The sequence below is a fragment of the Myxocyprinus asiaticus genome, chromosome 25, assembly GCF_019703515.2.
Source record: "Myxocyprinus asiaticus isolate MX2 ecotype Aquarium Trade chromosome 25, UBuf_Myxa_2, whole genome shotgun sequence".
Lineage (NCBI taxonomy): Eukaryota > Metazoa > Chordata > Actinopteri > Cypriniformes > Catostomidae > Myxocyprinus > Myxocyprinus asiaticus.
Genome location: NC_059368.1, coordinates 35,385,712 through 35,674,069, shown reverse-complemented (window position 1 = coordinate 35,674,069; position 288,358 = coordinate 35,385,712). Strand labels below are relative to the sequence as shown.

The 288,358-nt window shown below is 41.1% G+C and overlaps 5 protein-coding genes, 1 non-coding gene and 2 pseudogenes across 10 annotated transcripts in view; 5 read left to right on the top strand and 3 right to left on the bottom strand.

Annotated features, from left to right (window-relative positions):
- LOC127416241 (synaptotagmin-14-like) overlaps positions 1-27,810 on the bottom strand; it is a 29,431-nt gene extending 1,621 nt beyond the window's left edge. The window contains exons 1-8 of the mRNA XM_051655483.1: positions 27,747-27,810; positions 26,169-26,216; positions 20,286-20,435; positions 16,604-16,753; positions 13,702-13,934; positions 10,997-11,434; positions 9,685-9,865; positions 8,304-8,360 (exon numbers count right to left, since the gene is read on the bottom strand). Coding sequence (XP_051511443.1) covers positions 8,304-8,360; positions 9,685-9,865; positions 10,997-11,434; positions 13,702-13,934; positions 16,604-16,753; positions 20,286-20,435; positions 26,169-26,216; positions 27,747-27,759 — 1,270 coding nt within the window. The 5' untranslated portion in view covers positions 27,760-27,810. The remainder of the gene's footprint in view (positions 1-8,303; positions 8,361-9,684; positions 9,866-10,996; positions 11,435-13,701; positions 13,935-16,603; positions 16,754-20,285; positions 20,436-26,168; positions 26,217-27,746) is intronic.
- A 28,670-nt stretch (positions 27,811-56,480) lies between these two features.
- LOC127416251 (piggyBac transposable element-derived protein 4-like) lies at positions 56,481-59,424 on the top strand. 2 transcript variants are annotated; one of them, XM_051655498.1, is made up of 3 exons: positions 56,492-56,565; positions 57,257-57,312; positions 57,385-59,424. In XM_051655498.1, the coding sequence occupies exon 3, from the start codon at positions 58,231-58,233 to the stop codon at positions 59,203-59,205; it is 975 nt and encodes a 324-aa protein (XP_051511458.1). In that variant the 5' UTR covers positions 56,492-56,565; positions 57,257-57,312; positions 57,385-58,230; the 3' UTR covers positions 59,206-59,424. The 2 variants fall into 2 exon arrangements, with proteins under 2 accessions (XP_051511459.1, XP_051511458.1); XM_051655499.1 differs by lacking the exon at positions 57,257-57,312 and having other exon boundaries at positions 56,481-56,565.
- A 3,324-nt stretch (positions 59,425-62,748) lies between these two features.
- On the top strand, positions 62,749-64,612 carry LOC127416261 (cytosolic 5'-nucleotidase 1A-like; annotated as a pseudogene).
- A 56,231-nt stretch (positions 64,613-120,843) lies between these two features.
- LOC127416239 (brain-enriched guanylate kinase-associated protein-like) lies at positions 120,844-143,813 on the top strand. 4 transcript variants are annotated; one of them, XM_051655481.1, is made up of 9 exons: positions 120,985-121,002; positions 121,311-121,339; positions 121,442-121,533; positions 128,742-128,941; positions 133,136-133,297; positions 135,710-135,776; positions 137,571-137,678; positions 137,796-137,876; positions 141,252-143,813. In XM_051655481.1, the coding sequence occupies exons 4-9, from the start codon at positions 128,844-128,846 to the stop codon at positions 142,635-142,637; spliced, it is 1,902 nt and encodes a 633-aa protein (XP_051511441.1). In that variant the 5' UTR covers positions 120,985-121,002; positions 121,311-121,339; positions 121,442-121,533; positions 128,742-128,843; the 3' UTR covers positions 142,638-143,813. The 4 variants fall into 4 exon arrangements, with proteins under 4 accessions (XP_051511438.1, XP_051511437.1, XP_051511441.1 ...); XM_051655478.1 differs by lacking the exon at positions 121,442-121,533 and having other exon boundaries at positions 120,844-121,339; XM_051655480.1 differs by lacking the exons at positions 120,985-121,002; positions 121,311-121,339; positions 121,442-121,533 and adding an exon at positions 128,112-128,297.
- A 197-nt stretch (positions 143,814-144,010) lies between these two features.
- On the bottom strand, positions 144,011-151,545 carry LOC127416252 (retinol dehydrogenase 14-like). Its single transcript, XM_051655501.1, has 2 exons — positions 151,153-151,545; positions 144,011-145,540 (listed from the first exon to the last, which is right to left on the bottom strand). Exons 1-2 carry the CDS (start codon positions 151,504-151,506, stop codon positions 144,923-144,925), a joined length of 972 nt encoding a protein of 323 aa, XP_051511461.1. The 5' UTR covers positions 151,507-151,545; the 3' UTR covers positions 144,011-144,922.
- Positions 151,546-153,942: 2,397 nt separating this feature from the next.
- On the bottom strand, positions 153,943-176,107 carry LOC127416259 (cysteine-rich protein 2-like). Its single transcript, XM_051655510.1, has 8 exons — positions 175,935-176,107; positions 162,038-162,132; positions 160,248-160,305; positions 158,967-159,101; positions 155,532-155,600; positions 155,294-155,388; positions 154,769-154,826; positions 153,943-154,608 (listed from the first exon to the last, which is right to left on the bottom strand). The coding sequence occupies exons 1-8, from the start codon at positions 175,975-175,977 to the stop codon at positions 154,544-154,546; spliced, it is 618 nt and encodes a 205-aa protein (XP_051511470.1). The 5' UTR covers positions 175,978-176,107; the 3' UTR covers positions 153,943-154,543.
- An 18,863-nt stretch (positions 176,108-194,970) lies between these two features.
- LOC127416254 (DNA repair protein RAD51 homolog 2-like) lies at positions 194,971-284,759 on the top strand (annotated as a pseudogene).
- Positions 264,085-264,279, top strand: LOC127416561 (U2 spliceosomal RNA). Its single transcript, XR_007893147.1, has one exon. It is a non-coding gene; the product is annotated as a U2 spliceosomal RNA (small nuclear RNA).
- Positions 284,760-288,358: the final 3,599 nt, after the last annotated feature.

The following is a 288,358-nucleotide window of genomic DNA, read 5'->3' as shown; positions in this document are numbered from 1 at the left end:
AGAGACTGCTTAATATTCAGTTGTAAGCAAGTATTCCACTCCAAACATGGCCATGAAGATCTGGGGTGAATCTCAATTTACATACTACCCGTACTATTTAGTATGCCAGAATAGAGCACACAGTGGGGTCCAAAGGTCAGAGACCACAATGAAAATCTGGGATTCAACATTTAATTTCAGCCTGGAGATAAACAAAGTTTTAGGATGTTGCAAAATGTACAAAACGAACAAAAACTGGTAATGTAGTCTTGGGCATACGCAGCCACCTATCTTTCTTGGGATTTGGGTATGCCCACCTAAAATAATTGATGATACGTGTGGCCGCCAGAACAACGAGTAGGCTTTTGACCCAGAACTTTTTCAATCTACTAACGCAATGCCGCAGCACCATTGAGTGAACTGTGTTGTTTTTTTTTTTTTTTTTGTAAAGTGTACAGAGATTCTCCCTAAACGCGCACAGAGCTGCGGGAGGCAGACAGTCCGACTAAACTGATCCAATAATCAGAACGTTCCTTTTAGACATGATTGGATATTTGCTGACCAATTATATTTTCCATTTCAGTAAGGGGCGGGACATTTCCAGTGTCTAATGCTAATGCACAAGCATCCCTGGAGGAACCATTAACATAACATTAACATTAACAGTGCCACTGTAAATTTATTTCCCTGCTAAATGAAAAAAAAAATTATATATATATATATATATATATATATATATATATATATATACATACACACACACATTTAAATTAACATGCAATTAAAATTTTAAAAAATACTGTATGTTATTGCACCAGTGCTAGTTTTTGATGTTCGTCTTCGCAGATGCTGGACAACTGTGTCCCATAATTATATCAAATGTCTTTTTTTTTACTGCTGTCAGTGGTGCCTTTTTCTCGTGATATCAAATCATTTAAATGTATATTTCTATGTAGGAAAACAATTTCACTATACAGAGAAAAACACTTTACAGTACACAAATAAAACAAATAACCATTAATGCAGGCTATATATTGTAGGGTAAAATGGGGGAAGACGCACCCCGGGGTAAAATGAACTTTTCCTCTTGACCATAGATGGCACTAAATCTAATCTCAGCACCTTTATTGAATGGCTGTGCTCCTCTTAATCTTGATATTTCATCTGATATCAACATTTGGGAGATTTATTCCATCCAAACAGTTTTGAGGTTAAATGATCAAATTTTTGGTCATTGGAAAATAGTGATCTGTGACATTCTATTATGTTGGATATTAAAAGTTTTTATGTCTATTTGTTAATGGGGGATCTGTGGACACAGTAAAGTATTCAGAATTTTGGAGTAAAAAATATTGTTTTTATTTTGAAGTGACAAGTTAAAGTTAGACCCTTGGGGGATTCTGTTATTTGATTTACCTGTCATTGTTTAGTTATTCAATTATTCAACTAAATTGTGAAAATTAACAATTACATACAATATTTGATTTGACCATTAGTGAGGTAAGATGGCCCCTTCTCATAATTTTAAATTTTGTGGTATGACAACAAAATTAGCAAATGTTTCTATTTATTTCCCTTGATAAAATGTTGGATGATGCATCATCATCCTGTACAGCTAAAAGTTTATCTATAAGTTCACGTGACGCCATGCAAGAAGCAGACGTGTGAACGACGAGCTCTGCGCACTTTGCTAAATTTTTTTATTATTCTCATGTTATAATCTGGTGAAATTCGATACACCCAGTTACACATTTGCTCTTTGAGGTAAAACATGGCAAAGAAGTCAAAATCATCGGGCTCTGGAGACATTAAAGGACACTTATGTGTTCAGGATGAAAGCCCCAACAGGCCTACAGACCGGGGACTCAATTTGGATGGCGTGGCGGGAGAAGGAATCCAGCGTCAGTTGTCCAACATATCGGTGATGATGACGAAGGTTCTTGCTGACTTGGAGCAATGGAAATAAAATTCTCTGAGTTAGTTACAAGAGTGTCAGATGCTAAGAAACGAATCGATTATTTGGAGTCTTCGGAGAGGGAATTAACCGCTAATCTGCCCGCGACCAAAGTTGATCTGGAACGTATTCTTGAAAAGCTTGAAGATCTTGAGAATAGAAGCCGCAGGAATAACGTCAGAATTGTTGGAATTCATGAGCATGAGGAGGGCAGAGATATGATGAAATTCCAAGACGAGCTCTTCCCGAGTCTGCTCGACATAACAGGCCACAAGCTGGAAATCGAGCGAGCTCACAGAGTCCCTGCTCGGAGATTTGCTGAGGGAGATAGGCCCCGATCGATTCTGGTTAAATTTCTGAGGTCATCGGATAAAGATCTTGTGTTGTGTCAGGCGAGGAGCAAAGGGAAGCTCTCTTGGAGGAATCATAATATTTTCTTGTTCCCAGACTTTGCGAGTTCGACAAGAGAGAAACCCGATCGGTTCAAGGAATGTAAGAAACTCTTACATCAGCGAAAGATCACTTTTGCTCCGATGTTTCCGGCCAAACTGAGAATAGAAACGAAGGACGGTCGCAAAGTATTTACATGTCCCAATCAGGCAATGTCTTTTATTGAATCAATGGGTGAGTAAACCATTTGATGTTTCTCATGTGAGTGGGTCTGACTTGCTGTACTTACTCTGGCTTTTGAGGAAGCTGGGCATCATTTTGGTTTCTTTTTGTGTTGGCTCCACCTAGCGGCTGGAGCTTGTTTTGTGACTAACACTTTCCTTAAAGAAGCTTTTTCATTGACGGAAGATTACTTTTGCATGGAAGTTCCCGGCCAGTTTGAGAGTGGACACTACGGATGACCGCAAAATATCTACATGCTCACACAAAGGATGTCTTTTATAAGTTGACGAATTGAGTAAGTCATGGTATATACTTTTATGCAGCCTCCGAGTGAATTGACTTGACCATCCTGGGAACCGGGATGTCGGTTTTGTTTCTTTTTGTGGTAGCTCTGTCTAGCGGCTGGAGCTTGTGCCATTTACAGAACACTGGAATGATTACGTCATCCGCTGAACTCATAACAGCTCATAACATTTCTTTAGTGTTGGCTCAAATAAGAGCAAGGGAGTCATTATATTATAAACATCTACAATTCAAATGTCTCAAACAGATTAAAGATAAATTAGGAAGAGTCATTATTGTTTTAGCTGAAATTCAGGGGCAAAGGTTGATTTTGGCTAATATTTATGCGCCTAACGCTGATGATCAGGGCTTTTTTATAGATCTTGAAGGGATGTTTCAAGTCGCTTTTATGAGACTTTAATCTTTTGATGGATTCAGTCCTTGATCATAGTGAAGCAAAAGTGTGTAAACCCCCTAGAGCAACACTGACGCTTCACAGGATGTGTAAAAATCTTGGTCTTACAGATATTTGGAGACTTTTGAACCCATCTGGTAGAGACTATAAATTTTTTTCATCAGTCCATAAGATTTATTCTAGAATAGATTTTTTTTTATATCCAAGTCCCTCATTTCATCTGTTGTGGATTGCTCAATTGGAAATATCTTAGTCTCAGATCATGCCCTGGTGAGTTTAGAGGTGATGCCACATACGGAGAAAAAGAAATCATATAGTTGGTGCCTTAATGTGTCCCTTTTGCAAAATCCTGAATTCCAACAAATGTTAAAGACTGAAATCAGTGTTTATATGGAGACCAATTGGTCCTCAGTATCCTCTGTGGGCGTGGCTTGGGAGGCACTTAAGGCGGTTCTTAGGGGTCGGATCATACAGTATGCCTCATTCATCAAAAAATCCAAAGCACGAGAACTCTTGGAGTTGGAAGGAAATATTAAAAATGCCGAAGCAGAGCTGAAGCGCCGTTTGTCATCCGATGGCCTCAGAGAATTGACTCGATTGAAATACAGATATAATACTATTTTGTCGCAGAAAGTGGAGTTTTGGCTATTCAGAGCAAGACAGTCATACTTTGGGTCGGGGGACAAAGCAGCAAAACTTTTGGCTAGATATATAAAGCAGAGAGAGTCTTTTTCTACCATTCCCTCAGTGAAATCTGCTGGTGGTGAAATGTTTACCTCGGCCATTGATATTAATAATGCTTTTAAAGAATTCTACTTTGATCTCTATAGTTCCACGTCTTCGTCTACTGATGAAGATATTAGAAACTTTGTGGAACCATTAGATCTCCCTAAACTGACGACTGAGCAAAAAAATTCTCTTGATTCTGAGATAACCTTGGAGGAGCTTGGCGAGGTTATTAAGGCCTTACCTACAGGCAAGGCTCCGGGGCCTGACGGCTTTGCTGCTGAGTTTTTAAAATCTTATGCTACAGAACTGGCTCCACTTTTGCTAGAAGCTTATACTGAATTATTAAAGAATGGAAAGCTTCCTCCAACCATGACACAAGCCCGGATCAGTCTGATTCTTAAAAAGGACAAAGATCCAAGCAAGTGTAAAAGTTACCATCCAATTTCCCTGATCCAGTTAGATGTAAAAATTTTGTCAAAAATTCTGGCTAATCGATTAAGTTATGACATAGCTTATACATATAGATCAGGTGGGGTTTATTCGGTTACTTCTGATAACATTAGGCGTCTCATCAATATCATGTGGTCAGTAGCAAATGAACAATCTCCGGTCGCTGCCATCTCATTTGACGCCGAAAAGGCATTTGATATGGTAGAATGGGATTATCTTTTTAAGGTTTTGGAAATATATGGGTTCGGGAGTACGTTTATTGGATGGATTAAGTTACTTTATAGACACCCAGTAGCGGCGGTACAAACAAATGGACTAATTTCAGATTATTTTACTCTGGATAGGGGCACCCGGCAGGGTTGCCCTCTTTCCCCATTATTGTTCTGTCTTGCCCTGGAACCATTAGCAACAGCGATAAGAAAGGAGGATTATTTTCCAGGGGTGGTGGTGGGAGGTATGACGCATAAACTCTTGCTTTACACAGATGATATTTTATTATTTGTCTCTGACCCCAGTAGATCTATGCCTTGCCTCCACAGAATTATTAATTCCTTTTCTACGTTTTCAGGATATAGAATCAATTGGTCTAAATCCGAAGCTTTGGCTCTGACAGCATACTGCCCAGAAACGGCTTTCCAGCCGGGTGCTTTCCAGTGGCTCAAACAGGGCATTAAGTATTTGGGTATTTTAGAGTTAATTTTGACCCCTTAATAAAACGGTTTTCAAGCGATGTGGGCAGGTGGTCTTCATTACATTTATCTATGATTGGGAAGGTTAATGTTATTAAAATGAATTGTATTCCAAAATTCAATTACTTACTGCAGTCTCTCCCTGTAGATGTCCCCCGCTCTTATTTCAAGCAATTTGATAGCATAGCGAAGCCCTTCATTTGGAATGGTAAGCCCCTAAATTACATTTCAATAAGTTATATAGGCTGATTGACAAAGGTGGGCTAGGCCTACCCAAGATTTATTTTAGTATTATGCATTCGGTCTCAGACATTTGGCTCATTGGTCGCTTCCACCTGAGAGAGCCCCTCCCTGGTTCTGTATAGAACAGGAAGTTCTTGCCCCTATTTCGCCACTGCAGAGCCTTTCTATCAAATTAATCGGAGAAGCTAAGTTACATCCCGTTATCTCGCACTTGAACTCGGTATGCACAAAGGTGTCCAGACTGTTTAATTCTGAAATTTTTTTAAATGTTGCCTCAAGCATATGGCTGAACCCCAAACTATGCATCAACAAGTCCCCTTTTTGCTGGTCAGGGTGGATTGGGAGGGGGGTTACTACACTCGGTGACCTATATGAGAATGGAGTGTTGAGATCCTTTCAAAATTTGGTTCAACTTTTTGGGATTCCTAGATTTCAGTTCTATAAGTATTTACAGCTGTGCCACCTGCTCTGTACTGTTTTTGGGAGTGGTTTACACCCTCCTAAAGCGGCAGATACTCTGGGAGTGGTGATTACTGCTTTTGGAAAAGGTCACGAGGCATCGGTGTATTACTCCCTACTAATTCAGAGTATGGGAGATGGAACTTTAACTTCTCTTAAGAGATTATGGGAGAAAGATCTAAATTTGGTATTGGAGGAGGGAGAGTGGGCTGGGATTCTAAAAAATTTCAAATCTGCATCCAGAGACGCAAGGGTTCGCCTCATGCAATTTAAGATTTTACATAGAGTCTATTGGACCCCCTCTAGATTGCATAGACTTGGTCTTAAAGACACACCCACCTGCTGGCGATGTCAATCAGAAGATGGAGACACAACCCATGTTTTTTGGGGATGTGTTAAGATGCAAGAATTTTGGATGAGGATTCAGAGTTTTATGTGCGAGGTTTTGGCCTCTCAAATTTTATTTTGCCCCAGACTCTGTATCTTGGGAGATGGGGCAGTCATTAATTTGGAGAATAAGCACATGAAAAATCCCTCCTACTCTTTAAAAAAAGCAAAAATTGAGGTTACAGTGAGGCACTTACATTGGAAGTGAATGGGGCCATTTTTGGAGGGTTTAAAGGCAGAAATGTGAAGTTTTATAATTTTACATTACATTACATTCTTACATGAATTCTTATGTTACAACTTGTATATTATTTGAGCTGTAAAGTTGTTTAAAGCATAATTTTTACAGTAATTTTAGGGTTTTAGGGTTTGTTTACATTACCTTGTCATGGTAAAAAAGTTGTAAAATTGTATGTAACTTTACATAGAAAGGGTTAGTAAGTGATTTTATCACACTACAATCATGATAACACATATTGTTTACATCTTCTTGCTATACTTTTGAAACAGTGAGTATTTTACTGTTTACGGATTGGCCCCATTCACTTCCATTGCAAGTGCCTCACTGGAACCCAGATTTTTGCTTTTTTGTTTTTTAAAGGGGCCATGAAATGCTATTTTTTTGTATAATTTTATTATCTTCCATGAGAACCACTGATAATATCACTAAAGTTTTTTGTACCAAAACTCATAGTTTAGTAATAAATGATCATTTTCCACCCTGTCTATGGCCGTCTGTCTCAAACGCTCAGTTTTGGCCTCAGCGTCTCCTTTAAATTTAAATGTAAACGCCCACTGTTCTGATTGGCTAACATCGTGCAGCCCTCTCAAATTCAGCCATATTTAAAACTCAGTCGAAAGAGAATGAACAAGCTCCACAAAATTTTAAAACTACATTTCAGGGTTTACACATAAACAGGGTTTACACATTGCAACCGAATATATTAAACTTCACTCAAGCACAACTGTTAACACTCAGCACCATAAACTATCAAACAGTCATGACATATGAAATATTCATGAATGAAACTGTTTACTCATGCTTTTGCCCATTCTTCTCAATAACAGTTCCTTTGCAAAGCCTGAATCGCATTATGACTGGTTCACAAGCAGTCCATGCTGATTTAGCTGCACATACACAGTCCATAGCACTATGAAACCTGACGCACACACATAGGTGCACTGAGACGCAGATCACCAGAAATGCATCCAAACGGTCAAAGACGTCCAGCTAGTGCTTGTTTACATACACCAACAATTAAAAATAGCGCAAATGGGCGCAAGAACAGCAAGCAAAGCAGCTGAATGAAACTGAATGGCATCTCTTTTCTGAGTTGTAACTTGACACTGCATCTTTTAAAAGTGGCGTGATAAACATGACAACAGTCAAAGACATCTGTCTAATGAATATTATATGCAAAAAAAAAATTTTTTTTTTTTTAAATAGCCCAGATGGGTCCCCTTTGGTGTTCAGGGATAGTTGGTCACACTAGGCCTGTCTCTCTCCCTCTCTGTTTACGATACAAACCGAGCACCAGTGGGAGGATCCAAGGGTTCGATGACACATATTGTGGGGCATGTAAATACAACTGAGCAATGTCTCGTGACGTCACGAACACAGTTTTCAAAATGAGATGTTTCAGAAAGGTGGGAACTGTAAATGCTCTTTTTAGACTGGGGAGGAAGTTTTGAGTTATGAAACTAACATTGTTTTTATACTACAGTTACCTTTTAAATGTTTAAATATGAAGGAAAATTTGATTTTCAATTCCATGACCCTTTTAAAGAAAAGGAGGGTGAGTCGAAATACATTTTTGTGGTAATTATCATTATGCCACAAATGCTGTCGATTGAGCTTAACTTGTATTGAACCCGGAATATTCCTTTAAATCAAAAGGGGGAACTAAAAAAAGAAGCATTTGCACTAGTGGTCTCAGACTTTTGGATCCTACTGTACAGAATATATATCCATTTATCTCACAAATACTGTATAAGACCCTATAATATAAAGCACAATGGAAGTAAAATGTATAGTAGGTTAAGTAAAGCAGGTAAAGATGAAGTCTTTTCAAGTAGGCAGTTTTACATCTATGTAATGACTTACCTCTCATGAAATACAGTTGCCCACTAATGAAGTGTTTTATACAACAAAACAGGCCAACTACAGGACAGACACAGAGAAAAAGCAATATAATAAAGTGGAAGATAAAAAGAGAGCAGTTCAATTACAAGCTGAACACAGAAAAAGGAAAACACACATGCATGAAAAAGGTTTTAAAGGGGACCTATTATGCAAAATTCACTTTTACATGGTGTTTGAACATAAATGTGAGTCAGCAGTGTGTGTACACAACCACCCTACAATGTTAAAAGTCCACCCACTCCTCTTTCTTATATTTCTATTAATCAAAAACAGTGTCTCAGAATGACTGGTTTTCGTATCCGCTCTAAAGTGACGTCACTTTAGAGCAGGCCATTCCCATGACTCCACCCTATTATCATAGATCCTCCCCTGAGTGATCAACACACAGTCTGCCATGTTTTTCCGCACTGGAGCAGCTACGGTGAGAAGAATAATATCTCAACTTCGTAAGCGTCATAAGTGTTCGGTTGTTGGCTGTAAAAGTGAACATAAGATTCTTCATGTACTCCCGGCATCGGAACCACTGAAGACGCAGTGGACAAGTTTTGTTTTTGAAGAAAACGTGCCCCAAAACATACCAAAATTCGTGTATGTTTGTGCAAATCATTTTACACCGGACTGCTTTGTGAATGAGGGTCAATATAAAGCAGGATTTTCAAAAAATTTGACTCTCAAGCATGGATCAGTACTAACTGTTCGTGTTCCAGCTTTATATCCTGAAGATGTAAGTATCGCACTTTATATTTTGTGAATGTTTGCAAATCGCCTTTCCGAATGTGCTTGTTAGCTGGTTCCACGGCTAATGCAGCTAAAGTTACCATTGTCTCTGACTGTATTCACGGAGACCAGAGCTATGTCATATTAGCTTGTTTGCACATGACGTCACGTCACTGTGTTGCTGTGGCGTGAAATGCAGATGGAGGGCAGGAATTGATTTTCTACATAAGAAGCACTATCACAAACTCAAAATGCCTATGTTTTGCGTCGTTTACGGTTGCTCATACATATATGACTGAACTCCGGTATTTACGGTGTCAGTCATATTGGTTCTGATTTGTTGTTGCTATAGTATCCGAAGCACGAGCTGTAAAGGCACAGCCCTCTTCCGGAAAGGGGGCGGGGAGTAGCAGCTCATTTGCATTTAAAGAGACACACATGAAAACAGTGTGTTTTTGATTCCACCCAAAAAGAGGCATTTACATCATGGTATAATAAATGATCCGTGGGGTATTTTGAGCTGAAACTTCACAGACACATTCTGGGGACACCTGAGACTTGTATTACATCTTGTAAAAAGGGGCATAATAGGTCTCCTTTAAGGTAGGACTGGTGGAGCTCTTACTGGGCAGTTTATCTGTGGCAGAGTTTTTAAAATGGGAGCCCTTAATAACCTCGGCGGAGAGTCTGCCTGTGGTGGAGTTGTAGAGGAGACCCAGCAGGAGTTCTGGTGTGGAGGATTCACCAATGGAGCGGTACGATAGAGCTCCTGCACTATGAGAGACACTCACTATTGACCCACAGTCCTGCAGAACAGTGACATTACTGATTACTAATATGGTACAAATGAAAGCTTTTGACATACCTGACTCAATGTACAGTATGTTTCTCATGAAGGTAACATGAGGGTTAGTAAATTAGGACAGCATTAAAATGTTTAAAGATTACAGATAAAAGTGCATTCTTAAATGCTTTTGTAGTATATACTGTACATTATGTATATGTTTATGTACTGTATATACACTCAGTGACCACTTTATTAGGTACACCTGTACACCTACTTATTCATGCGATTATCTGATCAACCAATCATTTGGCAGCAGAGCAAAGCATAAAATCAAGCAGATACAGGTCAGGAGCTTCAGTTAATGTTCACATCAACCATCAGAAAGGGGAAAAATTATCTCTCAGTGATTTCGACCGTGGCATGATTGTTGGTGCCAGATGGGCTGGTTTGAGTATTTCTGTAACCGCTGATCTCCTGGGATTTTCATGCACAACAGTCTCTAGAGTTTACTCAGAACTGTGCCAAAAAACATCCAGTGAACGGCAGTTCTTTGGACGGAAATGCCTTATTGATGAGAGAGGTCAACGAAGAATGGCCAGCCTGGTTCGATCTGACAGAAAGGCTACGGTAACTCAGATAACCCCTCTGTACTACCCTTTGTAGTGAGCAGAATAGCATCTCAGAATGCACAACACGTCGAACCTTGAGGCGGATGGGCTACAACAGCAGAAGTCCACGTCAGGTTCCACTTTTGTCAGCCAAGTACAGCAAGCTGAGGCACAGTGTTTTTCAATACTTTGGAGGACACTACACATTTTGTATGTCTCCCTCATGGAGCACACTACTAATTAGCTAATTAGTAGAATCAGGTGTGTTAGAAAAAGGAGACATCCAAAAGGTGTAATTCAGTGTTAATGTAGTGCCATTTACAACTAAAAGTTGAACTCACCCTATGGATTTCACCCAATAAGGGTCAACAACACTTCCAGCTTCGGCCAGTGGTGGCAATGGTTCGTATTTCGATAAGCACAGACCGATTTCAGCTGGAGAACTTTCGACCAACTGTTGCTGAATTCACTGATTAGTCCACACACACAAAGCACACACACACACACACACACACACACACACACACACGGACTCTGCTCACCGGAACAGCAGTGCCAGGCTCCAGTGTGACAGGAAGAGCCAGCTTCCCCTGCAGGTTGAGTTTGGTGAGGTAGAACACCTTCTCCCCTAGAACCTTCTCCTTCTTCATACGCCGCACACTGTAGAGACGGAATCGAATGGCGTAATCGCCCAGGGCCTCCTGTTCTACACACGAGAAGCGGAAGGTTTCTGTGAAGACGGGACAGGGTCCTCTCTGCACACCTGTCTTGGCCCTCTGCTTCTTGGTGGGCAGCAGAACCAGGTGCACCTGCCAGGAAATGTTCCCTGTGCTCTTGAGGGTTGGAATATCTGTGGCGGCGGTCACCGTTACCGCAAGCCGCTGTTCGCCAGGGTCATACTCGAATGCCACGTCCAGCGTGCCGTATTTTCCCAATGCCTCTGGTTCATACGTTTCTGGAAGGGGTGGGATTAAACTGTCCTATTGGAGAAAAGGATGGGGACAGGCGAGAAAAAGAAGAGTGGCACTTTTCAGAATTTGTAATTTATGGATGGGCATGTAAAATATGAACAGCTGAAATTCCTTGAGGTTGCCTGTATTGGTGACAAGTAGGGTTGAGAATCAAGAACTGGTTTCAGTTCTTTTCAGAACCGGTTAAATTTTTTTCAAAAATACTAGAACTAAATAATTTCAGCATGTTTGGTTGCTGAATGGCCACATTCTTCTGCCTTTGCGGACAGAACGCTGTATTAAAATACTACTAGAGGCAGTTTTCATAGAACACAGAAAAAAATTATATAAGCGTGCTAGATGGATGCCGTTAGGCCCCGCGCATTGGACACCCAAACTTTACTCGAGACGGCCCTGGTTGCAATGCATCTCGTGCGATGAATGCTGTGTTTTTAAGACCAGGGACTGAAAATGTTCCAAGAAACGAAAACTGAAAATGAACAAATTATTTTGCAGAAATTAACCGAAAATGGGAACCAAGTCCCTTTCAATTGTTCCGGAGTGAAAACGTTATCTTAAAATGTTGGTAACCAGATAATTTTGTTCCAATAATTTTTTCATGAGACCAAAGTCTAAATAGTTTATTACAGCAAATGTTCAGAATAACACTTCTTCCTGTTGCCCCAAAAATGATTTGAAAAGATTTGATGCTGCCGGGTTCAGAGAAGCAGATCGGTAATAATACATTTTTTTTTTTAAATAAAATAATTATGAAATAATTTTTAAAGGTTTCAAATAAAATTATTTGGCCTGCATGATGACGTTTAGTCTAAACACACCCAAGCAGTGTGTGCATGCATGCAGGAGAGATTTTGGCTATTAACTGATTTTAGGTGTACAGTATTTTTGAAATATTTTTGGGGATATATTTAATATTCTGAATACATTTACTGAAAAGACATTATTTTATATAGGCTACTGTATACTTTGCTGGTTTTGACTTCTATGCTGATAATGCACCCAAATGGGGACATTTTTTTTTTATTGCTTATCACATATTTTGGTTGAGACAAGTCACTTATTTTGAGCATGTTTTCCCTGACCATGTCCCTTTTTTTCATGAGATCTGGTAACACTGCAACTGCTATATCACCCACCTGTCATTTAAAAAAAGAACGTTATTAGCTGTTCTTTAATTTAGTTCTAATCGGTTACCTAATTGAATAGAGGCAGCGGAATGCTGGAACAGGAATGAAAAAACACAGTTTCTGCTCAGAACCGAAATGAAAAACATTTCGTTTTTCTGCATAACTATTCAGAATTATTTTTAATGAATCAGTCTAAAATACATTTAAATTTGAAATATGTATGTTTTTGGGTGTTAAAATACTTTATCCAATCCCAGCTTAATATGTAGAGACACCTATAAGTAAGTAAGTTTTGAATTAATTTAATTAATTTGTATTTTACATTAATTCTCTCAAAAATTGTAAACACTGTGTCTCTGTGGCGCTATATAAATTCTTCTGCTTGTTTTGAGCAACCCTTCTAGTCCTACACAAGATCATTAGCTCAAAAAGCTAATGAGATTGAATGAGTTGGGGCGGGACTGTTTGTTTGTTTGATCTACAGGAAACGGGGCGTATTCATAAAGATATTTGAAAACAATGCTTATTTTTGCAATTATGTTTGGTGCCGCCTGTAGTGCAGAAATTATGGTGAACGTTTCATGAAATCACCAATCACTCACAGGCAAACTCAAAGGCAAACTTACCAAATGTGGCCAGAATGGACCAAACCCCAGCCTGAGAATCCATGAACTGTCCTCCATGCTCCTCATAATCAAAACATCAGTAATATGACTCATTCATGTCACAATGAAATGATATTCGAAAACAACTGAAAATATTAGTTCACAGAGGTCTAAAGGAGATTGTGTATTTCAAAAAGACAGAAAAAAAAAAAAAAAAAAAGCAAGGAGAACTGAATGATTGAAATTAAAATGTGTCTTAGATTATCAATTTGGCCGTGGGAAAGAATTACTTTGGATAATAACCATACTTTGACTCAAAAAAGCAACAGAGTTGTTCATTAAAAACAATTCCCATGTCTACAACATTTGCAAATATTTGTCACAATGACAGTTGTCAACTTGAAACAAACAGTTCTTCTTGAGAAATAACAACACTGTGCATGGATTTCATTAGTTTCATTGGTGAATATAAGCGTCTGAGGGCAGGGGGTCGTGATTCTCACAGAAGAACACATCGGGGGAAACGGCAGGGGGAGGCGCTCACCTCCGGGCCCAAAACAGCTGTGCTGTCACTGGGTGCGTCCTCCTCATAGTCCTTATTCAGGTAACTCTCTGTGTCTTCAGGGTCTTCACTGCCCTCGCTGACCTCACTGCCCTCACTGCCACTGCTCTTTGCCGAGTCACTGCGGTCCCCTGAACCACGTTTTAGATCGTCTTTGTCCCGGTATGGTGGAGGCTGAAGCTCATTAAGGGAATTTGAACCTTTTTTCTTTTTCACTAAATAGTGAGAGAAATGCAATGTTTATCATAAAACAACTGAAGAATTTTCATCACAGTGAAGTAATCAAGATGAAGTAGGAGAAATCCAATTATTACAAAACACCAGAAGAGGAACATTGGATTATTTCAGTTTGCATGTATTTAATGACAAGTGTATCTTTCCAAAGGATTCCAAAGTAAGAACAAAGTTAATTTTTAATAGTTTGTGCACAGATTGTTTTGTGACTGTGTCACAATCTAATACAGGCTTTGCAAGGTGTCTCCATTAACACCCTGTCTACACCAGGTGCATCTGTTGACACAACCAGTGTGAGGCTGTCTACACATTCTAAATGATGTACAGAAAGCACAGACCAATCACCTGTGAGCTCGAGTAAACTTCAGCAACAATTACATAGGAAATTAACCTGTTTCCTACTTTATTTTCAACTCAAACATTTACCAGGGACGTGCACGAGTAATTGATTAATCGAGTACTCGTTCTGCACACGCTATTCGACTGTTAAAAACACTACTCGAATATCGCAAATTGAATTTACTTTGCACATCTGACCGGATTCTAATGTTGAATTATACTGTACTTCCCCTCTGAATCTGCACTGCCAGAGCGCATTTTCTAAAAAGCCAACTTTTACTACTTGTTTTTCTGAATAAGAACATGTGAAACAATAAAAATGTTATACCTTTTATGTAGACTCAAATTTATACACCGATCAGCCTTTAATCATCATTAAAACCACCTGCCTAATATCGTATAGGTCCCCCTCGTGCTGCCAAAACAGTTCTGACCCGTCCAGGCATGGACTCCACAAGACCCAGTGGCGGATTTAGGCATGGACAACATGGGCGGCACCCCCCATCAACAACTTTGCCGCACTCCCCTTCCACCCCCCCCCCTCCACTTTGGGGGCGTGTTGAAGCGGGTTTCACCCAGTGCGCCATACAAGCTAGAACCACTACTGACAAGACCTCTGAAGGTGTCCTGTGGTATCTGGCACCAAGACGTTAGCAGCAGATCCTTTAAGTCCTGTAAGTTGCGAGGTGGGGTCTCCATAGATCGGACTTGTTGGTCCAGCACATCCCATAGTTACTCAATCGGATTGAGATCTGGGGAATTTGGAGCCCAAGTCAACACCTTGAACTCTTTTTAATGTTCCTCAAACCATTCTTGAACAATTTTTGCAGTGTGACAGGGCACATTATTCTGCTGAAAGAGGTCACTGCCATCAGGGAATACCGTTGCCATGAAGGGGTGTACGTGGTCTGAAACAATCTTTAGGTAGGTGGGTGGTGTCAAAGTAACATCCACATGAATGCCAGGACCCAAAGTTTCCCAGTAGAACATTGCCCAGAGCATCACACTGCCTGCCTTCTTCCCAGGTGCATTCTGCTGCCATCTCTTCCCCAGGTAAATGACGCACACGCACCTGGCCGTCCATATGATCTAAAAGAAAACGTGATTCATCAGACCAGGCCACCTTCTTCCATTGCTCCATGGTCCAGGTCTGATGCTCACATGCCCATTGTAGGCGCTTTCGGCAGTGGACAGGGGTCAGCATGGGCACACTGACCAGTCTGCGGCTACGCAGCCCCATACGCATCAAGCTGCGATGCACTGTGCGTTCTGACACCTTTCTATCATGGCCAGCATTACGTTTTTCAGCAAATTGTGCTACAGAAGCTCTTCTGTAGGATCGGACCAGACGGGCTAGCCTTCGCTCCCCACACGTATCAAGGAGCTTTGGGCGCCCATGACCCTGTCGCTGGTTCACCGGTTGTCCTTCCTTGGTACACTTTTGGTAGGTACTAACCACTGCATACCAGGAACACCACACAAGACCTGCCGTTTTGGAGATGCTCTGACACAGTTGTCTAGCCATCACAATTTGGCCTTTGTCAAAGTTGCTCAGATCCTTACGTTTGCTCATTTTTCCTGCTTCCAACACATGAAATTCAAGAACTGACTGTTCACTTGCTGCCTAATATATCCCACCTCTTGACAGGTGCCATTGTAACAAGATAATAAAAGTTATTCACTTCACCTCTCAGTGGTTTTAATGTTGTGGCTGATCAGTGTATATGTGCCTTACCCTAATAGCATCAGTATTGGCAAGTTCCAGGTGGGTGCAAATCTTTTTCTTTTCTTTTCTTACATTTTTATTAATGCATATTGTTCATTTAACTTTATCCTAAAAGCAGAGTATGTTGAAGCTCATTTTGAAATCGTTCTTGATGACTTAAGTAAATAAGACAAAATATACCTTTCACAACCGTGTCATAATATTTTATATTTAAATATTAATTTACGATTAATCGATTACTTGTTTTTTCTGGGTTAGATTACTAGAATACAAAATTACTTGATAATGCCCATCCCTAACATTTACTAATTATACTGTATATTTATTATTGTAATGTTATCGTTGCTAAAACTGCATCTTAATGTGGTTAGAAACAAAATATTAAATTAATAGACCTGTGACCAGAAATATCATTTAGCATAGACGGCTTCAATTTTTATAGTAGGATCTATTTGCTTTTGACACGACACTCGTGTCCAGTGTAGACAGGGTGTAAGAGTTATAATCAGTATTTTATCAATAATACTAAGATAATTCCTTATGACTGGCAGAACGTGTAAAGTGTGTTAAGTACTTCTTTCTCACCCTGATCGGCTGAGGCCTCACTGCTGCAATCCTCCTTCTCAGCATCTCTGTTTCTCCACCCGCTTCTCTGCTGTTGGGAGGATGAGTCTTTTCGTCTTTTTGGTGCATCATCCTCACTCTCAGATGATCCTCTCTCTAGACAACCATCATCTAACAAAAGAAAGAGCAGATTAACGTATTAAAAAAAAGAAAAAAAAAGAATGCTAATACATTACAATAAGGTTCTAATTGTTAACCTTAGAAAATGCATTAGATATCATGAACTATCAATTGACAATATATTCTTACAGCATTTCTTAATCTTGGTTGATGTTATTTTATAACAATACAATTGTTCATTGTTTGTTCATAATGTATTTTATAATGTAAACATATTCACTTTTCAATTTTACAAATACACAGTTCATTAGTATATGCTGAAATTCTTATTATCCAAGATTCATAAATGCTGTAAACGTATTGTTCATTTTTACATTGTTAACTAATGTAGTTACGTAATGTTGACAAAACTTATAGTTTGTAGATCTTAAAAGTGAAGTGTGCCAATTTCACAACATGGAATTGGAAAAATAATAGTTGTTTCCTAAAAAAGTTCCTTGATAACACTGGCAAAAATTTTTTTGGACAAACAGATGGTCCTGTCCCAACCTCACGCCACTGACATGTCAGGCCGCACAAACAATAAAAGCAATATTTTTTAAATATTTTACATTCTTTGGGAAGTCAACCTACAAATGACTTACTTTTAATTGTCTCTGAACATTAAACTGGGATAAGAAGTCAAGAAAAGTATTTTAACAATTGAGAAAATGACACATTTAATCTTTAAAACAATTAAACATTAGTCAGGAGTAACACAGCAAGTATTATTGAGGGAGGAAGTTATGAAATGTAAAGAGAAGAAACTGTCTATTTGTGGTCTGAGGTTTCAATTTTGATTGAAAGTGGAACCGAAGGATCAATGAAACCAAAGAAAGCCCTCCAGAACAGCACAGCAAGTCCAGCACACAGTCTCACCTTTACCTTCTTTGCCCTTCTTTGCTTTTGATTTTGACTTTGAGTCCTTTTCCTGAGTGTCCTCCTGATCTTCATTACTGTCAACTTTCCATTTCTTCTTCTTTAGTTTGGCTCTTGATGAGCACCCATCATCTTCTTCATCTTTTTTAGGTGAAGACTTTGATCCTTGATCTTCCTCATATGATGCTTTGTCTTCATCATCTTTGTTTCCATTATTTCTCCTGCCAGTAGCTCGAGTGTCATCTTCATCTACACTGATGTACTCTCCATTATTTTCATACTCTGCTTTTGATGTATCTGGACCACCAGACATTTCGTGAGAGTCCTGCACTTCCTGACCATTACTTGGGTGCATCCCATTAACACTTCCATTGTGGTTGTCACCTTCATTCTTGTGCTTCTCTTCCTGAGTAACAGGCTCTGCCTCTTTTGATGCTTGGTCACCATTGCCTTTCTGGTTGTCTGAGGACTGAGATGCACTTTGTGGTTGGTTTGGGTCCTTCTTTTTACGATACCAACCTTTAGAGGGGGCGTAACACCACTCCCACTCCTCCTCCTCACTTCTTCTGGCTTCCTCTTGCCTTTCTTTCTCTTTTTGTAATTCCTCTTCATCTATTTCCATAGTCCACATCGAGTTCTTCTTTGACTTTCGGCTCTTTCGACCTTCTCTGTCAGTGCCTTGGTCATACGCTTCTGTCTCCTGACGCTTCAGCTTGCTGTTTCTCCTCTTTTTTTGGACTTCATCACCTTCAGCCTCATCTTTCCTGGATTTATCATCCTCTTCAGTCTGCACTTTGTTGATGATTGTATTGACCTGCTCTGTTAGTTGGTCGCTAACTGTGTAGGTGACATCACTCACAGCTGTGGACAAATCATCTACGGCAGTAGAGACAGTGTTTGAGACAGAGTCCAGGAGGGAACTGACTGATGGGAGGCTCTGTTGGAAGCTCTTGAAGAATGCCATTGCTTTGTGCCTTTGGTGTGTTGGCTAACTGACCGCAAATTCTGTTAAAGAGTCAGGTCTCACGTTAAAATTAAGGATTTTTTTATTCACATCACATTTTGTTGAGCATATCCTATTGCACAAATGACATATTTTATATATCTTAATCGCTGCGCTATGCGATACATCATATGCACAAAGTCATTGGGCAAGTCCATGAAGTTTTGGTACTTTCGTAAAATCATGTGCTTAGTCTAAGGTGTTAGTGGGTTGGTGAAATAGCGTGCACAAAGTGCGAATGGGTTTGATTGAGAGCAACTTAATTCTGAGGTCCTTCTCTGGTTATTACGCTGTCAGCGTCCTATTATATACTCCATTCCCTGTCAAGCAATGTAGATATAAATGAAGACAGCGATTCATAAGAATTTGGAAGTTAAATGGCTATATGCATTAACTGCATCCTTGTTGAATGTCAGGCATATTTCTCTGACAGTGACACGCTCCTTAAATAAGCATGGAAAACGTGGTGCTTGTCATGATTAATTGGGTAAAGACTCCTTTAAATTATAGATAAATATGTACGTATAATTAATCTAACTGATCTACTGCCACACAAATCATGGCTAGTATTAACAGTGATTGTCAGGGACATCATTTTAAGTGCCATTGTAATTCTAGAGTGTGAAAATTTGATAGCACCTGGTGGAATCCCCAAACTGTGAATAAGTTCAGACTTTGCACTGAGAATAAAATGGTTCTCAGACGTCTAAAGCACAATGACTTATTTCTCACAAAAAAGAGCAAATCAGTTGCGCAAGCTTCATTTTCATTGACCTCCCATAAATACACCTACAGTTTGCACATATACACCCACAGATGGTGTAAGCACTCCCACCCACCCTCAGTTATGTGTTGCCCCTGCATGAAAATTGCACTTAGATTTAGCGCTCTCACGAAAATTGGATAAAACGTACTGCAGGCACAAAAATAGAGGCCGTGCTTCAAAACCTAGTTAGTTGACTTGGTGTGTACGACCTAAATATCTACATACCCTTACGAAAATCAAGAGTTCATGGCAAATTTGCCGCAAATTCGCCACTGATAATTTTCACATGCAAATGAGTTTTGCGGCAAACTTGAGGCAAATTGTCTATTGTTGCCAAAGGCTTGCCGGAATTTCATCACAACCGGCGAAGAGCTGCAAACATCTGGCAAACCTTTGCACCGAATCAAAAGCTCATTTGCATGTGAAAATAATGAGCGGCAAATTTGCTGCTAGTTTAGATTTTTGGTAAGGGTAAACTAGGGTTGCCAACTGTCCCAATATTAGCTGTGATGTCCCAAATTTTGGCAGTAATGTAGCCACGAGACACTTCCGGTCGGATGGTGAAATATCCCGTAAAATTGGCAACCGTAACATAAATAGCATTCTAACTACAATGAAAGCTTAATAGTAACTTACTTTAAATGTTCTTTATCTGCAAAATCTTTGTTAACAGCCACTTTACTAGTGATTCTCATGAAACACAAAAATCACTTGCCTAGCTCACAGGTGATTCTGATGTTAGCATGTTGCTAAGCTAACCATTTATAAGTCTAATAAGCACCAGTGGCGTGCAGTCAGCCCCTTCAAAGGAAGACTCACTAGGATTTGAGACACAGCCATATACATTAATTACTGCATCAATAGTGCACAAGATTCAATGAAATCCCCATATTTACCTTGCAAACCCTTGTTAAAACCTTCAAAACTAGACAGATCACTGCTTGGGCTCTCCACTGACAGCTTGCTGCTGAGGTAAAGAAAAAAGAAAGCGATCATGCCCATGAAGACAGCAATGGAGGACAGGATGCCTAGCAGTTCAGGAGATACTGAGGAAAGAGAGAGAGAGAGAGAAAGAGAAAGTAGGATAAAAGCTGAATAAATTAAAAGGTTGAGAGCTGAGAACATGATCTACTTCAGTGTTTCCCAACCTTTTTTCTGCCACAGCACACTTTTTATGACTAAAAAATTCTACGGCACACCACTATCCCACATAGGCTAACCATCGTCAATATTTTTCCTTTTCAAGAACTTGTCCATGTTTTCTGTCCGTCTTAGTAGCGTGTTTACTTGTAATGTTTGAAATTCGGCTATGCAAAAAACAAACAAACAAACAAAAAACCAAGTCACATAGGTAAGCTACGCTGTGTGAGGTCACAGGTGGCAAAAGCGCTAAATGGGTAATGTCTAATTTGTAGATTTGTTCTTGCAATGCCACAACAAATTACAGGGATGCAAACTCATGAGGGGCGAAAAAGGTAAGACAATCACTGGTCCATGAACATTTTTTTCTGGGGATATTTCTTTTTAAAAGAATAACTAAAAGCACCAATTCCAGCTATTTTAGTGATTCAAGTTTATTCAAGTTCACAATTGTGCAGAATTAACTGCAAAATAAAGAGTATTTTGGTGAGGCTTGCTTCTGTTTCACAAATTTGTTCAATTTTATTAACTGATTAGTTCAGTGACCCCTTCTGGAAACGTCACTAGGTGGCGACAAATGAGCATCTTATGTGCTATGAGTGAGTCAGTGAATCATTTTGAGTCGTTCATGACCGAAATCTACCAAGAGACTTTATAATGTTTAAGCAATAAAAGAACAAAGCAGATCTATAGTCTTCCTTCAGTCTGAGCATTATTTTTCATCCAAAAAGACAACAATAATAGTCTAATAATAGTGAGTTTCAATAACGTCCTTACCTTCACCTTTATTAAAACTTGCATGGCTACAAATCTTCTGACTTCAGTATAAGAATTATAAACACAAAGCAGATCTACAGTATCATTTTCCTGCAGTAGCCTATTTAAACTGCTGAGCATGTCTTTTATCAGAAAAGACCACAATAATAGACAAATAATAATAATTTTGAGTTTCAATAATGTTCTTTCGTCATTATAAAGCGCATTTCACATGAGTTAAGTCGAGGCGTCAACGCGCATTGCCCTCCACATGACAAGAGTTGCAGAAAGTGTCACAGAGGGGCGATTTTACGAGTTTGCCACGTAAAAAAGCGGGAGGTGTGCACAATAAACATTGAAAACATGTTTTTGGAAGAGAGAAAAAATCTTGCAGTTGCTTTGATAGCAGAAAGTAATAAAAGGACTCGTTTATGTTTAGGTCTAAGCATTTTCTTGGTGAATTTAAATGAGTTCAATAACTGGGGTCTCTGATATTCGTAAACGATAAGGTAATATTTAATTAAAAGAAATTATGAGACATTCAATGACAGTTTTTAAATATTTCTTGTTGCTTAGTACTCTCAAAGACATTATTGGTGAAGCAAAAACGTGTGTGAAAAACACTTTGGTGTAAAGTGATGTCACTTCATAGACTTCAATGTATTCTGCAGTGCTGACGTGAGTCATGTGAAAGACCCTTAACGCGTATAAATATGTCACTTTTGCACATTAATCATTGCTCTTCACAATCACAAAAGTGACCGATTATGGTTTCAAGGTGGTGATTTTCTCCGAAAGGTTAGGAATTTGGATCCCTGAATTATTTTTTATTTTTTTCATGCATTTATTTATTTTGTGGAATTTGATAATTTTCCACAGCACACCTGACAATCTTTCGCGGCACATTGCACAGTGGTTGGGAAACACTAATCTACTCGGATAACAGACAAGCAATGGACATGAGGATGAGTTTAATATAATTTCCTTTAAGAAGATACAGTGTCTACAGTACTGTGCAAAAGTGTAAGACACATTAGATATTTTACAAAGCATTTCTCTTAAAATTGTTATTTTACTGTATATCTTCTGCTTTAGTGTATCAGCAGGAAATATCAATTTTAGATTTCCAAACATCCCTTTTGCAAATAGAATAGAACTGAAGCAGAACAAGGTGTCCTGCAACAGATGGCATGGCCCAGATCTCAACATCATTGAGTCAGTCTGGGATTACAGAAAAAGACACAATTGAGACTAAATTCATAGAACTCTGGCAAGTCCTCCAAGATGCTTGGAACAACTTATTGTCACAGTCTGTCTCCCTCGTTCTCTTCAAGGACTCTTATTTTGAAGTTTTACCCCAGACTTAATTTCCCTAATCACTTCCACCTGTTCCTTAGTTTCCTCACCTGTATTCCATTCCTTCATTTAGTGCTTTGTGTATAAATACCCTCTAGTTTTGTTAAATCATTTGTCAGTCCTTGAAGTGTTACGTTGAGTTAGTGAAGTGTTATGTTAAGATTTATTGTTAGTTCCATTCCAGTGTTTGTTCCACTCCAGCGATTACTAGTGTTAAGATTTATTATGTGTTCCACTCCACCGTTTGTTCCACTCCAGCGATTGTAATTAAAGGATTTAAAGACTCTACTCCTGCGTCTCCTCTCTTCCTCTTCCACTCCAAGACACCTACGTTACACCTATCTACCAAAAACCGTGAAAAACTGTGCGCAAGTGCACCTAGGGTTGCCACTTTCAATGATTTTGCCATGATGCCATCGGACCACCTTAAATATGGGACAAATCGCATCCCGTATTGATTCTATATGGGACGCATCATTTCATCTTTAAATATGGGACGATCCCGTATTTTATGGGACGGGTGGCAACCCTAAGTGCACCTAGGAGAATTGGTGCTGTTTTAAAGGCATAGGGCGATCACACCAAATATTTTAGTTTTGTATGTTTACTGCACTTTTTATTAAGTTGATTTATAAATACGTATAAATTGTTCGTGGCATTATAAAAAACAAAAAACAAACAAACAAAAAAAAACATCCTCACTATAAACATTTTGTAGAACTGCCTCAAATTTTTGAACAGTATGTCAATAGGGCACAAATCACACTGTTGTTATACTATTACCTTAATTTCTTAAGTATCACAGATTTTATGTTCTTCATATATTGCATTTGTTGAGATAACAACAGAACAACAGAAGATCATTAAGAGTAAGTTATGCCACTTTAACTCAATTAGTTACCTGCATTCTTTCCAATAAAAATGCACAAAATACAATAGATCAGTGGTTCTCAACTGGTTTTGCTTTAGGACCCAGTTTTTACAAATGGACATCAAATGGCCACCCAACATTGTGGTTATCCTTGCAAGTAAACCTGTATTTACAGTAATGTACTGTAGTTTGGGTCACATCTGATGCACAATGCACAACCTTTGACGTCAACAACAAAAGATATCAGAAGTGTCTTCACCTCCCTTTTAAAAGTTGACAAGCCTATTTATTTTGCTATTGTAATATGCACGGTTAGTCTATATGGATTGTTGCATTTTATTATTTGCATTTGGTATCCTTTTTTTCCTTTTCTGTCCATGACCCAATCAGAACCAGTTGAGAAACACTACATTAGACAATAATTTCGCACTTACTGTATATGCTGTTTGTGTGTAGATATTTCATGGATCAAGGTATCTAAGGCTAAGAGTTAGAGGTTTTAACTTTAGTGAACATTAAAACAAAGAGTAAAGCAATTAAAGAAAAGCAAAGATATACTTTCTCTGCATCTTTAACCACCTTGAAATAGACATTAGCCGCAGTTTATAACTCATATATTCAGCCACAAAAACTCTAAAAGCACTCAAAAGTTCAGCAAATATTACCACAATCTGCAGGTAACAGGAGTCCATCAATGTCTCTCAAATCCACTGATCTCTTTGTTCAGTCAGTTTGTGGAGTACAATACCTTTATATCTCTTCTGTCAAGGTTCTTTATTCCCCTAATCAGTTGGGCGATGATATTAAAAAGTTTTTGCCTTCCAGGTCCTGCAGCGAGTGACTCTACAGCACTCGTCACCAATCTATCTCTCCGAGCTCTGAATAATTCACTCTTCTAAGGTAACTGGATGCCCCTCCACACTTGCGCGCACAATACCACTGGACCTTCCATTGTAACCTACTCTTAACTTGAAATTGGATTAACCAGCATGCAAATGGTAAACACACCATTTCCTTCATGCCAACTTTTCCTTGGACAAACGTTCGTGATATAGACTAAAAAAGGCATAGCTTAAGTATTGTAGAGTTCATAGAATCTTGCATGAAAATAAAATAAAAATCTAGATTTTGACATTTATTGAAAAAAATATGATTGGTGTTTGGCCTAAACCAACCTGGTCTCATAGAATGAATGTTACTATAACTACATTTTTTTCAAACTGCCGCATTCTACTTTTCGCCGCAGTTTCCTGGTGAAATTAACACTACAGGCGCTACAACAACTGTGCATTTTATTCACTTACACACAAATCATGAACAAACGATTATGACATTATAAACACTTATTATTCGCACTACTATTCACACACTGCTTTGTTATCATACGAAACACTTACTATGAAGCGTTATGAATAATATAAAAAAAAGTTAAAATCTCGTCTGATTACGACACCATTTCACTCGCTTTTGGCGCCATAGGGAACTGCAGCGAAACATGTAATGAAACCCATAATTTCGTTTTGCAAAAATGTTGCCATGGTCATGAAATGGTTATGAGATCAGGCTGGCCTAAAACTCACTGCAATGATGGTTGACAGAGTGTTGCTATTTGGTTGCTAAGGTGTTCTGAGTGGTTTATAGCACATTACTATGTGGTTGCTGGGGTGTTCTGGTTGGTTAATTGGCATTACTAGGTGGTTGCTAGGTGTTCTGGGTGGTTGCTAGGTGGTTACTTAATGGTCTTATGAGCCCTCTCCCTACAATGTTTGTGATACAATTTTTTTTTTTTTTATGTATCTAAAATCTATATCTAAAGCACTTTGAATCGCCATTGTGTATGAAATGTGCTATATAAATAAACTTGCCTTGCCTTGATAGTGTTATTACATATGATAAAGCCATATCAATCCAGCTTTCTTTAAAGATATAGTTCACCCAAGAATGAAAATTCTGTCATCATTTACTCACCCTAATGTTGTTGTCATGTTCAAACCATTCAAACCAAACAACGAAAGTGAATGGGGACTGAGGCTAACATTTAGCTTAATATCTACTTTTGTGAAACATGGAAGAAAGAAAGTAAGTAACCTGCATGATGACAGAATTTTCACTTTTGGGTGAACTAGCCCTTTAAATCAGCTTAATATTTGACATTTGACTCTTAAACACATGCAGCCAGTTGCAAGAGACTCAAAAACCTTAATGACAATACATGAACAATTATAAATAAAGGTTTTCTTAACTGAAGGAATATCTTGCAACCGACCCCTGATATCTTCCTCTGCTGCCGACTATGTGATGTAACAAAATCATCAGCTTTGCTCTGTAGCAGTGATATACAGAGACTAGAACATGACTATTTAAATATCAGAAGCTAAGTGGTAGAAATTGTGTTGTTTACACATAGGTCTTCCTGCTTATGGTAACATAAGCTTTTGCATTTAATTAATAATGACTCTTGTTTTTGTTCACCTAACTTGATATCTCATTCATAATTCATAAGAGGATAGGACAAGGGTGGTGAAAGAGTATGAAAATGTGTTTATAGTTCTTTCATTAGGAAGTATAATGAAGTGATAAAGTATACTTACAGTCACAATCAGTGCATGGTATTGAGGAACAGGATGATGCATTTGTAAAAGGAAGTTGCACTCACCTCTTCTAGCACAGATGAGTTCGTGAACACCACAGCTCTGCCCCCCACCTGCAGACAGAAAACAGCATTTAAAAAGAACTTGCTACAGTATCACATGAGTACCTACACATAATAGCTTGTGTTTATGTTATTGAATCAATGCAATTCATATTCTACATGCACACTACAGGAACATCTTTACTATTTTACAATAAATAACTGTTAAAATGTTGCCAGTGATGTTCAGATTAATGAAGCATCCCTAAAACCCCTCTTTCTTACGCTCTCTCTCTCTCTCTCTCTCTCTCACTCACACACACACACACACACACACAAAAGCACATTCTTAATCACTGCCTTCTCAACAGAGCATCATTTTGGACACAGTGTTCATCTAGAGGCAATTGTCTGGCTGGTGGGGCATAACACCATTCTGGCTCAGGCTCTTCCATTTTCTTCCAATTAATCCTGTCACAGTCTCAAAAGGGAATGGTCAATGGGTTTTTTCATAATGACATTTTCTTTGCTTAGTTGAAACAATAGCACACATTTTTGATACCCTCTTACAAGCAAACTCACTTTATGTTTCTTAAGCTATTCAAGTTATTTGAGAGATGAATGCTTTTTCAGCACTAAATTTTAAATTGCGTTTTCTCAACCCAAGAATTTTTCTTATTCTAAGATAGTCTGTTTTAGATCATTTCATCTGGAAAGCATTGCAATCTAATTAACATCTGCTAAACATCTTAAATTGATCCCTGATAGCACACGTATGTCACCCATTTGTCTATTTGATGTGTGTTTACATCTGGAAGTCATATGTTTTAGGTTTTTTCTCATCTGCAATACATCTACTGTATATGACATTGCCTCTCGGATGTCAGTAAACATTCAGCAGATGTGTTTGAGATGCTTATGATTTACAGTAGATTGTTTGTAAATCTGATCTTTGTAAGATGTTTAGTAGATGAAAATATCTAAAACAGACATCTCAGAGATGTACGTGTGCTATCTGCGTGTTTACTAAATGTCAAAAGTGTCAAAAGTTTTTATGTAAAAAAAAAAAAAAAAAAAAAAAAACACAAAACTTTGTGTTAGAAGTTGCAACAGAGTACAATGTATCAGTGAATACGCCTTGTAGTATTACTCCAACTTTTCATATGATGGGACCCCCTGATTTGAGTAACAGATGGAAGCCTCGAGTCCCTCACCTGCAGTGTTGACATATAAAAACACTGGCGATTTCATTACGTGACGCAATATTATCATAAACCAAACAGTCCAAAACGTAAGCATTCTATGAATGAAGGTGTCCCCTTTACTGCTCAGTTTTAGTACATACAATCCCCAGTACCTTTACGTGCGTTTAAAATAAACACTGGTGTTTTCAATGTTTGAGCTGTCTTTTCAGGAACACGTATCGTCCGCATTAGTGCAGCGGCACGTAACCAGCGTCAAAAATCACTTACAAATAAAAATCCTCACGTTTAACATTACTAAATACACTATGAAGGAGCACGACCATATCGACCGTGTATGATCTTGCCCGCGATAAAAGATCACGGCGTACTCATGGTGGGGGTCAGTTATGATACTCACCCTCAAACGCCATGATTCTGTGCGCGGGATGTGACCGAGATAAGCGGGAGAGATTGTTTCCATGCTGTGAGAAAGAGGGAGGGGAGAATGTACTGGGACAGAGATGCTGCAGAGTGAGTGCAACACACACACACACACACACACACACACACACACATACACACACGTTGGTGCAGCTATCATTATGAGGACTCTCCATAGATATAATTATTTTTATACTGTACAAACTATAGATTCTATCCCCTAACCCTAAACCTAACCCTAAACCTCCTCGTAAACCACTTAAACTTGCCCATACACACACACACACACACACACACACACACACACACACACAGGAGACAATTAATACATTCCATCTCAAGAATCAAATTAACACATTGAGTTTTTATTGCCGTCCACAAAATACACAAATGTGCGTACACTATATGGCCAAAAGTCTGTGGACACCATATCTGCCTGATGAACATTTGATTTCAAAACCTTAGGCATCAATTTCCCCCTTTGCTGTAATAACTATTCAGCAAAAAAATAAATAAATAAATTATATATATATATATATATATATATATATATATATATATATATATATATATATGTATTAGGGCTGTTAATTCAGTGCGATTAATTATATAAAAAATAACGCAAGTAATTGGTTTACTGACTCAGGATTCACTTGAATGACAGTGAGTGAAAGTACAAGTGTGAGAGTGAGCTGCTTAAACCCGGTGCAGCTTTTCCCTTCATCAAGGTGAGAACTGTCAAGGTTCTGTCAGTCTGGGTTTTTGTCTGACAGGACCGTGGCATTATCATCCCATGTCTGTCTTGTGTTTCATTGTCTGTCTTTGTGTGAGCGTGCGGTTTCGGTTGTATTCCCTGCCATGCACTCTTTGGTCTGTTTTGTTTCATGTCTGGAGTATGGTGTCTGGTTCGGTTTTGGTCTGTGTCGGAATCCGGACACTCATGCTCCATGTCTGTCTCTTATTGTCGTGGGTGCATCGCGCTTATGTCATCTTGGCAGCATGCACTCATGTCAATAGTTTATGTCCGTTTCTCACAAACACGGGTGCGCCTCGCGTCGCTCTCGTGTTGCGCTGCACAGAGGTGAGTAGCCAAAAACTGTACTCAAGTAAAAGTACAATTACTTTAAAAAAAATTACTCAAGTAGAAGTAAAAGTACTAACATAAATAATTACTTGAGTAAGAGTATCCAATTAAAACTCAAGTAGTGAGTAACTCGTTACTTTCACAAATTACATAATAGACATTAACTCCCCTATATTCCATTACTTAGTACACATTTAACATGTATTACAGAAATATTATTATTATTAATGGAAATTCTGTCATCATTCACCATCATGTTGTTCCAAACCCGTATGACTTTCTTCCATGCAACACAATAAGGAGATATTAGACAGAATGTTGTCACCTGAGTCACCATTTACTTTCAGTTTTTTTTTTTCTCGCTATTTTGAAAGTGAATGGTGAACAAGACTGTCAGTCCCTAACATTCTGTCTAACATATTTTGTGTTCCACATAATACAAAGCGTCACACTGGATTGGAACAACATGAGGGTAAGGAAATGATGAGAGAATATTAAATTATGGCTGAGCTATCACTTTAAAGGGATAGTTCACCCAGAAATGAAAATTCTCTCATCATTTACTCACACTTATACCATCCCAGATATGAATGACTTCCTTTCTTCTGCAGAACACATATTAAGATTTTTAGAAGAATATTTTAGCTCTGTAGGCCAAAATGTTGATGCAAAAAGCACATAAAGGCAGCATAAAACTAATCCATAAGACTCCAGTAGTAAAATCTATATCTTCAGAAGTGAAATGATAGGTGTGGGTGAGAAACAGATCAATATTTATAATTTTTTGCTAGACATTCTTCTCCCTGCCCAGCAGGGGGCAATATGCAGAGTGATGTGAATCACCAAAAACACAAGAAGAAGAATGTGAAAGTGATCTGTTTCTCTGTTTCTCATCCACATATTCTCATGTCACATCGCTTCTGAAGATACTGATTTAACCACTGGAGTCTTATGGGTTACTTTTATGCTGACTTGTGTGATTTTGTTTAGCTTTAAAATGTTGCCACCCATTCACTTGTATTGTATGGACCTACAGAGCTGAGAAATTCTTCTAAAAAGAAAGAAAGTCATACACATCTGGGATTGCATGAGGGTGAGTAAATAATGAGAATTTTAACTATCCCTTTAAGGGCTCTTGTCAGACCTGGATGAATTTGTCAATAAGAAGAGAGGTTTGGAAATATTTCTAATAATTATTACGGTAAAAACGTGAAAATGTCCCACAAGGACATTATATATAATGCTGAAATATAAACCAAAGCAAGATCATGCTTTATTAATGCCTACTTTCGCTATTTCATAGCTTTTAAAGTCCTGCATTGATTCAGTATAGTTACAGTTTTCAGTGTCATAAGTATTTAGATCATTAGTTCTGTACAGCAGTACCGCCACTCTCTAAATGCAGAGGATGCAGTCTAGTGTGTAGGGCACCAACCCCGGTCACGGAACACTCGCTGTGTCTGAAACTGGCCCCTATCCACTATATAGTGCACTATTTCGGGTGTCCGCCATTTTGTAGGAGTGTCTGAATTCAGAGTGAGCCACTTGTTCCCTACTTTTGTTCACTCATTCTTACCCACAATGCACTCTAATTTAGAGTATACATTTGATGTACACTCGGCGACGGTTAATTGCCCACAATCCACCATGGGGAAGACGTACCAACTGGGAGTTTACTGCTTCCTTTACTGTTTTATTTCATGCTGAATGTATTAAATTACTTTTTGACAAATCATTACTTGATTAAAATAACATAATAACATATAGAGAGGCAAAACATACAGATACATTTTAAAATGTACTCTTTATTTGATAAAATATGTTTACTCTTATATTATATTAACACACAGTATATATTAAAAATGACAAACAGAATGAAGATTTATTATATTAATATATTATTTAATAAGAATAACAAGTAAGGCCCAAGTAGTTTAAAAGTTCATGTGTGACATTATTTCTGCGACAGCCCCAGAGCTCCAACACTCGGTGTATATGTCAGCATCTGAATTCACTCACTCATTTCGTTCACTCACTGTTGAGATATAGTGCACTAACTGCCATTCACTATATAGGAATAAGTGAATGAGTGAACGATTTCTGACTCAGCTACTCTCTTCACAATACGATCGCCTCGTGCCAGCACATCTCTCATGCGCGTCTCGCGCCCCTCGCTGTGCACGTGCAGAAATGCTCTCTGTTCACGCTCCAGTTGTCAATTACGTGACCGGCAGAGCAAAAGGCATTTACACTTAACTTGGATGTTTACATGGATTTATACAGTTAAAGTAGCTGCAATAGTTTCCAGAAAATGCGTAAATACTGCTCATGACATGCGGGACAAAGCGTACTGGTATATTTCTGCACTGATTTAAAAATGTACACTTAAAAACTGATGTCATAAGAGCCCAGTTACAGAATCACCCTGAAAATGACCATCACATTACACAGAAAAGTGTAATGTGTTAGCATTAGAGCCAAAACTTACCTCAGAGTGCTGCCATAAATTGAAGCTGTGATTTTAATCTTGAAATATCAGCTTGTCTTGGTGTTAAATGAAGGCATTGCATGATGAAACTATTCTTTTTTTCACTGTGCGGAGCGAAGTGTTTCACTTTGAAGAGTTTGATGCTGGAGCAGTGACAACTTGAGTGACAGTCTGTGACAGCGCGCGCAGCTGTGTGAACTTCCGTTCTTGTAAAAGTCCCATTCAATAATCTCTCAATAAATTACACATTAACTAAAATTAAGCCCAGTAATGTAACGACAGGAATGCCGGCCATTGTAAAGAAGTAAAAGTAAAAAAAAATTAATTAGAAATTTACTTGAGTGAGAGTAAAAAGTACCCACTTTTAAACCTACTTTAAAAGTAAAGAAAAATGTAATGGAGTAAATGTAGTGTGTTACTACCACCTCTGGCGCTGCATGCATGTGTTGCGAGCTGTCTTCACGTTGTGTTGAGGTTCGGTCACTTTGGTCTGAGATTTAGGGTTTGTGGGTGGCCGAACTCTCATACAGGTGTCCTGTCTTGTTTTTGTCGCCTGTTGAATGCATCGCGTGGTGTTTGCTTCGCGATGTACACTCGGGTTTCGTTTAGTGTGAGAATGTGTGATATCGCTTTGTTTGACGTTGCTATGCATTCTCTCGTCTTGTTTGTCGGTTGGCATGGGCGTATATTGCCTTATTGTCTTGGCGATGTGCGCTCATACCATTCAGGTGTTTTGTTGTCTTGTGAGATTATGTGGCTTTGTTTTGTTTCTGTATCACCGCATGTCTCACTGTCTTACGTCATACCCCGCCTCCTTGTTTGTCAAGTTTCAAGTTTCAAGATCTTTATTGTCATCTGTGCTTTTTTGCACAATGAAATTCTTATTTTGTAAACTCCTCTCAAAAAACAGGGGTAACAAGGGAGCGTTTCTGAGAGGAGCGAACAAAGACGTCTGCCACAGGGGGCGCCATTATGACCGTTTGTCCATTATTAGTTTATTAGTCACACCTGCCCTGTCTTGTTAACCTGTTGATTTCTCTCCCTATTTTAGTCTCCTTGTGTTTGCTGAGCCTCTCTATTCCTGACAAGAACAGGATTGAGGTCTGGGGTGGGGTGTCAAGAATTGTACCAAATTACACCTACAATGCAACCCATGCTAAATACAAATCTTAAAGGACAGAAACCAATAATAATAGAGATATTATTATTTAATCGCAAATGCAGTAAACAATATTGATATTGCTTTTTTTTGGTGGTGGTGTAGTGGACTAAAGCACTGAACTGGTAAGCAAAAGGTTGTTGGTTCAATTCCCACAGCCACCACCATTGTGTCCTTGAGCAAGGCACTTAACTCCAGGTTGCTCCAGGGGGATTGTCCCTGTAATAAGTGCACTGTAAGTCGCTTTGGATAAAAGCGCCTGCCAAATGCATAAATGTAAATGTAAATTTACATAGAAATGCACATTTGGCAAGAAAGTATTGATTTTGAGTTGGGCAGCAGAATCTCCTCACATTAACTACACTAAAATAGGTAAAAAGTTAATTAACACCTAATTTATCTAGGGGTAATAATAATAATAATTTGTATTTATGTAGCGCCTTTCACAATACTCAAGGTCACTTTAAAAAGAAGTCATATATAAAAAAAAAATTAAAAAAATCAATCAATCAATTAATAACCAGGGTTATCATAACATAAAGCAAGAAAGTGAGTTTTGAGTTGAGATTTGAAGGCAAACAAGGAAGAAAGTTCACGGAGAAAGGGTGGAAGAGAATTCTAGAGGTGAGGGGCAACTACTGAAAAAGACCTGTCACCCATAGAAGACAACCTGAACTTAAGGATGGTGAGAAGATTAGCTCCAGAGGACCATATAGTACAAGAGGGTAAGAAGATAGTAATTCAGAAAGATAGAGCAGAGCAAGTCCATGTAAAGATTAGGTCCAAGGTTATGATTAGAATTTTAAATTTGATGCGACAGGATACTGGAGACCGGTGAAGCTGATGTAGTATGGGAGTGATATGGTCAGATATCTTCATATGTGTGAGGACCCTGGCAGCCGAGTCGTTTGAGAGTTTTAGAAGGAAGACCAAAAAGAAGTGTATTACAATAATCTAGCCTAGTGGTTATGAATGCATGAATAACACTTTCAGCATCTTTCTTGCTTAACAGAGGCCGAAGACGGGCAATATTGCGTAGTTGGAAAAATTGTGCTTTTGTGACATAATTCATATGTTCTTCAAAAGTCAGCGAAGGGTCAAATATCACCCCTAGATTATGAACAGTGGGAGAGGGCTGAATGGCAACACCATCTATGTCCAAGCTAAGGTTGTGTTCAGAAGAAATAAGGGTTTTGGGGCCAACTAGTAATAATTCAGTTTTTTTCAGCATTGAGTTTCAGAAAGTTGGAGTCCAACCAGTATCTGAGATCGTCAATACATGCAGAAAGTGATGGTAGTTGAGAAGCTGATGAGGAGTGATAGCTGATATAAATTTGAGTGTCGTCAGCATAGCTGTGAAAGCTAAGACCATGTTGTCTCATGATTTGCCCCATAGGGAGCATGTAAATTATAAAAAGGAGCGGACCCAGCACTAAACCCTGAAGAACACCACGTGAGACAGGAGCAGTGGAAGATTTGTGGTTCTTAACAGTAATGAACTGATGTCTGTTCGTCAGATAAGATCTGAACCAGTGTAGTGCAGTGCCCGAGACACCTATAGTTGAGAGGTGAGAAAGCAGAATGCTGTGACAAACAGTATCAAAGGCTGAGGTGAGATCTAATAGCAGAAGAATATTAAGCGCTCCAGTGTCTGCTGAAGAGAGAAGGTCATTAACAACCTTAAGAAGTGCAGTACTCTGTGCTATGATAGGGACGAAAACCTGACTGCAAGGGTTCATAAAGATTATTGGTGAGCAATTGAGTTTGTTACTGGGCAGCCACAACTTTCTCCAACATTTTGGCCACAAACGGAATATATGAGATGGGTCTATAGTTTTGTAAATCTGACGCCTCCAGGCCAGGCTTCTTGAGTATGGGTTTGACAGCAGCCATTTTAAGGGCAGCAGGCACAGAATCTGATGTCAGAGAGCTATTAAGTAGGTGAGAAATAGGTGAAGTGAAAAGACGGAGACAGCTTTTGAGAAAGGTTGTGAGGATAGGATCGAGCTGGCATGTCTAAGAATTTGATTTGCTAATCAACTCAGCAATAGTGGTGGGGGTGGTCAAAATCGTGAAAGGTGTGACAAGGTGAGCTAGAGAATATTCAAAGAGCTGATTAGAGTCAAATAATTGGTAGACTGATTCAATTTTGTTGTTAAAGAATTGGAGAAAATATTCACATAATTCATCAGAGCCTGAAAAATGTGTCTGGAGGCTGTGTGAGTTTTGAATTTAATTAAATAGTGTTCTGGGCTTACAAATTGATTTAGAGATGATGGAAGTAATGTAGGAAGAGCGTGCAGTGTTCAGGGCAGCTTTTTAAAGTGAGCAATGGTCAGCAAGGGCCAAGGCATGGACAGTAAGACCAGTTTTCTTAAGTCTCTCAAGATGCCGACCTTTAGCTTTCAAGGAATGAAGTTCCAACGTAAACAAGGAAGAAGAACGAGATGATGGTACGCACCTAGTTTTAACTGGAGCATATTTATCTAGGACTGCAGCCAGTGTGTTATTATCCATGGAGAGAATTTCATCTGGGCTGGACAGTGTAAGAGAGGATGGAAGAGAGGAGGCACAAATAGAGTCAGCAAAAGATGAGAGATTAATATATTTCAGGTTTCAATATGATATCTTTCTTTTGTTCCTCCGTTTTAGTTGAGGAGTATTAAGACTAAATTAAATTAACATATGGTCTAAAAATCTAACAACAGAACCCAAAATAGAGACGTCACCAAGCCCAGAGTAACAAATAAGGTCAGGTGTATGACCATGAGAGTGTGTTGGGAAATTCACATATTGACTGAAATTAAAGCAGTCAAGAGCAGACAAAAAATCACTGGCAAAGGGAGAGATGGTATCCACATGAATGTTAAAATCACCCAGCAATACAACAGAGGGATGCATAGCACATGCCAAGGTAATTCACTCAAATCAGAAAGAAAGCTTGATTGGCTTTTAGGATTAGTCATTAAATTAACATAACAAGGAGAGGGGTGGGGCCCAAGATTTTAAAGGATAGATATTCAAAAGATGTTACTTCAATAAAATTTACAGTGACAGCTTTAAAGTTTAAATGAAAAACAGCAGCCAGTCCACCACCCCTTCCCGTAAAATGGGTTTCGACAGAAATGTATATCCAGGAGGAGTCATTATGAGTCTGCCAAGATTCGTTGATGAAAAACATCTCTAATTTATTGTCGATGATATCTCTCAGTAATGAGCCTTTATTAGTCAGCGAGTGAGAGTTCAGTAAAGCATATCTGTTATATCGTGTGCAGTGATCTGTTTCAATCCCACTGTACAATTAATCCCTGGGAAGATATTTTAGAGAGCTGTAGTTTTTGCCACGAAGTTATGAATAAAACTTATGATGGGGCAGTTTGAAAGACCATATAACGGGAATGACAGAGCCATGTGTATCCCAGCACCGTCTTGTGGAACGATGGACACAACGGCAGCGAGAATCCAGAGAGCTTTGCAATTTTCATATACGACAGAGTCTGGAAGGGGATGATAGTTTATGCAGTGCAGTTGAGGTGCCGAGTACTCAACTGCCATGATGACAGTCATGCAATAGGCCAATACACCCAGAGCGAAAAGGCTTACTAAGCCAACATCCGGCCATCTGCAGAGTGCTGCAAACATAGCCATGTGTTTGCAAAATGTTACAGCAAGCCAACAGCAAGATTCACCAAGCACCCTAACGCACCACGTTAGCCAATCCCGGTGGCCACACACCAACAAGTTAATGACAGGTGGGAAGGCAATTCCAGCCAGCACAAACACTCTTCACAACCAAGTAAAGAGTGATAATTCTCTTACTGGCTATAACGAGATGTGAGGGTCGCTTCGGGAAGCAGGCTCGCGGACTGCGGTTAGTGAGGCGAATCAGATTCCAGGTGAGCAGCCAGGTGAAAGTGGTAGTAGTAGGTAAAGTTCCAATCCTAATGGTTGATAATAAGGTCATTTCCAGTACCATCCAATAGAATCCAAGTGTAGCAAATATTGTCAAACAGCAGACCAGTCAAGGAACAAAGCCAGATGAAACATGTTTAACGAACTACAGCAGAAACAACGTAAAACAGAAACAAAACAAACTTGTCTGTGAGAAGCAGCAGCCAAACGCGCACAGCGTACTCTCACGTGACAGAAAACCACACATCACATGAATCATCTTTCTTAAGTATGTTCAAATATTCTGACTCCACATATTGTTTTCTGAACATATTTACAGGGGGAAAAAAGTCATAGCTTCATCCTTAATTCATGGGGCTCCAGGCTTTAAAGCTCTTCTGTTAAAATATCCTTTGTTGTTGCCTTTGTAGCCAGTGGGTTGAAAATAATCAAAACAGGATACAAAAATATCTTTTGGGGTTTTATTCTGATGGCTGACAGCTGTCGATGGGGCCGTATTATGTAAAAAAAATTAATACCAAAATTAAACACGGGAATGAAACATGGCAGAGGCTAATGTACAAATTAAAATACAAACAGGGCATTAGCCTACCCATATGCTTCAGCATACATCACCTTAAAACATGCTTAAATCATTCCAATCACTCAAGGCATTTTATGCAGTTTTAACCAGGCTTTAAGGACATGCATAACAGTTTAAAGCACTAGAATTCTCATTACACATGTTTTCACAGCATAACAGTTTAACACACTAGAATTCTCATTACACGTTTTCACATATAACACGTATTACCAGTGTTGGTCTCGAGTCTGAGTCCAAGACCATATTTTCATGGTCTTGGTCTTGTCATGGACTCGTGAGCAATTTGCCTCGGTCTTGTCTCGTACTCGAACAAGTGTGGACTCGGACTTAACCCCCAAGTCCAGTCGAGTCTCTTAAAAACTATACAATGAAAGCTTCGATTTATCTGACAAACATTTTTGACTGACAATATCAGAGATCTTGACGTTTGTCCAGCATTTTAACCTGCTGCGTAGAATCAGAACTAGTGATGCCTGATTCATGAATAAATAATTTTATTGAGTCCGTTTTTTTCTTTTCAGCGAATTGGCCAAACAGGCAAAAAGGTCTGAGTCATTTGGCTATTCAGTCTGATTAGTTCGGACTGCTATCTCACTAAATAATTTGCAGCAGCTTCTCACTCATTAAAACAGCATTGGGATATTTTAGAAAACGGAAAACAAACTAATCGTTGGATAAAGTGGATATTTACCTACAGTCAACAAAAGACTGCTTTTTTGATAAGTAACTTTGAGAAACTTCCATTGGTGCTGCGACTTGTTAATAAAGGGCTGTTCACACCAAATGCATTGTTGCATCCACCCATGCTGTTTTTCAGTTGTTTTTCTATGTAAACATGCTAAATGGATGTCTTTGACCCTTGCATTACATATCGCTGTGTTTTTGGCGTCTTGTGCAGTAGCACCCCAATTTTTTTTTAAGTTCTTTTGTTAAGTAAAAAAGAACATCAACTGTTAAAAATGTGTCTCGAGACACCTGTGTTATATTCTTTTCCCTGACAGTACACGTACAACACCCAGACATCTATTTGATGAGTGTGTTTACATCTGGAAGATATCTATTTTACGTTGTTTGCTCTTCTGCAATATGTCTATAAACGTATGTCAATAAGTCTGTCTCAGATGTCAATAAGACATTTCGCAAATGTCTTTGAGATGTTTATGATTTGTAATGATTGTAAATCTGATTTTTTTATAATGTTTAGCATATGTTAGATGCTTTCCAGATGAAACGATCTAAAACAGACATCTCAGAGACGTACGTGTGCTATCTGGGTTTGTTGCACTACTTTGGTCTGAACAGCCTCTAGTCTTTTAGAAATACTTCAGCCATTAGTTACATGAATGCTACACATAATGAAGAAAACATAAAAATACTCATCTCAATATCATCAGAATTGAACGGTTTCAAAAAAAAAAAAAAAAAAAGTTTCTGTGCGTACACCCGAAATGAAATCTTGCAGGCAAAAGTAAGCAGAAATGCTTACTTGACTTACAGTGAATGAAATATAGTAGTGCAATTGAGGAAATTGTTAACAAATTGAATGTAAACGTTTATATTCACTTTCTGCGTAAACATTATCATATTTAATAAATTATTGTTTGGTTTTTAGGCCCATTTTAGTTATAGTACAGTAATACTGTATTTTGTAAACCAGAAATGTTTACTTGACTTGAATGGAATACAAAATTGTAGTATACAGAAGCTGGTAGTTTGTATTGTTATGCTGAGCCACATAGGCACTTTGAACCTTTAATTTAAATTTTTCACCAACATTTTGTTAACATTGACATGTCGTAATTGTAATACCGATATAATAGGATGTGTCATTTATTGAATTTTTATTCTCAACTGGTAATACTGTTTAACCAACATAAGCTTAAGAAAATAATTAATGAGGGTTATTTGATATATGCGCCTAGAGTCAATAGTTCTTTAAATTATACATTTAATACATTCATAAAAAATTCAGCCTTTACTGGTCTCGGTCTTGACTCGGACTCGGCCCTCTCTGGTCTTGGTCTTGACTTGTACTTGACCCTCTTCTGGTCTCGGTCTTGACTCAAACTCGACCTACTCTGGTCTCAGACTGGACTTGGACTCGGATGAGCTGGTCTCGACTACAACACTGCGTATTACACTTAAATCACCAAACTGTACAATGATACTTGAACAAAAATGAGCTGCATGGTCGAGTTGCCAGAAAGAAGCCAATGCCACAAAAAAGCCCGGTTACAATATGCCCAACAACACCTTGACTTGCCTCACAACTTCTGGCACACTGTAATTTGTAGTGACGAGACCAAAATAGAGCTTTATGGTCACAACCATAAGCGCTCTGTTTGGAGAGGGATCAAGTATTGTGCTCCTTGAAACAACCACACCATCTTTTTCCAGAGCAGCCTGTATTTCTCCTGAGGTTACCTGTGGGTTTTTCTTTATATCCTGAACAATTCTTCTGGCAGTTGTGGCTGAAATCTTTCTTGGTCTACCTGACCTTGGCTTGGTATCAAGAGATCCCTGAATTTTCCACTTCTTAATAAGTGATTGAACAGTACTGACTGGCATTTTCAAGGCTTTGGATATCTTTTTATATCCTTTTCCATCTTTATAAAGTTCCATTACCTTGTTACACAGTTCTTTTGACAGTTCTTTTCTGCTCCCCATGGCTCAGTATCTAGCCTGCTCAGTGCATCCACGTGAGAGCTAACAAACTCATTGACTGTTTATACACAGACACTAATTGCAATTTAAAAAGCCACAAGTGTGGGAAATTAACCTTTAATTGCCATTTAAACCTGTGTGTGTCACATTGTGTGTCTGTAACAAGGCTAAACATTCAAGGGTATGTAAACTTTTGATCAGGGCCATTTGGGTGATTTCTGTTATCATTATGATTTAAAAAGGAGCCAGACAACTATGTGATAATAAATGGCTTCATATGATCACTATCCTTAAATAAAAGACAGTTTTTTTGCATGATCAGTCATAGTTTCAAAATCAATGCCAAAATTTCACAGTTTCTGCCAGGGTATGCAAACTTTTGAGCACAACTGTATATTTTTCACTTCTTTAACAACTTCTCTAAAGAACACACTACCCAGGCTTGTTAAGACCTGATAGAAGACTTCAGGACTGAGTGAAACATCATTGCATGCTGATTTTGGCTCATTAAATGGGTTTGAGTGTATACCAGAATTGGCTCTTTTAGTTCTTCTTGGTGCTGGTACAGGCTATTTCATCTCTGGTTCAGACACTCTAGGAGCCGTGCCAGTGTCAGGCTCAACCCTCTCTGGACCAGACACTCTAGGAGCCGTGTCATTGCTAGACTCAGCTCTCTCTGGTACCGAACCTTGTTGTTCAATGTTCCCTGAAATCAGTACAGGTTCACCTATAAGGGCTGACACAGGGTTTTCAAGGTTTACATTATCTGTCTCTTGCAGACTAGAATATGTGACTTCCTCCAACACAACAAAATCAGGATCAGAATGCACAACCTCAACCTGCTCAGAAACAGAATCTCCCCTCGATTGTGGTGTTGTGGGAGAACGGGTTTCAGTCACCTCTGGCTCAGGAACAGAGTTAACACTAGGGCGCAAGTCAACTCTATGGACTGTCTTTATAGAACCCTCAAGGGGCTCAACAGTATGTGTGGTACCCTGCACATCTATGACCCAGTATACAGTAGGACCCCATGAATCCTCTGTTTTGTTCCCACCCAAAGGTCTATGATGCAAGTATACCTGCTGACCCACATCAATCACAGGGCAATAGACCTTGTCATTCAAAGAGGCAAGTCTCTCAGCAGCCTTGTGTCCAGCGTATTCACTGGCTTTTTCATGAGCTTCTTTCAATCTGTCTTGGTGAATCACTAACCAATCATGTTTTCTGTCCACAGTTTGCTCTTGACCTAGCAGTGCATCTACTGGAAGATGTGGGTTGACTCCAAGCAGCAATTAATGTGGTGAGTATCCAGTGGTTGCATGTGGTGTTACATTATAAGCATAAACCAACTCAGGAAGGTGTTCTGGCCAACGCTTTTTCTTTTCAGGGGGAAGTGTACATAATAAATCATGGAGCGTTCTGTTAAAGCACTCACACTGACCATTACCCTGAGGCTGATAGGGTGTGGTGTGGGTTTTCTTTACACCATACATTTTACACAGCTCAGCAATCATATCACTTTCAAAAATTCTGCCCTGATCAGAATGCAATCGTTCAGGCACACCATATTTCATTAATCACTCTTTCAGAAGGATCTTGGCAGTGGTATCAGCCCTCTGATCCCTGGTTGGAAACGCCTGTGTGAACTTTGTGAAAACATCAGTCACAATTAACACATTCTCACGGCCATCAGAGGCAGGTTCAAGCTCATTAAAATCTACTGCCACTACTTCAAGGGGCCTTGAAGCCAGAGTTGGCTTCATAGGAGGATGTATCCTTGGCTGTGGCATCTTTGTTAAGATCGACCACTCCATATCATTATACATGCCAACCCAGAAGCATCGTTGCCTCAACTGGGTTAGCGTGCACTCAATGCCCTGATGTCCCATACTGTCATGAACACTTTCAAGGACCTGTTCTTTTAGACATGAGGGTAAAAGCAGCTGTTGACATTCACCACAATGTTGGTCATTCACAATGTGATAAAGCAAGCCATCCAGCTCTCTAACACACTTCCACTGCTTTATCAGTTACAGTACAGACTTTGATAGACTAGATCTCTCATGAGTGGTGGGCTTTTGTTTACATTTCCAAAAGGTTCTGAAAGAACTGAGAGTGGGATATTTCATTTGAAAATCCTTCAGTTCAGCTCTTGTATTTCTTGGAAGTGTAGGTGTACTTCCTTGAGGGATACAGCCATTCTCTACTCTACACTCTAAAGCACAAATCTGTCTAACCCTACAGCACTTTTCACCAGCCATTACTTAGTTAGGTTATTTTTTCAGAGATAGCCCACTTCAGAGCCAGTAGCTCAAGCTTCATGCTACTGTAATTTCTGTCATTCCTTTCTGCTTTACGAAGTCTCCTACTGGTATAAGCTTTGACTCTCCTACACTCACCCTGCTGCTGGTATAAGACAGCACCCAGGCCTTCACTGCTCGCATCAGTCTCCAATGTGAAAGGAAGATTGAAATCTGCACACCCTGACACAGGAGCAGAAGTAAGCTTCTCCTCCAGCAGCTCGAACGTTGATTGGCACTCTGATGATCACAGAGCACTAAACTCTCCAAGTTCACTTTTCTCATTGAGAAAATACCCTCAATGAACTTTCTTTTAGTAACTACAGAGCCCTAAGAACGAGCGTAGATCTTTAACTGTAAATTTTCCATTGCTTGACCGCTTCAACTTTACCTGGATCAATACCAATACCTTGAGATGACATCTGATGACCTAAGAAAGTTACTTCTTGCTGCAAGAAATGACACTTTTCAGACTTAACTTTGAGACCTGTAAATTTTAGTCTGTTAAAGACGACTTCCAGTCTCTACAAGTGCTCAGGGAAAGTGGGTGAGTACACTAGTATGTCATCAAGGTACACTAGCATGATCTGAAAATTTGATCACCCATGGAAGCCTGCATAAGACGCTGAAACGTCGAAGGTCCATAGAAAACCGAGAATACTCAAAGATCCCAAATGGTGTTGTAAATGCAGTCTCACTTGTGGACAGCAACCTGATTATATCCACTAGCTACATCAATGGAAGAAAAGAGCTTTGCTCCTTGTAGTGCATCAAAGCTTTCATTTATCCTAGGCAGAGGAAACGCGTCTCGCTTGGTCTTTGAGTTCAGTTGCCTGTAATCAACACAAAGCCTGAGACTGCCATCAGTTTTCCTAACTAGCACAATAGGTGAAGCATAAGCACTAGTTCTTTCTTGGATCACTCCTTTCTTAAGGAGCTTGCTGATATGTTCTCTGACTTCCCTATACTGAGTGGGTGGGATATGCCTATAAGGCTGGGCCACTGGTACATCATCAACCACATGAATCTCATGTTGCACTTTGTCTGCAAAACCGAGGTCTTCATCAACAAATCACTCAGCTCTGCATGCTGTTCAGGAGTACCACAAATGTGTAGCTTGTTGAGAAACTCTTTGGAGCTGTCCCCCAATAACTGACTGTCTTTTGTGTTTACACTCATCTCTTCAATATCAGTAGAAATTCTCTGAAATCTCACCTCACACGTCTCATTGGACTTCACACTCTTGAGACAAGACAGAGAAGAAAGTCTGGTTCTGGCCTGTAATCAGATATATTCTGGGGAGATATTCACAACCTGTACATGAAACAACAGTTTCTATGAAGACACAAGAGGGAACAACAGTCAGACCGCCAGGTAGGGGTGTGTTCGCTGGTTCTAACTTGAAGTCCCATGAACCATCATTTAACATACTCTTTGCTCCCTTGACCATTATCGTTGTAATTCAGGGGTGTCAGACTTGGTTCCTGGAGGGCCACAGTCCAGCAGAGTTTAGCTCCAAGCCTAATTAAACGCACCTGAAGCAGCTAATCAAGGTCTTCAGGAGTGCTTGAAGTTTACAAGGAGGCATTTTGGAGCAGGGCTGGAACTAAACTCTGCAGGGCTGTGGCCCTCCAGGAACTGAGTTTGACACCCCTGTTGTAATTGATGAAGCAGGTATGTGTACCATGTCTTTCCCAGCTACTCGGACTACGCTTTGCATCTCTAGACTGCTGGCACTCTGCATCTCTCCACCAAGGGTAGTATCGAACTCTTCATGAACCAGTTGTCTACATCTGCTAATGATGTTCATGCCAATGAGAGCTGGTACAGCAGCAGAGTTTTGTGAGTATCTGACTACTAGAAAACCACATTCTGGTAGGGTAATACCCATGGTCTCAACCTCAACTCAAGATAACCTACACTGTAAAAAATAATCCTGTAAAAAAAACAGTAAACTACTGGCAGCTGTGGTTGCCAGCATTATACTGTAAGAATACGGTGTGTTACCGTTCTTGAAATTAACAGCAAGATACTGTTTTTGACAGCTACAGTATACAACTGCAATTTAGCAGCATATTGCTGTTAAATTACATACTGTCTACTGTTGTTGAAATTAACAGCTATGTTCCCAGCATGCACTGCGGCATGAAGAATTTACTTAAATGTTTTACTATTTACTGGTTTATTTTGACATTGTTTTTGTTGTAGTCTAAGTTACTTGTATTTTAATGTTTACTTTTTACGTAAAAGTATGTTTGTTAATTGTCACCATTGTTGCGTTTTGTATGCCAAGAGTTGATTTCTGTGTGTGACTTGCAGAGGCGCAAAAACCATATATGCAAGTTATGCAGTGCATAGGGGCACCATATAAAGAGGGAGCTCACGAAGGTGGTGCAATCGGCTTCCTTGCCCATCCAGCATCACCCCCCCAAAACACTAAATATGCTGATATCATTTTGCTCTAATATCCTTTAGTGTTTTTGCTTTTATGTGTAATGCATCACTATTACCACATATAGTGCCATTTATAAGGTAGGATCAGACATTCAGTCTGACCTTAGGTTTTGTCTTCCAAGTAGCACAGTGCAACAACTTGTGTTTTACTTAAACACAAACTTCACAGTGAGCCTGCTCTTGATCTCCCAGAATGCAGTAATTTTTACAGTATTTTTTTACAGTGTAGGTAAGGTATGTCTAAACCATTGGCAGCTGTAATCTTACGCCAACCTGCTGTGGACAGCATATCTTCATCCTCCCCAGACTGGTGTTCCCTGAAGAAACTCTCAGAAATAGTACTGACTTGTCTTCCTGTATAAAGTAAACAAGACCATTGCTCCACTAATCTTTAGATAAGCAACAGGACATTTTCCCACAGCACGCTGGAGTAGTCGGTCACGACATGTATCGATATTGGCTGAGCCTATGAACTGCCCTTGCACTGCCTGGCTCACAGCAAGTGAGGGTGCAAGTTTCCCTGCTGCACTGACAGTTTAGCATTCTCTGTGACAGTCTGTTTGTTTTTCTTCACACACCTATTAGCTGTGTTCTACACCATTACACCGGAAACATATCGGCTGACCATCATCTGTAAACCTTGGTTTAGTGCACTGCAAAGTGAGTTTCTTGACAGCTTGTGTTAGTTCTCCTATAGCTTTTCCTTGTTCTGCTACAATTTTTAAAACTTCTTCAAGAGTAGCAGGGGTTTTCTTAGGTATACCAACAGGTACACGAGGTTGGGGAGTAACGGAATACATGTAATGGGATTACGTATTTAAAATACAAAATATAAGTAACTGTGTTCCACTACAGTTACAATTTAAATCATTGGTAATTAGTATACAGTTACATTCAAGAAGTATTTTGATTACAGACAAGATTACTTTGCATTTTATTGTCATTTGTTTCATTTAATATTTAGCCCTTTCAGATGGAAAACATTTATACATACAAATGATGCGATCCAAAGTGCATTTGAACAATGATGAAACACTTTCTTATGATGTGTTAAATTCATATGAGCAGACAGAGAAGTAAGTGAAGTAAGTTTGGAGCAGAAGAAATAGAAATAAACCTTGTGTAAATTGTCAGCTTTACGCTAAGCCAAAATGCTATTTCTAGCCATTTTACATGCACGTTACCAGGCACAATCATATTTTTTTATCAAGAAAATGCACTTTAGATCATAATTAGACCTTAGATATTAGGGCAAAATTTTTATTCTTGATAATTTTTGTATCGTTTTCCTGTAAAAAATATCTAAAAATCCTAAAAACAAGATCAATTTGATTTATATTGTTTTAGAAACAACACTGCTTAGGTTTTTCAGAGAATGTATTTTTAACACGTGTATTTTGTCTTACTGTACTGGCAGAGTTTTTATAGTCAAAACAAGTGAAAAAATCTACCAGTGCTGAAGAAGTAATCCAATGTATTTAGAATACCTTACTGACCTTGAGTAATCTAATGGAATACGTTACAAATTAAATTTTACAGCATGTATTCTGTCATTTGTAGAGGAATACACTTCAAAAGTAACCCTCCCAGCCCTGCCAACAGCAGCGCACTGAGCTTCTGCTGTCTCAGACACAACACTTCTGTTGGTGACAAATTTGGTGACACAAAATTTAGGATCTTCTAGAGACCACATAAGGGCTTCATCTTACACTTCAATTGGTGTTGACTGTGGCTTGTCTCTCACAAGCTTACAAAGCTCCCTTCTAAGGGCTGCATCCCTAATCTCGGATTTCCAAATTCACATTTGATGACTGCTCCAGGAAAGAACTCAGAATTTGGGACAATGCATGAGAGTAAGTACGAACATCCTCGCTTCCCATTCGTTTATGGCTATAGAATGTTTGCAATAAATGAGACACACTGCGCTTTTCTTGAAAAGCTTCTCTCAGGTACACAAAGAGGTCACATGGTCGCTTTGGTTCTTTCCCCATCTGTAATCTGACCTCTTCTAAGGCTGCACCCTTTAGGAGGGACAGTACGAGGTCTAACTGGTCCTCGGTGGTCTGATTTCTAGCATGTAACACCCTCTCTACTTCTTCAATAAACTCATCAACATATCTCCCATCTTTGCTGAAATCACCACTAAATGGTTGGATGTGACGTTCTCTTGGCGCAAGTAAGACCTGGTTGGCTCTTTACTCAAATTGGTGATAGCTGCAATGGTCTCGTCATGCTTTCTGTTGAGTCCTTGAATCTGTCCCTGAACATAATGCATACTACTACCTGCACCATGTTCATCATCAGTGTTTTGTAATACCGGACTATCATCATCATATTGTGACATTTTGAAAAGTTCAAATGATCTCAGTTCAACTCAGTAAAAAACTGTCAGTTTATTTGTGGGCAAAACAAAAAGTCTCTTAATCAGTTTGTAACGTTGAAACCAAAGGATATGTTGCTGAATGTCTGTATAATATACTTTTTTCTTGCTTGTAGAAAGTCACTGGATAGGTGTCATATCAAACAGTACCCCCGTGGACTCAGCAGAACTCAGGTGCTCTCTCTCTGTCTCGTCCAGCAGTCTTGTCACCTCACCTTATCACCTCTGGCCGACGCCTGTTCACAGGACCACTGCACCACTGAAGACAGCCTCCACTCTGTGTCCCACAGGCACTTATCTTCACCTCTACCATATTTCAAAAAGAACAATAAATTGACCTTTTGGCTCCCAACAGTCAGATACCCCACTCCTGGTACCAAAAATGTAGCCGGTGAGTTGAAAATAATCACCACAGGATACAAAAATATATTTTGGGGTTTTATTCTGACGGCTGTTTATTAAAAGAAGAAAAAAAAAAAAACAGCAGTCGTTGGGGCCATATTATATCAAAAGAAAAAAGGAGTAAAGAAAATACACACAAAAAAATAATGAAATACAAAAATAAAATACGAAAATTAAACATGGGAATGAAATACGGTAGAGGCTAATGTCCAAATGAAAAATACAAACGGCATTATTCTACCCATATGCTTCAGCATACATCACCTTAATACATGCTTATATCATTCACAGCATTTTATGCATTTAACACATGCTTAAATCACTCAAAGCATTTTATGCATTTTTAACCAGCCTTTAAGGACATAACAGTTTAAACACTTGAATTTTTATTACATGTTTTCACATATAACATGTATTACACTTATTCACTAAACTGGAAAACACTCTGGGCTATAAATCATTAAATAAGATATGATTAATACTAAATTTACATACCTAGTTCTCACATGTATGCAAAAGATGGTCAAACTCCACACGTGCAATCCATATGTATCCTTCAAAAATGATCCATAACAAACACTCAATTTTATCAAACAACTCTGGTGAACATATATTTAATGTAATTTATAAGCATTTTGTGTAAAATTTGATATTTATCCAAGAATTCTCAACCGATGAACAAAACTGGGAGCTCTCTTGCCCAATATAAGTTCTCATGTTTCTAACACGAGAGAGTGCTGGAAAGTAGGTCCCAAAACTCTAGTGTCGCAAAAATCCAGTTCTTAAAGGGGCCACGTCCAATTAATGTTTAGAATTAAATTACATGAAATTTCTCTACTTGGCTACACCTTTATGGAAATTTACTATAGTTCTTGCATAGAAGGCCTATCCAAAGTTTAACTGTGCTATTTGTAAGATTATGGTAACCGTAAAACCATGCTCCTCATTACCATAGTTAGATGTAGGCTAATTATGGTTTCTAAAAATAAATAAATAAAAATAAAAATATGGAATTTGTAATTAAAACAAAATCTTAAATACATGTACAGTAAACTACAAAAACAACCTCCATACAAGTGACTTGTATTCCCCTAATGCCCAATGTTTAGTATAACTGTAATAATAGTAACTTTTATTATACAGCGTTTCCGGCAAAATACCATAGTTTCGACAGTTAATGTTACTACATTTATGAGATAAGATGAGGTTGCTTTGTCACTGGAAGTCACTTAACTGCAAGGTATATTTAAGGGTGCTGATGTATAGATTGAAAAGCCTGAATTACCGTTGTGCATGTCATGATGTTTTTCCTGTTTACTTAGACACTGAGAATTCCGTAAAATTCAAATTGGTCGTGCAACTTATGATGTTTACACCACTGGATAGCATGCCGCATGCAGGGGTGTGGCCAGAAGGGTGGCACAGGTGTGCATGGGCACCACAACTCAGACCACAACCCCCTCTCACCCCCTGGTCTGACCCCCAGCAACCACCTAATCACCCAATTTGGATGGTGATTTGGAGCAATGCCTGCAGCTATATCCTTCTCCTTTGCACTCGCGCTGCGCACCACTTTAATCGAGTATTACCATTTCATCACACATTGCGGACACTAAACAATAAAGTCATATGTATAAACAGTATTACACATGCATACAGATACTCAAAAGAGAAGTTTTCAACTGCTGATTTTTCATTCAGTTGTAAATAGTTTCAGTTTTATTTATTTTTTAATACGAAAAATTGACCGATGTCTGGACCTTAGTGACCTCATAGCTGGTTACGGCCATTGGTGAGAACAACACTCATTCATATGAACACTGATGACAAAGTTCGCTGGACTTGACTAACTTGTTTGATGAACTTCTAAAGTTAACAAAACAAGAAAACTCCCACAATATAAATCAATGAAGCTTACTATAGGCCTGTTATGTTATTTCTGCCGTAGATATATATAGGCGCAAAAACTTGTTCAATGTGAATGGCCCCTTACAGTGGGAATGTCTTAAAGTTAGCCTCAAAGTTTATGTCTTAAACTTATTTTGTCTTAAAGTTGGAAGGGTTGTCATACCAGGTTAAAAGACTTGGTAATTGTAAAAAGTTAGTGTACCTTTTACAGAATGTATGTTACACACTAAACCTAGATAGCACGTACTGTACATTTTCGAGATGTCTGTTTTAGATCTTTTCATCTGGACAGCATCACAATCTAATTAACATCTACTAAATATTGTAGTGAGAATCACCATGGCACCAATTGAAATGAACTGGGCCTCACACAAGACACCAAAGTATGTGGTGATTTTTGATCACACTTCACTTAAGGTGTATATGTGTGTGATTATTAATATCAGACGGCCCCTCCCTCCATCCTAAGGGCACCAGCTAAGGAGTTTCACCTTAACAGTAAAGAATGATCCAAATGGACCATTCAATCAATTAAAATTATGTAAAGTGGAGGGAGTTGGTCATCTGAATTATTTGAAGGATTTGAGAGCAGCCTAACCCTTTAGAGCTCTTCTGTATCATCAACACAAGGAACACACAGTTGTAATAAAATTAGTTTTATTTAAAAAATATAAACAAGAATAACTAACAAAAACTACAAAATGGTACTAATATGCTAAAAGATAAAATAAATGAATAGGCAAATCAAGGCCATAGGATGGAAAGATGTAAATGGTTGAATTGGATGTAGCAATGGCAAAGTATGACTGTTATCTTATGGAAAGATAAATTGCTGTTTCTCTGTTAATTAATAAAGTGAAAACCTTATTTCTATTTAAACAAATAACTCAGTTTAAAATAATTCAGTTCAAATAAATAAGTTTATTTACTAGACATTTGATACACAGCTTATGAAATCTAAGGAACATTAGATAATCATAAACTGATAGTATACACTAATGCCAAGGTCTTTGGAAATAGGTTTAATAGTGATATTTACGTTCTCCTTGATCAGTCGATGAGTTTTGTAAAGGCGATGTCTTCCACTGGGGCTCAGGGCCACGTTACAGTGGGAAAGGAGCTGGATTCCATTTCAACAGCCTTGGACATGAAGGAGCTGAGGAATGCTGAGCTCCTGGAGGAACCGAGAGGGATCTTGCAATCTGGAACACACAGATATACAGCCCATATGTCGGTGCAAGATTCATCATCTGGAACACGCAGATGCACAAAACTTGAAGAGAAGGTTTGTTCGCCAGAGCTAAACCTTGTCGCTTTAGTTATCTCCCTGGTATAGGGATTCCGAACTTGGTGTTGTAATAGTCTCTTGTAGTGAGACTTGGTATTTGGTCGATCTCCTACTCTCTCTCGGATGGACACTAAGAACGTTGGGTGATCTGTTATCCTCTCTCTCTGTGAAGCGGAGACTTAGCATGTTGTATGGTTTGTATTCTGTTACATCTCCTACCACTCAGACTGGAGACTCTGAATGTTGATTCTTATACTGTTATTGCTCCCGAACTCGAACAGGTGGGAACACAGAACAGAGAATTGTTATAGAAGTGTATCTTGTAAACAACCCTCTGGACGGGGACTCAGGACAAAGGTGTTTTAGAAGTGTATCCTGTTAATGACCCTCTGGGACTCAGGACAAAGGTGTGGTCATCTGGAGGATAGTTTTATACCTTCCTGATGAGGAGGAGATTTCAGTTTGGTGCTTCTTGTTTCAGAGTTATGATTGGCTCACCCTCCCTTCTCTGTGTGGAACATTTGCATATATTAAAGTACATAGTTAGAAAATGTCTTTAAAGTCTCATCTATGCATTGTTCCTTTTCCAAACCTCTTCAAAAGTACTCATTTTTCTGAAGATATAGAGACCAAACATGATATTGAAAGATTACATATCACGCATGCATTAATTTATACCACCATAGTTCAGTTTGTGTGAACTATTGTGCTCATTGAACAACTTCAATTTACATAAACAGTTCTGTGAACAAACATGGAGTGGATGTGTTGCAGTTAATGTCCATGTTAGGAGTAAAAGTTTGTGTGTAAAGATTTGTCTTTGTGGCTTCTTTGTTTCGACTTTTGCCACATGGTAAGTAATGCTGCTTCGAGAGGTCTTGAAAAATATTTATGGTCTTTATCTCAACTCTGGTCTTGGGGCAAACCTTAGGATGGGGGGTTTGAGAGGTTGCTAAGAAACCACTCATGGACCAATGAGAAGTCTTTTTCAAAATATTGGAAGGTCCGGGGCCTTACTTTCTGAAGTATCTGGTAGTTGTCCGTGCAGCTTAACTGATGGCTGTGCTTAGCATTTGTTTGTGTTGGTCCTGCCATGATCCAATCAAAATGGAGCCACTCTTCTTTGCCTTGATAAACTGGCTTCTGGAATGTCATCTGGTCCAACTGTTCACCACAACATCAGATCAGATTTACAAACAATCTAAGTCATAAATGTCTCAAAAATATCTGCTGAATGTCTTATGACATCCGAGACATACTAATTTGCATTGTCTTATAGATGTATTGCAGACCCTGATAGCACACGTATTTTCAACAAATATTTTTAGGATTTATAAATAATTAAAAGCCATTTACATATTTACAGTTAACTGTAATAATAAATATGTTGCCGAGCATTATTTAGCAACTTTGAAGAGTGAACAGTAGTCATAAACAGTGAGTAAAATCAGATAATTATTTATATTGAAAAGGCATTTTTAGCTTTAGCACCCAACTATTATTGTATATTTTGTATAGGCTGTTATACTGCATAATTGTATTATTATAATATTGTTATTGTATAGATGGCAGTGTCCCTTGATTATTGCATAGATTGAGCTTAAGAGGATAGTTCACTCAAAAAATGAAAATGTACTCACCCTCATGCCATCACAGATGTGTATGACTTTTTTCTTCTATAGAACACAAATTAAGATTTTTAGAAGAATATTTCAGCTCTGTAGGTCCATACAATGCAAGTGAATGGTGGCCAGAAATTTGAATCCTTAAAAAGTACATAAAGGCAGCATAAAAGTAATCCATATGACTCCAGTGGTTAAATCCATATCTTAATAATAATAATAATAATAATAATAACATAACTAGATAGTAAAGTTTGAAGACAAACTTTATGTTGGCTTGACAAAGCCTTGTCTGAAAGTTTAAAATAGTTTGAAGAGTTGGAAGTTTGAAGGTCTTAACGTCAGACAGACAAACAGAAAGAACAGATAGACAGCCAGCTGCAAGAAGTCCTATGCAATCCTATCCCTTGCTTGTTTTTCTGAATGGCAAATTGGTTGCTAGGGTAACACCATCTGGTTTCTAGGCAGTTACCAAGGTGATACTGAAAAGGCTCCTTGCTACCCTGATTCAAATGAACAAAACCAGAAATCTCTACAATGTTCTGGTGCAGAGATATGTGATTTGTTACTTGGTTGCTAGGGTGAGCTCATCTGGTTGCTAGGCAGTTACCAAGGTGATACTCAAAAGTCTCCTTGCTACCCTGAGTCAAATGAAAGAAACCCAAAGTCTCTACAATGTTCTGGTGCAGAGATATGTGATTTGTCTCTTGGTTGCTAGGGTAACCCCATCTGGTTACTAGGCAGTTACCAGGGTGATACTTAACATGGCTCCTTGCCCTCCTGAGTGAAATAAGTCAACCCGGAAGTCTCTACAATGTTCTGGTGCAGAGATATGTTATTTGTTACTTGGTTGCAAGGTTAACCCCATCTGGTTGCAAAGCAGTTACCAGGGTGATACTATTCAAGGCTCCTTGCTATCTTGAGTGAAATAAGTCAACCCAGAAGTCTCTAAGATGTTCTGGTGCAGAGATATGTGATTTGTTACTTGGTTGCTAGGGTAACCCCATCTGGTTGCTAGGCAATTGGTGATACTTAACATGGCTACTTTCCATCCTGAGTGAAATAAGTCAATCTCTAAGTCTCTATGATTTTCTGGTGCAGAGATATGTGATTTGTTACTTGGTTGCTAGGGTATCCCATCTGGTTGCTAGGCAGTTAACAAGGTGATACTTAACAAGGCTACTTCCTATCCTGAGTGAAATAAGTCAACCCTGAAGTCTCTATGATTTCCTGGTTCAGAGATATGTGATTTGTTACTTGGTTGCTAGGGTAACCCCATCTGGTTGCTAGGCAGTTACCGAGGTGATACTTAACATGGTTCCTTGCCATCTTGAGTGAAATAAGTCAATCCAGATGTCTCTACAATGTTCTGTTGCAGAGAAATATGATTTGTTACTTGGTTGCTAGGGTAACCCCATCTGGTTGCTAGGCAGTTACCAGGGTGATACTTATCAAGGCTCTTTGCCATCCTGAGTGAAATAAATCAACCCGGAAGTGTCTATGATGTTCTGGTGCAGAGATATGTGATTTGTTACTTGTGTGCTAGGGTAACCCCATGTGGTTGCTTGACAGTTACAAGAGTGATACTTAATGAGGCTCCTTGCTCTCCTGAATGAAATAAGTCAACCCAGAAGTGTCTACGATATTCTGGTGCAGAGATATGTGTTTTGTTACTTTTTTGCTAGGGTAACCCCATGTGGTTGCTAGGCAGTTACCAAGGTGATACTTATCAAGGCTCCTTGCCATCCTGAGTGAAATAAATCAAACCGGAAGTGTCTACAATGTTCTGGTTCAGAGATATGTGATTTGTTACTTGGTTACTAGTGTAACCCCATGTGGTTGCTAGGCAGTTACCAGAGTGATATTTAATGAGGCAACTGTCATGTCTCTAGGACATTCTGATCCAAAGATATCACACTCTAAGTGAAAGCAATAGTGTTGGTTGCTAGGGTGCTCTAAATGGTTGCCAGGGCATGGCTAGCCAGTGAACAGAGAGATTCTTATTGGCTGCTTACTAACCTGACTCATAAGAGCCAATCCCCAAGTGTTTACGACATTTTGTTCTGAAGATATCCTTCTGAGACATTTTGAATGGAAGTTAATAGGGGTGGTTGCTAGGGTCCCATAAATGGTTGTTAGGGCGTGGCTATGCCATTTCCAAGGTGATACTTAAAGAGTGATTGGTATCCCAATTGAAATGAGCCTTCCCCCATGTATCTATGTCATTCTGATTGGGAACTTTCTTGCACTGACTGCCATAGTAGGAACACAATTCTCTTCACATAGTACCCTATGGGAATTTTTGGTATGATTTTTTTGCCCCCCTTTTTACCCCCTGGGGTACATTTTACCCCCAAACACAGGGTATATTCGAACACGGCTTGCTAGCCCAAATCAAATGAGAGCACCCACATATGTCTAGGACATTCTGATCATAAGATATCACACTCAGCCATTTTGAATGGAAGTCAGTGGGGATGGTTGCTAGGGTTCTCTAAATGGTTGTTAGGGTGCGGCTAAGTAGCTTTTCAAATGGATACATGAAGACTGATTGCTCACCCACGTGAAATGAGCCAACTGCCATGTCTGCAGTATGTTCTGATCCAAAGATATCCCTCTCAGCCATTTTTAATGGAAGTCAATAGGGCTAGTTGCTAGGGTGCTCTAAATTGTTGCTAGGGTGTGGCTAGCCAGTGGCCAGAGAGATTCTTATTGGCTGATTACTAATCTGACTGAAAACAGCCAATCCCCAAGTGTCTACGACATTCTGTTCTGAAGATATCCTTCTGAGCCATTTTGAATGGAAGTCAATGGGGGCGGTTGCTAGGGTGCCATAAATGGTTGCTAGGGCGTGGCTACACCATTTCCAAGATGATCCTTAAAGACTGATTGGTAGCCCGATTGAAATGAGCCTGCCCCCACGTCTCTATGTCATTCTGATAGGGAGATATTATTTGACAACTTTCTTGCATTGACAACCATAGTAGGGAAAAAAAAAATGTTTTCATGGGTGAGACCCTTGCCATAGTATGCCTATGGGAAATTTTTGGGATGTTTTTTTGCCCCCCAGGGGTGCACCGTACCCCCAATCCCTTAGAAAAGTCATAGCACAGGTGTCGTCAATAGGCCAGTCGATTTGACACCTAATTCATGGGTCTACTACAAATGGTGCAGGATGAGTTAGGTGCCGACATTTTGTACGGAATAAGAATAATAATAATAATAAGTATTTCGCTTTGCTTCGCAAGCACCACTAATAAGTTTAAATAGTAGATCAGAATGTTGGCTTTGACAAGCCAACATAATAATAATAAGCTTAAATAGTAGATCAGTATGTTGGCTTTGTCAAGCCAACATAACTAGAACCTAAAGTTTGCGAACAAACTTTGATGTTGGCTTGAGAAAGCCCGAACCTTGAACCAGGACTGGAACTCGATGATAACAATAAAACAAGATCACAGCAAAAATATGAAATATATGCAATTACTTGAAAATTATTTAAGCTCTCCATGTCGTTATACCACATACGGCATTCACTAAGATTTTCACTTTGTCATAAGACTTCATTGTATGTGTTGTAAAAATAAGTGAATGTTAAAGGATATTTGATCATTTCCTCACCCTCATGCCATCCCAGAGGTGTATGACTTTCTTCTGCAGAACATGAATTAAGATGTTTAGAAGAATATCTCAGCTCTGTTGCTCCATTCAATGCAAGTAACTGAGAAGCGGTGAGAAACAGATCAATAATGAAGTCATTTTTTACTATAAATCTCCACTTTCACTTTCATAGGCGCTCTTCTCTCTTAAGAGTTCTTCTTCTGTTTTTGGTGATTTTCATAAGCATATCGCCCCCTACTGGGCAGGGAGGAGAATTTATAGTAAAAAATCTTAAATATTGATCTGTTTCTTACCCACACCTATCATATCACTTCTGAAGACATAGATTAAACCACTGGAGTTGTATGGATTACTTTTATGCTGCATTTATGTGATTTTTGTACCTTCTGAGTTCTGATCACCATCCACTTGCATTGAAAGGACCAACAGGGCTGAGATATTTTTCTAAAAAGCTTAATTTGTGTTCAGCAGAAGAAAGAAAGTCATACACATCTGGGATGTAATGAGGGTGAGTAAATGATGAGAGAAATTTCATTTTTGGGCAAACTGAGTTTATTTGAAAGACTGTCTAGGCACATAATAACACTGTAGAACTGTAGCTGTTTATAACTCTTTAAAGATGTACAGGCTCACACTTTAACCCTTTCCAGCCGGAGCGTAAAAATTTGGGAACAATTATTCCCATGGTTCCTGTCTCAATTTCTTTGCCGGCCAATCACCGATTTTATTTCTGAAAACTGCCAGATACTCATGACAATATAAGCTAAAAGCACATATGATTGGTTAAGGGGTTACTGGGCGTGAATAATAAATGTATCGTCATCATCGTCATCCTCCATTTGCCTGAGCGGAGCCAGAGAGGATGTCCCGGGAGATTACCTCCAGTTTTGGACTTACTGCTTCAAATTGAAAACTGAGGCAATCTTTCGAGGTAAGACAAATTATTTAACATGTGTTGTCAATATTGTCTATTGAAAGTCAAAACGTTTTAGTTACGAAGCATTTATTTGTAGGAGTAACGCTAGTTATTTCTGGAAAAAATGACATGACCGTCGGTGTTCATCGGACAGGCAGCTAGCCTCTATTTTTAAGCAAATTTCTGTGAAACTTGTTAAATAAACATTAGCTAGCAATAATATGTACATTTCTAGGTAAATATCTATAACTTTTTTGGCCAATTTTGTTGCTTGTGGAAGACAGTCAAACCTTTTTAAGTTACGAAGCATTTATTTGTGCTAGCTAGTTTTCTTTTCTGGAAAAAAAAGGTGATCGTCATCGGCGAGCCTCTTCTTTTTATATAAACGTTTTTTTGGCAGTTTCTGTGAAACTTGCTAAATAAACATTAACTAGCAATACTATGTACATTTTTAACTAAATATCAATAACTTTCTTTTGCCAATTTTGTCGCTTGTGAAAAATCCGCCTGAAGTAATGTGAGGCAGAGAGCAGATGCTGTTCAGACCTGCCTGGAAACTGGCCTGCTAATTAGATAAGTTATCTAGCTTGTTGATTTTCCCATGTAATAAAAAAATGGTAGATATCTTTCTGTAATTTAGCAGATCGCTTTACCAATCCATCACACAGACATGATTTTAGATTGTGTGTATCTTCCTGTTCACAAGGAAAATGTGAGAGGGCTGTCTGCAGTTGGACATTCTCCTTAGTCTGCAAGCCTTTGGTGAGTATTCAGTGAATGGATTTGTGAAGAACACACTGCTGGCTACTACTGTGTAAATTTTTTCTGTTGTAGAGATGGATAGAAACTATGGCTCCCTGCTTTTGAGGGCATGAGCACACAGGAGGAAGATCTGCTGGACCAGGAACTACTGCAGGAAGACCCGGACCATGAGGAGATGGAGGATGAGATGGAACCTGATCCCCAGCCAAGACCATGAACTGGATATATATGAATGTGTATGGATTGTTTGTTTCCATTTCTCATATGACGGATACTCACAGTAACACTAAAACTGTTACTCTTATTATTTTGGGTATGGCTAGCCATTCTCACACAGGTCCCAAGTCAGCTAGAAAGCATAAATGCTTCCCTGACTCCGTTTCTTATTCCTCGTACTCTGACATCGATTCACAGGCACCAAAACCTCTCCCATTTAAGCCTTGCCGTCCATTTGGTATTGACTTAGGTAGCGTGCGTCAGGCTGTGCGGTCAACCTCCAATATGATGTTGTGAGAAATTGACTTTTTCATGCTGTTTTTTACTCAGGCTGTAGTTGCTTAGATATGCAGCTTTACAAACTGTCAGGGGTGGGAGCTCGTGCTAAACTCTCTGTCATATTCCAGCTACCAAGGAGCTTGGATGGAGGTGACCCCCAATGAATTCTTGGGATGCTCATTTACATGGGGTTTTCAATTCTCCCTGATTCCCATCATCATTGGGGAACCAAGTCACTTCAGGGCATGTGGGCGAGGGGATTTATGTCGCGTGACCGCTACAAGGCTCTTTTAGCAGCTCTACATGTTGTAGACCCTACCACAGTGGATAATCATGATCGCCTTAGGAAGTTGCGTTATCTTATGGACCACCTCAAACAAAAATGCCAGCAGCTCTTTCAGCCTAACCAAAATCTCACAATAGATGAACAGTATGGTCAAGTCTAAAGCTCGGTCAGGATTTAAACAATACATAAAGGGCAAGCATACTCTGTGGGGTTTTAAATTATGGGTAATTGCAACATCAGACTTGGGGTATACTCTCGGCTTTAATGTTTACACAGGTAGTCATGATGGGCGTGTCACTGACTTGGCCACCAAAGTAGTTGAATTGTTACTGCAGCCATTCAAAGACCAGGGCCACAATGTTTGGTTTGACAGCTTTTACACATCCCCAGCTCTTATGGTTAAGTTGTTAGAAATGGGATCTAATGCCTGTGGGACATGCAGGGTGAATCGTAAACTGTTTCCTGCAGAATTTAAAGACATCAATAGATGGGAACGCAAGACAGCTTGTGGGGATATGAGGTGGTGTAGGACTGAGGGGAATATACTTGTAATTCAGTGGAAGGACATGCATGCAGTTACATGCCTCTCCAATTTCCAAAATGCTAATGGCTCAACCAAAATTACTAGGTTTGTAAAAAATTATGATGACTGGACAAAAGAAGAAGCCCTCCAGCCCACTGTCATCAGCGATTATAACAAAAACATGGGTGGTGTTGATAGGTCAGACCAAATTATAAAATCTTACGACGTCCTACAAAAAACTCAGAAGTGGCGGAAGACTCTTTTTTTTCCCCACTTCATAGACATTGCCGTCGTCAATAGTTTCATATTGTTTAAGGAATGGCAACACATTCATGCGGCACCAGGGGATGAGCGTAGACCGGTGAACTTAACCCAGATAGATTTCAGAGAAAACCTGGCTCGTCAGCTGGGAGGTATCGATATTCACGCAAGTTTTCCTTTGCATACACTAAAGCCTGCAGTCCCTCCTTCATCATCACTCCACACAGCCCATGTCCCTAAATTTGAAGAGTCCTCTAAGAGATGTTGGCTATGCTATCGGAAAAATAGGACTGAAAATAAAACTAAAGTAGCTTGCGCCGGAATGTAATGGCAAAAGACTTTTCTTGGTTCGCAATAGGAACTGTTTTCAGTCTTGGCACTTAGCTGAGTGTGACCAGTTTCGCGAAGAGGCCTAGGTTGGGCTGTGTTTACTGGTGTTGTCATCCTCCCCCTCCCCTCTTTTCTCCCTCTCATCTCTCCACAGGTATTGCAATTGTTGAGTATTTATTAATTTATATATATTCTGTTCCTGCACTCCTTTATTAAAAATGTAGATAATTTACTGCAGATAGTTCGAAAGTTTGATGTTGTATGTTTTGCTGTGCAATTCATGCGTAATTCTAATGTTCAAATTAAATAAAGTGTGTGTTTTATTGAACACATAAAATGTATATTTCAGTGTTTCTGTCCTTCAACTTCAGATGCAATCTCAATTTATTATTACAGGTGCTCAAAAGGAGTATTTGAGGAGTGGTCATGTGAAATGTATCTTAACATTCTAAATGTTTGTTTTATTCCATTTTCCCACTAATCACTAGAATGGTCATAACTTTTAAACAATAGATTATATTTCTAATCTGTCTGCTATTCTACATTGCCCTCAAAATTATGTATATTTCATACACTCTAAGTTTCCCTCTAGCTTGTAATTAAAATGGTTGAAAATGCAGTTGTCTGATGAAGTATGGTGGCCAGAGAAGATTTTTGTAAAAGTTGCTGTGTGAAATCTTATTGATAAAGGATGATTAGCCTTAAATAATCATACAAATATTTATATCATTTGAAAGCTCTAGTTCTTCTCTTCAATATGGTATATACAGTTCAGGTGTGTGATGTTATATGAATATGAATGTAATATAAAATTGATATGAATACATAACAGACTGCCAAGATATCATGTATTTTGATATTATGTTGTATGTATTTGTCCGTTCAAACGCAAGGAGAAGCGAAAGTGTCACCTGATCAATACTGAGTATCCAGATGGTAAAAACAAACATAACTTGTGGAGCGCTCATATGTTTCATGTTTGTGTGATAAGTATTCGCTGAGTTTCAGTTCATTTTTGTGATGTGTTTCAGAAAGATGCTCGCGGAGACAGAGACGGCTGAAAGCGCACCCTGTTTATTTTCTTTATTTGACAAAAGCACAAGGTTTTGTTGTTATTGTGAGTGTACACAAATAAAAGTAGACCCTTTATAGTTTCTAATGATGTCTTACATTTATCTGTATGGCCAAAAATGACGGAGTATTTTAAGTTGTTACCGCTGTTATGAGGAAAAAATCCAGCACGACGCGCCGGTGTGTCCGTCTACCCCTGACATTATGCCAGAATTCAATATAATGATACCCAATTTCTTTCTCATCTGTGTATGTTCAATTGAGACTTAACAGACTCGCCAAGATATCATGTATTTTGACATTATGTTGTATGTATTCGTCCGTTAAAACGCAAGAAGAAGCGAAAGTGATCTCTCTTCGGGGCGCGTGTGTTGTCTGAGACGCGACTCGGCTCGGCTGTCTGTGTCACACAAAACAGCTCGCGAGCACTGAATTGAGTTGTTTTGCCTTTTGTTGCGTGTGAATGGTCTAAAATCGCTTGAATGTTCAAACTGGAAAGCCTTAAAACATACAATTGTCAAACCTTCGTGAAGACGCAAGCGAAAGTCATCTGGCTTCGGTGTCGCGCGTTGTCAGAGACGCGACGCGTCTCGGCTGTCTGTCACGCAAAACAACTCGCGAGTACTGAATTGAATCCTTTGGTGTCTTCTTGCGTTTGAATGGTTTAAAATCACTTGAATGTTGAAATTGGCAAGGTGTATTTGTCCGTTCAACCGTAAGAAGAGACGAAAGAGAGTGCGCTTCAGGCTCGTGCGCTGTCTGTATGTGTACATTAGTTTAGAACAGCGATTAACTAACCTGATGGTAAAAACAAACATATCTTGTGGAGCACTCTCAGAGTATGCATTTATTTGTCATTTTCATCGGATGGAAAATGAAAGTAAAAGAAAGGATTAGTTATCTTGGGGCTCCATCATCTACTGGACAGTATTGCTCCATTAGAGGGGGCATTTTTGCTGAGCCAATGTAAATCTATGGGATTTTTATTTTTATTTTTGATCGTAATTTATATAAAAACCTTAAGTCGGATCAGGTAGAAAAGAAATAGCAACAGACTTCAGTACATTTCCCAGGTCTGTGGCGAGTTTGATGCTTGTAGCGTTGAACATTTTAGTCTCAGAATAATAAAATAATAATAATAATAATAATAAGTTTAAATAGTATAACAATATGTTGGCTTTCTCAAGCCAAAATAATAAGCTTAAATATTAGATCAGTATGTTGTTTTTGTCAAGCCAACATAATAATAATAATAATAATAATAATAATAATGTAATAATAATAATAATAATAATAATAATAATAATTATTATTATTATTATTATTATTATTATTATAATTATTATTATTATTATTATTATTATTATTATCATCATCATTATTATTATCCATATCTTCTGAAGCGATATGATAAGTGTGGGTGTGAAACAAAGTCCTTTTTTTAAATTTATTTTTTACTATAAATCTCCACCTTTGACCAGCTCCAACCAGTAGGTGGTGATATGCATGAAGAATGCAAATTGGCAAAAAAAAATAAAATAAAATAAATAAAAAATAAACAAACAAAAGAAGAATGTAGAAGTGAAAGTTAAATATTGAGGTGTTTCTCATTGTCACATCCTCCAGATCTGTTCACACAAGATCCCCTTCCCCTGAGTATTAAACTCTTCCCAGACTACATTTCCCAGAATCCCTTTCCTCCTGCCATTAACTCTCACACCTGATTTCCATTCCCTCATCAACTCCCAGTGTATATAGTCTCCATTCAACTTCACTTCACTGCAAAGTCTTGTCAATTCACTCTGTTGTCTTGCATTTCTGAGCGCTTATCTTCCTCTATTGCCTGCCTGTATTGACCATAGCCTGTTCCCTAGATTTACCCCTTTTTTCTACCGTTTTGGATGTATTGCATTGTGTGGATTGCTTACCTGGTTTTGACCTCTGCCTGTTTGACTACGCTCTCTAATAAACTCTGCACATTGATCTTCACTCTGTGTCTACCTCTGACTCGTTACACTCATTCAAACCTATCATATCGCTTCTGAAGACACAGATTTAACCACTGGATTACTTTTATGCTACCTTTATGTGCATTTTTGAAGATTCAAAGTTCTGGCCACCATTCACATTGAATAGACCAACAGAGCTGAGATAATCTTCTAAAAATCTTAGTTTGTGTTCTGCAGCAGAAAGAAAGTCACACATCTGGGTGGCATGAGGGTGAGTAAATGATGAGAGACTTTTCATTTTTGGGTGAACTATTCCTTTAATCAAGTAATTTTATATTATAGAAAAGGGGAAACTGAAAAGCTTTACACAAAAAAATGAGTAATAATTTAAAATTAATAAACAGTTTTACAAAATAAACATGCAAAATTATATATATATATATATATATATATATATATATATATATATATATATACACACACACATATTGTGCTAGTAGCACATTTTTACAATAGCACTGGTAACTTGAAACTTTTGCTGTTGCGTTATGCTGCTTTCACACCGCTAGGTGTCAGTGTAAGCCCAAGAACGTTGCCATATCGGCCAGCACAAAATACACCAAAAATTACTAAATGCCTTATCTTTTAAAGGAATTTTTCAAACAGCTCTAATATTTGTTCATGATTTTGATAAACCCAGTGTGTGGTGTTTTCTTTTATAAAGGTATAGCAGCAGCCATCATGTTCAAGCCTGATGTGGAGACAGAGCTGTCTGAGACTCAGCTGCGTGTGGCTTTCGATGGAGATGCTGTGCTCTTCTCTGATGAGTCTGAGATCATTGTGAAGCAGAATGGCCTGGATTCATTCTTTGAGCATGAAAAACATAATGAGAACAAACTACTCGCTCCGGTATGAGATGTGGATATTTTGCTAAGCATTGCACCAATTTCTTCATCACCAACATTTATTTCATGCTGCGCTTTGACTCCAACGGTCAAAGGGTTGATATATACACTGATCAGCTACAACATTAAAACCACCTGCCTAATATTGTGTTGGTCCCCCTCATTCCACCACAACAGTGCAAACCTATTCCTCTCACCACAATTGTACAGAGCGGTTATCTGAGTTACCGTAGACTTTGCAATTTCGAACCAATCTGGCCATTCTCTGTTGACTTCTCTCATCAACAAGGCATTTCCATACACAGAACTGCTGCTCACTGGATGGTTTTTGTTTTTGGCACCATTCTAGAAACTGTTGTGTGTGAAAATTCCAGGAGATCAGCAGTTACAGAAATACTCAAACCAGCCTGTCTGGCACCAACAATCATTTCCCCATTCTGATTGTAGATGTGAAAATTAACTGAAGCTCCTGACCTGTATCTGCATGACTTTATGCACTGTACTGCTGCCACACAATTGGCTGATTAGATAATCGCATGGATGATTGTTGGTGCCAGTGGGCTGGTTTGAGTATTTCTGCAACTGCTGATCTCATTGAATTTTCACACACAACTGTCTCTAGAATTTACTCAGAATGGTGCCAAAAACAAAAAACATCCAGTGAATGGCAGTTCTGTGGATGGAAACACCTTGTTGATGAGAGAGGCCAAAAGAGAATGGCCAGACAGGTTCAAACTGATAAAGTCTACAGCAACTCAGATAACCGCTCTGTACAATTGTGGTGAGAAGAATAGCATGTGGGTTGGCGCTGTTTTGGTGGCACGAGGGGGACCTACACAATATTAGGCAGGTGGTTTTAATGTTGTGGCTAATCGGTGTATATAGGGATGTAGAAGATTCTTCACATACTTTGCAAGGGCCCTTTGTTAATGAAAACAGCAACCTGCTATTTATACAACACCACATGGTTATGTCCTTATTAGGCTCTTCTTTAACTTTAGTACTTTAAGTGGACTGTCGTAGTTGCTTGAGCAATGGCAGCTGCCGATAATAGATAAATTCTAAGTGATCAGTTCCACTGACTGACAGACTGCTCACCTCTGTTCTACAGGGTCCTCTTAAGTGCTTTCTTGAGGCTCTAGGAAAGCTCCAGAAGAAATTCTACGCCAAGAATTAGCGACTGAACTGCCCTATTCGCACCTTCTTGGTGACGGCCCGAAGCGTGGCCAGCTCTGGAGCCTGTGTCCTCAAGACACTCAAAAGCTAGAGCCTGGAGATTGATGAGGCTTTGTTTCTCGCCGGGGCTCCCAGAGGGCCCCTACTGCAGAAGATACGCCCACACATCTTCTTTGATGACCAGATGTTCCACATCGAGGGTGCCAAGGAGATGGGCACTATCACTGCCCATGTGCCATATGGAATAGGACAGAAATACAACAAAGGGAAGCTGATTGAGCAGCCTGAAAAAACACAGAAATAAGAGATTACTCTCTTTAGCTATTGTAGGTTAGCCTCAATCACAAATGCTTTTTATTATATAGTTTATCATACATATAAATAGCATTTAAAGTATGTTAAGATGTGGGTATCTATATTTTACTTACCTTATAGCCTATATTACTTGTTTCACAATATGCTTTTTCACAAATATGCATTTTCTTTTGTCCTTATCTAGAAAGTACAATGCTTTCTTAACTTACATCGTTCTGCTATTTGCACACAGAACTTTTGCTATTGTATCTGTCTATCTGTCTGTCTGTCTTCTATCTATCTATCTACAGTATATGCTGTATTTATATGGAATATTTTAGACAGTTTTACTTTTTTGTGGGGGTGCATATAACAGCAAGATTCACTTTATACATGTATTAAGACTTTTTTTTTTTTAAAGTTTAGAAAGTACAAATGTCATTTTGAAATGTTTTCATGTTTACAGAGTGTGAATTCAGTCAACATACTGATATTATTTGGCTGTTCTGAATGTACTGTTTTTATTTTCGCTCTGAGGGGATCTATGGGGTAAACCAGTTAAAGTTAAAATGAGACATTCATCTTCAACATTACAATTTTATGTCTCTTTATGTTTCAGTAATGGACTACTTTGGGTTATGCTTTCCAAATATTAATATTTTGCATGCAAATGATAATTTGTGTGTGTATCAAAAGCAATACGAACAAAAACACTATTGATTTGTATTACAGTTACACTTCATTACATTTAATGTCATTTTTTATCTGTTATGTGTTCTCTTTTGTGCTGTCTATGTAAACTCTTACACCCCTGCTGTAAATGCACTGTCATTTGTTTGATTTGTGTTTACTGATATGATCAAGCAGTTTCACTATGAAAGGACTTTCATACAGCACTTTTTTTTTATCCATTATAAGCAAAGTGGTTTTGTTTTTCAAAGATTGCAGGGTAAAATATTTTCCAGGCCAATGTTGTACTTTGGCTTAATAAAAGTTTTTAGATGAAAAACAAAACTACCTTTTGAGTGAGTTATTTAAAGAGTTAGTTCACCCAATACTGAAAATTTTGTAATTATTTACTTAAAGGGATAGTTCAGCCCCATCACCACCATCCCAGATGTATATGACTTTCTTCCTTCTGCTGAACACAAATAAAGATTTTAAAAAGAATATCTCAGCTCTGTTGGTCCATACAATGCAAGTGAATAATGGCCAGAACTTTGAAGCTCAAAAAAAGCACATAAAGGCAGCATAAAAGTAACCCATATGACTTCAGATGTTAAATGACAAGTGTGGGTAAGAAAATGTTAAATATTTCAGTCCTTTGCTATAAATCTCAACTTTTGACCAGCCCCACCCAGTATGGGAAATGCACAAAGAAAAAAAAAAAAAAAAAAAACACTAAACAAAAACAAGACAAAGAATGTGAAAGTGGAGATTTATAGTGAAAAAGGACTAAAATATTGATATTGATCTGTTTCTCACCTACACTTATCATATCACTTCTGAAAATATAGATTCAACCACTGGAGTCATATGTATTACTTTTATGCTGCCTTTAGGTGACTTTTGGAGCTTCAAAGTTCTGGACACCACTCACTTGCATAGTATGGACCTAAAATATTCACTCGAAATCTTTATTTGTGTTCCGCAGAAGAAAGAAAGTCACATCTGGGATGGCATGAGGGTAAGTAAATGACAAGGGAGTTTTAATTTTTGGGTGAACTATCCCTTTAAGATAATTTCAAACACATAGGACATTTTTTTGCAGATGTGAATGACAATTAAAAAATTATCATGCTGCTCTTTTCCATACAACAAATGAATACAGTATAGTGATCAGGAATTGTAAAGATCCAAACAGAAAAAAAGCAGCATAAAGTACCATAGACCATGTGACTCATACGCTGTCTTTTTCCGTCGTAGCTCTCAAATCTCATTCATCGTACATAGGAAAAAACAGTGCAAACATGATTTAAAATATCTCCTTTTGTGTTCTGCAGAATTTTTTTTATATGGGTTTGGAACGTCATGAGGGTGAGTACTGACAGAATTTTCATTTTTGGTGAACTATTCCTTTAAATCATTTTTGCTTTTATAAAATGTCTGTTATAATCAGAAGAGGGCGCTACGAAACTAAAATACTGTGTGTTTGTGCCATTATTCTAAATGCTTTGATTTGTCTCATGGGCCACACTATCCCTCTTCAAAGAGTACATTTAATAAAAAACCTTTATGGTTTGCTGGAAACGGTTTTTATTCAAAAATTTAAAAGCTGTTCCCAAGAGTAAATATGACCAAAATGGAACCACAAGGGGCCAATGTCACTTCTTAGCTCTTTGGAACATTTGTCCACTCTCTTGATGTTGGGCAACAGACTGCCTCTCTTTGTGAGCTCTGCCTGTCCTCTAGTTTCCATGGATACTTCAGCACTGACTCCAGAAGTGAGTGGGCTCAGTATGTTTGAGACATAATGAATGACAATGGATTACAGTCATTGAGCGCCCCAAGCTCCCGCAAAAGAAGCTTAACCTCACATACACTATAATTAGTGTTCATGAAAAAGGACAAAACATAAAACATAGACTTGCATTTCTGGCTGAATTGCGGTATCCTTTCATTTAGAGGTGATATTTCTGCAGCTGAGCTGTGTGTTTGTGGGAGTTCACACATTCTGTGTATTGGGAAAAGTATGGCTGCGACACACGTGGGTGTAATAGCATTCAAAAGTCATGCTTGGGAGCTCAGATATTTCGAAGTGTAACTGAGATTGTGTGTGAAACACGGATTATAGTTAGGTGTTATGAGATATTGATACAGCCAAATGAGCCAATGCTACATTCAAAATGGTTTCTCATACTTTAACCTCATGATTATCAGTAATTCTTTTGATATGCATAAATCACCACGAATCTCAACTCAAGATTAATTTACAATTTCTTAGAGAAAAAAATCCATATCCCCCTTATGAGATAAGTTTGAGAATGAGATAGTTTCCAACTCGGAAGTTGGACATGAACGCTCAAGTTAAAGGGATAATTCACCCAAAAATGGAAATTCTCTCATCACCCTCATGCCGTCCCAGATGCGTATTTCTTCTGCTGAATACAAATTAGATTTTTTGAAAAATATCTCAGCTCCGTTGATCCATTTAATGCAAGTAAATGGGTTCCCAAATTTCTTAAGCTCCAAAAGCACATAAAGGCAGCATAAAAGTAATCCATACAACTCCAATGGTTAAATCCATGTCTACAGAAGTGATATGATAGGTGTGTGTGAAAAACACCTCAATATTTAAAGGAATATTCTGGGTTCAATACAAGTTAAGCTAATTCGACAGCATTTGTAGCATAATGTTGATTACCACAAAAATGAATTCTGACATGTCCCTCCTTTTCTTTAAAAAAAACCACAAAAAAAAAACCGAGGTTACAGTGAGGCACTTACAATGGAAGTGAATGGGGCCAATTTTTGGAGGGTTTAAAGGCAGTGTGAAGCTTATTATTTTATAAAAGCACTTAATTAATTCTTCTGTTAAAACTCATATATTATTTAAGCTGTAAAGTTGTTTAAATTGTCGTTTTTACAGTCTGTAACAGAGTTCTCAGGATGGGCAAGGAGGAGGTGGGAACTGGGTGGACCATCAATATAAACTTTTAATGGTACAACTGAACTTAAACATAACATATAGTGCTTTACAGCAAAACAAACAGAAGACGCACACAGACACACAGCTCATGTGTCTGGCTGTCTCTCTCTCTCTCTCTCTGACGTCTCCAGATCCCCTTTATCTCTCTCTCCCACTGATTAGGTGACGCAGTGCCAGCCGTGCACCCTCACAACTGGCCATGCCCTTCTCCTCGTCACACAGTCATTTTAGGGTTTGTTGACATTACATTGTCATGGCAACAAAGTTGTACAATTGGCTATAACTTTACACAAAAAAGGGTAGTGATTTGATCAAACTAAAATCATGTTAACATGCATATTGTTTACGTCTTGTGGCTATACTTTTGAAACAGTATGTATTTTAACGTTCAAACATTGGCCCCCATTCACTTCCATTGTAAGTGCCTCACTGTCACCTTGATTTTTGCTTTTTTTTAAAGAAAAGGAGGGACAAGTCAAAATAAATGTTTTGGGGTAATCAGTATTATGCCACAAATGCTGTCAATTGAGCTTAATTTGTATTGAACCCGGAATATTCCTTTAAGTCTTTTTTTAACTATATATTCTCCTCCCTACCCAGTAGGTGGCGATATGCATGAAGAATGTGAATCACCAAAAACGAAAGTAGAATTCATAGGAGAGAAGAGCGGTTAGGAGGGCTGGTGAAAGTGGATATATATTGTTAAATAGGACTTAAATATCTCTCACACACTCATCATATCGCTTCTTAAGGCATCGATTTAACCACTGGAGTCGTATGGATTACTTTTATGCTACCTTTATATTCTCTTTGGAGCTTCAAAGTTCAGGTCAACCGACATGTAGGTAGCCATTATGTTGATTATTTTGACAAAAACTATCAATCACAGAGGACACCTTTAGACCCTCAGGTGTAAAGTTTTAATAAAAAGTATAAAATATTTTAAATTTTTTATGAAAAGGCACATTTTGTTCAGGTCATGTTGTGTAACTCTGAGAAAATCTTGATTTAAAAAGATTTAAAACACATTTCAGGAAAAAATATATAATTTATATATATATATATATATATATATATATATATATATATATATATATATATATATATGTAAATTATATTTTTTTTACCTTGGAAAATGTGTTTGTAAATTTTTATATATATATATATATATATATATATATATATATATATATATATATATATATATATATATATTTATTTTTTTTTACCTTGGAATGTGTTTGTAAATTTTTTTTAAAATTCATTTCAAATTCAATTTGTGTACACTCATTTATTCAAGGTGCAAGGAAAGTGCTTTAATACCTTTTACTTTGTTACACCATATATGACATTTTTTAAGTATTATGTTTTTCAAAAACTTATAAAACCAAATTGGACACAAAGGTTACATTACAACTTGACAGGGTGTTTTAAGCTAGACTTTAAAAGATTTCTCATTGTCACCTCGGACAACCTTACTTGTCAATGACTTAAATACGACTAATAGTTGTTATTACGACTGGGAAACTCAAGAGATAATTTTGATACCCAAGGTTCTAAGGTGGGAGGAGACAAGCATTCAACATGGTGGAGGAGAATAAACTTTCTATAGTGAATGATCCTTTTTCTACATGCAGCTACTTTATCACTTGATGTTTTGCTCGTATACATTTACATATATCAGTAAACATTTGATATTGTACATTTTGAACACAGATAATAGCATGTATTTGACCAAGATTCCATTATCATCATTAACATGTTCTGTTAATTCCATTAACATGTATTAGTGTCAAAATAAAAGTTCCCCAAGATATGTGCAAGAATGAACCCGGCGTCCATATTTCCTATTCTTTCCAAATGGGAAGAAAAGGAATGTGATGCACGCTTGGGATATGACGCATGAATCAGACTATTTTATGATTTAAGCTTTAAAGTGAGGCACTATATGCACTGCCATTGAATTTAGAAGACAGATCATGATTTTCATTAAGACATCTCCTTTTGTCGTACAAATAAATTTTTTTTTAATAATAATACAGGTTTGGAACAACATGATACTTTAAGATGGTATAAGAGAATGCATTTTAACACTGAAAAAATTATGCACTTTAGGTTTGTCCAATGGATTATCAATGATTCAACAAAAGTTAGTTGTTAGTAAATTTAAGATTAGGAGAATGTCTTTGGGACAGTTCTTAAGTTTTAGTGACTCAATCATAAGAATTATATCAGTGATCACGTGCACACGTGTATATTTACACTGTAAACCAAAACCACAGATTGAGCAGACTAGACTTTTTTTTCTAAAAAAATTTCTGTAATGTAACATAATGAAATGCATTCAGGTCAGACCAACCCTCGCCTTGCCTCTGGGACTCCCAGAGCGCAATGGTTTCCAGGTCAACAGGAATCAGCACCAGTAGTCAGTAGAACAAAATGACAGCATGTCATTTACAGTAAAACGTTTAAAAGATTCATAAAAGTATGATTGACAGCTCTGTTTTCCAGCACTCTGTGAGTTCTCCTGTGAATTATGTTTAAATCTGTCACAGTGCTTCATGATTTTCAAAAATAGCATAATTTATGGAGATATCATGCCTGGTCCAATAAGGCCACCATTCCTCTGTGATCCAAGATACCAAGCCCAACTATCTAGCAAAGCCTGTCTGTTAAGTGATTTTCATTTCACTTGCTTGTGAAATGAATTCCTGGGTAAAGGCAAAGCTGAAAGTTATGGGGCACTCTGTGGGGGCAGGGCTTCAGACTAAAAAAATGACTTAGGAGCCATTGGCTCCTAACTGAAATGTTAAGGAGCCAAATGGCTGTTTTAGTCACAGAATTGCTCGATTTAGATTGCTGTTCAGAAACAAGATAGAAAGCTGAAGAAAAGAAAGACAGCTAATAATCCATTAATCGGAGGTTTAATAAACAATATATATAGTTGAGAAGATAAATTTGCATTCCCTTTTGTCTCATAAATGTTCACATCCCTTTCATAATGTATATAAATATAAGAGATTAAAATAAAAATTATTAAGTACTGCTCTTCAGTATCTACATTACAGATATTTACATATAGTATGCATATAGTAGTGTGTTGTCTTCTTCAGCATCAATGAATGTTTGCACCTTGTGTAATAGTTGTGTACAAGTCCCTCAATAGACCTTTTTCACACTCCAGGTTTTGGAAACGTGGAAGTAAAAAATTGCAGAGTAAACTTCGACAGCGGTGAATGGGAGTGAATGGGAGACCACAGCAAATATTATTTTCACTTACCCATTTGCTCCAAGAGCAAAAGAAAAAATCCACTATTGCATTTGAATGACTTTCCAGAAGGAAAACAAAACAGAGAGCGATGAATTAAGACAGATAGGAGAAGATACCAAATTTACTGTCACACTCTCAGCAGATGTAATCGAAACACCCTCGCAGCTGTAGTAATTATCATATAAAAAAAGTTTGCCAGATTTACACTGCTAAGGCGGAAACGAGTCATCACAGTCTGTGAAAAAGGTCTATTGTCCTAAGTGTCAAAAACTTGATTATATATATATATATATATATATATATATATATATATATATTTTTTTTTTTTTTTAATTTACATTTTTTTTTTTACTTGTATTAAATATTGCCTTGGTCTTTCTTTACTGTTACCGGATGGCCCGGATACAGAGACTACAAGAGTCGTACACAAAAGTAGTACACAATATAGGACTTTTAATTATAAAGAAGCCTGAAATACACATGGGACGCTTATTTTGAAATGTCTGAGCTCCCAGTTGTGAGCTCACTGATGGCTGATTTGCTGAGAAAGTGAATCTGATTCAGACTGCTAACCTGAGCTCCTGAGTTCAAACCCTCAGTTCGTTTCAGGTGATTCATGAAAAAGACCCAGTTCAATAGAATAATTTGTTCATGGCTCTCTCGCGCTGGGCTCCCTTTCGTAGGAACTCGAGCTGCGTAATTGCATTGGGACACACCCTGAGTGTCATGTGGTATGAAGCCCTTATACAATCACGCCAATTTATTGGCTGATGGCACTTCCCCTAGGGAGCTACATCACAGGCTCCATAAAGGTGATCGCTTCAGGCCATCGAGTCAGATTTTCTGTTCTTCAGTGCACAGTCTTGTCTATCCCGTGTTGTACCAACGACTCACGTCGAAGCGAGGATCATTATTCTCTCTTTTGAGTGGCAACACAGGATGGTATTTAGGAAGTGCTTACATCCGTGCACACGGTTCATCGTCAGTGAAGATTTCCACAACATTTGTATTGCCTGTCTGGGTTTTCGCCACGCAGAAGCCGCGTTGGAGGGTTCAGATTGCCCACAGTGTGAAAGGCTCGCTTCCTTTGGAAATTCGGTCAAGCTGCGTGCTGGGGCAGACCGCGTGTCTGCCAGTGCCACACAGCCATTTGACTCGTGGGAGGCCGGCGTGGATGCCGAGGAGATGGGAGTTGAGCAGCAGGTCGACCTATGGTCCTCTCTGTCACTCTCCCCGGATTTGGCAAGACATTCTCCCGTGGAGTTTACATGTGGGCATTTGCATCTTAGCCCTGAGGCCTGCACTGCAGTTTCCTTCGGCATTGAGGATGAGGATTCCATATCTATGGTGGTATCGGATTCAGAGGCTCTCGCCGGTGGCCAGGCTGAAGTCTTGCCTCCTAGCGGTTGGATTTCCAGACCTTCTGCATCTTATGTGGAATTGCTGGAGGTTATTACCCATGCAGTGGAAAAATTGCACCTGGATTGGCCGGTTGAAGCGCAGTCGGAAGATCGTAAATCGATCTTGGATGACTGTTTTTTAGTGGGCCAGCATGCAGCTATGCCTCATAGGCCACTCCCTTTCCCCCGGACCTGTGATCAACCTTATTCGGCCAGGATTACGAATCAATTGGCCTCTGAGTTTTCTAATGTGTGTCGAGCTTCAGACCATGGAAATACTTCGGTCCCAGAGATGGAAGAGAAGCTGGCTGCCCATCTCTCTCCTTCTTCGGCAACCACATGGAAATCGAGGCCTACTCTTCCCTCAAAGCCATGCAGAGCTTGCTGAGCAAGGCCTACCAGGCTTCGGGCCAGGTGGTTTTGGCTTTGCACACACTGTTGGTTTTGCAAGCCTACCAGCCCACTTTATGAGGGATATAGACAAGGGAGCTGGACTGGATGCTGAGGCCATCAAGGAACTGCGCTGAGCTTCTGGTTTGGCGCCAAGAGCTACCAAACATATTGCTTGTGCTGTTGGTCGGAATATGGCGGGCCTCGTGGCAATGGAATGCCATCTTACATTCACAGATATTTGTGACAAGGACAAGGCCTTTCTAATGAACGCTGCTGTGTCACAATTCGGACTGTTCGGTGATGCAGTCCAATCTGTGGTGGAAAAATTCTGCGCTGTGAAACAGCACACTGCCGTGTTCCAGTAGGTGCTTCCTCATAGAGAGAGAGAAAAGTCTGCCGCAGCTCCGGTGCATTCACGTTCAGTATCTTCACAACGTCCCACCAGAGAGCCACATAAGGTACCGGACATGAGTTTTGCACCCCCTCAGAAGGATTGGGGTCCTTGTTCATTCCTGGCATCATGGGCGCATCTGCGTAGGTGTTTGGATGTTGGACCGGCCCCTTATAAATGGCCAGCAGGACACCAGAAGTGAGCCTGACGGACTTGCAGTGAAACGAAGGGTGATCCCCCATTCAGCGAATGAAACCGGACCATAAAAACGTATCCGTGTCCTTCCTGTTTGCTCTTCAGACAGTATCGGGTTGAGTTCGGTGTTCTTCATGCTTCGAACACCCAACAGCCAGAATATAGTTTAATTTCCCCCTGCAGCTTGCGCTGGGGAGCGAATATTAAAAACTCACATTCCGAATTCAGCCTCTGTCTCCATGACCAAGGGTCTCGAGACATGCATAACAAAATTCAATGTTCATCAAACACAAGTGTACACAAAACACACAGTGAACATAAGCACTACACGTTGTCCCACCATAAAGAATGCTGGGGCCGCTGTAGAGAACCAGTTTTCCCAAATAAACATTTCCCCCAATGTTTGTAAATTTTTCCCCATTCAAAATACCAGGGAAAAGGTTTATTCTGTCAGTGTCCCTGCTTCTCATGGTGCTCATCTTTTATGCCTGAATACAATAAAGGCAAAACCATTAAAACAAAAAAACATTACCAAATTCCAGTAGTAGAGGAGCGAAGTCTTCCCTCCGCTGTGCTGCTGGTTCGGGGGCAGTCGACAAAAGTAAGTCAAGGACGTCATCTAGTGGTTACAGGTTGTGCTGCAGGCAAAATCCATGATTAGTCCCTCTGTCTGCCTGTCTGTTGGCTTGGCAGCAGCTGTAGGGCATTTCAAACTGGGTACTTCGAATGATAAAGTATGGTTATATAATTCAATTCAGGTGAACTCTGCCTGTTCAATGGGGTTGTTCCGACAGATGTTTCTGTTTGAGAAGCCCTGTTTTTGATTTGGGAAATTAATTCTCTCTTAGAAAAGGGGCAATAGAGGAGTTTCCCCTTCTTTAACATCTGTTATTTTCTGGTCCCGAAAAAAGACGGCGGCTTGCGACCCATTCTGGATTTGAGACATTTAAATTCCAAACTAAAGAAATGTCAATTCAGAATAATGTCACAAGTGAAGCCAGGGGACTGGTTTGTGACAGTAGATTTGAAGGATGCTTATTTCCATATTCAGATTGCGCCGAAGCACAGGTGCTTTCTCAGATTCGCTTTTGGGGGCAAAGTGTTTTTGAAATGAATTTTGCATCCTTCCATTCTTACACTGGCACCACGCACTTTCACAAAATGCATGGATGTGGCTTTGACGCCCTTGAGACTTAAGGACATCCGCATTTTGAATTATCTCGATGATTGGTTAGTGCTAGCCCACTTGGAGACTTTGGCTGCCCAACATCGGGATGTCATTCTCAGCCATCTGAGAAATCTAGGGCTGTGTGTAAACCTAGACAAGAGTGTCCTGTTGCCAAGGCAACAGACTCTGTTTCTAGGGGTGGAGCTAGATTCGCGGGTGATGCAGGCGCGTCTGTCTCCAGTTTGCATTCTGTCATTCCACCGGTGTTCTCCCTGCAAGAACATTTCACAGGGTTTTGGGGCTCATGATCGCGGCTTCCGCTGTCATTCCCCTGGGCATGTTGCATGCGAGACCTTTTCAGTGCTGGATGAACACCACAAAGGGACTTCAACCACTGACGCATGCAGTCCGTCTCTTCAAAGTGACGTGTGGGTGCTACCAAACTCTGTTACCATGGAAACGGACCTGCCTTCTGTTGTCAGGCGTTCTGTTGGGACAGGTGTGTTGCCGCAAAGTTATAATGACAGACGCCTCTTCCACGGGTTGGGGTGCAGTATACAAGGGTCGTCCAGCCTACGGGGTTTGGACGTGCCAGCGGCAACATTGGCACATAAATTGTCTGGAGATTTTCACGGTGCTGCTACCATAATTTTTTTTGACATTTTTACGAACTTTTTTGGCACCCCTGGCCAGACTTGTGGGAGTTCTGGGTATAGCCCCTCAACGGGGCACTCTTTTGAATGATGGGTTATCCCCTGCCGTGGTTGATACCATTCTGAATGCTAGAGCTCCATCAAGTTTTATGCTTTCAAGTGGCATATTTTTGCTTCTTGGTGTGCAGCGTGAGGTGAAGATCCTGTTCATTGCCCTGTCGGTACAGTGCTGGATTTTTTGCAAGAGTGATTTGGGGCCAGGGTTGCCGCTATAGCGGCTGAGCATGCACTTATCAATGGAGTCTCTGTTTGTAGACCTTCTCTTGTTTCCTGTTTTATGCGTGGTGTATGCAGGCTTAGACCTTTTCGTCCCGTCCGTGTTCCTTCATGGGATTTATCTGTTGTTTTAGAGGAGCTCTTGGGTGCTTGGCAACAGTCGCTGATAAGTTTCTGAATCTTAAAATGACCCTGCTGGTGGCATTGGTGTCGTTTAAAAGGGTTAGTGATTTGCATGCCCTGTCGATCAATCCCTTTTGTATGGATTTTTCGCCTGGGTGTTCAATGGTGGTGTTAAGACCTCGCTTGGCCTATTTTCCCAAGGTCGTTTCTACATCATTTCAATCGCAGACTATTAATTTTCAGGCTTTCTATCCTCCCCCATTTGAGTCGGAGGAGCATGAACAATTGCATATGCTTTGCCCAGTTCGGGCGCTGTGAGATTATGTTGACCGTACTAGCCAGTGGCGTAAAACAGAGCAGTTGTTTGTGTGCTTTGGTGGCTGCAACAGAGGTGTTTCGGTGTCCAAGCAAAGACTCATTGGCTTGTTGATGTAATTTCAAGTGTTTATGAAGCGCGGATTACCTTCTCCTTCGGGTATTCGAGCTCATTCTACAAGGAGCATGGCATCCTCATGGGCTCTGGCTAGAGGTGCGTCCTTGGAGGACATTTGTATGGTGGCAGGATGGTCCTCACCACATACATTTGTTTGATTTTATAATCTGGATGAGGGTTTTACTCCTGCTTCTCAGGTTCTCTCTGTTGGAATAGGAATAAACTCATAATTCCCTCTGTTTTATACATATGCTTTAGCTAGCTTGTGCACCGCTATATGCTTGCCACATGGGCGTAGACATTTGGCAGCTACTGTTCACATGGCATGAATGTATATAGTTCCCAATGTGATTACGCAGCTTGAGTTCCTTCGAAAGGGAACGTCTCGGTTATGTGAAGCGTAACCCTGGTTCCCTGAGTGGGAACGAGACACTGCGTAAACTGGTCATACTCTCTTGCAACTGCATAGGCTCGTGCCTTCATGCAGAAAATCTGACTCGATGGCATGAAGCAAGCGCCTTTATGGAGCCCATTACGTAGTTCCCTAGGGGCGTCGCTTAAGTGCCGTCAGCCAATAAATTGCCGTGATTGTTTAAGGGCTCGTTCCTACTCAGGGAACCAGAGTTACGCTTCATGTAACTGAGACATTTGTTGTTGTGTGTGGTGCAGTGAGGTCGTCAGAAACAGAATGGGTGAAAAGCGGTGTGAGACACACTGGTGCACACTCTAAAGATGTATTCAATAACTCACAAGATGATATTGCCATCAGCCATATCACCCTGCAGCTCTCGCCTGGTTACCCACTGAAACTAAACAGGGTTGAGCCTGGTCAGTACCTGGATGGGAGACCTCCTGGGGAAAACTCAGGTTTCTACTGGAAGAGGTGTTAGTGAGGCCAGTAAGGGGTGCTCACCCTGTGGTCTGTGTGGGTCCTTACGCCCCAGTGTAGTGACGGGGACACAATACTATAAAAAGGCACTGTCTTTTGGATGAGATGTTAAACTGAGGTCCTGACCCTCTGTGGTTGTTAAAAATCCCAGGACACTTCTCATAAAGAGAAGGGCTGTAACCCCGGTGTCCTGGCCAAACACCCCCCCCTCCCCATTGATGAATGATTTTCTGTCTTAGCTCTCTCTCTCTCTCTCTCTCTCTCTCTTTCACTGTTTCCCACAATATTACCTGAGATATTAGCATGCCTTGCTGGTTTCAGATGTGCCTATCTTGAGATTATGTCTTTGGATGAGATGATAAGGGAATGATTATCGCTTGTAAGAAAAACGTATTCTGTCTTCTGGAGAACACAAAATATCAATAGATATACTGTAAGCAATTGTGCTAATTGTGTCAGCAAAATGTCCTTACGGTATTCACCTATGATATCAATCATTTAAATTGTCTTACCTCAGTCAGTTACTGACGAGCTTGTCTCACTGCAAAATGCTTGAGTGCTTTCCTCGTGTTTACCCTCCTCCTCCCCAGCACCACAACTAGATCTGCTTTGCGGGGGACCTTATGTATGTTATTGTTTCAGCCACTGCAGCATGTATTGCATGCTTGTTGTAGCATGTCTGTGTATGTCTTACTAGCAGTCACATACCTTAATAAACATATTTTTTTAAATATCATTCCAAGAGTCAGGATTGAAATAAGGATATCTCTGTATCCCATGAAACTGCTGGATGAGCACCATTTTCTTTCCTGTGTTGACTTATTTTCTCTTGAAGCAGAAAGTTTAAAGGGGACATATCAGGGTGATTGCATTAAGGCCCAGGTATACTTCGTTTTCCAGATTGGCTCGCACCTGGTCGACCACATTGCCTTTGTGAGTATACTCTTTTGACCGTTGAGCGAATATGAACGTTTTTGACGCATGCCGACTACAACTTCTTTTTGATATTCTTTCAGTAGTGTCAATGGCCGGTGCATGCGGCGACGATGCGCACAGACGATGACCGCGTTCGAGAGTCCAGAAAATTTGGCCGGCACACTGCCAGGCTGCGCGGACTGGATTATGACGAAATTTATGTCACGCATACTGTGCACAGAGTGATCAGCAACGTGGACACGCCAAGTATACTTTGGCCTTTAGTATTAAACAGAAATTTAAATGTAACGTTTACAAGTTACAGTGCAACACTGTTGATGTTATGGTGTAATATTAAAGTGTGATATACTCATTTCCTGATGTGATTTCTGTGTGTGTTCTTGTTATGAAAATTCAAATTATCTGAAACTCAAAAGATTTGTAAACATTGTACATTCCTAAAATTCCTCTGGTAACACTTTACAATAAAGTGCCATTTGTTAACAACATTAGTTAACATGAACTAACAATGAACAACACTTGTACAGCATTTGTTAATGTTTGTTAATGTTAATTATGACATTAACTAATACATGAGTCTATTTGTATCTTTAGCAGTTTATTGTATCACTCTGTACTTGCTTTTGCACTACATTAATGTTTGCACAGCAATGTCAGTTAATCCGCACTCTAACTTATCTGTGGTCATGGTTTAATATTGGGATCCCACCCCTCCTCCTGACCCAGTACTGTCTTTTTATGAATACCTCTCTGCATCTGCATACCTTATATTTACTTCTATGTCTGTGCTGTTTGCCTGTATAGTAAATTGTCCTGCACTGTCTTTGTTTCTGTGACCTGAGCCTTGTCCCATGCATTTCAATGCCCAGTGTACACTGTGTAAGCTGTGCAAATAATAAATAAAATAACTTGACTTGACTGCATTTTTAAAATCTAAAGTTGTATTTGTTAACATTAATGCAATATGAACTAATATTAACTAACAATGAACAATTGTAATTTTATTAGCTAATAATAAATGCTGTAATAAATATATTGTTTATTGTTAGTTAATAATACCTAATGCATTAACTAATGTTAACAAATGGCACTAAATTGTAAAGTGTTACCGTTACTATAAAGTTATACAAGCCTAAAAGGCATACGTTTGAACAACTTTAGAAGAACTTTAGGGTCTTCCTTTGCAGGTCAGTTCTCCTGAAAAAGACTGTACATTTTAAATGTGTATATCTGCTAAAAGCTAATTTTGTCAACTTTTAGGAGAACACCACTAGCATACAGATGGCTTCAAAGCTATTAGACGTGCTATATATAAAACTCAAAATATCAGTTTCATGGGATCATTAAAACCAAAGGTTAGCATGATATTGTAATGTTTGAGGAGAGATGAGGCAAGAGAGCAGGATCTAAATTCAGCTAATTTTAATGAAAACAAATCAAGAACCAAGACACTAGAAACATAAGAACTGATCAAACCATTGCAGCCTAGAATGGAAAAGAACTGACAAAGACAGAGAGCACACGAGTGTTATATATACTCAGGGACTAACAAGGTTAACAAGAAACACCTGCAGAACAATCAGAGGGGAACAACAAACAGAGACAAGAACAAGAACTAAAACATGATTTCAAAATAAGAGTCCATACAAAACGAAAGTCCAGAACATATGTTACAGAGCCCCCCCCCTTTAATAGGCGGATCCCGAAGGCCAAAAAAAAACAAAAAAAAAAAAAAAAAAAAAATGAGCGAGTCAGGGTAGGGCAGGTGACGACAGGGTGCCAAAGGGCGAGATGGAGACCACAGGGATCAAGGGAGACTGCTGGTGTCCACAGGGTAGCAGGAGAGGCCACTTCAGGCCACGGGGGACCAGAGGGCGCTGGAGACCAGGACAGCCCAGGTGACCAGGGTGGAGCCAGCGGAGGACCCGGAGGCCAGGGCGAATCAGGCAACCAGGGTGGAGCCGGCAGAGGGCCTGGAGACCAGGGCGAACCAGGTGACCAGGGCAGAACCGGCACAGTACCCAGAGACCAGAGCGAAAAAGGTGACCTGGGCAGAGCCGACAGGAGGCCAGGAAACCAGGGCAGAACTGGTGGGAGGCCAGGAAACCAGGGCAGACAAGGCGGTTGGCCAGGAGACCAGGGTGGACCAGGCGGATGGCCAGGAGTGGCTGGCAGGGTCCAGGCAACAGGAGATATTGGCAGGGTCTAGACAACAGGGGACACAGAATGCTCAGGAGTCAGAGCAGCTGGGGACCCAGAGGGCTCAGAGGTCAGGGCAACAGGGGGCATAGAGTTCAAAGCAACAGGGGACCCAGAGATCAAGGCAAAAGAGGACTCAGAGGTTAGGGCAGCTGGGGACCCAGAGGTTAGGGCAGCTGGGGACTCAGTGGTCAAGCCACTAAAGGGCAAAGAACTAGGGACTCAGAAACACTAAAGATCAGGATTCTAGACAGCAAGATACTAGGGGACTCTGAGGGCAAGACACTAGAGAGCATAGCTATAAGGGACTCAGAGAGCTGGGCACTAGGTGGCTTAGCAAACAAAGCACTAGGGGACTTTGGGAGCAAGGCGTCAAAGAGCAACACAATAGAGGATTCTGGGAGCAGAGGGCTCAAAGAACAAGGCATAGGAAATTAAGGCACTGGAGGACTCAGATGGCAAGGTACCAGAGAGTAACTAGGGGACTCAGGGAGTAAAGCACTAGTGGATTCAGAAGGCAAGGCATCAAGGAACAAGGCACTAGGGGCAAGGTACTAGGAGATTCAAGGGACAGAGCTACTAGAGATTCAGAGGGCGAAGCCACTGGGGACTCAGGGGCGGAGCCACGGTGGACTCAGTGGGTGGAGGCACTGGGACTCTGTGGCCGAAAGCGCTGGCAATGACGGGGAAACGGCCTCCATGGCCGAGAATGCTGGCAGCGGTGGGGAAACGGCCTCCATGGCCAGGAGCACTGGCAGTGGCGGGGAAACGGCCTCTGTGGCCGGGAGTGCTGGCAGCAGCGGGGAAACGTCCTCTGTGGCCGAGAGCGCTGGCAACGGCGGGGAAATGGCCTCCGTGGCTGAGAGGGACTGGAGAGGTTGAGACCACTGGAACCACCGGAGATGGGACCAATGAAGCAGGGACCACTGAGGTTGAGACCACTTCCGTCGAGTGAGCATTGGGTGCTGCAGTGGGGTTACTGACAAAACCCACTGTGTTGGAGGACAAAGCAAGTCTTAAAGCATAACCGATGTATTCAACCACAGAGAGATCACATTTTCCTCCTGGTAGACAAGACTTAATCGGCTCGTTTAGGCAGAAGTGAAAAATGTCTCTTAGTTCAGTGTCACCCCAGCTTACACAGTTTGCCAGGGCACAGAAAAGCTCTGCTTACTCCTCTATGGAGTCAGACTCCAGCCAATGAGACAGGAGTTCAAAAGCCACTAGATCCATTGGAGGGTCAGTTCTTCTGTAATGTTTGAAGAGAGATGAGGCAAGAGAGCAGGATCTAAACACAGCTACTTTTAATGAAAAAACTAATCAAGAACCAAGACACTAGACACATAAGAATTGAACAAACCATTACAAATACGGAAAAGAACTGTCAAAGACAGAGAGCACACGAGGGCAATATATACACAGGGACTAACAATGTTAACCAGAAACACCTGGGGAACAATCAGAGGAACAAGGGACAGAGACAAGAACAAGAACTAAAACATGATTTCAAAATAAGAGTCCATACAAAACTAAAGTCCAGAACATATGTCACAGATATTTCCAAGATTCAGATTTTAGTCAATACAGATAATGAAGGCTTCCAAGAGGAAATAATGTACTTTCCTTAAAACTGAAGTTTATCTACTCATGTTTAGCAACTTCGAATTGAATCCCAGTCCAGGATCCCAGACCTGCACTTTTCAGTATATCTTGAAGGCTACCAGGGTTTCCTGGTAGTGCTAGAATGATTGGACTGTCTATTGGAGAAAGAATGGAGCACGTTATTGCCGAGCCATCACCAATTATCCCCTCTTGTGCTGATGTAGCAGTAATCAATTTTGCACGAGCTCCCCAGTGTCCCATCACCTCCTCGTCTTCCTGTCAGAGGCTATGGGGCTAAATTAGCCTCTGGCACCATCGGAATAGAGAGAGACTATTAAAGTAATTTATCATAGGAGAGTCTAAAACTGTCTATCTATTATGAAGCTGAGTACATGAGAACTGCAGCCCTTGTGGACTATAAGTTCCCCATCATTTGGGTTCTTCCCACAATTTGCACAATTGTAGTTGTTTGCCTGAGCGTGTACAGAAGGATGGGCTTGTTGCACAGCACCGGTGGAACTCACGAGAATGTCCTCAAGCCAAGGCTATTTTTAGTAACATACACAGCAGTATGTAGCAGCATGGGTATTCTGGGTAATCATGGTAGGTATCTGGTGAGAGCTACAATATGTTTTAGGACACATCAGTCTCTGATAAGATAATTGGAGGTGGACTTCAAGTCTTTAAAGGAGAAGTGCGTAATTTCTTGATGCTAAAATACTTATACCCCAGCTTAATATGCAGAGACCACTAAGTAAGATATTCATCAGTTGATTGTTACAAAAAGTGTGAACACTGTAAGCACTTTGAGGCTAAACTGCAGAAAACATTTGAGACAATAAAGAGAGTTATTTCCTTATCAGGTCAGACCTGCTTTCCAGATGCAATTTTAAAAACGAGAAAAAGATTTTGGTGTATGTGCACTCATTGCCACAATGCTAGTTGGCTGGTTGCCTGGATGTTGACATGCAGTTGCCAAGGTGTTCTGATTGGTTGTTAATGAATTGCTATGTTGTTGCTATGTGATCACAACAAATGTGATTTTATTTAGTAAAAGTATAAAAATGATCTCATTAATGATCTCCAAAAGTATAAACACATATGATTTGAAGCTTGCAGAATGGTCGAACACTGCTATACCGCTGTGTAAGGCTTTATCTGTATTTACATCCAGTGATTGTACAGTGATTTACAAATGAAAGATACAGCAACACAAGCGATTCATGTCAAAGAGAGCACAAACAATCACCAGAAGATGATGTTAGGGACAGTTGCTCTGTTGCTCTGAGGTTTTGGCGCGATACGCAGTGCGACGAAACATCACTGAGAACACTACACACAGTACTAATTGTTTTGTAAATTATTATATTTTCCCCCTAGTCAAAGTTGAGAATTGATTAATTTGTTTTTAATCATAAAATCTGTAATATCACACCACAATATCCATAAAAAACAATAATGATTGTGGAGGTGAGGGCATGGTCGAGCGCCCGTCTGGGGAGAGAGAAAGCAGTAAGGATATCGACCTGAGATGAATTGTGACTAATTACCATTTCTATGTTCACAGTGTGAGTCGGGGGAGACAAAAGATGGCCCAGTCCACAGAAAGGGGAGAGAGATACAGACCAGAGACTTTGTGTCTGTTACCAGAGTGTTTTGTTTTAGTGTACGCTGTAAAGTGGTTTCTGTTTTGTTTGATAATAAACCCTGACTCATGTGGACTGTGGAAACTGGCTCCTGCTTCCTCCTTTGATCAAAATCCAAACATTTGTTACACTGGAGCTGAAACCTGGGATAAGAAGGAAGGGTACGCTTCTATGGAGTCATCTTCGCCGCTGATGGAAGTCTTCCGGTCCCTCGTAGCATCCACCAGGCTCAACACCAGGCCCTCATTGATCTGCGGGCAGAACAGCAACAAAGGTTCGAAGCGCTCCTTTGAGGCCAAGAGAAGGACCAATGAGCGCTGCAGAGCTTGGTACCTCAGGAGGGGGTGCACACCGTGACCCCGGGGGAACCCCCATGTGATGCTTGCAAAGATTGGGGCACAAGACGTTCCGGAAGCCTGTCTGGAGCTCATCGAGCGCATGGCCCAAGCTCTGGAATGGCCGCGGGTGCAATGGGCAGTCCACCTCTTACCGCTGCTGACCGGGGAGGCCAACCCATGGCCCAACAACTCCTGGTCGACAACCTTCTGAGGTACCCCGAGCTGAAGAAATCCATCCTGCAGTGGGTCAGCCGCAGTCCAGAGGAGCACTGCCAGCGGTTCTGATCCCTGATGCTGAGCAAAATCAGCTGCCCATTTGCCTTCGCTCAACAGCTCCATGATGCCTGCCAGCGGTGGGTGCTGGCTGAGGAGCCCAGCGACATCGGGCAAGTTATCGATCTCGTTGTGCTGGAGCAATTCATCTTCCGACTACCGAAAGGATTGGCGGAGTGGGTCAAGTGCCACCGACCGGCGTTGCTGGATGAAGCGGTTGAGTTGGCAGAGGACCATTTAGCGGCGTACCCACTCTCTCTCAGCTCCACATCAGGATGATGTAAGCCCTTAAGGGAATTCCTGCTGGGGATTTCCCTCTGGAGCAGACGCGAGACGAGACTCTTAAGCACGCGTTTGACCAAGTGAAAGTAATTGATGGCCAATGCCTTCAGCTGCAAATTGCACTCACATATCCGTATTTCTCAATTTTAAATGATTGGTTGTATCAAGTGACGCAGGACACTCAGACAAAAGAATATACAACCAAGTTGTTAGTACCAAGGAGCAATCGGAAAATGTTTTTCCAGGAGGCTCATCATAGTCCAATGGCGGGTCATTTGGGACAGGGGAAAACACAAAACAGTCTCATGGCCCGTTTCTATTGGCTGGGCATTCGCGGGGATATTAGCAGGTGGTGTGCGACATGCCGCGAATGTCAGCTGGTGAATCCACTGGCCACTCCAAAAGCGCCATTGTGACACTTTCCATTGATTGTGGTTCCTTTTGACAGAGTTGGCATGGACCTTTTCAGGCCATTAGAATGGTCAGCATGCGGGCATCGCTTTGTGTTGGTTCTGGTGGACTACGCAACACGATACTCGAAAGAAGTGCCTCTTTGCAACATCTCAGCACGTAGTGTTGCGGAGGCACTCTTCAGAATCATCTTCCGAGTGGGGATTTTGAAAGAAATCCTCACTGATCCGGGCACTACTTTCATGTCACGTACACTACACGAACTGTATGAGTTGTTGAGTAATAAATTGCGTGCGTGTTACAAGCGTGTACCATCCACAAATGGATGGCTTGGTCGAACGATTTAATAAGACCTTAAAAAATATGAATCGTAAGTTCGTGCATGAAGATGCTCAGAAATGGGATAAGTGGCTTGAACCCCTGCAGTGTGAGAGGTCCCGCAAGCCTCCATGGGGTTTTCCCCGTTCAAATTGTTATATGGGCGTAAGCCCCGTGATGTGTTAGACGTCATGAAGGAAAATTGGGAGGAGGGACCTTCACAAAGCAAAAATGAAATTGAATACATTCTTGACCCGAGAGCAAAATTCCACACACTAGGGCATCTATCACAGGAGAATTAGCTACAGGTGCAAGAACGACAGTCCCGGCTGTATAACAGGGGAGCTCGGCTTTGGGAATTTACACAGGGAGATAAAGTACTTGTATTACTACCCACATCGAGCTAAAATTACTCGCGAAGTGGCAAGGGCCCTTTGAGATCACACAGTGAGTTGGGGAAGTTGACTATGAGGTAGTGCGTACGGATGGGGCGGGGCTCATCAAATTTACCACCTCAACCTACTAAAACCATGGAGAGAGGTCCCCGTAACCTTGGCGATGGTAGTTCCAGAGAGGGAGGAGCTCGGTCCGGAGGTAAGTCTAAAAGCCAATCAGTTCCCCCCTGATCCAGGTTGCCAGATTGCAAAAAAGTTTCTCTGACGTGTTCTCGCCTCTCCCCAGCCGCACTAACCTCATAGAACACCACATCGAGACAAGCCCTGGGATAGTGGTACATAGTCGGCCCTACCGCTTACCCGAACACAAGAAACAGGTAGTACGGGAAGAATTAAAGGCCATGCTTGATATGGGAGTAATAGAAGAATCCCACAGTAATTGGGCCAGTCCGGTGGTTCTAGTGCCTAAGAGCAATGGCTTGGTCCGATTCTGTGTAGATTATAGAAAAATCAACACGGTGTCGAAATTTGATGCGTATACAATGACACATATTGACAAACGTGCCCTCGAACATGCCCTCACCTCCACACTGATAAAATAACACAATTGGTAACAATTTGCTTACAGTAAGGTTACATTTGTTAACAATAATTAACTAAATTAGTTAACATGAACTAACAATGAACAATACTTTTACAGTATTTATTGATCTTAGTTCATGTTAATTTCAACATATACAGTTCAAATATATTTTAACAAATAAAAAGTAGTGCATAACATTATTTAAAGAGCACCTATTATGGTTTTTCAAATATTACCTTTCATGCAGTGTTATATAGCTGTTTGTGAATGTAAAAATGTCTGCAAAGTTTCAAAAATCAAAGTGCACGACAAATGGAGTTATTGACTCCCAAAAGAAAGAACCGATTCTGAACACCTGAAACGAGTCGTTAGTAATTCCAGACTTACTTCCTGTACTAACCTATGTAATTTGGTAACAAAAAACCCGCCTCTGGTCTTCACTGGCTGCTCGCGAACAGCTTTGAACCGCCCTCAAACACTACACTAAGCGGTAGACCAATCACAACAGACTGGGACATCTGACCAATCAGAGCAGAGTAGGTTCTCTGAAAGGAGGAGTTTAGAATGAATCCTTTAGAATGGATCATTGAATGAATCGTTTTTGACACTGGGAAAAAAAGGTAATGCTGCAATTTAAATTATGAGCAAATTAAAGTGTTTTTTGACCTTGGATGCATGTAAATCTATTGTATGAGACCTTTAAAACAAAATTAGGCACGTTTAAAGAGCATAATAGGTGCTCTTTAATGCACTATGAACTAACATGACCTAACAATGAACAATTGTGTTTTTAGTAACTAATACTGACAAAGATTAATAAATACTGTAAAAAAGATATTGTTAATTGTTTGTTCATGAACCTAATGCATTAACGAATGGAACCTTATTATAAAGTGTTACCACACATTTTAATTATATTTATTGTGTCAAATTACTGTGTCACTGTTAACTGTCCCTTTTATGCTTTTTTTGCAAATAAAAGAGCAAAAAAGGAGAATAAAAAGTTCACTCATAAGCATTCGTCCATCATCAATGCTCTTTTCAGTTCGGCAGAGCCCTGCACATGCACTTGACAAATCTCTCAGAAACGAGACGTGATTGATGTAAGCCGCAACAATAAGGGAGACAACACGTTGTATACAGACTCAAAGAATATAATTTAATAAAGAGAAAGAATATGTACAGGAAATGAAATAATAACAAAACAAGAATAAAACCAAACAACACAAGTCTGGATTGGGGAGAGACCCTCTAGGAATGACGAGAGCCGGTTTTTAAAAGCCCTTGCCGTCCTCCGCACAGGTGAATCTGGGTAGACTTAATGAGCTGGACTCACCAACTCAAAACGAAGCACCAGCCCACAAACACCAGGAAGAAGGAAAACCACGAGCCCAGCAGGGGTTGTCACATAATGTAAATTATACTGAAAGTGAAAATTATATTATACTGCATGAAGACAATAAAATAAAATAATATTAACCACTATTAGACAAATTGTATAGTTAAAGTCAGATTCACTATGTTAAGAAGTATATTAGTGTTCACTCCTGCATTTGTTGTGAAGCTGGAGACGATACGTCAATTGTCATATTATTATTAACGTATAATATCACAGGGCTATACTTTATCTAGCAAAATGAATAAAAATAATTGCATGTGTAAAACAGTCGGAAACAGGGACCTTGCTAAGCCAGTTCTGGTCTATAGCTTGTTATGAATATTAACCCTCATTGTGGTCAATATAACTTAAAATACACATTGTTAAACCCCTTCTTTTTTTCACTGGATGGAGCAAAAGCTCCATGTTTCAGTGTGCGATGGATATTGTCCAGTGTCATCTGCAGAAACTCTGTGTGTGAAAAGTAATTGTCCCCCGAGTCATCTTGACAGTGTAGAAAGAAATAGATTCCAGCGCTGCGCCAGGTGTAAGTGAGCCCCCTGAGGCAAAACACAGAAGTGACCGTGAATAGAGACTATTGTGTTTCAGACTGTACATGCAACAGCAATTTTTTGCATGGTCAGTAAGGGGACTTAAGTGTTCCCTATCTGTCACTCACTCAACGTTGTGTTGATGTAGTGACACTAGGGGTCACTCTTGGGAGCCCGAAACACTTCTGGTCTTTGATAAAAGGCCAATGAAAATTGGCGAGTGGTATTTGCATGCCACTCCCCCAGACATATGGGTATAAAAGGAGCTGGTATGCAACCACTCATTCAGATTTTCTCTTCGGAGCCAAACGGTCATGGTCATTGAGCTGAATTCTCATGACTTTTCATTCACCTCTGCTGGATCTGACGGCGCATTTCAACGGCTTCTCCCTCCTCTGCACTGGTGCACTGCAGAGAACGCCCCTGGGCGCTTCGGCAGAAAAAAGAGAGTATATTTTCTGAAAGAGTATTTTCTGACACGGAACGTCTTTTTAAAGATGCGTCTTTTTAAAGATGCCTTTCTGATTGTGTGTTATTCCTGGTTGCGGTCGTTACCTCTCAACTTCAGACTGTCACGATCGCTGTCTTTCATGTCTGGGTGCGACCCACATGGAGGCAGCGTTCGTGGATGGTTCATGTTCTCACTGCGAGAACATAACCATAGCAACGTTGCGGTCACGGCTTGCTTTCCTGCCTTGGTCCTTCTACCTACGGGTTTGAGGCCAGCGCGGCTAGCACTGGGGGCGATTTGGGGACTCCAATGGGATCCCCTCCACCGGGTATCCCCCCGCGGCCCTCCCATTCCCCAGCATGCTCGTTTGCCCTGATCGGGCTTCCGGATGAGTCCGACGGCTCGTCTCATGGCGAGTTCGACCTCTTGTTCAGAGCCCACGAAGCTGATGAGCTCTCAAGCGCAGCATCGGAGAGCGGGCTTGTCCAGTTGGAAGCAGAAGCCTCAGCTGGGCTCCCCCCTTCGGGGTCGATTGCCCAGTCACAGGCTGATGCAGAGATGACGGACATGCTTTCCTGGGTGGCCGCGAGTGTTGGGCTAGAGTGGAACTCTCTGCTCTCCCCTGAACCCTCACGGCTCGATGATTGGTTCCTGGGCTCGTGGCGGCACTCAAAGCAGCCACGCCCCGCTCCAGTGCCTTTCTTCCCAGAAGTGCACGAGGAGCTGACAAGGTCGTGGGAGGCACCTTTTACTGCCCGGTCCCGATTTCTCAGTTCCCTCGCCCTCACTACCCTCGATGGCAGGGCGTCCAGGGGCTATACGGCGATTCCCCCTGTGGATAAGGCGCTCACGGTGCACCTATGCCCGCAGAGCGCCACCACCTGGTGCGGACGCCCAAAGCTCCCGTCCAAACCCTGTAGGTTCACATCGTCCCTGATGGCCAAAGTCTACAATGCTGCTGGACAAGCCGCCTCTGCCCTGCATGCCATGGCTCTCCTGCAGGTCCACCAAGCCAAGGCACTAAAAGAACTGCACAAGGGTAGTTCTGCCCCAGATCTGATGCAGGAACTGCGCTCGGCGACCGACCTCGCTCTCCGAGCGACGAAGGTCACGGCGTGGACTCTCGGGCAGACGATGTCCACATTAGTGATCCAGGAGCGCCACCTTTGGCTCAACCTGGTCGAGATGGGTGAGGCCGAAAAGACATGGTTCCTTGCTGCCCCCATCTCCCAGGCTGGCCTATTCGGCAACACCTTCGAGGACTTTGCCCAGCAGTTCTTGACGGTGAAGCAGCAGATGGAGGCTTCCGGCATATCCTGCAACCTGTCTGCTCGTCACCAAGGGCGTCGCCCTACGGTGACTGCTCCAGCTCCTCCGCAGCCCACCCCTTCGGCCCGGCCCCGGCGTGGAGCCCACAGCAGGAAGCAGACGCCACCCGTCTCATGGCCGGCCGCTAAGAACCCACGAAGGTCGTCAGAGCGTCCCTGAGACGGGCGACCCAGGTGTTGACAAAACCCACTGCATTGGAGCTGGTAGTAAGACCACTCCATCCCCCGGTGGAGGGCCGGGTTGCCTTTTTATTTGATTTCGCCGCATGCCCAAGTGGCTGCGGTACCCAACAGTTTAGCAAAAGAACAGTTTCCTCCTTCCCTGGGTCACATACCCAGTGTGCACGGTCGCCACCATGTCCACCGTCCACGGGTTTTTCCTTGAAGGATTGGCGCTCCAGTGGTGGTCTCCCCACCCTGCACGCCCAGCTGTGGCACACATCTGCCCCGATGTGACAGTCTCCACGGGTTGCGAGGACAGGCCTCTTCCTCCCCTGTCCCAGGCTGTTCCGGGGGTGGTCACAAGAAGCCAGGTAAGTGCTTCGATGTTCCTAGACTCAGCACGGCCACGACATGGTGTGGCACCTTGAGCTCCGCCCCGCCGCGAGGCCCCATCTGCCGGTACGTCCTACGACGTTGTCCCTTTGGTCCCCCTTGCGCGGAACTTGGATGCGTGGCTTGCGCTTTCCAATCCATCGCGATGGCTGGTCTGGACCGTCCGACTTGGCTACGCGATTCAGTTCACCATGTGTCAGCCCAGGTTCAGTGGTATCCACTTCACCTTGGTGAAGGACGAAAACGCTGCTACCTTGTGCGCGGAGATTGCTACCCTCCTACGGAAGGGTGCGATAGAACCTGTCCCTCCGGCCGAGATGAAGAAGGGGTTTTAGAGCCCCTATTTCATCATACTCAAAAAAGGCGGTGGGTTGCGGCCAATCTTGGACCTGCGAGTAATGAACCGGGCTTTACACTAATGCGGCGGTAGACCTGAAGGACGTGCACTTTCACCTCTCGATTCTACCTAGACACAGACCCTTCCTGCAGTTTGCATTTGAGGGTCAGGCGTATCAGTACAAGGTCCTCCCTTTCGGCCTGTCCTTGTCCCCTCGCGTCATCACGAAGGTTGCAGAGGCAGCCCTTGCCCCGTTAAGGGAAGTGGGCATTTGCATTCTCAACTGATCTCGATGATTGGCTTATCCTTGCTCACTCTCGGGACATGTTGTGTGCACACAGGGACTTGGTGCTCTCGCACCTCAGCCGATTAGGGCTTCGGGTCAACTGGGAAAAGAGCAAGCTCCTCCCGGTTCAGAGCATCTCTTTTCTAGGTTTGGAGTTGGACTCAGTCTCTTTGACAGCGCGCCTCACGAACGAGCACGCACATTCGGTGCTGGCCTGTTTGAAGGTGTTCAAACAGAAAACAGCGGTTCCACTGAAACTCTTTCAGAGGCTCCTGGGGCATATGTCTTCCTCAGCGGTGGCCACCCCACTTGGGTTGATGCATATAAGACCGCTTCAGCACTGGCTTCAGACTCGAGTCCAGAGATGGGCATGGTGCCACAGGACACATTGCGTGGTCATCACACCGGTCTGTCACCATCTCTTCAGCCCTTGGACCGACCTCTCCTTTCTACGGGCAGGTGTTCCTCTAGAGCAGGTCTCCAGGCACGTCGTGGTCAAGACAGACGCCTCCAAAACGGGCTGGGGCGCTGTTTGCAACTGGCACGCAGCTGCCGGCTTGTGGATGGGCCCGTGGCTGCGTTGGCACATCAACTGCCTCGAGTTGTTGGCAATTCTGCTCACCCTGCAGAGGTTCCGGCCGTTGATCCAGAGCAAGCATGTGTTAGTTCGGACAGACAACACGGCAACGGTACCATATGTCAAGTCACTGCGAGCCACTCACATCCCGGGCGACCTCAATACTACAGCAGACGCGCTGCCATGGCAGGTTACCCTCAGGGGAGAGTGGAGACTCCACCCTCAGGTGGTCCAGCTGATTTGGAGTCGATTCGGACAGGCACAGGTAGACCTGTTCGCCTCCCAAGAATCCTCCCACTGCCCGCTCTGGTACACCCTGACTGAGGCACCTCTCGGCATAGACGCGCTGACACACAGCTGGCCTCCTGGCCTACTCAAATATGCCTTTCCCCCAGTGAGCCTACTTGCACAGACTCTGTGCAAGGTCAGGGAGGACGAGGAGCAGGTTGTCCTGGTAGCACCCTACTAGCCCACCCAGACGTGGTTCTCGGACACTCCTCGCAACAGCCCCACCCCCCGGCGAATTCCACTGAGGAAGGACCTTCTTTCTCAGGGACGGGGCACCATCTGGCACCCGTGACCAGACCTCTGGAATCTCCATGTCTGGCCCCTGGATGGGACACGGAAGACCTAAGCGGTCTACCACCCGTGGTGGTAGACACGATCACTCAGGCTAGAACCCCCTCTACGAGGCGCCTGTATGCCTTTAAGTGGCGTCTGTTCGCTAAGTGGTGTTCTTCCCGACGGGAAGACCCCCAGAGATGCGCAGTCGGATCGGTGCTTTCCTTCCTGCAGGAGAGGTTGGAAGGGCGGCTGTCCCCTTCCACCTTGAAGGTGTACATTGCTGCTATAGCAGCACACCATGACACAGTGGACGGTAAGTCCTTAGGAAAGCACGACCTGATCATCAGGTTCCTGAGAGGCGCCAGAAGGCTGAACCCCTCCAGACCGCGCCTTGTTCCCTCATGGGACTTTGCAGTCAGCTGAGCTTAAGGCAATCTCCTTGAAGACTGCCCTCCTGATGGCACTCACTTCCATCAAGAGGGTAGGAGACCTGCAAGCGTTCTCTGTCAGCGAAACGTGCCTGGAGTTCAGTCCGGGCTACTCTCACATGATCTTGAGTATGTGCCCAAGGTTCCAACGACCCCTTTTAGGGACCAGGTGGTGAACCTGCAAGCGCTGCGCCTGGAGGAGGCAGACCCAGCCCTGTCATTGCTGTGTCTGGTGCACACTTCATGCATTTATTTGGATCACACACAGAGCTTTAGGATCTCTGAGCAGCTCTTTGTCTGCTTTGGTGTACAGTGGAAAGGAAGCGCCCACTGGCTCATTGACGCCATAGCTATGGCATATCACGCCCAAGATGTGCTGCCCCCGGTAGGGCTACGAGCCCATTCTACCAGGGGTGTAGCGGCCTCCTGGGCCCTGGCCAGGGGTGCCTCTCTAACAGACATTTGCAGAGCAGCGGGATGGGCAACACCCAACACCTTTGCAAGGTTCTACAAGCTCCGGGTGGAACCGGTTTCATCCCAGGTAGTGGCACACAATACAAGCGGATAAGCCCGGGATAGCCGGCTGGGTGTATCGCTTGCACATAGTGCCTTTCACCTCCTCTGAGCTGAAGACGTGCGCCATTAATTCCCAGTAGTGTTCACAAACTATGTTCCCTGGTTGACTTCCTCCGAGCCCTATGGCAGTCGAGTTTTTGGAGAGACTCGCTGCCAGCCCAGTAAACGTGCTAACTAAGAGCCCTGTTCTGGGGTAGGTGCTCCGCATGTGGCGGTTCCCTGTAAGGTAACCCCATGCGATGTATATCTTCCGCTAATTCGTTTCCCTGTTGGCAAACTGTGTCTTCCTTGGGCAGAGTCTCCTCTGCCACAGTCTCCATGTTTGTAGTAACTCCTCCCCCATTGGGTAGGATCTACCATGAGACCCTCCACATGGTCGGAAAGACCATGTGACGTATTTTTCCACTAAATATCCCCCCCTCCTCTTTGGGCGAGGTGTGGTCTCCGTGGTGTTCTCCCCTTGGGAGGGACACCCCCCGACTAGACCTGGCGGCCCAGAAGGATAATCCCCCTTGTTTTTTAGGGAGTGGATAAAAAGAAGGGGAAAAGAGGCCACGACTGGTTAGCCTGTCTCTATCTTTTTGGCAGTCAACTTGTCCCCAAAGGGACATTCGACACTCATAACTATGTTGGGGGAGGTTACGTGTCAGCATGGTGCGCTGGCTACGAGGCACACAGTCATCTGCCCATCACACACCGCCAGTTCACGTAACACAGTTCAACCAGTTGTGGCGTTTTGTATAGGGACCCCTAGTGTCACTACATCGACACAACGTCGAGTGAGTGACAGATAGGGAACGTCCTGGTTACTTGTGTAACCTCCATTCCCTGATGGAGGGAACGAGACGTTGTGTCCCTCCTGCCACAATGCTGAACTACCTTGTCTGCCGGACCTTTTCTCGGCTCCTCAGCATAAAACCTGATTGAGTGGTTGCATTCAAGCTCCTTTTATACCCGTATGTCCGGGAGAGTGGCATGCAAATACCACTTGCCAATTTTCATTGGCCTTTTATCAAAGACCAGAGGTGTTTCGGGCACCCAAGAGTGACCCCTAGTGTCACTACATCGACACAACATCTCGTTCCCTCCATCAGGGATAGGAGGTTACGCAACTAAACAGGACATTTTCATACATTTCAGTATGGACAAGCAATTTTTGTAAAATGCTTAAAAACGGGAATATTTCAAAAACGAAAACATCGTTTTCAAATGTATCTGGATTCATTTAGACATAGCCTAAGTCTTATATGGAATTGTTTTCACCTGTTTTATCGTCCACCAGGTTAAATGAGCTAATATGATTGCTTAAAGGTGTTGTAAGTGATTTTTTTATGGAATGGTATGCAGAAAATGTTCCTTCTCTCTAAAGATATAACTGAAAATGTGTCCTGAGATATCTTACCGGTCTTTGGGACAGCACTAGACAACAAATAAAAATGTAAACAGCAAACAAAAATGTGACCGCAGGCCTTTGGAGGGCAGTGTTTTTGAAAGAGGAAGAGTGTCTAATTCAATGGCTCAGTCTTGTGGACATTAAAATAAGTTACAGCACTTTTGAGAAATGGCATTGCTCCAACAAGAAGCTCAATTTGAGGTATCATTCATGTCTGTAGCAAAAACGTTGCAGATGATTTACATGCCAAAGTTACATTTTTAGAATTTAAAGGATTAGGAGTAATAGATGCTTTATTTAGAAAACAGCACAACATTTGTGCATCTTTTTTTGCTATGTTCCATCTTCTGTAGCTGTTCCTTTCAATTAAAATACAATTACTGATGAGCAAGCCCCTGTAATGATTTTGCTGGTTTATAGTATCGTTCCCTCCCTCACCCCCCTCTTGTTTCCAAACCCTCCTTAAGTATATCCACAACTTTAGGGAGTATTTTAGGGAATATTTGGACAGTTGGACGGAAGTTGATTTGGCTAGCGGAAGTGCGGTTGGTTGGTGTTGTGTGTAGCTGGTAACGGTTAGCTAGCGTGTCATTTGGTTAGATTCTTGCTTTTCAAAGTTGTAAAATGTCTCAGAAACCCTCGCAAAAGCACAATGCTCCTATCTCAGATGCTTTTTCATCCATCGGCTGACTACAGAAAGATTGGCTTCGGAATATCTGTTTGGAAAAGCCTCGGAATCACTTGTTTGTGTGCTCTTTTCACTTTATTGACGAGAAGTCAATGGGGACAATACTTATCTTATCCACCCTTCTGGCTTGGGAGCGATAGACATCCAGAAACGGAGCATTATGAACTACAGAGAAACGATACCCTCATTGTGCCAACAGGTGTGTGTACATGTGTTGAAAGTTCATTAGAAACATTAAGATTATGTTCATTTCTATTCAGCATCAGCCTTTGCAAATGTTTGACATGTTTTTATGTGACATTATTACTCCATATTAAAATGAACTGTTATTATTTCCAGATGAGTGTGGTGAAATGATCAGTGACAATGTTTTTAACTGATGCTTTGATGCTTAATGGATGAATTCTACATTGGAAGACCATAATTAGTCATGTGACATGTACAGTACTACAATGATGTGTACAATGTTTATAATGTATGTCCAAAAAAATCTATATGTATTTATTTGTATTACATGGAGTTCTTTCTGAACTGCAGGGGTGTGTTCAGATGGGTGGCCTGGGATAGCCCTGGCCACCCCAAGAATTTAATTAAACACCCCAGGTGCCACCCCAAATTCTTTTTTCTTATTAACACTTTTTATTGATTCACAAAATTGACAAACAAAAGCAAAACATATATTCACAGAATCAACATGTAACCCCCACTATAAATTATTATATATATATATATAATAATAATAATAATCACACACATTTAAAACTGTAATTCTCTCTCCACTGCCCCTCCCCAAGAGACCTCCAAGAAGGCCAAATAGCTGCCCCCTTTCCTATCAAATAAATCTAAGTTTCCCAGCCTTCTACATGACATTTCCTCGAATGCTGCCACTCTCCCCATCTCTATGCTCCACTCTTGAAATGAGGGCACTCCAGCCGACTTCCATCCCCTTAGAACAATCTGTCTGCTGATCATAATACTGGCTGGGACCCAATTTTGAATGTGTTTATCCCCATATTAATCACCGCCCCATTGCCTAAAATACAGAGTCTGGGGCAAAATGAAATTTGAGTGCCCAATACGTCGAACATAAAACTCTGAATCCTCAACCAAAATTCTTGGATCTGAACACAACACCAAAAAACATGGGTTGTGTCCTCATCTTCTGATTGGCATCGCCAGCAGGTGGGTGTGTCTTTCAGAACAAGCCTATACAATCTAGAGGGGGTCCAATAGAATGTAAAATCTTAAATCGCATAAGATGCACCCTTGCATCTCTAGATGTAGACTTTATGTTTTTTAGAATCCTAGCCCACACTCCCTCCTCCGATACCAAGTTGAAATCTTTCTACCATAATCTCTTGAGAGAAGTTGAAGCTCCATCCCCCAGACTCTGAATTAGCAGGGAGTAATACACTGACAATACACAGTAATACACAGCAGTAATCACCACTCCCAGAGTATCTGCTGCTTTAGGGGGGTGTATAATACTCCCAAAAATAGCACAGAGCAGGTGGCACAGCTGTAAATACCTAAAGAACTGAGATCTGGGAATCCCAAAATGTTGAACCATATTTTCAAAGGATCTCAACACTCCACTCTCATATAGGTCACCAAGCATATTAACCTCCCTCTCAGTCCACTCTGTCCAGCAGAAAGGGGACTTATTAATACAGAGTTTTGGGTTGAGACATATGCTCGAAGCTACATTTAAATAAATGTCAGAATTAAACACTCTGGACACTTTTGTCCATACTGAGTGCAAATGTGAGATAACGGGGTGTAACTTAATTTCTCCGATTAGTTTGATAGCAAGAATTTGCAATGGTGAAATAGGGGCAAGAACTTCCAGTTCAATACAAAACCAGGGAGGAGCTTTCTCAGGTGGAAGTGACCAATGAGCCAAATGTCTGAGACCGAATGCATAATAATAAAACAAAATCTTGGGTAGGCCTAGCCCACCTTTGTCAATCGGCCTATGCAATTTACTGAAATATAATCTGGGACGTTTACCATTCCAAATGAAGGACTTCGCTATGCTATCAAATTGCTTGAAATAAGAGAGGGGGACATCTATAGGGAGATATTGTAGCAGGTAGTTGAATTTTGGGATACAGTTAATTTTAATAACATTAACCTTCCCAATCATAGATAAATCACACATGCTCGAAAACCATTTTATTAAAGGGTCAAATTAACTCTAACTTAATCACACAAATTTGCTGGGAATAAAATACCCAAATACTTAATGCCCTGTTTGGGCCACTGGAAGGTGCCCAGCTGAAAAGTTGTTACCAGGCAGTACGCTGTCAGAGCCAAAGCTTCGGATTTAGACCAATTAACTCTGTATCCTGAGAATTTAGAAAAGGAATTAATAATTCTGTGGAGGCAAGGCATAGATCTAGTGGGGTCAGAGACGAATAATAAAATATCATCTGCATAAAGCAAAAGCTTATGCGCCACACCTCCCGCCATCACCCCTGGAAAATCATCCTCCTTTCTTATCGCTGCTAATGGTTCCAGGGCAAGACAGAACAATAATGGGGAAAGAGGGCAACCCTGCCGGGTGCCCCTATCCAGAGTAAAATAATCTGAAATTAATCAATTTGTTTGTTCCGCCGCTACCAGGAATAGAACTTCCTAAACTGATGGTCCCACAAAGTTTCTAATATCTTCATCAGTAGACGAAGACGTGGAATTATAGAGATCAATATAGAATTCTTTAAAAGCATTATTAATATCCATGGCCATGGTAAATATTTAACCACCAGCAGATTTCACTGAGGGAATGGTAGAAAAAGACTCTCCGTTTTATATATCTAGCTGGAAGTTTTCCTTCTTTGTCCCTCAAAGTATGACTGTCTTGCCCTGAATAGCCAAAACTCCACCTTCTGTGACAAAATAGTATTATATCTGTATTTCAATCGGGTCAGTTCTCTGAGACCATGATACAACATTCGGCGCTTCAGCTCTGCCTCGGCACTTTTAATATTCCCTTCCAATTTCATGAGTTCTTGTGCTTTGCATACTGTATGATCAAGCCCCTAAGAACTGCCTTAAGTGCCTTCCAAGCCACGCCCACAGAGAATACTGTGGACCAGTCGGTCTCCATATAGACACTGATTTCAGTCTTTAGCATTTGTTGGAATTCAGGATTTTGCAAAAGGGATACATTAAAATGCCAGCTATATGATTTCTTTTTCTCCGTATGTGGCAACACCTCTAGACACACCAGGGCATGATCTGAGACTAAAATGTTTCCAATTGAGCAATCAACAACAGAGGAAATGAGGGACTTAGGTATATATAAAAAAAATCTATTCTAGAGTAAATCTTATGGACTGATGAAAAAAATGTATAGTCCCTACCAGATGGTTTCAAAAGTCTCCAAATATCTGTATGACCAAGTTTTTACACATCCTGTGAAGCGTCACTGTTGCTCTAGGGGGCTTGCACACTTTTGCTTCACTATGATCAAGGACTGAGTATTATATCATGAGGGGTGCCAGCGGCTTGCAACATCCCTTCAAGATCTATAAAAAAGCCCTGATCATCAACATTAGGTGCATAAATATTAGCCAAAATAAGACTTTGCCCCTGAATTTCAGCTAAAACAATAATGACTTTTCCTAATTTATCTTTACTCTGTTTGAGACATTTGAATAGTAGATGTTTACTTATCAGTGTAATGACTCCCCTGCTCTTACTTGAGACAGCACTATAAAAAAATGCCCACCCCATATCTTTCCAAATTTTTCCGCTTCCTGCGGAGAAAGGTGCGTTTCTTGAAGAAACACTATATCATATTTCTTACACTTAAGAAGAGAAATAACCTTCCTTCTTTTTATGGGGTGCCCCAACCCATTCACATTCCACATGGAGAGAGACAATCTGCTCATATTAACATTTGACATTTTGACATATATAAAAAAATAGATTGTGTGTCAAAAACAAGATTATAAAGACCACATTCCAACATTGGTGCAACCATTAAAACGTCATTGTTACTGGTGTAACCTCCGTTCCCTGATGGAGGGAACGAGACATTGGTGTCGATGTAGTGACACTAGGGGTCACTCTTGGGAGCCCGAGACACCTCTGGTCTTTGATAAAAGGCCAATGAAAATTGGCAAGTGGTATTTGCATGCCACTCACCCGGACATACGGGTATAAAAGGAGCTGGTATGCAACCACTCATTCAGGTTTTACGCTGAGGAGCCGATATAAGGTCCGGCCATTTCAGCGGGTAGTTCAGCTTTGTGGCAGGAGGGACCAAAGTCTCGTTCCCTCCATCAGGGAACGGAGGTTACACCAGTAACCATGACGTTCCCTATCTGTCACTCACTCGAATTTGGTGTCGATGTAGCGACACTAGGGGTCCCTATACAAAACGCCACAAGGCTGAACTGTGTTACGTGAACTGGCGGTGTGGTGGGCAGACTTGCTGTGTGCCTCATAGCCAGCACACCAGGTCGACACGTAACCTACCCCGACACAGTTATGAGTGTCGAAAGGCCCTTTCTGGGGACAAGTCGACTACCCAAAGATAGAGACAGGTCTTAACTCAGTCGTGGCCTCTTTTCCCCTTCTCTTTTTCCACTCCCTAAAAAAGAAGGGGGATTATCCGACTGGGCTGCCAGGGGGGTGTCCCTCCCAAGGGGAAGACACCGCGGAGACCACACCTCGCCCAAGTTGGGGGGGATATTTAAGTGGAAAAATACATCACATGGTCTTTCCAACCATGTGGAGAGCCTTCAAGGTAGATCCTGCCCAATGGGGAAGGAGTTACTACAAACATGGAGACTGGGGCAGAGGGGCTCTGCCCAAGGAAGACGCAGTTTGCCAGCAGGGAAACGAACTAGCGGAGGATATAGATCGCATGGGGTTTAGCCTTACAGGGAACCACCACATGCGGAGCACCTACCCCAGAACAGGGCTCTTAGTCAGCACGAGTACTGGGCCAGCAGTGAGTCTCTCCGAAAACTCGACTGCCAAAGGGCTCAGAGGAAGTCAACCAGGGAAAACATTTTTGTGAACACTACTGGGAATTAATGGCACACGTCTTCAGCTCAAAAGGAGGTGGAAGGCGCTATGTGCAAGCGATACACCCGGCCGGCTATCCTGGACTTATCCGCTTGTATTGCGTGCCACTACCTGGGATGAAACCGGTTCCACCCGGAGGTTGTAGAACCTTGCAAAGGTGTTGGGTGTTGCCCAGCCCGCTGCTCTGCAAATGTCTGTTAGAGAGACACCTCTGGCCAGGGCCCAAGAAGCCGCTACACCACGGGTAGAATGGGCTCATAGCCCTACCGGGGTTACATGTTCTGGGCGAGATATGCCATAGTTATGGCATCAATGAGCCAGTGGGCGATCCTCTGCTTGGAGACAGCGCTTCCTTTCTGCTGTGCACCAAAGCAGACAAAGAGCTGCTCAGAGATTCTAAAGCTCTGCGTGCGATCCAAATAGATGCGTAAAACGTGCACCGGACATAGCGAAAACAGGGCTGGGTCTGCCTCCTCCTGGGGCAGCGCTTGCAGGTTCACCACCTAGTCCCTAAAGGGGTGGTGGGAACCTTGGGCACATAACCAGGGCGGGGCGTGGCTTTGAGCGGCGCCGCGAGCCCAGGAACCAATCACCGAGCCGCGAGGGTTCAGGGAAGAGCAGTGAAATCCACTCTAACCGACGCTTGCGGCTGCCCGGGAAAGCATGTGAGAGTAACCTGGACCGAACTCCAGGCACGTTTCGCTGACAGAGAACGCTTACAGGTCACCTACCCTCTTGATGGAAGTGAGCGCAGTCAGGAGGGCAGTCTTCAAGGAGACTGCCTTAAGCTCGGCTGACTGCAAAGGCTCAAAGGAGACTCTCTGTAGACCCTGAAGAACTACAGAGGTCCGATGAGGGAACGAGGCATGGCCTGGAGGGATTCAGCCTCCTGGTGCCTCTTAGGACCTGCTGATCAGGTCGTGCTTCCCTAAGGACTTACCGTCGACTGCGTCGTGGGGTGCTGCTATGGCAGCAACGTACACCTTCAAGGTGGAAGGGGACAGCCTCCCTTCCAACCTCTCTTGCAGGAAGGAAAGCACTGATCCGACTGCGCATCTCTAGGGGTCTTCCCAACGGGAAGAACACCGTTTAGCGAACAGACGCCACTTAAAAGCATACAGGCGCCTCGTAGAGGGAACCCTAGCCTGAGTGATCGTGTCTACCAATCGCAGGTGATTCCAGAGGTCTGGGCACGGGTGCCAGATCGTGCCCCTTCCCTGAGAAAGAAGGTCCTTCCTCAGGGGAATTTGCCAGGGGGGAGCTGTCGCGAGGAGCGTGAGGTCCGAGCACCACATCTGGGCGGGCCAGTAGGGTGCTACCAGGACGACCTGCTCCTCGTCCTCCCTGACCTTGCACAGGGTCTGTGCAAGCAGGCTCACTGGGGGAAACGCATATTTGCGAATGCCAGGGGGCCAGCTGTGTGCCAGTGCGTCTATGCCAAGGGGAGCCTCGGTCAGGGTGTACCAGAGCGGGCAGTGGGGAGGATTCTTGGGAGGCGAACAGGTGCACCTGTGCCTGTCGAATCAACTCCAAACCAGCTGGACCACCTGAAGGTGGAGTCTCCACTCTCCCCTGAGGGTAACCTGTTGTGACAGCGCGTCCGCTGTAGTGTTGAGGTTGCCCGGGATGTGAGTGGCTTGCAGCGACTTGAGGTGCTGCTGACTCCAGAGGAGGAGACGGCGGGCGAGTTGTGACATACAACGAGAGCGCAAACCACCTTGGCAGTTGACATATGCTACCATTGTCGTGTTGTCTGTCTGAACTAACACGTGCTTGCCCTGGATCAACGGCCGAAACCTCCGCAGGGCGAGCAGAATTGCCAACAACTCGAGGCAGTTGATGTGCCAATGCAGTCGTGGACCCGTCCAGAGGCTGGCGGCTGCGTGCCCGTTGTCTGTCATGACCACAACGCGCCTGGGGACCAGTTCTAGAGGAACACCTGCCCGTAGGAACGAGAGGTCGGTCCAAGGGCTGAAAAGATGGTGACAGACCAACGTAATGGCCACGCGGTGTGTCCCGTGGTGCCATGGCCATCTCGGGACTCGAGTCTGGAGCCAGTGCTGAAGTGGCCTCATATGCATCAACCCGAGCGGGGTGGCCACCGCCGAGGATGCCATATGCCCCAGGAGCCTCTGAAAAAGTTTCAGTGGAACCGCTGTCCCCTGTTTGAACGCCTTCAAACAGGCCAGCACCGACTGGGCGCGCTCGTTCGTAAGGCGTGCCGTCAAGGAGACTGAGTCCAACTCCAAACCGAGAAAAGAGATGCTCTGAACTTGGAGGAGATTGCTCTTTTCCCAGTTGACCCGAAGCCCTAGTCGGCTGAGGTGTGACAGCACCAGGTCCCTGTGTGCGCACAACACGTCTCGAGTGTGAGCTAGGATTAGCCAGTCGTCGAGATAGTTGAGAACGCGAATGCCCACCTCCCTTAACGGGGCAAGGGCAGCCTCTGCGACCTTCGTAAAAGACACGAGGGGACAGGGACAGGCCGAAAGGGAGGACTTGTACTGATACGCCTGACCCTCGAACGCGAACTGCAGAAAGGGTCTGTGTCGAAGAAGGATCGAGGCGTGGAAGTACGCATCGTTCAGGTCTACCGCCACGAACCAATCTTGATGCCGGACGCTCGCCAGAATGCATTTTTGCATCAGCATCTTGAACGGGAGTCTGTGTAAAGCCTAGTTCAGAACTCACAGGTCCTAGATTGGCCTCAACCCACCGCCTGGGCTCCACGCCGGGGCCGGGCCGAAGGGGCGGGCTGCGGTGGAGCCGGTGCAGTCACCGCAGGGGGACGCCCTTGGCGATGAGTAGAGCTGCGGTGGAGCCGGTGCAGTCACCGCAGGGGGACGCCCTTGGCGACGAGATCTTGAGCCGCGCCAGGGCAGGATATGCCAGCTAGCATCCATCTACTGCTCTACCATCGAAAACTGCTGGGCAAAGTCCTCGACGGTGTCGCCGAATAGGCCCGCCTGGGAAATGGGGGCAGCAAGGAATCGTGTCTTGTCGGCCTCACCCATCTCGACCAGGTTGAGCCAAAGGTGGCGCTCCTGGACCACTAGTGTGGCCATTGTCTGCCGAGAGACCGCGCCGTGCCCTCCGTCGCTCGGAGAGCGAGGTCGGTCGCCGAGCGCAGTTCCTGCATCAATCCCGGGGCGGAACTACCCTCGTGCAGTTCCTTTAGCGCCTTGGCGGACTTGCAGGAGAGCCATGGCGTGCAGGGCAGAGGCGGCTTGTCCAGCGGCACCGTAGGCCTTGGCCATCAGAGACAACATGAACCTACAGGCCTTGGACGGGGGCTTTGGGCACCCATGCCAGGTGGCGGCGCTCCGCGGGCATAGGTGCACCGCGAGCGCCTTTATCCACCGGGGGATTGCCGAATAGCCCTTAGCCGCCCACCCATCGAGGGTAGTGAGGGCGGGGAAGCTGAAAAGATCGGGACCGGGCAGTAAAAAGTGCCTCCTGCGACCTTGTCAGCTCTTCATGCACTTCCGGGAAGAAAGGAAAAGGGGCGGGGTGTGGCTTTGAGCGGCACCGCGAGCCCAGGAACCAATCACCGAGCCGCGAGGGTTCAGGGAAGAGCAGTGAAATCCACTCTAACCGACGCTCGCGGCTGCCCGGGAAAGCATGTCGTCATCTCCGCGTCAGCCTGTGACTGGGCAATTGACCCCGAAGGGAGGAGCCCAGCTGAGGCTTCCTACTGGATGAGCCTGTTCTCCGATGCTGCGCTTGAGAGCTCATCACTTTCACGGGCTCCGAATAAGAGGTCGAACTCGCCGTGAGACGAGCCGGCGGACTCACCCGGAAGCCCGATCGGGGCAAACGAGCGTGCTGGGGAATGGGAGGTCCGCAGGGGGATACCCGGTGGAGGCGGTCCCATTGGGGTCCCCAAATCGCCCCCAGTGCTAGCCGCGCTGGCCTCATACCCGTGGGTAAAAGGACCGAGGCGGGAGCCTCTGGGGTGTTTCGCTTTCTTACGAAGGCGAGCCGCGACCGCAACGTTGCCATGGACATATTCTCGCAATGAGAACATGACCATCCACGAATGCTGTCTCCGCATGAGCAGTGCCCAGACACGAAAGACAGTGATCGTCAGTGATTGGACTTTGCCATCGGATTGCTCAAGTCCAATGTTTCTATACAAATTTTGTGAGACAGAATTACACAGATAAAAAAAGATAACCTATAAAACAAACTCCAGCCAATAGGCGGAACAAACTCAAAGAGCATGTAGATTCATCCACAAAACTGTCCTGAAGGTGTGCCACTCTGCAAAATAAACTCCAGCCGCAAGGCGGAACCAGCACCAAAAAAACGCTCAGTTTCCTCAAACAGTCAAATGAATGATCAGTGAGCCAGTCCATTCGGCTGCAACGTATCACAAAATGACTTACTCACTCCATTGACTTCATGAAGGACATCGCTTGCTGTGGGCATGTGAATGTTTTACAGCCATCCTTAGTATCTATTCTTAATTTGGCCATGAATATCAGTGCAAAAGCAACCTTCCATTGATGTAAAAGTTTCTTGTATTCCTTGAATCGACCACGTTTCTCTCTTGTCAAATTCTCAAAGTCTGGGAAAAAGAAAATGCTGTGGTTTTTCCAAGAAAGTCTTCCTTTACTCCTCACCTCACGTAACACAAGATCTTTATCGGATGATCTCAGAAATTAGGCCAGAATTGATGGGGCCTGTCTCCCTCCACAGATCTCTGCGCCAGAACCCTGTGAGCTCGCTCGATTTCCAGCTTATGGCCTGTTATGTCGAGCAGATTCGGAAGGAGCCCATCCAGGAATTTCATCATATCCCGACCCTCTTCAGCCTCAGGAATTAAAACAATACAGATGTTATTCTGCCAGCTACGGTACATGTCCACCAACTTCTCCCAGACATGCTCCAAATCCACCTTGGTTGCTAGTGGATTAGCAGATAATTCCCTCTCTGATGACTCCAGATAATCGATCCATTTCTAGACATCCCCCACTCGGAGAACTTCGCCTCCATGGCAGTGATCGATCGACGTATCACAGCCAGATCCTCCAAGTCAGCAATGACCTTCATCAGCATTGCCGACATGCCCAGTAACTCTCGCCGCATTTCTCCGACCAAATCAACTCCCTGGCTCGTGGCCCTTTGGGGGGTATCAGCTTGAGCACGTAAGTGTCTTTTAATGTCTCCAGAGCCCGAGGATTTTGAATTCTTTGACATATTGTCCTCCTAGAACAGTTATGAAACAGAGTGTATCAAATCTCACCAGTTTATATCATTAACAGTGTTAAAACTAGCAAAGTGCGCAGAGCTCGCCGTTCACACGTCCGTTTTTCACATGGCGTCACGTGACTCCGCCACCCCAAATTCTTAACTGTTATTAGATGTGAGTCAGAGGCAGGCCTTTGATAAAACCTGGTTGAACCTTATTGGTTTAAATTGGAGTGGGAAGCAGTGTCAAGTGTATCTGTGTTTTCAGTGAAATTACATATAACATGTTACATGTTAACTAATATTCAGAACTTCTGAGTATTTTATAACATTGCTGTAGTTCACTTTTTTCTCATTCTTTTGCCAGTAGCAGAAATGCACAAGAAATCCACATCACTTTTCATTGTCCTTTTAGCAGATACTTTAAACAGTCTGTTTAAAAGTATGTTTAAAAGCCACTATAAGTAAGTTACTACAAGGTAGTTCCCAGTGAAATGTGTTATCATCTGAGGTTGTTTATGACGTACAGATTTCATAGAACAGTAATGTACATATTCATTTGTTTAGCGTGTAAACATGAAACTACGAAACTTGTTATTGAAATTGTTATATTTCACATTTCTGCCACAGTTTGTTTTGAGGAATAACCCAAACGCAGAGGGAGTACATTGATTAGAGTCTTTTTTTAACACACAGAGCAGATATGGCAATGAAAAGATAAATAAATCCATGGCACAGGTTGCAGTAGGCTATGATGTCGTGGGTAACAGACGAGGAGATGGTGAGACACAGCTTGGAACACCCAGGTGATGAATGCCAATGTTATAATGAAGGCAGTGACAGGGTAAGTAATCAATAGGTAAGTAACCAATCAGTGAAGTGACAGTCCAGTAATATAATCCACAGGGCAGAGAGGAGCGATGAATCCTGACAGATAATCCACACTGGAACAGATAACTGGGAGAGAACAAAACAAAGACACAAGACTGACTGGATGGCAAGACTGCATAGACAAAACTCACAAAACAATCTGCCGATAGACACGACCCACAAGGGAGAATATATACACAGCAGTAATGAGCAACAGGTGGAGGTGATTGTCTCGTGAGCGGCACAAACGAGCGTCTCCTAGAAAATGAAAATTCCGCTGCCAATGAGACAAGGGGAAACACACCGATACACAGAAAGTGTTTAATAAAGTATATTTTATCCCCATCATTACTGAAAACTTGTTTTATGTTTTTAGTTTAGGGTGTTATTGTGTGCAGTGCATAGACATACTATTGTTGTATTATGGTTTACTTGCATTATCAACTGAGGCTGTACAATATAATATAAAATTAATAAAGTCTTCCACTGAACTCATATCACCCATATCACAAGTTTCACCTCTTTAATTGATAAGTGTAGTACAATACAAACATTAATAGTAAATAAAAATCTTAAATAATCATATTTAAAATATTCTGGTAACTGGTGGTGGTTGAGGAGAATCCCCTGTTGTCTATGTAAAATTGCTTTGAGTGTAGTGTAAAATTCTTTCATTCAAAATACAAGTGTTGTTTATATCTTCATCAACACAAGTCATATTTTGGTTTTAAATGTTTAATTGAATAACATAATATCAACATGAAAATAGCATGTTATGACTGGCTGCGAATATCTCAAAGTCATGATCACAGGCGATGTCCAGGTAAACTCAAATCATGAGATCCATCTGCCAGAAGAGCAGCTGTCATGAATCCCGCCTTTGTTGTTCCTCCTGCTCACCACCAGAGGGCCCCATCACCTGGGGTTTGACTTTAACTCTCTGGACTCTATTTCCCATAATCCCCGTACCTGTCAATGATTACCTGTTCACCTATTTCCATTTCACTCAGCTATTTAAGTCTCACTCTCACTCGCTGTCATGACGAAGTATTGTTTTGCCCAGGCCGGGTCGGACTCACAGCACACCAGTAGAGGGGATTGCCAGACTACGGAGACTACACGTGGGAGGTATATGTGAGGCTAGTACTTGAAACACTTGCTTCGGGGGAGCCTCCTCTCTCAATCCCGATCCCGGATTCTAAGTCTTCTACGTCTGAAGCCTTCCCACGCCTGAGTCTGCTCCATGCTATATCACAGCCATGCTTCAGCCTGCTCCATGCCATGTCACAGCCAAGCCTGAGTCTGCTCCATGCCATGTCACAGCCAAACCTCAGCCTGTTCCATGCCATGTCACAGCAATGCCTCATCACTCAGCTCTCCTGACCCTGTTTCAACTCAGGGGCTGTCAACCAGGCCTCCTGATCCAGTCCCTACCCTGAGGTGGCCTCTTGGGTCTCCTGGCAAACCACCTGATCTGCTCTGGTCCTCTGGGTCTCCTGGTCATCCACCTGATCTGCTCTGGTCTTCTGGGTCTCCTGGCCATCTGCCGGATCTGCTCTGGTCCCCTTGGACTCATGGCCGTCCACCTGATCCGCTCTGGTCTTCTGGGTCTCCTGGTAGTCCACCTGATCTGCTCTGGTCTTCTGGTCTCCCGACCGTCTGCCTGATCTACTCTGGTCTCCTGGGACTCCTGGCTGTCTGCCTGACCTGCTCTGGTATCCCTGGTCTCATGGTCATCCACCTGACCTGCTCTGGTATCCCTGGTCTCATGGCCATCTGCCTGGTCTGCTCTGGCTCCCTTGGTTCCCTGGTCATCTGCCTGATCTGCCCTGGGTTCTTTGGACCCCGGCGTCGCCTGCCTCCTCGCTTCAGGAGCCACTCGCGGGGGGGGTTGGGGGGGGCTCTGGTCCTCACAGGATATAACCTGTGATTGTCTGCCGCCTGCCCCGATCTCGCCTGTTTATTGAATACTCCTCTGGACTGCCTTTGATATTACTGCTGCTGGTGATTTACCCCTGCCTGTCTAAATTACTACGTTTATTGTTATTAAAAGCTGCACTTGGATCTCAACTCTGACTCATCATTACAGCAGTACTGAATCACAACTCACGTAAAATGTTTCTCCACAAGTTGCTTGTAATATTCACAGTGGTAGTGGTAGTAGTGGTAAAAATAATAATGATTAATAGTGGTAATAATAATAATAATATTAGTAAGTAAGCATATATCATAAGCAAATGTAAAATAATGCAATGGTATGTTAAAAAGTAATTGTTCTATATTTATTTTGTTAAATTTTTTTAGGAATCAATTTGATTAGACACTATTTAATGATGAATTTAAATTGAGTTTTAAAACATGGAATTATAAAAAATAAAATAAAATGGAAAACACATGATTTGGGAATATATAAAACATATTTCACTAGTGCCCTACTTAAAAACACTTAAAGGGATAGTTCACCCAAAAATGAAAATTCTCTGAATATTTACTCACCCTCATGATATCCCAGGTGTGTATGACTTTCTTTCTTCACCAGAACATATTTGAAGAAAAACAGAAAAATATCTCAATTCAGTGGATCCTTAAAATGCAAGTGAATGGAGATTTCTCTTTTGAAGCTTCAAAAATCACAGTCAGCATAAACTTCATTGATACGACTCCAGCGTTTAATTTAATGTCTTCTAAAGCGACATGATCACTTTTGGTTCGAAAAAGATACATATTTAAGTACTTTTTAACTGTAATCCAACGCTTCACAAGAGAGTGGATCCCAAGCGGTCTCTCGTGTGATGTATTCACGTTGCCATGTATACAGATATAATCTCACATTCTCCACTCGGTTGAGACAGCCAGGATGAGCACACAAATGCATCATTGTGAGTAAAGAAACAGATCAATACAGATCTAAACCAACCAAGATACTTTACAGTATTCCTCCTTCTCACTTGTAAACAGTGCTGCTCTTCCGGCTGTGACTCACATACCTCAGTTCTTGCGTGTTTCAAATGCCAATGCGATTACGTCACACACACTTACCTCTCCTGACCAGGAGCATGATTTAGTGTTTAAAAAAGTGCTTAAATATTTACATTTATCGCACCAAAAGTGATCGCATTGCTTTAGAAGATATTCATTTAATTTACTTTTTGGAGCTTCAAAGGATAAATCTCCATTCACTTGCATTTTATGGACCCACTGAGCTAAGATATTTTCTATTTTTCTTCAAATGGAGTTAATTAACAGAGGTTCGGGAGGAGCATGTTAATTTTAATCTGACAAATCACAGCCAACGAGCAGGAGTATATAAGCCGCTGCTTACCTGCTTCCTGTCACAACTCTCCTGACATGAGAGTCTTTTCGGCATTTGGCCCTGGCCATTTTCCACGAACAGACCCAGGCAGACGGATCATCGGATGCAACTTCCCTGCAAAGCATTCGGCTCCACCAGAACAGCTCTTCCATCCAAACAGTCTCGTTATTCAACAGAAGCTGCCATAGCAGCTCTTTGTTTTTAGCATTATTGACGGCTACCACGTTAAGTGTTTTATATATATATATTTACCCTGTCATTCTATCTATGCTCCATTCGACGAAGCAGTTTTATAGCGTGAAGTTGCTGCTGCAAACTGGCTGCTCTTGCACTTTAAAAATGTGAAACAGCTCTCTACGACTGCTCATATGCTCTCTTATGTAAACTTTCCACCCGGAAAGCAGTGCCAGCTGCCTCTGCGAACGGGCGCCATTCCGGCTTCATGCCATTAGAATTCCATTTTTTGAAAATGAGAGAAACAAAGATTAACTATTCAATCCAACCACCATTTCAACCCACAGCATTTTGAATCAGGATCTGCCACACAGGTGATGCCATCAGCCTCATTACTATTGCTATGCGATGCATTTCCTATGCAAGACGTATATTGTACTACAGGCGACAGTTATACTCCTAAGGAGCGAATGGCCTCAAGTCAATCCTTCAGTGATGATTGCAAGTCCATGCATATCTGCATGCAGTACAGAGCCAAAGCTCTTATTTCTCAGATCATTCTATGCCGTTTTTCACATTGTTTAATAAGATGTACTGTATTTCCCAGCACATATATCCTGCATTTCTGTATGCAGAGCAGAGCTGCAACTCAATGCATTCCTAGATAATTCACACCTATTGCTATGCGATGCATTTCCTATGCAAGATGTATATTGTACTACAGGTGACAGCTATACTCCTAAGGAGCGAATGGCCTCAAGTCAATCCTTCAATGATGATTGCAAGTCCATGCATATCTGCATGCAGTACAGAGCCAAAGCTCTTATTTCTCAGATCATTCTATGCTGTTTTTCACATTGTTTAATAAGATGTACTGTATTTCCCAGCACATATATCCTGCATTTCTGTATGCAGAGCAGAGCTGCAACTCAGTGCATTCCTAGATAATTCACACCTATTGCTATGCGATGCATTTCCTATGCAAGATGTATATTGTACTACAGGTGACAGTTATACTCCTAAGGAGCGAATGGCCTAAAGTGAATCCTTCAATGATGAAGTCCATGCTTATCTGTATGCAATACAGAGCCAAAGCTTTTATTTCTCAGATCATTTTATGCTGTTTTTGTTTATGAATATGTACTGTATTCCCTAGCACATTTTTTCTAAAGTTTCACTTTAATATGATTATTTTGTCTTTTCTACAGCAATGCCTGAAATTGTGCTTTCCGCAGGGGTCTCAACAATATTACTTCCAGCAGGTTTCTGCGAGAGCTCATTTAAATTCCTGTCACTGGATTGTACGCAGGTTTACCTCTCACTTTCTCTATCTAGGTGTCTTTCCAAGACTTCACCATTACCTACCGAGGAGCCAAAGATGGCAACCATTTTAGTTAAGAAAGCACAACTGTGGTGCTTCTGCCTTCGGCTCAAAACATCCCTAAGCAGCACAAATGTGTTGTCCATGTGCCATAACTGCGACATCTTTTGGGTTATGCATCAAACTCCCACGACACCACAAAGCAGCGCAAACGTGCTGTACAGGTGCCACAACTGCGGTGTCCTTCAGACCATGTGACAAACTCCCACCACACCACAAAGCAGCGCAAACGTGCTGTACAGGTGCTGCAACTGCGGTGTCCTTCGGACCAAGAGACAAACTCCCACCACACCGCAAAGCAGCGCAAATGTGTTTTCCAGGTGCCGCAACTGCGGTGTCCTTCGGACCATGCGACAAACTCCCACCACACCGCAAAGCAGCACAAACGTGTTTTCCAGGTGCTGCAACTGCGGAAACTTTCAGGCCGTGCCACTAAATTTCCCACAACACCACAATCATGTTTCCTGTTTCCTCTTATGTTTCCTCTAATTAAATCTCTATGGGCATAGCTCATAAATATATACCCATCACAAACCGCAATTCGGCAAGGTTCTTTACTCTGCGCCACCCACCATTCGAATGCAGTGTGGGCTCTTGTGTTCGGATGCATTGTGAGCCTATGCAATTTGGCCACAGATTCTCCTGTTTGAATCGCAGTGCGGGCCCTCCTGTTTGAACGCTTTGCAGGCTTTCCCACTGAATTGCAGTGTGGGCTCTTCCGTTCGAATGCAGTATGAGCCTCAGCGCATTGGTCACAGTCTCTCCCTTTCGAATCGCAGTGTGGGCCCTCCCGTTCGACAGCAATGCAGGCTCTCCCGTTCGAATCACAGGGTGGGCTCTCCCATTCGAATGCAGTATGAGATTTCATGTCATTCATTTCGTGGGCTCTCCCATCCGAAACGCAGTATGAGCTCTCCTGTTCGAGTGCAGTGGTGGTGCAGTAATGTAGTGCCCCGCCATGACAAACGTAATAAAGTTGTATTCTTAACTACATTTTATGCTTCCCTCAAAGCTGCATATGAACGTAATTGACACGTTTTCCATAACTAAACTTTTGCTTCCCTTACAGACGTATATAAATGTTATACATTTTTGTATTCCTAACTAACCATTTGCTCCCCTGCAGGTAAGTACAAACTAACCTTTGCTTCCCTTACAGGTGTTAATAAAACTAATGAAGTTTTTTGTGCCCTACTCGATACCACAGCAACAGTGCCCCACCCATACCAAATATGTGTACACGGTTGTTAATATTTTCTCCACAGGTGCTTTCAATGTCTAAGTTCCATACTTTCATAGAAGTGCATCTACAGCAATGGAAACACAGCAGCGCTCCTACAGGAGCTCCTTCACTATGCCCCTAAATACTCAATCCACTGCCGCAGCAGTGGTTTAAACTCAGCTCCCGTAGGAGCCCCCCCGTCCCTTTTTACTATTCCATTTCCTCTACTCCACTGCCACAGCACAGCCTTAACTCTGCTTCCACGGGAGGCCCACCTTACTCTACTGCCGCAGCAGTGGTTTAAACTCCGCTCCTGCAGGAGCACCCCCCACTTTTAATATTCCATCTCCTCTACTCCACAGCCACAGCACCACCTTAACTCTGCTCCTGCAGGAGGCCCACTTTACTCTACTGCCACAGCAGTAGTTTAAACTCTGCTCCTGCAGGAGACCCACTTACTCTACAGCTGCAGCAGCGTTTTACCATGCTTCCGCCGAGGCCTTTTTGTCTTCACTTCTCAGCAACTGCAGCTAGCATTACAGGAGATAGTGGTCACCACCTCCTCTTCTCAAAGCACCATATTTCCTTATCTCCTCTACTGAGTGAGGCTACCTCTGCAAACAAGCCCGGTTCCTCTCGTTCTCATTCTCCCCGTTCAATTGCTTGCTGGGCTCACCCGTTCGAATGCCGCGAGCGCTCTCTCTCTCTATAGAGCAGTCTCCCGTTCGAATCGCAGTGTGAGCCCTCCCTTTCGAACACAGCGCGAGCCAACTCTTGTTCTCATTTTCCCCATTCAATTGCTTGCTGGGCTTACCCGTTTGAATGCCGTGAGCTCTCTCTCTCTCTCTATAGAGCAGTCTCCCATTCGAATCGCAGTGTGAGCCCTCCCTTTCAAACGCAGCATGACCAACTAGTGCTCACTTTCACCGTTCAATTGCTTGCTGGGCTTACCCTTTCAAATGCCGTGAGCTCTCTCGCTCTCAGTAGAACAGTCTCCTGTTCGAATCGCAGTGTGAGCCCTCCCTTTCGAACACAGCGTGACCAACTCTCATGCTAATTTTCCCAGTTCAATTGCTTGATGGGCTTACCCGTTTGAATGCCGTGAGCTTTCTCTCTCTATAGAGCAGTCTCCCGTTTGAATCGCAGTGTGAGCCCTCCCTTTTGAATGCAGCGCGACCAACACTCGTGCTCTTTTTCCCCGTTCGACTGCTTGCTGGGCTTACCCGTTCGAATGCCGTGAGCTTTCTCTCTCTTAGAACAGTCTCCCATTTGAATCACAGTGTGAGCCCTCCCTTTCGAACGCAGCACGAGCCAACTCTCATTTTCACCTTACCTGTTCGCATACCGTGAGCCCATTCACTTCTACGACGAGTGGTGGTCTCTCGTTCGAATCGCAGCGCAGCCCTCTCGACCAGCCATTGTACAAGAACGCACCTTCAAACAAACATGTAAAGCACTCCCTCTATACAGATTTTGGGGGGAAGAACAATTCAGAAGCATCCGCCAAGCCAATTTACCAAATAGAATTGTTGTTGGATTGCTGTCCTAAATAATTCCTGCCATAGTCATGGTACTGTTCTTTCATCTTAACACCTTTTTGGGGGTAATCAGGACTCGAGTCGAGTCTCAAGCTCCGAGCCCTCCAGTATACGGACAGCAAGCAAAATACGTTTACTGCTTCAACACAAGATTACATTAACATACAAACTACTGAAATGTGTTCTGGTGAAGAAAGAAAGTCATAGACACCTGGGATATCATGAGGGTGAGTAAATAATGAGAGAATTTTCATTTTTGGGTGAACTATCCCTTTAAGCAATGCATACTTCATTGAGAAACACTTGAAAGACACAAGCATTTGTTTTAATTTATTATTTACAGTGAAATGTAACTTTTTAAATAGGTTAAAGGAGTGTACATTACCATATGAACATATTTTGCTGTGGTATCATAATTGGTATCGAGAACCGTTAACTTTCCCTGGTATCGGTAACAACTACTGAAATTTTTGGTATCGTGACAATAGTACCACATAAAAATGATACTGAAAAAAAGCTAAATTTAAAAAGTACATGCTATTTGGAGTCTTCTGTGTTATGCAGTATAAACATTTAATAACAATTAAATGCCTTTTGAACATATGACTATTGAAATTCCGGAAAATGTACATGTTATTATTATTATTATTATTATTATTATTATTATTATTATTATTATTATCAGGGACGTTGAGTTACGCTTCATGCCACCCTTGAATGAGTCTTTGCCCCACATGGCCCACCCCAGTCAAAAAAGTATGGACACTGCTAAACAGTTTATTGTGTGGCCTCTAATGCATCCCGATTTCAGAAAAGTCAATCTATCTATCAACAGGGTCAGTCGTTCTGTCAACACCAAAACATTTGATGTAGGTTTAGGCTAGTAGTAGTATACAGAGATTATGTATGTAAACTTAAATTTTTTAAAGCTAGAATCATTATAAAGCTAAAATATATATATATATATAATACAATTATAAAGCTCCTGCAATCAAATTGTGTTTTATTTATATTTTAACAATAACAGCAGCATGATCGTATCATCTCTGAGCCCTGCAGTGCATGAGCATTCTTTTGTCTGGACCTCCCCTGTCTCTGTAGTAAGTACATAAGCTTAGTAGAACTTACTCTTCAGGTTCTGACTAGACTCAATGTCTGCTTTAAACTAACCTAATTATCTGCAGACTTCAAAACATGTCCAGCTTTACAGATGTGCTGTAATCAGCACTGATGGGCTTCGGAATGTACTCATAGCTTCTACTAGAAAAGACTCAACAAAGTAATTAAAATGCTTCTGTGTTATATTTAGCCATCATCCTCCCACCTGTTATCAGTAACAGAGGGCAGGGGAAACCAATATTGTCTTGCTGATATTCTGTTTATACTTGTTCCAAAGTTTCTGTCATATTTAATGCTGCATTAGTATATAACATCACGGTTGTTTACGCTTAACCAGAAGTTCTGCCCACATCGCCTACAAGGATTTAGGAAAATTGTGGATTGAGGAGAAGACTGGTTTACAGTGTATTTTGTTGTTGTCAGTACTTTGGACCACTAATAAGCTTTAAGTCTACTATATGTAAAGAGGCATAGCAGTAAAAATAAATTGTATGGTGATTTTAATAAAATGTACTGAGGCACTGAAGTGGTGGTGGAGGTTTGTTCAGATCATTTGTACAGACTGCATCTGGGGTGTATTTGCATGATAAACTCCACAGATGTAGCATGAGAGCAGGCCATCTTTCATTGTGTTGAACTTTTGGCACACTTATTAGCCACACAAGCAGCCTAATTAAAACAAGACATCAATGACTCATCAGTTATATTACAAACAGTGGAGGGAGGAACAATCAATATTGTTCAATGCCAATATTATCAGGCAATGATGAATTAACATTTACTCTTGTAAACATCTAACACCCTCATCTTTGTGAGGCAGATGCTTTTAATTTTTTATTAAAAGTCTAAACTGTGCCAACCAAAAAAAAGTGTGTCTCTGTGTGCTATCTGGTTATCTATGATCAATGCACAGTCAAGAGCACTGACCTGTAAAAAAAAAAAAAACGTGAGTAAAAACAACCAGAGTCTGGTGCGCTATCAATAGATGTCCTAATTAAGGCCAAACTTCTAAAGCAATTTCTCTAATGACCTGGCAAACTACTTGCTTTATAAAATTTACTGATACGATCTGCATGTGGTTGATTAGCTTTGATAAATAGCCTTCAGGCTATTTTTGCTTTTTTAAAGTACAAAGCCCATTGAAGTCTCTGAATATTTAAGTCTACAGAGAAAATGAAAGGAAACCCTACAAATATGCAGTGTTTGTGACTACACTGATTATAATAGTTTGAGTCAGCATTGCTGGTAGGTACGTTCAACAACAGAACTGAATTCTTATCAATGTGATTAGCATGCACTTTATGCATGCATGGTAAGTAGGGGATTGAATGATTCTGTGGCTTAAATATTGAATTTTTCCCTGCTGCTAATGCAGACAGTGGGCAGTGATTGGGGCTAAACACTTCAAAATCCGGGCTTCGTACTCGTATTAATTGTCTAGGCTTCAGAACAAGTTGACATTTCCTACCTTCTGCTGAAGCCAACAGGAACACTGAGTTTCATGGGCAAATGGATCCTGCTCACAACCTTCACCACCACCTCCAGTCCAGGAGAAGATCATGCAGCTACATGACCTCCTCCAACTCGTCCACCTCCCCTCAGATCTTTTATTTTTCCAGAGAATCTGTAGGTTGGGATCTTGCAGCTGGACCCACCTCCAACAGGCACTCACGTAGCCTCACCTCCAGCCCCAGCATAAAGAGCACCAGTAACAGCAGTAGTCCATGTGCCTCTAGCTGGGATACTGGGGAGAAAGGGAGGGGCTCCGGTAGGGGTGTCAATGTGACCTCTGGTCAGGACATGTTGGATCTAGCTGCGTCACAGCATCAGCTGGAGCTAAAAATCGAAGCCAAACAGAAGTTTTCACAGTTCCACAATGAAGAGAGTAGCCAAGTTCTTCGTCCTACCAACCTGTTTGTGTTCTCAAGGCAGACTGAAACCTCTAGGCCTAGCTCTTCCATCTCCAGCAACAGTATTTGCAATTCCAGGAAACTAGACCCTCAACAGCAGCCAGGGGACATGGATTGTCCACAGAGTTCAGGTCGGTTTGCGAGCATCAACTCAGTGGAAGGGATGCACGGAGAACAAGGTGCACCAGAGGCCATAGGAAAGGCCTACCTGGAGACAGACATTGACTGTGTGCGAAGGGAGGATGAAATCAAGGAAGATAAGATTATAAAAGAGCCAGCCTTCATATTTGAGAACAAAGAAAAAAGAGATCTTAAGACTCCTTCAGAATGTCATCCAGACTCCATTCAGAGAATGAGACCCTCCAGCCCAATGTTCTTTCGGGAAGAAACCATCTCGAGAAACCCCTACCGATCAGTTTCCCTTCCAAGGGACATCAACATGGTAGATTTTTCCTGTCTTTTCAGCATTTTAATCATTGCATACTTATAGTAAGCTATATAAATTCAAAACTGAGATTTCTTATTTAATTTCTTTCAAGAACCTTTCGTTTGTTTCTCCTAAACAACAATGATATTAAAGAGAGAGCATATGGAGGCAAATTGAGTCTCATACTTCCCAGATGTTTCTCCTGAGAAAAAGACCCTAGTAATCTCAAGTGTCTCCTCTAGAGTTTTAGAAGAGATCTCAACAATGTCTCACACTGTTTTCAGATTTGCCTAGATTTCTGCATAGATGTCTGCAACCAATAACTTCAATGTGAACTCAAACACTTCTCGTCACATTCTTCCAAGACCACAATATCTTAACTATGATATCCACATTCATTTGATCACTCTTTACTTTTGTTAACAATTACAATTAAGGAATTTTAGGAGATAAATCTCAGACAAGTTGTTGATACTTACATGAAACATAACTGAGATCTCAATTGGGTCTCCTGAGCTTTGAATGAGCAACCTCTGAGCAATACAAAGCTTTTTCTAGGTATGGCAACCATCCAAAAAATCCTTTTTAACAACTATCTCAGCAGAGATTTTGGTGGTATAAAGGTGTAGCTGTGTGGGATGTGTTTTGTAGCATACAGAACAAACAGTGGCAGTAGTAAACAATGCAGTCTGTCCCTGACTCATGAATGTATCAGAAAGCATTGCTATTGAATCAAGCATTTAGTCACGCTGAGCTCTAAAATGATGAGAGTGCCAGAACTCCTGCAGAACACCACTTTACTATCCAGGTTATACCAAAACACAGGCACACGTGATAGTTTGTGCTACACTTTTGACATTCCTGAAACTCAACTTCTTTCCCCTATGCTCTCAGTGTATGTTAGATAATGGTCAATAGTCGTATATTAAAGTGTAAACGAGATGCAGGGTTGGTCCCTGCTCTTTTTATTGACAGTTTTAAGCAGAAGAAACGGTATGCGTGAAGAATAAACAGATCAATATCTAATTCAGCGCTGAGGGAGACGGGTTTCTGATTAGTCTGTATGGATCAGATACTGTATCAGCCAACTAACTGGATCAATGTAGTTTTTACATAATTGTAGCATAGATAAACATGTGCGGTTATATCATCTCAGCTTTGCTGAATTGGTGTGATTGAGCACTTTTCAACCTCAAAACATGGGGAACTGAATCTCATTTTGTAGGTCTTATTATGCTGCATCTGATTTATGTTCAAATCTGTCTTGCCTGTTAAACCTTTTAAGTATCGTAAACATGTTTACCTGTTAAATTTGCCAAACATTCATTTGTAGAACAGAAAAAAAATAATTGCCTTAATTTATTATCTGATTAAAATGCAGTCATTGCCGTCACCTTAGCAACTGCTTGAACAAAGGTGGGCAGTGAGGGGGCAGAGAGACAAGTCTGTATGTGCCTGAGAAAAGAGTGTATGCATATGTGTGTGCTTGTCAAATAAAACTTGCAATGCTCTCTTGCCATTTGTCTTAAAGTGAGATTTCCAGTCTTTGCCAGATCTTTATATCTGAAGATTGAGTCAGTTTCCTGGTTTAATGGGTACACCCTACGTATAATAGTAGGTGACTCTTCATGTCATCAATTATCATATCAGTACCAAATTTTCAGAATCCATTAATCAAGGCCCGCCATCTGACTGATCTCATGGAAAAATTGGCAACAGGAGGTCGAAAGTTTGTCTGCTAAATTCGGTGTATGCTTTCTGAAGGGGCAAAGTGCCCCCAATGGCTGAATCTGGAACTGCAGTTGTGACACACTGTGCAAGTGCAATAACTTCTTTGAATGGAAGTGATGTGAAAGGCAGAGCATGTCCAGTTTTCGGAAACATTTGAGTAGTAATTAGATATGAAATTTTAAATTGATGTGTGTAATTTTTTTCGATAGTAAAAATTACTCCTGAAAAATTATCCTATCACAGCTTAATATGCAGATGAAAATATACTGTAAGTAAGCCATTTGAAGGTTGATTTTTCAAAGAGTGTAAAGACTGATGTTTTGTGATGCGTTAAAAAAAAAATTGCTGTTTGTTTGACCTGCAGGTGCACATAGCAAGTTGACTCAAAAATGGCATGAGACAGGGGCGGGACTGCCTGTTTGTCCAAACCACAGGGTCAAGGGATGCTTCTCATTTCTTAAATTGTGCATCCTTGTTTCCTCACTCTTCCGTCCTCAACCCCGTGACCCACAAACCGGTCAAAGTCTGCCATCATGAAGGATGTATAAAGTTTCTAAATGCACTGCTAGGAGGCAAGGACCGAGGACAGAGGGAGGAGCTAGAAAGTAAGGAAAGGAAACGAGGACACACAATTACTAGTACCAAGGTTTGGTTGGTTAGCTTCAGCAGTTAGATGCAATAACTAAATCATTATGTTGCCAAAAACCATGTTTTAATGACAGCCATACAAAGTAGTTGTGCATTCTATTGGAATTGGTCACATGACATTTACAGATCAGACCATTGCAACAGCTGAGTATCTGAGCACCTGCAACAAGCTTTTGTATGCATTATATGCTTTATTATATTATGCATATAATAAAGATGCAACACTTCTTTTATTTTGTAGTTTTACATTATAGTCATGGCATATTATATCCTCATTGCTCTTAAAAGTCATAACATTTTTGTCCACAATTCACAAATATTTTGCGGCCTCCCAAGATAATTGAGATGGACCCCCAGGGTCTACAGACCCAAGTTTGTGAAAAGTTGACTTACAGTTAATAATTAAATGTACAAAATAGCATAAAGACCTCAGAAATATCCTATATAGGCCTATACTTAAACCAGAATGTGTTATGCTATATTTCATCACATATTTCTTGTCTGGTGTTGAATCAATAAGACTGAGGGATCTGTGCAATGGCCCTTGGTCATTGCTGCACACTAAATCTGAATTAGAATGTGAATTCATCTGACATAATCTGACACTTGCATTATTCATGGAAAGGTAGAAACAGAGAGAAAGAGAGAGAGAGAGAGAGAGAGAGAGAAAGAGCTGTAGCATGCAGTAGATGTGAGAACTGGTGTGCCTCCCCCGGTTCCTTTCATCAACAGATGAGCCCACCTGTTTCCCTCCTAAACCTCTCTCTCTTGCTCTCCCTCGATCTCTCTGACACCACCCCTTTCTTTCTCACTATCTCACCCTCTTTTTTTCTCACCCTCTCCCTCTCTCTGGCTGCTGTCTGTTCTCACATCCTGTGGATCTTCGTGAAGCTGATGAGTGAGTTTCTCGGGAAGGAGTAAGGAGAGGGGGTGGTTTTGTATGATGTTGTGTATCTGCATTCTGGCTGCGACCATGCTTTCGATTCGCACTTAATGTGTCAAAATTTCTTCCCTCTTGCACATGAGATCGCTGCAGAAGTATGCAGACACTGTTGGTTTGAGAGAGAGAGTGAGAGAGAATAGGGAAAACAGAAGGAGAGAGAGAGTGAGAGAGACTGTATGTGCTTCAGACTGCGCAGTAATGCCTTGGCAGCTCCGGGAAGCAGGCACTCGTCCGCTTCAGTAATCTGCTGTTCTTCCTTCCAGGCATCGGATGAGGAGATGCAGACCATAAGGTAAGCAGCTTTACCTTTTTCTTGGTTTCTGTCTTTCTACCTCTCTTATTCTCTTCCCTTAGTGTCTGTTTGTCGCTGATGCTCTGTCAATGCTCGTTAAAGCAATTCAGAGTCAGACTGCAGCTGGTATTTACCCACACAGTGATGTTGGAAGCAAGATTACCCAGTTTCCTCCACTAAAATCAGGATTTTAGGTAAATCAGTCTCTGCTTGAAAAGCTCTAGCCTCCCCTGAAAGCTGAATGTCTTGTTTTGTTTGGTTATGTGTTGCAGAGCTATGTTTATTTAGATTTTACGTTTGCGTTTTACGTATGTGCATGTATGTTTTCCTTCTTTCTTCAAATAGGTCTTATTCATTTTGTGGAAAGGTTTATTAGAAAATAAAAGACCTGTAAAGCTTTGAGAAATGCATTAACTGAATAGCAGCTTTCTATTGGCTGGAAAATATTCAAGCCCTGCATGTGCTGTTATCAGATCACCTTTCCTTAAGGCACCATCAGAAATGGAACTTGGGTAATTATTTATGAGGATTAAGTGCACACTGCTGCTGTATATTATGGTACACAAGTCGTGTGGAGGAAAGGTATGACTCAAGCGCTGTAGGGGAGGCTGGATGGATTTATTGGGGGGTCCCTCTCCTTTGCATGAATTATTAATAGATTACGGAGCAAAACTGAAATGTTAAAAGTCATACTGATGGATTCGAGGTGGCTAATCTTTGTGTTGGTAAGAGGAATGTAACTCTACAGAGAAAATATATTTGTGAAGACTTTGCATCCATGATCTGTGTTCCAAGAACAGTTGTCATAGTGGATCACAGTGATTGGCCAAGAAGCTGTCAGTTTGCAGACCAGCAGTCCAACATGCATTACCTAAAACATTTCCTGCGTTTTTAAATATCTGTGTCTAATTTATATACAACAGAATTGGTAACATTTTACCATAAGGTTGTATATATTAACATTAGTTAATGCAATGGCTAACAAGATGACCATATTACAGCATTATTATGAATAGAATAGAATAGAATAGAATAGAATAGAATAGAATAGAAGCTGTTATTGCCACATGGCAAGGCCTATGGAAATTGCTGTAGGTACAGCAATGTTACATAAATGAGATAATGTGTGAAAGTTTACATGACCAAATGTACAGTTTTGTTGTAAGACAATATACAATACAGTATACATTACAGTACAAAGCACTACAGACCGATATATACAATACAATGCAGTACAAAAACACTAAGTAAAGTGCAAGCTACATTTCCAAACAATGTACAAAAATAAAATAAATCTAAGAAATTGATTACAATGACAACAGTAAATGCAAACAAATAATAAGAAAAGATTTGTATTATTTGTAACAGATAAAAATACAAAATTATCTTTACATATATATATATATATATATATACACACTACCGGTCAAAAGTTTTGAAACACTTACTCATTCTTTATTATAATTTCTTTTTCACATTTTAGAATAATAGTAAAGTCATCAAAACTATGGAATAATAGAAATGGAAATATGGGAATTATGTTGTGACTAAACAAAATCCAAAATAAATCAAAACTGTGTTATATTTTAGCATCTTCAAAGTAGTCACCCTTTGCCTAGAATTTGCAGACATGTACTCTTGACATTTTCTCAACCAACTTCTTGAGGTTTCACCCTGGGATGCTTTTTAAACAGTATTGAAGGAGTTCCCATCTATGTTGAGCACTTATTGGCTGCTTTTCTTTATTATTTGGTCCAAGTCATCAATTTCAAAAAAAAATTTATTGTATTTTTTTTATATAATGAAATAAATTAATATGTTGGCACAATTATATTTTTGTCTACAAAATTTCAAACATTTAAGCATACGCCTTCAGATCAAAAGATTTTTAAGATCATGAGAAACATTTCAGTCAAGTGTTTCAAAACTTTTGACTGGTAGTGTATATTTAACATAGAGGAACATTTGAATCTGATAATCTGTAGATTATGTTTGTGCTCAAAATGTAACGTACAGTCTAGAGATGCAGAATATAGATTTTTTTTTATTGTGATTTAACCTGGGCAAAAAATATGAATGTGCATGCTTAATAAGTTGGAGGCAATTGATGGGTGAGGAAAATAGTTCCATAGCTCTGTATGTGAAGATACTGCATTGCTTGTTTTAAGCTTAATCAAAGAATCATTAGGTCAGCGCTGTCTGCTGGGGTGAGATGAGTGTTGACAAGAACAGAATATGCAAACATAAGGTAAAACACCAATTATCATCCCAATTTATTGCAAGCGGCCAGCATGGCCTTGACCCCTCAGTGCAGCGAATCTGATGTAACTCACTGAAATTGCTCCATCTTGGTACTTTTGTCTCTTTCTCCAGTAGAAAAGGACTTGAGATCTGTTCACTTTCAGTTGATATATATTTAAGGAACACAATACAATGCAATATAATACCACTTTTGTAATCCCCAAGGGGCAATGTAGTTTGGACAACACAGACCATAGAGTACAGCTGAAGACACAAGGAGATATGGTGGACTTAGAATATGTTGTAAATACAGTATGTAGAATGTATAGTTATGTACAATGAAATATATTATGGAATATACAATATGTGAAAAATACAGCAAGTGGAATCAGAACCAGAACAAGAATAAATATACTATGAAATAGACAGTGTTAATATGTTAGTTATGGATTACACAATAATTTACACTGTAAAAATGTTTTGTCAGGTACCTATATGGTAACATTGAATAAACTGAATTAGCTGGTGTTATTATGTCAAAAATGTTATTTTATTTGACTAATTCAACATGACAAATTAGGCTATTGTACACAAATGAAAGTCATTTTTCACTTTTACAGTAATCAAGTAGAAATAGATCTTTGAGGCAACAATTGTAGGTTATCACCTTTCAGGTCATATAACATTCTCACTCTTCTTCAAATTATTTGGGTAATTTTTCACAACAAAGCTAAATAAACAGATAAAAATATCTGTATTGTGCATAAAGAAAATGGGGCACATTTTTAGCATATAAAATAAAATATACTTCATGTGGCAACATCAAAATTAATTTTATTCAAGTCAAAATGTTATTTAATCTGACTAAATCAACCTGATTAATTAGGTTATACCAACAAAAGTAATTTATGCAATTTATGGGTTATATCAAGTAGAAAAACATCCTTGAGGTAAAAATGGCAGGTTACCCCTTTTTTCAGTGCATAATTTTATTTCCCTTAATTACTTTCACCCAAATAGAGTATGTCTGGAATATGGATGTCAGATAATGCTTTAATCAGATAAAACATGAAGTACCAAACATTGTAATTGTAATCTACTTTTGTAGTCTATAGAATTTATATAAGTTGATATATATAGATGTATATATATATATAGTATATATTGTTGATTAACTCATTGTAGCTTAAAACAAGTCTAACAAAAATGGTCCATGTAATCAGTGATGAACTAACAATTTGAGAAGAGAAGGGAACACAAGTTATGATTATCTTCCACAAAGTGTGTGTTTGCCACATTTGATCATTCTGTTGGTTTCAGTAGACTTTGCTTTGTATTACTTTGTATTTACTCCACCAACTGAATGATATTGTCAATGTGACTGAAAGCAGTTCATGTTTTGCAGCCTTGGGCTCTGATGTTCTCTGTCTGTGCTGAAGAGTCGTCCTATTATAACATGTTTTAAATCAATTAGTGCTGCTATTTTTAGCACGTTTGAGCTCATCTGTTTGCTCTTGTATGTGTACATATGTGTGCATGTCCAGCACAGTTTTCCTCATACTATTCAACCTGTCAATACAATTTGTCTTGCAGGCTGAATATTTTATGTACAAGCAGATTTGCGAACCTCAGGGTTATTGTTTGAGTGTGGATATGTTTCTTTTCATTTGTTGAGAAATATGAGGCATTCATATGTCGATGAAATTGTTGAATCTCAAGAAGGCTTTCAACAACATGTTTTGTTCTTATTTCATCCCTAAATTTAGCCCTCTATAAACAGTGTATCAATGTCATAAAAGGTAAACTGCAGTTGTTACATTGAGAAGCTCTTTCTACTTGATCTAAACCTTAAAATTTGTTTTGATGGAGGAACTTAATGCCAGCTTGATTTAGTGGTTATATTTTTGACTTGAATCAAACCAGTTAATTTAGATGTTATGAAGCACATTTTTTTAAGTTAAATATTTTCTCAGTTTGCATAAGGAAAGTGAGGCCTATTTTTAGGCCTATCAATTCAGCAAACCTTTTGTAAAATGTGTTAAATTGCATTGATTTTAAAGTACACTGTAATGATACTTCAGCAGTATTTTTGCAATGTATAAGCATTTTGATATTTGTTGCTCCGCCTTTAATGTAAATGAAAAATAAATAAAAATACTGATCGTGTTCCGGACGATTCTCATCACTAAGAATCTAATGAGAATCATCACTGAGGTGATGGGGTGGGGGGGTCTTCATTTTACTTATGCCAATATCATTTATTGATTTAGGATGAATTATGACTCAGACGTTTGTGAAATTCACCCAAATACTTGTATAGCACGTATAGCACTTATAGTATATTAAGTGCAGGTGCAGATATGGCCTACCATTTTTCAAAAGTGCCAAAAACAGTAGGTGTTGATGAAAAGCTTAAAACTTAAAAAACCCAACTGAAATATTCCACTGGGATGGCACAATCCAACCTCATTTAGTGTCATTACAGGAATTTGTCCCAGCAAACTTTTGCATCCTAGTTTTCAAGCAATTAAATTAAAAATTAATTTAAATTTAAAATTAATCTAGATCTTTGAGCAAAAATGAATCCCAGTTGGTTTGCTGGGCACCATGACACATTTTAACATGGCCTTCGGCGCAACGTGTTGCTGCTTCTTTTTGGATACCCATTCCACCCATCAGATTTCAGTTGCTCATCTTCAATTCTGCCTGGATAGACTATACTGATTCTTCTCCTCTTTGTTTATCTGCCATCTGCAGGCCGCATAATCCACTTAAGCCATAATTATTCCCCGCTGTTTGCAAGTGGGTTGCTGGTGGAAGGAGGGATGATGTGAGATTGAAAGTGAGAGTGAGAGATATAGAGCCAGAGAGAAAGACTAAAAGAGGAACAACAAATCAAGTTTGGACTGATAGTGACTGTATTGTTCCTACTGTGCATTATGTGAGTTTTTTTGTTGTTGTTGTTGCATTTCTATTAAAATGCACACATATTGACCATTGTTGAGTTATTGGGATAGTTCACCAAAATATGAAAATTCTTTTGTGATTTACTCTGACATGTCGTTCCAAACTTTTTGTTTTTTCTGTGGAACAAAAAATGGGAATTTTTGAGGAATTTTCACTCAGCTCTTTTTCCATACAACGACAATTCCTAGACCAAAAAGGACCATAAGATAAGTAATCCATAAGACTCATGCAAGTTTTATGAAACCATAACTTAACTTTGAGTTAGAGAAAGACTGAAATTTTGGTCTTTAATTATGGAAAATCTGAGCCAGATCTACTGAAAATTACTGTACATGACTGTGGCTAAATTTTTGCAAAATTATATTATGTGGGTCCTTGCACGTATCACGGCAGTTCTGAGGTGAAATGTCCACGGTGTAATGCTAAAAGTGAGTTAAATATTCTCCCAGACAGATACGGTTTTTAAAGGTTAATGATCTATCGAGTTTTAAATCATCAAATCTAACCTTCTAACCCTCAAGCTTAAACCTAAACCAAAAAACCTAAAAATGATGATGACGATAACAAAACACAACTGCTGAATTAACCATGTCATTATGTTGCACCTCTTACACTACTTACACTTTCACTTTTCATACTCTTCAAGACTTATACTCAGGTCCTTTGCAACATACTGTAGTGCAACACTCTATCTGTTCAGCTACTGCGCAATTTGACTTTACCTGAAGAAGCTTATAAATGTAAGTTATGCTCTATAGTAAAATTGTTTAGACTAGGAACAGGGCGAAAAGTACATGTAAATGAACTGATAACTTTACATGTGATTTGTGTGAAAGGAAATAAAAGTCGTTGTTGTAGTGCCTCTAGTGTTCATTTCACCTGGACACAAACACAATAAGTACAACAAGCAATGTAAAAATCCTTTTTCAAAACTGTTACTATAGTAACGTGGTTCTTTGAGACCAGGTTGGAAAATCTCTGCCTTCACTGTATCTTGCAGATCCCAAATCTCGTCACATCCGCTTACGGTACATATGAGAACAAACCACATTTTGCCGTCAAAACTGCCATGATCACAGTACCATATCAGAATCTGAAGGCGATCACAAACGATGACAGAATCTTCATTTTTGGGTGAACTATTCCTTTAAGCCATAGAGTTTGAGATGTGAATGTGTGTGCAGTGCATCTTGGGGTTTATGTCAATGCAACTACGTTTGGGTCTGTGATGAGGGGGTTTCCTGGGAGATAATCTCCCTGCGTTGAGAGGCACAGAATACAAAGTGATAGGAGAGGCTGTTTCACACCTCTTCGGTTTTTCCGTCGCACTCATTCCTTTCTTCTGTCTTATTTCTGCCCCTCTAATCTCCCAGCTCTACTTGTCTTTCATTACCTCGCTCCTCTAAAAGCTGCTCTTTCTGAAAGATCAAATTCAGCCAATGCAATGGATGCGGCACCCCCTTGATAAAAGGCATTGACATTCTAAGGCCTGTTGTGGGAGTATACTTGCCCCTCGTGATGTGGTAAGTGTTTGTGGCAGAGGATTTAGGGAGATGGTGGTATTTTGACTCCCTGCTGTGATTCAGAGAAGAGAGAAAAAAAGAGTGATGAGTCAGAGGTGGGGGAAACCATAGAACAAGGAAAATCTAGGGGAGCAATACCCCCCGTCCCCTCCTAAGACCCGGCTATGGTGTCCACATACTTTTGGCCATTTCGTTTATATGGAAGAAGGCATCATGAAAGAAGACAGGTCAGAACAGTTCTCTTTCATTGCGAATACATTTGTAAATAATGAACAAGGTAATAAATGAATGCATGAACGTTTAATAAAAATATCCCCAAGCTGCAGTGCTCTATTGACTGCCTACATGAACATGAGCTTCTGCTTGTGATTTTTTCTTGATGAAGTCGCAAGTTGTCTCATCGCATTCCTACCGCAATATCTCATTGCCCACAAATGCACCAGTGCAAGGGTGCATTCACACCAATTCATTGGCACAGTGGCACTGGCTCAAAGAGGTTAATTACACCTGTCGCAGCATGTTCATGCTCGGCGTGACAGTTTCATGCATGAAGCTCTAAGATGAATCGCATTCTTGTGACAAGTTTGATGACACATTCTTAATTGCTGTCGCTATCGTTTTGTAATGTGATTGCAAGGCACCTCCTGCCATTGTCTTTGCTCTGTTGGCAGGATCTCCAGCAGTCTGTCAGGGCTGCATGGACAAGGTAACAGACGCAAGCCGGAATAAGTGGAATCCCAGTTAGGGAGCAGAGAATTTATACACAGACCTTCATGAGAGGTGGCTTTCTGCAAAAAACCATGAAAAAGATATATATTGGGAAAACGGCCCTTAAAACCTCTCGAAATGGTTGTAAACATCAGAAAAAGAGGTAAGATGCTCTCTCGACCTCGTCGTCCGCCCACTACAGTCATCTCATCCTCCATGCGCATCAACTTTATTCCCATCATGAGTTTTAGCAGAAGTGCTATTACCACAAGTATTGACCAATGAATGTGCCATTGTACACATCGCATACGATAATTATCTGCTCTCCAGTCCACTTGTGAGTTATGAAGTGTGATTGGTTCATTAAATATAGCTATTAAAAGAAATGAGTAAACCACTGTAGTTTTTGTTCTTTTGTAAAATTCTGCACAATGTTTATTCCCCTAGAAGGGAGATTTTAATAAAATTGCAAAGTAGGCTATATCTGAATCTAGGCAGTTTATTCCTCTGTGCCAGTTTACTTGCAAACTACTTTTTCCCCATTGTGATCAGCTTGTGTTATAGTGCTATTTTATGCAAACAACAGAGCCATTTTAGAAAAACGTTTGACCTATAGAGCTGTACAGTGTTACATACTGTATATTGTCCACAGTTTGTCTGAGAAAAGCATTTCCCATACAGAAATCTGATACATGGCCAAAAATGTACATGTATAATGGTGTTTCTTTAACTTTGAGGACTTTCAGCCCTGTTACTTTCTAAAAAAAAGTATTTCTATTTAAACTTTTTTCACACTGTGACGAGGAGGAGGGCGGGGCTGGGCCATCGGGCTAATCAGCCGAGGAGAGGGATAAAGCCGAGCCAGATGCAGCAGTTCGAGAGAGAGAGAGCCACATGCAGCTGCCATGTGTGTTTATGCTTGTGTCTTTTTGCAGCTGAGTTGGGCTTTTATGGCACAAGTTATCAGATGGCAAAAGGAGGATTTAACAAATGTTCAGGTTGGGCAGATAAAGGAAGCGGGAACTGGCTGAACAGTCAAAATAATGTTTAATGAAAACTTAAAAAGACACAAACATAAACACACATGGCAGCTGCGTGTGGCTCTCTCTCTCTCGAACTGCTGCATCTGGCTCGGCTTTATCCCTCTCCTCGGCTGATTAGCCCGATTGGGGCCCGGCCCTGCCCTCCTCCTCATCACACTCCTCCCTCCTTTGCCTGAGGCCGGGGAATCTTCCGGCCGCACCTGCCAGCAGGCTTTCCCCACCTTTCGAGACCTGAGAGGGAGACAAGGGGAGGGAAAAGGGGAGAGGGAAAGAGCGAGGCGGAGCGACAGTGAGAGAGAGAGAGAAAAAAAAATTGCTCGCCGGATCCCAGACACGCCGTCGCCTGGTCCTCGACCACTCCTCCACCCTCTGGCGGATGACAGCCACTCCTCCCCGGGTGGACCGAAGCGAGTCCTCTGACCCCTGGCATATGGAACGACCCTCCACGTTCTGGCGGCCGGGAGCGAGCCCCTTCGCCCCTGGCAGCGGCTCCACCACTCCAGGAGGCCGTAAGCGAGCCCCTCCTCCCCTCACGGACGGCACCCGTTCCTCTGCGTCCAGGCAGCTGGCAGTGACTCCTCCGTCCCCCGGCGGACGGCTGCGGTTGCTCCTTTGGGCGGATGGCAGTGACGAGGACTCCATGACAGCGCATCCCTCCTCCCTCACGGGTTTTGGAACCAACGTAACAGGGTTTAAAATGGGCAAGGAGGAGGCGAGAACCGGCTGAACAGTCAAAATAATGTTTAATGAAAACGTAAAAAGACACAAACATAAACACACACGGCAGCTGCGTGTGGCTCTCTCTCTCTAAATCTGCCACATCCAGCTCGTCTTTATCCCTCTCCTCGGCTGATTAGCCTGATTGGGGGCCGGCCGTGCACACTCACGGCCCGGCCCCACCCTCCTCCTCGTCACAAACACTTTCACTAATTTATTTAATTTGTCTACTAACAATGTCCAAAAGTGGATGTACATGCATTGCAGGAGATGTTCTTTTTGTAATTTTTTCTGAAAGTCATAAATATTCCCACCACAGTGTCATTTCCAGCACATCTCAAATTACGTGTTTAATATGATTCAATGATGATTACGTGTTTACTATGATTCAATGATGGAAAAGATGTTGATGGAAATGACATTTTTACCATTTTTGAAATAAAATGGCCACATCCTTTGTCTTGCTAAGGCTTATTTCATATATCAAATTTTATGTATCCTAAATACACAAAATTAAATAATATTTTCATGCATAATTGTGCATAATTTGGCAAAATTACAGCTTGATTGGAAATGACACCTAATAAAAATGTTCTGCTCACAAGTGATACAGTATTTGCCTTGATTTTTCTTTGTTTTCTTTAAATATCACTTGTCTCATAAATTGTAAGCATGCTCTTCACTAACACTTTTGTTGACTTGGTTAACAAGTACACTAACTTTTGAAAAATGAAAATAAAATAAGGGGCAAAATTGTTTGGTGCTGTGAAAAGGATGCCGCAACTATGGTATAGTCGTATTTAAAAAAAATAAATTTAAAAAAATCATTTTCCCACAATAAATATTGAAATGGTTTATGTTCATTTCACTATTTGTTTAGATGATCATAGTTTTATAAATTTAGGAATTTGTATTTTAATAATGAATTTTCATAGTTTAATATTAAAAATCTGGGTCTGGGACAAAGCTCGAATAATACAATGTATACATAAAAGACATTTGAAAAGTACCTAAAATAAATAATACATGTATGAATTCCTCTAAGTCAGTTTTAATGTGATCTTCATATAATAAAAAGAATAAAGTTGCAATCTATTAGTTTTAATACAAATTAGCTCCTTGGAAGTTAAAGATAGACCAACATATGGGCATATACACTGCATGTACATATTCGAATTCACTATGATTTGGGAAAATATGTTACATATATAAAAAAAGAGGGGCAGGGACCCCAAATCTAGTTGAAGACAGTGCATTATCTGTCAACTACACATGCTGCAAACATCTCTGCCACCTTTGCAAAGGGGCAGTGGATTATTCGTAGGAGGGGCATATCAGTGAAAAACATACAAGAACATATGTATTATAAACATCTTTTCCATACAGTATATTGCCATATATCAGATCTCTGTATACTGTAGGTCTGGCTCTAACAAAAAAGTACCATGGTATGATTTAAAATTAGTAATCTTTAACAAATAAATAAATAGCTATTTATTTAAAGTTTCATTAATTTAATTTTGCTATGAAATTAAAATGTGTAAATCTTAAAAATAGGCTGAAATAATTTTTTTGAGTGATCCCACCAAGTACTTTGACGTTCCTTGTAGTACAATGTAAATACCTTGGTATACGAATATGGTAAACATTCACTACCATGCTATTACTATCTGATACAATTACTATGCCATGGTATGGCCATGGTTTGTTTTCGTAAGGGGGATCTAGTCTGTAAATCAGGCTTAAGGTCAGTACTGAGGCACCAGAAGTGATAATAGTGTGTGAATCTGTGTTGTGTGTGCTCTGCTGTACTTGTGGTCTTTTGAGGATAAGTGTGTGCCTGCCTGTGTGTGTGTGCTCACTTTCAAATACATGTATGTATCGATCGACATTTGGCAGTCAAATTTGTTACATTCACACTTGCTGTCGACACGTGTCAGTCTCCCCTTGCTTCATCACTGCCTCTGATCAAGTTTGGTTTGTGGCAGCCAATAAGTCATTACCATTCTCCCCACATCTGTCCATCAATACTAAACCATTAAGAGCCGTCAGTGGTTCTCTTACGTATTGTAAAAGGTTTTATTTCATTCCATCTCTCTCACTCCATCCCCACTTGTGTGTTTGATCTATAAATAGAACATCTGTACATGACAGTGGTCATGTGACTCAGTATCAGTGTGGGAAATGGGGAAAAATGAATGTTGAGGATTAATAAAGGCCAGTAAGCCTGAATTATCAAAGCACTCTCAACATGACAGTGTTTGACTTTCATTAAATAAACAAGTGGGTTATCTGACAGTTATTGATCATGTCAGTGACATCTCAATGTGACAGCTAAAATAAAGCACATTGCACTTAATACGTACTGTATGTAAATCTGGCCAAAATTGAGGCCATGTTGAGATGCTTTATTGGTTTCATCAACTAAATTGTTTTAAAACATCAAAATAGCTGTTTTATTGTCAAATTCCCTGTATTGATCCTCAGTCACTACCTGATCCATGGAAAGGATTCAGAAACCTATTTTAGACATTATTTTACCATTCTTGGTCAATACATGAAGTCAGTGTTCTGTAAAACTGTGTGTCTATATGCAGCTCTCTGCAGGAACAGAAGGAAGACCTGCGGAAGCGTCTGTCTTACACCACACATAAGCTGGAGCTTCTAGAGCGTGAGTTTGACTCTACAAGGCAGTACCTGGAGACTGAGCTGCGTCGAGCCCAGGAGGAGCTCGACAAGTTCACTGACAAACTACGCCGGTAAGAGGCATAGTTAAACAAGACCAATAGCCAAAATAGACTTCCTTTTTTTAAGGAATTTGAAAAAACTGTCTGCTTCTCAAAATGCCTTTACTATGCACTAAATTGCAATGCCCAAATGTCTGAGACCACATTGAAAATCTGGAATTCACAATCTAATTTGAACCTGGAAATAAACAGAATAATTATGAACAAAAATAGTTAAATTCCTGCACTTTTTCTAGTTCAGATTTGTGACAGTCACCATGTTAACGCCTTTGAAGCTCAGATTTTCTTGCTTCCTCTTAAGCACACAAAATGTTCTTTGTAACATTCTCTTTATCATGCTGTGATAACATGGATCATTATGTATGTTCATGCCAGCTCAAGTGCATGCTGTCTTTAAAACAAAAAGAGGACATACCAAATACTAAGCAATTAAACTTTTCTCTAAAATTGTAATGCTGAGAACATAATTTGTAATAAAAACAAATATTAAGTTAGAAAAATTATAAATTTTCACTAGTGGTCCCAGACTTTTGGACCCCACAGCATTTTCTTTGCTGGTGATGGGAAAGGACATAACTTTGAGTGCAACAAAAGAGTATGCATTTATTGGGATAAATGTTGGGTGTAATCTGATTACAAAGTAATTAATTACTGTAATATAATTACTTTTAAAGCCACAAAGTAGTGTACTGTATTACATTTTAAGTTCTTGTAATCAGATTACAGTTACTGACTTTCAATTAAGTTGATTACTTTTAAGTGCATTACTTGGGTACACATACTTCTAAAATAATATTATTCATGTAGAATGCATTTGAAACATGAATTGTGTTAATCTTTACATCTTTTTTGCATTTCTGTAGGGCTTGCGCCCTCTAACGAGTCATTATAAGGGAGACACGTATGCTGCTGAATGTGACTTGTGTGCAACAATGAACAAGGAGAAAATATAGATATTATTTTGAATTTACTGAGCAAAAAAGCAAAGGGGGGAATTCACTAAGGATTAATTGCGGCCAGTTAATGTGGCATTTATTAGCTTGTGCTCTCTGCACTGGTTTAGTGTCCCATTCAGAAAAGGAATTATGCAGATTAGGCAACAGTGCAAACATGCCCACAAAATCTATGCTAAACGCAATTTGCACACGCAATTCCGATCTTGTGGGCCGATTCTGGGCGCAATGCAGCAGAGGATGCAGCAGACCACCCGTGATCTGACACAGTGTACTGTACAGTGTACAGCATCAATGCACTACTGTGATCCAGACATCACAATCATCTCTTTAACATGCTGAAAGTATGCTTTACTGCCCCGTGCATCAGGATATATGACAGGTTGTAATGCTCTTTCCATAATTTGATCATAAATTGATGAATTACTGCTGCCATGATCGATAGAAAATGTACACAAGCATCTTTACCGCCTTCGTGATGTAAATTGTGCCAGGCAATTTTTGTGAATGAAGCACAATCTATAATGAGCCTAATTTACATAGAAAGAAGGCCTGTTTGCATGGAAAGGGAATAACAATGATTGAATTTAAATACTGAAGATGCAGCGCAATTAAAATGCAGGTGGTTAGTGATGCAACTGTTAATGAATTCACCCCAAATTTTCAGTTAAAAGTGTTTTAGAAAGCAACTTCAAAGTAATATGTAATGTGATTACTTTTTCAAATAGGTAATTAGTAAAGTAATATGAACACAATTTTAAAGAAGAAATTTAGAGTGGATTACTATTTTGTGTAATTTACCCTACATTGACTGGGACATCAATATTATAAAATTGTGCCACAGACCCCTTTACAGCATACTGTTTCCATTTGCTTGTAAGCTTTAGCATCTAGCTAAATGCATTACTTTAAAATTCAACATTACTTTCATAAATAAAAAAAGAACTGCCGTGGCAGTGGTAGCTTTGGCCTAGTGTTCCTTGCCACTTTTCTTCAATGGACAATTTTAAAGACAACCATCACAAACCAATCCTCTTTTGTTATGCAAAAGCATGCAAGGATGCAAACTTCGAAAATCCATCCGAGCACCTTTGGTATATTTATTTTCAACATACAATGGTTTGGGACCCACTAATTCTAATCTTGCACACAATTTAGGATGAATGGTTGCAAACTGCAGGGATTGTTTTACTCTGGCATCTGATGATTGATGCCAAGTGTGTAGGAGTCAAGCATGGTTTGGTCTCCTCGGTCCATTGTAAAATAAATTTTATGAATTGAGATTGCAACAAACAATATAATAAGAAAGATGAACAGGTGCACTGGCAGTTTTGGCAACCGACTTAAAAAACAAACAAACAGGATTAACTACAGTAACAAATGCATCTGAGGAAATAAGGAAAGCGTTTTAGATCTTCCTAAGAGTGCTGGATTTAAAGAAAGACGTTTTGTTAATGTGCGTTTCCCACAGAATACAAAGCAGTTACTCAGCATTGCAGAGGATCAACCAGGACTTAGAGGATAAAATCCACCGAAATGTGAGTGCACATATTGGCCACACTCTAAAAAGCACAGCCACACATTACACAAGAGATTTCAGTTGGTCTAACTGAGCGTGCATGTACTTGTGTGTTGAAATGTGTAAATGTTTTTGGCTCGCACATGTTTACGAGTACTCATCTACCTCTTTAAGCAGTTTCCTGTTTTAATATGTTTTAGGATGAAAGTGTTTAAATTTCTTTCCACACTTTTGTGTGTGTATGCGTTTTTGGTGTGGCAGATTAGTGAATGTGTTAAACATAGTGCAAGTGGATTTGAATATCAATACAACGCCATCGGTGCGGCTGGCGTTAATTATAGTCCATAACAACAGCCTGTCCACCTTCACATGACCGTGTGATAGTGAGTCTAGTTATACTAGCAAAATCAGTATCACAGCCTGCTAGTTAATTTGAAGCTTGGAACAATTAAATTATAATTAGCCTGCCTGCCGCAGTACATTTGACGACCTTTACATGTCTGTATTAGAATCCCACATACAGGGCTTACTCTGAATTTGTTACAGATGAATGCGCTTTTTTAGCAACAGATTGCGTCAGTGATGGTCCATTAGGATGTCAGTGATGACCCAGAAGGTTATGGGCCCAGGTATCAAAGGACAATGATGTGCAAGTCATCTAATATCAGGCTTATGTTGATGTTCCTTTGAGCATAGCAATTAATTCCCATCTGGTTCAGGGCTGTCCTAGAATGATTTAACACGTGCACTGACTTCTATGTGAACGTGTGTATATTCATACTACTGGTCTATTAAGATCAATAGCAGAGCACCTCACCCTTAAAAGCTCAGGTGCCACAAAGCATGATCCCATTAGCCTTAATGGCTGCACTCCTACTTTTATATCACAGTAACAGTACAGTATATATAATGATAAAGCTATTTTTGCAGGAAATTCAACACAAAAAATGTTTAATACAGTATATTACATGAGTAATGCCACATTTTTTTTTCTTTTTTGGATAATCCAGTGAATTAAATACAAATGAAAGGCACTTTATCTCATTTGATTCTTTACTTTTTTCACTGACCTTTTTATTTGAAACTTGATGGATGCAAAATAAAAGATAAGATTAAAGAAATAGTTCACCCAAAAATGATAATTCTCTCATCATTTACTCACCCCTATGCCGTTTCCAGGGGTGTAGATTCCACGGGGGATGAGGGTAGGTAACCCCCCCAATAATCAAAACAATCAAGTACAACCCCCCCCATTATTTATTCCATAATCAATGGAAATATGTAAATGCTTCATGCTGCATGCATGTCTCCTTTTGTGTTCTGCAGAAGAAAGAAAATAATTTGGGATTGGAATAACATGAGGGCGAGTAAATAATTTTGTGGTGAACAATTCCTTCAAAACCAAAAACAGCCTACAATTAGACTATAGGTTTAGATCGGGCACGAGCAGAGTATCGCAAAACTAAGTCAAAACTAAACCAAACTGACACCGTTTGTAGAATAGACTATAGTTTTTTGCTTCGTGTTGAACCGCATATATACTGCTGTATAAACACTACATCAGCATCTCTACACGATGACACATTTCTAACATTGCACAGTATACACCATCAAACCGCCAAGCTTTATTAACAAGATAGGAAGGCATGTTTGTAATTATTGCAGTCGCAATTGCAACAATGATGACATCACACGGGCCACAAAAAAACAAAACAAAACAAACAAACAAAAAAAAAAAAATTTTAAGCATTGCATTACGTGCCTAGCATTACAAATGCAGTTTTTTTTTCTGACATGTGGTCCTCTCACCCAGTCACAGCACCATGATGATGAGAAACGAGCTCTCAGTAGAGAAATCATCGTCCTCAACAATCACCTCATGGAGGCAAAGATGACCATCGAGAAGCTGAGAGAAGACAATGTAAGCGATATATGACATGATTTCTTACCAACATTGAGGCTTAATGGCCACCCATTGAAGGAATGTGTATTAGCTTTTGATTACCTACTCTTCCTTTTCTGCCAATATTCTCAATAGGACTTGTACAGGAAGGACTGTAACTTGGCTGCCCAGCTCTTGCAGTGCAATAAGTCGCACTACAGAGCCCAGTTATCTGAGGTAAGTTAGCATACATGTAAGCGTTTAACAGCAGTTGCATTGTAAATGTGCATCATACCAAAGTTACATTGATTAAAAATTTACGTCCTCATTATTTGGGCAATTTTATCTGCTGAACCACATGAAAATAGATTTTTTTTTTTGTTTCCTACTCGTAAATAATATATTAGTATTAAACAGTACCATTTATTTCTATTAAGCACTATTTCACTGTAATGTGCAATGACAATTTTAACCCAGACGTGCATGTAATCGTACTGTAAGAAAGTTGATATGGGTTTTGGCCTTGATGAACTCATAAGATATTTTCCAAAAGATATTTAATCTAAATAATCCCCACTATCCCCTTGTGGCAAGGAGGAGGGCGGGGTCGGGCCGTGATGACGCACGCCCGACCCCTAATCAGGCTAATCAAGCCCACGAGAGGGATAAAGGTGGCTGGAGGCGGCAGTTCGGGAGAGAGAGAGCTACAGGCTGCTGCCCTGTATGCGTTTGTGTTTATGTTTGTGTCTGTTTTTTAATTAAATATTACTTTGATGCTTCGTCCGGTTCTCGCCTCATCCTTTCCCTTTTACCCTGTTACACCCCTTCAGTGCGATATCTTTTTACCACTAACTCTGTAAGCTAGAGAAAAGTTTTCGAAAGACTGATATCAATGTAGCAAATCAAGAAGCAGGATCATCTAGTATTTAGGTCAACCATAGCAAATCAAGTTCTTGTTTAAAGAAATATTGAGGTTCTGTTCCAAATGAGCAGTGGTGACCTCTTTAGCAGGGCCACAGCGGTAAAAATGTTGAAGTAATGATAGTGTGTACCAAAAGAGTCAGGCAGTTTATTCAATGCATCCGCTCTTAGCCTTATGCCAGTCCCATAATGTCTAGAGCAGAGACTCATGTTGGCACACTGCCTGCTTGAAGAACCTGTTCATATCTGGCAGATATATCTGAATGGAAACATCAATGAGTCTGTTACACAATGTGCTCAGGGAATTCAGCCTTGCAGAGAGTTTTATCAGACAGTCAAAGGATTGGCACTTAAGAGTCCATTAAAAAATAAAGTTTTTTTTAACTGGACAAAAGGTGTCTCATGTGGTTATGAGGAAGAGTTTCTGTAAAACCATAGAGAAATGTATTTAAATTTAAAAGAGTATAAAAAGTTATTTGCACACAGTGCACTGGTTTAGCACCCAGTTCACTAAAGGAACTATGCAGATCAGGCAACGGTGAAAACGCATCCACACACTGTACAGGGCAATTCCAATCTTGCGGGCCAGTTTCAAGGCAAGTCAGTCCACTCGGCAGCCATCTTTGGAACACTCCAGCGCAGGTTGGGCAGCTATTTTCAATGTAAACAAGTGGCATAACATTTTTAAATTTTTTTTTTATTTTTCAAGCTGGGTCTGTTAATGCGCATGCACGGTTTCAAGTTGACTGATAGACAACGTCTGTATCTAAAAGGTGATTGGCTTTTTTACCTGTAAGGTGGGACTTCCTTTTCTACATCTATTAGGTGTTCCAATTTCTCCCATTGATTTTAATACCAGTGGTCCGTCTTGAGCTAAATAGTCTCAGGCGCTACATAGAGGAGGATGCAGCAGACCACCATGATCTGGCACACTCTGTCCAGACTGTACAGCATTACTCCACAACATGTGAATTACCTCTTTAACATGCCAAAAGTGCACTTGCCCATACCGTCAATATGTGCCAGGTTTTACTATAACACTCTTCTCCATCATTTCATCACTATTTGTTGAATTACTGCTGCCCTTATCAAAGGTAAATGTATACAAACTCTATAAATCTCTATAAATAAAATTCAGTTTACCGGCTGCTTTCCTCAGGCGGTAATAGCGTGATGTTTATTGCGCTGAGCAAATAGCATAGAGTTTTGTGAAAAAAGTGCATATAATCTATAATGAGCTGTGGCAGGGCAGAGGGCGGGTCGTGATTCCACACACCCGGCCCCTAATTAGCCTGATGAAGCCAGAGAGGGATAAAGGCGACCGGAGACGGCAGTGCGACAGAGAAAGAGTTACGGGCAGCTGCCCGACACCTGTGTGTGTGTGTCTTTTGCTTAAGTTTCTGATTAAACTTTATATTATTTTATATAAATTTATATTTTTATATTTTTCTGATTATTATTTATATTGTTAAGCCGGTTCTCGCCTTCTCCTTTCCATTGAACTGTGTTACATGAGCCTAATTTACATGGAAATGAGGTATGTTTGCATTGAAAGTGATGATAATAATTTTATTTAAATACTCATGATGCAGTGTGATTTCAGCACTGATCATGTTTGCTTAAACTAGACTGCAGGGAGTTAGTAAATAAGACACATGTTTTTGCACTGAAGTACCACATGCAGAAGTGACGCAACTGTTTAGTGAATTCACCCCTCAGAATGTGCTTGGAGGTCAGAAGATTTAGGACAGAATTAGAAACCAAATACAATTTGTTGGACTAAGAGTAAAACTACTGGTTTTAAAGGACTAAGATTTTTGCTTTGTCTTGGCTCCTCTTATCACGCTTCTTTAATTAGCCATGTTCTGTTAGCTAATTAGCAGCAATTTACTTTCTTCTTGTTGCTATGGTGAAAGATCTGAAAGGTTTAAAGACCTGTGATATTGGACTGATGCCTAGTATTCTGTGTATAGTGTCAGTGGTTATGAAATGTGTTTTTATCCCTCTCGCCAACTTTTGCTAAATGGAATACTAAAAAACATCTCTTTGTGTACAACATTAGTACTGACTGGTCTGAAGACTAAAGTGTCTTTGGTTGTAGGCCGTGCTAATGTGCTTTTGCATTCATTGGGATCTTCTGGTCTATTCACCATTTTCTTGTATTTTGCTTACTGCCTCTTTAGAATATTGACCTTACCTCAGCTAATCTGAAAAAGCCGGGTGCATACCATACAATTTTTTCCGGTCCTTTACAATTGTTGCTTGTCAAACAGTAGGATATAATCCAAGTGAGATCTTGGGAAAATGTTATGGCACACTGTGCAGCATTATGTTAGACTGTACGATACACATCATAGCCACGACTTTGGTCCCATTAGTCTCGACTGACGGCACTGATTGGGAGTTTCATGCTCTTTGGCCATCGTACAAGCTGCACGACTGTGATGCAAGATTTCTGACACTGTAAAGAACTTCATCAGATGCTAAGATTTAATCACAAAGGCAATTACTTAGCCATCGTTGAACGTGTCACTATTGATCCCCAAAATTGGTCTCAGAACCCAGCTTAAGTCTGATAAATTTCCATCTCTTTGAGTGCAAATATTTTACATTTGCTGTGCATTTGGTCCAGCTGATGGAATGTTTTCTGAACTTTGCAGTGTGTTCTCTTTTTGTATCACTATCTCTTAGTTGCCTGCAGAGTTCCAGGAGCGTGTAAGCTTGCACATGGAAAGTTCTTCCCTCTGCCACTCCCCATATGCCGACACAGTGCCTGCCTCTGTCATTGCTAAGGTACTGGAGAAACCAGACGAGGTCTGCAGCAGTCAAGCCTCTCGCTCACCCAGCCCACAACCCCAGGAACGCCAGGGCTTCCTTGTGGGCACCAGCCTTGAAGGTAGCACTGAGCGCCTTGGCCTTCGGGCTCCATACAAGTCAGACCTGTACAGCAGTGACACAGCACTTTATTGCCCTGATGAACGGAGGCGAGAGCGCCGACCCAGCATGGATCTCCATGGACAGCGGAAGGTCTATGAACCCCAGAATTCCACAGATAGCAACCCAGAAGAGGGCTCAATGTCCCTACAGCCTGGCTTCTCGCAGGACCACTTCCGAAAGTTTACTACCTCTCTGGGGGGTGGCTCCAGCTCCTACTCCAGCTTTAGCGGAGGAGGGTCAGAGGATAAGGGTCAGGATCCTCCTAGCAGTGCAGCATCTTCTCCACGTCACCATGCCCTTTACATGGAATGGAGGGATGGTGGTGAATACGAGCACAAAAGTGACTCTTCCTGGGAGAGGGAGAGTCCAAGCGCATTTACAAAGGCCCATGCTTTTCAACCGCCTGAGTCCAGCCACCATCAGAATGGTAGCTCACCCATTTACAGCAGAACCATGTCCTCCTGTTACAGTGAACCCTATGAGCCCCTGCCAACCTCCACCTCACCGAGCATTACATACGGTGACAGTCGACGAGGAAGTGCTTTTGCTCCAGAGGAAGATGAGCTGATTGGTCGATGGAGGCAACTGAGTGTGGAGGACCTGAGTGCCCACTCATACCGCAGTCCCGGGCGGGCGTCACCCTACAGCTTCTCTGAGCAACACTTCTCAGTCCGGCCTGCCAAAATCCGTCTTGGTCCCCTCTACAGTAGCTTCCAGGAGGGTACAGATGTGTACCACCATCATGCAGGCGTTTTAGACCCCTTCTCCAGCCCTAGCTCTGAGTGCAGTCCAGGCCTACAACAGCAGCAAAGCCAACCCCACTTGTACCACTCCAAGGAGGACAGCCAAGAGTCCGAGCACAGCCTTTACAGCCCCAAAGATGGTGGAGTGGCAGCTGGGGGCCAGACGACGGGGTACGTCGACGTAAGTCCCAACAGCTCAAATGAGTCACTGGACCATGGATCTCTTGAGATGGCGGCCGAACTGCAGCATTATCAACCTGAGAGGCACAGTGTGTCCCCTCAAGGAACCACCCCACCACCTCCTCCACAACAACCGTACCAAAAATTTGGCACACTAGGACTGTCACGCAAGGACAGTCTCACCAAGGCACAGCTCTATGGTACACTACTAAACTAAGAGCAAGGGTTCATGGTTACTCTTTCTCATCATTAGGTTTGAATGTGAAAATACAGTTTGAGCCAAACACATGATGGGATTTTCTGTTTAATATTTTTCAGATCATTAGCTCTCCTATATTTCCTCTCTTTTTTCTGTATCTGTTAGTGTTTTCTAAACATTTAACATGAATTGCTCATGTTTCTACAGTTGATATGAAGCTCCAGCACTCAGCACTATTTGTATAGCCTATTTTGAAAGTTTATTAATGGTTCTGTGTGGTTTGTGAGAAAGTAATTTAAGTGTATTAGGTTTATGGATTTTTGGAAACATGACTTCAATAAGAATAGTAAGAGCGGTTGACTTTGTTTTACCAAAAGCCTTCTGGCTCATAAGAGTTCTTGAAGTGATTGGACAGCATATGCCATGTACAAAGAAAAGCTAATTTTGACAAGAAATTTGATCTTTTATGATATAATTTATGAATAGCTGTATTGTTAGTTATGCTATATCTATAACCGTTTAATAAATGTAACACTATGGGGAGACAGACAAATCTGAATAATTGTAAATCATTTTTATTGCTTTGAATAAGGCAATCGGCACAATTGTTCAAGCTGCCTCAAATGATTTAAGTCATGGGTACAATCTTATATTTTACTGCAATCCATAGACAGATTATTCTTCAGATGTGAAATATTCTGAAAATATTTGAGAATAAACTCATAGTACCCTAAGTCAGTCCTTCAAGATGAAGTAGCAACCAAAGTTATACTTCAAATCTATTTCAAATAGATTTGATATTACTCAAATCTATTTTTTCTTCAAAGGAGTACACAATAGCTTGAAAGCACTGGGCATTTTTTTAAACTCCTAATGCGTTTTGTTTGCAGATGGATTTCTGAGGTGATTGTTCTTTTCTGTGTTTTCTCTTTTCTTCCTCAGTGCTGTAAGTCCCTCCCTCAGGCCCTCTCTACCTCACAATTCAATCCCTCTCTTCTCTTTTAATCAGCTGGGATCCTGTGTCAGTTGACACAATGATGCATGACTCTGTTTCTTCTGTTTAGCTTTCTCTATCTAATAAAGCACACAATTTGCACCATGCCTGTCTCTTGAACTCCCTCTCTCCCTTTGCTGCCGAGATGTGTAGAGGAGAATTTATAATTTAGGGTTTCCAGCATGGAGTTTTATTTTTTTGTTCCTTAAAGGGTTAGTTCACCACAGAATGATAAATCTGTCAGTATCAAACATTCTGCAGAACATATTTTTTGTTCCTTGAATAACAGACAAATGGTTTGAAACAGCACGAGTGTAAATCATGACAAATATTTTTAGGTTAACTTATTTATAAAAAAAAAAAAAAAAAAAAAAAAAAAAGTCCTCCACAGAGCAAATAAACATTAGCTATTTTCCAGCATTTATTTCATTTATACAGTCTGTACAGCATGTAAAAGTGGTACTGCATTCATACTCAAAAGACTTCATGCTAGCGTGTGTAATTAAGGACAGTAGCTAGTATATTCCCTGCCAGCAGCACCGCTGTGAATGAGAGATATCTAATAATAGATAATGCACAGCAGTACATGGAGGAGGTAATGATATTTACACAGCCATTAGTCTTTTTTTTTTTTTTGATATTTTATTTATTTGAGTAGATCCACCACACTATCTGCTCAACTGCCTCCTACGCATTTTCCTTTTTTAATCTATTTGGACGCTGGGATGTCACAAACATATTAAACATTACAAACATCTCTTAAAATAAGTTACAGGCCTGGTCTTCTCACTTACACTGTAATAAAAAGATTATATTCTGAGAGTGTGTCACCAGTTTACTTTACGGTTGACTTCATAGATGAAAAGAGCTGTCAAATTAATTACAGAATAACATTCAACAATCTTGATGTATTGTAATAACACTGTCACAAAGTACCTATTAATCTGCGTCAAGAAATGCACCATGATGTTCATGGCACATGTTCACCATAGCTCTGAGCCATATGTTTCTTGAGCTTGTTGCTATTGTAATTTGTATTCAAGGGATAAGTTGGACTCGATACTTTCAGACTCTCATTCACAGAGAAGAGTGAGTCACAAGCCTGAGGCCATCTCCAAAAACACTGCAGCAAAGATACAGGGAACAGATGGACATTTTAATTTCCTGTCTCTTATCCATCAAGTCCCTCAGGTGCTTGGCCAACCAACACCCACCCCCCCAGCCCCACCCCAAAAAAGAGAAATCCACTATACTGATGTTCTAGGTTTGAAAATTGCCATCTCTGAGAAGGACAGTTCCATGCTTTCCTTCACTTCTTTAAGGCCACCATTCTTTCACTTATGTCCCAGAGCAGTTTGGCTGCATGGTCATCAGTGGCTTTAGAGAGCAATTTTTCTTCCTCACAATTAGCAAAGCATTTTCCAGACACGCCCTCAACTTCGGGCGAGCATGCCAGGTACAGTGGTGTCTGAGCACCCTCCAGTGGGCTTTTGAAGAACAACCAGGAAACCAGTAAGAAAAGGGGCTTAATCAGCAGGGGAATGTGGACGTGCCGACCCAACCTGGTCCTTACGATCCCCGGAGTGAGGGCATTGACAGTTACCCCAGTTCCATCCAGTCTGCGGGCCAGCTCGTGGGTGAAAAGCAGGTTGGCAAGCTTGCTCTGGCTATAGCAGAAAGATTTGTTGTAGTTCTGTTCACTGTTCAAGTCCTCGAAGTTGATGTTGCCATACTTGTAGAGTTTGGAGGAGACCACAATGATACGGCTGGGGGCCGACTTCATTAGCAGGTCCAGCAGGAGGTGGGTTAGAAGGAAGTGGCCCAGGTGGTTCACTCCCAGCTGCATTTCAAAGCCCTCTGCTGTCTTACTGTAGGGACACTGGTAGAGACCAGCGTTGTTGATGAGAACATCAATCCTTGGCTCATCCTAGTTTGGTAACAAATAAGGAGTTTAGCAAATTTGAATATGCAGCGTCAATTGTACTTTTCATATTTGTCTATAAATGTTACACAGCAAATAAACAGATTAAAACACACACAAATATATGTGGTAAAAGATTAAAATAAGACTTCAATTTAAAAATACTGACAGATTGTGATACCCTTAAGTCCTCTGGATGCTGAAAATTCTCTCATCATTTACTCACCCTCATGCCATTCCAGATGTGCACGAATTCTGAAGATTTTTAGAAGAATATTTCCGCTCTGTTGGTCCATACAATGCAAGTGAATGGTGACCAGAACTTTAAAGGTTCAAAAAGCACAAAGGCAGCATAGAAGTAATCCATAAGACTCGAGTGATTTAATCCATGTCTTCTGAAGTGACATGATAGTTGTGGGTGAGAAACAGATCAATATTCAAGTCTTTTTAAACTATAAATCTCAAATTTCACTTCCACATTCTTCTACTTATTTTTTTGTTTTGGTGATTCGCCACCTATTGGTCGAGGCTATCAAAGGTGGAGATTTATAGTAAAAAAGGACTTAAATATTGATACGTTTCTCACCAACACTTATCATATTGCTACTGAAGATATGGATTGAGAAAGAAAAGTCGGGGGCCTGGGTAGCTCAGCGAGTAAAGACGCTGACCACCACCCCTGGATTCGCGAGTTCGAATCCAGGGTGTGCTGAGTGACTCCAGCCAGGTCTCCTAAGCAACCAAATTGGCCCGGTTGCTAGGGAGGGTAAGAGTCACATGGGGTAACCTCCTCGTGGTCACTAGAATGTGGATCACTCTCGGTGGGGTGCATGGCGAGTTGTGCGTGGATGCGGCGGAGAATAGCATGAAGCCTCCACATGCGCTATGTCTCTGCGGTAACGCGCTCAACAAGCCACGTGAGAAGATGTGCGGATTGACGGTCTCAGCTGCGGAGGCAACTGAGATTCGTCCTCCGCCACCTGGATTGAGGCGAGTCACTATGCCACCACAAGAGCACTTTGGGAATTGGGCAGAAAAAGGTGAGGAATAAATAAATCATACACATCTGTGATGGCATTAGTGCAATGTAAATGATGAGAGATTTTTCATTTTTGGGTGAACTATCCCTTTAAACGGAAGGCCAGCTAACAGTAAATTGGAAAGCACACAAATTAGCCTTCTATTTTAAAAGTCAGCTAATGTTAATATAATGATGCTGCAAAAACGTATCAAGAAAATGCACAAAAAAAAAAAAATCTAGATTTTCCAGCTAGGTTACTTTAAATCAAGAGTCAACTATATAAGGAAGGTAGATTTTAAATGAAATAGTGAACTATTCTCGGGAGTCAGGACGGGTATTTTTCTTAAATGTCAGGTTGTCACATTTGAGGCAAACTGTCACATGTGTTTTATATATTGTTAATTTTATAATGACTTTATTAATAACAATTACTGTTATGTTGCCTTTTCAATTTTTCAAAGTTTCATGAACTGCTTGCTTCATAATTGTTTAGGCTACAGCTTAAATTTAGCTAAAATCCTGTTATTCCATTTTAAGGGCAGGTAACCAACGTGACAACTTACCCCATAAAGTGTGACAACACGTCCTGATAGTGGTCAAAGTGTGTTAAATAAACTTTTTTATTAGTGAATAATGATGTAAATGCTTTTAGTTAGGACTTTAAGTTATGTGCCTAATACACTAACTGACATCATAAAATAAACAAATTGTGACATATTGCCCCGGTCTCCCCAATATGTTTACACAATCTATAGTATACCCATACTATCCTCAATATCAAGGTTACTACAATACTGTTACTATAAAACCATTACAATAACATGGGTAATATAGGATCCCATTAATTAATAATAGAATCAAACTGTGCAACAAACTTTACAAACATTTGTCATATTTCTTTTCTGTTCTTTCTTTCTTTGAGGATAGTAGTGGCAAATACAAAGTTAATATAGTTTTATTGTAATAAATAGTTAACACGGTAAGGGGAAAATACAAAACATAACCAGATTTCAGCACACTGGACAGCTCGTTTCAATGAGACGTACACGCGTTTGCTGTGCTGACCTTAAGCCCAGTGCACACTTTACAATTCTGGCTACGATTCTGCCGTCCGAGACAAATTTCGGGAATCCTAAAGGATTTCTGTAGTTGTTGGACAAAATCGCCAATCTTACAACATTTAGTGTGACATGTTCACCGACAGCCGATTAATAGCTGGCAGTGGCAGAAATTTAGCATTGCATTAGTATAGTGTGACTGCTATTATGACGGCCAGATGAGATAGTCCGCTCCTCTCTCACACCCCAATTCACTGTTTTCAGAGAAACCCCACTGAGCTCCTCGGAAAGAAGCCTGCTCTGTGACTGCACCATAGCAACATTTATGCCCAGTTATCACTCTACTTTTTTCTTTTAATTTTATATAAAAAGTTTTATTTAATAGGCAGAAAATACTTGGAGAAAAGTGTAACACTTCAGCAATATGAATGCATTATTCCCTGAATTAAATACAGCGCTTACAAAATGAAAATAATTAAAATGACTGCATTCTTAACATGTTTTTTTTTTCCCTTTACATTTATCATGCATTTTCCTAACAATTTTATTTTAATTAATACTTTAATTATAATAAATTTACTAGGGGATCGGCCACCGATCAAAATCGGCCGATATTCGTCTTAAATCCGTGATTGCCGATCGGCCAATCGTGCCTAGATTTAGGGCCGATCTTTTTTGCAGCACACAGGGAATCACACATACACTGCTACTTTAATAAAGGAGCACCTTGATGCACGACAATGTGGCCTTTGGAGGGTTAGTTATTGGCAATTAAGCATTCACGAATTTAAATTTTCAGGCATGATGTTATTCACGTGAATATGCCGTTTTGTTTTTAAAAATGTGTAAGAATTACACGTGTATGAATATTAAGTTGCTCATTTTCTAGAGTCATTACGGTAGTTATTCTGACTGCAGCACAGTGAGCAGGAAGAGGATAAAGAGACTGCAAACGGGTATAAAAACAAACAACAAATAAACATGCAGATACAAATCCGAGTATACGTGATGTAACATGAGTCGTGACAATCATAAGTTGTGTTGAGCGATAGAGACTGTTTGAGCGATCATGACCACTTTCAGCTTCACTCCCTTCAATATGCTCACTCGCGGTGGCAATCAAACATGCGTGCTCTCCCAGTGCTCTCAATATTTCATCAGTCACTCATCTCAGTTCTATTCTGTGAGGATCCCAATTTAAATCAGATTAATGTTGGTCACATTACCACTAATCACAGCAATTACATTTTAACCATAACGGCACCGCGTCATCATGCAGTTGATTAATAATTAGTGATTTGTATTACAGCAAAACACCAAAGACAGTAAACAAATCATAGATAAATGATTTCTCACTGGAGCAGTTTTAGAGCTTGTAATGGATATATTTCTTATTTTTGAAAGTATCTCTGCTGTGTGTGATGCTCTCATGGTTTTTGGTTGCCAGTATGTCACAATGCCCTTTTTATATTGACAACAGAACTACTCATAACTTTTTATTTTTGTTTTGTTTCAGAACAAATAAATGTTAGCAATTCACAATTAATGTAACTTTAATATAATTTTGGTAACATTTAAGGTTTCATTTCTTTAACATTAACTAATGTTAAATCGGTATTATGATCAAATAATGAATATTTTTACAGCTTTTATTAATCATAATATTAATGAAAATACAATTGCTCATTGTTAGTTCATAGTGCATTAACTAATACAACTTTTTATTTAAAAATGTAATAGTATATGTTGTAACTAACATTAAGTTCATTAGTTCATGTTAACTACAGTAATGTTGTTAATGTTAACAAATGAAAACTTTACAAAAAGTGTTACCGTAATTTTAATGTGTGGGGCATAAACATAACTGCACAATATAACTTGCAAAAGTGTGGCAAAGGGCACTTAAAAAAAAAAAAAAAAAAACCTCTACTGGCCGATCTTAGTGTAAAAATAAATAAATCAGAGATCGGTATCGGCCTCAAATTTCCTGATTGGTGCACCACTGAAATTTACTTTAAGCGTCTGTAAACTTCTAGTTAAGATTCACACCACCCCATTTTCATAGAAAATGAACAATTTATAATGTTAAGCAGTAGCGATTTTAACCACCACACAAACCACACAATGAACGTCCATACATGCTGCACCGCGTCTTGCTGTTTCTTCAGTGTCTCATGGAGAACTGGCACATTTTTAGACACTGTGTCAAGTTAATAAGAGCTTCAGGTTTCAAAAATGCATGCCGAGACACCTGCGTTCTGTATCAGTCGTTGAACTGTTTTTTTTTTTTAGCACAGGTGTCACAAAGATTTAACGTTCTGAACAAGTTCAGGCTGCAAAGAGGGGACTGTTACAATGTTTAACATTATTCCAGATTGTTCTGCAACAAGCAAAGTTTCAGCGCTTGATAAACAGCAATGTTTTTTCCCCTTCTTCTCATGCCTTGTATGTTTATTGTTACAATACAAATGTTGCCTATGATGCTTACATAAAATACAGCCTCAGCATCAGAATATAAACTCCAGGTGAAGGTATATAAGACAGGAATATATTACTATTTTATACAACAAATCTTCAAAATAATAATACTGTATCATATTATAATGACAAACTGGACAACAATAAATAATTTTTGGGTTATAATATTAATAAATAAACTGAATTCCAAAATGTTACTGGGTGAAGTAGTAGGTTTTGCACACCCTTTTCAAAAAAAATGTTTGTATAAATTTATGTAGGTAAATATGACTTTATTATTATTATTACTGTATTGTGGAAAAACTGGAAAACATGCATTAATTATCTTTAACTACATTTTTATTTCATTAAACATTTTGAATTTACTTGGCTACAATTGTTGATAGGATGAATATAAAATTATGTAATTTAAGCAAACATTTTCAAAATGGGGCACCAGCTTGGTCGGTTGCTTGGGGGCTCAGAAATCGTAAACCCGCTCCTATTGTTAAGTATTTATGGGATGTTTCGTCTTTTTTCCACAATGAATCTTTGCTTGTGATAGATAATTATTAAATGTAGGCTACCTCCCCCACTAGCGTTCATTCTCAACATCTGTAATTTTGGGTATTGTGATCAGGATGTCTTATTAAAGGCCTATTTTGCTATTTGACAAAAACGCTCCTCCGGGCAAATCTCGCCGTTTCGCTTCTATTCATTATTAACGATCTATATACTTCTATTATATTAACGATCACGTTCACTGATCGGGACGGTTGGATATCTTACAGTCTGACAATGTCACAGTGTGCTATGGCGATCTCAGTGCGTTCATATCGTACAGTCTGACATGTATAACCTTAAAGGACAGTAAAAATCCTACAGTGTATAGCGGGCTTTAGATACACAACAAAACGTTAACATTACTTGTCATTGTTTACATGGACTAATTTGACCATTTACGCAAAACATTTTGCCCGTTTGTGCTATTTTGCATGAACGAAACCATACCCCTTCGAGCACGGTAGCTATTTAAATGACTATGTAAGCCAGTTTCAGAAACGCGACACTTGAAAACAAACCCGGATCACTTCTTCGCAGAAACTGTGCACGGACTGGAGCGACGCGAGGTCCAAGTGTTTGACGACGATCTCGCCCTGATCCGGACCGGCTTGATTCTTGATGTCCTGTGCCGCCTCCTCAGCTCCCTGTCTGTCCCGACACGCCATGATCACACGGGCCTGCAGTTTCAGCAGCTCCGCCGCCGTCGCCTTCCCGATACCGCAGTTCGCACCGGTCACAATCACAGTCTTTCCTTGCATCGCACCGACAGGATAGGTCAATACTTTCAGCGTTTTCCGCCTGAAGAATATTCTTCTGGCAATAAAGATGACCCCACCGCCGAGGACAGCGGCTAAAACGACCGCAGCAGACATCAGTGCAGATGAAGGCTATTGAGTGACAGCGTGCGTGTGGGAAATGTGAACTACATTACCCACAATGCACTGCTTTGATGATGAAAATTGTACTATTTCAAAATAGTATACTGCTTTAATACGCTGCATAGTGTTTTATCACTATTAAGCAGCATCTAGTTTGGTTAAAAACTTGTTAAATAATAAAAAGTTTTATTATTGGATTTTGAGAAGTGTGCACTTGCTGGCCCAGGGGTGCACAACACAACAAAAATAGCAAAGCAAATAAAACCTGAAAAGAATAAACCATAGCACATTGAAATTAAGACACGAGACAATGGAAATAAGCCACAACGCTACTAAATTAAGCCCACAAAATTAGCAAACCAAATTAAAAACAGAAAACAAACCATAGCACACTTAAGTTAAGCCATAAGACAATGGAAATAAGCCACAGCATAAAAATATTAAGCCACAGCACAATGAAATTAAACCAGGACACAACAGAAAAAGCCACAACAGAATAGAAATAAGCCAAAACACACACACACAAAAAAAAAAAAAAAAAAAAAAAAAAGCACAACACAACTGAGAAGCCACAGTACATACTGTAAATAAGCCACAACACAACAGAAGATTGAATGAAATCATGATCTCGTATGCATTGAATCGAAACTCCCAAACATATTAAAAAGCAGTGTTTAAAATACGTACAGTATTTGTTAATTTTGTTGTGGCTTAATTTTGGTTGTGTTTTCAAGTTTTATTTGCTTTGCTAATGTTGTTTTGCACCCCTAGGACATCATAAGTTTCAGCCAAAATACCAGTTACTACAGTTGAAGTCAGAAGTTTACATACACCTTAGCCAAATACATGTAAACTCAGTTTTTCACAATTCCTGACATTTAATCGTAGAAAACATTCCCTGTCTTAGGTCAGTTAGGATCACTACTTTATTTTAAGAACGTGAAATGTCAGAATAATAGTATAGAGAATGATTTATTTCAGCTTTTATTTCTTTCATCACATTCCCAGTGGGTCAGAAGTTTACATACACTTTGTTAGTATTTGGTAACATTGCCTTTAAATTGTTTAACTTAGGTCAAAGCTTTTGGGTAGCCTTCCACAAGTTTCTCACAATAAGTTGCTGGAATTTTGGCCCATTCCTCCAGACAGAACTGGTGTAACTGAGTCAGGTTTATAGGCCTCCTTGCTCGCACAAATTCTTTTCAGTAATGCCCACAAATTTTTCAGATTGAGGTCAAGGCTTTGTGATGGCCACTCCAATACCTTTGTTTTCCTTTAGACAGAATGCGTCTCCTTCCTGAGTGGTATGATGGCTACGTGGTCCCATGGTGTTTATACTTGCGTACTATTTTTTGTACAGATGAACGTGGTACCTTCAGGTGTTTGGCAATTGCTCCCAAGGATGAAACAGACTTGTGGAAATCCACGATTTTCTTGGCTGATTTCTTTTGATTTTCCCATGTTTTCAAGCAAAGAGGCACTGAGTTTGAAGGTAGGCCCTAAAATACATCCACAGGTACACCTCCAATTCAGTACACCTCCTATCAGAAGCTAATTGCCTAAAGGCTTGACATCATTTTCTGGAATTTTCCAAGCTGCTTAAAGGCACAGTTAACTTAGTGTATGTAAACTTCTGACCCACTGGAATTGTGATATAGTCAATTAAAAGTGAAACAATCAGTCTGTAAACAATTGTTGAAAAAATTACTCATGTCATGCACAAAGTAGATGTCCTAAAGGACTTGCCAAAACTATAGTTTGCTAATATTAAATCTGTGGATTGGTTAAAAAAATAGTTTTAATGACTTCAACCTAAGTGTATGTAAACTTCTGACTTCAACTGTACATACAGTTGTTACCACAATAATACCGTGTTAACATTATAACCACCACTTTATTTAAGCAAAATGTCAGAAAGGTTCTAAAAGCTTTTTGCTTTTTTCTCCCAGTGAGATCCCATATTTAATGTTTTACTACCAAAGTGTAGTAGTGCTACCAAAGTTACTAGAACTGTAGTAGCCTTATTATTGTATTTTGAAGGAAAGTAAGGTTATGCTTAAATTTTTTTTTATTTTTTTTTTATTTTTTATTTTTTATAAATAAGGGCATAAAAGGGCAGTTTTGTTTTCCATTTAAATAATCTTAAAATAGTTAAGATCTATGTTTATTTTCTCTTTAGCTCTGATGGTAAATATTGGCTTTTAGTGTGACTTTTGACTTTCTCAGGTATTTTCTCTGCAAACATTGAAACCAGATATTCATTGCCACACATATTCCATGTCAAGATAGTTTTTGATTGATGGGTTGATGGTTCAAAAATATGTCTATGGCAAGTGTAAACAAATAAACCTGAGAATAATTTTGTACACAACCAGGTGAACCCACAATTGCCCTGATTCAGACTGTTATGAATGTTAAGTGACATAACCATAAATTTCTTTCTTTTTTTATTTTCAGCATTCCACAAATGAAATGAAATAAAAAGAATTCAATACATTTAACAATGCTTTTTTTTTAAATTACCAAAACAAATATTTTAATACATAAACCAATCTCAAGTTCAAAGTACAGAGACCAGATGCAGTCAATAAACTATAATAAATATGTTTCCTAAAATGCTACACAACTAACCATGTTTGAAGTAAAAAACAAAACAACAACAAATAAATAAATAAATAAAAATACACACACAAAAACAAAAAACACTGGATTTAATTTGAGATGTTTAAGTTTAGTTGTAACCTGCAATTTATGCCAAAAAAAAAAAAAAAAAAAAACAGCTTAACATCTTAATAGCATTCATAAAAAATATAAAAAACATATACACTATGAATACAGCAGAAAGGCTAGACACATATTCCTGTTAGTAAGTAGTAGTACTATAGCTCATATTAGTATGATTAATATGTAGTGGCACTCTGTAGATTAAAATGATCAGTGCAGACTCAAGAATGAGAAGTTGACTTAAAGGAAACAGAGAAGTTTGAATCTAAGGGTGCAGATACCGCTGGTGTAAAAATGGTTGTGGTTCTCAGGGCTGGCTCTCAGTGTTCGGGTCCTCATATATGTAACTACCAACACCTCCGGTGTTTACTCCTGAGCAAAAAAAAAAAAGTTAAGAAAAGAAAAGAAAAGAAAAAAGCGAAACGACATCAGGCTATGAGAGGCAAGGTTTTTATTGTTCTGAATATTACACTGACTGAATGCTGACAAATCTCTTTCCATGAATATCTGCGGAATTCAATCGGAAATGTACCTTTTGGCCCAAAGAGAACAGCGTAACATGGTTTATGGCAGTAGGGCTGGCCGTCGTGCTGCAGTTTAAAACAGAACCCTTGTATAGTATTAAATGATTCTTGTCTTCATGTGTCATTTCAAAACTTTATACGTTGAACAACAATATCATTTTAACTCCACACATGTTTGAGCTGTACCTTCATGATATTTACAGATCTACCTCATGGACAATAAATTATGATAAAATTACAACATGATGTCTTTCTATTAAGCTAATGTGCAACACTGTAAAATATTGCCAAATTGTACAAGATTTAACTGTAATATCTGACAATAAAATACAGTTTTCAGAATTTTATGTGAAATCAACACAGGCTAGGTCATTTTCTGTCACAACAAAAATTAACTAAAAAATGGTGACAATCTAGGATTTTAGATGTAAAAAAAAAAACATTACAAAACAAGTAACTAAATATACTGTAAGCATACAGTAAATGTAATACACTGTAAGGATTACAGGAATATACTGTAAATTTACACTAACCTCTGCATGGCTGCCTGGGGCCAGAGTCTTACTGCACCTCTCACATCGCAGACAGGGTCTGTGCCAGTCTTTACCCAGGGAGGTGACCTTTTCAGCTGAAACAAAAAGAAGGAAACACAGGCACTTTTGTAAGCAGGCAACCTCAACAAATGCTAATGTATTTCCCAGCACTGTTGTATACACGTTCCAGCTCAAGTCCATATCTGGTGAATTTTAATGTTTGAATGTCAGTGCTTACCAAAGTACACTGTTTTGTTGCACCTTGGGCAGATGTTTGGCTCACCAGAGAACGAACTGAAGCTTGCAGCTGGAATCGAAAGCAATTAGGTATAAAACAATCATTCACATGCAGTAAATATACATTTAATTACCATAAATCATGAGAATATACATCAAGGAATTCATTATTATCATCCTTTACATTGTCCGAGAAAACAGAACTAGATTTTTACATTTTCTGGCTGCCAAGGAAGATTCTTTTCAGTTGCAAGGGAGTTCTGGGTGGTTCCTATGGCATTACTAGATAGGGCCGACTATTTGCACTAGGTGTAAATAGCACCTGCCACACAGCGTGGCTGTTTGCACTCCAATAGTCTGGTGGAAACACAAAAATTAAATCCAAACTGCACCCATTTGTGTCGCTGCAGTGACGTGGTGTGTAAAGATGTAAAGGATATGTTTTTTTCATGCAGACGACCCGGGTTCAAATCCGCCTTTTGTACCACTTTTCCCCATTCTGTTTCCTGTCCCCACTCTTAATAGTTCCTTTAATACTACTTATAATAATAAATACAAATGAATATAAAGGTTGATTGCCTCACAGTGATTTGGTCATGGTGACTGTAACGGGAGATGTGAGAAAGGTTTGATCCAGGTTAAATTAACCATTGTTTTACTATAGTAATATTGTAGTTGTTTTTTGTCAAAAGCCATAGTTTTAATGCAATTAAAGGGGTTCTCCCCTTTTCTCCCCAATTTGAAATGCCCAGTTCCCAGTGCACTCTTAAGTCCTCATGGTGGCATAGTGACTCGCCTCAATCTGGGTGGCGGAGGATGAATCTCAGTTGCCTCCGCATCTGAGACTGTCAATCCGTGCATCTTATCATGTGGCTTGTTGAGCGCGTTACTGTGGAGACCTAGTGCGTGTGGAGACTTCACGCTATTCTCCGCGGCATCCACGCACAACTCACCATGTGCCCCACTGAGAGCGAGACCCACGTTATAGTGACCACAAGGAGGTTAACCCAACGTGACTCCACCCACCCTAGCAACTGGGCCAATTGGTTGCTTAGGAAGCCTGACTGGAGTCACTCAGCACGCCCTGGATTTGAACTTGCGACTCTAAGTGTGGTAGTCAGTGTCTTTGCTTGCTGAGTTAGCCAGGCCCTCCAGTAATATGATTCTAATATAGTAACCATGTTTAATTTTGTGGTTACTATGAATTTACTACAAAATATCATGTTGATCCTATGGTTACTGTAGTAAAACCATGGTTAATTTTTGTAGGCAGATGCTAATTACACACTGGTACAAATAATGGTAAATACTTTTTACACCCCAGTGTAAATAGTGGCAGATATTATTTGCACACCAACCCTGGTGCAAATAGTGTCAGATACTATTTGCACCCATATTTAAATAATAACATACAGTATGTGCATCACTGCAGTGTGTTTATTGTGTTTATTTAGAGTCCCACAGACACACTTAATTAACCTCTAACCCTAAACCTAACCTTAACCGTAGAAAAAATAACCTTGGATTTCTCTGGATCAGACCTGTCTCTGCACTCCCCGACAGTCACCATTACCAAATCACTGCAATGAAATCAACATTTATATAATTATTTTTCCTATTATTTTGAGTAGTATTAAAAGAAATATTAAGAGTGGAAACAGGAAATCAGATGGGAAAAAGAGTGGGACAAAAGGCAGATTCGAACCGGGGTCCCTAGTACATCACTTCACACTGTCTTTACACCCAACGCCACAGCAGCGATAGCTAATGTCCAGTTTGTCACATATTCCTGTGGTTTCACCAGAACATTGGGGTGCAAATAGCTGTAATGTGTGGTAGATGCTATTTACACCAGGGTGCAAATAGTCACTCCTATTTTCTAAGGTAAGGTTAGGGTTAGGTTTAGGAGTTGGGGTTGGTGTAGGGTGCCTGAGTGACTCTAAATAAACACAATAAACATGCTGCATTGATGCCAATATACCACAGGTGTCAAACTCAAGGCCTGAGGGCCAAATCCGGCCCGCCACCTCATTCCATGTAACCCGCGAGGTAATTAATAAAACATAGGATGGTTGTGATCAGAACGTCACATTGACCAATCAGGTAGTGCTTTCCTTGTAAATATTTATGAGCCTTCCTCTGTCATCTTAACCTTATTTTTTGGATAACATTTTGCACTCTCCAAAAACAGAATGAAACAGAGCTACATGGACCAAGCCGCTACACGTCGCTCTATCCACTATGTTTAGTGTATCACTTAAGTGTAAATAGCATCTATTGGTATTTACTTAGCCTCTGCCTTACTAGATGGTTGCTAGGTTGTTCAGGGTGGTTGATAGGCAGTTACTTACTGGCCCTTTTTGTAATATTCTAGTCCTTCGATATGACTCGGGTCATGAAAGTCTATGAGATGTTTTGACTTACTGTATCTTCCATCAGGCAAAAATCGTAATTTCAGTTGCTTCGAAAAGTAATAGGACACCTCTCTTCAACAAGCCGCACAATTTGAGGTATTATACTTTTCACAAAGTTGAATACTTATAGTGAGGGATTTGAACAAACACTTAACTATAAGTATGATATTTTAAATTCTTTTTCACCACTAATTATAACATTTTTGCACATTTTTGACAACACTATTTCAACAATTCTTCACCTTAAAACAATTATTATTATCAGTACATGACCATTAAAGGGATAGTTGACCCAAAAATAAAAATGCTCTCATCATTTACTCACTCTCATGCCATCCCAGATGACTGCCTTTCTTCTGCAGAACACAAACACAGATTTTAGAAGAATATTTCAGCTCTGCAGGTCCATACAATGCAGGTATATGGTAGTCAAAATTTTGAAGCTCCAATATGCACTGAATAAAAGTAATCCATAAGACTTCAGTGGTTAAATCCATGTCATCTGAAGCGATATGATTGGTGTGGGTGAGAAACAGTTCAATATTTGAGTCTTTTTTTCCTATCACCCTCCACTTTCACTTTTACTTTTAAATATTTCTTCTATTGTTTTTGGAGATTCACATTCTTCATGCATACTGCCACCAACTGGGCAGGGATGGATAATTTATGGTATAAAAGGATTTAAATATTGATCTGTTTCTCACCCACACCTATCATATTGCTTCTAAAGACATGGATTTATTCACTGGAGTCTTATTGATTACTTTTATCCTGTTTATATGTGCTTTTGGAGCTTAAAAATGTTGCCACCCATTCATTTGCATTGTATGGACCTACAGAGCATGGGATATTCTTCTAAAAATCTTCGTATCTGTCCTGCAGAAGAAAGAAAGTCTTATACATCTGGGATGGCATGAGGTTGAGTTAATGATAAGAGAATTTTCATTTCTGGGTGAACTATCCCTTTAGGTCACTGCATTAGGAGCTATATTAGCAGAGCAAGATATTTCAGACAAACCCACCCTTCACTGGACCCCTGGTAGGAGCAGATGCTTTCCTCTCATTAGCATTGGCCTGGGTTTCCATGGCCATGGGGGCAGGGGCATCGGTCACAGATGTTTCATAAACATATGAGCCGGCCCCACCAATATTTACACCTACAGAAAGACAAAATGAACCTTCTTCAAACAAACTTTTAAAAAAAAAGATGATTTGCTTGTCCTAGATTGTTTAAACTGGTTTTAGCTGGTTTAAACTGGTTTCCCTGCCTAACCAGATGAAAAGTACAGAATCCCTTCCAAAACAAGCCAACAGACCATCCTTACCAGGCTGGGAGACAGGCAAGCCATCTTAGGCTGAATTAAGCTATTTTTTTCCTCAGCTGTGAATCTACGTAAAGGGATATTTCACCCAAAAATTAAAATTTACTCATTTACTCACTCTCATGCCATCCCAGATGTGTATGACTTTCTTTCTTCAGCAGAACACAAATAAAGATTTTTAGAAGAATATCTTAGCTCAGTAGGACCATACAATGTAAGTCAATGGTGGCCAGGCCTTTGAAGCTCCAAAAAGGAGATAAAGGCAACATTAAAGTAATCCATCAGTCTCCAGTGGTTTAATCAATGTCTTCTGAAGTGATCCAATCATTTTTGGGATAACTCCTTTTTCATTGTACATCTTGCCATTGCCTCTAGGCACGATCATGATTTCAAGTTCGATTACACGTCCTTGTTTTTGACACAGGTGCAAAGCACTAGATGGCATTACATGAAGTGTAATCGAGCTTGAAATCACAGTCGCCAAGGAGATTGTTGTCAAGATTTATAGTGGAAAAGGAATTACATTTTGGTCTGTTGTCACCCAAAAACGATTGCATCACTTCAGAAGAAATTGATTAAACCACTGGAGTCTTATGGTTTACTTTTATGATGCCTTCATATCTGATATTTGGACCTTCTAAGTTCTGGCCACCATTCACTTGCATTGAATGGACCTACAGAGCTTAGATATTATTCTTAAAACTTTATTTCTGTTCTGCACATCTGGGATGGCATGAGGGTGAGTAAATAATGAGAGAATTTTCATTTTTGAGTGAACTATCCAATTAAACATTTAATTTTACTGTGCGTGCATTTCAATATCTTAATACAATCCATATCAAGATCAGAGATTTAAGAGATGTGGCAGCTCTGTCTGTATAAATAAGAATCTGTAACATCAAAGCAAAGAGTGCCCTAATTCTTGCAAGCACTACAAATGATGAACAGAGTGATTCCAGACACTAATTAGACATACTGCACCTTTTGGTCCATAGAGGGCAGCATAGCATGGCTTGTGGCAGTATGGTTTCCCATCATGCTGTGAACAGAGAAGAAAAGCACATCACTGAGATTAATTAAACATCCAGTTCCTGCCATCCTTGTCTGTTGTCATCAAAAATGAACACCTGTGCTGTCCAAAGATTAAAGGATGCAATATTCTCAACATCTAAAAAGCAAATAGTTAACTGTACTGGATGATATTTGTCTAACACTAAAGGCCCCGGCATACTTCATATGAAATTGAAGAACGAACAGGTGTGACGTTATTTAGAATTTTTTTTTGGCCAAAACTAAGGTGTTTTTGAGGTTTTTTGGTAGCTCGTAACAGCTCACCAGTGCAAACTTTAAGAAAAAATTCTTATCGGTTGCTAAACACCTCAATGCCAATGTTTCACGTCATCGGAAGGTGTGACCTAAGTGCTCTTTTACTGTACTGTTTGATATGCTGTTTCATTCATGTGCTGTCGGCAGCCGAAAGCCATTTACACATCTTACTCAAAGTAAGATATACCTCTTATCTTCCTCTTATTCTTTTGTCTGTATTCTACCCATTAACACTCTTTAATACTCTTTGCAGTAAAATCAGTGTCATCATAAATTACAATAACAGAGTGTAATCGGTGCATATTATGGCCGCATATTGCGTGTTAGCGCAATAGCGCCATGAATTTTTAAATTAAACATTACAAATGACACATTATCTACTGCGTGCATATTACTTTAAATCATCATTGAGTGGTTAAAACAGCTTCTTTTACTGATCTCATGTGAATTCTACTTGTAGAATTAGACATGAAGTCATTGATTAGAGACATTTTAATGTCATACTAGTTGATGTTTTACAAGTAGTCTTATGCGTTCTCATATTTAAATGTCTCTAAATGCCTCACCCTCCAGCGTGGTGGGTGTCTAATTTCGCAAACAGTATACCGTTGCTCAGCTGGTTCTGAGTGAAAAGAGTCTTAGGCTTTATCTAAATCTAGAATATGCACTATCAATATATGAACTTTCATGGCAACGTATCCAAGATAAAGTCTAAAGAAGTCTATAATGAGTTCTATTTAAGAATATAATGTCCCTTTTTTTTTACTTTTTAGACCCATGAAATCTGAATTGGAGGTTTGTGGCTTTTAGTTCTATCTGTCAGCTTTGAGGCCATCTATATCCTAGTGTAGTTCTCCTAAAAGTTGAGTTGAGATATATGCATTTAAAATGAACAGTCTTTCTTTTCTAGGAAAATTAAGCAAGAATATTTATGACTCTTGCATTCAGGAGTGTTTGTAATGGTAGCCAGCTGGTACGTGATAGCTGTGCGGTGTGTAAACCTCACTCTCCGGGCTTTATGAGATGCACTAGTGACTGAGGCTAGGGGACATAGCTTTTCTAGCCTACTTGCTAGCGCGTTCGTCTCCCATGCTGGAGATCGCTGATTCGAATCCCGTCCGTTGCGGGTCGAGTAGCACCGGTGACACAAAACTTTTGTTCCAAAAAATTGCTTTCTAAAATGAAAAAGTCATGAAAAAGCACGACATGAAATAGCAAGGGGCAAATCAAGTTCATGGCTGTGATATAAACTGAAAACTTATGGCTATTTTTTTTAACTACATGCTTTTTTACATATCCTGCTCAACTTCAAGAGGAAATTCATCAACACAGGAATGAAAATTGTAAACTGAAGACGACTGCATTTTTCAAACCATTTCATGGTATCCTTTACTTCTAAATTTGATCCCTTTCTTATCTTTGTTCTTTGCTTTTCTTCCTCTCACCTCTGCATGTCCTCCTGGATTCAGGGTCTTGTTACAGCGTTCACACTTCAGACAGAATTTGTGCCAGTCTTTCCCCAGAGATGTCACTTTCTCCGCTGTGAGACACAAAGACATATGCTCATTTTGCAGATCAACATTTATTTGAGGATGTTAACATTATGAAGCTGGTTTAAGAGGTTGCTCTTTGAAAATAAATGCATTTAAATGGTATTTAAAAGCATTCTGAAAGACATTTTCATCATAACAATTGTGCTGTATGATAATTACTCTGTAGACACATTTACTGTAATTCTACAAGGAAATATATGTGTGCGCAAGGTAAAAAAAGAAAAAAGACTTACACTGGCGGCCAAATGTTTGGAATAATGTACAGATTTTGCTCTTATGGAAAGAAATTGGTACTTTTATTCACCAAAGTGGTATTCAGCTGATCACAATGTATAGTCAGGACATTAATAACATGAAAAATTACTGTTACAATTTGAAAAAAAATTTCAGAACTTCTTAAACTACTTCAGAGTTCTCATCAAAAACCATGTGCAGCAATGACAGCTTTGCAGATCCTTGGCATTCTAGCTGTCAGTCTGTCCAGATACTCAGGTGACATTTAACCCCACGCTTCCTTTAGCACTTGCCATAGATGTGGCTGTCTTCTCATGCACCTTACAGTCTAGCTGATCCCACAAAAGCTCAATGGGGTTAAGATCCATAACACTCTTTTCCAATTATCTGTTGTCCTATGTCTGTTTCTTTGCCCACTCTAACCTTTTCTTTTTGTTTTTCTGTTTCAAAAGTGGCTTTTTCTTTGCAATTCTTCCCATAAGGACTGCACCCCTGAGTCTTCTCTTTACTGTTGTACATGAAATTGGTGTTTAGCGGGTAGAATTCAATGAAGCTGTCAGCTGAGGACATGTAAGGCCTCTATTTCTCAAACTAGAGACTCTGATGTACTTATCCTCTTGTTTAGTTGTACATCTGGCCTTCCACATCTCTTTCTGTTCTTGATAGAGCCAGTTGTCCTTTGTCTTTGAAGAAGTTTCTCTTTGGCAATTTCAAGCACTGTATAGCATTCATTCCTCAAAACAATGATTGACTGATGTGTTTCTAGAGAAAGGTGTTTCTTTTTTGCCATTTTTGTCCTAATATTGACCTTAAGACATGCCAGTCTATTGCATACTGTGGCAAATCAAAAACATACACAAAGACAATGTTAAGCTTCATTTAACTAACCAAATAGCTTTCAACTGTGTTTGATATAATGGCAAGTAATTTTCTAGTACCAAATTAGCAATTTAGCATGATTACTCAAGGATAAGATGTTGGAGTGATTGCTGCTGTAAATGGGGCCTGTCTAGATTTGATCAAAAATGACTTTTTTCAAATAGTGATGGTGCTTTTTTTTACATCAGTAATATCCTGACTATATTATCAGTTGAATGCCACTTTGGTGAATTAAAGTACCAATTTCCTCCGAAACAGCAAAATCTGTACATTATTCCAAACTTTAGGCCGCCAGTGTACTTTTAACCATGCATTGAGAACTTTAGGGCTTTGAGGTCAGGGCATTGTGATGGCCACTCCAATACCTTGACTTTGTTGTCCTTAAGCCATTTTGCCACAACTTTGGAGGTATGCTTGGGGTCATTGTCCATTTGGAAGACCCATTTGCGACCAAGCTTTAACTTCCTAGCTGATGTCTTGAGATGTTGCTTCAATATATCCACATAATTTTCCTTCCTTATGATGCCATCTATTTTGTGAAGTGCAACAGTCCCTCCTACAGCAAAGCACCCCCACAACATGATGCTGCCACCCCCATGCTTCACGGTTGGGATGGTGTTCTTCGGCTTGCAAGCCTCACCCATTTTCCTCCAAACATATCGATAGTCATTATGGCCAAACAGTTCAATTTTTGTTTCATCAGACCAGAGGACATTTCTCCAAAAAGTAAGATCTTTGTCCCCATGTGCACTTTCAAACTGTAGTCTGGCTATTTATGGCTGTATTGGAGCAGTGGCTTCTTCCTGTCTGATCAGCCTTTCAGGTTATTTCGAAATAGGACTCGTTTTACTGTGGATATAGATACTTGTCCACCTGTTTCCTTCAGCATCTTCACAAGGTTCTTTGCTGTTGTTCTGGGATTGATTTGCACTTTTCGCACCAAACTACATTCATCTCTCTAGAAGACAGAATGTGTCTCCTTCCTGAGCAGTATGATGGCTGCATGGTCCCATGGTGTTTATACTTGCATACTATTGTTTGTACAGATGAATTTGGTACATTCAGGCGTTTGGAAATTGCTCCCAAGGATGAAACAGACTTGTGGAGGTCCACTATTTTTTTTTTTTACCTGAGGTCTTGGCTGATTTCTTTTGATTTTCCCATGATGTTAAGCAAAGAGGTAGGCCTTAAAATACATCCACAGGTACACCTCCAAATCAGTACACCTCCTATCAGATGCTAATTGGCTAATTGTCTAAAGGCTTCACATAATTTTCTAGAATTTTTCAAGATGCTTAAAGGCACAGTTAACTTAGTGTATGTAAACTTCTGACCCACTAGAACTGTGATATAGTCAATTAAAAGTGAAGCAATTGTTGGAAAAATGATTCGTGTCATGCACAAAATAGATGTCCTAAACGACTTGCCAAAACTACAGTTTGTTAATATGAAATCTTTAGGAGGTTTAGGAAGGTCACGTGATGCCATGCGAGGTTGGGAATTGTGAACACCGAGCTCTGTGCACTTTGCTAGTTTTAACACTATTAATGACATAAACCGGTGAGATTCGATACATTCTGTTCCATAACTGTTCTAGGAGGACAATATGTCAAAGAATTCAAAAACCTCGGGCTCTGGAGACATTAAAAGACACTTACTATGTGCTCATGCTGATACCCCTGAGAAGGCCCCCAGCCCGGGAGCCGATTTGGTCAGAGAAATGAGGGAAATTCAGCGAGAAATGTTGAACATGTCAGCAATGCTGACGAAGGTCGTTGCTGACATGGAAGATCTTGCTGTAATACATCGATCGATCACTGCCATGGAGATGAAGTTTTCTGAGGTAGTTACAAGAGTGGGAGATGTCGAGAAACGGATCGATTATCTGGAGTCATCGGAGAGGGAATTAGCTTCTAATCCGCTAGCGACCAAGGTGGATTTGGAGCATATCTGGGAGAAATTGGAGGACATGGAGAACCGTAGCCGGCGGAATAACGTCAGAATCGTCAGAATTCCTGAAGTCGAAGAGGGTCAGGATGTGGTGAAATTCCTGGACAGGCTCTTTCCGAATCTGCTTGACATAACAGGCCATAAACTGGAAATCGAGCGAGCTCAAAGGGTTCCAGCTTGGCGATCCGCTGAGGGAGACAGGCCCCGATCATTTCTGGCCAAATTTCTGAGATCATCCGATAAAGATCTTGTGTTATGCGAGGCGAGGAGTAAAGGAAGGCTTTTTTGGAAGAACCACAGCATTTTCTTGTTCCCAGACTTTGCGAATTCGACAAGAGAGAAACGTGATCGATTCAAGGAATGCAAGAAACTCTTACATCAACGGAAGGTCGCTTTTGCACTGATGTTCCCGGCCAAACTGAGAATAGATGCTAAGGATGGCCGTAAAACATTCACATGCCCACAGCAAGCAATGTCCTTCATAAAGTCAATGGAGTGAGTAAGTTATTTTGTGGTACACACATTCTAGCCGAATGGACCGACTGACTGAACATTCACTTGACTGTTCGAGGATTCTGAGCACCTTTTTCTTTTTTTTTGTGCTGGTTACACCTAGCGGCTGGAGTTTATTTTGTGGAATAACACACCTTCGGGACAGTTATGTGTTTGAATCTACACATTCTTTGTGTTTAGTCCACCTATTGGCAGGAGTTTGTTTTATAGATTATCTTTTGTTGTGTAACTCTGTCTCACAAAATTTGTATAGAAACACCAGACTTGAGCAATCCGATGGCAAAGTTGTCACGGGGGCTCTCGTAGGAATACATGGACTGTTTGAGTTTAGAATGATGGACGCCAGTTGGCGCTGTCGTGTGTGGGGTTAATGCACACTTTTTTCTTTTTTCTATTTGTTTGGTTCGGGGAAATTTGGGGATTGATTGTTGCACTAATGTTGGAATGTGGTCTTTATCATTTTGTTTTTAACACACAATAAATTTTTTCTCATATGTCAAAATGTCAAATGTTAATATGAGCGGATTGTCTCTCTCCACATGGAAAGTGAATGGGTTGGGGCACCCCATAAAAAGAAGGAAGGTTATTTCTCTTCTTAAGCGTAAGAAATATGATACAGTGTTTCATCAAAAAACGCATCTTTCCCCGCAGGAAGCTGAAGATATGGGGTGGACATGTTTTCTTTAGTGCTGGCTAAAGTAAGAGCAGGGCAGTCATTACACTGATAAGTAAGCATCAGGGGCAATGTCTTATTTTGGCTAATATTTACGCATGTAACATTGATGATCAGGGCTTTTTTATAGATCTTGAAGGGATGTTGCAAGCCGCTGGCACCCCTCATGATATAATATTGGGAGGAGACTTTAATCTTTTGATGGACTCAGTCCTTGATCATAGAGAAGCAAAAGTGTGCAAGCCCCCTAGAGCAACACTGACACTTCACAGGATGTGTAAATATCTTGGTCTTACTGATATTTGGAGACTTTTGAACCCATCTAATAGGGACTATAACTTTTTTCATCAGTCCATAAGCCCATAAGACGGCGCGCCTCACGAGCGAACTGCGGTGCTGAACTGCCTGAAATCGTTCAGGTGGAGAACGGTGGTCCCACTGAAGCAATTTCAGAGGCTCCTGGGGCATATGGCATCCTTGGTGGTGGTCACGCCGCTCAGGCTGATGCATATGAGACCGCTTCAGCACTGGCTTCAGACTCGAGTCCCGAGATGGGCATGGCGCCACGGGACACATCGTGTGGTCATCATGCTGATCTGTTGCCGCTTGTTCAACCCTTGGACAGACCTGGCATTTCTACGGGCAGGGGTTCCCCTAGAGCAGATCTCCAGGCATGTCGTCATCATGACAGATGCCTCCAAGTCAGGCTGGGGCGCCGTGTGCAATGGGCATGCAGCTGCCGGCTCCTGGACAGGGCCGCGACTGCGTTGGCACATCAACTGCCTCGAGTTGCTGGCAGTGTTGCTCAGTGCTTCGGCCATTGATCTAGGGCAAGCACGTGTTGGTCCGGATGGACAGCACGGTGATGGTAGCATACATCAATCGAAAGGCAGCTTGTGCTCCTGTCGCATGTCGCAACTCGCCTGCCGTCTCCTCCTCTGGAGTCAGCAGTGACTCACATCCCAGGCGACCTCAGCAGCGCTGCGGACGCACTGTCATAGCAGGTCACACTCAGGGGAGAGTGGAGACTCCACCCCCAGGTGGTCCAGCTGATTTGGAGTCGATATGGTCAAGCGCAGGTAGACCTGTTTGCTTGCCGGTAATCCTCACACTGCCCACTCTGGTACGCCCCGACTGAGGCTCCCGTTGGCACAGACGCACTGGCACACAGCTGGCCCCGGTGGCCATGCAAGTATGCGTTCCCCCCAGTGAGCCTACTTGCGCAGACCCTGCGCAAGATCAGGGAGGATGAGGAGCAGGTCGTCCTAGTAGCAGCCTACTGGCCCACCCAGACTTGGTTCTCGGACCTCACTCTCCTCACGACAGCACCCATCCCCCCCCCCCCGGCGAATTCCCCTGAGGAAGGACCTTCTTTCTAGGGACGGGGCACCATCTGGCATCCACGACCGGACCTCTGGAATCTCCACGTCTGGTCCTTGGACGGGACACGGACGACCTGCGGTGGTAGACACGATCACTCAGGCTAGGGCTCCCTCTACGAGGTGCCTGTATGCCTTGAAGTGGCATCTGTTCGCTAAGTGGTGTTTTTCCTGACGTAAAGACCCCCAGAGATGCGCAGTCGGGTCGGTGCTTTCCTTCCTGCAGGAGAGGCTGGAGGGGCGGCTGTCCCCCTCCACCTTGAAGGTGTACGTGGCTGCTATAGCGGCACACCATGATAGAGTTGACAGTAAGTCTCTCGGGAAGCACGACCTGGTCATCAGGTTCCTTCGAGGCACGAGGAGGCTGAACCCTCCCAGACCGTGCTTCTTTCCCTCATGGGATCTCTTCATGGTCCTACAGGGCCTGTGGGGAGCCCCGTTTGAGCCCCTGGAGTCAGTTGAGCTAAAGGCACTCTCTTTGAAGACTACCCTCCTGCAGGAGTTCTCTGTCAGCTACACATGCCTGGAGGTCGGTCCAGAATACTCTCACGTGGTCCTGAGACCCTGACCGGGCTATGTGCCCAAGGTTCCCATGACCCCGTTTCGGGATCAGGTGGTGAACCTGCAAGCGCTGCCCCAGGAGGAGGCAGACCCAGCCTTGTCATTGCTGTGTCCAGTGTGTGCTTTGCACATCTATTTGGATTGAACACAGAGCTTTAGATGCTCTGAGCAGCTCTTTGTCTGCTTTGGGGACAACGGAAAGGGAGCGCTGTCTCCAAACAGAGGATTGCCCACTGAGTCATTGACACCATCGCCTTGGCATATCACGCCAAGGACATGCCGCCCCCCTTGGGGCTACGAGCACACTCTACCAGGAGTGTGGCGGCCTCCTGGCCCTGACCAATGGCGCCTCTTTAGCAGATATCTGTAGGGCAGCGGGCTGGGCAACACCCAATACCTTCACGAGGTTCTACAATCTCCGGGTTGAGCCGGTTCCGTCCCGTGTATTGTAAGGTACGAACAGGTAAATGTACGGGACAACTGGTCGGGTGTACCACTTGCGCATAGCACCTTTCCCCTCCTGGAGGGGGAGACATGCGCTTTTACCCCCCAGCCGTGTTCACGAGACCGTGGACCCTGGATGTCCTTCCTCCTTAGCCCTGTGGCAGGCGAGTTCGCGGAGGAACTCAATGCCGGCCCAGTACGTGTGCTAGTAGGCCCTGTACTGGGGTAGGTGCCCCACATGCGCTGGTTACCTGTTTGTAACCCCGTGTGATGTATCTTCCGCGAGACAGTTTCCCCGTTGGTAAACCCGCTTCTTCCTTGGGCAGAGTCCCCTCTGCCACCGGTCGCCGTGTTTGTAGAGCTCCGTCCCCTCTGGGTAGGACCTACCACAGTGACTTCTCCACATGCGACAATGTCGACAAAACTCGGTAAGTCCATGTGACGTGTTTCCACACATTACCTCCCCTTCGGGCAGGGTGTGATCTCTGCGGTATCTTCCCCTTGGGAGTGACCCCCCCCGACGCAGACACTTATGGTCCCCAGTCGATTGATTTCCACTCTTTTTTGGGGAGAAAAAAGAAGAAAAGAGGCCACGGCTGGGGTAGCCTGTCCCCATTTTTTGGGCAGTCGACTTGTCCCCGAGGTGCAGGGGACCGTACGATGCACGTAGGAGCATCGGGGGAGGTTACGTCACGGCCAGGTGCGCTGGCTACGAGGCACACAATGGTCTCGCAATATTGGGCATTTTTTTCCCAATCAAGCTGTATTTTGTCAAATTATGCAAAAAGTGTGACATTTTTATTTAATTGCGTTTATTTAGGATACATAAAATGTTAGAGTTAGCCTTAGCAAGGAAAGGATTCAGCCATTTAATTTCAAAAACTGTAAAAATTTTATTGCCTTCACCATCTTTCCACCACAGAATTCTATTAAACACAATACAGTATTTGAGATCTGCTGGAAATGACACTGTGGTGGGAATTTTATTAATTTTTAGTTTTAACTTTAGTTTTAAGTTAAATCTCTTGTGATGCATGCACTATTGGACTTCGTTAGTGTAAGATTTTTTTTAATTTTTTTTATGAGACTTTATTTTCTAGAAGTGCACAGTGCTAAAAGTGCCCAAAGCTGAAGAAACACCCATCTAAAGAACAAAGTTAAGCAGTTTGGTTAGGTTAAACCAAATCAGAATGCTTGAGGAATATCAGTCCAGTGTTGTCTTGCAAGCACAGTAATGAAACGGTGGTTTGTGGCTCAAGTTCTCAACTGTGTCTCATCAGCACAACAAACTGTCTACCAGGCTATCCTGAACCACTTAATGTGTTATCCATTTAGTCTTGTAATAGTTTTGTCAATAAACATCTTAATGTGAGTGACTGAGCCCACAGAGGGATAATGTGAACCCTAATGTTCAATAAAGTTTCCATCTCTGTTTACTGTCTCAGAAGATGTCAGGGAGAGGTGGAGGGCAGAGAAACACTCTTTTGTAGTGAAAGGTTCTTATCAACTCTGTCCACTGTCAGATCCAGTGCAGAATATTCCAGGCACATGCCTCAGGGAGCACAGAACACCCTCATGAGCCATTGTCCACAGAGCAGTGCACTCATCATGTCAGAACCGCACAATAAACTTTTAGGTCACACTTTGAAAAATCCAAGCAGGAACTACACATAAAACAAAATGTTCATGATGTAACATCTAAATGAATTGGTTTTTATTCACAATATTATTTAACATCACTGAAACAACTAAAACTCATTTTAAAACTAAATGGAGAGACTATGAATTCGGCCACAGGAGGTCAAAAGTTCTGCAGCTGAAATCAGTCTGTGCTTACCGAAATTCAAAACCACTGCCCCAGTGGCCTAAATTGGTAGTGTTGTTGAGGTGAAATGTCCATCGGGTGGTGCCAAAAGCAAGTTGTATTTTTAGTTGTAAATAATGTCATACAGTCAACAGGGGCCCGTTCTTCGTACTTTGATTAGGGAGTTATCTGGATTTCATTGTTGACAATTTGACCCAGTCCTGGATTGTTACGTTCTTCAAAGAACATCTCGGAGTTGCTTTCATGGCAACAAGTGTGTCAGCTCAAACCTGCTCTGGAGCAGGATTATTTAACGTAAACAGGATTAGATCACACCTTGATCAGCAGATGTGATACTGGAAATCTGTAACAGCCTCAGTATTATTCTTATTAGAGCACCCTTTTGAAGCAGAGGCGATAATACATTTAGTATTACTATTTTATGAATAATTTAAAATAAAATAAAATTATAATATTGTAGATAATAATAGATACAGCACATTTTGTGCATTTAGAGGTACTTTAGTTGTGAGGGAGTAGTGTTTTTTCAGAATTAAAAAAATAAATAAAAATAAATATAATATAAACTTTTGGGTTTTCTGTCTGCATTGACCTTGGTTCTCAGTGCTCTCTACAGCTCAATAGTTGAAAAGAACTTAATGAATGAGCGATGTCTGCATTTGTGCCATTAGAAAAGTGTACTTGATAGCATTCTTACATCATTAAAAATCTTTCATGATTTTAGTTGTTTTCCAGTCATGTAAGAACTCCAGATTTTAAAGAGAGCTTTTATGCCCTTGCGCATTTGTAAAGTTCATGTAGGTAAGTGCATTGAAATAAAAATAAAAAAGTTGCAAAAGTAAGTGCAATTGAAAATAATGCTACACATTTAATTTATTCACACCTCTTCAACCTTTTTTCTTTATCTTGGCTGATTTGGCTGTGTTTCCTTTTTTTAAAATTACCTTCTGTTTGGCCGGGGTTAACATTAATGTTACGGCTATAAATTCATTCATTAATACAGAAATATTTTGTAGTATAAATTGTACTATTTTATAGGCCTATATATATATAGTGCATTATATAAATACAAATAACAAATCACTTATGTAAGTTTATATCAAGAAATAAATACTGTACAATGATTTAGATCATATTCATATTTTTACTAAAGTTTATGATGTTATTACATTGGTCTGTCATGCTGATCATGGTTTCTAGTATCGATACATGTGCCCTTGTCTGTAAACACAGGAACAAGCAATTATCTCAGACAATCTAGATATATTTTCAAATCCGCTCATGCGTTTGATGAACAGAATTGGCTAGAGAGGAATTATCATGATTAGAAGATCTGGATCACGTCATATCATCTCGGTCCCAGGAATGCTTATTTTACTGACCATACACCCTAACCAAAATCCCAACCCTAAACCTCACCATCAATGGAGTAAAAAACTAATCATAGAGGGAAAAAATGCTTTTTCTGAATCGTGCTCACAAGGAATGCCATAAAATATCGATAAATCGATTATTGATCTGCAAGTTATTTTCTCTATACATTTTTGAGGCATCAATATATTAACATTAGCCGATATTTAAATTAGAAGACTAATTTGTGAGCTTTCCAATTCACTGTCAGTTGGCCTCTACTTGGTACTGAAGGACACGTCGATGAGGTGCAGGTGACAGTCCAAAGTTCTGAATATAGTCACTATACATACAAAAGTTATGAAGGTTTTGTTATTTCTTCAAGAATGAACAAAGTGATTTTGAGGCATTTGCAGGTTAGAGTATTTAATTTTCGTAGCTGGGCACCGCAGACAGACGCAGAGCAGTGGTGGCAGTTTTAGAACATGCCATGTTGTCCGCCAGACATGTCCGGTGTGTAACCCCCTTTAAGTTACCCTGCTGCTCACAATTTATCAAAGTTGTGTGCTGAGAAATATGTATGAAGAGACAAAAACTATTGTGCAATAATTAGCCCTATTTATATCTGAATCATCTGAAATTGTTTCTAATTATAGATGTGTGAAAAAGGCATCGATCCCAGGCCTAGTGCTCATCATTTAGTAGGTGAATGCAATAACTTCCTGATTTCCATGAGACTATATCCGGAAAAATGTCTTGCTTTGTTGCCGCTTGTTAGTAATTATTGTCTTAGCTGAGCTTTCTCTTTCTTTCTGTCTTTCTCTTCACAAAGCACATCTTTTTCCACAATCACACATTCCCACACAGCAAAATATTAACAAGATTAAAAACCGAATGTTTTTGTGGTGCAAACAAATGCGCACAGAGTTGAACAGACAGCAATTAAGCCTTGCCTCTAGACTTGCTGGGCTCACAATGCCCTCTTAACCCTAAGTATCAAATGAGCTGTTTCCACAGTGAAGATACGCATGGCAATTTTTAGACTTACAGAAAGTCACAGAGGTTGAAAACACTCCAGAAACAATAGAGAAAAAGAGTTTTAGATCTGCTGATGTATAATGACAGTATACCTGTTAATGTTATTAGTCAGTGGTTGGACAGAGAAAGGTCATATTTTAGGCATGGATTGATTGGAGTAATTGCAGTTTGCCACTTTTTACAATGTAGACTCCAAAACTTCAGTTGTTCATTTACAGTGAGAGCATTAACATACAGGTGCATCTCAATAAATTAGAATGTTGTGGAAAAGTTCATTTATTTCAGTAATTCAACTCAAATTGTGAAACTCGTGTATTAAATAAATTCAATGCTCACAGACTGAAGTAGTTTAAGTCTTTGGTTCTTTTAATTGTGATGATTTTGGCTCACATTTAACAAAAACCCACCAATTCACTATCTCAAAAAATTAGAATATGGTGACATGCCAATCAGCTAATCAACTCAAAACACCTGCAAAGGTTTCCTGAGCCTTCAAAATGGTCTCTCAGTTTGGTTCACTAGGCTACACAATCATGGGGAAGACTGCTGATCTGACAGTTGTCCAGAAGACAATCATTGACACCCTTCACAAGGAGGGTAAGCCACAAACATTCATTGCCAAAGAAGCTGGCTGTTCACAGAGTGCTGTATCCAAGCATGTTAACAGAAAGTTGAGTGGAAGGAAAAAGTGTGGAAGAAAAAGATGCACAACCAACCGAGAGAACCGCAGCCTTATGATTGTCAAGCAAAATCGATTTAAGAATTTGGGTGAACTTCACAAGGAATGGACTGAGGCTGGGGTCAAGGCATCAAGAGCCACCACACACAGACATGTCAAGGAATTTGGCTACAGTTGTCGTATTCCTCTTGTTAAGCCACTCCTGAACCACAGACAACGTCTAAGGCGTTTTACTTGGGCTAAGGAGAAGAAAAACTAGACTGTTGCCCAGTGTTCCAAAGTCCTCTTTTCAGATGAGAGCAAGTTTTGTATTTCATTTGGAAACCAAGGTCCTAGAGTCTGGAGGAAGGGTGGAGAAGCTCATAGCCCAAGTTGCTTGAAGTCCAGTGTTAAGTTTCCACAGTCTGTGATGATTTGGGGTGCAATGTCACCTGCTGGTGTAGGTCCATTGTGTTTTTTGAAAACCAAAGTCACTGCACCCGTTTACCAAGAAATTTTGGAGCACTTCATGCTTCCTTCTGCTGACCAGCTTTTTAAAGATGCTGATTTCATTTTCCAGCAGGATTTGGCACCTGCCCACACTGCCAAAAGCACCAAAAGTTGGTTAAATGACCATGGTGTTGGTGTGCTTGACTGGCCAGTAAACTCACCAGACCTGAACCCCATAGAGAATCTATGGGGTATTGTCAAGAGGAAAATGAGAAACAAGAGACCAAAAAATGCAGATGAGCTGAAGGCCACTGTCAAAGAAACCTGGGCTTCCATACCACCTCAGCAGTGCCACAAACTGATCACCTCCATGCCACGCCGAATTGAGGCAGTAATTAAAGCAAAAGGAGCCCCTACCAAGTATTGAGTACATATACAGTAAATGAACATACTTTCCAGAAGGCCAACAATTCACTAAAAATGTTTTTTTTATTGGTCTTATGATGTATTCTAATTTTTTGAGATAGCGAATTGGTGGGTTTTTGTTAAATGTGAGCCAAAATCATCACAATTAAAAGAACCAAAGACTTAAACTACTTCAGTCTGTGTGCATTGAATTTATTTAATACACGAGTTTCACAATTTGAGTTGAATTACTGAAATAAATGAACTTTTCCACGACATTCTAATTTATTGAGATGCACCTGTATGTTTCACTATGTAAAAAAGAACAAACTGATGGCTTGCTGGAGGGGGTTACACAAAATAAGAGATGGAAAAATTAAACAGGTGACAGCTGTTAATGATAAAAAAATACATTATACATATAATGTCTAATTAATGACCAGTTATGCTGTGGGAACAAATGCCAAACGACACCTGCAGTTCAAAATAATCTCTCCACTAGTAACATTCAAATGAGAAGAGGATGAAAGAAGAAAATAATGAAAACTAAGAGGAGCGCTGTTTAACATATATTCCAATAAATCAATCAATAAAATAAATGTGGTTCACACCCCATTAACAGGAGGCTTTCTGAGAATGTAAAAACAAATGGAAAGTAAAAGGCCTATAATTAATGTGTAGACTGGACAAAAGAGTGTAGCAAGTATTTACAAGACCCTAAAAATGGGTCAAATCAGATCTGCAGTAGTTAACCGTTTATGCCACTGAAACTGTGGTGTATTGGTTGATACTAATTTATTTCTGCTTTCACTCATGACTGTTAAATACATTTAAATTACATAAATGTATTTACTGCACATAAATTGTAAAATATTATCCATAAAAAAAGGAAGTTTTGTCTGATATTGAAAAGCCACCTAATTATTATTATTTCACACCTATTCAAAGAATATAAACTAGTGCCATGAGATTAGTGTGTCTGAGATACTGTCTGTTTCATATACTCTTAACCACCATAATCATGGATTATTATTTCTGCAATGATCAAAAACTCTCATATTCATATTTGCATTTGCATATTCATTGTAGCCTCTCATATCAAAACTGACCAAGGCACATAAAATTGCATGTTTAGCTTCCAGCTTCTGTAATGCAACTATCAAGTTGACAAATCTTAATCATAAAACGTAATTCGTTTAGTGAGAATATCGTTCGCTCGTGATTAGCCAATTAATATCAAGCCCAATGCATACTGTATTTTGTATTGCACGATGTAAGCTATTATGAATGCCAAGATAAACGGAATTGGAGAGAATTCAGACAACTAAATTAACAACAAATACGTTGCAGACAGTCATTTCGCCAGCGTGGACACTGTTTTAATCTACAGTAGTTTGCATTACAAAAAGCAAGAAAAAAGGACCACTTACCAAAATAAACTGTTTTGTCACATTTGGGACATTTTGATGCCATGTTCAATAAAAAGCTACACGCTCCTTTGATTTAAGGCAAGTTGTTATCTTTTATTTAGACTGAATAAATGCGACACGCTCGTTCTCAGCGATGTTTAAAGCGCGAGCGCATCCTCCCTTTCAATATTGTCAGCGCGCGGATCCTCCCTCAATGACGTCAGAGGGCAAGTGAATGTGCTCACTGATGTCAGCGCACTCACCCGCAATCTATCTATCTATCTATCTATCTATCTATCTATCTATCTATCTATCTATCTATCTATCTATCTATCTATCTATCTATCTATCTATCAGATTGGGAAGTAAAGTCCACCTGCATTCCTCCTATTAGGCCACCTATCACACTCATTTCTTTGCACTGATAATAGACAGACAGATTATTTCAGGTGGAACACAAAAGATATGTTAGGTAGAATGTTAAGGACTGACAGCCTCAGTCACCATTGACTTTCATTGCATCTTTTTTTTTTTTCTTCTCCCATACAATAAAATTGAATGGTGACTAAGGCTGTAAAGTGAATAAGATGCTCTTCTTTTTCAAATGTCAGTGACCAATTATTGAGGAGATTTTGTTGTACCAAAAAAAAAAAAAAAAAAACATAAAACACAAAAATCAATATTTGTGTTATTTGCTTAATCTGCTCAATGCAGCTTCATTGCATTGCATAATTTTAACATTTTGTTAATAAATTCAGCAGGCTTACGCGTCATGAATGTGAGACCAAACCTTGCGTTTCTTGAATTCAAGCAGATGGAGGGCTATATCTGGCACCTATAAAATGAAAATGCGAAGACAGAAACTAATAATAAAAGTGATATATATATATATATATATAATTTTTTTTCTCCCCAATTTGGAATGCCCAATTCCCAATGCGCTCTAAGTCCTCATGGTGGCGTAGTGACTCGCCTCAATCTGGGTGGTGGAGGACGAATCTCAGTTGCCTCTGCGTCTGGGACCGTCAATCCGCGCATCCTATCACGTGGCTTGTTGAGCGTATTTCCGCGGAGACATATGGCGTGTGGAGGCTTCATGCTATTCTCCGCAGCATCCATGCACAACTCACCACATGCCCCACCGAGAGCGAGAACCACACATTATAGCGACCACAAGGAGGTTACCCCATGTGACTCTCCCCTCACTAGCAACCGGGCCAATTGGTTGCTTAGGAGACCTGGTTGGAGTCACTCAGCACGCCCTGGGATTCGAACTCGTGACTCCAGGGGTGGTAGTCAGCGCCAATACTTGCTGAGCTACCCAGGCCCCAAAAGTGATATTGTTAATATATTTTACATTTGCCTTTTTGAAAATTGTAATTTATTCATTAATACAATTTTATAGTTTTAACAATGGTATTTGTAACACAGTGGTATTTGTAACAAGACCATAGTAAATACATGGAAGCATGGATCTTCTTCATAACCATGGTTAGATATAACATGATTCCTATAAAACAAGCTATGGCATTTTTGTAATTATAAATGGTAGACCTACTCTAAACACATGTAAAAACAATATATACAAAGTAGAAATATTTCTAAGTTGTAAAAGAAAAAAAAATTTAAGAGCTCACGCTTTAAGAGCTTTGCGCTCACGCTGCTCTGTCCATTCAGCCGTATCCATCTACAGAACCATACAGGTGCATTAGCCGAGGTTGTGCCTCCACCTGTGTATTTGATGCTGCTAAACCAGTTGCTAGACGTCAAAATCAGATGAACCGTGGTACAAATGTGTACCATCCCATATAACTGAGAACCAACTGATATACTTCAAGTCTTGATAAACGTTTCAGTTTTTCTCAATCGCTTTGGCTCATTTTTTGAAACAGTCTTAACATTCTCTAAACTGTAAGTGCAATTGTCTCAACTGTTTTATGGGACATCACAACTCTATTGCATGTCTGCAAAATGTAGTAACTCACCCAAAACGTTTAATTCATACTTCAAAACCTTGTTATTGTGTCAGTAAATTGGTCAACGCCAACAAAATTAAAAGTTTTTTTTGTCATCGTGTGAGCCGTACTGGTCAAAATGTTTAGATGTTTTTTCACCATGGCAGTCAACACTGGAAATGTTTGTTATATACAAATTAAAATTTTGTTCTACTTTTTTGTTGACACTGACTGCTTACTGTACTATACAAGAATGCCAGTTTTGTCTAGCTGAATGCTATTGTGTATCACACTGAGCTTTTTAGATAATGATTTCAACAGCAGCTAAAAGTTTACTGGGAAAAGTCAATACTGTACAATACTGTAGTACACAGAAAAAGGATATACACATTTGTATGTATATAGTCAATGTATTTTTGTAGCAATGTGTTACATTGTAATGGGTAAGGATGTGCAAAGAGGAGGTGGGAACCGGCTGAGCAATCAACAAAACTTTTAATGACATAAATCAACTTACAGTTTTTCTCAGTTGATTTTATAAATTTCTCTAAACTATAATCAGTGCTCTCAAAACAATTCACACAGCTGACAAAACAGACACTCAAGTTTGCAGAACAATTCAATTTCACTGCATAATGAAGCAACGTATTCTTTCCTGATAATGCATTTATTAAAATTAAATACTAACATCAAAACTATAGATGTGTTCTCTGTTGAATTCATAACATTTTCAGCTATAGACACACAACTCTATGATTGAAATAACACATTTATCATAAAAATACACAATAAAGACCTTTTTTATCTGTTTTCATAAAATGTCTCTAAATTTCTAGTTGTTCCTGCTCTTCCTCTGGAAGGATGATGAAGAAGTTTACTGTAAAAAACAAACAAACAAACAACAAACAAACAAAAAATAGCAGTCTTGCTAAATTGTATAGACACTATATGGCAGCACTATAAGCACAGATGGTACAGTAATTGTGGACATTGATTGACTGGCATGCAGAGGAATGGCATTTCTCCCTCTTCTTTTTTGTTGAGACTGAAGTCACTGTAGATCTGCTCACATTAGGCCGAACACTTTGTGTGTCTCAGAGAGACTGTGATTTATAATATGATCAATTAGAGGAACTATCAGATCATTTGAGCCTCTTCTGTGTCTTCTTTACTCTTCCACCTTGCTGTCCTCTTTCTCTCTGCTCACCATCATTACACCATCTCCATTTGGTCTTTCCTCAACTCTTTCAATGCAGTGCTCATCCCTGAAAGTGTTGAGAAAACCTTCCCCTTTTCTCATTTCTTCTTCCTCCTATTTTCTCTTCCTTTACCCACCCTACCTCTTCTCATTTTGCACCTCTTCTTCATGTTGTTCTTCCTCTTCTTCTTCTTCTTCTTCTTCTTATTCCTCCTCGTTGTTTGTTTGCTCTGAATTTTCATTTAATATTTGACCCCTTTTATAGATAGCAAAGTCATGACAGTTGTGTGAAAAATTTAGTTAACTGCATTTTCTTTGGTGCATGCATTACTAACACAGCAGATATCAATATGAAGGCATTTGACAACCTGACGTGCAATTGAGAGTATGTCTTTAATTTAATTGTTTGTGTTAACTGTTTTGAAAGCATGAATTTTAGATCAGAGAAATTTGTTTGTAATGTTTTGAGAAAATGAGGAAAATCAAGAAAAATCCACAATCTGTTTAGGACAATTACAAAGTGTTCAGATGGCTGTGTTAATTGTATTGAGAGCAGTGACCTGAGTTTAGAGAAATGTGTAAAATCGATTGAAAAAAAACTGTAAATCAACTTAAAAACACAGACACACACAGCGGCCGCGTGTCTCTCTCTCTCTCTCTCAAACTGGCACCTCCGGCTCATCTTTATCCCCCTCCCGGCTGATTAGAACAATTCAGGACCAGGCGTGCATCCTCATGGCACGTCCACGTCCTCCTCCTCGTCACACTCCTCCACCACCCAACTCAGGCTGGGGAAACCTCCGGCATGACGTACTCCCTTCCCTTCCTGGAGGTGAGGTGAGGTGTCCCCCCCCCCCCACCAATTTGCTCTAAATCATTGGCTTAAACATTGGTTATTGAGACTGTTTAAAGAAATTTAAAAAATAGAAAAATCTGTTAACGTTTTTAAATTATCTCATCATTTACTCTCTCACAGATATGTACAGTATGTCTTTCTTTCTTCTGCTGAACACAAACGTAAATTTTTTTAAAGAATATTTAAGCTCTGTAGGTCCTCACAATGCAAGTGAATGGTGACCTACATTTTTAATCTAAAAAAAGAACATAAAGCAGCATAAAAGTAATCCCTAATATATTACTGTCGTAACCTCCGTTCCCTGATGGAGGGAACGAGATGTTGTGTCGATGTAGTGACACTAGGGGTCACTCTTGAGAGCCCCGAACACCTCAGATCTTTGAGAAAAGGCCAATGAGAATTGGCGAGTGGAATTTGCATGCCACTCCACCAGACATATGGGTATAAAAGGAGCTGGCTCGCAATCACTCATTCATCATGGCGGGGGGACACAACGTCTTGTTCCCTCCATCAGGGAATGGAGGTTACGACAATATGTAGTGACACTAGGGGTCCCTATACAAAATGCCACAACTAGCTGAACTGTGTTACGTGGACTGCCGGTGCAGGTGCAAGCAAGCTGCTGTATGCGTAGTAGCAGGTGCACCGGTATGAACGTAGCCTCCCCCAATGCCCCAAAAAATGTCGTATAGTTCCCCACATCCCTGGGGGGGGAGACATATCTAGTATGGAAGCAGGCCGTGCCAACCATGGCCTTTTCTCTCTATGTTTTCTCTCCACAGAGTATTCAGTTATTCGGCTGGGGCCATTTTAACGCTCAATATATGTGCCGGGGAAGGTGTTCTTTTCCTATCCTATTCTTTCAGAGGGAAAAGACCCCACGGAGACCACATCCTGCCCAGAGGGGAGGTAACATGTAGCAAGCACATCATGTGGGCTCAGAGCCGCACATGGAAAAGGCGCGGTGGTAGGTCCTGCCTGAAAGGGGAGGAGCTCTACAAACACGGCAACCGGGACAGAGAGGGCTCTGTCGAAGGGAGACGCAGGTCTGCCGACAGGGAGACCGTACTGCAGAAAATACATCACAGGGTGTTACCGGAGTAACCGGCACCTGTGGAGCACCTACCTCAGTAAGGGCATATTAGCACACGTACTGGTTCCAGCTGTGAATTCCTCCGCTGAATTTGCAAGTCACAGGGCTAGGGAGGAAGGGCATCAAGGGTTCATGGGTTCGTGAACTCGCATGGGAAAAGAAGCGCACATCTTCGCCTCTTTGGCGATACACCCGGCCAGCTGTCCATATTCCTGAACTTACCTGTTCGTACCTGACAGAACACGGGACGAAACCGGCTCAACCCGGAGATTGTAAAATCTTGCGAAGGTATTAGGTGTCGCCCAGCCCACTGCCCTGCAGATGTCTGCTAGAGAGGTGCCATGGGCCAGTGCCCACGAGGATGCCAGACTCCTTGTGGAGTGTGCTCATATTCCCGAAGGGGCAGGCACGGCCTGGGCCTGGTATGCCATAGCGACATCATCCATGATCCAGTGGGCAAGCCTCTGTTTGGAGACAGCGTTCCCTTTCCGCTGTCCGCCAAAGCAGACAAAGAGCTGCTCAGAGCGCCTAAAGCTCTGCATGTGATCCAAGTAGATGCGCAAAGTATGCACCGGACACAGCAATGACAGGGCTAGGTCTGCCTCCTCCTGCAGCAGCGCTTGCAGGTTTACCACCTGATCCCTAAAGGGGGTTGTGGGAACCTTGGGCACATAGCCCGGCCGGGGTATCAGGATTACGTGAGAGTCACCCGGACCGAACTCCAGGCAGATATCGCTGACAGGGAATGCTTGCAGGTCCCTGATCCTCTTGATGGAGGTGAGCGCAATCAGGAAGGCCATCTTCAAGGAGAGGGCTTTAAGGAAGAAGGTCCTTCCTCAGGGGAGTTCGCCAGGGAGGGGCTGTCGCGAGGAGGGTGAGGTCTGAGATCCAAGTCTGGGTGGGCCAATACGGGGCCATGAGGGCGACCTGCTCCTCGTCCTCCCTGACCTTGCACAGGGTCTGTGCAAGTAGGCTCACTGGGGCAAACGCATACTTGTGTAGCCACCGGGGCCGGCTGTGTGCCAGTGCGTCTGTGCCAAGTGGAGCCTCGGTCAGGGCGTACCAGATCGGGCAGTGGGAGGATTCCCAGGAAGCGAACAGGACAATCGCGTTTAACGTACCTGTGGGTGAGGCCTCATGGCGGGAGGGAGCAGGGGATGCCACGTCAAGGAGCCTCGCTTCGTCTCGAACTCGTGGCTACGCTGAGGGGACCCTCGAAGCACTTACCTTGCTCCATATACCTGGCGTCGGGGGGGTCGGCGATGGGGGAGGAGGGTCTTTTTGACCATCCTAGTCCGTCACAACCATCTGGCCGTGGGTGTGAGTGTGATGCAACCGGATGCGTGAAGGCGGGGGGCCCGCACAACGAGCAGACATCTCGGTCCCTGGGTCATCCGTCTCAGGGGTGCTTAGGAGCCTTCCAGGTCCTCGCGCCGGCCCGTGAGGTGGGGGGGCATCAGCTTCCTGCGGGGAGCTCTATGCTGGGGCCGAGAACTGGGTTCGGGCTGAGGCGGAGCCACCTGGACTTTCGCCGCCGCAGGGGGACGCCCTCGGCGAGCAGACGGGATACAGGATCTTGAGCTGTGCCGGGGCAAGATGTGTTGTATTGCTTCCGTCTGCTTCCTCACCGCCGAGCTGCTGGGCGAAGTCCTCAATGGTGTCGCCGAATAGGCCGATCTGGGAGATGGGGGTGTTGAGAAAGCGAACCTTGTCCGCGTCCCTCATCTCGACCAGATTCAGCCACAGGTGGCATTCCTGGACCACGAGGGTGGACATCGCCCCTGAGTGCTTGCGCCATGACCTTCCTTGCCCGGAGCGCAGCACCTGCATTACATCGGGATCAGGACTACCCATGTGCAGTTCCTTTAGTGCCTTGGCCTGATGTACTTGCAGGAGGGCCATGGCATGCAGGGCAGAGGTGGCCTGACCAGTGGCGCTGCAGGCTTTGGCCATCAGAGACGACGTCATCCTACAGGCCTTGGAAGGGAGTGCCGGGCGATCCCACAAGGTGGCTGCGCTTTGCGGGCACAGGTGCACCGCAACCGCCTTATCCACCTGAGGGACCTCCGTATACCCGTGGGCCACCCCACCATCGAGGGTAGTGAGAGCAGACGAGCTGGGAGGTCGGTTTCGGGCAGAAAAAGGTGGCCTCCACGACCTTGTCAGCTCGTTGTGCACTTCCGGAAAGAAAGGGACTGTGGGGGGGGGGGGGGATGCGTGGCTGTGAGCAGTGCAAACCAATCATTTAGCCGTGAGGGCTCAGGGGAGGGTGGAAGGTTTCACTCCAACCCGACACAAGCGGCGGCCCAGGCAAGCATGGCGGTCATCTTGCTGTCAGCCTCAGACTGGGCGGGCCGACCCGAAGGACATTGCCAGTACGCTCTCCAATGCAGTGATCTAGCACTCATCCTGCTCCAGAGCTCCGAAAGGGACACTAAGCTGGCCCTGGGGCGAGCTGGTCTCCTCTCGGAACTCGCGGGGGGCAAATGAGCGTGCTGGGGAATGGGAGGTCCGCGGGGATTAACCCGGCGGAGCCGCACCCATTGTAGACCCCAAATCGCCTCCAGCGCCAGCTGGGCCGGCCTCGTACCCGGAGGTAAAAGGCGAGGCACGGGGGTGGCTAGAGTAGCTTTCCCCCGGAAGAAGGTAAGCCACGACCGCAATGTTGCCACGGTCATATTCTCGCAATGAGAACATGAACCATCCACGAACGCTGCCTCAGTGTGATTGCTGCCCAGACACGTGAGGATAGCAGAGAGATAGCGACCGCATCCAGGAATCACACAAAGAAAGGCATCTTTATAAAGAAAGGCATCTTTATAAAGATGCGTCTTTAAAAAGATGTTCAATGTCAATGTGTGTGCTCTAATAGAGAAAATATACTCTTTAGCAGGATTATGTACCCTTTTAGCGCTGTCGAAGCACCCGGGGGCGAAATCTGCACTCGTCGTGCAGAAGGAGAGAAAGCTGCTGGAAATGCAACATATATCCAACAGCATATGTTTCTTAAGAGGTGAATGGAACAGCAGTAGTATTCAGCTCGCTGATAGTACAACCGCTTGGCTCAGAAAAAAAATCTATGCAAATTCCACTCGCCAATTCTCATTGGCCTTTTCTCAAAGATCTGAGGTGTTTGAGGCTCTCAAGAGCGACCACTAGTGTCACTACATCGACACAACTTCGAGTGAGTGACAGAAGGGGAACACCAGTGGTTTAATCCATGCCTTCTAAAGAAACATGATAAATGGGAGTGTGAAACAGATCAATATTTAAATCCTGTTTTACTATCAATCTCTACTTTAACATTCACATTCTTCTTCTTTTGTTTTTGGCGATTTGCATGATTTGCACCCACTAGGCAGGGAGGAGAATATAGTAAAATATAACTTAAATATTGATCTGTTTTCCACAGATCTCTTCTTTTGGAGCTTCAAAATTTTGCTACCCATTCACCTGAATTGTGAGGACCTACAGAGCTGAGATATTCTTCCATAAATCTTCATTTGTGTTCAGCAGAAGAAAGAAAGTCATACAAATCTAGGATGGCATTAGGGTGAGTAAATGATGAGAGAATATTCATTTTTGGGTGAACTATCCCTTTCAGCTGTATGATTCATGGAAATCCCATTTCACTTAAAATGTAGGCTAATGTCAACAGAGATTCAGCCTTATCTTGTATGTTACATTTGTATCCCTGTAAACAGTTGTAACTGTGTAAACACATCCGATATTGATGGACACATTGATGGACACAGTGTTTCTTCTTTGCAGAAACACTTATAACCTCTAAGGAACATTGTTTTCCTAAAATAAGCAGTTTGTCTTTGTTTTTCAATTTTTTGGTTTTGTACACTACAAAAGCAAAGAGGAATCAAGTTAACTATTAAACACTATGACATTTTCCATGTCTTTTCTTGGAAACATTCATCCATTTATACTTTAAGTCACCAGTGGGTGCAATAAACTTGAATAAAATCAGTTTAATTTCAGAGATCTCCTCAACCCAAATGCTTTAATTGATGTTTTTCTTTGAAAACATAATGCACTCAAGTTCCAAGATCCCTGATCTTATGTATTAAAATGTTAAGGTAGACATAAGGAGAGAGTGAGAAGTCTTGATGCTGGGTATATATCTGTAATAGTTCCTCTCTGTCTATTTTAACTGAGCCCTAGCAGAGTGTTCTTTGCCAAGTATTATGGACAGACAGGGTGCTTATATCTATCAGGTACAGAGATAAAGAAAGACAGGCCTGATACTTTGTCCATACATGGGACTCTGTCTCAGTCAAACTTTTCACGGCTGATATGTGCTGTCAGATGCCGTGCGAGCATTCTGAAATGCTGGTGGCTCATGGCATGTGAGACTGAAGATGGGTCAATGAGTTTCTGTAATCATATACCATAGAAAAAGCATATGCTGCTATGTATTGCCATTTAATAGGACCACTTGGGGCTGTTTGATTTGATTTAAAATGTTAAAAATGTTTCTGTTGCTGGTTTCACATTTCAAGTTGATGTTATCATAACGATCTCTATGTGTCCTTAGAGGCTTTGCCATCTGATTTGGCAATACCATTAAACACTCTACAAAAGCAACTACAAAAGCCATAATGGTTTTAATCACTAACGTAATTAAAACATAAAAAGGGTCATAGGAAATCAGACCAAAAATAAACAAAATTATTTTCATCTCAGATGTTTAACATAACCTTTCTTATAAACACAACATCATCATCACTGTTAATGGGATTCCATATCAATTAATAAAAGGACCATTAACTACACCATAATCAGGCTCGGGTAGTTGACATACCCGATCAGACAGATTATGATGTAGTTAATGGTCCTTTTAAACTATTAATACGATTTTAGATTTTTATTTTAGGTTTACACATATATAAGGGTAATCTTAGTAACTGGTCAAAACATTTTTGCCTTCTTATTCATTTTGAATAAAAATCATACAATTGAATTTTTTTTTCAATATTCCATGTAATCTCTCAATTAATATGAGCTCATATAAACTACATGTATGATTACAGAAGGATTGAAAACATATTTTAGATGTATTAAAGCTTGTCACAAAAATTTGAAGTCAACTTTCCAATTGTTATTTCAGTCAGGGTTATAATTTTTATCTTGAAAATCATTCGCTATTTTCAATCATCAACATCAGCATACGGTGTCCCAGAGGTGCACAGCACAACAAAGTAGCAAAGCAAATAAAAGCTGAAAACACAATGGAAATAAACCACAGCACAAATGAAACAACAACACAATGAAATTAAGCCACAACATAAGCCACGACATAATGAAAAAGCCATACAAGTACAATACTAAACCACAACACTATGAAATTAAATTAATATTCCAGGTTCAATCAAGTTAACCTCAATCAACAGCATTTGTGGCATAATTATGGTTACCACAAAATAAATTTTGTCTCATTCATCCTCTTCTTTAAAAAAAAAAAGCCTCATAGGAAGTCGATGTACCAGGTGAAAATAGACTACGGAAACATGTATAGCTTATGTTTGGAAGATAGACGACTGTGCTATGTATACAAACTGGCCAAAAAATAGCTTATTACAATATTTATAGTTATAAAAGATTTTATGAGAAAATAAGTGGCATTTTATTTATGTGCAATCACTAATACAATATTTACAGTCAGTAATCGCCTCAGAGACACAGTATCTGAGCAGAAGCAGTAGGGGGAAGAGGTGGAAAGTAACGAATTACAGCTACTCTCATTACAGTACTTGAGTACATTTTTTAAATTATTCAACTTTTTAAATTATAAATAAATAATTGTACTTTTACTTTTACTTGAGTTGATTAAAAATGAAGTATTCAACTTTGCTACAATTATTTTTCACCACAATTACAAAGTACAAAAACTGAATTTTTGGGAAGAAGAAAGTTACAAGCACTAAATCTGTTTATAAACTAAAACACGCTGTGCGCAGTACGACGGAAGCCTGCAGGGCACAGCATTATGAGCACAGCAGCTTGCATAAACTGCTGCCGGTGTCCTCTCTTCTCTAACTTCTCTAAGACTTTCTGCCTGTCACTATACAAGAACTGTAATACTGTGATTTTCTGCATATTTAATTTTATTCTGGAAAGGAGCCATTCATTCAGGTACGAGGGAACATTCTGAACACATTTAACCACTGATCAGACTTCACTTGTTTTTAAGGTAGGCAATGTTTTAACTGTGTCAAACATTAACACAATGTAGTTTGACATACAGTATATTTGGGGATATCTTGTTTACTTGCTACTATATGTCTAAAACAAACTTTTTATATACCGTAGAAAGATACAATGCCAATAGTGTCGGAAATTAATGGGGACTTGGGGTAAAATTGCCACATTTCTGCATGGAAGCGCAACCATTTTCAATTGTTCTAATAATATGAACATTTTCTTGAGTAACAAATTAGCACTTTAGAATGCTTTTGTAAGGATTAGGTGACACAGCATATGTTTGGCATCATGGGTAAAAAAAAAAAATGGAATAAATTTCACTGTGACGAGGAGAAGGTCATAGCCATGCCGTGAGGATGCACGCCCGGCGCTGAATTGGCCTAATCAGCCAGGAGGGGATAAAGACGAGCCAGGGGTGCTGGTTCGAGAGAGAGAGAGAGAGAGACACACACGGCTGTGTGTGTGCATTTTATGTTATGTTTCAGTTTCTTTATGTCATTAAAGTTATGTTGACTGTTCTGCCGGTTCCCGCCGCCTCCTTGCCCATCATAAGAACCCCATTTCACTGGTGCCAAAACCCGGAAAGGAGGAGGGAGGCGCTATCGTGGAGTCCTCGCCGTTCCCCTGCCGGATGGCAGCGAGTCCTCCGACCCCTGGCGGACAGTAACAGCTCCTCCTCTTCCTGGTGGGTGGCAGCGATTCCTCCAACTCCAGGCGGCCGGCAGCAACTCCTCCATCCCCCGGTGGACGGCAGTGGTGAGGACTCCACAACAGCGCCTCCCTCCTCCTTTCCGGGTTTCGGCACTAGTGTAACGTGGTTCAAGATGGGCAAGGAGGAGGCGGGAACTGGCAGAACAGTCAACATAACTTTAATGACATAAATCAACTTAAAGAAACATAAACACACAGACACACACACACACACAGTGACCACGTGTGTCTCTCTCTCTCTCGAACTGGCACCCCCAGCTCCTCTTTATCTCCCTCCTGGCTGATTAGGCCAATTAAGCGCGGGGCGTGCGTCCTCACGGCCCAGCCACGCCCTCCTCCTCATCACAATCACTTAAAACAATTATTTCAAACCATAATAATAATTAGCAATTAATGATTTTGACAATATTTGTGATGATGTGATAGGTTGCCTATGAATCCTACATGCCCACATTATATGTCTGTTTAGTTATAAGTTGTATTATATGCACTTGTTGTCTTTTTGGTTGTCAAAAGGTGCACATTGGGCAAGAAAGAAATACAACAAGAGTTTTTCTTTTGCTTTATTAATTTGAAGTTTGTTTGATTTTCTTCTTACCTCTCTCTGGGATAATGACTGCAGCAAGGTTCTGGGGGTGGGTTTTAAGAGAATGTGCGGCCTTTCTGTTTCCTGTTTTATACAGTAATCATGGAATTGTGGGTAATGTAGGACTAGGTTAATTAGGCCTTCTGTTGAGGAGTGATCACTGTTTATAGTAAATGTATTGTTAATGTTAGATGTAGTAGTTTATAGTGTATGTGTTTTTTTTTTTGTATTTATGTTGATGATTGTTAAGAGTTTGTTTATGTATTTATCTTGTGTTGTGTTGTTGCTTTTTCCCCTGGGAGGGTCGAATGGTTTGGTTCTTTGGTTAAAAATGTGGTGTCTTTGTCTTGCTAGTCAGTCCTGAAGTGGGCCATCCATGAGGAGGGTCGAAGGTTTTAGCGACCCTATTGCAGTTCCCTGTCTGTCACTCACTTGACGTTGTGACGATGTAGTGACACTAGGGGTCACTCTTGGGAGCCTGAAACACCTCTGATCTTTTGAAAAAAGGCCAATGAGAATTGCTGAGTGGAATTTGCATGCCACTCCCCCGGACATACGGGTACAAAAGGAGCTGGTATGCAACCACTCATTCAGATTTTCTCTTCAGAGCCGAGTGGTTGCATTCAGTGTACTGAATACAATTCCTCTTAAAAGAACTCACCTCACTAAAGACTGCTGGATTTGACGGCGCATTTCAGCGGCTTCTCCCCCTCTGTGCCTGTGCAGTGCAGAGAACGCCCCTGGGCGCTTCGGCAGAGCAAAAAAAAGAGTATATTCTGAAAAGAGTATATTTTCCATTCATAAAAGAGCGGCACACACGGAACGTCTTTTTAAAGATGACTTTCCGTTTGTGTGTTATTCCTGGTTGCGGTCGCTATCTCTCCACTTCTGATGGCCACGATCGCTGTCTTACGTGTCTGCGCGCTGCTCATGTGGAGACATCCTTCGTGGATGGATCATGTCCTCATTGCGAGAACATGACCATGGCAACGTTGCAGTCGCGGCTTGCATTTGTAAGAAAGCAAGCCACCCCAGCGGCTCCCCGCCTCGGTCCTTCTACCTACGGGTATGAGGCCGTGCCGGTTAGCACTGGGGGCAATTTGGGGACCTCAATGGGACCACCTATGCCGGGTTTCCCCCCACGGACCTCCCATTCCCTAGCACGCTTGCTTGCCCCGATCAGACTCTCGGGCGAGATCGCCGGCTCGTCTCAGGGCGGGTTCGACATCTTGTCTGGCGCCCCAGAAGATGATGAGTTATCGAGCATAGCATCGGAGAGCGGGCTTATCCGGTCTGACGCTGAGGCTTCGACTGGGCTTCCTCCTTTGGGAGGCCCACAGCCGCACCCCACCCCAGTTCCTTTCTTCCCGGAAGTGCATGAGGAGCTGACAAGATCATGGGAGGCACCTTTTACTTCCTGGTCCCGATCTTTCAGCTCCCCTGCACTCGCTACCCTCGATGGCGGAGCATCCAGGGGGTATTCGGTGATCCCCCAGGTGGAAAAAGCGCACTTATGTCCTCAGAGCACCGCCACCTGGCGCGGGTGCCCGAAGCTCCCATCCAAGGCCTGTAGGTTTATGTCGTCTCTGACGGCTAAGGCCTATGGTGCCACTAGACAAGCCACCTCCACCCTGCACGCCATGGTTCTCCTGCAAGTACACCAAGCCAAGGCACTAAAAGAAATGCACAAGGGTATTTCTGACCCAGGATTGATCCAGGAACTGCGCTCGGAGACTGACCTCGCTCTCTGGGCGACGAAGGACACACTGCGGTCTCTCGGACAGGCGATGTCCACTCTCGTGGTCCAGGAGCGCCACCTCTGGCTCAACTTGGTAGAGATGCGAGAGACTGACAAGGTACGGTTCCTTGACACCCCCATCTCCCAGGTTGGCCTGTTTGGCGACACCGTCGAGGACTTTGCCCAGCAGTTCTCGACGGTGAAGAAGCAGACGGAGGCTATAAAGCACATCCTGCCCCAGTGCGGTTCAAGATCCCACACCCTGTCTGCTCATCACCAAGGGCGTCTCCCTGCAGCAACATCTGAGGCTCTGCCGCAGCCCACCCCCATAGCCCGGCCCCGGCGTGCAGCCCATCGCAGGAAGCAGACGCCACCCGTCTCACAGCCGGCCGCCAAGAACCCGAGGAAGGCTTCAAAGCGCCCCTGAGACGGGCAACCCAGGGACAAGGAGACCCATTCCTCTGGAGCTGGTGCACAGACCACTCCATCCCCCAGTGGAGGGCCGGGAGAAGAATCTTTTGTTTCTTTTTTTGCTGCATGACCCAGAGGCTGCAGTACCCAAAGGTTCAGCAAAAGAGCAGTTTCCTTGTTTCCTGGGTCACATGTCCGGTGTGCACGGCCGTCGTCACAGTCCTTTTTGCCAGGGTTGGTGCTCCAGTGGCGGACCTCCTGCCCCTGGGTGCCCAGCTGTGGCACGAATACCCCCACACTGGATTAGTGCCGATGGACCACAGGGACGAGACTCCTCCTCCCCCCTCCTCAGCCAATCTCATGGTGGGCGGCAGGAGCCAGGTAAGTGCTTTGATGTCCCTCGACTTAGCACAGCCATGGGGTTCGAGTCCCCTCGATGTGGCACCTCGAGCTCCGCCCCGCCATGAGGCCCAACCCGCCAGTACATCCGACACGATTATCCCCTTGGTCCACCTCGCCCGGAGTTTGGACACGTGGCTCGCGCTTTCAAACCCGTTGCGATGGCTGACCCGGACTGTCTGACTTGGCTACGCGATTCAGTTTGCCAGGTGCCCGCCCAGGTTCAGCGGCATCCGTTTCACCTCAGTGAAGGGTGAGAACGCCACTACCTTGCGTGCGGAGATCGCAACCCTCCTGAGCAAGGGCTCGATAGAGCCTGTCCCTCCAGCCGAGATGAGGAAAGGGTGCTATAGCCCTTTCTTCATTGTACCAAAGAAAGGCGGTGGGTTGCGACCAATCTTGGACCTGCGAGTACTAAACCGGGCTTTGCACAGACTCCCGTTCAAGATGCTGATGCAAAAATGCATTCTAGCGAGCGTCCGACATCTAGATTTTTTTGCGGCGGTAGACCTGAAGGACACGTACTTCCATGTCTTGGTCCTACCTTGACACAGACCCTTCCTGCGGTTTGCTTTCGAGGGCCAGGCGTACCAGTACAAAGTCCTCCCTTTCGGCCTGTCCTTGTCCCCTCGCGTCTTCACGAAGGTCGCGGAGGCAGCCCTTGCCCCGCTAAGGGAAGTGGGTGTCTGAATCCTCAACTATCTCGATGACTGGCTGATCTTAGCTCACTCTCGAGAGCTGCTATACGCACACAGGGACCTCGTGCTCCGGCACCTTAGCCGACTGGGGCTTCGGGTCAACTGGGAAAAGAGCAAGCTCTCCCCGGTTCAGAGCATCTCTTTTCTTGGTCTGGAGTTGTACTCAGTCTCGATGACAGCGCGCCTCACAAACGAGCACGCACAGTCGGTGCTGAACTGTCTGAAGGCATGCAGAAGGAGAACGGCGGCTCCACTGAAACACTTTCAGAGGCTCCTGGGGCATATGGCATCCTCAGCGGCGGCCACACCACTCGGGTTGATGCATATGAGACCGCTTCAGCACTGGCTTCGGACTCGAGTCCCGAGATGGGCATGGTGCCATGGGACACATCGCGTGACCATCACGCCGGTCTGTCGCCGCCTCTTCAGCCCTTAGACCGACCTGGCATTTCTACGGGCAGGGGTTCCCCTAGAGCAGGTCTCCAGGCGCGTCGTGGTTACAACAGATGCCTCCAAGACAGGCTGGGGCACCATATGCAATGGGCACACAGCCGCTGGCTCTTGGACTGGCCCGCGGCTGCGTTGGCACATCAACTGCCTAGAGTTTTTGGCAGTACTGCTCGCCTTGCGGAGGTTTCGGCCGGTGATCCAGGGCAAGCGTGTTGGTCTGGATGGACAACACAGCGACGGTAGCTGACATCAACCGCCAAGGTGGTCTACGCTCCCATTGCATGTCACAACTCGCCTGCCGTCTCCTCCTCTGGAGGCAGCAGCACCTCAAGTCGCTACGAGCCACTCACATCCCGGGCAACCTCAACACCGCAGCGGATGCGCTGTCACATCAGGTTACCCTCAGGGGAGAGTGGAGACTCCACCCTCAGGTGGTCCAGCTGATTTGAAGTCGATTCGGTCGAGCACAGGTAGACCTGTTTGCTTCCTGGGAATCCTCCCACTGCCCGCTTTGGTACGCCCTGACCGAGGCACCTCTCAGTATAGACGTGTTGGCACACAGCTGGCCCCCTGGACTATGCAAGTATGCATTTTCCCCAGTGAGCCTACTTGCACAGACCCTGTGCAAGGTCAGGGAGGATGGGGAGCAAGTCATCCTAGTAGCACTCTACTGGCCCACCCAGACATGGTTCTCGGATCTCACGCTCCTCGCGACAGCCCCCCCCCCCGACAAATTCCCCTGAGGAAGGACCTTCTTTCTCAGGGACAGGGCACCATCTGGCACCCGCGACCAGACCTCTGGAATCTCCACGTCTGGCCCTTGGACAGGACGTGGAGGACTTAAGTGGCCTACTGCCCATGGTGGTAGACACAATCACTCAGGCTAGGGCTCCCTTTACGAGGCGCCTGTATGCCTTGAAGTGGCGTCTGTTCACTAAGTTATGTTCTTCCCGACGCGAAGACCCCCAGAGATGCGCAGTCGGATCGGTGCTTTCCTTCCTGCAGGAGAGGTTGGAGGGGAGGCTGTCCCCCTCCACCTTGAAGGTGTATGTAGCCGCTATATCGGCTCATCACGATGAGGTAGATGGTAAGTACTTCGTGAAGCACGACTTGATCATCAGGTTCCTGAGAGGCACTAGGAGGTTGAATCCCTCTAGACCGTGCCTCGTTCCCCGTGAGATCTCTGTAGTCCTTCAGGGTCTATGGGGAGCTCCCTTTGAGCCCTTGGAGTCAGCTGAGCTTAAGGCACTCTCTTTGAAGACTGCCCTCCTGACTGCGCTCACTTCCATCAAGAGGTTAGGGGACCTGCAAGCGTTCTCTGTCAGCGAATCGTGCCTGGAGTTCAGTCCGGGTTAATCTCACGTGATCCTGAGACCCAGACCGGGCTATGTGCCCAAGGTTCCCACGACCCCTTTTAGGGATCAGGTGGTGAACCTGCAAGCACTGCCCAAGGAGGAGGCAGAACCAGCCTTTGCATTGCTGTGTCCGGTGCGAGCTTTACGCATCTATTTGGATCGTACGCAGAGCTTTAGAAGCTCCGAGCAGCTCTTTGTCTGCTTTGGGTGACAGCGGAAAGGAAGTGCTGTCTCCAAACAGAGGATCACCCACTGGGTCATTGACGCCATCGTTATGGCATATCAAGCTCAGGACGTGCCACCCCCTGCGGGATTACGAGCCCACTCTACCAGGAGTGTAGCGGTCTCCTGGGCCCTGGCCAGTGGCGCCTCTTTGGCAGACATCTGCAGAACAGTGGGCTGGGCAACACCCAACACCTTTGCAAGGTTCTACAATCTCCGGGTTGAGCCAGTCTCGTCCCGAGTAGTGACAGGCACGAGCAGGTAAGATCCAGGACAACTGGCTGGGTGTACCGCTTGCGCATAGCGTCTTTTCCCTCCCTTGAGGGGAAGACATGCACTCTTGACTCCCAGTAGTGTTCACAGACTGTGATCTCTGGATGACTTTCCTCCTTAGCCCTGTGGCAGTTGAGTTTGCGGAGAAACTCACTGCCATCTCAGTAAGTGCGCTAATGAGGCCCTGTACTGAGGTAGGTGCTCCAAATGTGCTGGTTCCCCCGAAGGCAACCCCATGTGATATTTTCCGCAAAATCGTTTCCCTGTTGGTAAACTGCGTCTTCCTTGGGCAGGGGCCCCTCTGCCCCGGTCACCATGCTTTGTAGAAAATCCTCCCCCTTTGGGTAGGACCTACCATGGGACCTCTCCACATGACATACTTCCGACAAGGCTCGGTAAAGACCATGTGACGTATTTCCACTCAAAATACCCCCCTTCTCTGGGCAGGGTGTTGTCTCTGCCGTGTCTTCCCCTTGGGAGTGACCAACCCCCCCCCCCCCGCAATGTGGACACTCGTGGATCCCAGTCCGTTAACAAAATTCCACTCTTTTTGGGGAGAAAAAAAGAGGGAAAAGAGGCCTCGGCTGGGCTAGCCTTTCCCTATTTGTTGGGCAGTCGACTTTTTCCTGAAGGACTGTTCGACGCTCATAGCAGCGTTGGGGGAGGTTACATGACAGCCTGATGCACAGGCTATGAGGACACACAAAGGTCTGCCCGTCTCGCAATGCTAGTCCACGTAACACAGTTCAGCTAGTTGTGACATTTGCGTTGTCCTTGTGCAAAATTGTGTTATCTGCTGTTGTGATAATTAGCTGTGTTGTTTTGCAATGTCATGGCGTTCACCATCAAACAAAATATGCTGAACTTAAGCCTGTTAACGTTGAGTTAGTTTTGGGTCTATGGCCAGTAAGAAGTTACGGAGAAGTTACAGCATCTCAGCGGATCTATGTGATCGGCTCGAGTATCATCAAGTGGAAACCTGCCAGGTAGGATCAAGCAATTTACACTTTTATATATTGTGCACCCTTACCATGTTTTTTGGACATGTGCCACCATATTGTTGGGAATACTTTGGAGAATCATGTAAATAACAAATGTGAATATGGTAATCATTCAGGAACATATGTCAATGTACAATGATATAACCATTTGATATCATCACAGTACTTTTGTATTGCCACAGTACTTTTTTGCAAGGGTATTCTTTCTGACCTTTAGGATCTGCTGTCCATCACGCCACTTGAGCTCATGCGCTTGGCTGGACTGCATCTTTAAAGCATGTGTGCCGGCTGTGACCACTGTAAGTCACTTTACTTCTCTCATCAAACAAGTACAATTAAGTCATAGAGGTCTTTCATTGGTGGTGATGTTTTTGAAGTCAGGCATGGAATTTGTGGAGGAAGAAGGGTGAGCTGTGTTTCTCAGCATCACTTCCTGAACTGGACAGACTACTTCAGGGAGGTCTGCCAGGAGGTGCTCTCACTGAGGTAAAATGCATCGGCTACACTTGTTTTAGAGTGTTGATTTTGTATGCATCTATTTAAGGAACAATGACACTTCCTTTCTTTTTTTTAGGTGACTGGCCCATCAGGCTGTGGGAAGACTCAGTTCTGTATTATGCTCAGTTTGTTGGCCACTCTGCTGAAGAGTGTGGGAGGTCTGGACAGCGGAGTCATCTACATCGACTCTGCATTCTCTGCTGAGAGGTGTTACCCCTCCAAATTTTGTTATTATGCAGAGAAATTATGTTTTGTCTTAGAACATTTCACACAGATATGCAGAAGACGAGAATCAATGAATGCTGAGGCTGTTACTATTACTGATTTAAATTATCAGCATTCTGATGATTTCACTTTGTGCTTTTGTCTCAGATGACGAGTTTAAGGTGTGCAGTCCAGGCTTGAAGTTGCAACCTGAGCCAAATCAAGCCAATGTCAACATTCTTGCATGTTCCGATATAGCAGGAGCTTTAGACAGAGTTAATCTACCAGGCAGAGGTGCCACATATGTTGTTGGAGCAGTTGCAAAGGCTCTTGGTCATGATGCTAATGCCATGACAATGTCAAAGAGCTCTATCCGACGTTCCTGCTGATTCAGCAGTCAGCACACAAAAAAATTTCTGGTCAGCATCAGTGCATCGCAGACAGTCAGATAATAGGCTTATTTTAAGTTATCTTGACAGTATGTCTAACTTGCTGCATCTAAAATACATGTTTTATGTTTTTTTTTTCCCAAATGCAGGCGGATTAAAAATAATGCAAAAATTCTGTACTAACGTGATTTTTCTTAAATATTTTATGCTCTTGGGCAACCCCTTAATATTCACCAAAAAGATAAAAATTTTGTTCAAGTGTTTGAGATGAGGCATAGAACAAAAATAATGTTTGTTGAGGAAAATGTCTATTTCACAAATTCATCTCTGTTGCCTTTCCCAGCAGTCAAAATGGGCCTCTGTGCAACATCCATTGCAACAAATCCATTCCTTCCCACTCTAAGGCTATGGCTAAATTTGAGAAAACTAGAAATATTTTGTGGTCAAATTCGATTCATAGATGTACAAAAAACAATGTAAAGCTGTATAACATCCAGAAAGTCTGAAGGTGAAATATCACAACTGGTTCTTTTTGTATGGGTAAAACATGACAATGGAAGGAACAATTTGTTTTAAAGCTACACTATGTAATATTTCTTTGTTTGAAATGAAAGAAAATTCATTAATGAGCAAGTACACCAACACTCCATCTCCCAAACCATGTATTTGCCTTACCCCGATTCACTACGGTAAGCCTATAATAATGATTTATATTTTAGAGCTTTCGGGACAGATTTGGCAGGAAATTGCATACTTCCGTCAGTCATCCGTGCGTGTTTACGTCATGTCCGAAAATAAAGAAAAGAAGGACCAGCTACTACAGTGTGTGTTTGTGTGTGGTGATAGGTGTCGTAGAAGTTTGAAGCTGAAAGTTTGTAGCCACAACAAATGAGCGACATTGACCATAGATCATTCAAAAAGGCAATCCTCTGGGGAATCACCCATTTTCAAAATACCAAAATTCTCGAACCGTGAAGAGTCTGCAAGCTAAAAGTGAAAGCGACAGAGCCTGTAATAGTAAAACAGGAAACAACATTGGCTTGGCTTTTTCAGAGGAGGTGACAATGCTGAGATCTGAAAGGATTTAAAACCAACCCAGAGACGGCTTTTTCTTGTGCGACGACAAGTAAGATATTTTATTGGACTGATAGTTAGCCAGGTGGCTTTCTTAGTGCGGTAGTTCATTAGCTAGCGTTAACCACTCTAATGGGACATTTTATTATGAATTGTGGTACTGCAGTGCTTGATTTCATTTTCAAGAAAGAACAATGGAAAAAAAATAATTTTATGCTGGTAACAATGCCAATGTCAAAACCAGTTACTACCTTAGTCTATTTGCCTGCTAGCTAAGTTATAATAGTTTCCACCGTTTTACTTTATCTGATATGACTAGTAATCGTTGTCTAATGTCAGCATTGCCTAATTTTTGTAACACTGTTTATTTTGAAACAATTGTTTTCAATAATTCAAAACAGCAGCGGAAGATGTGTCACTTACCTGCTCATAAGACATACAGTATTTTTCAGATATCCGTCTTTATCTTCCTTTCATTATTTATTTATTTAATTTTTTGAGGAGAGGGGGCGAGTTTTGATGTCATTAGTGACATTTGCTCTGATAAGTTGATCACATGTAACCATGGTTACACCGGTACTCCTCAAACCATCAAGATTCATCCAAGCAGCAGAGCAGAGCCAAAGCCTAACTCACGTAATTACCAAAACAATGTTCCTCCGCATGTAACTTCCAGTTCTATGCTTCAACTGCTAGAGGGCCAAAAGTTACATAGTGTAGCTTTAAACTGTTATTTCTCTCAAACAGTTATATACAAAAATATAATAAATGTTGTTTTTTGGTTTGTTTGTTCTAATTGCCTTGAGAAAGTCACAATGTTGGTTCCAGTTCCAAAAACTATGCTGTATTTTTAACATATTCTTTACCCGATAGACCCTATAGGAGGGTTAAAACAAGCTTGCTTACTCTCTCTCATGTGTTTTCTTTGTGTTTCCCCCTGTCTTTTAGTAGTGTTTTGTTTGTGACTGACTCTAAGTGAACGAATCATTCTGCTCTGACAGCTCTTTGTTCACAAGTCTCTCGCTTGCAAAGCGTCATGGTTACTGGTGTAACCTCCGTTCCCTGATGGAGGGAACGAGACGTTGGTGTCGATGTAGTGACACTAGGGGTCACTCTTGGGAGCCCGAGACACCTCTGGTCTTTGATAAAAGGCCATCAGGGAACGGAGGTTACACCAGTAACCATGACGTTCCCTATCTGTCACTCACTCGACGTTGGTGTCGATGTAGTGACACTAGGGGTCCCTATACAAAACGCCACAAGGCTGAACTGTGTTACGTGAACTGGCGGTGTGTGGTGGGCAGACTTGCTGTGTGCCTCATAGCCAGCGCACCAGGTCGACACGTAACCTCCCCCAACACAGTTATGAGTGTTGAATGGCCCTTTTTGGGGACAAGTCGACTACCCAGAGATAGAGACAGGCTTAACGCAGTCGTGGCCTCTTTCCCCTTCTCTTTTTCCACTCCCTAAAAAAGAAGGGGCCTGACTGGACCGCCAGGTCTAGTCGGGGGGTGTCCCTCCCAAGGGGAGGACACCGCGGAGACCACACCTCGCCCCAAGAGTGGGGGGGATATTTAAGTGGAAGAATACATCACATGGTCTTTCCAACCATGTGGAGAGCCTTCAAGGTAGATCCTGCCCAATGGGGGAGGAGTTACTACAACATGGAGACTGAGGGGCTCTGCCCAAGGAAGACGCAGTTTGCCAGTAGGGAAACGAACTAGCGGAAGATATAGATCGCATGGGGTTAGCCTTACAGGGAACCACCACATACGGAGCACCTACCCCAGAACCGGGCTCTTAGTTAGCGCGTGTACTGGGCCGGCAGCGAGTCTCTCCGAAAATTCGACTGCCACAGGGCTTGGAGGAAGTCAACCAGGGAACAACTTTTGTGAACACTACTGGGAATTAACAGCGCACGTCTTCAGCTCAAAAGGAGGTGGAAGGCGCTATGTGCAAGCGATACACCCGGCCGGCTATCCCGGGCTTATCCGCTTGTGTTGCGTGCCACTACCTGGGACGAAACCGGTTCCACCCGGAGGTTGTAGAACCTTGCAAAGGTGTTGGGTGTTGCCCAGCCCGCTGCTCTACAAATGTCTGTTAGAGAGGCGCCTCTGGCCAGGGCCCAAGAAGCCGCTACACCATGGGTAGAATGGGCTCGTAGCCCTACCGGGGGCGGCATGTTTTGGGCGAGACATGCCATAGTTATGGTGTCAATGAGCCAGTGGGCGATCCTCTGCTTGGAGACAGCGCTTCCTTTCTGCTGTGCACCAAAGCAGACAAAGAGCTGCTCAGAGATTCTAAAGCTCTGCGTGCGATCCAAATAGATGCGTAAAGCGAGCACCGGACACAGCAACGACAGGGCTGGGTCTGCCTCCTCCTGGGGCAGCGCTTGCAGGTTCACCACCTGGTCCCTAAAAGGAGTGGTGGGAACCTTGGGCACATAGCCCGGTCGGGGGTCTCAGGATCACGTGAGAATAGCCCGGACCGAACTCCAGGCACGTTTCGCTGACAGAGAACGCTTGCAGGTCACCTACCCTCTTGATGGAAATGAGCGCAGTCAGGAGGGCAGTCTTCAAGGAGAGTGCCTTAAGCCCGGCTGACTGCAAGCTCAAAGGGGGCTCTCTGTAGACCCTGAAAAACTACAGAGGTCCGATGAGGGAACAAGGCACGGCCTGGAGGGATTCAGCCTCCTGGCGCCTCTTAGGAACCTGATGATTAGATCATGCTTCCCTAAGGACTTACCGTCGACTGCGTCGTGGTGTGCTGCTATGGCAGCAATGTACACCTTCAAGGTGGAAGGGGACAGCCTCCCTTCCAACCTCTCTTGCAGGAAGGAAAGCACTGATCTGACTGCGCACCTCTGGGGGTCTTCCTGAAGGGAAGAACACCACTTAGCGAACAGACGCCACTTAAAGGCATACAGGCGCCTCGTAGAGGGAGCCCTAGCCTGAGTGAACGTGTCTACCACCGCAGGTGGGAGACAGCTTAGGTCTTCCGCGTCCCGTCCAGGGGCCAGACATGGAGATTCCAGAGGTCTGGGCGCGGGTGCCGGATGGTGCCCCTTCCCTGAGAAAGAAGGGCCTTCCTCAGGGGAATTTGCCAGGGGGGAGCTGTCACGAGGAGCGTGAGGTCCGAGCACCACGTCTGGGTGGGCCACTAGGGTGCTTGCCAGGACGACCTTCTCCTCATCCTCCCTAACCTTGCACAGGGTCTGTGCGAGCAGGCTCACTGGGGGAAAATGCATATTTGCGAATGCCAGGGGACCAGCTGTGTGCCAGCGCGTCTATGCTGAGGAAGGCCTCGGTGAGGGCGTACCAGAGCGGGCAGTGGGAGGATTCTTGGGAGGCGAACAGGTGCACCTGTGCCTGACCGAATCAACTCCAAATCAGCTGGACCACCTGAAGGTGGAGTCTCCACTCTCCCTTGAGGGTAACCTGTTGTTACGGCGCGTCCGCCGAAGTGTTGAGGTTGCCCGGGATGTGAGTGGCTTGCAGCGACTTGGTGCTGCTAACTCCGTTGGAGGAGATGGCGGGCGAGTTATGACATACAGCGGGAGCGCAGACCGCCTTGGCGGTTGACATATGCTACCGCTGCTGTGCTGTCTGTCCGAACTAGCACGTGCTTGCCTTGGATCAACGGCTGGAACCTCCACAGGGTGAGCAGAATTGCCAGTAACTCGAGGCAGTTGATGTGCCAACGCAGCCGCGGACCCGTCTAGAGGCCGGCGGCTGCGTGCCAGTTGCCAACAGCGCCCCAGCCCATTTTGGAGGCATCTGTCGTGACCCTTGGCCACCCCACCATCGAGGGTAGTGAGAGCGGGGAAGCTGAAAAGATCGGGACCGGGCAGTAAAAGGTGCCTCCCGTGACCTTGTCAGCTCTTCATGCACTTCCGGGAAGAAAGGAACGGGGCGGGGCGTGGCTTTGAGCGGCGCCGCGAGCCCAGGAACCACAGAGCCGTGAGGGTTCAGGGAAGAGCGGTGAAATCCACTCTAACCGACGCTCGCGGCTGTCCAGGAAAGCATGTCGTCATCTCCGCGTCAGCCTGTGACTGGGCGATCGACCCCGAAGGGAGGAGCCCAGCTGAGGCTTCCGACTGGACGAGCCCACTCTCCGATGCTGCGCTCGAGAGCTCATCACTTTCGCGGGCTCCAAATAAGAGGTCGAACTCGCCGTGAGACGAGCCGGCGGACTCACCCGGAAGCCCGATCGGGGCAGACAAGCGTGCTGGGGAATGGGAGGTCCGCGGGGGGATACCCGGCGGAGGCGGTCCCATTGGGGTCCCCAAATCGCCCCCAGTGCTAGCCGCCCTGGCCTCAAACCCGTGGGTAAAAGGACCGAGGCGGGAGCCTCTGGGGTGGCTCGCTTTCTTACGAAGGCGAGCCGTGACCGCAACGTTGCCATGGACATATTCTCGCAATGAGAACGTGACCATCCACGAACGCTGTCTCCGCGTGAGCAGTGCCCAGACACGAAAGACAGTGATCGTGACCGTTAGAAGGCGAGAGATAACGAGCACAACCAGGAATAACACACAATCGGAAAAGCATCTTTAAAAAGACGCATCTTTAAAAAGACGTTCCGTGTGTGCGCTCTTTTAGAGAAATATATACTCTTTTAGAGGGGAAAAATGCTCTTTCAGAAAATATACTCTCTAGTGCCGAAGCGCCCAGGGGCGTTCTCTGCAGTGCACCAGTGCAGAGGAGGGAGAAGCCGCTGAAATGCACCATCAGATCCAGCAGGTGAATGAACAGTAGTATTCAGCTCAGCGAGCATGACCGTTCGGCTCCGAAGAGAAAATCTGAATGAGTGGTTGCATACCAGCTCCTTTTATACCCGTATGTTTGGGGGAGTGGCATGCAAATACCACTGGCCAATTTTCATTGGCCTTTTATCAAAGACCAGAGGTGTCTCGGGCTCCCAAGAGTGACCCCTAGTGTCACTACATCGACACCAACGTCGAGTGAGTGACAGATAGGGAACTCTTCTTTTCCTGCTTTCAAAGAATGACTATATCATGAGCAAATAGCATTATAGCTTGGCCTGTTAATGAGCATATCATTACTTTACTGAACGAGGTAGTTAGACATGACCTTTTCTTCTAAAGCTTGAAAGTCAAGAGTCCCTTAGTCGATCTGTAAACATTGAAATTACAATATAGGATATTAAGTCTTTTTCGGTCATGAACATCTCAGTGTTTTTGAATGAATCTGTTGAGTGAATGATTCAATTGCTCATAACACAAATTAGACACTCACTGACAGAGTCATTAAGGGATCTTTTTGGTGAAAGGATTCAGAATATTTGAATCTTTGGGATAAATCAAAATCTTTTTCTTTGTCTATCTAGGTTGATAGAAATGGCACAGACCTGATTCCCAGAATTCCTCTCGGTGAAGGAGCGTGTGCTGGAGATAGCATCTCGAATTCATCTCTTCAGGGAATTGACCTGTCAGGATGTCCTGAATAGGTTGGCACTAACACACTGGCCAATCATTTTTAATTTAGTGTTCAATACAATTCATTTTTAAATATGATGTGCATTACTTTTTTGGTATAAATTACTTTCTCGCAGCTTAATATCAAGAGACAAATTTGAATAAGCAATTCATAGGTTAATTTTCTTGAAACCTCTAAACACTGTATATCTGTGACGCTAGAAAAATTCCTATGTTTGTTTTGAGTGACCTGTCCAGCTCGACATAACAACATTGACTCAACCAATGCTGTGATTTGGGGGCGCAACTCTATGTAAGATTGATTACAGTGTATGGGGTGTATTTGAAAAGCTGTTTGACAACAATGTTTATTTATGCAATTCCGTTTGGTGGCGCTTGTGGTGCAGAAATTACCCACTTCACCTTTAATTCACAAAATGCACTCTGGCTCAATTCACAAATTAAATTAGCAATTTATTTGCAGAGCTTTTAGGTGATCATTTGCTTTCTTACAATCTTGTTCTTGCTTGGCTGAATTGAAAGAGGATTGGCTGCTATCTCATTGAATTAATTAACATGGAATTTGATCATGATAGTCTCTAATGCCTGTGAACTCGCATTAATGGGGTGTTTTATTGCTGCTCTGATGTCGATCATGCTAGAGTATCTGGAGGAGGACATCGATGCGTGTCGAGCGAGGCTCCTAATTTTGGCCTCTGTAGCCTCTGTTGTGAGAAAGGAGTTTGATACATCGCTACCTGGTAATCTAACACACAGGAGTAACTTACTGGGCCAGTAGGCTGCAATGCTGAAGTACCTTGCACAGGAGTTCTGCATTCCCGTTAGACTGTGTACATTGTGTGTGTGTGTGTGTGTGTGTGTGTGTGTGCGCACGCGCATTTCACAACATACATATTTTCAGAAGACATACTGATCAGTGGGTTTCAAACATTCGTGTCCACTTTTTTGTTTTCATCATTACAAATTACACCAATCAGCCACAACATTAAAACCACCTACCTAATATTGTGTAGGTCCCCCTTGTGCCGCCAAAACAGCGTCAACCAGCATCTCAGAACAGCATTCTCAGATTATATTCTTCTCACCACAATTGTACAGAGCGGTTATCTGAGTTACCGTAGACTTTGTCAGTTCGAACCAGTCTGGCCATTCTCTATTGACCTCTCTCATCAACAAGGCGTTTCCATCCTCAGAACTGCCACTCACTGGATGTTTTTTGTTTCTGGCACCATTCTGAGCAAATTCTAGAGACTGTTGTGTGTGAAAATCCCAGGAGATCAGCAATTACAGATATACTCAAACCAGTCCGTCTGGCACCAAAAATCATCCATGCGATTGTCTAATCAGCCAATCGTGTGGCACCATTGCAGTGCATAAAATCATGCAGATATGGGTCAGGAGCTTTAGTTAATGTTCACATCAACCATCAGAATGGGGAACAAATGTGATCTCAGTGATTTGGACCGTGGCATGATTGTTGGTGTCAGATGGGCTGGTGTGAGTATTTCTGTGACTGCTGATCTCCTGGGATTTTCACACACAACAGTCTATAGAGTTTACTCAAAATGGTGCTAAAAACAAAACAAACAAAAAATCCAGTGAGCGGCAGTTCTATGGATGGAAATTCCTTGTTGATGAGAGAGGTCAGCAGAGAATGGCCAGACTGGTTCGAGCTGACAAAGTCTATGGTAACTCAGATAACCGCTCTGTACAATTGTGGTGAGAAGAATAGCATCTCAGAATGCTATACTAAAATGCTGGTTGGCACTGTTTTGGCGGCACGAGGGGGACCTACACAATACTAGGCAGGTGGTTTTAATGTTGTGGCTGATCAGTGTATATTATGAACATAATTTAAGTAAAATGTTAAATTGAAAAATTAACATGAATTTGAGAATTTGTTTGTACTTGGTACAGTATATCCCCCTTTTGCTGTAATGGCAGCATGCACTTGAACTGACATGAACAAACCTTGCGATTTATGTTATTCCAGCATGAATAGAGAATGTTCCAAAGAGCTTCTTGTGTGCTTCAATGGAAGCAAGGAAATCTGACCTTTTGTAAAAAGATTTTAAGTATAGTTCTTCCTCATTTTACGTTATAACCATTTGTAAATGAGGCTTAACATTCTCTTTGTGTTTGTTTTTGAGTTGCCACAGTATGCAATAGACTGGCATGTCTTAAGGTCAATATTAGGTCAAAAATGGCAAAAAAAGAAACCGCTTTCTCTAGAAACTCATCAGTCAGTCATTGTTTTGAGGAATGAAGGCTATGCAATGCTTGAAATTGCCAAAAAACTGAAGATTTCATACAAAGGTGTACACTACGGTCTTCAAAGAGGTCTTCTGGCTCTAACAAGGACAGAAATAAAATGTGGAAGGCCCAGATATACAACTAAACAAGAGGGTAAGTACATCAGAGCATTTATTTTGAGAAATAGGTGCCTCACATGTCGTCAGCTTCATTGAATTCTACCCACTCAACACCAGTTTCATGTACAACAGTAAAGAGAAGACTCTGGGGTGCAGGCCATATGGGAAGAATTGCAAAGAAAAAGCCACTTTTGAAACAGAAAAACAAAAAGAAAAGGTTAGAGTGGGCAAAGAAACAGACATTGGAAAAGTGTTATGGATCTTAACCCCATTGAGCTTTTGTGGGATCAGCTAGATTGTAAGGTGCGTGAGAAGTGCCAGACAAGACAGCCACATCTATGGCAAGTGCTACAGGAAGCGTGGGGTGAAATGTCACCCGAGTATCTGGACAAACTGACAGCTAGAATGCCAAGGATCTGCAAAGCTGTCATTGCTGCACGTGGAGGATTTTTTTTGATGAGAACTCTTTGAAGTAGTTTAAGAGCTTCAGAATTTTTTTATTTTTTATTGTAATAGCATTTTTTCACATTATTAATGTCCCGACTATACATTGTGATCAGCTAAATGCCACTTTAGTGAATAAAAGTACCCATTTCTTTCCATAAGAGCAAAATCTGTACATTATTCCAAACTTTTGGCCCCCAGTATATATAAAGTCAGAAGTTTACAAACATCTTAGCCAAATACATTTAAACTCAGTTTATCACAATTCCTGACATATAATCGTAGAAAACTTTCCCTGTCTTAAGTCAGTTAGGATCACTACTTTATTTTAAGAATGTGAAATGTCAGAATAATAGTATAGAGAATGATTTATTTCAGCTTTTATTTCTTTCTTTCATCACATTCCCAGTGGGTCAGAGGTTTACATACACTTTGTTAGTATTTGGTAGCATTACCTTTAAATTGTTTAACTTGGGTCAAACATTTTGGGTAGCCTTCCACAAGCTTCTCATAATAAATTGCTGGAATTTTGGCCCATTCCTCCAGACAGAACAGGTGTAACCGAGTGTCTTGATGTTGCTTCAATATATTCAAATAATTTTACTTCCTCATGATGCCATCTATTTTGTGAAGTGCATCAGTCCCTCCTGCAGCAAAGCACCCCCAAAACATGATGCTGCCACCACTGGGATAGTGTTCTTCGGCTTGCAAGCCTCACCCTTTTTTCCTCCAAACATAATGGTCATTATGGCCAAACAATTAAATTTTTGTTTCATCAGACCAAAGGACATTTCTCCAAAAAGTAAGATCTTTGCACCCATGTGCACTTGCAAACTGTAGTCTGGCTTTTTTATGGCCGTTTTGGAGCAGTGGCTTCTTCCTTGCTGAGCAGCCTTTCAGGTTATGTCGATATAGGACTCGTTTTACTGTGGATATAGATACTTGTCTACCTGTTTCATCCAGTATCTTCACAAGGTCCTTTGCTGTTGTTCTGGGATTGATTTGCACTTTTCACACCAAACTACATTCATCTCTAGGAGACAGAATGTGTCTCCTTCCTGAGCGGTATGATGGCTGCGTGGTCCCATGGTGTTTATACTTGCATACTATTATTGAACAGTTGAACATGGTACCTTCAAGCATTTGGAAATTGCTCCCAATGATAAACTAAACTTGTGGAGGTCCACAGTATTATTATTATTATTATTTATTTATTTATTTATTTATTTATTTTTTTTTGAGGTCTTGGCTGATTTCTTTTGATTTTCCCATGATGTCAAACGAAGAGGCACTAAATTTGAAGGTAGGCCTTAAATTACATCCACAGGTACACCTTCAATTGACTCCAATTAGCCAATCAGAAGCTAATTGGGTAATTGCCTAAAGGCTTGACATCATTTTCTGGAATTTTCCAATCTGCTTAAAGGCACAGTTAACTTAGTGCACGTACACTTCTGACCCACTGGAACTGTGATATAGTCGATTAAAAGTGAAACAATCTGTCTGTAAACAATTGTTGGAAAAATTACTCATGTCATGCACGAAGTAGATGTCCTAAACGACTTGCCAAAACTATAGTTTGCTAATATGAAATCTGTGGAGTGGTTAAAAAAAGTTTTAATGACTTCAACCTAAGTGTATGTGAACTTCTGACTTCAGCTGTATATATATATATATATATATATATATATATATATATATATATATATATATATATATATATATATATATATATATATATATATATATATATCTGTTCAAAAGTTTGGGGTAATTTACTCATTCTTTATTCTATTTTTAATTGTTTTAATTTTTTTTTTTTTTTAGAATAATACTAAAGTCATCAAATCTATGCAATAACAGAAATGGAACAGGAAATTATGTTGTGGCTAAAAAAATCCAAAATAAATCAAAACTATGTTGTATTTTAGCATCTTCAATGTAGCCACCCTTTGCCTAGAATTTGCAGAAATGTACTCTTGACATTTTCTCTACCAACTTCTTGAGGTATCACTCTGGGATGCTTTTTAAACAGTATTGAAGGAGTTCCAATCTATGCTGGGCACTTATTGGCTGCTTTTCTTTATTATTCGGTCCAAGTCAACCATTTCAAAAACTTTTTTTTTAAATAATGTTTATTTTTTTTTGTAATGAAATACATTTATTTGTTGGCACAATTATATTTTTGTGTACAAAATTAATTTCAAACATTTAAGCATGCACCTTTAGAGAAAACGGTTTTTTGATGAGAAACATTTTAGTCAAGTGACCCCAAATTTTTAACTGCAGTGTGTGTATATATATATATATATATATATATATATATATATATATATATATATATATATATATATATTAAACGCTGTTTTGCTCTTGTGCAGTACACATGGTCAGCCACAAGGTGTTGCTGCACATTTAAGTTTGTTTGCATTTCAGCAACATCTTTCAGGTCTTCATTATGTATACAACACCAGAGGGCCTGAGAGAGCTCAGATTAATCAGAAATTCCTGACACTGTAGGCCCATCCACACAAAGCATGTTCCTTTTCCATGTTATCTGATCTTGGGAATTTCCACAGTCTAAGAAATCACAGATCTTCAAAATACAGATTTGAAGCATTTACCCACCTCCTGTTTCACCTGCACATTTACCTAGAAGATGAAAAGGTAGGATTGCACAGGAATATGGGTCCCCGCTGCCAGTGCTCATGAAGAATTAAACAATGGGAAGGCGTAACCTGGATCAGTTTTCGCTCTGTCTGCGGGTAGTCAACACAAAATAAGTTGACATGTCCTGCGATGTCACTTGCTATACTTCATTTAAATAAATTATAAACTGAATTTTGCTTATTGTTTAATTATAACTATGCATGTAGTCATGACCCCATATGAATTGAGAGACTACATGGAATATTTGTTCTTTTTGAAAATTTATTTTTTACACTGCAGAAGAACCATTTAAAATGAACTAATGAAGGCAAAAAAGTTATTAAGACATATATATGGGATGTAAAAGGGATTTACACTTTCCCTTATACATCCTTCCAAACATTAACCAAAAAATATACATACATGGACAAAATGTGCATGAACTACATTTATAAAAAAGTATAATATAATGTACCAATTTTATCCACTAGTTTCTTAAAGGTTACACTTAATAAATGTGCTCACAGATCATTTTTGTAAATGTTTATAGTTTCTTATTCGAAGCTTTAGTTCGGATTAATCTTTTTAGATTAACATTTTTATTGCTTGACTCTCAAACATAATACAGAATAAAGCAAAACACACATGCACAGCGTCAACCATTATTCCCCTTTAATCCCCATTAATTCCCTATCCCGCCCCAGTTCCCAACCCCACCTCAACCCCAAACAAACAAACATTCCTGTGGTCCAAGCCTGAGTATACACATATAAACACGAAGAGAAAAAAAAGAAAAAAGAGTTTCTCTCCACTTGGCCCCATCACCCAATATGCATAGTCTGGGGCAAAATGAAATGTGAGTATCTAAAACCTCACAGATAAAATTCTGGACTCTTAACCAGAATTCTTGAATCTTAGTGCAGAACCACAGAGCATGGGATATGTCTACATCCTCCAACTGACATCGCCAGGAGGTAGGTGTGTCTTTTAAACCAAGCCTAAACAATCTAGAGGGAGTCCAGTAGAAACGATGCAAAATCTTAAACTGAATAAGGCGTACCCTTGCATCCCTAGACATAGTTAAAAAAATAAATGAAATCCTCCAATACCAAGTTCAAATCTCTTTTCCATAACCTCTTAAGAGCTGTTAAGGCCCCATCACCAGACTCTGAATCAACGAAGGCGTCATGCCCGTTTCCAAAGTCTGTGAGCGGATTAATAATTTTTTAACTACTTTCTTGAATCCTTTGTTGGCTCTTGGATCACTGAAATTCAAATAATTGTGCTATGACAAAAATAATGGGCATTCCCTTATTTCAAAATGAGTCTGTTAGCCAGCTATTCTCAGAGGAGACCCTAGGCTCTAACCCCAATCTCATCTGTTCTGCAGTTATTTGCTCCTGGTCCCTCTCCAGCCACATTAATTTGAGATTATGATGGTTGTTGTTTTTTTTTAACCAGCACAGTAAATGCAGGGTTGGGGAGTAACGGAATACATGTAATGGGAATACGTATTTAAAATACAAAATATAAGTAACTGTATTGCACTTCAGTTACAATTTAAATCATTGTTATTTAGAATACAGTTACATTCAAAAAGTATTTTGATTACTGAAGAGATTACTTTGCATTTTATTATCATTTGTTTCATTTAATATTTAACCCTTTCAGATGGAAAACATTTATACATATAAATGATGCGATCCAAAGAGTGTTTGAGCAGCAGTGAAACAATTTCTTATGATGTGTTACATTCATACGAGCAGACAGAGAAATAGAAATAAACCTTATGTAAATTGTGAGCTTTACACTAAGCTAAAATGCTATTTCTAGCCATTTTACATGCACGTTACCAGGTACGATCATATTTTTTTATCAAGAAAATTCACGTTGGATCATAATGTAACGTTGTTGGCTGGAACTGCTGCCAATGACGAGGACGTGAAGATGAAGAACCCAAGTGCAGTTTATTTACAGAACGTGAACTCCAATAACCCCGACTACAAAACAGGACTTGGACTTGGACTTGGACTTGGACTTGGACTTGGACTTGGACTTGGACTTGGACTTGGACTTGGACTTGGACTTGGACTTGGACTTGGACTTGGACTTGGACTTGGACTTGGACTTGGCCATCACATACAATACTCCACCACTAGACAATGCAAACATGAGGGCTTAAATACAAGACATGGGAGAACATAAACCAATGAACAAACAGAACTGATAACAAGATAATTAAACAATAAACCAATGAAAACATGACACATGAACATGGAGGGAAAACAGAAATCACATGACTAGGGAAACAGGAACACATGACATGAAACAGGAACTAGAATTTCAAAATAAAAGACATGAATCAACAGAATACACCTGACACATAATTTCTTTTTTCTAGTAAGACCTTTGATATTAGGGCAACAATCTTATTCTTGATAATAATTTTTGTATTGTTTTCCTGTAAAAATATCTAAAAATCCTTAAAACAAGATCAATTTGATTTATCTTGTTTTAGAAACAACACTGCATAAGATATTTAGGTTTTTCAGAGAATGTATTTTTAACATGTGTATTTTGTCTTACTGTACTGGCAGAGTTTTTATAGTCAAAACAAGTGAAAAAAATCTAACAGTGCTGAAGAAGTAATCCAAAGTATTTAGAATACGTTACTGACCTTGTGTAATCTAACGAAATACGTTACAAATTACATTTTACAGCATGTATTCTGTAATCTGTAGTGGAATACATTTCAAAAGTAACCCTCACAATCCTGAGTAAATGTATGTGCTTGAAACTGCCAGTGGCCACAAGTGAGTTTTAATACAGCTTTCCATTGTTCTCCCAAACTTAATAAAGGTAAAGGAATGTTTTTAGGTTATGGCAGATTTTTTATTTGTGTGTTTTTGAGAAAGTGAGCCCAAGTGAAGGAATGTTGGTTCAATACAAGTTGTTTTATTAACAGCACCTGTGACATGTTGTTGATTATGACAGAAAATACATTTCTTCAAATAAGTCTTCTCTCAGTTTATAAATGTGAGCAACAATTATGTTTATAGTAATGTACTTAAAATGAAATTCAGTGCACCAAGGCACTGAGAAATGTTAAACGTTAAAATACACACTATTTTAAATTCCATTAAGTACCACAAGAGGCACAAAATGTATACAGCACTTTTAAACTAAACGTGTTACCACAGAAACAAATGTCAAGTCGTCCTTCAGGTTATCTAAGCAAGCAGAAATCATACTGTATATACAGTAATCAGTCCCACCAGAATTTTGCGGCACTTTTTCTTGATTTTTGTGGCCAAGAATGACTGAATTTTCTGTGACTTTTCTCAAAAATTGTGATGCCATTTGTAGTGTTTTTTGTATTGTTTTGCAGTGAAAGCTCCAAAACAAAAAAAACTTCATAGCATACTTGTGTCATTTGTGTCAGTGACGGTATAAGTGCAATTACCTGTAAATACTTTTAGTGCATAATAACTGAATATGCGGTTAGCAAGGGAAAAGAAAATGCACAGAAATACAATATTTAAATAGTGAAACCCATGATATGGTGCATACGAGTTCAATGGAGTATATTAGTACAATTCTGTGCCTCAGACAATGCAAGTAAATTTGGTATGATTAAAATACACTCACTGATCACTTTATTAGGTACACCTGTACACCTACTTATTCAAGAAATTCAGCCAATCGTGTGGCAGCAGTGCAATGCATAAAATCATGCAGATACGGGTTTGGACCTTTAGTTAATGTTCACATCAACCATCAGAATGGGGAGAAAAATCTGATGCACAGTGATTTAGACCGTGGCATTATTGTTGGTGCCAGACGGGCTGGTTTGAGTATTTCTGACACTGCTGACCTCCTGGTATTTTCATGCGCAACAGTCCCTAGAATGTATAGAGAATGGCACCAAAAACAAAAAACATCCAGCGAGTGGCAGTTCTGTGGGCAAAAACACCTTGTTGATGAGAGAGTTCAATGGACAATGGCCAGACTGGTCCAAGCTGACAGGAAGGCTATGTTAACTCAGCTCCTGAAGAGCTCCTGAAGATTAAATACTAGCTGTGGTTTACATGAGCCATCTGTGTTCACGCGAATGGTTAGTGATTTTGATAGTGAACACAATAGGATCCCCCTCGAGCGTCTAGGCAACACACTATAGGACAATAGACCAATTCAAGGACTGTTTGTTGGTGACGTCATTGTTCCATGAAAATGTCCTGGTTGTCAAAACAGAGACTATTTAGCAGAGACGGACCACTTCTATTAAAATGAATGGGAGAAATTGGAAATCGTTTTGGAGAATTTCGGTCTTTCCCCATTCAAGTAGATAGGAGCTGCACTTTCATGATGCTTGTTTACATAGAAAAATAGCTGCCCAAGAGTGTTCCAAAGATGGCTGCCAAGTGGACTGACTTACCTTGAAAAAGAGACCAGAAATAAGTTTGGACTGTTCTTATTCCTTTGTTTTTGTTTACATTCTTGAAATGGTCTATAGGCATCCCAAATGGTATGTTGTCATTTCGGGCAAGATACGGGACATCCCAGTTAATATGGGACAGTTGGCAACCCCATGCAGAGATTATAGAATAGTGGCTGTGCAGTTAGAGATGTCTCGATCACTGTCAAACATGGAGAAAATTGATGTAATTATCTCAGATTCACAGTTTAAGCGGAAAAACTGCAGATACTGTACAAAATTGCAAGCTACCACAAATAATGCTGAGAGTGGTTGAATTTGCATTAATTCTTGTGATTGCTCATACAAAGGAAGTCTAGGGGCAAGGCATTGCACAGGAAAATAAACATTAAAATGCTCACTGTTTAAAAATAAAGCCACAAGATATGAACACTATACATTATAAATGCATTATAAATTAAGACCCTAATTAAGGGATAATTTACAGTCAGCCAGTTGTTACCGCAAATTTACCCTGACTGGGAACTCGGGACCCCGATGTGAAGCACAGGGGTCTTGAATCACCTAGAAAGTGTTGATTTTGTGATAACAACCGGCTGACTGTACATTATCTTGCTTATTACATGGCCCCTAACAAACAAATAAATAAATAGACATACAATAATGATTTGTGTTGAAATTATGTAATTATGTGAGAAGAAATCACTGAACTGCTGAAATCAACCTCCAGTTTGCATCGCAGCTTTATTGGTGTTTATTTTGTATGTAATAACTGTCTGATTGCTTATTATGCATCTTATTGCAAGACTACTTGCCAAATAAACAAATAAATGTGCATAAAACATTGATTTGAGTTGAAATTATTTTATTAGCTTACTTGTACTCCTGTAGAGATTGCACAGTGATCCGAGTGGTAAAGATGTCTTAGATACCTAGATGAGAATTCTGATATGTGGATGTGAGGTTGTTACTGAGAAATAATAGACCACTAGAGGGTGCAATTGACCAGTCAGAATTAAGTATTCCAGAGAGCCGTGTAATTAAATCAAGTAACACACTGTGGAGGCGAGGGCATGGTTGAGCGCCCGTCTGGGGAGAGAGAAAGCGGTAAGGACATCCACCTGAGATGAATTGTGACTAATTACCATCTCTATGTGAGAGTCTGGGGAGATAAAAAGATGGCTAGTTCACAGAGAGAGGAGAGAGACAGACAGACCAGAGTCTTTGTGTCTGTCCCCTGAGAGAGAGAGAGAGAGCCTTGTGTTGTGTGAAGCTGAAAAGTGGACTGTTTATTTGAGTGATGCTGAAAAGCCATCTTGTTTTTTGAGTGAAGCTGTACAGTGATTGCTGGTTATTTGTGAATAAAATGGACTCACGTGAACTGTGGAAACCAGTTCCCGCTTCCTCCTTTATTTGGCCTACCCGAATCTTTGTTACACTGGTGCCGAAAACCGGGATAAGGAGGAAGGTACGCTGCTATGGAGTCATCTTCGCCACTGGAGGAAGTGTTTCGATCCCTCGCCAGCATCCACCAGGCGCAACACCAGGTCCTCATGGATCTGCCGACGGAGCAGCAACAGCGCTTTGAGGTGCTCCTTTGAGGCCAAGAGGAGGACAGACGGGCATTGCAGAGCTTGATACCCCGGGGGTAGCAGCGAACCTCCATGTGACGCTTGTGAAGACGGGGGCATAAGATGAGCCGGAGGCCTTTCTGGAGCTCTTCGAGTGCACAGACCAAGCTCTGGAATTGCCGTGGGCGCAATGGGCAGTCCATCTCCTACCACTGCTGACTGGGGAGGCCCAACTCCCGGCTCAACAACTCCCAGTTGACAACCTCCTGAGGTACCCTGAGCTGAAGAAAACCATCCTGCAGCTGGTCAGCCGCAGTCCTGAAGTGCATCACCGGCAGTTCCGAACCTGACACTGAGCGATGTCGGCCACCTGTTTGCCTTCGTTCAAAAGCTCCGGATGCCTGCCAGTGGTGGGTGCTGGCCAAGGAGCCCAGCAATGTTGGGGGTGTCATCGATCTCATGGTACTGGAACAATTCGTCACCAAACTACTGAAAGGGACTGCGGAGTGGGTCCAATGCTACCGACCGGCGTCGCAGGATGAAGCAGTGCAGTTGGCGGAGAACCATTTAGCGGCGTACCTGGGGGCCGGCGAGATTCTCTGTCTCCCTGTCATCCCTCCCTCTCCCCTCCTTCTTTCCAACCTATCCCATTCCCCTGGAAACAGTGGAACAATCCCCCAAGACCAGTGCCCCGGGGGTGTGCAAACACTCCTGTCTCTCTCTCCCCCGGCTCTACCCATCCTTCCTCTCAGGTGGGGGAAGCTGCCGCCTCTGGTGTGGGTGTGAGGTTTGGGCCGGTTTGTTGGAGTTGCGGGGAGCCGGGACACATCTGCGAACAGTGCCTGGTGATGGAGGTGGGGATGGAGATCCGGGTCCCAGACACTCCATAGGCCACCCCCGATCGAGCTGGGACGTACCAAATACCCTTGAGTATTTGGGGGGTATATACCAAGCCTTGGTGGATTCAGGTTGTAACCAAACCTCTATTCATCAATGCTTGGTTCAAAATGAGGCACTGGATTCAAATAATCGGGTGAGGTGTGTGCATGGGGATATTTACGATTATCCTGCAGTGATCGTCATTATTCTATTTCAGGGTCGAAAGCATAACATTGAGGCTGTGGTTAGTTCCCACCTCACCCATCCACTAATTTTGGGTACTAATTGGCCGGCTTTTCCCGAATTGTTAAAGGGGTTGTGTGTGGATGGGTCCTGTAATACAGTGGGACGGTGTGGGGTGTGCAATGCACTGGAGGCAGAGCCGGGGCCATCTACGTCAGCTCAGCATCAGGATGACGTAAGGGAGGGGAAAGCCTCGACTTCCCCAGCCCTTAGGGGAATTCCCACTGGGGACAGAGTTGGCATGGACCTCGTCGGGCCATTAGAATGGTCAGCATGCAGGCATCGCTTTGTGTTGGTTCTGGTTGACTACGCAATGCAATACCCAGAAGCAGTGCCTCTTCACAACATCTCAGCACATAGTGTTGTGGAGGCACTCTTCAGAATAATCTCCCGAGCGGGGATTCCGAAAGAAATCCTCACTTACCAGGGCACTACTTACATGTCTCGTACACTACGCGAGTTATTAGGTATTAAATCGATTTGGACAAGCATGTATAATCCACAAACGGATGGCTTGGTCGAACGATTTAATAAGACCTTAAAAAATATGATTGGTAAGTTTGTGCACAAAGACGCTCGGAATTGGGATAGGTGGCTCGAACCCCTGTTATTTGCAGTACGAGAGGTCCCACAAGCCTCCACGGGGTTTTCCCCATTTTAATTATTATATGGGTGTAAGCGCCGTGGTCCCCGCTTCCTCCTTTATCTGCCCAGCCCGAACCTTTGTTACACACAAATTGTTTCACAGAAGCATTAATACAAGTGCTTTAACAAAAATATTAGCTTCGCATTTCTGCCTTTAAACCCTCGAGAATGTCTTTCCCCCTTAGACTTCCTTGGGAAATGCCTTACTGTAAATGTAAATTTTTGCTAGAGACAGGTCAAATTTATCATCTGTGGTAACTGACAGCAGGCTACAGATGCTTCCTTTGCATCCTTTGAACTCAAAAATAGTGTTGCACATAATTTTGTTGTGTTATATTTTGTCTTTGTATTATTGTTTATAATAGAAAAAAAATCCCCTTAACCAGACATAAACTCCAGCTGAATAATGTTTGTATTTCACACTTTTCCACTTTTTTGTCATAATTTTGCTTTTTAAACTCTTTTTAAGACATGCCCTCAATAGACCATTATGTAATGGGTGATGTCAACAGTTGCTATCTGTCGCCATGAGGAATTCAGCATTCACCACTCTTCCAGAGTGACGATAGACTGTTTACTCTCATCTGTGTGTGATCCAGGCAAACTGGACTAAACTCCAGTACAGATGTTTCCCTTCTGTGTTTCTCCCTCAGGTGGTTTTAACTAACAAGATTACCACACATGTGGGCGAGAAGGCTCACTGTCCTCAGCGGAGTCAAGCAGATGGTAAGAACAGGCCTCCATCATCTGCTGGAGTCTAAACAGATTTTTGAGGTGAATGTTTTTGTGTAAAAGGCCTGTGTGAGGAGGTTCAATGATGGAAGTTTAGACCAGAAATTCCCGTCAAAAGGCTCTTCCGTTTCATCCCTCCCTAATGAGCTGTTCTCTGATCTTGTTAATGGATGCCATATTTCCATGCCATTTAGGGTTGGTATTGATGGGGTGTGCAAAACAACATATTTTCATAATCGACTGAAGTGGCCTTTAACTTTACCCACAGATACCTCTTTCTTTACATCCCACTGTTCCACTTAGCAAGGTGGGTTTTACAATTTCTGTAACCCCATACATTGTATGGCTTACTTATCAATCTCCAAATGGCTTAAGCCCGGTTTACATATACAGCAACTTTGTCGCTCCAGAAAGTTGCTCCTCATTTGCATAAAGTTAAACTTTTCTAAACTTTCACAAATCGCTGGACACTCCCACATCGAGTCGACAAAGATCGCTGTTGCTTGTGTTGCTGGAAGTTGTCAGCTCCCATTAAAAATTAATAAGATCTAGTTGCTTTGTTGTTGGAAGTCGCTGCATGTGTGTACAGGGTTTTACTTATAGTTCTCTACATATTAATTTGGGACACGTGAAAGAATTTCAAAAACATGAACGCAAAGTAATGGAATGGAACTGAACACAGGGGTCTCAAGACACATTTCTTGAAGGAGAACTATTCTTAACTTGACACGGCATCTAAATAATCCAAAAAACAGTGCAAGACTTCATGCAAAGTCAAACAATTTCTGTTTGCGTGTGTGCAGCTGTTGTCACGTGGTTTAAAAGTGGGTGAATTTAAAGACAGAACTTTTATGAGAATGTTTTACCTTACAAACTTTCTGGTTCAGGAGTGCAATAGTCTGGTTCCGGAAGTAAACATCCTGTTCTTTTTTTCCATAGACTAATTTATTTTTTAAGTATAACTTAGAAACCTTTAAAGAGGTTGAGCTCAGAGGTTGTAATTCGATGGTATATGCTTCTGCTTAAGCCATAAGTCTGCCTTTTTCCAACAAAATTTTTATAAACTGTGTTTAATAGCGGAATTCCTGGTGAAGAACAACACTACCCATGATCCTGAGTGGGGGAATCTGCCAATAAAAAAAAATTTGTTGCAAAAGAGCTCAGCAGCGACCACCTACTTCCATGAAGCAATGCGAATGATGCAATCGAGTCGACCTCCCTACTCAAACTACTTGTATATATCTGAATATTTTGCAGTATGCTTTAAATACAGTATATTGTTTCTATAAATATAATTAACGACTTTAAATCAATAATTTTGTATATTTTCATTGTTTTTAAAGTGATCAAGTCATTCGAAATGCTTCATGGGATTGTAGTTCATTTCCTCATGGTCTTGTACCTTTGTCTTTTTTTTTTTTTTTTGGTCTGATTTTCAAATACCTTTTACTTCAAATTAAAGTTTGTAATGTTGTGATTCACCTCGGAGCTGGCTGATTTGGTTCATGGCTTAGAACTCTTCTGTAAAAGATTTTATGAAATCCCTATGGAAAAAAACGAATGGGAAAAATGCTTCCAGAACCAAGACGGCTGAAAAAATAGGTGGACACTTTTGCATGGTAGCTATGCACAGCACTCCATTAGAATGCTAATTAAAACATCATAGCTAAAGAAATTATCAAAATACTAGTCCACCTCATTATTTGACTAGTCAGTCGGTTGAGCATCATATGTGAGCATCAGATATGACCTTCCACACAAGCAGCTGTTGTAGAATCTTTGAAAGTAGATCATTAATCTTTAAGAAGGTGATATTCATCTAACCAGGGGGCTGAAAATGTGATCTTCTCACAGCTTAGACCTGTGTGGGCCTTCTTTGAATCGCACGGCCTCTCTGATTCCATGGTTGTCTTCTGTCATTGTAGATATGGACTAGTGCAAGTATCCACTGGCTTACATCCAGGTGTACAGTGCAAGGGAGGTGAAGAGTTCTTGTTATAGGGCAATCTTTGGGGAAAGAGATACAGTCTCAGTTCTCATGTTATCTAACAGACACGTGTTATTAGCCTGTAACTTTACTCCCAGACACCTCTTTCTTTACATCCCACTGTTCCACTTGGCAAGGTGGTGTTATGGGTAACTCTTTCTCCCACTCATTTTCTTTCTGTATCGCTCTCACACACATGCATACAATCTCTGTTTTTTCCATCTCTTGGGATTATGCAAGGAAAGAATGGCCCATATTCAGTTCCCCTCCTGCACATTTGTAATCAGCCTGTTTTTCCTTGTGTCCTCTGATCTTTCAGGAATAAGTGTTCATCTATGGAGCAGCCATATGGTGCTGCTGTGAACATTGCAATTCCAGTTTAGGTTACTAACGTTAGATGGATGGTTACTTCACAATGCATATCGGCAGAAATTAGTCTATTTATGAACCTGTAGTCTAGAGAGTATTAATAGCCATGAATTTTTTCAAGTACAAAAGAAAGTTTGGAGTCAGACCCTTGGAACTTTAAATGCATAGTGCTCACCCTCATGTTGTTCCATATGGCTTTCTTTCTTCTGTGAAACACAAAAGGTGATGATTTGAAGAATGTTCACACTGGTTTTTCCCATACAACGAAAAGCATACAGTGACTATATCTGAATTCTTCTGAAGCCATCCAATAGATTTGTGTGAAGAACACACTGAAATCTGTGATTGTTTGGGTAATTTTAGCACTGTGGATTCCGAGAAAGTAAAGTCTCAGCTGTTAGCTATGTTTGAGAGCAACAACAGAGAATAAGGTTTCAGTAAACAATAGTTCACTCACTTGAAGTTGTGTCGATGTAGTGACACTAGGGGTCACTCTTGGGAGGCCGAAACACCTCTGGTCTTTGATAAAAGGCCAATGAAAATTGGCGAGTGGTATTTGCATGCCACTCCCCAGGACATACGGGTATAAAAGGAGCTGGTATGCAACCACTCATTCAGATTTTCTCTTCGGAGCCGAACGGTCATGCTCATTGAGCTGAATTCTCACGACTGTTCATTCACCTCTGCTGGATCTGACGGCGCATTTCAGCGGCTTCTCCCTCCTCTGCACTGGTGCACTGCAGAGAACGCCCCTGGGCGCTTCAGCAGAAAAAAGAGAGTATATTTTCCTGAAAGAGTATATTTTTCTAAAAGAGCGGCACACACGGAACGTCTTTTTAAGGACGCGTCTTTTTAAAGATGCCTTTCCGATTGTGTGTTATTCCTGGTTGCAGTCGTTACCTCTCAACTTCAGACGGTCACGATCGCTATCTTTTGTGTCTGAGTGCGACCCACACGGAGGCAGCGTTCGTGGATGGTTCATGTTCTCACTGCGAGAACATGACCATGGCAACGCTGCGGTCACGGCTTGCTTTCGGTCCTTCTTCTTACGGGTTTGAGGCCAGCGTGGCTAGCACTGGGGGCGATTTGGGGACTCCAATGGGATCGCCTCCGTCGGGTACCTCCCATTCCCCAGCACGCTCATCTGCCCCGATCGGGCTTCCGGATGAGTCCGCCAGCTCGTCTCACAGCAAGTTCGACCTCTTGTTCGGAGCCCGCGAAGCTGATGAGCTCTCGAGCGCAGCATCGGAGAGCAGGCTTGTCCAGCCGGACACAGAAGCCTCAGCTGGACTCCCCTCTTCGGGATCAATTGGCCAGTCACAGGCTGATGCAGAGATGACGGACATGCTTTCCCGGGCAGGCATGAGCGTCGGGCAAGAGTGGAACCCTCCGGTCTCCCCTGAACCCTTGCGGCTCGATGATTGGTTCCTGGGCTCGCGGTGCCACTCAAAGCAGCCACGCCCCGCTCCAGTGCTTTTCTTCCCGGAAGTGCACGAGGAGCTGACAAAATCGTGGGAGGCACCTTTTACTGCCCGGTCTCTCACTACCCTCGATGGCGGGGCGGCCAGGGGCTATACGGCGATTCCCCCGGTGGATAAGGTGCTCATGGTGCACCTATGCCCGCAGAGCGCTGCCACCTGGTGCAGACGCCCGAAGCACCCATCCAAGCCCTGTAGGTTCACGTTGTCTCTGACGGCCAAAGCCTACAGCGCTGCTGGACAAGCCGCCTCTGCCCTGCACACCATGGCTCTCCTGCAGTTCCACCAAGCCAAGGCGCTAAAAGAACTGCACGAGGGTAGTTCTGCCAAAGATTTGATGCAGGAACTGCGCTCGGCGACCGACCTCGCTCTCCGAGCGACGAAGGTCACGGCGCGGTCTCTCGGGCAGACGATGTCCACATTAGTGGTCCAGGAGCGCCACCTTTGGCTCAATCTGGTCGAGATGGGTGAGGCCGACAAGACACGGTTCCTTGCTGCCCCCATCTCCCAGGCTGGCCTATTTGGCGACACCGTCGAGGACTTTGCCCAGCAGTTTTTGATGGTGAAGCAGCAGATGGAGGCTATCCGGCATATCCTGCCCTGGCGTGGCTCAAGATCCTGCACCCCGTCTGCTCTTCGCCAAGGGCATCCCCCTGCGGTGACTGCACCGGCTCTGCCGCAGCCCGCCCCTTCGGCCTGGCCCCAGCGTGGAGCCCACCACAGGAAGCAGACGCCACCCGTCTCACTACCAGCCGCTAAGAACCCATGAAGGTTGTCAAAGCGCCCCTGAGACGGGTGACCCGTTTTAGGGAAACCCACTGCATTGGAGCTGCTAGTAAGACCATTCCATCCCCCAGTGGAGGGCTGGGTGGAGAATCTCTTGTTGCCTTTTTATTTGATTTCGCCGCATGACCAAGTGGCTGCGATACCCAACAGTTCAGCAAAAGAGCGGTTTCCTCCTTCCCTGGGTCACATACCCAGTGTGCATGGTCGTCATCATGACCACCATCCACGGGTTTTCCTTGCAGGATTGGCGCTCCAGCGACGGTCTCCCTGCCCCTGCGTGCCCAGTTGTGACACACATCCACCCCCGATGTGACAGTCTCCATGGGTTATGAGGATAGGCCTCTTCCTCCCCCGTCCCAGGCTGTTCCGGGGGTGGTCACAAGGAGCCAGGTAAGTGCTTCCATGTCCCTAGACTCAGCACGGCCACGACATGGTGTGGTACCTCGAGCCCCACCTGCCGGTACGTCTGACGACATTGTCCCTTTGGTCCCCCTTCCGTGGAACTTGGATGCATGAATTGTGCTTTCCAATCTGTCGCGATGGCTGGTCCGGACCGTCTGACTCGGCTATGCGATTCAGTTCACCAGGCGTCCGCCCAGGTTCAGCGGGATCCACTTCACTTTGGTGAAGGATGAAAGTGCTGCTACCTTGCGCGTGGAGATTGCTACCCTCCTACGGAAGGGTGCGATAGAACCTGTCCCTCCGGCCGAGATGAAGAAGGGGTTTTACAGCCCCTACTTCATCGTACCGAAAAAAGGCAGTGGGTTGCTGCCAATCTTGGACCTGCGAGTACTGAACCGGGCTTTACACAGACTCCCGTTCAAGATGCTGATGCAAAAACGCATTCTGGCGAGCGTCCAGCATCAAGATTGGTTCGCGGCGGTAGACCCGAAGGATGCATACATTCACGTCTCGATTCTACCTCGACACAGACCCTTCCTGCGGTTTGCATTCGAGGGTCAGGCGTATCAGTACAAGGTCCTCCCTTTCGGCCTGTCCTTGTCCCTTAGCGTCTTCACGAAGGTTGCAGTGGCAGCCCTTGCCCCGTTAATCGACGATTGGCTAATCCTAGCTCACTCTCGGGACATGTTGTGTGCACATAGGGACTTGGTGCTCTTGCACCTCAGCCGATTAGGGCTTTGGGTCAACTGGGAAAAGAGCAAGCTCCTCCCGGTTCAGAGTATCTCTTTCCTCGGCTTGGAGTTGGACTCAGTCTCTTTGACAGTTCGCCTCACGAACGAGCATGCACAGTCGGTGCTGGCCTGTTTGAAGGCCTTCAAGCAGAAAACAGCGGTTTCACTGAAACTCTTTCAGAGGCTCCTGGGGCATATGGCATCCTCAGCGGTGGCCAGCCCACTCGGGTTGATGCATATGAGACTGCTTCAGCACTGGCTTCAGACTTGAGTCCCAAGATGGATATGGCGCCGCGGGACACATCGCGTGGTCATCACGCCGGTCTGTCACGTCTTTTCAGCCCTTGGACCAACCTCTCGTTTCTACGGGCAGGCGTTCCCCTAGAGCAGGTCTCCAGGCATGTCGTGGTCATGACAGATGCCTCCAAAATGGGCTGGGGCACTGTTTGCAATGGGCACGCAGCTGCCGGCTTATGGACGGTTGTTGGCAATTCTGCTCACCCTGAGGAGGTTCCGGCCGTTGATCCAGGGCAAGCACGTGTTAGTTCGGACAGACAACACGGCAATGGTAGCATATGTCAACCGCCAAGGCGGTCTGCGCTCTCGTTGTATGTCACAACTCGCCCGCCATCTCCTCCTCTGGAGTCAGCAGCACTTCAAGTCGCTGCGAGCCACTCACATCCCGCACTGTCCCAGGAGGAGGCAGACCCAGCCCTGTCGTTGCTGTGTCCGGTGGGTACTTTACACATCTATTTGGATCGCACACAGAGCTTTAGGATCTCTGAGCAGCTCTTTGTCTGCTTTGGTGCACAGTGGAAAGGAAGCGCTGTCTCCAAGCAGAGGATCGCCCACTGGCTCATTGACACCAAAGCTATGGCATATCATGCCCAGGACGTGCCGCCCCAGGTAGGGCTACAAGCCCATTCTACCAGGGGCATAGCGGCCTCCTGGGCCCTGGCCAGGGGTGCCTCTCTAACAGACATTTGCAGAGCAGCAGGCTGGGCAACACCCAACACCTTTGCAAGGTTCTACAACCTCCGGGTGGAACCAGTTTTGTCCCAGGTAGTGGCACGCAATACAAGCGGATAAGCCCGGGATAGCTGGCCGGGTGTATCGCTTGCACATAGCACCTTTCACCTCCTCTGAGCTGAAGACGTGCGCCATTAATTCCCAGTAGTGTTCACAAACTATGTTCCCTGGTTGACTTCCTCCGAGCCCTGTGGCAGTCGAGTTTTCAGAGAGACTCACTGCCGGCCCAGTACATGTGGGTAACCTGTAAGGTAACCCCATGCGATGTATATCTTCCGCTAATTCGTTTCCCTGTTGGCAAACTGCATCTTCCTTGGGCAGAGCCCCCTCTGCCACAGTCTCCATGTTTGTAGCAACTCCTCCCCCGTTGGGTAGGATCTACCATGAGACTCTCCACATGGTCGGCAAGACCATGTGACGTATTTTCCACTTAAATACCGCCCCCCCCCGCCCTTTGGGCGAGGTGTGGTCTCCGCAGTGTCCTCCCCTTGGGAGGGACACCCACCGACTAGACCTGGCGTCCCAGTCAGATAATCCCCCTTCTTTTTTAGGGAGTGGAAAAAAAGAAGGGGAAAAGATGGCACGACTGGGTTAGACTGTCTCTATCTTTTGGGTAGTCGACTTGTCCCCAAAGGGCCATTTGACACTCATAACTATGTTGGGGGAGGTTACATGTCGGCCTGGTGCACTGGCTACGAGGCACACAGTGGTCTGCCCATCACACACCGCCAGTTCACGTAACACAGTTCAGCCAGTTGCGGCGTTTTGTAAAGGGACCCCTAGTGTCACTATATCGTCCTGGTTACTTTCGTAACCTCCGTTCCCTGATGGAGGGAACAAGACGTTGTGTCCCTCCTGCCACAATGCTGAACTACCCGCTGAAATGGCCGGACCTTGTCTCGGCTCCTCAGCATAAAACCTGAATGAGTGGTTGCATACCAGCTCCTTTTATACCCGTATGTCCGGGGGAGTGGCATGCAAATACCACTCACCGATTTTCATTGGCCTTTTATCAAAGACCAGAGGTGTTTTGGGCTCCCAAGAGTGACCCCTAGTGTCACTACATCGACACAACGTCTCGTTCCCTCCATCAGGGAACGGAGGTTACGCAAGTAACCAGGACGTTCTTCAAAATAACTCCATAGTAGAAAGAAAGTCATTTGGGTTTAGAATGACATTGGGGGTGCATCAGTGATGACAGAATTTACATTTTTAGGAGAACTATTCCTCTACATGTTTACACACAGTATGTCTTGGTGGAAAGTATTATAAAATATATTTAGTATGTAATTTAAAAACAAAAATAAAAAATAAACCAAAAAAAAAGCCATCTCTCAGAATGTGTGTTTTTCAAGATATTGTTGTTCTTTGTAGCTAAGAGGAACTGATTCAGACAGGGTTTTATAAGCTCTTAGACATCCAGTTATTGTGAAAGCGTGTTTTTCTTTGGCCTTGGGAATGGAAACTCCTTTTTGAAGTATTTGTAGACAAAAGGCCATACCTTTGCAGTTTGTATCTCATTGTGTAGTTGATGTCAACTCTGTACAAGAATAGCATTTGCTGTCAGCTATAACTGGGTGCTTCTTTAGGCTTGTTAATTAGACCAAGCAAATTGACATCAATCATAACAGACCTCAGCCGAATTACTGATCATTTCACTGTGGATCTAACACCACTTTTTACACTAGCCACCTACCATTTGCTTCAGATGCTTGTACAGTATGTTTGTGTTTTGTTTTATGGTCAGATTTGATTCCAGTACTGTAATAGTGTGAGCAGACAGACTCCCCCTGCTATGTGTGACAGAAGCAGCAGTGATTCAGTTCTGTGCTCTTCTGAACATTGATAAGAAGGCTACTTTGTATAGTAAGATAGGGAAAGCAAGACAACGAAGGTTTCCATCCTTTCTCTTTGTTTTATTGCATGCATTTTTATGAGACCCGATTAGAAAGTTTTCTAAATGAAACATTTTTATAAACTCTGTATGACTGCGGAAAGTCAAAGTGGGTTTACAGTCTTAGACCAATAGTAAAAATACTTTTTCACTATTTAATTTTGCGTTTTTATGTTGGTTTGACTACGTTTTTGTCCAAAATCCCTAAACTAAGACCAAAATGATCAATTGTAACTCTTTCTAGAGCTTCGAAGCTACATCCACCAAACTCGGCACAGACCTTACAACTGTTCTAACTTAAGCCCTGTTCACACATGCAGCGACTTCCAGCGACAAAGAGGCAAGATCTCATTCACTTTCAATGAGAGCTGGTGACTTCCAACAACATGAGCGACAGCGACCATTGGTGACTAGGTGTGGGCATGTCCAGCGACTTTAGAAAATTGAGAAAAGTTACAATTTATGCAAATGAGGAGTGACTTTTGGCAGTGAATACCAATAGGAGTGAAGACATTTTAAGTGGAGCTCATGTCATCCGTCTCCCGTGAGATAATGGCGTCGAGGGCAGGCAAGACAGAGGAGAAGTTAAGGTTTCTGTGAGTGATTTCACTATTCTGTATGGTTGTCTGTAACCAAATACATGGATATAATAAAAATTATGCGTGGGAAAGAAATTGTCTGCATTCTGAGTGAGTTTGATTCATACATTGATGGATTATTCATCTTGTTAACAATATGATACAGTGAGCACTGACACAGTTTATAAAAACAACCTCCTCTGAAGAATGTTTATTTTTAGGGACAAGAAAACTGATTCCTTGTCTAATAAGAATGATACATTATTTTTTTCTGGTGATATTTCTCATCTGTGATCATAATTTAAAAAAAAAATATGGCCAGATCTGCAGTCCAACAGTAACCTTAGAGCGACAGCTGTAGGAACGCCCACTAGCGACTTCACAGTACATGGACTAACAACATCAAGTTAAAATAAGCATAAAGTTGCTGCATGTGTGAACAGGGTTTAAGTGTGTTTACCATTTCTAATAGATCAAAATGACAGTTTTTGCACAGCAGACAAATATAAATCTGAAAAATCTCCTAAAGGCTACGTCCAAATACTTTCCAACGTATGTACTGCATACTGCATTCTTTGGTTTTATATCAGAACAGTAACAGAAACACCCAGATTTTGAACCAGACCAGCCCAGAAGACAGGACTCTTTTTATTTTTGTAACAACATTACCTTTCAAACTAAATCATTTTCAGAGAACCTGAGTTCTGATACTCGGGAGGTCGTGAGCCCCAGCACATGTTACAAATCAGTTTATCTGATAATCGTACAGGTGTAGTGGTACACGACACGACTTTACGACCTGACGAATTCCGGAGCAATCGCATTAAATTTCATGCTATTTATCATTATAAGACATAAAGCCAGAGGAGGACATTGCTTTCATTCCTTTTAGCTTGCAATTTAGAATTAAAAAATAAAACTGGCATGACCAGGGGCTGCATTAGCTGAAAACTCATCTGCACATTTAAAAAATAAATAAATAATAAAACATGGATAATTATTACAAATGCTGTCCAACATTTGACAAATTCAGATTTCAAAGGGAGGCTGTGTGAATTTATGACTGCATACATCAATCATAATGTCAGTGTGTTGCTGCCAGTTACTGCATGACAATAAAGTGCACAAAATGTACAAGATTAAAAAGAAAGTGTGGAAAATTCGCGCACCGTTTTTGATGGTTATACTTGGATTTAATCTAAGCGCAAACATGACGTTTAGTGCAGAATTCTGAGTCATTTTAGTGGAGTAGGCTATCTGTATTATTCAGCTTTCATCTGTGTCACTGCTAGCATGTTGATAGCAGACATGCTGAAGAAGTCTTGTCCATGTAAATGCGCTTTAAAGCCGCACGTAGCATAGTGGTTGATTGACAGGTAGAACTTTCATCCTTGGTTTCACGAGACACGCGCTAGTTAAAAAAATCTATCACATATCCACTATCGTGTATATCCAATTATAACAGATGCTATACCCCCTAAATGTAGCCCTAGAACTGAAACAAATGCAAGTATGACGAATAAAAATAAACCCTGATGGAAATTTTACAACGGTGTCAGAGTGATAAAGATTGTTTTCTAGCGCAACCCATATGGAAAATGATTTGTCTGAAGAGCAGAGAACAGCATGGCATTTCTGTAGAATCCTTCCCAGTGATGTGGTTGTGAATAATCTGGGAAAACACAGTTTTAACATGACCATTTTCTCCAAATGTGTAAAAGCTTCATGAACACTCAGTTTTCATTTCATTTTCATTGAGTTGTAACACCATCTCCTGAGTGGTCAACTTCAGGTAGACACCAAATCAGCTTGTTCAAGCGCACACACCTCACGAATTCAAGCCGACAGCGGGCACATTTTTTAAACAGTTTTAAAAATTATCGGGAGGTCGTGAGCTGCCCGTAAACTGCTTAACTCGTAATTCCTCTCACACAATGCGGGCCGTGACCACATGAGAACCAACGATTTCGAAAATCGCACCATGTAGTCTCGCCTTAAGTTACATTTTTTCCAGTAGCAAAACACAGTTGTCAGTCCTGTATTTGAGTGCTTAAATGCAGTTATTTTCTCACATAGTTTAGTTATGAACAAGAGTGACAACTGCATTCTATAACCAAGGTGATTTCTTCAATTTGCAGGACTGGTAGCTAAATGTTGAAAGAGTTTGGTTAGCTTGTGCTGTGTAAATGGATCCACAGTCAACAACTAGTTGTCTCTCACATCATGCAATGCAATAGGCACTCTCTTCTGCACACATACTGCTTGTCTCATGTGTTTGTTGTTTTGTTTTTTTTTCATGTGGGCTTTCGGTAACACAGAGATGGAGATATACAGTAAGATGTGTCATATACCTTATTCACGGTAGCGCCATCCTTGATTTTTAATGGGAATGACAACAAGGTTGTGAGGGATAGACTTACAGTCTCTTCAATGGCACGAATGTATAAAGCTACTAGATCACATCTGATTTTCCACAACTCATGATGTCTGGAGTTCTTTGTAAACTGAATGTTCTTGGACAGATATTTTATCAGTGTTTTGTCTGTGGAACAATCCAAAAACACTTTTAACTGCAGTACAGCCCATTAAAGAGACTGTAAGTCTCGTTGTCTTTTAGATCCAGTCGCTGTGTTCCACCAATTTGGTCTGGGTGTAACCCAAATGCTGCCATCTACTAAAGATAAAAAATAGCCGTTGCTAGTTAGTTATGTTTTGACATATGAACTTGCGCTTCGATTGGACTTTTTAATAAAAAAAAGTTGTCAGTTGTGCTAAGAATTTATATGATCACACTCCTGCGTGCTGTTGTATGAACAGGACAACTCAAGAGACACACCATTTGTGAATACGGTTGTCAATCACAAACACTGACTGTGTGAATGTAGCCCTATTGTTTCCAACTTTTTTAATTTTTTTGAGGATGTTGTTTTTCAGAGTAGGGGCCTTCCAGGCTTCCAGTTCACTGACTTGTCGTGACACCACAGGAAATATTTTGAGGAAGTGAGAGTTGCTGATGTGAAAGTTATCAGTAGTAATGTCAGATTGCTGCATGGAACTTTAATGTAACACAACAAAGAATCATGAGAAAAGAAGCTTAGTCTGTGACCTTAGATGCACAAACTGTTTCTGGTTGCAGGCACACAAAAACATACAGGTGTGTTTGTATACACAGGAGTTCGAGGAAAACCAGGATGAGTGTTGTGTCAATTGTAAAATTGGAAACTTGCTCAGATGTGTGGTCTTAAAGAAGATTTTCCATTGTTCCTTGGTCTTATCTGCCCTGGAGCCAGTCCTTAATCACAATAATGACTCACAGTTTTGAGGATGAGTGAGCTTTGACAATTGGGAAAGGGATGAACTATGATGAAACAACTGTATGAAATCTGTTATCTTTTCTTGTCTGTTGTTTTCTGGAGCTTCAGTATCTAACGAGGAGTAGTATGGGTTTGTGACTGTGGTGCTGGGAAGCACATGGAGTCATAGCGTGAATACTTGCCTCATCGTTCAGTATGAAGTCTCAGAACAAAGACAGGTACTGTAAACACCCTCCTACTGGTCCTTCATGAGAATCCCAAGAATTTTTAAGGAATTGGTGGAAGAGCGAACTATATTTTCATCCAAAACCAACCAAAAAACACCAAAAATGTACAAGTCTTATAAAGCTGTCTGACACAGTGTCAAGCAATAAATCACATCTCTTTAATACTAATCTGAGTTTTCGTCCTGTCACAAGTGCAATTTTTTAGTTTCCATTATTGTTGCATTGGGTATCCCTGCCCACAGTGAAATCTCATTGGTCCAAATTAACACTAGCAATAAAACACAAAATAAACATGAGGCGCTACAACAATTTTATTTTATTTTTTTCACAAATCTCGAGTAAAACGGCAGATTATATTTGTATAAATGCTTGCTTTTTTCCCTGTTCCTCACTCAATGCTATCTTATGACATCTAAACACTTTGCTCATATAGCACATGACTAGTAAGGCAATAGATTTTAAATTTGCATCACATAACCAACAACAATTACAAGCTTGTTCGAGTGTGATCAAATTGCATGGTAGCACAACTGATAGAGCGTTACACTTGCGATGTCAAGGACCAGGGTGCGAATCCTGGAGAGTGTGCAATTCGACACGTGAGCCAAGTGTCATAGATGCACCACAAAATGACGTGGTTGCTTCAGTGTTTTGTCTGATATTTGCTTTTAATTACACTATCGTTTAGGTTTAGGCTAGGGAGGTAGATTTGTTAAAACTCCATAGAGCATTCACCTTAAAAAAACCTTGTCTATTTGGGAGAAGATTTGACTAGCTTTTAGCGCCACATAGTGGACAATTCACCTTGGTACTGCTGCGATACGTGTAAGGAACTACTTAAAATCCTTTTGCAAAAATGTCGCCACAGCGGTGGCGGACTGGCCATCGGGAGAACCGGGACTTTTCCCGGTGTGCCGTGATAAGCTGAAATGGGCCGCCGCTTTATGCAGAATGGGCCACAAAACGGTGCCACGATATGCAGAAAAGGACTGCAACAATCTCCCCCCCACCCGCTCAACAACGTTTGGGCCAGATTTCCCTCCAGCCCCCCTCGACAACGTTTGGGCCAGTTTCTATGTAAAATGCCGGGCCAATTTCACTTCCCAAACTGCCCCTGCGCCACAGTCTCCTTATTTTCCTGAGATCAGGCTCAAGACATCAAATATGTTCTTATTGATATTTTGTGATATATATATATATATATATATATATATATATATATATATATATATATATATAGTAAATTTGTTGTGTTCGTTAGCCCCTGCCACAGTGAAATCTCATTTGCTCCACAAAGCTTTATATTAAAGCTACACTATGTAACTTTTGGCCCTCTAGCGGTTGAAGCATAAAACTGCAAGTTACTTGAAGAGGAACACTTTACGTCAGTTGTGATTCGGCACTGCTCTTGTGGTGGATGAATCTCATGGTTTGAGGACTCAGAGATTACCTGCAGAGTGGAGTTATGACAAGCTGTTTTCATGTTGAGGTTGTTATTCGATTAAACATTTATAACCAATATTACTAACTTTGAGGAAGATAAACAACACTCTTAATCCTATATTAATCTGATTATTAAAGTGTTTTATCCACTACACATTACAGATTAATGTTTGTATTGTACTACACATGCCAGTTTAAGAGGTGAAACTCGTGAAATGGCTGATATGAGTTGAATTGAAGACACTATATTTTAATATTACAATCTACAGCCTCAATGGAGAATACAAGTGAACCGTAATACTAGTCGGTCAATGCACTGCAAACAATAAGACTGTAATATAAAAATGCAAAACGAGGATTTAAAAATGATGAAATACTTTATTGAACATGAAAATAATTCAGAGAAATATGCAATATTATAATTGCAATATACTTTTTTTAAAATCTTTTATTTGGAAGTAAAAGTTACAACAGAATTGGTTACACACTAAACAAAAGAATATACAGTACATTAATGTGCTTTGAAATTGGTACATTTTAAAGAACTTGAGATAGGCATACATTCATGGGGATCTGTTTAATTAAAAAAAATAAAAATAAAATCGCAAGTGTCCATAAACTGATTTAAACTAAACTTACAAACACATCGCGATCGGTACACATTTGATTCATTAAAACATAACAACCCTACCAGAAAACATGCCCACGGATTACAGCAGGTAAACAGTCAAAAATCCACAAGAACAGCTGTTGCGATCGCTTCCTGTTTCTCAGACACTCATGTGAGTCGCGCAACAGCTCGACCTTTCTGAGCTTACGGACATCAACAGTGAAACCTCATTTGTCTAAAATTCCTCTCCATATAGCTTTATATTTAACATCAAATATGAACCGATTGACTGATTTTGTCGCTTCATGCAGCATTTTGCTTTCAGTAAGCACAGAAAAATTAAAGGAGTATTCCAGGTTCAAGACAAGTTAAGCTCAATCGACAGCATTTGTGGCATAATGTTGATTACCACAAAAAAATGTTTTTGACTTGCCAGTGAGGTACTTACAATGGAAGTGAATGGGGCCAATTTTTGGAGGGTTTAAAGACAGAAATTTAAAGCTTATAACTTTTAAAAGCACTTACATTAATTTTTATGTTAAAACTCATGCATTATTTGAGCTGTAAAGTTGTTGTTTAAATTGTAAATTTTATAGTCATTTAAGGGTTTTAGGGTTTATTGACGTTACATCGTCATGGCAATGAAGTTGTAAAATTGGCTATTCACCAAATTCAGCCCCGCCCCTTTTCCGCACTCCGCTCTTCCAAATTTTGTCATCTAACTTCCTGTTTGTATTGAAGCTACTGAGAACAGTCTATCAAAATGGATTACATGTGGGAGCACAAAAAGTATTTTTCACAAAGAGTTGATGGGGTGAGTATACAGCACCCCTTTACTACGTGAAAATATTAGGTGTTTTTTCTGCCACTCTAAATGTTCATTTTTACCCACACCCGTGGAGGTAAATTGGACCTGGCAGATCACATTCAGACAGCTATGACACACTGCACTTTTTCACAATACAAGCGTTTAATTGTTATACGTGTAATTCTCCTTAATTTTTAGGTTTCAAATTGTTAATAATTTGTGTTAAAATGTGTAGTTGATATGACATTTCCAACAGTGACAGCTCATAATATTACACATGCAAGTTCAACATTAAAGAAAATTTCAATTGTACTTTTTAAAATAAATTTGTCACCCTACATTTTTTAGAGGCTTAAATGTGATCAAAATGGTTGTAAACGGTATATAAAATAAAACATACACTTTCACATGTGTATGTGTGTGTATAAATATAGTGTCACTCCTCCCCCATCCTGGTTTAATGCTCAAAAACCTGCTTACCTTAAGTATAACGCCATGGGTGAATGACATGAGAAGATGGTCAGAGGTGTCGTATAGAGATATTTTTAATGACTTTGTTTTGTCTCCTGGAGTTTCATGAGCACAGAGGCACATCAGTACGTCCACAGCGTGACGGTAGTATCTTGTGGATTTATGAATGAAGTACTCTTGTTTTAAAATCTCTCCACTCAGCTACAAGTTGTTATGACATCCCTTGAACACTAAAATACTCATGATAGCTTTTGACAACTCTATAACTTGTAAATCCATTAACATAAATTAAACTGACATCAACACCACAGATATCTATTTAGAACCGCTAGAACGGAAGTTCCGAGACAAAATTTTCAAAATGGCTGCGCGCTAGATTCTCTGGCACGTAAGGTGAATAACAGAAAAGGTTAGTAAACTATTTTATCGCACTAAAATCATGTTAAGACACATATTGTTTATGTCTTGTGGCTGTACTTTTGAAACTGTGAGTATTTTAAGGTTTACGGATTGGCCCCCATTCACTTCCATTGTAAGTGTCTCTGTAACTCAGACTATAACTTGTTTTTTTTAAATAAAAGGAGGGGCAAGTCAAAATTTATTTTTGTGGTAATCAACATTATGCCACAAATGCTGTCGATTAAGCTTAACTTCCATTGAAACCAGAACAGTCCTTTAACATTGAGTCGTATAGTATTAAGATAGGGAAAAAATAGCTTGTTCTAACATCCATCTCCTTCTCTTGGCCTGCCCTACTTGTTTTCATCCTGTAGAATGATGACACACCTCACTGCCCTTACACACTTACAGGCTTTAGCGATTTGTTTTTCTCTTTTCCGACTGAAATCCAACCTAAAGAAAGGCGCACTGATACAGAAGCAGTGGCCCAAAACTACTGGTACGTGAGGTAGGCAATTGTGCAGGGCTCCGATGTGCGGTTCAGTTGCTCTGGCAAGGCTCTTCTCTGCATTCAGTATAAACCTTCACAAAGTCACTCTCCTTTTTAGACATTTATTTGGATGCTGTCCATTAGAAGGAAGACATGCTACCTCCTTATGCAAGAGAGCTGCAGTTGGCTCAAAGTAAAGAGTTTTTTTATTGTAGGATAAGTGATGTAGTGGAACAGACAGGGATGACTTTGGTGGCTGAAAAGCTCTATGTCAAAGCAAGTCAATAAGGAGCAACATTGACAATGCAGCTGGTGGTAGGTCAGTAAAAACTAACTCATTCTTAACCACATGTAACCATATACCTTTTCAAAAAGGGGAAAAAAGTAATTGCCTCCTTTTTATTTGAATAAGTCAAGAAATAAACCTAGAGCAAGCCTTGCCATCAGTGGAAGGTTAACTAAAGATGGAAATTAGTTTAATTTCAAGAGTGCACAAGGTATACCTGGATCTTATTAAGGCAAAGTCACAAAAGCTTAATTTCTGTACTTTCTAAAGGGTCTGAATTATTTTTCTTACGAGCACGTACCTCTCCCCTCGTCATTGTTTCCTCTTTTGAGTTTCATTGAGTAATTTTCACCAAGAAACAAACTCATTTTTGACACACCCCAGTGCAATGATACTTTGTAAGAGACTGATAACAAAAGGAGTGTACATTCACAAGAATCTCTGAGAAGCTCTGACGCAGATTCCTGGCAGACCCTGTTGAGTGTGGTAACTCAGTGCCACTTTTTCACTTCAGTTTTCCGTGATCTGATGCTTTGCAATCATACCCTTTGACGTAGCATATGTGTCACCTTTGTTGCAAAAGACGAAAGGGTTCAGATGTCCTACATAGCAAAATAAATGTAGTATTAGTAGGGCTGTCAACATGTTAACATGTTAATTTAGTACAGTTAATTTTAAATACATTGATAAATCCAAGGGTTAGTTCACCCAAAAATTTAAATTCTCTCATCATTTACTCACCCTCATGCCATCCCAGATTTGTATGAATTTCTTTAATCTGCTGAACATAAATGACGATTTTTTAGAAGAATATCTCAGCTCTGTTGGTCCATACAATGTAAGTGAATGGTGCCAACATTTTGAAGCTCCAAAATACAAACAAGGCCAATATAAAAGTACTCCAGATGACTCTGGTGGTTAATCCATATATTCTGAAGCGATATGATAGGTAGAGTTAGAAACAGATCAATATTTAAGTCCTTTTTCCTTCACTTTCACTTTCTCCTTCTTCTGAGAATTTATGATCAAAAATTACTTAAATATTGATCTGTTTTTCACCCACACCTTTCATATTGTGTCTGAATACATGGATTTAACCACTGGAGTCATATGGATTACTTTTATGCTTCCTTTATGTGGATTTTGGAGCTTCAAAACTTTGGCACCCATTCACTTGCATTGAAATATTCTTCTAAAATCTTCATTTGGGTTCAGCAGATGAAAGAAAGTCATACACATCTGGGATGCCAAGACAGTGAGTAAATCATGACAGAATTTTCATTTTTGGGTGAACTATCCTTTTAATGCATTAAATCATGCCACCTGATCTGTACAGTATGTAAAGCCAGCCCAGCCCCAGCTGGTGCTATAGGCAATGTGCTGCGCCAGATTAGGCTTACTGAAAACAAAATTAAAGGGGTCTTGACACAAGCCTACTCTTATATATATATATATATATATATATATATATACATAATCGTATTATTTTCCCTCTGATCCACTTATAATGTTAGTAAAGTTTTTTTCCACCCTGTCTCTTGCCCTCTGTCTGAAACGCTTGTTTTTTGCCTCAGTGTCTCCTTTAACTTCAATATAAATGCTTGGGTTGCACGATTATGACAAAAATCCTAACTGTCGATTATTGCCCTTGATATTGTAATGGCAATTATTAATGTCTATTAAAAGATTAAATTACTGTGACATCACAAAGCAGGCAACGACGCTTCTGGTTTCTTCAGAACAACAGCTTTCAAAGGTTGATATGAGCTGTGCTGCAGTTTCTTTTCAGCATTTAATAGTGTAATAATGTATGTTGATGTTAATAAAGTTATTATAAAGGTGTATCTATGGTTTATATCGGCCGTTAGATCTTCCATGGTGATCTTGGTCATAAAAGATCATCGTTTTATCATATTTGGCCTCATATCTCTCACGCTTTGGAAATTAAAATCAGCCATTTGCGGTCAGAGTTTGTGCAATTCATGAACATTTAATTATGAACAGAAGCGGGACAAATGGGTCATATTAGAGCAGATGCGTTAACAATGATGGTGATCCGTGAAATATGCCATTCACATCATTTTCTCTATCCAAAACATCCAAAACAAGCTGAGAACTGTTAAGATGATTTACAATACTTTATAGCTGTTTGAAACATCAGTACAACTTAGTAATATGACAAAACAGAATTGTTTTTTATATATTGTACTCAGAAATCAAGCAACGTGACAATGACTAATTACAATGACTGTAGCTGTCACTCACTGCAGGTTTACTGTTTGAGCTCAGCAGTTCAGCATGAGCGCAATGAGTTCTGCACTCTCACGAATGCTCTCAATAAAAACGAAGCTGTCTCAACAGCACAATAAATAAATTTTTTACATTGCGCCTTTGCCATCATTATAACGGGAACGTTTTAGTTTTGTGTCACGTTGCTCGTTTGTAGTGTATTTACCATCTACGTTGCAAGTGAGTGGCGCAACATGCACTAAATCCAAAATAATTCCAATGTGCTTTTTACTTTTGTTCTACAGCTTCTTTTCGAGTGTCAGGTGATTTTTCTTCAGTATTAATTTCCTTGTGCCACCGTGAACAGAAGTTAAACAAAAAGCAAGCATCTGGGCATCAGACTGTTTAAAACTTGCTCATTAGGATCAGTTGTCATTACTGATAGGACGAATTTAAGCACTGATTGGCTATTGCTGTTTCATTGTTCAACACAAAGGTCTGGGATTGTTTAGAATACTCAACCGCTGCAAAAACACATAAATAGAAACCATAAATGCAACAGGAGCAGACTTAAATGGATGGTTCACCCAAAAATGAAAATTCTCTCATTATTTACTCACCCTCATGATATCCCAGGTGTGTGTGACTTTCTTTCTTCAGCAAAACACATTTGAAGAAAAATTGAAAAATATCTTAGCTCAGTAGGTCCTAAAAATGCAAGTGAATGTAGATTTCTCTTTTGATGAGAGAATTTTAATTTTTGAGTGATTTATACCTTTAAATTGAATCCTGTTTTCATCAGTTTTTGTGATTACATAATCCTGGCAGCCGTAATCGTGATTCGTTTTTCGATTAATTTTGCAGCACTAATAAACGCCCACTGTTATGTTTGATTAACATTGTGCAGGCCCTCGAATACAGCCATACATATTTGAAACTCCGTTGGAAGAAAATGAACCAGCTCCACAACAGTAAAAAAACAATTCAGGTTTTACACATAACGCACACCCAAAACATTGGATCTGAACGCATCAAACTATTCACTTACATCACAGCAGCACCAAAAACTATAAATATCAAACAGTCATGATATATAGTATGAAACATTCATGAATGGAATTGTTTACTTAAGTTTTTGTGGTCGGTTCCAATAGTGTTTTTAACTGCCCCATCTTTCTATAATAATTCCTAAGCTTGAATCTTTTTGGGACTGGTTCACAAGCAGTCCAAGCTGATATGAGCCAAAAACACATACTGTATAATACACACAGAAAATAGCCGGACACACATGCAATCCACACTGAAATATGCTGAACATACATTATACAATCCATCTAGTGCATGTTTACATAAGACAATTAAAAAAAAACGCAGATGGGTTTAAAAACATGTCCAGGGCGTTTATACTCAAAACAGCAAGACGCAGAATTGGGGTCTCCTTTTAAGAGATATATCTTGACATTGCATTTTTTAAAAGCGATGCGAGGAACATGTTAATGGTTGTAGCAGTAAGTCTATTGCATGTTTATGTAGAAAAACTTTAAAAAATAGTCCAGAGCACAAGAAGGTGTCCTGTGTAAGTTTCTTTTAGGGATATTAGGCCCATCTTGTTCTCTCTTCTTCACCTATCTTACTAAGTGCCAGTGGGCGGGCCAAGGGTGTGATTATGTAAAAGTAGGCGTTGATATCTTGCTGTAGAGTAAGTCATGTGCTGATGTATTCATCTGTGTGACATCACAAAGTAGGGAGTATCCAAACGAGCTGTTTTTGCAGCTTGGATAAATAAATGCTCTTTTGTATTGGTGAGGAAGTCTTGAGTTCTGAAACTTACAGGGCTCTATTTTGTGAGCGTGCAAAGCACAGCATTACGCACAATGACCGTGCGCAACATCTTATTAAATTTTCGTGAGAGAGCTAATTGTAATCACAATTTTCATGCCAGCGCAAAGTGCAAGTGGGCGTGGGTGGGAGTGTTTGTGCTATTTTGGGTGAATGCGTGCAAACTGTGAGTGTATTGTATGTTAATGAAGTGGCACAAAGCGCAATTTGCTATTTTCCTGAGAAATAGGTTGTTGCGTTAAGATGTTTGAAAACCACGTCTTAACTTGGCGCAAAGTTTAAACTCAGTTGCTGCATTTGCAGTTTAGAGATTCCACCAGCAGGTGGTAATAACGTTAATGTCCAAACTGAAAATATAGTGGAACATCAAATTATGTCCCTGGCAATCAGAGTTTTATATGAGTCTTATATGAAAAAAATAAAATAAAATAAAATAAAAAAAGTATGAGATTTGTGTTAAACTATCTATAAATCATGGTTTCTTTTTCAATTATTATTATTGTTTAAATTTACAATTGTATTCATGGTCTAATTTGTAAGTCTAAATGTATTTTTCCACCTGTTTTTGTAGAGTGATTTTTAAGTCACTGGAAAAAGGGCCGGTGGAAGAAGTTGGAGAGAGTAAAATTTTTTCGTTACTTTGATTATATTTTTGTTTCGTTTGAAGTGTAATTTCAATTTAGAAATAGTTTTGTTTTATTTTTATCGTGTTTCAACAAATTAATTTAATTTATCAAAATCGACCGGTAGAAGAGAAGTGCGTGCCGATACAATACTAGCCATGACTTCTGTGTCAGTAGATGAAAATTATTTATAATACTTACATTCTCTGTAATTTAATGGAGCCTACATCCAAATTCTGAGAAGAATCACATTTTCCATGCACATAAAAGGAGCGTGTCACTACCTATGTTTCCATCAATGCTTTTTTATGCGCATTTTGGCATATCGCATAAAATCTGCTGGATGGAAACACCAAGATGCAAATAAAATCTCCAAAATGTGCATAAAAAAGGTATACGCTCTTATACCTTAAGTTTTTTATTCAATAAGAAGAAATGCGCATAAACTATGATGGAATCACATTTACCAAATAAACTCTAAGGGGCCGTTTACACGACAACGTTTTCAACTAAAAACTGAAAACTTTTCATGCGTTTTGGCTGTTCGTTTACATGACAATGGCGTTTTGGGACCTGAAAACGCAAACTTTAGAAAAAGTGCACGTTTTTGAAAACGATGGCGTTATCGTCTCCGTGTAAACATACAAAAATGCGAATTTGTGAAAACGATGATGTCATGCGCACGCGTATTAAGTGTTATATAAAGAATGATGGATTGATAGGCATCAATTTGAGATGTATAATTATCAGTATGAATACTGGTGTCTGTGCAAATAACAATAATCAACAATTTATTCATTTGGAGTGTTTTATTTGGAGTGTGAACATTGTACAGTAGGCAGAACCTGCCATTTGAAAATCTTGAAATGAATGTATGGATACAGATGGGAAAAATTTATTTATATTTTAATTATTATTTATTTATTTATTTACTTAATTTTATTTGATGTAGCTTTACCCTGCAATTCATTCACCCACCGCTTATGTATATAGCCTATAGACAGAGATGTGATGCCATGTACAGTATTCAATATGCTTAAAATATGAAAACATGAGGCAGTGAAAATGCATGTTAGATCCAGTGTTCACAAGACCTCTCTCTCCGTCAGGAGATATCCATATATCAGAGTTCTGTCTGATATCCAAAACCAGTCAACATCAACAGCTGGTTATGTTAACTTACTCTCCTACCAGCCCAAGAGTCAACAGGGAGAATACAGAAGAAGGCAAGAGACGAAGTGATGGTAAAAATGAGCAGAGTTTATTTAATAATCTTGAGAGTTCAGTCTATAGGCATTCGTGTGAGTACTTCAAAACAACACGCGAGACATTCAAAACTACAATGGCGGACTACAGGACTGTGTTTGTACTGCTCAAGATTTTGAGTTTATTGACGCTTCTCCAGCAAAGTGTAGATTTACTGCATCACTACTACGACCAGCGATCGCCATCTTCATTGTTTGTATTCACCGCTCTGTGGAAGAATACTTATGTGTGCAGGCACGTAGTGTTTCTTTACAAAGTGACATCGCCAACTACTGGCCTGGCATGCAAAATACAGTGTTTTTAGTCGTTTTCGCAGATCCGTGTGAATGGGATTGTTTTGTCAACGTTGTCGTCTGTACGCGAAACTTTTCAAAAACGCAAAGGAAAAACTTTTCCGTGTTTTGTACATCGTTGTTGTGTAATGGTACCCTAAATCTACTGAATTTAACAGAAATACAAGACTTGCATTCATAACTGGACGAACCTGCGGACCAGTCATCACATCAGAATTGTTGCTCTGGTCATTCTGAAATACCGGTGTCCTAAAAATCCAAAGCCTGAATAGAGTTTGCAGAGCAAATAAGTTGAAACAAACTTGCACTTTTTCCCGAAAAGCAGATTTATTGATACTTTTGAAAAATATCTTATAGATCCACAACACAAAGCCATGATGGAGGAACGCACACACACAGTGCTCCCAGAACTGTTTGACGCCCTGTCATCTCCAGTCATGAGACAAGTTATAAAAGTGTTTTTTCTGTGCGTCCTAAACCGCAAGTATTTTATTAATGAAAGAGTCACACAGTCGCTACAATTTCCCCAGAAGTGACGATTTTGTTCTTTTGAACGCAAGGGATGGAAACATGGTTTTATCCGCACATTGTTTTTGTGATATTCAGATTTGTTGCACAAATTAATTTCACAACTTGGATGGAAACAAAGCTACTGTCAAAAATATGCCCGACAATCTTCAAGGACTCATTTTAATGCACAAAAGAACAATTTTCAGTTCTACTAATTCATTGAATACAGTCCATTTACACTACCAACTTTTTATGAATGTGCTGTCTTGGTTTATATCGCTGGTGCTTGAGGGAATTAACTATATAATAATAGCCAGAGAAAACCTCAGAATTAAACTGCACTTAATCCAGCCCATTTGTGCGTTGCGCGTTGCACGTGCAATTTTGCCAAACCTACTTGTGCCTAGACTTAGTGCATGCTTGCACGAATATACCAAAATTCCATGGCCATGCCCACTGACTTAGTGCTTATGACTTATGGGCCCACAGTGTTTTTATAGTACAATGAATTCTTGCATGTCAAAAGATCAAGGGAAATTTTATTCCTCATGTCATGACCCCTTTAAACAAAACAATATATTGACAAGTATTGATGCATGCAATTATTTCCACCTATTGTGTAATTAATTTATTGAATTTTTTTAATTGTTTGACAGTCCTAATTATTAGCTAAGAAACATTGGCCTTGTTTTAATATCCTGGCCTTGCAGTGATAAAATGCCCATATCTAATTCCTTCTCAATGTCTTCTTTTTTTTTTTTTTTTTTTTTTTATAGCAAAGTCACCCGTGGTCCTTTTTGCTTTGCTGAGCTACACCGTTCAGAGGGAGGGCATCTCAACAGTGTGACAGTGTGTTACAGTTGATGAAACTACTTAAAAACAATTGCTGTTAGGTCCACATTATGGTTCCAGTTATTAAAAAAAAAAAAAATGTAAACCAATTCAGAGCAAATGCTCAGTGTAAAGTCTAATGAGATATATTTTTCAGCTATATCGGCCAGCCGTACTTGTGTTTTATCTGAATCTTTTTTCTCATTTTAAATGTATTTCAGTCTTTTTTTTTAGTAACTGAAAGTCACAAACTCAAAACAAATATTTTTTCTCTTAATGTCAGTATTCTGAATCAGAAAAAATGCTAATAACACAAATGAATTCATCTGTGTGTGTGGTTTGTGTTGTTAAACTTTACAGGTTAGAATTTCTCTGCATTTTAACATCCAAGGCCTCTGGCTCCCTTACCAGGACCATTAGAATTTATCTGTGGGCTTCCCAGCTTGCCTAAGGGCAGTTTGTGTGGATTCCCAACACCACAAAACTTAAACAAGAAACAGGATATCAAAGGAAAAACATAGTGGGAATGATTTGGCGGTGGAATTTTAACAGTGCTTGGGAAAGATTTTTTTTTTTTTCTCTCTCTCTTTAAAATACTTGAAATGTACCCCAATATACTTTGGTTTATTTTTTGGGGTTTGAAATCTAAAGGGATATTTGAAATTTAAAATAATTCATTTACTCTCCCATATGTTGTTACAAACCCATATGACTTTGTTTAATCTGTGGAACACAAAAGATGTTAGGCAGAATGATTCATTTTTGGGTGTACTATCCATTTTTTATATGCATAGCCAAACATATAAATTTTTATTCATTGCTTGATTTAATAACACTGAATAACAATAAAAACAGTTCACAGTTCCTGTTTTATACTGTACCACAGCTGATATGAGCTCAAATTAGGAGCTTGTTCTTGTTTTTGTTTGGTTTTATGAGAGGAAGCAAGTACTAAAGTTGCACATTCTGTGCTTTTATTTAGACAGCAATGTTATGAATTTTGTATGGGAAATTATTGTGTTAAAGACTTTCATTGAAATCCTAATATACATCAGCAGTTCTAAGAAAAACCCTGTTTCTGTTTTTTGCTGACAGGACTTCTCTATAAAATGTCTGTGTGGTTGTGCATCTTTGTGTCAGAGAGTGAGAGAAAGTCTTGTTTGCATCCAGTTCAATCCAGCTATTGAATAGTTTTGCTGTGGCCCAGCTCTCTGCATCAGTCGTGTTAATCAGTCTCTCTCAACAAGTGCATCTTTGATGTGCGGCGCTCATGGTCTGCCAGCTTCAAATAAAGACCCTGTATGAGAATAGCCTTCCAAACACTCTTTACACTCCTTCCAGAGCTCTTTACGCCAGGTCTTCAAGTCATCCACATACGCACAGTAATGGTTCCTGCAAATGTTTGATCCCATCAAGAAAATGGCTGCTTAAGGAAATAGTTCACCCAAATAAATACAGTGCTTTCATAAAGTATTCAGACCCCTTAATTTTTTTACACATTTCGTTATGTTGCAGTCTTATGCTAAAATGCTTTAAATTATTATTATTATTATTATTATTATTTTCACATTAATCTACACCATACCTCACAATGACAAAGCAAATTTATTAAAAAGAAAAAACTGAAATATCACATTGACATAAGTATTCAGACCCTTTGCTATGACACTTAAAATTTTGCTCAGGTGCAACCCATTTCTCTGGATCATCTTTGAGATGTTTCTACACTTTGATTGGAGTCCACCTGTGGCAAATTCAATTGATTGGACATGATTTGGAATGCCAGGACACTTCTTAGAGCTGGCCGCCCAGCCAAACTGAGCAATTGGGGGAGAAGGGCCTTGGTAAGAGAGGTGACCAAGAACATGATGGTCACTCTGGTTGAGCCCCAGAGATCATGGGTGGAGGTGGGAGAAACTTGCAGAAGGACAACCATCACTGCAACAGTCCACCAATCTGGGCTTTATGGTAGAGTGGCCAGATGGAAGCCTCTCCTCAGTGCAAGACACACGAAAGCCCACTTGGAATTTGCAAAAAAGCACCTAAAGGACTCTCAGACTGTGAGAAACAAGATTCTCTGGTCTGACGAAACGAAGATTGAACTGTTTGGCCTCAATTCCAAGCGTCATGTCTGGAGAAAACCAGGCACTGCTCATCACCTGCACAATACCATCCCAACGGTGAAGCATGGTGGTGGTAGCATCATGCTGTGGGGGTGTTTTTCAGCGGCAGGGACTGGGGGACTGGTCCGAGTTGAAGCAAAGCTGAGCACAGCAAAATACAGAGATATCCTTAATCAAAACCTGGTCCAGTGCGCTCAGGACTTCAGAATGGGCCGAAGGTTCACCTTCCAACAGGACAATGACCCTAAGCACACAGCCAAGACAACGCAAGAATGGCTTAGGGACAACTTTGTGAATGTCCTTGAGTGGCCCAGCCAGAGCCCTGACTTGAACCCAGTCAAACAGCTCTGGAGAGACCTGAAAATGGCTGTCCACCAGTGGTCCCCATCCAACCTGACAGAGCTTGAGAGGATCTGCAGAGAACAATAGCAGAAAATCCCCATATCCAGGTGTGCAAAGCTTGTCGCATCAAACCAAAAGGACTTGAGGCTGTAATCGCTGCCAAAAGGGCTTCAACTAAGTACTGAGTTAAGGGTCAGAATACTTATGTCAATGTGATATTTCAGTTTTTTCTTTTTAATAAATGTTTAAAGTTATCAAAAATCTGGTTTTTGCTTTGTCATTATGAGATATGGAGTGTAGATTGATGTGAAAAAATTATAATTTAAGGCATTGTAGCATAAGGCTGCAACATAACAAAATGGGGAAAAAATGAAGGGGTCTGAATACTTTCTGAATGCACTGTCTATACTGTATAGTCCTAATTCACAAAAAAATTCAGTGACATCAGTTGACATGAGGGTGAGAAGGAGTTTAGGAGTTTTTGCATCTGACTTTCTTTTCAGGATACTAAAGCACATTTTACCTCCAAATTGTCATTATCGTAACACATCTGACCATTCTACTTTTACTATTCCTATAGTTTTCAAAGATGATTCTCATTATCGTATCGAATTACAGAGAAAAAAAAGCTGTTGTACAATGATTTTAACACTTTAAATCTGTGTAAATGAAAGGCAGTACCAAGGGAGTTCTACTATAATGTATAAATACTTTACAGTTTAAATAGTATGTTGTCTTAATTTTGTGAAACATTACACAATTTGATGGAATTTTGTTATGAAATTGTAATGCGTAAATCTTGAGTGTAGGTTTCATGAGAGTTACCCTAACCAAGCTTTTTACAGAGGTTTTCCCCCATACTACGTCTCTGAACTTCATTTTAGACCAGATATAATCATTCTTATTGATTGTTGTTGTGTACATGATGCCAAAAATACTAACACAAATTATTGAAATAACTGACACCACAAATCCCTCTTTTTCATCTGTAACAAACACATCCTCCCCCCAGCTGTGGAATCATCCAGTTATTTTTGTCCTATGTTAGTCTGCATGTGAAAGTTTAAAAGAACATCCCGGCCCACTCTTGCCTCCTTATCCATCTCATTAAATGATCTCATTACATTTCTGCTCATTGCATATTGCTCTTATTATGGGTAGATATCCCTCTATGTTACATGACTTCCTTTGCCATACGTGCCATGAAACATTTTTCCGTGACTTTCCAAGAAGAAAAGCCCTGCCAAAACGCATGTCAACAGGCCCGCTCAACTTGAGTGGGATTCAATTTAAGTGGATAGTTCTGAATTGATTAGTTCATCTCAGAGTTTTAACCTTCACAATAAGCCACAGGTTGAACTTTTTTGGCAAGAAGTACAACCATTGAGTGTCTTAAATAAGGTCTTGTCAGAAAATTGAAAGACATGAACATTTTTTCAGCATTTATCACACTTACCATAGTACAGCCTCTTATGTAACCCAACAGCTCCATCAGTAAGGTTCAAGTTCCCTTTCATCGATACCAAATATGTAGCTCTTAACTCATACTGACATTGAATATCATTCAGCATTACCATTAATATCATTAACATGGCCATTATTACCATAATTCAGTTTCAAATGATAAACAGTTAATACTGCTGATGAAAAACAGACCCAACAAGTAGCTTTCTGTCCATTTAAGTAAAGACCTGATCTTGATTGTCCTTCACAATCATGGAGAAAGTGTCTTGAAAACACCTAACAGTAATTGTATTTATACTGTAAATCAAATCCAACTTAGTCTCAATAAACTGTATGCTTTATAGATTTAACAGAGCATAATCCAAATATTTTCAAATTATAGTACCCTCATGGAATGGGGAATCACTACCACAGTAGATACGTTTTTCCTTCATTGACGAGAAAGTTGAACAAAGATGGATTCTCAAATATAGAAGGCAGTGTCGATAGGAGAAAAAGGAACAAAAGGGAAATTACCAAAGATCTTGCATGCCTGTGATATAACTTATTGATATAAGAATGTTTAACAGTCTGCTGGGACTCAACATGAAGCACATGTGGAACATGCTGTCACTGCATAATAGAAGAGCTGGAAAGCACAGTGTGTTTGTGTCTGCCTGTCTCTCTGTCTCCATATGGCCACCCTATTTATCTCTCCATGACTGAGAAATGACTCAGACCTGCTTTCATACGTTACAGTAAACACTTCAGCACCATGACAGAAGCATGCAGACATTAATCATGAATATGTCTCTCACACCTCTTGGTCTTATTCAGCACATGCTGATTCATTTGAATGAGCTTAGAGTTTCACGCCTAAATAAACATCAGGAGTACACATTTAATAACTCAACAGATAATGAGATAAGAAACTGAGGATTCAAAAATGTACAACAATGTACTGTATACCAGAGGTCAGCAAGCTTTTTGATATGAAGTGCCATTTTTAATTGTCCTTGTCAATCACTGTGCCAAAGAATTCCCCCATACGAACATATGTACAGTATGTATGGTACTATTTCTTTGTTCTAGTCTATTTTTGTTGTTGTTGTTGTTTAACCCAATGTATTAAAGGTGCAATATGTAACAATATTTATGTAATATTAGCCCTTTTTTTGCCAATGTGTGAACAGCTTGTAATGCAACTTAAAAAATGAGCCCTTCCCGGACTTCCTAAGTTGCCTATTAAAGCCTGTAGACTAATTTTCATGCGAAAGGAGCGGGTCACTTTTGCCGGGAAAATCCAAAGGATGTGACGTTTATGTGCACTCCCGAGAGCCTTGCCTCAGACAGTAATAGCTTCTCTTCCGCTATTCAACAGTGACAACAAACTGCAACACTAGGTAACGTTATCTTAGTGATGGAATCCAGCAAATGTCGAGCTCCCAGCACAACACTGACTCCTACACAAACTTAGAGTAAGCCAAAAAACCAAAAAAACATTTATCTACTAAGTCCCATCTGGCTAAGTGGGAATGTGAGTGAACTGGCAGGGCATTTGATTCCTGGAGGGACCTTCATTTGGTTTTGGGGATCAAAACCGACCCTGAGTTGGTGTTCTTCTTATTGGAGAGGTAAGCTTGCGTAACTGCAAAGCATGTGAAATATAGTGCCATAAGGGTTGATCTGTGTAATTTCAGCTAAACTACAATAACACATGAAATGAATGCTAAACAGTGTTTAAGATAATGCAAAAAGACCCATTCATTAGTGTAACGTAATTTGGTTATACAGAAAATATATACATTCTTTTATTATAAAACAATAGCGCATCGATATATCAAAATGACAGTTGTGATGGAATCACATCAATACTGAATTGTGTCAACATATTTATAATGTACAGTCTATTTTATAAACAGCTACTGTCATCATCCACCAAATTTAACTAATCAGCTATTGATAAAGCTGGCTTGCTAGCTAACGCCGACATAGGCTATCGTATAAATGCAGTCAATGTATCATGCAAAAAAAGTAATTACTTCAAACTACAGTCTCGCATAGTCAGACCTATATCCACACTTTGTTTTTTAAATATAATATACAGTCTCAAAATTTGTAATAAAACAATCATAACTGTGTAATTTTAATTATGCTACTTCATCTGTCAGCATGATGCCAGTGAATCACGTTCAGTCTCTTTGTACGTTACGTCATTGTTTTGGTCGATGCTTGCTCGCTCGCATCCCTATGGAGTGTATGCAAGAGCGTGAGCATGAGCAACAGGTAGCTGGCTGCAGTTCACTTAATGGCCACAGGTGTCATTAATAACAAGGGTTTCTGAATCTTACATACTGCACCTTTAAGGTTAATTCAGTCATTTAAAATATATTTATTTTGTTAAATATATTATGTTTTTACTTAGCTAAATTTTTTGGTACGTTTTGGTCAGTGCATTATAAAAATGCTTCTATTTTGCATTTTTCAAATTTAATGCAGCATATTTTTCATTACAAATTATATTATTAGCAGTTTGAGTAAAAAAATCCCAAAACCTGATCATCCATGTTATGGAATGTTCCATAGAGCATCATGAGTGCTCTAATGGAAGTAAGGAAATCTGACCTTCCTTTTGTACAAAAGCAGTTAACAAATGCTTATTTTATTGGTGACCTAGAAATTGTTTGGAATTTTAAATATTTCTTATTCATTTTATGTAATCAAATGTTCTAAATCCTGAAACTTCCAGGTTTCATTTAGATTTTGAATCAGACTTTTGTGTTTGTTCTTTTCCTTTATAATGTAGATTTAGTCACCATCATAGAGCGCAACAGTCTGTTTCCGGAAGTAAAAATCCCATTCATTTCTTCTGTAAACTAATTGATTTTCAACGCTAACTTATAAACCTTTAAAGACAGACCTACCATGAGCTTTGAGGTTGTTCATCGATGGTATATGCTTCCATTGAAGCCATTCGTTTGCGTTATTTCAACTTCATTGTGTAAAAATAGTTTTTAATAGTGGAATTCCTGTTGCACAACTACATTACCCGCGATCCAGCAGAGAAAGCTTCACCAGTCAGAGAACCGCAGCCAACAATGCCCGCGAAATAAGCCCGGAAGCGACCGCACGACCCATGATGCACTCTGAATGATGCAAATGAGTAGATCTCCCTGCACTCTCATACTACTTATATATTTGTGTATAATGGAATATTTAGCAATAAACATAATAAATATTGTTTCTGTGCTTATCAACAACATAAAATGAAGAGTTTTCTATATTTCCATAGTTTATATTCGATTACATCATTTGCAATGCTTCATGAGATTGTAGTCTGTGCCCTCATGAAAGACAGTAAGTACACAGACTTGTACCTTTGTCTTTTTGCTGGATTTTCAAATACTTTTTGCCTTAAAACAAAGTCTGTAATGTTGCGATTCACCTCGGAGCTGATTGGTTTGGTTCAAGCTTTACAACTCTTTTATGGAGGATTTTATGAAAAGTCTATGAAAGAAATGAATGGGAAAAATACTTCTGGAACCCAGACAGCTGAAAAAGTAGGCGGTCACTGTTGCGCTCTATTGTGGTTTAAGTAGCATCTATGCTGTATTAGAAATCTCAAACATTGATTGCATATCTTCTTATTTACGTCAAGTGTAGTCTTGAAAGCAAAAAGCAACAAATAAAATAAAAAAATTAAGGATGTCATCTGCTCAATAGCGCAGCGTAACTGACGCAAAGCAACGCATTTTCATGTGTTGCCTGAATTGATCTGCGGCGTCCTCGGCATTAGCGGCTCGTGATGCACGAATTATTTGCACGCACTATGCTCATCTGCTGTCTAGCGCAGTCTTGTCACATTTTAATAGTGCTTAGCTTTCCATTCAGTTCATAACCACATACGGTAATGCTGCATGGTTATGAGGATACATTACATCAAGAGATAGATTGGCATGCAGGTGTGAAGGACTTCATATAAATAAAATACTAGTTCCTCTCTCTCGCTGTCATGTGCCAGTCATTACGCCATCACGTGCCAATGATGGCACGTGTTCCATAGGTTGCCGACCCTTGATGTATACTGTACTATTTATATGTGAAGCTCTCAACAGAGAAAAAATCAAATGAAACTTGTGTCCCTCATATGTCTTATTAACCAGTTACGTAGACACTGAGTCCTTCCGTAGTGGGAACAGATTAGCAACTAATCTCCAAAACTTTGCCATTTGCCACTTGGAGGACAAAATTCTTAAGCTTTATGTTATAATGATCTAGCCTAACAGGATTCATTTTAAGTCCAGCATCTATCGGTAAGGAAAACAGAGTACAACTTAGAACTTGTCAGCAAGTCTAATGTACTGTATATTGAAACACTTTGTCACTGAGATGTGAAAGACTCATATGTGATATAGTGTTAAAGATTTTATGTGCAAACCCATTTTGTCTTCTATTTTAGTGTAATAATATATTTGTAGGATATGTCTTTTGCAGTGATGGACCAGTTAATACAAAGTCAAGAGTCAGATCTATACTGTCTATTAGTCATTACTCAAACAAAATGAGTTATTATATTGCCATTTCCTTCTGTCTGAATTTCTGAAATAATATCCAGTCGTAGGGATCATGACACATTATTGTGGTAATGGGACTTCTTGCTTTTAATGCCTTTCTCTTCTTCTTCTGTTACTTGCAGTTTATCACATCATGCTTTGAGAAGTGTCTTGACAAGTGATTATTGAAGGCCAAGTCAATACAGAACTGGTTGGTGTTATGCAGGTTGGACACTAGAATTGTTCAGATGGAGCAAAGATGTGACTGTTGTCTCAACTCTTCGAACCTTTTCTTCAATAGCCTATGGCAGTTCCTTTGCACTTGGCAGAACCGCTGCTTGGAAAAGCGAAGGTAATGTTGTAGCGCATCATGTCAAGAACTTGTCTCTTTACTGATCACAAGTGGACAGGTGTATATGCATCTCTTTTGAAAATTTGTGTTCTGATTTAGAGGCATGGTCTCTGAAGTTGCTAAAACAAAACACTTAATTGTTTCTCACAATTAAACTTGAATTTAATCTAAACACAAACATGACATTTCTAGCAGAATTCTTTGTTATTTTAGAGCTTCAGATGTGTGTGCTTCTCATCTTTGTCACTGCATGTGAACATCTGGCACACTGAAGAAGTTCTGTGAAGTTCTTGTGCATGCAAATGTATGCAATTTAAAAAAAAATTCAGATCGGATGGATATTTCTTTTTAATGCCGCATGTAACTGGCAAAGTTTCAAACTTTTTTTGTTGCGCGGCGGTTGATTGACAGGCAAATGGGTGGTACGTTGCTGCTGTTCAAACTCATTCGAACAGATGAGTGTTACACTACCGTGCTGATGGTGCTCACATGTGTTTTCGATCACATTTGACCACCTTAGAATGAAGTTAAAGTGGACAAATCTCTAAATGCCTTGGATCCCATTTACACCTGTCTTTAGCATTGTCCCGTTTCAAATGGATCGCCCAAAATCCAGGTGTAAATGAGGCCTTTGATATCCTGCTAATGATGAATGGAGTGCTACTTACTGAAGATGATCTATTCTTGGGCCCCTGTGGCAAATGCAGAGTGGATCAGATCTAACTTGATACTATTATTATCTAATTTAATTGATTCAGTAGACTAGTCCCACCTTGGTTCTTGGGGAAGATAAGTGTGCTTCTACCAGAGGTACCAAACTAATGACAGACAAAAATAGCACATGGTATGTCACAAGTCCAAACTGAACTGAACTTTCTGTGACAGTGCCCCTATCTGGAAGAAACTCATGTGATTGTGCAGATCTAATGTAGGCACTCCAGACTTCCACTATGTGCATGGCCAGTGGCATGACCCAGTCAATCCATGAAATGAATATGAATGTAGCTTTTCATTGTAGCACAACTTTTGGCCATCATGTGACATAATCCACCACCACAGAGATATATTTGGTTGCCATTGGCAGCTCTTTCAGATCTATGTGGATTGTTTTTAAATTATATACTGATGATGGATAATGCTACCAGGAAGTTTAGAAGTGATTTCACTGACCATCAAGACCTTCTTTCAGTGTCAGAGGCATTCATTTTCTTTTCTTTTGTAAAAGAACATCCAGCAATTGAAACTGGCTCATCAGGAAATTGGGAAAATCTTCTCTATCAGCTTCCTCATCTAGAAGCAGATTTCTTCATCATTCTCTTTCCACAGTTTTTACTGTGCCCATATTCAAACAACCACTCTCCTGGATGCAGTGATGTCTACCTTTGCATTTGCCAATATGAGAGACCTTTTCATCTGCCAATGTGCAGATTCCTGCATGGCTTGTCCCAGGCAATGGGCCACCTGGTGTGGTGACTGCTCCTGGCTCTATCTGTCAACGTCTGTACTAGCTGATGAGTCACCTACTCCATATCGTCTACAGTACCAGAGTGTGTAAAGAGATCAGTTAGGAGACATGCAGGATGAGGAAAACATAGCTGTCATCATTCACAGTTATCACTTTTTCCACCATTGATGTGTACAAATACTGAGATTTGGAGTGCTTTGAACAGCAAAAGTCCTTTAAACAGCTAATTGAAATGGTCTTGGTAATGTTAAACATCACTGTAACACATTCAATGGAAAGGAGGAGGCGAGAACCGGCATTACAATATAAACAATAGTTTAATGATAAACGTAACCAAAAAGACAAACACACACAGGTGTCGGACAGCTGTCCGTAACTCTCTCTTTGTCGCACCGGCGTCTCTGGTCGGCCTTATTCCTCTCGGGCTTCATCAGCCTAATTAGGGGCCGGGTGTGTGGAATCACGACCCGGCCCCGCCCTCCGCTCTGCCACATTCCTCCCTCGTTCTCTCAGGCCGGAGAGCCCCCGGCATGACGTACATCCCCTCCCTCTTTCCCTGGGGGTAGGCGTGCCCTTCTGGCCCCATCTGCCGGCAGGTCATCCCCACCTTCCTGGAACTGGGAGGGGACAAGGGGAAGGAAAACAACAACAAAAATCACTGTACATACACACCGTAATGGTGATGATACCAACTTAAAATATAATAAAAAATAATATTTAAAAAGAGAGGGAAAAGCCATCGCGGATTGGCAGCAGGAGAGAGAGAGAGGAGAGAGAGAGAGAAAAAAAAATATTATTTACTAGCCGGTTCTCCGATACGCCATAGCCTGGTCCTCGGCCACTCCTCCACCCTCTGGTGGACGACAGCCGCACCTCCACGAGCGGAACGGAGGCAGTCCTCCGGCCCCTGGTGGACGGAACGCCCCGCCATGTTTTCGGTGGATGGTAGGGGTCTCCCCCGCCACTGGCAGCAGCCCTGACCACTCCAAGCAGTCGGTTAGGTGCCCATCCTCCCCTCGCAGTAGGTGGCCGTTCCTCCATTCTCAGGCGGCCGGGCTCCTCCATCCCCCAGCGGATGGCCGCAGCTGCTCTGTTGGGGTGGATGGTAGTGGTGAGGGCTCTGCTACGGCGCAACCCTCTTCCTTCCCGGGTTTCAGCACCAGTGTAACACATTCAATGGAAAGGAGGAGGTGAGAACCGGCTTTACAATATAAATAATAGTTTAATGATAAACGAAACCAAAAAGACAAACACACACAGTTGTCGGACAGCTGTCCGTAACTCTTTCTCTGTCGCACCGCCGTCTCCAGTCGGCCTTATCCCTCTCGGGCTTTATCAGCCTAATTAGGGGCCGGGTGTGCGGAATCACGACCTGGCCCTGCCCTACGCCCTGCCACAATCACATACCGCGGTATTATAGTGCAGTGTTTCTCAGTCCTAGTCCTGAAGGAGCCCAGGACTGCACATTTTGGATGTTTCTCTCAAAATGTGCAGTGTTGGGGTTTTCCATGACCAGGATTGAGAAGCTGTTATAGTTCATTGGAGTTCAATGCCCAGTTGCAAGAAAACCCCTTTTGAAGAAGAAGAGCAGGGTGTTGTAATGGTACTGCCACTAAGAGTTTTCTTAAGAGGTTTATTGCAACCAGCTGCAGGCGTTTTATGATGTGTGGTGTAGCTAAGGAAGCAGAATTGAGATGCACCCTTGATGTCCCAGATCTTCTTCCTTGGGGATGGCAAAAGTCAGTAACGCTGTTTACTTGTGACTTGTAACTAACTTGCCTTTCTGGACTGTTGATGAGTTTGCTGTCATTTTGGTTGTGGTCTTGTGCTTTTTCCTTCTGGTCAAGAACTATTTTTAAGAGCTTACTCATTATTCTACATTGAAAGTCAGGTATTAAATATTAACATTTTTACAAAGCTGGTAGTTTCACATACAAGATTTAAAGGTTAAGCATAGATTTGGTGCATCAGGTGTCAGAAGTCTTCACCTGTGTGAGGATTAGACTAGTGATGACCATGGTGGCCTACCAATTAACAAGTCGGCCAACAATGGCTTTAATAAATTGTTGCCATAAAAAAGGCTTATCAAACTGCTGGATGCTGTGAACTAGATGTTGTGTACCAACATAATTGATAATCTTACACTCATGCTCATTTGAATGTGAAGCAAGGATCGCCCTGTGACTCCAAGCGCTCCAGTTAAATAATTGAAGCTTGTCGTTTTGTGTCTGGGATGTGTATGAGCAGTTTTGTGCTGCTTTATTTCAGAGACTTTCCTATTTGTTACTATGATAGTTTTGTGCAGTGAGAGGATGTAGTTGTCTAGCTTATTTCTTTACTGAATATCCCTTAGTTACTATACTTTGTTAAAGTGCTATGCTTAGTGTCCCTATACTGTATATAATGATAAAATGTGTGTAATTGGGGTCTGGTGACCATAAAGCAGCCAAATTATAAGTGGGTTACTTTAACACTGACTAGGCAACTGGTCGCTTAAATGACCGACTGACTAGTCGATTATGAAAATTGGTAGTTTTACACATCCCTAGATTAGACCAATGGGTGTGACCTCAGCAATGCCTTGGACAGTTGTTAATGGTCCAGCCTCTTTTCAAACTAGCCTATTTTTTAAATCGTGGGCATTACATTGCTTAGTGTTCAGTATTTGAAGTAAGACTTGAATTCAATACAGAAAATTAACATCCCTCATCCTCAAAGGAGTGGTTCTGGGTGGGTTTGCAGTGGAAATCTGAGATGACCTACCTGTATTGTCATGGGGGTTGTCATACACTTATCTGTACCTGAGAGATAAGTGGTAGTGTACTATATGCCCTTTAATCATTAACCTTTACACCAGTGTTAGTGAGGTCACAGACGGCTGCTTGGTGTAGGTCAGAACACAACAGCTGCTTGTGAGGATTAGCTGTCTGTTTCCCACTCTCTGGCTCACTCACTCTTTCTCTCTCATTCTGTTTCCTAACATACCTCCTCATCAAATTAACCCCCTTAAACAAATGATTAGTATTTTCCAGTTGCTGGTTGCCTTCTATATATGTTCCTTTTCCTCTAAGTCCTTATGGTGTCAACATGAATTATACCCTTGCTGCATCAGATTCACAGCCTTTTGCTCTTTCTGTGATTCTGTATGTGAATGTTGCACTCTTGATGAACTCTTAGCTAGGAGCTGATTGCAGTCAAAACATCAAAACAGTGCTTTGTATTGTATATTTGGTTCTTGACCTATTGCTAAGAGCAAAGATGGATATTTCTGCTTCATTCAACAATAGGAACATAAGTGGTTTAGCTTGCTTATATGTAGTTCTGTATTAAATTCTTAACGATCAGTCAGATCAGTAAGAAATGTGAAGCTTATCATTTTAAAAAAGCACTTACAATAATTATTCTGTTAAATCTCATGTATTATTTGAGCTGTAAAGTTGTTTAAATTGAAATTTTTACAGTCATTTTAGGGTTTTAGGGTTTGTTGACTACATCATCATGGAAACAAAGTTGTAAAATTGGCTATAACTTTACACGGAAAAGGTCACTAAGCGATTTTGTCACACTAAAATCATATTTACATGCAATACATTACAAGTATTTTAACGTTCAAAAACTGGCATTCATTCACTTAAATTGTAAGTGCCTCACTGTAGCCCAGATTTCTGCTTTTTTTTTAAGAAAAAGAGGGATAAATCAAAATAAATTTTTGTGGTAATCAATATTATGTCACAAATGCTGTCGACTGGGCTTAATTTGTATTGAACTGGGAATATTTCTTTAACTTGTAGGAACCATGCCGTTTTAGCACCTCTGATAATAATAAATAAATAAATAAATCTTATAAACTGGTGTACAAACTTCCAGATTATTGTCTGTATTGCTTTTGATAGTGTATCATAATGATTTTAACTGTCGATTGCCCATGCATACTTTAGAGTGTGGAAACTGTGGCTTGGCCTCCCTAAAAAAGTTTTTCCTCCGATGCCACATTTCAGCTGTGCTAGCATAGATAAAACAATGGGACACTATAATTGTCTTTAGCCCCACCCATGCACCATTACATTCTGTTTGAAAACTTTTATGCAATACCTTTAAATGGCAGCTCACTTGGATAAGAGTCTTTGGTTCGCCCTCATTGAATTGTGGTTCTGACTAACATAAATTTCTTTCCGTAATGCGCAGGAATAAGATTTCTGGAAAAATGCAGCTCCTGTTGCTACACTACAGCTTAAGACAGTCTTTAATGAGAAGGGTAATAGGCAGGAGGCAAGGGGAAGCCTTTGGGAACAGCAATATACTCTTGGAATTAAATCGCCACGTTCAGCTTTGATCCTTTGGAGAGGGGATTTTATTTGCACCCCACTTCTCTCTTTCTCTCAATTGCTCTATTTTTCCAAGTCATGCAACTTATTACAGATCAGTACAGTTGTTCACTTGGAGGGGAGTGTGGAAGATTGCATAGAGAGGTGGCTTGAGAATGATATTGCTACCATATTTGTGGCCTCGGGAATGGTCAACCCCAGTAATGCTGCTCTTTCTTCATTATCTAATTTCCCGCTCTCTTTGTTCGGTAAACACATTGAATCATAATGGGAACATGGGTGGGTCCATCCAAATAGAGACTGTCTGTCTTTTTTAACTGTCAGGCCTGTGTGTGGTCCTCTAGGACTTGGGAATCATACCCAACCAAAGAGGTCAGCAGCCATGATCAGCGAGTTTGGCCCGTCTAATTTAAATAACTACCCAGCTCTTCACAGGCTGGAGAACAATGCTTTGCACAAGACGTTGTTGGTGTGTAGATCTTTTACAATATACCTTTAAATTACCTAGCTAAAGGCCTGCGTGAAATTTGCAGAACAAATGTTTTTTTTTTAGATATACAGAATAAAGCTGTATTTTTTTTACTTTAGATTATTTATACATATTCCATCCTTCCCTCGTGGTTTTATCTCTGTCAAAAACCGAAAAGTGCAGATAATTGCTTTTAATCGTCTGATTCTGATGTTTGGCTGATACATTTGTACAGCTCTAGTTGTGTCTTACAGATGCATTTTTCAGGTTCTTCTCTAAACATTCATACTAGAATATGAGGCATGTACATGTCCAAGAGTGCATTAGCACATTTTGAGTTGTTGTTCCAAAACATTTCCTCAGCAGATACTTCTTCCAGCCACCAAGAGAAAGTGCAAAAAAAAAAAAGAAAGAAAAAAATCACCTCAAATCTGTCTTTGTGCCCAAAAAGAATAACCAGCGCTGGGAATCCCCAGCATAATCGCTTCAGACACAAACCGAATTAGCCTGGATTTAGTCCTCTCCAATGCCGCAACAGTTACAGCAAAGTCAATGAATGACTGTGAGGCAATCACCAGGAATCAGACAGAGACTGTTGTTGGTTATTTTGGCAGGTCATAACAAAACAGTTTTATGCATTTAAGGGAAATATTATACTTGCTCACAATATAATTCAAGAGAAAAGATAGAATGGAGGAGATTACAACCAGTGAAGAGTTAAGTGTGTTTCCTGCAGGAGAATAAATTAAATGCGGCCATAATCACATTGCAGGAATGCAGTCAGTGTACTCTGTGAAACACCCCCTAAGCCTTGGCTCTGCTCCACTCTCTCAGCGCCTCACACAAAGACAGCTTTGTTTTCTCTCCCCCTCTCGTCTTTCTCTTTCTCTCTCTCTCTCTTTTATTTCTTTGCCTCCTTCTCCTAACACTCATTTGCGTTCCTCCTTACTTCAGTCCCAGTTTTACTTTCTCTCTTGCTCTCTCTGTCTACCTCTTCCACTCTCTTTCTCTTTTAGTGCACCTCCTTTCCACTTTAACTTTCTTTTTCGTGGATTCTGGGTTTTTCAAAATTGTCTGCAATCAACAATTAGAATCTGACAAATTTGCCTGCAAAAAATTGGCTTGTTTGAGCTTCATGCTTTAGTTTTGTCAGTCAGTGATGAATTGTCCCACCCTGTGTTTGTGAGAGAGGTGGTTCATTCTCAGTTACTGATTTACCCAGGTGTTGGGTAATTTCTTCGGAATTCATTCCCTCTTGCGTGATCAAATGGAGAAAAGACGAACAAGAACTGGCATTTTGTCTTTTAGGAAGCATCATCTGCTCTCCTCTTAGACTGCAGCTGCTGCTCTGTATTCCAGCCACACACGCATCTACAGGTGCATCTCAATAAATTAGAATGTCGTGGAAAAGTTCATTTATTTCAGTAATTCAACTCAAATTGTGAAACTCGTGTATTAAATAAATTCAATGCACACAGACTGAAGTAGTTTAAGTCTTTGGTTCTTTTAATTGTGATGATTTTGGCTCACATTTAACAAAAACCCACCAATTCACTATCTCAAAAAATTAGAATACATCATAAGACCAATAAAAAAAAACATTTTTAGTGAATTGTTAGCCTTCTGGAAAGTATGTTCATTTACTGTATATGTACTCAATACTTGGTAGGGGCTCCTTTTGCTTTAATTACTGCCTCAATTTGGCGTGGCATGGAGGTGATCAGTTTGTGGCACTGCGGAGGTGGTATGGAAGCCCAGGTTTCTTTGACAGTGGCCTTCAGCTCATCTGCATTTTTTGGTCTCTTGTTTCTCATTTTCCTCTTGACAATACCCCATAGATTATCTATGGGGTTCAGGTCTGGTGAGTTTACTGGCCAGTCAAGCACACCAACACCATGGTCATTTAACCAACTTTTGGAGCTTTTGGCAGTGTGGGCAGGTGCCAAATCCTCCTGGAAAATGAAATCAGCATCTTTAAAAAGCTGGTCAGCAGAAGGAAGCATGAAGTGCTCCAAAATTTCTTGGTAAATGGGTGCAGTGACTTTGGTTTTCAAAAAACACAATGGACCAACACCAGCAGATGACATTGCACCCCAAATCATCACAGACTGTGGAAACGTAACACTGGACTTCAAGCAACTTGGGCTATGAGCTTCTCCACCCTTCCTCCAGACTCTAGGACCTTGGTTTCCAAATGAAATACAAAACTTGCTCTCATCTGAAAAGAGGACTTTGGACCACTGGGCAACAGTCCAGTTCTCCTCCTTAGCCCAGGTAAGACGCCTTTGACGTTGTCTGTGGTTCAGGAGTGGCTTAACAAGAAGAATACGACAACTGTAGCCAAATTCCTTGACATGTCTGTGTGTGGTGGCTCTTGATGCCTTGACCCCAGCCTCAGTCCATTCCTTGTGAAGTTCACCCAAATTCTTGAATCGATTTTGCTTGACAATCATAAGGCTGCGGTTCTCTCGGTTGGTTGTGCATCTTTTTCCTTCCACTCAACTTTCTGTTAACATGCTTGGATACAGCACTCTGTGAACAGCCAGCTTCTTTGGCAATGAATGTTTGTGGCTTACCCTCCTTGTGAAGGGTGTCAATGATTGTCTTCTGGACAACTGTCAGATCAGCAGTCTTCCCCATGATTGTGTAGCCTAGTGAACCAAACTGAGAGACCATTTTGAAGGCTCAGGAAACCTTTGCAGGTGTTTTGAGTTGATTAGCTGATTGGCATGTCACCATATTCTAATTTTTTGAGATAGTGAATTGGTGGGTTTTTGTTAAATGTGAGCTAAAATCATCACAATTAAAAGAACCAAAGACTTAAACTACTTCAGTCTGTGTGCACTGAATTTATTTAATACACGAGTTTCACAATTTGAGTTGAATTACTGAAATAAATGAACTTTTCCACGACATTCTAATTTATTGAGATGCACCTGTATATGAATATGGAAGTAACAAACTCTGCCTTAGCCATGTTTCCCTTTACATTCATTCTATTCACAGCTGCTGGTTTACCAGTGGCCATAGAGACACAGTGAACATGTGTGTGTGTGTATATATGCACATGTGCAGATTTCTGTCTTCACTTAATATGTGAGTGTCATTGTTGAACAGAAAACCCCTTTCTATTTAAGTGCTAAACACAATGACTAACCTTGTCACAGCTGAAAATGTCCGTAATCCCAGAACCTAGAGTTCCTCTTGCAGCAGAGGGCATTGCATACATGGGCACCAAAACCCAATCTCCTGAAAGTAATATGGGCTGTGAGTCAGACCTGGACATAAGCATGTCACTTGGATTCTTCTTCCTAATTCATAAGGCCTGTCCCTATAATGAATGAGTTTGAGGGAGGAGGTTAAGTTGGGCCACGTGAACTGTCCTGACCCTGCCTCCCATTAAAAACAAGACTTTAACAATGGTGTTAACTGTCAATGGTGATTATCATTAAATTCATTTAATTTACATTGAGATTATGTAAGGGCAATTACACAACTGCAATCCCCTTTTCTGTTCCTCAGATTTTGGCTCTGTTAAACAGGCACAGTGTCCTTAAATCTCCACTGAGGAAATGGAGCATTTCTGAACTAAATATTTTTTTGCTGATGTCCCCAGCCTTGGCACACAAAGGACAAAACAAGGCCCTTATTAAGCTGCCCCTTTGCCAGGCAACTTTGAGTATTTGCTAGTTCAATGGGGTCTGCAGGAACATGAACTCTGCATCCTGCCAGGAAAGCATGGCAGGATCCTACTCTCAATGTTTTTTTATTTACTCATTTCAATTTCATAATGAAATTCCATCAAATTTAATTGAATTTGTTAGTAATCTGTAACAAAATAATAAAATAAGAACCTAAATATTTTAAGTTTTGTTAATTTAATTTTCTTAAAAATTACACAGTTTAATTTGATGGAATTTTGTTATTAAATTGAAATGTGTACATCTTTAAAACAGGTTAAAATCTTTTTTTGAGTGTAGACTTATGGCCTGTTTTTCTAGGAAAGCCAATCAACTTATTTGAAGCCTGGGTAAAGCAAATACACCATTCTTTACCCAGCAAGCTGTAACTTCACATTATCTTCTCACTGATAAACTAAACTTGAAACAAAAGGCTTTGGCTGACTCAGTGTTTCCAGCATGGTAAGGACTGGAGGGAGTTTTACAGAGTTGTACCATGTGTCTTGGCCAGTACCGCACTGACTCATTATTAGCAATCAGCGTTGGATCTGGATGCCTTTAGCTGCTGTGGTTCTGTGGGGCAAATCTACCATGATGGGCTGAGAAGTTTTTCAGGCTGCTCAGCTCAGTTGCAAGTGCTCCTTCTCTGTAACTTAGAAGCTTGGTTTGATTATTGCAGGTTATTTTTTTATTTATTTTTTTACTTCACCTGGAACTGCTCAGGTCTATGAATAAAGAAGGTTTACAAATGGCGACTGTTTCATAAGACTTAATACAGAACATGCAACTCAAGTTCAGATACAGTGGTGTGAAAAGTGTTTGCCCCTTCCTGATTTCTTATTTTTTTGCATGTTTGTCACACTTAAATGTTTCAGATCATCAAACAAGTTTAAATATTAGTCAAAGATAACACAAGTAAACACAAAATGCAGTTTTTAAATGAAGGTTGTTATTATTAAGGGAAAACAAAATCCAAACCTACATGGCCCTGTGTGAAAAAGTGTTTGCCCCCTAAACCTAATAACTGGTTGGGCCACCCTTAGCAGCAACAACTGCAATCAAGCGTTTGCGATAACTTGCAATGAGTCTTTTACAGCGCTGTGGAGGAATTTTGGCCCTCTCATCTTTGCAGAATTGTTGTAATTCAGCCACAGGTTTTCGAGCATGAACTGCCTTTTTAAGGTCATGCCACAGCATCTCAATAGGATTCAGGTCAGGACATTGACTAGGCCACTCCAAAGTCTTCATTTGGTTTTCAGCCATTCAGAGGTGGACTTGCTGGTGTGTTTTGGATCATTGTCCTGCTGCAGAACCCAAGTTCGCTTCAGCTTGAGGTCACGAACAGATGGCCGGACATTCTCCTTCAGGATTTTTTGGTAGACAGCAGAATTCATGGTTCCATTTATCACAGCAAGTTTTCCAGGTCCTGAAGCAGCAAAACAGCCCCAGACCATCACACTACCACCACCATATTTTACTGTTGGTATGATGTTCTTTTTCTGAAATGCGGTGTTACTTTTATGCCAGATGTAATGGGACACACACCTTCCAAAAGTTCAACTTTTGTCTCTTCCACAGAGTATTTTCCCAAAAGTCTTGGGGATCATCAAGATGTTTTGTGGCAAAAATGAGACGAGCCTTAATGTTTTTTTTTTTTTTTTTTTGCTCAGCAGTGGTTTTCGTCTTGTAACTCTGCCATGCAGGCCATTTTTGCCCAGTCTCTTTCTTATGGTGGAGTCATGAACACTGACCTTAAGTGAGGCCTGCAGTTCTTTGGATGTTGTTGTGGGGTCTTTTGTGACCTCTTGGATGAGTTGTCGCTGCGCTCTTGGGGTAATTTTGGTCAGCCGGCCACTCCTGGGAAGGTTCACCACTGTTCCATGTTTTTGTCATTTGTGGATAATGGCTCTCACTGTGGTTCTCTGGAGTCCCAAAGCTTTAGAAATGGCATTATAACCTTTTCCAGACTGATAGATCTCAATTACTTTCTTTCTCATTTGTTCCTGAATTTCTTTGGATCTCGGCATGATGTCTAGCTTTTGAAGATCTTTTGGTCTACTTCACTTTGTCAGGCAGGTCCTATTTAAGTGATTTCTTGATTGAGAACAGGTGTGGCAGTAATCAGGCCTGGGTGTGGCTAGAGAAATTGAACTCAGGTGTGATAAACCACAGTTAAGTTATGTTTTAACAGGTGGGGCAAACACTTTTTCACACAGGGCCATGTAGGTTTGGATTTTGTTTTCACTTAATAATAACAACATTCATTTAAAAACTGAATTTTGTGTTTACTTGTGTTATCTTTGACTAATATTTAAACTTGTTTGATAATCTGAGACATTTAAGTGTGACAAACATGCAAAAAAATAAGAAATCAGGAAGGGGGCAAACACTTTTTCACACCACTCTATATGTTCTCAGGCAACCCTGCTGAGAAGACCATGGACTTTGTTATGAAGCTCATCAACCAAGGGAGGCTTGCTGGTTAACTAGCTAAGCTAGTTAAGAAGCCTGGTGGGGACACCAGCACACCAGCATATGCTGGTAACCAGCAATCCTTGGGCCTTATGTATAAAACTTGGCGTAGATTTAATCTGAGTAGTCTACTAAACAAACGGGAACTCTTGATTTTGCAGTCTTGTGTCATGGTTATTTAAACAATATTGATTATAGCAACATGCTAAAAAACACATTCAAAACATGAATTCAATTGTAATGCATAATTCATGAGACCGTACATCAATCCATTTTTAATTGTGCTAATCGTCACTTTTCAAGGTCTGGTGTAAAATTCCATTGGTAATTTATTTATAGTTATTTAATTCACTTTTTGTCTAATTTGATCACCCAGACCACACTCACCTTACTGTAGCCTACCATTACCGTGTGCACGTTGTGAGCGTTGTCAGGATGTAATTTTTCTGCAGCTGCAGAGCAAGTCACATGGTGCCAAGACTGTGCATATTTCCAGGGGAGTCGGGGGGGGGGACCCCACGCCAGCTGAGCACCGCAATAGAGATGAATGGGAATGCTAACCTATAGCTCTCTCCAGGTATTTTAGAGCTCCTTGAATAATACAGACTGAAGCCTAAATGATGTTGCATGTGAATAGACGCTGCTGCTAAAAATAATTTCTTTATCATTCTTGATTTAATGTACAAATATCTAAGCATCTTTTAGATAACTTTACCTAAGAAACATAATTGTAGTAAAGACTTGTTGACAGAATAAATATTTTAGTGTATTAAGCATAAACCTAACCCAACTTACGCATTTATGCTTCTCAGGTCGTTAAAAAAAAAAAAAATTCTGGAAGCTAAACAAAGACAGTAATTAAGAAAAGTGTTTTTGCAGTGTAAAACCCTATCTGACATCGCCGGATCAGAGCTTTAAAAAAAATTTAAAAATGAAATAAAACATGCAATGTATAAGCTTCTTTTTGTTTTATATTCGACCTACAATACCACTACACTGCTGAATGGCAATTGTATTTTTCATAATGTTTTTCATTACCACGAACGGGGTTATCGTTGAGTTTTGCGTCAGGATTACCGGTAAATGGGGCAGGCAGCACATTTGTTGTTTCGCATGTAACTTAGAAATTTTCTTTTCTGTACAGTACCATGTTTCTGATTAAAAACTATCCAGACAGACCATCACCAGTCTTTGTAATGGTCTGTTTGATTACTGAATGTGCCCTGCAGTGTCTGCCATTTTACTGTCTGTTCCCTATCTGTCACTCACTCGACGTTGTGTCGATGTGTCGATGTGTGCCAAAAGGCTTCTCGGCCTTTTGGCTAAGATCAAGTGTAGTATCGGTTCTTATCAGTTTAATATCTGATACGTCTCCTATCCGGGGACCATATATTAAATTGCTTTTTGGGCCTGGGAGATGGAAGCGGGGCTTGCTCCGTCCACTCCACGTATCGACTTGGTATTGCAGTATCTTGGGCCAGTGGTGGCTCAGTGGTTAAGGTTCTGGGTTACTAATCAGAAGGTCAGGAGTTCAAGCCCCAGCACCACCAAGATGCCACTGTTGGGCCCTCGAGCAAGGCCCTTGACCCTATCTGCTCTAGGGGTGCTGTATCATGGCTGACCCTGCACTCTGACCCCAGCTTAGCTGGGATATGTGGGAAAAAAAGAATTTCACTATATATGTGCAAATGTATAATGTGTGATAAATAAATATAATTAAAAATTAATTAAATAAATTAATTAATGTAGTGACACTAGGGGTCACTCTTGGGAGCCCTAAACACCTCTGATCTTTGAAAAAAGGCCAATGGAAATTCCCACTCCCCCAGACATACAGGTATAAAAGGAGCTGGTATGCAACCACTCATTCAGATTTTAATTTCGGAGCCGAGCAGTTCTATTCATTGAAGCTGAATTCATCCGCGAGTTCATTCACCTCATCTGCTGGATTTTACAGCGCATTTCAGCAGCTTCTCCCCCTCTGCACCCATGGAGTGCAGAGAATGCCCCTGCGCACTTCGGCAGAATAACAAAAAGAGTATATTCAAAAAAGAGTATATTTTCATTCTAAAAGAGCGGCACACATGGAACGTTTTTTTAAAGATGCCTATCCGTTTGTGTGTTATTCCTGGTTGCGGTCGTTATCTCTCCGCTTCTGATGGCCACGATCGCTGTCTTACATGTCTGGGCGCTGCTCATGCGGAGACATTGTTCATGGATGGATCATGTCCTCATTGCGAGAACATGACCATGGCAACGTTGCGGTCGTGGCTTGCATTTGTAAAAAAGCAAGCCACCCCAGCGGCTCCCCGCCTCGGTCCTTCTACCTACGGCTATGAGGCCGTGCCGGTTAGCACTGGGGGCAATTTGGGGACCTCAGTGGGAGCACCTCCACTGGGAAAACCCCCACGGACCTCCCATTCCCCAGCACGCTTGCTTGCCCCGGTCGGCTCGTCTCACGGCAAGTTCAACCTCTTATTCGGAGCCCAGGAAGACGATGAGTTATCGAGCGCAGCATCTGAGAGCAGGCTCATCCACTCTGATGCAGACGCCTCGGCTGGGCTCCCTCCTTCGGGTGTGGTCGCCCAGTCTCAAGCCGGCGTGGAGATGACGGACATGCTTTCCTGGGCAGCCGCGAGCGTCAGGCTAGAGTGGAACCCTCCACTCTCCCCTGAACCCTCGTGGCTCAATGATTGGTTCCTGGGCCCCTGGTCTTTTCAACAGTCAGTATGTTTACATGCACTTTAAAAGTTCAATCTCATGGCAAGTCTCAATAGTACAAGATACGAAGTTGTGAAAAATTGTACAAAAACGAATGATGTTTTTACTATTTTTTCTAAGATTAACCCCTAACCTAAATCTAACCTTAAAGCCTAAACTATTACCCAAACTGTGAACCTAAACCTGATTTTAAAAGGAAGATCACTGTTGTGAAAAAAAAAAGAAAGTGAACATATGGGTTTTGAACAAGCATTCTAATGTTTTTTCACCCAACTCAAAACCCCAACCCTAAATCTAACCATAAACTCTACCCCCTTACCCAAACCCTAAACCTAACTATGATCTTAATAGGAAAATAAGTTTTCTGTACCACAGAAGAAAGAAAACATTGCCATCTGAAACGAGACTTTTTGCATGAGACAAGTCGTAAGATATCTTACAATTTTGCCATCTCGTGCAATTTTTTTACGAGTTGTCATGAGACTGTGTTGTAATCGGATCACAATTGGCCTGAGTTGACGGGCGACATGTATTTAACACTTGCTAACATCCTTCATTCAAATATTCAATTACGCTTTGTGTCATGTATACTTGGACAGACAGTCCAAATATACTGTACATTGAATATGCAAAAACATTGTCGCTCTTGTAATTACGTATGTAAACGTACAGAGTGAAGGCAGACAGGTTCTCAAGAGACCTAATGAGACACCTAATGAGATGTGTTCTGTACTGCAGTGCTCCAGGTGGAGGGGCCCTTTCTGTGTTAATGTATACTACAGCAGGTTTCACTAAGGTGTTCATTTCAAGAAACCTTTTATCTCCTCCTCCTAGCCCTCCAGACTCCATCTGAGCTCCATAAATCAAAGCGGCAGAGTTGTGGGGGTCAAATACGAGAAACTTCAACAGGGAGTTATCTCCTGTTCCCTCTGTACCTGTCCTGGTTCAGTGAGCCAGGCCTTGCTAACCATATCACTTATTTATGGTTGTATGTCGGTCCTTAGTAGGTAAAAAGGAAAACGGCAAGCGTAACAGGCCATGTACACCCCTCCTGAGCTACAGGTTTCCATTTGTTATTTCCTGTCTCACCACTTATGCTAGGCCCCCATGTGTTCTTCTTTATGAAGTAATAAAAAGGCATAATAGCTCTCATCTATTCTTGTTAACAGCACAGTGTGTGATTGTCTGAGGTTTACAAAGGGTGAGAGAATGGCTGGATATGAAGTGAATTTGGAGCGGCCCCCTTGTAGGCATATGTAAACATTTACGGTTCGTCTCAAGCTGCTGGTGCGATTACAGAGGCTGTACTATACAGAGGCAGTCAAATGGAAAATGCAGAGCACATGAGTATGAGTGGCCTACTTGCTGGAGAGCATTTCCTGACTGCTCTGCTTGACGGTATTATCAGGGTGCTTCCCCTCGAAACAAATTCATTATGTCTGATTTAGAGGCTTGTTAGTATATTCCAGTCAACATCCGTCAGTGCTTTGGTCAAGTATGTTTATGGGTTTGCTTATCTGCAGATGGAATAGTTGCCCTAGTACAGGGATGGGATCAGACTTTGTGATCAGACTTTCATTGTGGTGTGCAATGATGTAATGGAAACTGAACCATACAAAGTAAATAACTATATTTGTAAGCAGTATGTTCAGGCCCACTTAAAACTTTGGGATACCAGACAAATAGTCATATGCTGGCTTATGCAAAATCACCAGTCTTAGTTTAGATCATTCGAAGGACTCGTCCAATACCAACTCAGTTTTCGAGATCATGTGTTTTTGCTGGTTGTTATTGTTACGGGGAAGTGGAGAAATCAGTCATGCCTGTTATTACTTCAAGCATGGAAGCTGCCAGTGTGTGGGACGCTGATATCACTCTACAGAGCTGTTGCACATTAGTAGTACACAAGTCTTTACGAGTGTTAAAGCTTGATATTCATATCATCTACTTGCCTTTTTTCTGGGGCCCCATCATGAGGTTTGGATTGAAAATGAAACGAGACAAGCACCCAGCCTCATGGGAGACAATGTTCTCATGAAAAGCCAAGCTTGGTCATCAAGTTGGTTTCATAATAAGCATAACAGCCACAGGAATGACAGTAGCAAAACATAGCTTAACTCTGTTCTACATTGTCTTCCCCCACAAATCTGGTCACATTAAATTTAGCCTTCTATTTCCTCAACCACTCAATAGGAGTATGTTTGTTTTGGTTTTATAAGAATTCATGATGCTCATTTAGTTGCTTCTCTTCCTTACCAAGTCTAGTACAACAGACTATAATGAAGCTTCAACTTAAAGGCTGTGGAGCTTCTATTTCCTCCCCAAACTTTGACTAAAATAGGTGCCTGTGTCTATATTGTTTATCTGTATAAAAGTGTGTATAATACAGTATCTTCATGATGTCAGCCTGTGTAAGCTAGCCCTTTTCTGGTCAAGTCTTTTTTGGACCAATTCTTTGAGCATTTACTAGAAACATGAGCCACCTACTGTACTGGGGTCTAAACTCATCACACAGAAAACTCGGCATGCTGCTAGCGAGACTTCAGAGACCCTGACATTGACCCCATTCTGCCAAGATACTGACAAGTGCAATTTCCCATTAGACATTTTTGCATCAATTTAACTGTGTTTACATTTACCTTTTTCTGTGGCGCTACTGATAACTCGTTCAACCCTCTACAGACACGTTGTAGAAAGAATCGCCAGTGGCTAGTACATTTTTGTTTTTACTCACCATACTTTTGACAACATGTAAGCGTAATGCAAATGAAAACTAAAAATTGTGACGGACCTGTCTGGTGTTTTCTCTGTGTTCCATTTCTCCTCGCAGAGTGGCAGCAGGTATGGGTGCTTTCCTGATTGCTCTGCTGATTTGCAAGAGGATAAAATATCTGTTCCTTCCAGTGCTAGGTCTCTCCCCTTGCTTCCAGTACTTTTTGAGTGCTCGTTTGACTATTATTTGGATGCTTTGAAAACCTTATTTTTTCCTTTAAATAAATGTATTTCTTTATGCTAATTTGAGTACTGCCTCTTCTTCATGTTGCCTGCCAAGAGCCAGGTGTGTGTAACATATGGAGGCTTGTTTTTTAGATTGAAGTGCTGTGAGTGAGGGGAAGCTTTGATCATCTCTGTGTTTTGAGGGGACGAATTCAACGTGGATGTCCAGTGGTAAGTGCGGGTGGTGCTGAGCAGAGGTGGGTAGTAACGCACTACATTTACTCCGTTACATTTACTTGAGAAACTTTTTTGGGGAAAAATTACTTTTTAGAGTAGGTTTAAAATTAGGAACCTTTTACTCTCACTCAAGTAAATTTCTAATGAAAACATTTACATTTACTTCTTTACAATGGGCAGCATTCCTGTCATTACATTACTGAGTTTCATTTTAATTAATGTGTAATTTATTGAGAGATTATTGAATGGACTTTTACGATAGCGGAAGTTCACACAGCTGCGCGTGCTGTCACAGACTGTTACTCAAGCCGAGTCCATCACTGCTGCAGCATCATGCTCTTCAAACAAAGTGAAACACTTTCCTCACTCCACATAGTGAAAAAATAATAGTTTCATCATGCAGTGCCTTCATTTAACACAAAGACAAGCAGATATTTCAAGATTAAATTTGAAGCTCCAATTTATGGCAGCAATCTGAGGTAAGTTGTGGCTCTAATGCTAATGCAGGCTTTTCTGCGTAATCTGATGGTCATTTTCAGGGTGATTCTGTAAATGGGCTCTTATGACATCAGTTTTTAAGTGTACATTTTTTAATCTGCAGCTATATATCAGTACGCTTTGTCCCACGTCCCGCATGTCATGAGCAGCATTTATGCATTTACCCTGCGCAGCTATCACAGCTATTTCAGGCTGATTAACTGTATAAATCCATGTAAACATTTAAGTTAAATGTAATGCCTTTTGCTCTGCCGTTCGCGTGATTGACAACTGGAGCGCGAACAGACAGCATTTCTGCGCATGCACAGAGAAGTGCGTGGGGCGTGTGAGATATGTGCAGGCACGAGGCCATCATATGGCGAAGAGAGTGGCTGTGTCCTTAATCGTTCACTCATTCACTATTTCCTATATAGTGAATGGCAGTTAGTGCACTATATCTCAACAGTGAGTGAACGAAATGAGTGAATGAATTCGGACAATGACCTATACACCAAGTGTCGTAGCTCTGGGGCTGTCACAGAAACAACATCACAAATGAACTTTTAAAATACTTGGGTCTTACTTGTTATTCTTATTAAATAATATATTAATACAATTAATCTTCATTCTGTTTGTCATTTTTAATATATAAAGTTGTGCTCAAAAGTTTGCATACCCTGGCAGAAACTGTGAAATTTTGGCATTGATTTTGAAAATAGGACTGATTGTCTTTTATTTAAGGATAGTGATCATATAAAGTCATTTATTATCACATAGTTGTTTGGCTCCTTTTTAAATCATAATGATTACAGAAATCACCCAAATGGCCCTGATCAAAAGTTTGCATACCCTTGAGTGTTTGGCCTTGTTACAGACACACAAGATGACACACAGGTTTAAATGGCAATTAAAGGTTAATTTTAATTAACCTAATAATAATTAAATTGCAATTACTGCCTGTGTATAAATAGTCAATGAGTTTGTTAGCTCTCACGTGGATGCACTGAGCAGGCTAGATACTGAGCCATGGGGAGCAGAAAAGAACTGTCAAAAGACCTGCGTAACAAGGTAATGGAACTTTATAAAGATGGAAAAGGATATAAAAAGATATCCAAAGCCTTGAGAATGCCAGTCAGTACTGTTCAACCACTTATTAAGAAGTGGAAAATTCAGGTATCTCTTGATACCAAGCCATGGTCAGGTAGACCAAGAAAGATTTCATCCACAACTGCCAGAAGAATTGTTCGGGATACAAAGAAAAACCCACAGGTAACCTCAGGAGAAATACATGCTGCTCTGGAAAAAGATGGTGTAGTTGTTTCAAGGAGCACAATACGACGATACTTGAACAAAAATGAGCTGCTTGGTCGAGTTGCCAGAAAGAAGCCTTTACTGCGCCATTGCCACAAAAAAGCCTGGTTACAATATGCCCGACAACACCTTGACACACCTCACAGCTTCTGGCACACTGTAATTTGGGGTGACCAAAATAGAGCTTTATGGTCACAACCATAAGTGCTATGTTTGGAGAGGGGTCAACAAGGCCTATAGTGAAAAGAATATCATCCCCACTGTGAAGCATGGTGGTGGCTCACTGATGTTTTGGGGGTGTGTGAGCTCTAAAGGCACGGGGAATCTTGTGAAAATTGATGGCAAGATGAATGCAGCATGTTATCAGAAAATACTGGCAGACAATTTGCATTCTTCTGCACGAAAGCTGCGCATGGGACTCTCTTGGACTTTCCAGTACGACAATGACCCTAAGCACAAAGCCAAGTTGACCCTCCAGTGGTTACAGCAGAAAAAGGTGAAGGTTCTGGAGTGGCCATCACAGTCTCCTGACCTTAATATCATCGAGCCACTCTGGGGAGATCTCAAACGTGCGGTTCATGCAAGATGACCAAAGACTTTGCATGACCTGGAGGCATTTTGCCAAGACGAATGGGCAGCTATACCACCTGCAAGAACTTGGGGCCTCATAGACAACTATTACAAAAGACTGCACGCTGTCATTGATGCTAAAGGGGGCAATACACAGTATTAAGAACTAAGGGTATGCAGACTTTTGAACAGGGGTCATTTCATTTTTTTCTTTATTGCCATGTTTTGTTTTATGACTGTGCCATTCTGTTATAACCTACAGTTGAATGTGAATCTCATAAGAAATAAAATAAATGTGTTTTGCCTGCTCACTGGTGTTTTCTTTAAAAATGGTACATATATTACCAATTCTCCAAGGGTATGCAAATTTTGAGCACAACTGTATGTTAATATAAAGAGTAAACACATTTTATCAAATGTACATTATTGTATTTATTTGTTTTACTTTAGTGTCTTTAAACTCCAATACAAGCTGGGTAGCATTTCTCATCCGATCATAAACAGCACCAAAGTTATCATAACCTACATGCTATAACCAAATATTTAAATCATCCACAGAATTATCATTTCCACTGTGTGCAGTCTCCTGAGTTAAAATATAATATCACCTCAGTTAATTATTTAGTAAATAAAGAATTCTTCAGCTTAATGGCAACATTCTGTATAAATATAAATAAAGAGTACATTTTAAAATGTATGTTTTGCCTCTCTATATGTTATTATGTTATTTTAATCAAGTAATGATTTGTCAAAAAGTAATTTAATACATTCAGCATGAAATAAAACATTGCCACAGTGAAGGAAGCAGTAAACTCCCAGCTCGTACGTCTTCCACGCGGTGGATTATGGGCAATTAACCGTTGTCGAGTGTGCATCAAATGTACACTCAAAATTAGAGTGCATTGTGGGTAAGAATGAGTGAACAAATGTAGGCAACAAGTGGCTCACTCAGAATTCAGACACTCCTACAAAATGGCAGATACCCAAAATAGTGCACTATATAGTGGATAGGGGCCGGTTTCAGACACAGCGAGTGTTCTGTAACCGGGATGGGTGCCCTACCCAGGCTTCATACTCTGCGTTTTGGGTAGTGGCAGTACTGCTGTACAGAACTAATGATCTAAATTATTTAGACACTGAAAACTGTAACTACACTGAAATAAGAATCCACGCAGGACTTTAAAAGCTTTGAAATAGTGAAAGTAGGCATTAATAAAATATGATCTTGCTTTGGTTTATATTTCAGCATAATATACTGTATTAAGTCCCTGTGGGACATTTTCACCGTAATAATTACTAGAAAGGTTTCTAAACCTCTCTTCTTTTTGACAAGTTCATCCAGATCTGACAAGAGCCCTTAAAGGGATAGTTCACCCAAAAAATGTTATTCTCTCATCGTTTACTCACCCTTATGCCATCCCAGATGTGTATGACTTTCTTTCTTCTGCTGAACACAAATGAAGATTTTTAGAAGAATATTTCAGCTCTTTTGGTCCATAAAATGCAAGTGAATGGGTGCCAACATTTTAAAGCTATTTTTTTTTAAATAAGGCAGCATAAACGTAATCCATAAGACAGTGATTAAATCAATATCTTCAGAAGCTATGGGATAAGTGTGGATGAGAAACAGAGAAACAGATCACTTTCACATTCTTCTCCTTGTGTTTTTCACATTCTTCTCTTCATATTGCCCCCTGCTGGGCAGGGAGAAGAATGTCTAGCAAAAAATTTGAAATATTGATTTGTTTCTCACCCACACCTATCATATCACTTCTGAAGATATGGATTTAACTACTGGAGTCTTATGGATTACATTTATGCTGCCTTTATGTGCTTTTTGGAGCATTTTTGGCACACATTCACTTGCATTGTACTGACCTACAAAGCTAAAATATTCCTCTAAAAATCTTAATTTGTGTTCTGCAGAAGAAAGGAAGTCATACACATCTGGGATGGTCTGAGGGTGAGTAAATGATGAGAGAATTTTCATTTTTGGGTGAACTATCCCTTTAAAGTGATAGCTCAGCCATAATTTTAATATTCTGTCATCATTTCCCTACCCTCATGTTGTTCCAAACCCATGTGACCTTCTGTATTCTGTGGAACACAAAAGATGTTAGACAGAATGTTAGGGACTGATAGTCTCGGTCACCATTTACTTTCAAAATATGGAGAAAAAAAAACACATTCACTGAAAGTAAATGGTGACTCAGGCAAACATTCTGTCTAATATCTCCTTATTGTGTTGCATGGAAGAAAGAAAGTCATACGGGTTTGGAACAACATCATGGTGAATGATGACAGAATTTCAATTAATAAATATAGCTGCGGGCAGCAATGACGGACCCAAGCACCATGGGTCCATTTCCACCTGTTGGCTTTCGGAAAACAATGCAAGTTGGACACAGCAACAACTCAACATTAATGTAAACTTGGACCCTAATCATACAATGAGTAATAGGTATATGCCACCATTCCAGTTTGACTACAACTTCACAAAATTTTCCATCAGCAGTGTCTAAACAATTTAAGCAATTTGGGTTAATGTAAGATAACTTTTTCGAAGTCTGTTGTAAGTGCCACACCTCCTGCTGCCAGTTGGTGGCACTATGACCGTGACCCACAATAGCCACATCCATGTGAATAGCCCCCAAGAAAAAACATACAACTCAATTTTAATCTAAATCACACAATGCACGCAGAAGATATGAGACACTTCCTGTTTGCCTATTTTTGCCATTAATTTAGTGAATCTCCATGGCAACACCGTTCGATATTTAAAAATCTGTTCACAATTTAGCATCTTCGATGGCATAATGTTGTCTAAATGTGGTGACAGTCTCATGAATCACCATTCAAAGAATCAATCAATCAATCTATCTATCTATCTATCTATCTATCTATCTATCTATCTATCTATCTATCATCTATTTTTAATTGTATTTTTTAATTTTTGCTGATTAATTTGATATTTTTGCTATAATTTAATATAATTATTTATTGAAACAAATATGTAGATCTAAAGATTATATTGTAATGAAGTTATTTACCATTTTTTATTTTCATAAACCAGCTTTAAATTAAATTAACAAATGTAATTCATGGCATTAGGTGTTAAGATAGTCTAAGTAGATTTTAATATGAGCACAGAAGTCATTTAGGCTTGTAATTTCATTGTAATTCTGTTGTTGCATTTTTTTCTCTGTGCAGTGTCAAAATAAATGAAGTACATTAAATTTGAATCTGCATTCATTATTCATACGCACAACTGTTTAAATAGCCTCTAAATTAATGTAGGGCAAATGAGGACATACATTAGTTTAGAATACTGCATGTTTGCCCATTGAATGATTATTTAAAGCATAAATTACCAACTGGTTACCAACAAACAACTATTTGTCATGGTTCCGGCATTTGTGCCAGCTCATACTGTTGTTTGTTTTTCTCTCTCCCTCGTGTCTCACAGGTGGAGCCGGCATGCGATCAGCATTTCCATGGGAGCGGTGATCGATCTCGGGGAGATGCTGATCACAGCAATGATTTACTCGCCCGTTACCATCTGCTTCACTCTGATTGCACTCCCTACTTATTCCTTATGTGTCACCTCATTATTTTCCCTTTTATTGTTCACTGTCATGTTAACTCGTGTAGTTAGAGCATGCTCGTGTGTCTGTTGGTTGCCCCTCTGTAGAGGTGCGGTTACCTTCCTGCTTGCCGTCACCCTCGCCAGTTCTGTGCCCAGTTCATGTGGAGGAGGATTCCTCGGTCTCTGCCCATGTCTCGGGGACTATATCATCTGGGCTTTGCTTCGCAACACACCAGCTTCAACGGACTCTCTTCGGATTGTTCCTGACTTCAACAAAGCAAACACTTATCATACGAACACACCCTTCACTAGCCCATTGCGGCTCGCTGGATTTCAGCCTTCTGCAGCCGGCGCCAGGTGCGCCTTATCTTGACATTAAGAACTTTGTTAATAAAACCATTGAACCGTCATCTCTGCTTTTGGGTCCCCCCCCCCGACACTATTGAACCACGACCTTGCCACAATGTCGTCATGATGGACTGGCACCACTCCAAAGTTACATTGCGGCAACGAATACAGAAATTTAACTTTTCCGGTTGTCACTACATAATCAGTTACATTGCCACAACTAAAGGTTGGTCATCAAATTACGGTGTAGTTAGGAAATAACTAATTTAATAAAATAACTAAATAACTAATAGTGTAATTTGGCTAGCTGTAATTACAAAATGGCTGAATTTGCTGCTGCTTTTTGCAATGCAATTTGCTCATTTGTTATTTTATTTTTTTTGGGTTGTTTTGCAGTGAAAACTCACAAATCATCATTATATACACCTGTAATTGTGTTAATTAATGCAATTACATGTAAACATTTTAGTGCATAATAACTGAATATGCATTTAGCAACCAAAAAAAAAAAAAAAAAAAAATATATATATATATATATATATATATATATATATATATATATATATATATATATACACACATTTTTTTTTTTTTATAAAATTTAGGTGAAAGCTGTGGGTATTGAAGGACCCTTAATTATTTTTGTATTATAATTTTCTGCCTCAGAGAATGCAATAAAACTTATCCAAGTTTAAAACAGACATACAATAAATCTGTAAGCTATAAACACAAATGAGGATTCAGTAATTAGGCCTGTTGCCATTTTTACATTGTCTGATATTTAAATCTGGTAAATGGCCATATACAGCCGCGGCCCGTGCATTTTAAGTCTAGGCCTTCAGTGCGATTCATGCCATTAAGGAAACACAGTTTCACAATGAATAAGACACCGTACGCCCATCATACATTACGTGGCAGTCAACTAATAATACCAATGGACATTTTAAAAACACGTCCACGCACGAAAGCCAGAACCAAGTAGGTCTAATACCAAGAAAAATAATATTTGCGATTTAAATTTTGCTTGCAATAACTTTGTTTCGTCAGGGTACATGGTTACTTTTCAAAACTTGGTCCAACACTGAATGCTCAAGCAGCCTAATTTACACTTAGAAAACTCCTGATGTTGCTATAACAATGCAAAAAGCACTTACCATTTTGCTTGAATGAAAATCAGCCCTCCTTTCCTGTTTAATTAATCAATCGCAAGATCATGCAGAACATCTCAGGTTTGTAAATCCATAAGGATACCTTTCTCAATGGCAATACCAGCAGTGATGACAGCCGACTCCTCAGCAAGATCTCACGCTCTTCGCTTTCAAATTACATCACTTAAAGTGTAATTGCGTCACTCAACGCCAGCAAGTAGGCCTGGACTGGGACATATCCTAAAGACCACACCCACAAGAACAAATAGATCAACCTGAATGGCTGATGAATCTGACATTCTGACTTTAGATGCCTATTCACTGCAGTGATGAGGGATTCTGTGGAATTCTGAAGGGCTGACGGGGTGGAGATCAAACTCACGTGCTACTTCGGCTAACGAGCATGGATTTGGGCATGCGATTTGTGAAACAGTTGTCACACTTTGCTTGTAAGCATCGAGGAATTGGATAATTTTTTTGGTTGTTTTTTTGCTATTCATTTGTAGATTAATTAGGAGTGGAAAGCAATTGAAAATACATATGCAAAAAGGTCAATGAGAATGAAAGGATGAAAACATATTTATTTATTAGACATGTTATGCCAGCAGAGAAGGCTTTGATGGCCCTGAGAAATTGCCACTGGCCATATAGGAACAAATACCATTAGAGTTCATATATTTGAGTATTTTTGTACACATTTAAATTCCACAAGTGTTTAAAAATGTTTACATATATGAAAATTGTCATTTTTGTCATATTGTCATATTGTGTATATTGCATATATCTACTGTATATAATTGAAATTTTTATAGCAGTAAAAGCATTTATGAACACTTACTTTCAGCATACAAGTGTTCAGTATATATTGCCATTTTCAGATTCGAAGCCTACTGTATTAATAGCACTTCAAATACTAATCACATTTTATTACACATCTAATGGGGATTTTAAGTGAAGGTTAGGGATTCTTTGTATAAATGCAGGTGTTGTGTCTCATTCTCAGCATGCAGGGTGAAGATATGCAGTAACAAATAATAAAGAATAGGCAAGTGTGATCAAAATTTTCTACAGAGTTCTAGTCTTACACTGAGAGGCCATTCACATTGAGCGTTTTTATGTGTCCATCTGCGCTGTATTATAAATGTGTTTTTAGATGCCATGTCAAGTTAAAAAGAACTTAAACTGTTAAACGTCTCGAGTTGAGACACATAGGTTTTGCTCTTTTGTGGCGTGCATATAATTTTAGTGCAAAAACAAATGCATTCAAGCAAGTGAATGGCACGTAACATGATTTCAAACATTGCGCTGAATTTTCAAACAAATATTTTGAATATTAGCTAAAATACAGGACTGTGCAATTACAAAAACACCGTCAACACAAGTCGTGGCAGCTTCTAGCAGAATTAAAACTAACAAACATATTCAGAGCTGAATACTGTGGCTGTTCACTTGCGAAAAAACTTGGAATAATTTCACGGCTCCCTAAAGCTATCTTGTTAAATACAAAGAATATGATATGATGTTTCTTTTAACAGCACAAATCAACACGAACACGAATGACACCGGTTCGGAGCGATTTGGAGTGACGTCACTGCTTCCGAAAAGTTTCATGCTATTTCTAAGGAAGATAAATAGTTACAGTGTTTCTTTTAATGGTACAAATCAGCACAAACGAACGACACACCAGTTCGGGGCGATTTGGACCACATGGGGTGGAGAGTGACGTCATTGCTCCCTAATACAAGCTGTTATTTCTAAGATACAGACGTTATTTTGCTAGCCATCTTAAACGGATCTTTAACTTTATCTGTCGTTCTTTTGATAAACATAGTTACCTGAAGAACGTAGTTACACATACTTAGAACTATTGTTCCTCGATGTTGCCACAACGTCGTAATGACGGACCGGCACCGAATATAGAAAATTCACTTTTCCGGTTGTCACAACGTAATCAAATACATTGCCACAACGAATGTTTGGTCATCAAATTATGGTGCAGTTAGGTAATGCAAGAAAACATATCTAAGGTTAAAACAGATATACAATAAATCTGTAAACTAAAAAGATATATGAGGATTCAATAATTAGGACTGTTGCAATATTTACATTTTCTGATATTTAAATCTGGTATATGGCCATATACAAACACATACAATTAGAGTTCGTCTATTTGTACTATGTACTATATACTGTGAGGGGTGGCAACACCAAAGCAAGCGCCCATGCGTAGATCTTATGGATTAAGGTACCAAGCTTCATTGCAATAAGTACTAGTTCATTAATTAGTCACAATCAAATTATAAATATCCATGTATTTGCGATACAACTGCATTTCCACAGGAACCACATAGTAACAATTTTGCTACTGATTTGGCAACATAAAAAAATAAAAAATAATCTCCAGAGTACCAATACATTGTCTATTAAACACATCAACAAATTCTAGCTTGGCATAAAACTGGCAATCTGGAATAAACGTCACATTATGCAGGACAATTTGTTTTTAAGTGTATGCATGGATGGAGAGTGCATGCATATCCAATGTTATTCTACTAATAAAATCCTGTAGGCCTATCAACTTTTTAACAGCTGGAATAAGCCATTTGAAAGGGAACATTAACACAAAGTTAGTTCAAAATAAAAATAAACTCTAGGAAAACAGTACTTTGGGTGGCAGTGCTGTGTAATATTCCTAAACTCATGAATATTAATTATTTTATGCACAATAAGAGATTATTTTAAATCACCAATTTTGATAAACAGTCGTTCTTAATGACCTATTCAATCACTTAAATAGATATTTCACATTATATGGTCATTTAATCTCTACGTCTGCCACTATCAGTCTTGGGATTTTGTTAGTCAGTAGATTAACACATAGATCAGCAGTTTAATCAAGAACATGACTGATTGGTCGAGTGGTTACTTTTTGCATTTAGTTTTTAGAGGTTCTGGTTTCTAATTCACCCAAATATAAAGTGTTATTGTAATAAACCAAGATTGCATCTGTATGTCAGTGGATAGGTGTTACACTTTAAAAATAAAATGCATTAAAAGATGTGGGGAGATGTGAGTAGCGGAAACACAGACACATTTATTGACCGTTCTATATTTGAATTATTATTTTTTTTTAAACCAGTGAACTCCGAAGTTCAGACAGCGACAAACACAAACTCTGCTCCAGCAGCGGGAATTTGCACGAGAGCATCAGTGACCAAGATGGCAAAGCTCACGAACACCCATTGCACAACCCAGCCATGAAACACTCAGTTTATATAGAAAGGAAACACACTGCGTGCCGGTGCTCCCCATTAACAATCAGCTCACCTGGTTATCCCACACCTGAGTGCGATTAAGAGAGAGAGAGAGAGATAAAGACAAAACACACACTCTACATACACACAAACAATACGGCCGAGAAGGCAATCACAATGCGGGACATATTTCGCTTTTCTATTTCCTAGAAAAGAGCATGAGCTGCAGAAAAAAACTGCTGACACTAATTGACACTGATAACAGCCACAACAAACATTTATCATAAATTCAAAATAACACATTCCAGCGCCGGATCGGCAATCAAAACATACACATATCAGATGAAACAGAAAATCCAACTTAAGAACTGGAGATGTTTAACACATGAAATGAAAATGTCCTGGTTACTTTAGTAACCTCCGTTCCTTGATGGAGGGAACGAGACATTGTGTCGATGTAGTGACACTAGGGGTAACTCTTGGAAGCCCCAAACACCTCTGCTTTTTTAAAAAAGGCCAATGGGAATTGGCGAGTGGAATTTGCATGCCACTCCCCTGGACATACGGGTATAAAAGGAGCTGGTATGCAACCACTCATTCAGGTTTTGTGCTGAGGAGCCGAGACAAGGTCCCGCCATTTCAGCGGATAGTTCAGTGTTGTGGCAAGAGGGACACAACGTCTTGTTCCCTCCATCAGGGAACGGAGGTTACGAAAGTAACCAGGATGTTCCCTATCTGTCACTCACTCGACATTGTGTCGATGTAGTGACACTAGGGGTCCCTATATGTGGACTAGCGGTGCGAGATGGGCAGACTGCTGTGTGCCTCGTAGCCAGCGCACCAGGCCATCACATAACCTCCTCCAATACTCTTATGAGCGTCGAACGGTCCTTCGGGAACAAGTCGACTGCCCAAAAAATAGGGACAGGCTAGCCCAGCCAAAAAGAGTGGAATTTGTTAACCAACTGGGGGCCATAATGTCTACGTAGGGGGGGGGGGAAGACACAGTAGAGACCACACCCCGCCCAGAGAAAAAAAAAAGGGGGGGGGTATTTTTAGTGGAAATACGTCACATGGTCTTACCAAGTGTTGTCGGAAGTATGTCATGTGGAGAAGTCCCATGGTAGGTCCTACCCGAGGAGGGAGGAGTTTCTACAAACATGGTGACTGGGGGCAGAGGGGCCTCTGCCCAAGGAAGACGCAGTTTACCGACAGGGAAACAATTTAGCGGAAGTTATCACATGGGGTCACCTACGGGGAACCACCACATGTGGAGCACCTACCTCAGTACAGGGCCTAATTAGCACACGTACTGGGCCTGCAGCGAGTTTCTCCGTAAACTTGTCTGCCACAGGGCTAAGGAGGAAAGTCATCCAGAGATCACAACTTATGAACACGACTGGGAGTCAAAAGCGCATGTCTTCACCTCATGGGAGGGGAAAGGCGCAAGTGGTACACCCGGCCAGCTGTCCCGGAACTTACCTGTTCGGCCTGACAACACATGGGATGATACCAGCTCAAACCAGAGATTATAGAACCTCGCAAAGGTGTTGGGTGTTGCCCAGCCCGCTGCTCTGCATGTGTCTGCCAAAGAGCCGCCACTGGTCAGGGCCCAGGAGGCCGCTACACTCCCAGTAGAGTGGGCTCGTAACCCCACGGGGGGTGGCACATCCTGGCCGTAGACCCCAAAGGACTACAGAGAGGTCCCACAAGGGCATGAGGCACAGTCTGGAGGGATTATACCTCCTAGCGCCTCTCAGGAACCTGATGATCAAGTCGTGCTTCCCCAAATACTTACCATCCACTGCCTCGTGATGTGCCGAAATGGCGGCTACATACACCTTCAAGGTGGACGGTGACAGCTGCCCCTCCAGCCTCTTCTGCAGGAAGGAAAGCACCGATCCGACTGTGCATCTCTGTGGGTCTTCGCGTCGGGAAGAACACCACTTAGCGAACAGACGCCACTTCAAGGCATACAGGCACCTCGTAGAGGGAGCCCTAGCCTGAGTGATTGTGTCTACCACTGCGGGTGGTAGGCCACTTAGGTCTTCCACGTCCCGTCCAAGGGCCAGACTTGGAGATTCCAGAGGTCTGGTCGCAGGTGCCAGATGGTTACCCGTCCCTGAGAAAGAAGGTCCTTCCTCAGGGGAATTCGCCAGGGGGGCTGTCGCGAGGAGCGTGAGGTCCGAGAACCACGTCTGGGTGGGCCAGTAGGGTGCTACTAGGACAATCTGCTCCTCGTCCTCCCTGACCTTGCACAGGGTCTGTGCAAGTAGGCTCACTGGGGGAAATGGATATTTGCGTAGTCCAGGGGGCCAGCTGTGTGCCAGTGTGTCTATACTGAGGGGTGCCTCAGTCAGGGCATACCAAAGCAGGCAAGGGAGGATTCCCGGGAAGCAAACAGGTCTACCTGTGCTTGATCGAATCGACTCCAAATCAGCTGGACCACCTGGGGGTGGAGTCTTCACTCTCCCCTGAGTGTAACCTGTCATGACAGCACATCCGCTGCAGTGTTGAGGTCGCCCGGGATGTGAGTGGCTCGTAGCAACTCGAGGCGCTGGTGAATCCAGAGGAGGAGACGGCGGGCGAGTTTTGACATGTAACGGGAGCGTAGACTGCGTTGACGGTTGATGTACACTACCGTCGCCGTGTTGTCTGTCCGGACCAACACGTGCTTGCCCTGGATCAACGGCCGGAACCTCAACAGGGCAAGCAGTACTACAAACAACTCAAGGCAGTTGATGTGCCAACGCAGCCACGTGCCAGTACAGGAGCCGGTGGCTTTGTGCCCGTTGTGTGCCTGTGCGCCCCAGCCCATCTTGGAGGCATACGTCATAACCATGACGTGCCTGGAGACCTGCTCTAGGGGAACCCCTGCCCATAGAAATGCAAGGTCGGTCCAAGGGCTGAAGAGGCGGTGACAGATCAGCGTGATGACCACGTGATGTGTCCCGTGGTGCCATGCCCATCTCGGGACTCGAGTCTGAAGCCAGTGCTGAAGTGGTCTCATATCGTACAATACTGTACATTCTATATATACTATAATTACTTTTTTATATATTTTTATTTTTTATTTTTATTGAATAATGTGTATCTATATAGTGCGTATTGTATACTGTACAGTGTATGTTATTATTTGTATATTGTTGAGTGTAATTATGTGTATATCAGATGTTTAAATTGTGCTGTGTTCATTTGATGTTATTGTAAATTGGTATATGTCTCATCACTGTCACGACTGCTATGTTGATCGGAACTGCACCCAAGAATTTCACACACTATTGCACTTGTGTATATGGCTGTGTGACAATAAAGTGATTTGATTTGATTGATTTGATTTGACAAGTAAAGTGTTTCACAAATCACATACCCAAAGCTCGATGCCGAAGCTGCGTGTGAGTTTGAGCTCCACCCCATCAGGGCTTCAGAATTTCCACAGAATCCCTCAACAGTGTAAATGAATGGGCAACTAAAGTCAGATTGTCAGATTCATCAGCCAATCAGATTGATTTATTTGTTCTTGGTGGGAGTGATCTTTAGGATATGTCCCAGTCGAGGCCTTCTAGCTGGCCTTGAGTGACGCAATCACGCTTTAAGTGTTGCACGTAATTCAAGAGCGAAAAGCGTAAGATCAAGCTGTCTGACGAGACGGCTGTCATCACTGCTGGTATTGCCGTTGAGAAAGAGATCCTTATGGATTTAAAAACATGAGATGTTCCACATTCACTTCAAGTAAATTGGTAAGTGCTTTTTGCATTGTTATAGCAACATCAGGAGTTTTCTAAGTGTAAATTAGGCTGCTTGAGCATTCAGTGTCAGATCAAGTTTTCAAAAGTAGCGCTGCGTTCCATTCAACTCGGAAAGTCAGATTCTTACTTCAGCACTTCCTAATAGGAAAAGTGCAATGGAATGCATCTTGAAGTCAGAATTACAACTTGTAGGCTCGTGCAGAAATTCTCAACTTGCACCTGCATTGTGACATCATGCACAATGCAGGTGCATGATGTCACACAAACATGTCGACACTCAGGGAGATATACAAAGTAAGTGATAAACATTCACTTTATTAAGTAATATCGATAAATGAGTTCATTTCCACATTACACGATATTAAAGCTTGTTTAACAAATGCCTGCAGAAACAGGTGTATAAAACATTATAATCTGTTTTGATAATCGTACACCTGAAGCACAAATACTAGCGCTGCAGTATTGTTTATCAGTTGGGTTGCTAGGAGACATCTCTAACGAGAGTCAAACCCCTGCTAAGCTAATGGGAGTGTTGCAGTTTTGTTTCCTTAAACGTCATCTTCCGAGTTTCGGGGAATGGAATGCATTTATGGTCTGAGATATCAAGTAGGAATATCCCACATCCAACTTGAATGGAACACAGCATAACCATGTACCCTTCACATTTTAGAATCATAGTAAAGTCATCACAACTATGGAATAATAGAAATGGAAATATGGGAATTATGTTTTGACTAAAAAAAATCCAAAATAAATCAAAACTATGTTATATTTTAGCATCTTCAAAGTGGCCACACTTTGCCTAGATTTTGTAGAAATGTACTCTTGGCATTTTCTCAACCAACTTCTTGAAGTATCACCCTGGGATACTTTTTAAACAGTATTGAAGGAGTTCCCATCTATATGCTGGTCCCTTAGTGGCTGCTTTTCTTAATTATTCGGTCCAAGTCATCCTTTTCAAAAACATTTATTTTATTTTATTTATTTATTTTTATAAAATTTTAGTTTTGTAATTAAATAAATTAATATGTTGGCACAATTATATTTTTGTCTACAAAACTAATTTCAAACATTTAAGCATACGCCTTCAGATCAAAAGGTTTTTAAGATCATGAGAAACATTTCAGGCAAGTGACCCCAAACTTTTGAATGGTAGTATATATATATATATATATATATATATATATATATACACACACTACCAATCAAACCTTTTGAAACACTTGACTGAAATGTTTCTCATGATCTTAAAAATCTTTTAATTCGAATTTCAGTAAACATGGACTGATTTGAGGAGAAGAACTTTTGAGCTACTCTCACTTAATTCACAGTGAGATCAGTCTGACTATCAAGGGTTTTTGTGTTTAAAGAAGATACCAGGTCAGAAATTCTACGGTTAAAATTCAGCCCGATAAAATGGAAATATAAACTGTGTTTAACAGTTTCATTCTTTTATGTTTACTAGGGGGTGATGACCATGAAAGTTCTTTAAATCAAGGAACTAATCTGGAGCTGCAGCCAATCAGAGTGAGGACGGGGTTCAGCTACAACCTATCCCAGGACACACCCTCTACATGCTGAGAACTCCCTTGGCTGCAGAACTCAGTGACCATTATTGTCCTGTACAGTTATTTTTAAGGCCAATAAACATGTGAAGTGACCAATGTTTTCTGAGTCATTTAAGCTCTCAATGCCATCTATTATCTGAAGATAACAAAGTTTGATTATGCATTTGTACATCAAGGTTGTTTTGATGGTCATTTGTTGAACTAAAAAGACTCTTCTATTTGCCTGATGCAATTGAAATTGTAGAGATAAATTTGTGTTATGAAACTATCTATGGGCATGGGATTTAATATTTGTCACCCAGCTTTGATATTCCTAGCATCATTAAAGACAAAAAATTGCTCTGATTTCTTTCAGTTACATATAGGTAAAGGTAACTAGGTTATGTGTAGTTGAAGCCATGGTTAAATATTGCAGGAACATGCGGTGGATCAGCACAGATTGTTCTCACAGATTGTTCTTTGTTTACAAAGAATGACTGACACAATGACACCAAGTGGACAGAGCGGACTCCACAGGTCGATGGCCGAGCCTCCCCTTCGTAGAACATTTCCTCATTTTTCATCTAGTTAGAAATCTGCAACCTCAGTCAGCTATTGATTGACAGAGTTAATTTTCCTTGCGCTGGTTGCATGATAGGACAGCAGTCTTGGACAAATGCTTCTTGACCCTGACTGGCCGTTGCCATGGCTTCTATTCCCATGACTCATGTTCCCATGGTTCCTCTCTGCCTTAAAAGGAAGATTGGCTGATTAGATGAACAATGGTGTTATTTTGAGTGAGTCCTCCTTTTTCGAGTTGTTTTGCTTTTGGCTGTGTGCACATATAAACATTGACACATATTCTCCATATGCTTTGTCCTACTATACTATATTTATAAAAGTGATCTAAAGAAAAACTGATTCACTGTGTGTAAAATACTGCTGGGAACGGATTCGTGAAAATCTTAAGGAAAAGAAATGACATAAACATTCTTAGGGTAAATTATAAGAAGTTTGTTAAAATGTTAAGTACTTGATGAACAGAAAACCCCTCATAAAAGATGCAATTTTCTCCAAAACAAAAGAGTTAATAATGTTTCATAAATCCGGCCCCTATTTAATGTCACAGGAATCCCAAGTATGAATGCCAACTTCGCAAACTAATGAATTCAATAATTTCTTGAAGGTCTTCAGGTCTTAATTGATTTCCAATTTCATGAGCATGATTTTGCTGACAGTCCAAAGGACTATGACATCTAAATGAGATCTATAGTTATAGCAGATAAAGTCCCAACAAGTTGTCTGCAGTACTGAGTAGGTGTTCTTTCGGTCTATCTCTCTCTTTCATGCTCTTTTTGTATATCTCTCCTCCTCACATAAGCCGTCTGATAGGTTGTGGCAGCTGACATGTTTTGACAGACTGTGTAATGGTTGGCCTGTGGTGATATCTCTGCCTGTGCCTGCAGCGAGGGGAGGAAAACTTTCCTTCCTTCCAGAGAAGAAACTCTCGTTACTCCCCTGCAAACCAGCTCTCTTAGGAACCGGGAGTTTTAGTAATCACATCACTGGTGTTAGTTAGTGCCAGATGAAATATTTGCTCTTGAAAGAAGGGGGGAGAACTTTCACTGAGAATGTAAAATCAGAGCAGAGAGTCAAGTGATCCTGACAGAGTGCAAAGTCCATGGTAATCTGTACTCATCCTTGTCACTCAGCCCACCAACTCAAACTCACCAAACAAAAGAACTGAAGACTGACACATTTACCCTTCACTGGGATTTCTTCTGGCATGTACAGTAAAGGCAAAACGTAGTAACTATTTTGTCAAATTGTGTTATGATCTAAATTAGATCTCTTAGACTATGATCTGTCCAGTGACACTGGTTTAAAACAACTATGCTCAGATTCAGAGAAAATGGAGTGTGCAAATTGCAGAAACTACAAAATCGACTTTAAAGGAATGTTGCTGTTTCAATACAATGTTAAGCTCAATCAACAGCATTTGTGGCATAGTGTTGTTGATACCAAATATAAACATTGATTTTGTTTATATAAAAATAATGCAGAAATTGCATGTAAAGTGAGGCACCTATAATGCAAGTGAATGGGGCCAGTGCATAAACATTTACACACCGTTTCAAAAGTATGGCCATAAGAAGTAAACATTATATCTGCTAACATTAGTGTGATAAAATTGCTTAAAAGTTTTATCTGTGTAAAATTATATTCAATATTATAACTTCGTTGTCATGACAATGTAATGCTGTTAAACCCTGTAATCTAGTAAACACTTTAACGCCAGTAGATCCTTGATTTTATTCCACTAAAATCATGTTAACATGCATAATGTTTACATCTTACGTACATAATGTTAAACAGTGTCTATTTTAATGTTGGTAGCACTTTATTTTACAGTACTGTTCTACATTTCCATACTATATAATTACAACAACTACAGTAATTACTACTAACCCTAAACCTAACCCCAACCCTAAACTGTATTTATCTAATTACTCAGTACTTTCTTGGGTAAGTACACTGTAAGTATACTGAAAGTACATGTACTGTAAAATAAAGTGCAACCATAAGGGGATAGTTCACCCAAAAATGAAAATTCTCTCATAATTTACTCACCCTCATGCCATCCCAGAAGTGTTTGACTTTTTGAAGATCCTGCAGAACACAAATTATACTTAGAAGAATATTTCTGCTCTGTAGGTCCATTCAATGCCAAAATTTTGATGCTCCAAAAAGCACATTAAGGCATCATAAAAGTAATCCATACGACTCCAGTGTTTTAATCCATATCTTCAGAAGTGATATGATAGGTGTGGGTGAGAAACAGATAGATATGCAAGTCATATTTTGCTTGAAATTATTCTTCCTGCCCATTAGGAGGCGGTATGCATGAAGAATGTAAAAGTAATCTATTTCTCACCCACACCTATCATATTGCTTCTGAAGATATAGATTTAACCACTGGAGTCTTATGGATGACTTTTATTCTGACTTGTGTGATTTTTGGAGCGTCCAAATTTTGGCACTCATTCACTTGCCAAAAAGAGCTGGACCAAAAGAGCTGAGAAATTCTTCTAAAAATCTTAATTTGAGTTCAGCAGATGAAAGAAAGTCATACACATCTGGGATGGCATAAGGGTGAGTAAATGATGAGAGAATTTTCATTTTTGGTTGAACTATTCCTTTAATGTTTATGGACTGGCCCCATTCACGTCAATTATAAGTGCCTTATACTGTAACCGTTTTTTCTTTTTTCTTTTTCTTTTAAATAAACGGCGAATGAGCCAAAATATTTTTTTGTGCTATCAACATTATGCCACAAATTCTTTTGATTGCACTTAACGTATTGAAACATTCCTTAAAAGCCATCTTCTCAGTTTCAGTGTTGCTGTACAGTAGTTACTGCATTTTGTTTGTGGGGCAATATTATTCTTTATATTAGCTGTAGAAGCTGAAAGATAAAAGTATTTAATTCTTCTTCCAGTCACAAATCAGTAGACTTCGTAGATTTAAATTAGCCTTGATTATTTTCTTTTTTTTCACCAGTGTTTCTTTTTTGATAGTGATCATGTTTACATGCACATTCTTACACCGATTATGCTTTATAAGTTGACAACGGCTTTCCTTTTTCAGTGTAAGGTCGTAAACGGCTTAAGTATGAATGATCGGCACGGGT

Excerpts from the sequence above, each read along its gene's own strand:
- LOC127416252 (XM_051655501.1), bottom strand. The coding sequence starts at position 151,506 with ATGTCTGCTGCGGTCGTTTTAGCCGCTGTCCTCGGCGGTGGGGTCATC. Across the intron at positions 145,541-151,152 it reads TCTGCGAAGAAGTGATCCGG|GATGAGCCAAGGATTGATGT; the intron begins GTTTGTTTTCAA and ends TTACCAAACTAG.
- LOC127416239 (XM_051655477.1), top strand. The coding sequence starts at position 121,224 with ATGTGCTTCAGACTGCGCAGTAATGCCTTGGCAGCTCCGGGAAGCAGG. Across the intron at positions 121,340-133,135 it reads GAGGAGATGCAGACCATAAG|CTCTCTGCAGGAACAGAAGG; the intron begins GTAAGCAGCTTT and ends GTCTATATGCAG. Across the intron at positions 137,877-141,251 it reads ACAGAGCCCAGTTATCTGAG|TTGCCTGCAGAGTTCCAGGA; the intron begins GTAAGTTAGCAT and ends ACTATCTCTTAG.
- LOC127416251 (XM_051655499.1), top strand. The coding sequence starts at position 58,231 with ATGAACAGTATGGTCAAGTCTAAAGCTCGGTCAGGATTTAAACAATAC.
- LOC127416259 (XM_051655510.1), bottom strand. The coding sequence starts at position 175,977 with ATGGCATCAAAATGTCCCAAATGTGACAAAACAGTTTATTTTG. Across the intron at positions 155,601-158,966 it reads TACCAGGGGTCCAGTGAAGG|CTGCAAGCTTCAGTTCGTTC; the intron begins GTGGGTTTGTCT and ends TTTCGATTCCAG. Across the intron at positions 154,827-155,293 it reads CCCCAGGCAGCCATGCAGAG|CACGACGGCCAGCCCTACTG; the intron begins GTTAGTGTAAAT and ends TTTAAACTGCAG.